At 44.3% G+C, this 244,030-nt stretch overlaps 4 protein-coding genes, 1 long non-coding RNA gene, 1 other non-coding gene and 3 pseudogenes across 7 annotated transcripts; 6 read left to right on the forward strand and 3 right to left on the reverse strand.

The window, feature by feature from the left end:
- Positions 1–13,311: 13,311 nt before the first annotated feature.
- On the forward strand, positions 13,312–17,890 carry FZD7 (frizzled class receptor 7). The gene has a single exon (XM_054479138.2). The coding sequence runs from the start codon at positions 14,104–14,106 to the stop codon at positions 15,826–15,828; it is 1,725 nt and encodes a 574-aa protein (XP_054335113.1). The 5' UTR covers positions 13,312–14,103; the 3' UTR covers positions 15,829–17,890.
- A 38,883-nt stretch (positions 17,891–56,773) lies between these two features.
- Positions 56,774–191,692, forward strand: KIAA2012 (KIAA2012 ortholog). Of its 2 annotated transcripts, none has more exons than XM_054479139.2 (24): positions 56,774–57,231; positions 58,410–58,694; positions 75,952–76,111; positions 78,511–78,666; positions 82,911–83,053; positions 85,104–85,287; positions 85,904–86,046; positions 88,570–88,738; positions 91,404–91,553; positions 95,191–95,367; positions 99,011–99,121; positions 110,908–110,976; positions 124,024–124,100; positions 140,279–140,416; positions 150,682–150,754; positions 170,052–170,142; positions 172,227–172,392; positions 173,447–173,561; positions 175,453–175,772; positions 178,921–179,123; positions 179,812–179,984; positions 182,442–182,661; positions 188,038–188,196; positions 190,619–191,692. In XM_054479139.2, exons 1-23 carry the CDS (start codon positions 57,148–57,150, stop codon positions 188,174–188,176), a joined length of 3,546 nt encoding a protein of 1,181 aa, XP_054335114.1. In that variant the 5' UTR covers positions 56,774–57,147; the 3' UTR covers positions 188,177–188,196; positions 190,619–191,692. The 2 variants fall into 2 exon arrangements, with proteins under 2 accessions (XP_054335114.1, XP_054335116.1); XM_054479141.2 differs by having other exon boundaries at positions 99,014–99,121.
- Positions 67,092–67,195, forward strand: LOC129032283 (small nucleolar RNA U13). Its single transcript, XR_008501296.1, has one exon. It is a non-coding gene; the product is annotated as a small nucleolar RNA U13 (small nucleolar RNA).
- On the reverse strand, positions 97,917–102,779 carry LOC129032106 (uncharacterized). Its single transcript, XR_008501196.1, has 3 exons — positions 102,578–102,779; positions 99,181–100,257; positions 97,917–98,077 (listed from the first exon to the last, which is right to left on the reverse strand). It is a non-coding gene; the product is annotated as an uncharacterized LOC129032106 (long non-coding RNA).
- Positions 156,620–169,227, forward strand: LOC129031171 (proteasome subunit alpha type-2-like; annotated as a pseudogene).
- On the reverse strand, positions 186,989–187,680 carry LOC129032104 (DAZ-associated protein 2-like; annotated as a pseudogene).
- A 418-nt stretch (positions 191,693–192,110) lies between the features above and the next one.
- Positions 192,111–224,662, reverse strand: SUMO1 (small ubiquitin like modifier 1). The gene is made up of 5 exons (XM_054479143.1): positions 224,058–224,662; positions 205,651–205,725; positions 199,991–200,068; positions 196,396–196,467; positions 192,111–192,952 (listed from the first exon to the last, which is right to left on the reverse strand). The coding sequence occupies exons 1-5, from the start codon at positions 224,418–224,420 to the stop codon at positions 192,884–192,886; spliced, it is 657 nt and encodes a 218-aa protein (XP_054335118.1). The 5' UTR covers positions 224,421–224,662; the 3' UTR covers positions 192,111–192,883.
- On the forward strand, positions 217,214–217,699 carry LOC129032105 (large ribosomal subunit protein eL39-like; annotated as a pseudogene).
- A 494-nt stretch (positions 224,663–225,156) lies between the features above and the next one.
- Positions 225,157–225,323, forward strand: LOC129032107 (short transmembrane mitochondrial protein 1-like). Its single transcript, XM_054479144.1, has one exon. The coding sequence runs from the start codon at positions 225,180–225,182 to the stop codon at positions 225,321–225,323; it is 144 nt and encodes a 47-aa protein (XP_054335119.1). The 5' UTR covers positions 225,157–225,179.
- Positions 225,324–244,030: the final 18,707 nt, after the last annotated feature.

A 244,030-nucleotide genomic window follows, 5' to 3' on the forward strand; every position in this document is an offset into this window, starting at 1 on the left:
TTGTTGTTTTTTTTTGTTTGTTTGTTTGTTTTCTTCAAAGAGAGAACTGGATCCAATGTCCCATTCTTAAGCTGGCATGGTGGCTAAAGCCTGTAATCCTAGCACTTTGGGAGGCCAAGGCAGGTAGATTACCTGAGGTCAGGAGTTTGAGACCACCCTGGCCAACATGGTGAAACCCTGTCTCTACTAAAAATGCAAGCAATTAGCTGGGCATAGTGGCAGATGCGTGTAATCCCAGCTATTTGGGAGGCTGAGGCACGAGAATCGTTTGAACCTGGGAGGCGGAGGTTGCAGTGAGCCGAGACAGTGCCAATGCACTCCAGCCTGGGTCACAGAGTGAGACTCCATCTCAAAAAAGTCCCATTCTTTGACTTACTACCTGTGTAATCCTAGACCTCTCTATGCCTTAGTTTTCCCATCTGTAAAATGGGTCAAATAAACTGTAGCCACCTCAAAGGGCTGCTATGAGGATGAAGACTCAAGAAGTGTGGGTTAAGGGCTTAGCACGATGCCTGACTATGGTAAACACTCAATAAATGTTAGCTGTTAATAAAAATAGTAACGACACAGCTAATACCAGACACCGGAGTCAGTTAGCCGGCTTACTGTTCCGCTGGAATTTAAGTCAGGACATCACCAACCCTGGGTGCCAAAACACAGCAAGACCAATATGGTCCTCAGAACTAGGGCTTTAAAATAGGATAATCTCTTGGAGCCATGGACCAGCTTTATAAATCAAGGCTAGGGGAAGAGGAGGAGTGAAGTTTCACAGGTAAACCAAAGCCCCTTTTGTTAGAGTGAGAAGTCTGTCGCTTCTTTTGTTTATCTCTTCTCTAAATGTTTCCTCTCCGGCCTCCTGGGCTGTTTTCAAAACCCCTCCGTTTTGGTAACAACTCTTCACAAGTCTGCTGGAAGCCAGAGAAACAGGCCAACAGCCCTTCCCCAGCACAAACAGCCAGCAGGCACAGCCAGGTCTCTCCCCTGCCTCTGGGGTGAGGCTGGATGCTAGCAGTGGTTTCTGCAACACCCTTCCAGTCCTTTCTTGACAAGGCTTAGCTGTCCGGGGCAGCTCAGGCTATGGACACCAGGTAGATCAGCCCCACTCACCAGCTTTCTGTGGGTCTCCCAGTCACAGGCCACCCCGAAAGACCCTTACTCCGGCCAGTCACTTGGATCCTTCACTCCAGAACTCACACAAGCTATTTGCAATGTGAGGTGGGGAGGAAACAGAGAAAATAAAGTTGTGCCCTGATGTGCAAAGTTCTTGGGTAAAACAAGCCCAGGAACCCACACGTGTGGATTCTAGTTCCAGTTCTTTCTGTCGTGAATTGTCCAGCGCTTGGACAAATCACTCTACCATGTTGGGCTTCAGTTTTCTCACCCCCAAAATAAAGGGAATGAATGACTGGAGTCTGAGATCACTTATAAAAAAATCAATCCCTAGGCCGGGCACAGTGGCTCATGCCTGTAATCCCAGCACTTTGGGAGGCTGAGGCGGGCGGATCACGAGGTCAGGAGTTCAAGACCAGCCTGGCCAACATAGTGAAACCCTGTCTCTACTAAAAATACAAAAATTAGCTGGGCATGGTGGCACGTGCCTGTAGTCCCAGCTACTTGGGAGGCTGAGGCAGGAGAATCGCTTCAACCCAGGAGGCGGAGGTTGCAGTGAGCTGAGATAGTGCCACTGCACTCCAGCTTAGGCAACAGAGTGAGACTTTGTCTCAAAAAAAAAAAAAAAAATCAATACCTGAACCATTCTCCAACTCAGCCCTTCCTACTTATTTATTTACGAGACAGGGTCTCACTCTGTCACCCAGGCTGAAGTGCAGTGGTGCTATCACAGCTCACTATAGCCTCAATCTCCCAGGCTCAGGTGATCCTCCCACCTCAGCCTCCTGAGTAGTTGGGACTATAGGCACGCCCTACCATGCCCAGCTAATTTTTGTATTTTTGGTAAAGACAGAATTTCACCATGTTGTTCAGGCTGGTTTCGAACTCGGCTCAAGCAATCCACCCACCTTGGCCTCCCAAAGTGCTGGGATTGATTACAGGTATGACCCACAGCACCCAGCCTAGCCCTTCATTTTCAAATCACAGGATAGACTGGCTCCTAGCTCAGGCCAAACTCCCGTTATAATTTTGAGACAAACTCAAGGTCATCACAGAAAACCAGATTCATTTGTCAATCAAGGCTATAAGATTGGGCCGGGCATGGTGGCTCACTCCTGTAAATCCCAGCACTTTGGGAGGCCCAGGTGGGCGGATCACTTGAGGCCAAGAGTTTGAGATGAGCCTGGCCAACGTGGCGAAACCCCATCTCTACTAAAAATAGCAAAAATTAGCCAAGCATGGTGGTGCACACCTGTAGTCCCAACTTCTTGACAGACTGAGGCATGAGAATTGCTTGAAACTGGGAAGCAGAGGTTGCAGTGAGCTGACATGGCACCACTGCACTCCAGCCTGGGTGACAGAGCGAGACTGTCACCAAAATAAAAAAGAAAAGGAAGAAAAGACTATAAGATCCATGATGGCGGGGACACACATTCCCCACATCTCACACAGCACAGGGCCTGAACATAATGACTCTAAATACATTTTTAAAAATAAACGAAGACCATGTGGTTTAATTACACCCTTTTAACTTGAGCTGTACCTTACTCATTCATTCAATCATTTATCGAACGCACTCTGCTGCTGGCACTGTGCCCCACTGCAGTGTGACTGTGTGGATTTAAATAACCTTCTGTGACTACCTATAAACAAAATAACTGGTGACTGACGCAGGGAATTAAAAGCAAGGAGAGATTCCTCAACATATTAATGAGAAAGTTAGCTAAGAAATAAAGGGCTTCTCTGTTCCATCCCAGAGGCTTCTGATAGGCAGCATTCTAATAAAAGTTGCTTTAACCGGCTTCACACTTTCAAAGCCAAAATTAACACCATACAACGGAAGGCCCCAAATAAATTCAGAAGGTAAGACCCGAGCCAGGGAGGGACTCGGATTCACTCATGAAAAGGAAATCTCAAAGCCCTCTTCAGTCTCAAACTGGCTCACTCCGCCCTCTCTTAACCACCTCTTCCATCCGTCACCTCCCTTTGGGGACCCCGCCAGGTTCCTCAGGGCCAGCCACTACTCGGCCCCTCCCTCAGGTGAAACCATTCTCAAATTAAATCACAAAGAGGAGCAGCCAGTCTGCAATGATCTGTGTTTATTTAGTAAATGGGTTGATTGCCCTCATTTGTGGAGATTAAGGGTTAATTTCCCAATGCAAAGAGAACCGATTTCTCCAAAAGCAGCCGCAGATAATTAAGTGGAAAAAACAAAATTCAAATACCTCTCCCCACCCCCACCCCTACCGCCCTGCCCCTTCTCATCCACTTTTGGCCTCTCGGTGGCCTCTCCTGCAAGGTAGCCACAGGCTCTGGGTTCACTGAGGCTCTGAGGAAGGATTTGGTAAACAAAGGCTTAGGAATTCTTTAGGCCCCTCTAAGCTGACATCTGGCAAATTCGAGATCACATAACAGTTTCTCTCTCCCCACTCTTCTGGCTTTGAAAGGCAAATGTTTTGAGGTTTGTGTTCTCTCCCATTCACAGGGTTTTTAATCAAGTGGAGTCAAACCACTTTGTCTACACCTTAATTGAAGAGCCTGGCTCTAGAGCTTAAAGTACTATTTAGAATAATAAGGAGGAGGCAGGGAAAGGGAGAGAGGGAAAGGCGGCTAAGTGGAGATGTGAAAGGCTAGAAAAGCGATGGGCAAGTGGCCTTTCAGGGAACACTCAGGGTATCGCGTGCCCAGCCTTCTCAGCACAAGTGGGCACAGGCTGTGAGCTGCTGGGCCTGGCTGGTGCGCTGCCATCAGAACCTGGGAAGACAAGAAAGTCCCTACTTGGGAAGTCCTAGCTTAGGCGAGGAACCCCCAGATGGAGCCATAGGCTATCAGAGCGGAGCCAGATCACAAAGCCCAGTTTCTACCATTTACAGATGCAGACAAAGCCTCAAGAGCTGCACTGACTTGCCGGAGAACAAGGGGTTAGTGGCTGGACCAAGACCCCAAGAATTCTCGTTTCCCTGGCTGTAACTGAAGTCTTTCTCTATTCCTCTGGAGAGAGAAATGCACTACATCCATCTCAAAACAAATTTTCATACACTTGGGAAGACAGTTAAATGACTTCATATATTTTTCCAAGAGAAACAAACTTTCAACTTGTCTTCTCATCAGCTATTTTAGATCCTGACTGCACAGTAGACTCACTCAAAGAGCTTTTAAACAGACTCTCTAGGAGTGGGGCCCAGAAAGTAGGCTTTTTTAAAAGTAAATCTCTCTACAACTACCTTCCACCACCCCTTTGAGAGTCACCTTTTTAACTTCTTTGGGTTACTCTTCATACTGGTTCCTTCACGCCGCTTCATTTACTTTCTGCATGCCAAATTTATGTGTTCAATTTAAAAGCAATAGTAGGGCCAGGCACAGTGCTACATCCTAGTAACCCCAACGCTTTGGGAGGCCAAGGTGGGAGAATCACCTGAGCCCAGGAGTTCAAGACCAGCCTGGGCAACAAAGAGAGACCTTGTCTCTACAAAAAATTTTAAAAATTAGCCAGACATGGTGGCATGAGCCTGTAGTCCCAGCTACTGGGAGGCTGAAGCAGGAGGATCAGTTGAGCCCAGAGAGTTTCAGGCTACAGTGAGCTACGATGGCACCACTGCACTCCAGCCTGGGTGACAGAGCAAGACCCTGTCTCTAAACACAAGTAAGTTAAAACAATAGCAGTGATTGTTGACGCATGATTAGCTTGTGGTCCGTTGTGATTCTCAAGTCTTTTGTCCCAAGCTAGCCTTTCACCATCCTGTATCTCTGCAATGTATAGGTCTTTATTTTCATTGAACTTCATCTGACTGATGAATTGCACAATCTGATTCAACAAATTGAACGTCTACCTTGTGAAAGACGAGGGAGAAAAATAAGACATAGTTCCTACTCTCAAAGACCTTTCAAATAAATAGGTGGGGTACGAAAGCACCAGAATAACTGAAATACAAGAGAGAATACAGTAATATCAAAGAAAAGTGGCAAAAGAAACTGACTTTTGATGAGCACCAACCATGAGCCACGTACGTTGTGATAAAAATAGGATTAGGCTTGGCTGTGAGGCATTGGAAAATCTAAAACAATGTTGGCTAAAACATGACCAAAGTTTATTTTGTTCTCATATTTGATAAATCCAGAGGGAGTCCATCCCAGACTAGCATGGTGCACATCTGTGTTAGAGACTCAGGCCCCTTCTCTCTTTTGCTCCTTTCCCAATGTCACCTCATGGTCCACAACAGCTTGTGCAGTTGCAGCTGTCAGAAGGAGGGAAGAAGGGTACTTCCCACTCCCTTTAAGTTGCACACAACACTTTTGCTGACACCCCAAGGCCCGGGCTCAGTGGATCCCATAAGGCAGGCTGGAAAATGGGATCTTTATTCCAGTTGGTCATATGTCCATCTGAAGACTGGGGGCTTTATTACTATGGAAGAAGAGGGGAACAGATATCGGGAGACAACTAGTAGCCTCCACACCATGTTAAGAACTTTAGATTCTTCAGTGCACTTATTTCTCAAAACAACCCAAAAGAAAGATGTCTCCCCGGCCTTGGCAGATAATTCCTATCTGGAAACACTTTTGCAATCACAGTCAACTCAATATCAGTTGCAGCCCTGGGAGGTATATTCTCAAATTCTTTATCCAGGCCATTGAGCAAGAAGAAGGTGGTTGCAAGACCCAGTCTTGTTAATCAGCCTTCAGTGGATACCTCTCCTAGACTGGTGCTGATCCTCTGTGGTCAGCCTTCTGCCACTGTGGACACATTCTCCAGGAGAAAGTCGGAAGAGACGTGTGTTTTCACCCTTTTCTAAGCCGGGCACTGTGGTTAGTAAGGTTCTCTCTAGTAACAGACAAGGAGTCAGATGGCTTCATCCATAGGGATGGTAGAATTCTGAGGGAAGGAAGCAGCCAGGAAACAGCTCTCAGGACTTGGTCTTTTTGTCTTCTCCTTCTGAAACAGGTGTTCCCTCTCTCCTTCTTTCCTTTCTCCTTTGTTTCTTTCCTTCCTTCCTTCTGTATTTTTCCACTATAAAGGCCACTGCTCTCCTGTCTTTCCTTCCTCTGCTCCTGCTGCCACCAGCTAATTGCTGTCTCTACTCACTTCACTGCCTCACAGCTCTTGCTTCCTCCAAGCTTCTACTGCTTCCTGGTTTCTGCTCGTTCCCTTCTCACTGAATGCTTCCCAGCTTCTGCCAGCATATTTTACACTCAGAACCCCAAATGAAAGCGTCCGATTAGGTGGCCTCTCTGTATCCAGCAGGCACAACTGTTGGACCGAGGTCTCATGCCAGACAACCTCATGGCTGGGTCACATCGTCTACTCCAGACTCAATCCTCTGAGGACAGGATTCATGTGGCACAAGGTACACAAATGGCAAGGTCAGTCTAAGGAAATGCTATGAAGCAAACTGTGGAAGTAGCAGCTGTTGCATTTCAGAATAGCCACTGTGACCTTGTTGAGACTCATAAATAAGGTCCCAGACCCAACATCACACCATGCAACGACATTTCTCCAACCATCTCTCTCTCTCTCTCCCTCTCTGTCTCTCACACACACATACACACACACATTCACACCCCCCCACACACGACACATGTCACACTCCCTTATGGTTCTCATTATTTCCATCCTTCAGTTCAAAAAGTAATCAACTAGAGTGAAAACTTTATGCAAAACTAAAGGCATCGAGCTGGGCACAGTGTCTCACGCCTATAATCTCAGCACTTTGGGAGGCCAAGGCGGGTGGATCACCTGAGGTCAGGAGTTCAAGACCAGCCTGGCCAACATGGTGAAACCCCATCTCTACTAAAAATACAAAAATTAGCTGGGCGTGGTGGCAGGTGCCTGTAATCCCAGCTGAGGCAAGAGAATCACTTCAGCCCAGGAGGCAGAGGTTGCAGTGAGCCGAGATGGCGCCATTGCACTTTAGCCTGGGCGATAAGAGCAAAACTCCGTCTCAAAAACAAAAACAAACAAACAAAAAAACTAAAGGCATCCTATAAGGTATCAGTAACACAATGTACCACTATGGAATACAAGCCTGGTTCAGCGGTTCCCAAACTTGACTAATTCCAAAGAATCACCCAGTGAGTGTTTAAAAATTAAATCCCCAAGTCCCCCACTAGAGATTCTGATTCAACATATCTGAAGTAGGGCTCAGGCTTCAGAAAATTTTTTTCTTTTTTCTTTTATTTACTTCTTAGGTGATTCTGATGACCAGCCAGGCTTGGACTCCACTGCTCAAGTTCCACGTTTACCCTTCCAGAGGATTCCCTGGAAGCTTTCATTACTACCTTGAGTCTGGTTCCTACAGCTTCTCCTCCTAGCTCTCTGCTTGATAAAATTATCTTACTGGGAGAGCCTGATATACAACAAGTTTCCCACTTGCCCTAGGGGGCAGGAGTAGGGCTCCCAAATCACCGAATCTAAATGCCCACTAGTGCAGTTTCAGAAATGGAATTAAATTGTTCCTTAGGTAACTAGAGAAAATTAACAGATTCTTCCAACTGGTTTGAAACCTGAATTAGGTGGAATGTTCAAGGGGTCATCACTAACCTGGACTTGATATATCCCAGCCTAGAAATTCTGGGGTTTCTCTAAATTTTGAAATAGCTTTTTATCAGACATATAAAAGAACATACATTAGTGTTTTTATCATAAAAGACATCAGGTAGCAGTGCAGTATGAAGTGGAAAATGTTATATAGACCTAAGTTTTAGTTCAGGCTGGCTACTATGGAAAGGAAGTCATAACTTGAACTGCACAGGATTGTTGCAAAATTAGAGATACTGTACCTAAAGCACTTGGAACTTTATAAATGGTAGTCATCGTATTTTAAAAATAACTATTTTTGAGGCCAGGCACAGTGACTCACGCCTGTAATCCCAGCACTTTGGGAGGCCGAGGTAGGCGGATCACGAGGTCAGGAGATCGAGACCATCCTGGCTAACACGGTGAAACCCCGTCTCTACTAAAAATACAAAAGAAAAATTAGCCGGGCGCAGTGGTGGGCACCTGTAGTCCCAGCTACTCAGGAGGCTGAGGCAGGAGAATGGCGTGAACCCGGGAGGCGGAGTTTGCAGTGAGCCAAGATCAGGCCATTGCACTCCAGTCTGGGCGATAGAGCGAGACTCTGTCTCAAAAAAAAAAACCAAAAAACTATTTTTGATGCTCAAACTAATCTGAAGATAATGAGTTCTAGCACACCCAGTGGTACACCAGGACAAGCTCCTAGGGGCTTGTGGAGCTGATTATGTGCATCTTTTCCAAACACTAAGTTCAGTGTATTGGCTTGAAATCGGCTATGGTAGCATTATTTACACCATGGAAATTGGCAAATGTACAGATCAGGGCTTTTTTTCCCGGAGAGTTGATTGTTAAACATTTACCAGCATACCACTATAAAAAATTATAACCTCAGCAAAGAGCCAGAGCCCCAAAATATGCAGCTAACTTGGCCTTTTATTTGATCCCTAAGATTTATATCCATATAACTAAACCAGGATTCTGCCCTGATGACTTTTTGCCTATGGATCACACAGCATTTCATAAATATTACCTCACGAATTTTCCCAACATCCTGGGGGAGCAAGAGATGTTAAGTGACTTGCCTGAGGCAGGACAAGAAATCAATAGCGAAAGGCAGAACTAAACCAGTCTGTATCAACCACCTCTGTAATCCTTCCTAGACATCAGTACTGTGTAGACCCACATTGGAGACATGGGTAGCAATTACCAAAGGTGCTTTTTACATCATAACCCAGATACCCGAACTCACTTTCTACAGACTATGGTTCATATGCTCTGACCTTTGAGTACAGATTTGACTCCCCAGAATGGCCAGCGCTCTACATTTGGACATTTTTTCCAGAACTGTTCATGGTCTTTTATTAATCAACTTCCTCCACGTTTTGTCTCCCAGGGACATGTGTTTGGAAAACTGGTTGGCCAGAGTTAGGGTTCTGTTCTGACTCTAACATCTGCAAGTGGCATCATAACCAGTCAACACTATATTTTTATCTGTAACCCTTTCTCTGGACTCCCCAAGGACAGAGCCCCAAGAGTCGTTTCTCTCTGTTGCCTCATCTTCATAATACTCTGGAAATGAATAAATGAATAATCCTTGTAGTAAACAGCCTCTCAAATGGCTCCCTATGATCCCCCAATGGTTTCGCATACTCTATGTATAATCCCTGCTACCCCTTGAGTGTGGGAAGATCTAGTGACTTACTTCTAGTGAATAGTATATGGCAAAAGTGGTAGGATGTCACTTCCCAGATTAGGTGACAGAAAGACTGTGACTTCTATCTTGATTGTCATTTTTTCGTGCTCTCTCTCTCTCCCTCCTTCTTTCCATCCCTCTCTCAGAGGGAGAGGTTCTCTGAGCCTTTGCTGTGAGGGAAGCAAGGTGCCATATTACGAGTGGCCTTATGAGAGGTCCACATTGCAAGGAACTGATGTCTCTGGCCAACGGCTAGTGAGAGCCTGAGGCCTGCCAACAGCCACATGAGTGAGTTTGGAAGTGGCTCCTCCGATTGAGCCTTGAGGCCATCACAGCCCTGATCAACACCCTGATTACACAATAGACAACGTATAAAACTCTCAACTAGCCCAGTGTGGTGGCGCTCACCTGTAGTCCCAGCTTTTCTGGAAGCTGGGGTAGAAGGATCACTTAAGACCAGGAGTTTGAGGCTGCAGTGAGCTATGATCACTCTACCTCACTCCAGCCTGAGTGGCAGGGTGAGATTCTGTCTCAAAAAACAAAAACAAAAACACAAAAACCCCTCTCAATAGACAAGAGAAGTATTGGTCAGACTTAGTGACTGAATTTACCATATAAATCATCTCTACAAGATGCGGCCTGCACATCTAACATGATTATTGCATGGTCCTCCTCTTCTGCAACTTAGATATCTCTAACTTTCATAACACTTGAAAGGGTTTTAGGGATAAGAATATTCCCGTTTTTGGAATGATCCAACACCCCAACAAAAATGAACACAAGTCAATGACAACTTGACAACTGGAAATTCCAAGTTCTCCATGTTATCACGTCAAAATTGTCTAGTAAAAGAGAGGCCAGAAAGGAAAGCATGTGCTAAAATTTGCCCTTTCTAGTCTTGCATGAGTAATTCTTGCAGCAGGAGCTTCATTACAACCGCAGGACTGGGGCACACGAAGGCGGCCATTTTCAAATCTGGCCTGACATCAGAATGTAATTCAACTAGATAAACCTGGGACTTGGCCAAAATAAGTAGCATTTGCAAAACTGGAGCCAATGAATAGCTTCACTTTTCTGCGGGACCATGTGACTACATGTGAAGAAATAAAGGCCTTTGTTATTTTAAAGGGCAGGGACAATTGGAAATTTTGCAGCAGATAGTTACAAAATTTTCCACCCTTGGCTCTCCGAAGAAGATACCAGTTAGTGGCTTTGGGAGTTGGGTGTTGAAGGGGTTGCTTAGGAAGCAAAATTAAATTGATCCTGGACAGAATATAAACAAATGTCACTACATTTGTCATAGAACCTATGACAGATTATTAGACCCTCACATTGTGAACTTACTTTTTCTGATCTTCTATGACTTAGCTCCTTAAAATCATAGCATTCTATACCAGGCAAGGCTTGGAAAGCCAGAGCTCCCCTCTCACAGCAAATTCTTATTTTGGGGAATAATTTTGGGTTGATTTTTTAAAAAATCTTTAAAAACAAAACAATCTGTTTTAAAAATTGGCTTTGCTTCTCTGCTTTTTGCACTTGTCTGTCTGGGACAGAGCAAGAGGACTCACATCTGTGACACTTTCCATCTGGGATGGGTTTTCTGCATCTTAGGCATAGACTGCTTTTCATTCATCCCTTGTATTTGAGTTAAGGGTTTTTTTTCCCCCCCTAAATTATTATCCCTATTGCCTAACATCGGAGCTGTCTGGGGTTATAATATGGAGAGTAGAAGCTCATCAGCTAAACTGGTTTTAGTTGCAGTTGAGACAGTATTTTATCCTGTCAGTTTTCATTTTATTTGATGACAGTGCTTGGTATTTCTTCCTCAATAAGCAAAGATGACTTAGATCAGTGGCCTGATGAATAAGCATGAAAATTTGATTTAGAAAAGGAGGATATCCTGAAGCTCATGGAGAGAAAAAAGGAATCTAACCCCCCACCACACATACTTTAAATGACAAAGCAAAGCAGCAGCATTGTCTTTAAGCAACATATTTCAACCGAAGATCAACACTCCCCGATGTTAGGTAATAGGAATAATAATTTAGAAAGAAAAGGGGGGCCCTTTTAAAAACACAAAGAAGGAATGAAACATTTTTAAAGCAGATATCATATTACCTTCAGCACATGTCCCAAAGAAAAGGAAAAAAAAGGGGGGGATCCGGGAGGGAGGGCGAAACTGATGCTTGGGAGGAAAAAGGCGACTCTCGCTGAGGGCGGGTTGGAGAATGTGATCAGTCTAACACTCTGCCTTGGCCCAAAGGCTTCCTTCCGCCCTTTCGACCTATTAACAGGAGTGGGGAAGGACAAAGAACCGTGAATCGGAAGGAACGATTCCCAGCAATCTTCAGTGATAGAAAATAAATAAAGAAAAACAGAGAAAGCCAAAGTCTCCCATGGAAGGGAACCCAATTAATTGTCTTCGATTTCAGCATGAGTTTTTTTCCTGCTGTAGAAGCGCACGGGAGGCAGCAGAGACAGCAACTTCTGCCAAGGTTCAACCTGATCAGAAATCACTCAGAGCTCCAGCACCCGGGACTGAGGCAGAAGGGCTCGGCCAGGAATAACGTTTTTTAAAGCACAGGATTGTTGTGTGTGTGTGTGTGTGTGTGTGTGTGTGTGTGTGTGAGAGAGAGAGAGAGAGAGAGAGAGAGAGAGGAAGGAGAAGGAGGAGGAGGAGAGATTGATTGATTGATTTTTTTCCTTTCCTTCTCAACATGTCACTTTCCTGCATGGGAATTCCTGATATTCCTGGCAGCCCGGAGAGAGGGGAGACGCCCCCTGGTGACTTATGACCTACCCCCCCCACCCCCCCAAGGAATAACCAGAGATCGCGCGCGGGCGCCCAGCGCCTGGCTCAGGACGAAGATGTAACCGAGAACAAAAGAATGTTTGCCAATCAGAAAACGCTACCCGAGAACGAGGATAACCCCGCTTTGTGTTTTGAAAACTCTTTAATTAGCCTGGTTTCTAAGACGCATTTAAACATTTCTACGCAGATTCTAAATGGAGGATCAAATGGTTGCTTCTGCAACGAAGATGGGATCCCGAAAGGCCACACGCCGCAGAACCAAGGCACACGGGGCCACTGAGACGCCCGGCGCGTCGTACAGAGTGTTCCTGGGCGCTCGGTCTCAGGTTACTTCTAGAACCAGTCTCCCCAACGCCGTCTTCGTTTCCTTAAAACCTCGCTAGAGTCACCCCAGCTCCCCAGACTCCAGGCCGTGCGCGCGGGCGGGGTGGCCTGAGCCCGGGTTCCCCGCTCTCCCTGCTTCGGGCCCTTCCTCCGAGGGGTCGGTCCTTCCTCCCGCCGTCACTCGGCCCCCTCCGCCCGACTCGGGTTTGTCCTCGGAGGCGGCCCCTCCTCCTTTTTACAACTCGGGGGAGGGGAGAGGGGACTGTGGCCTCGCGTGGACTGTTTGGGTCCGGGGGGAAAGAAGCGATCCGCAAGGCACACCCCCTTCTCGTCCCGTCCCAAACCCCACATTGAGGGCCCGGCGACCGGAAAGCCCCGCCAGAGCCAGCCTTTGCAGTCCTAACGCGACTCCTGGTCACGTCTCTCCCCGAAGGGGCGCTGCGCGGTCCTCGCTCCCCTCAAACGCCGCTGGCGAAGGTGCCCCTGCTCAGGAATGCGCATCTGAGTGCACCAGGAAGAGGAACAAATCTTTGAAGCAAATTCCCTTTCTGCGGCGTTTTCCCCCCTAAGCGAATTCAGGGTAAAAGTTTTTCCGAACTTTTCCCTCCCAGTCCCCCGCCCCTCCCCTCAGGAATCCGCCCAGAGAGCCGCGGACACCGCCTCCGCCGCTCCCGCGCCCGCCCCTTCCGACTTCCGCCCAATCCGAAGGCGGCCACCGAAAAAACAAAGGCCGCCATTGGGCCGCCGGGGCCTGGGGCCGCCCCCGGAATGGCTTGTGAATGGGGGGAGGGGAGGGGAGGGGGCGGGCCGGCCCGGAACCCCGCGAGCCCGACGCTTCTTCTGGCGACCAGCGCGACTCCGAGGCGTTAGTCGGCGCTCCCTCCCGGCGGGCGGCGGCGGCGGGCGCCAGGACTCGCTGCTGGGGCTGCGAGGGGCTGCGAGGGGCTGGAGGGGCCGGGGCCAGGCCGCGGGCACGAGCACCTCGCGGTTTCGGACGCAGTGTGACTGGGTTTCCAAAAAGAACTCGCCGTGCTCCCGACTCCGGGGCCGAGATCGGACTCAGCAAGAGCCGGCCGTTTGGCTGAAACTTGGGGCCGAGCTTTTGGGGCTGAAGAAGGAGCGGGGTGTGGAGGAGGAGGCGAAGGAGGCGGTGGCGAGCGGAGCCTGGAGGCCAGGAGGCGGGGCAGCACCGCGGAGGCGGCGGCCGGGGCGAGCGGGCGGCGGCGGCAGGGGTTCTCCTAGCCGGGGCCGGACCAAGAGCGGGGGGCGTGCGCGCTGCCGTGCGCCGGGGGTCCAGAGACTTGGGCAAACTTTGAAGGGTGCCGGAGCCGCTTGTTGCTCCTCGCGGCGGAGGGAGCCGCACCGTTACGTCCCGGCGGGAAGAGCGAGGCGGCCCTTCTCGGCGCCTCCAAGCCAGGTTGACGAGTTTTGGGCCACCAGCGGCCCTGCGAGTGCAGGGCGGCGGCGTCTGCGGCGCCCCCGCGGCGCGGGCACCCAGGCGGCAGCGCCCTTTGCTCCGCGCCGCCCACGGCCCGGCCCCGGCGCCGTGAGGACTCTCATGCGCCGGGCGCGGCGGCGCCTACCCGCATCCAAGTCTTTCCCAACCGCCTCGTCGCACTCCTCAGGCTGAGAGCACCGCTGCACTTGCGGCCGGCGATGCGGGACCCCGGAGCGGCCGCTCCGCGTTCGTCCCTGGGCCTCTGTGCCCTGGTGCTGGCGCTGCTGGGCGCGCTGTCCGCGGGCGCCGGGGCGCAGCCGTACCACGGAGAGAAGGGCATCTCCGTGCCGGACCACGGCTTCTGCCAGCCCATCTCCATCCCGCTGTGCACGGACATCGCCTACAACCAGACCATCCTGCCCAACCTGTTGGGCCACACGAACCAAGAGGACGCGGGCCTCGAGGTGCACCAGTTCTACCCGTTGGTGAAGGTGCAGTGTTCTCCCGAACTCCGCTTCTTCCTATGCTCCATGTATGCGCCTGTGTGCACCGTGCTCGATCAGGCTATCCCGCCGTGTCGTTCTCTGTGCGAGCGCGCCCGCCAGGGCTGCGAGGCGCTCATGAACAAGTTCGGCTTCCAGTGGCCCGAGCGGCTGCGCTGCGAGAACTTCCCGGTGCACGGTGCGGGCGAGATCTGCGTGGGCCAGAACACGTCGGACGGCTCCGGGGGCCCAGGCGGCGGCCCCACAGCCTACCCTACCGCGCCCTACCTGCCGGACCTGCCCTTCACCGCGCTGCCCCCGGGAGCCTCAGATGGCAGGGGGCGTCCCGCCTTCCCCTTCTCATGCCCCCGTCAGCTCAAGGTGCCCCCCTACCTGGGCTACCGCTTCCTGGGTGAGCGCGATTGCGGCGCCCCGTGCGAACCGGGCCGTGCCAACGGCCTGATGTACTTTAAGGAGGAGGAGAGGCGCTTCGCCCGCCTTTGGGTGGGCGTGTGGTCGGTGCTGTGCTGCGCCTCGACGCTCTTTACCGTTCTCACCTACCTGGTGGACATGCGGCGCTTCAGCTACCCAGAGCGTCCCATCATCTTCCTGTCGGGCTGCTACTTCATGGTGGCCGTGGCGCACGTGGCCGGCTTCCTTCTGGAGGACCGCGCCGTGTGCGTGGAGCGCTTCTCGGACGATGGCTACCGCACGGTGGCGCAGGGCACCAAGAAGGAGGGCTGCACCATTCTCTTCATGGTGCTCTACTTCTTCGGCATGGCCAGCTCCATCTGGTGGGTCATTCTGTCGCTCACTTGGTTCCTGGCGGCCGGCATGAAGTGGGGCCACGAGGCCATCGAGGCCAACTCGCAGTACTTCCACCTGGCCGCGTGGGCCGTGCCCGCCGTCAAGACCATCACTATCCTGGCCATGGGCCAGGTAGACGGGGACCTGCTCAGCGGGGTGTGCTACGTTGGCCTATCCAGTGTGGACGCGCTGCGGGGCTTCGTGCTGGCGCCTCTGTTCGTCTACCTCTTCATCGGCACGTCCTTCTTGCTGGCCGGCTTCGTGTCCCTCTTCCGTATCCGCACCATCATGAAACACGACGGCACCAAGACCGAGAAGCTGGAGAAGCTCATGGTGCGCATCGGCGTCTTCAGCGTGCTCTACACAGTGCCCGCCACCATCGTCCTGGCCTGCTACTTCTACGAGCAGGCCTTCCGCGAGCACTGGGAACGCACCTGGCTCCTGCAGACGTGCAAGAGCTATGCCGTGCCCTGCCCGCCCGGCCACTTCCCGCCCATGAGCCCCGACTTCACCGTCTTCATGATCAAGTACCTGATGACCATGATCGTGGGCATCACCACTGGCTTCTGGATCTGGTCGGGCAAGACCTTGCAGTCGTGGCGCCGCTTCTACCACAGACTTAGCCACAGCAGCAAGGGGGAGACTGCAGTATGAGCCCCGGCCCCTCCCCACCTTTCCCACCCCTGCCCTCTTGCAAGAGGAGAGGCACGGTAGGGAACAGAACTGCTGGGTGGGGGCCTGTTTCTGTAACCTTCTCCCCCTCTACTGAGAAGTGACCTGGAAGTGAGAAGTTCTTTGCAGATTTGGGGCGAGGGGCGATTTGGAAAAGGAGACCTGGGTGGAAAGCGGTTTGGATGAAAAGATTTCAGGCAAAGACTTGCAGGAAGATGATGATAACGGCGATGTGAATCGTGAAAGGTACGGCCCAGCTTGGGCCTAATAGAAGGTTGAGACCAGCAGAGACTGCTGTGAGTTTCTCCCAGCTCCGGGGCTGAACGGGGACTGTGAGTGATCCCCCTGCTGCAGGGCGAGTGGCCTGTCCAGACCCCTGTGAGGCCCCGGGAAAGGTACAACCCTGTCTGCGGTGGCTGCTTTGTTGGAAAGAGGGAGGGCCTCCTGCGGCGTCCTTGTCAAGCAGTGGTCAAACCATAATCTCTTTTCACTGGGGCCAAACTGGAGCCCAGATGGGTTAATTTCCAGGGTCAGACATTACGGTCTCTCCTCCCCTGCCCCCTCCCGCCTGTTTTTCCTCCCGTACTCCTTTCAAGTCTTGTAAAATAAGCATTTGGAAGTCTTGGGAGGCCTGCCTGCTAGATCCTAATGTAAGGATGCAAAAGAAATGATGATAACATTTTGAGATGAGGCCAAGGAGACGTGGAGTAGGTATTTTTGCTACTTTTTCATTTTCTGGGGAAGGAAGGAGGCAGAAAGACGGGTGTTTTATTTGGTCTAATACCCTGAAAAGAAGTGATGACTTGTTGCTTTTCAAAACAGGAATGCATTTTTCCCCTTGTCTTTGTTGTAAGAGACAAAAGAGGAAACAAAAGTGTCTCCCTGTGGAAAGGCATAACTGTGAAGACAGCAACTTTTATAGGCAAAGCAGCGCAAATCTGAGGTTTCCCGTTGGTTGTTAATTTGGTTGAGATAAACATTCCTTTTTAAGGAAAAGTGAAGAGCAGTGTGCTATCACACACCGTTAAGCCAGAGGTTCTGACTTCGCTAAAGGAAATGTAAGAGGTTTTGTTGTCTGTTTTAAATAAATTTAATTCGGAACACATGATCCAACAGACTCTGTTAAAATATTCAGGGAAATCTCTCCCTTCATTTATTTTTTCTTGCTATAAGCCTATATTTCTATTTTTTTCTCCCATTTGGATCCTTTGAGGTAAAAGACATAATGCCTTCAGCCTCATAATAAAGGAAAGTTAATTAAAAAAAAAAGCAAAGAGCCATTTTGTCCTGTTTTCTTGGTTCCATCAATCTGTATATTAAACATCATCCATTTGCTGACCCTGTCTCTGTGTGGTTGGGTTGGGAGGCGATCAGCAGATACCATAGTGAACGAAGAGGAAAGTTCGAACCATGGGCCCCATCTTTAAAGAAAGTCATTAATAGAAGGTAAACTTCAAAGTGATTCTGGAGTTCTTTGAAATGTGCTGGAAGACTTAAATTTATTAATCTTAAATCATGTACTTTTTTTCTGTAATAGAACTCGGATTCTTTTGCATGATGGGGTAAAGCTGAGCAGAGAATCATGGGAGCTAACCTTTACCCCACCTTTGACACTACCCTCCAATCTTGCAACACTATCCTGTTTCTCAGAACAGTTTTTAAATGCCAATCATAGAGGGTACTGTAAAGTGTACAAGTTACTTTATATATGTAATGTTCACTTGAGTGGAACTGCTTTTTACATTAAAGTTAAAATCGATCTTGTGTTTCTTCAACCTTCAAAACTATCTCATCTGTCAGATTTTTAAAACTCCAACACAGGTTTTGGCATCTTTTGTGCTGTATCTTTTAAGTGCATGTGAAATTTGTAAAATAGAGATAAGTACAGTATGTATATTTTGTAAATCTCCCATTTTTGTAAGAAAATATATATTGTATTTATACATTTTTACTTTGGATTTTTGTTTTGTTTTGCCTTTAAAGGTCTACAGCGAAGCCCCACTTTATCACATGTACAGATCACAAATAAATTTTTTTAAATACAGAATGAATATTTATTTAGTTTACTATTCCTGTAATATTAAACCAAAGAAGAGAAAGAAGGAAAGTATGGGAAAATAGTATGGAAGGACACCATTGGGTGTGTCCCTCATAAAAGACAATGGTATATATTATTGAGGTGTTTTTTGCTCCTGCCTTTAAGATACAGAGTATAATGAATGCCTTGACTGTCATTTAATTTTTTTTTTCCTGTTGTTGCTGCTTCCTGCCTTCCTCCACACCACCCCACTACACACCCCTAAGCTTTTTTACATCCTGCTTTGGATGACTATTGAAGGTATTGAATAAGCATCCTTTTAGAGAAGTGCTGTCTGATCCATGCTTTTACTGCCCTTAGGAGATGAAATCCGTATTCAAAAGGGACTAGAAGATAGTTTTTATATTTGCTGCTTTTTTTGGTAGTGTTTCCCTTGTGAAGAATACAGTGAGTTTTTGGGTGTTTGGTGTTTTTTTTTTTTTTTTTTTTTTTTTTTTTTTAACTGATCAGTGTTTTGGTATTCTAATGTAACTTATGTAGATTGGTAATCCTTAAATGCTTTGGGTTCAGGTGCTAGGGAAAGTCAGTGGATACTTCGTGATTAGAAGCCTTGCTTGTGGAGTGTTCTCAGCTGAAGGCTTCCCTCTACCTTCTAGGTAAACTAAGCAGAGGTCAAGCAGCTCCCAAGGTGGCAATGACTCAGCAGCTCCGGCAGCAATAGACTCCACGCCTGACCCAGGGATGGCCTCTGAAGCCACTGAAGCTATTCTTTCCTCTTGAGAAGAGGCTAACTTTGGAATCACGTTAGACAGGGAAGCCTTCACTGGCCAGAAACTTTGATATGAAAGAGTCCCTCAGGAATGGAAAAGGCATTTTAATACATCCAATTCTGAGCCTTACTAGAATTTTTTTTTCTTTTCATTCGCCTCTCTTAATTCCGGTGCCTATTTCCTGGCTTTTTCTAGTACAGTGGCTTCATTCCCTGGCAGCCGTGGGACCCAGGAGCAGACTGGGTGCTGCTGTTTCTTTTGCCCCGCTTGGCCTCAAAGTTTCTGTAGTTCTAAAGTACAACAGAAACAGTTCTGTTTTTGTTTTAATTAACAGGCTCACACACATGGCTGGTGTGTTTTTCAAACGCATGAAATGAAAACCAGTGACAGTTCTCGCAGGAGCAGGAAGCCGCATGTATACAGTTCGTGCAAAGCAGCTTTTCTTTAAGATCCTCCTGGGTTTTGAGCATCACAATGGGTGTGTGAGGTCATCTTAACCTGTGAAGATTTTGGCATCAAGGAAGGGAAAACAGTGATTGCAAGTCTCTGAAGGTTTACCCAGTTTTTGCTCATAAAATGACACCTTTTAGGTTAAAGCATGCCTCTCTTAACACCACACTAATACCGCCTGTTAAGAATGTTTGCTTTTAGAGTAGGTGGAAGGCTCCCAACGGGGTTTTTTCCTTGCAAATTAACTGCTGAAGGCACTGAGACCCTTCTACAGGGAAAGCCCAGTGGCTGCTCCTCTGAGTGTGTCCCCTTCGTTTCATCAGCACTGCCTTGTCTTTCAGGGCTCTCAAAGATTGAAGAGTGTTGATCTTTAGTAAGGGAACAAAGACGGCAGATGAATACATTGCTACCTGCTTTTTTTTTTTTTCGTAAGCAAAGATAAAAGTGTTCAGTTTAATTCCCTTCACATTGTGCTGTGTTCTTATGCAGTCACTTCATACCTAGGAATTTTAGAAGCTCAGGGATTTTTCTTAAGGAGGCACATCTCTGCAGAAAATATGTGAGGGAGAGTGTTTGTGAAAGAGCATGTGTAGCGTTTAAGAAAAACATTGGCAGGAGTTTGGTGTTAATCCCCAGATAAGGAGTAGAAACACTTGTGAAAATTTTCTGCAGTTTATAAAACAAAACTACTCTGTACAACAACCCCATGCAACACCTAATCTTTTTAAGTAGGTATGTGAGAAATCTTGGCAAGAAAAAAATAAAATAAAAGTCTGGACAACATCTTACCATTAAAATACAGAGAGAGAATTTTAAAATGTGCCTAAAATAAAATAATGATATTAGAAATTATCTGGGTAGAACTCTAGTAGTATAACAGCTGTAGGTTTGAGCCCTGTAATTATACTGGGAAAATCTCTTCTAACTCTCCCATCTTTAATTTCACTGAAAAGGCAGGTGGCTATTTATAGATGGTATATTTTTATATATGCATATGTGAAGGGTGAATAACAGCCTACAGGGCTCCAGGAAATCCTAGAAGAGTCCAAACCCACACCAATGTGGACTGAAATAAGCAATTCATAAATCTGTTCTATTTTTCTCTGATTTACCCCCCTCAGTGGCATTAAACCGAATTCATAAAACTTGGTTCTTCACCTCTTCTCACTGTGTGACATTTCTTACATCTGAATCTGTATTCTTTACATTTCATACTAAAGTAAACTAGTTAAAAAAGGTAAGATTAAAATGCCAGCTCTTTAGTAAACACACATTGTGTCTCTTATTCTCTTTGGTTCTTTAACAAAAAAAAAAAAAGATCTAGTCGCTTGGAATTTTCTCAATTTGTGGATTTGTAGTAGAAGGAAAAAAGGAAGTTTGACCAAGACAATAGTTGTTTATTATGAGGGACCCAGTTCAACAAGTACTGATCAAGCAGCCACTACACTGAAGGTACTAGGAAAAGGACTGGAGGGACGCAGATCAAAGTAAGACAAAGTCCACCTGAAGTAACTGTTATCCTAGTCGGAGTAAGGAGGGTGTACCCCAAGGAAGAATAAGCAAAGAACTTTAATGCTGGATAGAACCTGGCACATGTCAGTGTAGAAGCACAAATGCTGTTTGGAATAATATTACCTGACATTTGGTGGCATTTACTGTTTTTAAAAGCTGTTTTCACATTCACTATTTAGCTTGACTCTCACAATTATTACAACCCTGAAATGGCAATAATTTCTCTTTTAAAGATGAAGAAGGCCAGGCATGGTGGCTCACACCTGTAATCCCAGCACTTCAGGAGGCCAAGGTGGGCAGATCACCTGAGGTCAGGAGTTCAAGACCAGCCTGGCAGACACGGTGAAACCCCAGGCATGGTGGTGTATGCCTATAATCCCAGCTACTGAAATTGAGGCTGAGACACAAGAATCATTTGAACCCGGAAGGCGGAGGTTGCAATGAGCCGAGATCACGCCACTGTACTCCAGTCTGGTCAGGAGAACAAGACTCCATCTCAAAAAAAAAAATTGAAGCTATTGTGAGGAATTCAGATGTACCTTAGCTGAGGGTTTACTTTACTTTGTAAGGACCATTTAGGGAGCAGAAGCCCACCTCTTTTGCTCGTTAGCTTCTTTTAATGCTTCCCACCTGTAAAGCTCTTTATGCTGGTGGGCCCTGGCATCAGATTCAGCTTAGAGTGTAAGAAGTGGTCTCCAAGAGAAGTGCATCTAATGAGCAAGAAAGGAAATTTGGGAGGCAGGGAAAAAGTGGGGAGGAGTGAGGAGATAGATAAAGTTCTACCTAGGCCATGAATAAAGACAAGCTGTTTGAATCATCTAACCTAATACTACTTACCGTTAGAAAATCTGATCCCCAAACTTCAGCTTGGCCTTGCAGAATCTAGAGGCTAATTGAATCAAAAGGAAAAGCATGCCAGGGAGAGTATGGTGGGACAGAGACTAGGAAATATAGTACCAGCAATGAAAGCATATGCGGCATAACCTAGCACCAATGACATTTTTCAATTTCCAGAGCTAAAAAACAAATGGCATACAGCATTTGGTTCCAGTTTCCAGGCCTGGAGTCTCTGGAGGGAGCGATGGGGGTGGCAGCTGTTCATAGCAGCTTTTTGCAGCAGACATAGGGAACACATCCTTGAGCTAAAATCATGAATTATCTTCACCTCCAACGGATGGTTTCTTGAGGACCTACCACATGCCAGGTGCTGTGCTAGCCCTGTGTGTTTAGCACAGTGGCTGCTGGGACTCACTCTCTCCGGTCTCAGCCAGTGCATCGACCCACAAACAGCATACCTCACTTATTTGCCACACTAGCTGCTGGAGGGGGATGAGGAGAGTGGGCCAAAAAACACTGTGCTTTTCATTTCAGAAGTGTCTTTCTCCCCAGGTTCCTACAGTACTAATGAATAAATAGCAGCATCTTGATCACATTGTAAAGATGGGGAAACCAGCACCATGAGTCTAAAAGTAGCTTGTGCCGTGTCACAAGTAAATTATAACAGGCCAAGCCACAATGAAGGATCCACCCAGGTCACCCAGTCATCTTTCCCCCACAGCAGTAGGTTTTGAAGATGTGGTATGGTCTAAAGGAACCTGAGAGGGGCAAGGGAGTGGTGGGGTATGGGGACCAGCTTTGTCAAGGGAAACATGATGGTACAAACATGTCGCCAAGGACAATAAAGATTGGCTGTTTGTACTTTGTTGATAATAATGATCATTGTCTTTATAATTGCTAACATTTATTGAGCATTACCTATATGCTAAGTCTTGAGTACAATATGGTATAGTGGTCAAGATAGCTCACACGAAGCCTAAACCATAGTACTTAGCATCTAATAAGTGATCAATAAACATCAACATTATTATTGTTATATAATTATCTCATTTACTCTTCACAATATCCCTAGGAGATAAGTACAATTATTCTCCATTTGACATGTAAGGGAACTCAGGCTCTAAAAGGCAAGCTGGAGAGCTGCAAAACTGGCTCCAGTCTGTGCCCCTAATCACCATGCCACAAATATTTACCAAGGTTTTAACGCCTGCCATTCTCTATCATTCTTTTCGATTTAATCCAGAACCATTCAAAAAGGAGGAAAATAACTTACATCAGGACAGAACGGAATCGAGGAGGGGATTTTCAGTGTTAGTCCCCAGAATGTATTTATTTTTTTCTTGGTGAGATGCAGAAGGCTTGTAAATGCTGTTTACATTCTGAAGTGCCAGATGCTCCCCAGTCTTGTCCTGCATAAGTTTCTACATTGGGGTCCTAGGGCCTGGCAGCAAGAAGGAGCTTGGGAAGGTGCTTCCCAGACACCACCTCTAGCCCCTCAGGAGTTGGTGTCCGAGTCCCTAAGAGGCCTCCTCCACTGCCACAGGCCCCTTCCCTGCCCATTCCAGTCCTGAAGAACAGGGCAGGCTCAGGAGGGTGGGACAGGGGCTTAGTGAGAAAACTTATCCTTCTTGCAGAACAGGGCAGGCTGTCTTTCTGCTAACAGTGAGTCAGTGAGTGGGAACATGAGGAAGATAAACCCCAGCACCACGGAAAACCCCTTCCTGAAGGCCTGTGTGAAGAATCACAAAAACATTCACATGATTCTTATCGTATATGTCCTATCAATACCATCATAATGAAATGGCGACATTGAGAGCTGTCACTTAATGTGTCAACTATGCATTAGTTCTGTGTTAAGCACTTATATTAACTTATTTAATCCATACATTATGAGATGGAAATTATTATTTTCATCTTACAGGCTTTCAATATGAACCTGTGAAATCATACTGACCGTTAGAGTTGGACATGAGCTCAAGAGAGAGTTGTGCAAGTATCCTACCCTAAATCCCTTTTAATCATCCCCAGTTTAACAGACAGGGCAACTGAGGCACAGAATTTAACTGGGCCTTAAGGAGGTACAGTGGGGAATATTTTAGGTCTGCTTCCCATTGGAGTGCTCTTGGGAAACCATTCTTGGGCAAGAGTGAAAATAGTTGCAGAGAATGTAGTTAAACCCCTCTGTCCTTCCACCCTGACCCCAGGAAGTGTAAATTCTGAAGACAACACTCTTTTTGTTATTATTATCCTTAAAAAAGAAAAAACCACATGAAATAATTTCACAAGTGTCAACAACAACAAATTCAGGGCATCTGCAGAGAAAGAAGTGGGTCATTGTCTTTCTTCTGGTGCTGAACGTCAAGGTAAAATAACATCTTGCACCCCTATTCCATGGTACCACCCCCTTCTGGATTTGTGGTTCTGGGGGCTTACAACATTTGCCAGCAAGATAACTGGATTTCCAACAGAGGGAAAGTTCCAGTCATCGGGGACTTCACAGAAGAAATTGGTAAAAAGAAACCAAAGGTTTTGACCAGTACAACTGTCTACTAATCTGATAATTAAAGCCTGATGTTAGTTAGATATCATGGAGGGCTGGAGTCCATTCTTCAGTTTATCCAGGGCCTAGGTGAGCTTTAGATTGCTTACAAATTCTACATTCTCACAGAAAATCAAGCATGCAAAAAAAAGATGAAAGGGGGGGATGGTGGTGTTGTGTGGTATGTGTGGTGTGTGTGCGTGTGTGTGCATGTATGTGTGTGTGTACTATTTCAAATAAAGGGGGATGATGGGGGGTAGTTCAAGCTGGATTTTGCTGATCTAAAGGGGAGCAGACGATGAGGGCAAATCTAAATGTTCAGACAAGATCTTTTTTATTTTGTCCATTATTTAAAAGACTATTTCTTACACATTCTGTCTCTCATGATTGACAATGAAATGCTACATTTCTCATTGTTACCTTCTGGGTCTTGTTCCATGAAGGTTGACATGGATGTCAAATGGATGGCATCTGACACCCTTACACAAAGACATATACTAGTCTGAAAGGAGACTATTTAATTTTTAGCAGAAAAGAATCCATTCTAAGGATGATTTATGGTCATTTTGATCACCATTTGTACTTACAATTCCAAGGAGTTAAATTAGAAAATAACACACTTTCTTTAGGAAAAAATATCAATGCCATATTAATTTGCCACCAGTACTCCCAGCTTCCAGCATAGCAGGCATCTGCCAGTCCCTCTTACACATTCTTCAAAGGCCAAATGGCTTGATAAAGTCAGAAGACCCAGAAAATGAGAACAACTGTTTCCAACCGTACCATCCTCTCAAGCACAAAGAAGTTTCCTCTTGCTGTCAGCACAAGTGGCTAACAAAAAAGAAGGCTAAAAATTAAACTTTCGAGTCCTTCCTTCAGACTCCATTAGGAGCACTCCCTCTACAAAAGTGAATTCATGTTTCGTTTGAGGTGGGAATCTATTTCACTAGGAGTTAAATGAAACAGCAAGGAAATTCCGTTAGTTCATCTCTGATGACAGGAAGGCAGTATACAATTCTTCCATTCACCAAGTGGTTTTTGGTCTACAAGTTGTACAAAATGTTTATTTCAGATAACTAAGTCCTCTTTCAGTGCAAACTACCACTATTATATATTTATAACTGCTCTGCGTTTGTCTCTTAGGATTACTGAAATCTGTCTGAGCTGTTGAGGTGACTACTGAAAAAAATCTAAATGCAATCTCTACTGTCCAATCAGAATGCTATCTAAATTGCTTTTTATTATTTAAATTATAAAACACAATTTCTAGTAGTGAGAACATTAGGTTTGGATATCTCTGCATAGGCATAGAAAGACTCAACAGGTTCTACCTCCAAGACAGTTACTGCATGGGTAGGAGTAAACATTAATATGTCTCTTAAAGCTGGCTATTTGGTTTTAAAAATGAAAGACCCAGATATAGCCTTTTGCGTAGGATCAGCCTTTGAGAAAAATTACAATGGAGCTAGTCTCATTTTCCTTGGGGACGCTTCTTTTAACCTAGAGATCTTGGGGACACTTCTTTTAACCTAGAGATCTTTCTTACCTGTCACTCTCAACCAAGAAAAAGGAAACACAAAGATGGAATGCATTTAAAAAAAAAAAAAAGATCAAAGGGAAAACTCAGGAAAGAGAGAGCAAGATAGCAAGAGAGAATTCTGAACACAGCCCTGTTCCTGAGCCACTGACACCTTTATTCAATCATTCTTTTGACAACCATGAATTGACTTTCCATCATTACTCTCACTCCCTGCACCTGAGTTATAATAAGCAGTAACTTGCATGAGTTTTGATGTGCCAGGCACACATGTAGAGTGTACTAAGCACTCTATACATCTTATCTCATGCGATTCTTTCAACAGCTCTCTGAGACACATACTATTATCCCCATTTTAAAGATAGGGAAAGCTGAGACACCAAGAGGTTAAGTAATTTGCCCAAGACCCCTCAACTCGTATGCGTGCTGCTTCTCTCGCTCCCTGAATTTTTTTCCAGCCCTGACTACTAAACTGTTGATATCCACAGAATCAACCCTTTTTCTTTGAAATATTGCTAAAACTGTGATTAGCTTTTCCTGTGATTCAAGTACATCTATCCCAGTCATGTGTTACTCATTAGCAGAAAATTAGGCCCTGCTTTTCCATGATCTATGTTTAATGACCTCACCCCACGTGACAGGGTTCCACAGGAGGATCATGGCCACCTGTTGGGCCGATAGACTGGTGGAGCCACAGGGGGCTTGGACTTAGCTCATCTCCTTGTGTTCTTAGGTGTAAAAGGCAGAGAAGCCTGATAAGAGCACCCCTGGGCAAGAGGCCTCTGGAGGTTGGCAGCCAAGTCCAGGCGACTCCCTGTGTATGCTCCGCAGTGCTCCCCCTGTGCTCAGGCTCCAAACTCCCCTTGAAAATGAGAGAGTTGAGAGATAACCACAGATTCCCTAAGGAGGTTGGGAGTTGCTTGTAAAAGACACATTAATGGCTCCCTCCAAGCATGAAAAAAAAGTCATCATTGTCATTCCAGTTTGGGGAAATATCTTCAGCTCAGCTCTTGGGTTCATGGTGCTAAGCGGGCCAAGGACACAAGAATGTCCCAGAGCCAAACTAGGGTCCTCCACCCTATAGTCTGAGATGTCCCTTTCCCTCCCTGGGGCATCCTGGGTAGGACAACATGGATGTTTAAAAGCCTCCTCATCCGCACTGTTGGAAGAAGGTTGGGCAGGCATCTCTCTAACAGCCAGCCAGTTATTGTAGTTCCTTCTACAGGACTTGCCTCAGGAGACAGAGGGCAGATTACATGGAAAAAGACAGCCATGCTCTTCCTGATGTTATCAAGGACTGACTTGCTCCATGGCTGTCCCCTGCAGTTCTGCAGGTTCTTGGTGTTTAAGAAGCATCGTGGACTACTGGGACAAGGTAATTGGGTTGAGATCTAACAGCTGGTATTATACATTTTACTCTGCTGGAACCTGTAATTTATCCTCGGCTGTGTCCTCTCCCTCAGTCCTTACAATCAGCCAACCACCGTAGATTCTGCTTCCTCCCCACGACCAGTACCCGTTGCTTTGATCACTCTAATGGCCCCTTAACTGGCCTCCCTGCCTCCATTTTGGTCCCGCCTCCAATTCCTCCACACCCTGTGCTAGAGGGAATTATGGCAAATGCAACAATGACCATGTCTCTTCCTTGTTTAAGACCCCTAAGCATGGCCTGCAAAGCCTTCCTTGATCTCTGCCTGGCTCTCCAGCCTTCTCTCTCACTACTCCCGCTCTGCAGAGAATGCTCTGGCCGTGTTGATCCGTTATGGTTGCCCTGCACGCTCATGTGTCACAAGAATTCATTTTTTGATGAAAGAGAGAATTTGTGGCTATTATGGCCATTGAAAGCTAACAAGCTCCTTATTGGACGCACTCCAGCAATCTTTGCTTCCACCAGAAAGGGGCTGGAATGCGAGTCCAGAAGGAAATCAGAGCAAAGGCCTAGACCTCCTCTACTTCTGATCACTCTAGGACAACTAAAGGAATCCCCAAAAAAAGGGGGCACTACAGGACTGAAAGAAGAAGAAAAAAGCAAATCAAAAAAGATTAAGTATTATTACTACCTAAAAAGCAGCGATTTTCTTCTATTCAATTTCTAGTACCCAACACAATATCCAGTGCATAGCAGATGCTCAGTGTGCTGGCTCAGTGTCCCCCCAAAATTCATATCCTTCTAGAACCTCAGAATGTGACCTTATTTGGAAATGGGTCATCGCAGATTTCTTTAGGTAAGATGAGGCCATACTGACATAGAGTGGGCCCTTAATTCAATATGACTATTATCCTTATGAGAAGAGGAAAAGAGGCCGGGTGTGGTGGCTCACACCTGGAATCCCAGCACTTTAGGAGGCCGAGGCAGGAGGATCGCTGGAGGTCAGTGGTTCGAGACCAGCCTGGCCAACATGATGAAACTCCGTCTCTACTAAAAACACAAAAATTAGCCAGACGTGGTGACACATGCCTGTAATCCCAGCTACTCAGGAAGCTGAAGTGGGAGAATCGCTTGAACCCGGAGGGAGGTTGCAGTGAGCCGAGATCATGCTAATGCACTCCAGCCTGGGTGACAGAGTGAGACTCTGTCTCAACAAATAAATAAATAATAAATATAAATATAAAAAAGAGGAGGAGAAGAGATGCAGAGAGAGACACAGGGAGAGCACCATGTGACAGAGGCAGAGATGGGAGGGATGTGTCTACAAAGCCAAGGAGTGCCTGGGATTGCCAGCAACCACTGGAAGCTGGGAAGAGGCAAAGAAAGTTCCTCCTCTAGAGCCTTTAGAGAGAGCATGGCCCTGTTGCTGCCTGGATTTCAGACTTCTAGCCTCTAGAACGGTGAGAGGATAAAGGTCCATTATTTTAAGCCACCCAGTTTGTGGTAATTTGTTATAGCTGCCCTACAAAGGTAATACACTCAGTGAATGTTTGTTGGATAAATAAATAAAATAATAAATGAACAGATCACCTGTGGGAAATTATTTGGAGCCAAATAAAGCATTAACACCCTCAGGAATATGACTTATAGTCCCAGCTACTCAGCTGAGGCTGGAAGATGGCTTGAGCCCAGGAGTTCGAGACTGCAGTGAGCTTATGATGGTGCCACTGCACTCCAGCCTGGATGACAGAGCCAGAAAAGAAAGAAAGAAAGGAAGAAAGAAAAGAAAGAAAGAAAGAAAGAAAGAAAGAAAGAAAGAAAGAAAGAAAGAAAGAAAGAAAGAAAGAAAGAAAGAGAGGGAGGGAGGGAGGGAGGGAGGAAGGAAAGAAAGAAAGAAAGAAAGAAAGAGAAAGAAAGAAAGGAAGGAAGGAAGGGAAAGAAAGAAGGAAGGAAGGAAAGAAAGAAAGGAGAGAAAGAGAGAAAGAAGAAAGAAAGAGAGAAAAGAAGGAAAGAGAGAGAGGGAGGGAGGAAGGAAGGAAGGAAAGAAGGAAGGAGAAGGGAAGGGAAGGGAAAGGGAAAGGGGAAGGGAGGAGGGAGGAAGGAAGGAAGGAAGGAAGGAAAGAGAAAAGAAAATCTGATGGAAACTATGAGCTTAGTCCCCAGAAAAATACAAGTATAGTCATACACAAGAAGATTTTAGACAATGTCCTCCTAACCCACTCCCACTCCCACAAAACCCATTTAACGAAGATTAAGAACTCCTGAATTAAAAGACACAGGTAGAATATTTAGGATTTTTCACCTTTTCTTTGAACACACTGAAAACATAAAGGCCTGAGAATGGTGATGGACTGTAGGAGAGTAACCTGGCCCAGAAATGCAGAGACCCGAATTCCAAACCCAGCTTTGCCATCATTCAGTTCCTTTTGTTCACTCTTCTACTCACCCCCAACCCCAGTAAACTGTAGATGCTTTTAGGGTCAGAGAACAGGCTAATGAGATAATGCTGGTAAAGCACTTTGCCCCCAAGAAAAGGTTCCTATGTAAACACAAGATATTATTAGACATTATCAAACTTTGGCTGGGCCAGCAGTGACCCAGCCACAGTGGTGAGTCCTCTTCCTTATCTACTGTTTGGCCAAATTGGGTTTTTTCTCCAAGGCAGGAGTGTGGGGGGTCTGCTGCTGGCTGGTGTTGGGAACTTTGATAAATGAACCCTATCACATCCCCTTAAGCAGTGCAAACAGATCATTTGACTACGTTTGATGAAAGGCCCCATCCTTTGCTAACAGTGAGTCCCAAATCTCTTTGTGCGTACATATTGAAAAATCTTCAGAAAATCTTCAGGGAATCTTCCTTTACTGTGTGCGTTAACTTCAATGCGAATTATTCAAATATATCAACAGGAAAATAAATCTTATTTCATGTTTGGTGGTTGTGATTTATTTATTACCTCTTAGGAATTATTACATAGGATTTACCCCTTATTTCTGCTGTTCATGGCCAGTTTGAAAAAAGAAGAAAATAATGATACCACTGGTTTCAGGGATATTGGTTTCAGAACTTATTAAAAATAAAAAGAAAAGAGTAATTTCTACAATTAGTAAATTGCCATCAAACTGAAATGCCTGAAACTAACATTTCCTCTCCTTCCCCCGCCAAAAAAGGAAAAAAAAAAAAAGTAATTGCTCAACTTCCACAAGAATTTTTTCTAAAAATCTCAAGGCAGCTTTTTTTTCTTCATCAGAATTGACAAGGAGGATATAGTAAACTGAGAGAAACATAAAATAACCACAATAATTCTCATCAACACAAAGATGACATAGAATCTTAACTAAGACCCTTAAGGAATCCCACTACAAAGGAAAAGGAATTCACCCACAATTACCCACTTCTCATGCACACTAAGGCTATCTGACATATGATATTAGCCAGCTCTGCATTCAGTCATACTACCAAATTTCACCAGTCATACTTTTCAATCAGAAGAATGATCTTTCAAGGAGATTGTTGAGTTCTAACTGTGTTGTGTATGAGAATCTTCTCTCCCCCTTCCTTCTCTTCCTTCCTTCCTTCCTTCATGCCTCCCTCCCTCCCTTCCTCCCTTCCTTCTTTCCATAAGCACCTATTGATCACCTATTATGTACCAGGCACCATGCTAAGTAAAGGTGAATAACATACACCTGTTACCTATAAGATGAGTATTTTACCATTCAGACAGCAGATCTTGATACTTTTGGATGGGCAGAGATGCACCTTGGGAAGAGGATATTGTCTTCTATATATGGGAAGGAGAGGTAAGGAAGGAGCAAGAAGGGATCGCTGGTAAGAGTGATTGCACTTGGAAGACAAGTCTGTCTTCAGACAAGTTTGAAAGGCATAGTTAACGATCCACTGCTAATATTCTTACCATTTTACTTCCTCTCCTTCTTCCTCCTGTGGATCAAACATTTAATGGCTACTCAGAACCACCTTAAGTGACCTCCACTCTAACCTATGATATGTGATCTATGTGTTTGTACCCAGGATACATGTATTTATATCACAGGCTCAATTATGAAGGTGTGCTGTTTCAAAATCTTTTCCTCTCCAAATACTGTGTCCTAGGAACATTCATGCCTTATCAAAAAGGAGTAAGGATGAATGAAAGAGAACCCCCAGTAGGTTTTAGAAAAGGTATACATTGAAATTGTTTAATACACATTTAACATTTACTAGAAATAGCTCTGATTGCAAGAGAAAATTAAAGTAGACAAAAGCCTATAATCAGATTTATGCTCTCTGATCGTGTAATTAGACCTGGCTTTTAGTCCATCCTAACAAGTTTATTTGAAAAGGAAGAGAGATCATTGTTTATCGGAATGGCAATAATTTGGGTTTCTTTAATTGACTCCTGGTGTGAATACGTTGATGCCTGCTGCTAAGAGGCAACATGGAAAGTTTCCAGGAAAAGTTCACATTCCAGGAGAAGCTTTGGAATCTACTTTCCATTGCAACCCAATTCAGCCTTTGGGTTTGAGTTTGTAACAAAACACCAGCTTTCAAAGGCAGCCTCACCAGGCAGCAGCCTCCACAGCAGTGCCAGGGGCTGGGTAAGGAGCCCAGCACTTGGCTGGCCCATCAGGATAACAGAGGGTGTTTCCAAAATCCGTCCTTCCCCATGTCCAAAGCACTAAGGGCGCCGAAGGCTGTGACTACGAGAGCCAACAATGATTCAGAAACTGCCCTAACATTCTGATATTAAGTCAGCCCGAGAGAAGCCGCAATGAAGGCAGGAGGGGAGTGGAAGAGATTTCTCCTCCCAGTGCTCCCAAATTCCCAAAAGCAGTGTTTCCAGTTGCCTGCAAAAAATGAATATACTCCCTAGGAATTTAATAAGGTACAAAATAAAAATAATCCATAACCCACTTGTAAGCAGAGGCATGTTTCGAAGTTCCTCACTACTCTCTGCCCTGGTAAATTGACATTTTCCTTATACAGAGTTTTAGGAGAGAAGGAAGGTAGAGACTGGGGGCCCTAAAGAGGAAGTGGAGATTTCAAAGACTGGTTTGATTCTGATGGCCTAACTGATACCATCTCTCTCTCTCTCTCTCTCTCACTTTCGCTTTCTCACTCTGTCTCTCTCATAACAACTACCATTTGTTCAGCACATCCATGGCACATATTACCTCAGTTCATCCTTACAACAACCTTGCAAAGTTAATGGTATTATTCCAATATTACAGATAGGGAGAATGAGGTTCAAAGAGGTTAAGTAACCAGTTCAGGATCACAGGGCAAAGTTTAGCCAGGATTTCAACCTAAACCCGTCTGACTCCAAAATCCACAGTCAGCTCACTGCCATCCCAGAGTACCTGGCTGCACTCTTCCTGCCATCCCCATGGCTTGGCCAAGGTAGGCAGGGACAGCAGTGGCAGCCAATTGTCCTGCGCATGAGGTCATATGATGTTTTACTCTCTAAATCAGTCTCTATTTCCTATAGCTCTCTCTGGAAGAGATCAAGCATTTTTATCCCACCTTCTTCTCTTTTTCTATTTCGGTCTTACCTTTCCAGGAAATGGAAGCCATTGGCCAGAATAGAAAAGAAAAGCAACCCCATGTCTCCATCTGGCCCACAGGTTCCCTTGAGGCAAAGGATGTGGGGCCAGGCTGAGCCAGGACAGGTGAAAAGCTTCTTCTCTCCACTCCTCTGGCTATTTTAGCAAACATCCTCCAGAAAACACATCCCAAAATGAGTATGCAAATGGTCCCACTTTCCATCCGAAGACAGAACACACCTGATAGGTGGAGCCACATTTTTTTTTTCTTTTCTTTTCTTTTTTTTTCTTTTTTTTTTTAACGGAGTTTTGCTCTTGTCGCCCAGGCTGGAGTGCAATGGCACAATCTCAGCTCACTGCAACCTGCGCCTCCCAGGTTCAAGTTATTCTTCTGCCTCAGCCTCCTGAGTAGCTGAGATTACAGGCATGCACCACCACACCTGGCTAATTTTTAGTAGAGACAGGGTTTCACCATGTTGGCCAGGCTGGTCTCAAATTCTGGACCTCAAGTGATCCACCCGCCTTGGCCTCCCAAAGTGCTGGGATTACGGGTGAGAGCCACCATGCCCAGCCAGAGAGCCACCTTTCAAAAGTGCAAATCCAATCAACTGTGCTGCTTCAGAACCTGTGAGGGCCTCCCGTGGAGAACCCCTTACACTGACACACAGGCCCCACCTGATCTGGCCTCTACCCACTCCCACCTTCACCCCTTACCTCCTTCCTCCTTGTGGTGTCCCCAAGTCACACTGGCCATCTTTCAGGTGGTGAGCCAAGCACTCTCTTACCTCAGGCCTCAATCTGGGAATGCTATTCCTACCCACTCCATGTGCATAGCCCAGCAGGCTTTCTCTCTCTAGGGTTTTAGCCGAAATGTTCCCATCTCAGAGAAGATTCCACCCACTCCACTATTTAATTAGGTACCTCCCCATCTCCATCATTCTTCGTCTAAGTTCCCTATTCAATTCCTTTCTGGAAATTACTACAACTTATAGTTATATACCTTTTTTCTTTGTTTATTGTCTATCACCCCATCCAGGCCCCCAGCACAGAGCCTGGCACATACTAGATGCTCAAAAAAAATTTGTCAAATGAATGAATGCACAAGCTTCAAAAACTGTTTGAGTTTTCTTGATAGGATGGCTGTGACAATCAAAACTAATTGCATCCAATATACTCTTTCAAGAACTAGAAGATGCCACTTTCTGCAGAAATGCCAATACATAATTACAGGAAAGAAAAGACTCATGATTGGTGCAAGAAAAAACTGACCAAGCATTATCATGTAATATTTTAATGATCTGTTTATACGTCTGCTACCCCAGTGGATTCTGTGCTGTCTGAGAGCTGGAACTGTGTTTTGTTTTTATGTCCAAATCATAGCACAGTGCCTGGCACATACCAGTTGTTCAATATCTGTTTGTTAGGAGGAAAGAAGGGAAGAAAGGAGAGAAAGAAAGGGAAAAGAGAAAGAAGGAAGGGAGAGATGGAGGGAAAAAAGGAAGAAGGAAGGAGGGAAGGAAGGAAGGAAGGAGGGAAGGAAGGAAGGAAGGAAGGAAGGAAGGAAGGAAGGAAGCAAGGAAGGAAGGGAAGGAAAATAAGTTTCAAGTAAGAAGATAGCAGTAAGCCTAAGAAATGCCCAACAGATTCTTTACAACTGACAATTATTGAGTCGTAGGATCTCTGAGTTGGGAATGACCTTTGTCTAATTCCCCAGTTGAAGATTTGAAGAGAAATTTCAATGCAGAGAGACTAAGTGGCACATAGCTAGTTAAAACATAACCAAGATAAGAACTCAGGTCTCCTAACTCCAAATCTATACCATGCAGGTTCCTTCAGGCAGAGAAATAATAGGCTGAAACTACAGCCACACAAATCTGATTATTTGGGGCAAGTACAAGAGGGTTTCTAGTAACTTTGCAGCTGCAAACCCTGATGCAGCTGAAGCCTCTTGATGAAGCCCTGAGAATCTATACGAATCAAATCCAAGAGCTGTGTGCCCTGCATGAGCTCATCCCACTTCCAGTCTCTTGCTGAGAGGCTGTCAAGCTCTCTGCAGAAGAGTGGCGTCTGGGTGTTTATACATGGATGTTCAGCAGTGACACTGTAGACATCTTCTGTGTAGTGTAAATATGAAGTGATCTTCTTAGCAACCCTCCTTCCTCCCTCCTCCAGCCACAATGCACCTGGTAGCCATGAACCCTACCATGTTGGCCTAACATGAACATATCACAATCACTTACTCTGAGCAGTCCCCCAGATTACAGTTGATGTGAGGTTAAGTGGCTGATCCAAACTAGACCAAGTTGAGCTTCCCCTGAAAATTACTGGAATTGAAAAGAAGTCAGGCTAGGCACAGTGGCTCACACCTGTATTCCCAGCACATCCTTTGGGAGGATGAGGTAAGAGGATTGCTTGAGGCCAGGAGTTCAAGACCAGCCTGGGCAATGTAGTAAAACACCATCTCTCAAAAAAAATTTTTTTAAATTAGCTGAGCATGGTGGCACACACACCAGTGGTCCCAGCTACCCAGGAGGCTGAGGTAGGAGGATCACTCAAGCCCAGGAGTTTGAGGTTGCAGTGAGGTCTGATTGCTCCTCTGCATTCCAGCTGGATGACAGAATGAGACCCTATTTAAAAAAAAAAAAAAAGAAAGAAAAGAAATTAGTCTCTCTTTAGGTCCCCCCAGGCTGTCAGATGAGTCTGGATGCCATCCATGGCCATCTTATGGGCCTCAGAAATAAGAAGCAGCAATAACACTAATGCCACCCAGGTCCCTGATCCCACTGTTCCTGAGATGCAACTCAGTGTCATCATCATCATCATCATCAATCATCACTAACCCTTTTTCTCTAATTATGGTCTGCATTAAGTTTCTGTCATTTGTAATCAAAAGGGCCCTACTAATAAAATACACTATTTTTTAAAAAAAACTTCAAAGAAAAAATGAGACTTTCCTATATGTACTTCTTACTGCCTAAAATGTCTCTTATTCTGGAAACTATCCAATAATGCCAGCTTCTAAAAAAAAAGTGGTAATTGGGAAAAGGGTGGAAAATAATAAAGCAGATAAAACAGTAGATTTGGCATCCCCACAAGGATTGTGTGTCTGTCTGGGTCCTCCAAGAAGCAGATGCCAAGACAGGATTAGGTGTGCAAGAGATTTCTTGAGGAAAACACCTGTGAAGGAAGATGAGGAGGGAGCCAGGAGAACCATCAGACTGGGCACAAGTCCGCCTTGGGCTTAGGAGAGAGGGAAGGAAGGTTGGATGGAAGTGTCTCAGACTGCTGTGCAGTTCTGAGAAAGTTCCTCAAGGATATCGGGAGTTCTTGAGCCAAAGTCACCCATCAGAAGAGTCCCACATCTGCAGCATCTCCCAAAATGGCGCCTGGCTACTGTAGCATCTGTCATACGCAGTCATTGGCTGGGAGCAGCCTGTGAGAAGCTTAGCCTCCAGAAAAATGTGGTGATCAACTCAGAGCATAGCAGCTAGAACCCTCTATCAATTACACTCCTCAAAATTAGAGATCTGAGGGGTGCCTTTTCATGACCACCACGGGGTGCTGTTCTCTTCGCACAGCCCCATTCAGTACCTGTTTCTTCAACATCCTCCTGAAAGCCACCTACTCCTCTGTCCTGATTTATACCAACTGAAGTGCTCTATCCCTCTCTGAATTCCCAAGGTATTTTCATGTCCCTCTCTTACACAGCTTCATGCTTTCTATCTTGCATTACTTTCTACTTGGTATTGTGTGTGTATATATGTAGCACACTCAGATACAATGAAACCTTGAAGACTATTCTGGAATGGGTCTGAGGTTGGGGTGGAGGCTGCTCACCTCATCTTCTTACTCTGGGCACTGGAATCTTGATCTGAATCCTCAGAGTTTACCTCATTTAGATATCTGCTTTATTCCCTTTATTCTCAGACTCTTATTTGCTCACATTTTAACATTTCTAAAATTGGAGTGCAGCTTATAATTTATGTCAAAAGAAATTTGCCACCTGCTGGCAGGAGAGTGAATTGAGAAGTTGTTGTTACTGTCTGCCCATGGGAGAACTTAGCGAGGCATATTTACAATAAGTGAAGCAAATATTTATTGCTGAAGGCATGACGACACTTTCATGTCCTTCAGGAAAACATCAGACAAGCACTTCAGAGGACACAGGAAAAGGACTGCCAGTCTACACTATGGGCACTGTAATTATATACAATAAAAATTGACAGATATCTCAGAAGAAATAGCAGAATTTTTAAAGTTACAGGAGTTTGGTGTGATCGGCTCATTCATTGAAAAGTCACCCTCAGGTGCCAAGTATCTTTCGGAAGCTTCTGGGTGACTTTCGGAAGAAGCTGTTACCCTATAGAAAGGAATAATTTAATTAAGGGAAGGACAAAACTATGAGTTTAACCAAACAGGAGATACAAATGAAACCCTGGTGTTCCACAATATGGCTAAAAATTAGACTGCCTAGCCTACATTTGCTAAGGTGGTCAACATCACCAGCCCATGATTGCAAAGCAGAGAATCTCCATGATGCTATGCACAACTGCCAATGGTTACAGATGATTCCCGTGATGCTATGCACAACTGCCAATGGTTACAGATGATTCCCATGATGCTATGCACAACTGCCAATGGTTACAGATGATTCAGAAGAATCCACAGACTACACCTGAAAGAGGTTTATTATCAAACACTGAATGAGATGCTGAAAAAGAATATATGGATAAATATCATTTTTAGTGTTCATATTTATTATAGTGGTTTTTACCCCCTTAAAACCTGTTGTTAAATCAGTAGTGTACCTAAAATACATGGCATCTTGGAACTAAGGAACTAGGGTTAGTATAATAATCGGCATAGTTCTTTAACTTTTGGCTTTAGGTTGATGCCAAAAGGAATTGTTAAGAATGATTAGCTCCCCCTCCCCCTCCCCCTCTCCCTTTCTTCGGTCTCTCTCTCCTTCTTTTTTCGGTCTCCCTCTGTTGCCGAGGCTGGACTGTACTGCCGTGATCTCGGCTCGCTGCAACCTCCCTGCCTCAGGCTCCTGTGACTCTCCTGCCTTGGCCTGCCGGGTGCCTGGGATTGCAGGCGCGCGCCGCCACGCCTGAACGGTTTTTGTATTTTTGGTGGAGACGGGGTTTCGCCTTGTTGACTGGGCTGGTCTCCAGCTCCTGGCCTCGAGTGATCTACCTGCCTCGGCTTCCCGAGGTGCTGGGATTGCAGACGGAGTCTCGCTCACTCAATGCTCAATGGTGCTCAGGCTGGAGTGCAGTGGCGTGATCTCGGCTCGCTGCAACCTCCACCTACCAGCCTCCTGCCTTGGCCTCTTAAAGTGCTAAGATTACAGCCTCTGCCCCGCCGCCACCCCGTCTAGGAAGTGAGGAGCGTCTCTGCCTGGCCGCCCATCGTCTGGGATGTGAGGAGCCCCTCTGCCCGGCTGCCCCATCTGGGAAGTGAGGAGCGCCTCTGCCCGGCCGCCATCCCGTATAGGAAGTGAGGAACGTCTCTGCCCGGCCGCCCATCGTCTGGGAAGTGAGGAGCGCCTCTGCCCGGCCGCCCCGTCTGGGAGGTGAGGAGCGCCTGTGCCTGGCCGCCATCCCTTATAGGAAGTGAGGAACGTCTCTGCCCAGTCGCCCAACGTCTGGGAAGTGAGGAGCACCTCTGCCCGGCCGCCACCCCGTATAGGAAGTGAGGAACGTCTCTGCCCGGCCGCCCCGTCTGGGAAGTGAGGAGCGCCTCTGCCCGGCCACCCCGTCTGGGAAGTGAGGAGCGCCTCTGCCCGGCCGCCCCGTCTGGGAGGTGAGGAGCGCCTCTGCCTGGCCGCCACCCGTCTGGGAGGAAGTGAGGAGCGCCTCTGCCCGGCTGCCCCGTCTGGGAGATGAGGGGGACCTCTGCCCCACCGCCCCGTCTGGGAAGTGAGGAGCGCCTCTGCCCGGCCGCCACCCCTTATGGGAAGTGAGGAGCGCCTCTGCCCGGCCGCCCCGTCTGGGAGGTGAGGAGCGCCTCTGCCCAGTCGCCCAACGTCTGGGAAGTGAGGAGCGCCTCTGCCCGGCCGCCCCGTCTGGGAAGTGAGGAGCCCCTCTGCCTGGCTGCCCCGTCTGGGAAGTGAGGAGCCCCTCTGCCCGGCTGCCCCGTCTGGGAGATGAGGAGGACCTCTGCCCCACCACCTCGTCTAGGAAGTGAGGAGCGCCTCTGCCCAGTCGCCCAACGTCTGGGAAGTGAGGAGCGCCTCTGCCCGGCCGCCCCGTCTGGGATGTGAGGAGCGCCTCTGCCCGGCTGCCCCGTCTGGGAAGTGAGGAGCGCCTCTGCCCAGTCGCCCAACGTCTGGGAGGTGAGGAGTGCCTCTGTCCGGCCGCCACCCCGTCTGGGAGGAAGTGAGGAGCGCCTCTGCCCAGTCGCCCAACGTCTGGGAAGTGAGGAGCACCTCTGCCCGGCTGCCCCGTCTGGGAGATGAGGAGCACCTCTGCCCGGCCGCCACCCCGTATGGGAAGTGAGGAGCGCCTCTGCCTGGCCACCCCGTCTGGGAGGTGAGGAGAGCCTCTGCCCGGCTGCCACCCCGTCTGGGAGGAAGTGAGGAGCGCCTCTGCCCGGCTGCCCCATCTGGGAAGTGAGGAGCGCCTCTGCCCGGCCGCCACCCCGTATGGGAAGTGAGGAGCGCCTCTGCCTGGCCGCCCCGTCTGGGAGGTGAGGAGTGCCTCTGCCTGGCCACCCCGTCTGGGAAGTGAGGAGTGCCTCTGCCTGGCCGCCACCCCGTCTGGGAGGAAGTGAGGAGCGCCTCTGCCCAGTCGCCCAACGTCTGGGAAGTGAGGAGCACCTCTGCCCGGCTGCCCCGTCTGGGAGATGAGGAGCACCTCTGCCCAGCCGCCCCGTCTGGGAGGTGAGGAGCACCTCTGCCCAGCCGCCCCGTCTGGGAGGTGAGGAGCGCCTCTGCCTGGCCGCCACCCCGTCTGGGAGGAAGTGAGAAGTGCCTCTGCCCGGCTGCCCCATCTGGGAAGTGAGGAGCGCCTCTGCCCGGCCGCCACCCCGTATGGGAAGTGAGGAGCGCCTCTGCCTGGCCACCCCGTCTGGGAGGTGAGGAGAGCCTCTGCCCGGCCGCCACCCCGTCTGGGAGGAAGTGAGGAGCGCCTCTGCCCGGCTGCCCCATCTGGAAAGTGAGGAGCGCCTCTGCCCGGCCGCCACCCCGTATGGGAAGTGAGGAGCGCCTCTGCCTGGCCGCCCCGTCTGGGAGGTGAGGAGCGCCTCTACCTGGCCACCCCGTCTGGGAGGTGAGGAGCGCCTCTGCCTGGCTGCCCCGTCTGGGAAGTGAGGAGCGTCTCTGCCCAGCCGCCACCCCGTCTGGGAAGTGAGGAGCACCTCTGCCTGGCCACCCCGTCTGGGAGGTGAGGAATGCCTCTGCCCGGCCGCCCAGTCTGGGAAGTGAGGAGCGCCTCTGCCCGGCCGCCCCGTCTGGGAGGTTAGGAGCGCCTCTGCCTGGCTGCCACCCCGTCTGGGAGGAAGTGAGGAGCGTCTCTGCCTGGCTGCCCCGTCTGGGAAGTGAGGAGCGCCTCTGCCCGGCCGCCCCGTCTGGGAAGTGAGGAGCGCCTCTGCCCGGCCGCCCCGTCTGGGAGGTGAGGAGCGCCTCTGCCCGGCCGCCCCGTCTGGGAGGTGAGGAGCGCCTCTGCCTGGCTGCCACCCCGTCTGGGAGGTGAGGAGCGTCTCTGCCCGGCTGCCCTGTCTGGGAAGTGAGGAGCGCCTCTGCCCGGCGGCCCCGTCTGGGAAGTGAGGAGCGCCTCTGCCCGGCCGCCCCGTCTGGGAGGAGAGGAGCGCCTCTGCCCGCGCCCCGTCTGGGAAGTGAGGAGCGCCTCTGCCCGGCGGCCCCGTCTGGGAAGTGAGGAGCGCCTCTGCCCGGCCGCCCTGTCTGGGAGGTGTACCCAACAGATCTGAAGAAACAGCGACCATCGGGAGCGGGCCATGAGGACGATGGCAGTTTTGTTGAAAAGAAGGGGGGGAAGTGTGGGGAAAGGAAGGAGAGATCAGATTGTTGCTGTGTCTGTGTAGAAAGAGGTGTGCATAGGAGACTCCATTTTGTTCTGGCTAGGAGAAGTTCTGCCTTGGGATGCTGTTGATCTATGGCCTTTCCCCCAGCCCCGTGGTCTCTGAAACATGTGCTGTGTCAACTCAGGGTTAAATGGATTAAGGGCGGTGCAAGATGTGCTTTGTTAAACAGATGCTTGAAGGCAGCATGCTCTTTAAGAGTCATCACCACTCCCTAATCTCAAGTACCCAGGGACACAAACACTGCAGAAGGCCGCAGGGACCTCTGCCTAGGAAAACCAGAGACCTTTGTTCATGTGTTTATCTCCTGACCTTCTCTCCACTATTATCCTATGACCCTGCCATATCCCCCTCTCCGAGAAACACCCAAGAATGATCAATAAATACTTCATTAAAAAAAAAAAAAAAAAGAAGCCCACATAAGCTGTTTTCAAAGCCAAGGGTCTGTTGCAGGAGCTGGAATTAGTGCGTGGGCTGAGACAGTCACTGCTGGGCAAGCGTCAGTCTGGAGTAGGCAACCCTGAGGGCGCCCTGTGGGTCCTGGAACCACGTCCGCGAAGGAGTGTCTTGGGCTGCGTCCTGTCACAGGCCTCTGTGTCTGAGGACTTCAGGGCTACCCTGACTCCATGCTGGTAGCGGCAGCTTTCACAGTGGACACATGCCACCATCAAGAGAGCTCATTCCACAGGAGTAGGGGCAGTAAGGGGGCTTTACCCTTTGTGCTGTATTTCCTGGAGAGCAGAAGGCCTGTGTGAATTGTAACTCAGAATAAACTTCACTAAAATAAAAAATAAAAAATAAAAAAAGAATGATTAAATCCACACCCTGTAAAGAGAATTCTATACAGTTTACAATATTGAGTTGGCAAAGATCAGTATAGGTAACACAATTCACTCTCCCTCCCTTGCCTATGGAAGACATCAGTGATCATCCATGGAGCTCTTTTTTGCTAAGCCAGGAGTCTGCAGAATTATTCCCAATCAAGTCTTCTAGGCAGTCACTACCAACTGATTGAACTTGGTACATAATAGGAATCTTGGCTGCCATCCCTATGCTATATTCTTGTATGGAATGTGACTCTGAAGTATATACAAGGAGCTCTAATACATCTCTTTCTTCACCCTAAAGAGTTAGTGAAACCTAGCCAGAGCAATCGGACAAGAGAAAGAAATAAAGGACATCCTGATTGGACAAGAAGAAGTCAAATTATCCTTGTTTGCAGGTGATACGATCTTATGTTTAGAAAAACCCAAAGACTCCACAAAAAATAACTACGGCTGACAAACAAATTCAGTGAAATTGCAGGATACAAAATCAACATACAAAAGTCAGTAGCATTTCTATATGCCAACAGCAAACAATTTGAAAAAGAAATTTAAAAAGTAGTCCCATTGACAATAGCTACAAATAAGATACCTAGGAATAAACTTAACTAAAGAGTGAAAGATCTCTACAATAAAAACTATAAAACATTGATGAAAGAAATCAAAGAAGACACACAAAAAATGGGAAAATATTCCATGTTCATCGATTAGAAGAATCAATAATTTTAAAATGTCCATATTAGCTGGGTACAGTGGCAGGTGCCTGTAGTCCCAGCTACTCGGGAGGCTGAGGTGGGAGGGTTGCTTGAGCCCAGGAGGTGGAGGTTGCAGTGAGCTAAGATCATGCCACTGCACTCCAGCCTGGGTGACAGAGCAAGACCCTGGCTCTAAGAAAATAAATAAATAATAGAAAGGTCCATACTACTCAAAGCAATCTGCAGATTCAATACAATCTCTATCAAAATATCAATGACATTCTTCACAGAAATAGAAAAAATATCCTAAAATTTAATATGGAACCACAAAAGATGGAATAGCCAAAGCAATTCTGAGGAAAAAAGAACAAGGCTGCAGACATCACATTACCTGACTTCAAATTATACTAAAAAGCTATGGTAACTGAAACAGCATGGTACTGACATAAAAACATACATGTAGACCAACCGAATAGAGAACCCAGAAATACATCCACACATTTATAAACAACTTATTTTCAACAAAGATGCCAAGAACATACATTGGGGAAACCACATTCTCTTCACTAAATTGTGCTGGGAAAACTGGATATCCATGTGCAGAGGAATGAAACTAGACCCCTATCTATCACCATATACAAAAATCAAATCAAAATAGATTAAAGACTATGAATCTACTAGAAAAAAAACATTGGGGAACAACTCCAGGACTTTGGCCTGAGCAGAGATATCTTGAGTAAGACCTCAAACCACAGGCAACCAAAGCAGAAATCAACAAATGGCATCACAACAAGCTAAAAAGCTTCCAGGACAGGTGTGGTGGCTCATGCCTGTAATCCCAGCACTTTGGGAGGCCTAGGCAGGTGGATCACCTGAGGTCAGGAGTTCAAGACCAGCCTTACCAACATGATGAAACACTGTCTCTACTAAAAATACAAAAATTAGCTAGGCGTGGTGGTAGGTGCCTGTAATCCCAGCTACTTGGAAGGCTGAGGCAGGAGAATTGCTTGAACCCAGCAGGCAGAGGGTGCAGTGAGACGAAATCAAGCCATTGTACTCTAGCCTGGGTGACAGAGTGAGACTCCATCTTAAAAAAAAAAAAAAAAGCTTCTTCACAGCAAAGGAAACAATCAACAAAGTGAAGAGACAACCCACAGAATGGGAGAAAATATTCACAAACTACCCATCTGACAAGATATTAATAACCAGAATATATAGAGAACTCAAACAACTCTATAGGAAAAAATCTAATAATCCAATCAAAATGGTCAAAAGATCAGAATAGACATTTCTCAAAAGAAGACATACAAATGGCCAACAGATATACAAAAAAATGCTCAACATCACTAATCATCAGAGAAATGTAAATTAAAACTACAATGAGATATCATCCCACCCCAGTTAAAATGGCTTTTATCCAAAAGACAGGCAATAACAAAAGCTCATGAGGATGTGGAGAAAGGGGAACCCTCATATACTGTCAGTGGGAACGTAAATATGGTTAACAATAATGCAGCCACTATGGAGAACAGTATGGACATTTCTCAAAGAACTAAAAATAAAACTACAATATGATCCAGCAACTCCACTGCTGGATATATTTCCAAATGAAAGCAAATCAGTATATTGAAGAGATACTGCCATGTTTATTGCAGCACTATTCACAATAGCCAAGATACGGAATCAAACCTGTTTCCATCAACAGGTGAATGGACTTTTAAAACATGGTGTATAGACACAATGGAATAATATTCAGCCATAAAAAAGAATGAAATCCTGTTATTTGCAATAACATGGATGGAACTGAAGGACATTATGTTGAGTGAAATAATCCAGGCACATGTTTTTACTCATATGTGGAAGCTAAAAAAAAGAAAGAAATCAAACCCATGGAGATAAAGAATAGAACAATGGCCACCAGAGGCTGGAAATGGTAGTGAAGAGAGGGGGTTACGGAAAGGATGGTTAATAGGTACAAAAATACACTTAGATAGAAGAAGTAAAATCCAGTGTTCCATAGCACAATAGTGTACTATAGTTAACAATAACGTTCTGTATATTTCAAAATAACTAAAAGAGGAATTAGAATGTTCCTAATACAAAGAAATGATAAATGATTGAGGTGATGGATACACCAATTACTCTGATTTGATCATTACACATTGCTTTCTTATATCAAAATATCACATGTGGGCTGGACACGGTAGCTCTCACCTGTAATCCCAGCACTTTGGGAGGCCAAGGAGAGAGGATCACGAGAGGCCAGGAGTTCAAAGCTGCAGTGAGCTGTGATCATGCCACTTCATGCCAGCCTTGGTGACAGCACAATTCTGTCCCTGAAAATGAAAATAAAAATAACAATAAATCACATGTACCCCATAAATATGTACAACTATTATGTATCCATAATTACAAATTTTTTAAAAAGAATTCATGAAAACTCACAAAAGTGTGGTCAAAAGAATAGTTTGAGGATTAATTTGAAATCTTTTTAAGGTTCTGGGATTTCTAGATCCAGTGTCCCACATTGCTTTGGGCCACCCCACCTGGTTACTAACCACAAAAAGTTCTATCTTTGTTTATGTGTGTATATATACACACATAAACATATATACATACAAACAAACATACATACATTGTTTATGTATTATATATATGTTTATCTGTGTGTGTGTGTGTGTGTGTATATATATATATATATATATATATATATATATATATATATATCCTTTAAGTACCACTCAACTTTCAATTGATGTATTTAAAACATTTTCTTCCTGCCGGGCATGGTGGCTCACGCCTGTAATACCAACACTTTGGGAGGCCCAGGAGGGTGGATCACGAGGTCAGGAGATCGAGACCATCCTGGCTAACACGGTGAAACCCCGTCTTTACTAAAAATACAAAATAAAAGTAGCCGGGCGTGGTGGCGGGTGCCTGTAGTCCCAGCTACTCGGGAGGCTAAGGCAGGAGAATGGCGTGAACCTGGGAGGCAGAGGTTGCAGTGAGCCGAGATCGCGCCACAGCACTCCAGCCTTGGGCAACAGAGCAAGACTCCATCTCAAAAAAAAAAAAAAAGATTTTCTTCCCTAAAATATGCCCTACAAATAAATGCTTGCTATCCATTCTACTAACTAATGAAAATGGTTGTGTGGTTCTATGTCTTTATTCTCTGGGTCTTTTTTTTTTTCTTTGAGACATTCTCGCTATGTCACCCAAGTTGGAGTGCAGTGGCACAATCATAGCTTACTGCAGCCTGGAACTCCTGGGCTCAAGCGATCCTCCTGCCTCAGCCTCCTGAGTAGCCTCCTGGTCTTTCATCAAAGTGTGCTTTCCTTTATTGGGAAAGATAATAAGCCCTTCCTGCTTAGAGTCCAAGCTGAAAATGAGTCCCCCACTTCAGAGGGTTTGAATCCTCCTGTGTCACACAGTCAAGTTTCCCCCAGACAAAGGCCACTTGGGGTATTACTATTTAATCATGGTAAGCCCAAGATCATATAGGTTCAATGTAGCATGTCTTATTTTCCCTTAATAGGCTGTGAGCTTCCTCAGGCTAGGGACTATTTATCTATTTACCCCTATAATACTATTCAATCTCTCCCCCAGAACATTCATGTAAAAGGTGCTCTCTCTATATATATACATATGTGTGTGTGTGTGTTGTGTGTGTGTTTAATGAAAAAAACTATTTTATTAAGACCAGCCATGAACTATTTATTTATCTATTTATCCCTTTATACTCTCTCCCCAAAACATTCATATAGAAGGTGCTCTCTCTCTCTGTCCCTCTGTGTGTGTGTGTGTGTGTGTGTGTGTGTGTGTGTGTGTGTATGTGGTTTTGTCTCTTTTTTTTTTGAGACAGAGTGTCACTCTTGTTGCCCAGGCTGGAGTGCAATGGCGCGATCTCAGCTCACCTCAACCTCCACCTCCCGGATTCAAGCGATTCTCCCGCCTCACCCTCCCAAGTAGCTGGGATTACAGGCACGTGCCACCATACCCGGCTAATTTTGTATTTTTAGTAGAGATGGGGTTTCTCCATGTTAATCAGGCTGGTTTGAACTCCCAACCTCAGGTGATCCACCCGCCTCGGCCTCCCAAAGTGCTGGGATTACAGGCGTGAGTCACTGCGCCTGGCCATATGTGGTTTTTTTCTAATGAAAAAACTATTTGACTAAGATCCATCAGGGCCTCTCTTGCCCCCCTCTCACGATGTGACATGCCGGCTCCCCGTTCACCTTCCACCATGATTGTAAGCCTCCTGAGGCCCTCACCAGAAGCAGTTGCTCTTACCACACTTCATGTACAGCCTGCAGAACTGTGACCCAAATAAAACCCTTTTCCTTAAAAATTAAAAAAAAAAAAAAAGACTCATCTGGAAAGGGCTCAAAGGGCAGAGAATGTGTCCACTGCACTGGGCTACACTTTTGTTACAGTCTAGGTAACTCTAGAATCTGACAAATCAATAAAGAAATTTTGTTTCTGTAAATATTATCTCCTTCTCATCTCCATCCCTAGGAATCCATAATATTTGAGGAATTCTTCAGCCTAAAAAATAACCACAGAGTGCCTTTCATATGCAGCATCTGTGGTTCTTAATGCTGGCTGAACATCAGAATCACCTGTGGAGCTTCTAAAACCTATCAGTACCAGGACCCTATTCCAGAACAATTCAATCAGAATCTATGGGGGTGGTGCACAGATACTTCATTTCTCCTAGTCCTTGCAACACCTCCATATGAGAGGTGCTATTATCCCCATTTTCCAGAGGAGGAAACTGAGGCTCAGGCTAGGAGAGATTAAGACTTGCCCATTACACATTTAATAAGGGACACACAGCCTGATTCCCAAATAGCTCTCAAACATACGTTATTTTGGTGCTGTTCATAACATATTTTAACAACATGTGGATATAGAACCACCAAGAGCCCTTATCCTGCTAAGCTGTGGACAAGCCAGCGGATCAGACACAGAGAGACATTCATCTGCCTACACAGCAGCAGGAAAGGACCTGTGCTCACTTCCACACCACAGTTTTTACTCTCAAGCAGAGCAGTCACAAACCCTGTCTCTTTGACTTGTCAACTCTTTCATAATATCTCACCACCACAACCAAGATAGCTGTTTTCTTTTTTTTTTAATTTTAATTTTTTTGGTAGAGATGGGGGTGGGGGTCTTGGTATGTTGCCCAAGCTGGTCTTGAACTCCTGGCCTCAAGCAATCCTCCTGTCTCAGCCTCCCAATGTGTTGCAATTGCAAGCATAAGCCACTACACCTGGCAACTTTTCTCTTGAGGAATCAGAAGGTTAGAGCAGCACAAATACTAGAGAGCATGGCCAGGCCAAAAGCCAGCATTTTTAATAAATATTACTGTGAATTTTGAACACTTTTATTTCCTGAATATGCTATGTACTTAGATTTCAGTGAGCACGGGTGCATGAGATGAAATTTGCTTTAAAAAGACAGAGTCAAATGAATTGACACAGGTGAACCAAAAGTGAGAATAGCTTGCCTTCTTTAACTCCACTTTGTTGCTTCTCATTTTATTTATTCCCTAAACAAAACAAGAAAACTCAAAGTGGTTCTCAGTAAGACTGAAGAATTCCCCCAAGAATTTCCATCTTTATGAGTTACAGAATCGAGTCAACTTTTCTTTTTTCTGAATGCTGCCTGAAGAGCTACTTTTCACTGCTATTCTGAGCAATTCTGGAGCTGCTGAGATGTCTTGGGGAAGGGTGGAGCAGCTGCCAGACTCCTCAGGTTCTGATGGAGGCAGATGCCTTTCCCCAGCTTGTTGCTGGCTGGGGACAAGCCTTCCACAATATGGATTTCGTTGTCTGAACTCCCTCAGCTCAGCAACGCCCCTTGTCAGAGCACAGAGCCCGCAGTTATATCACAGATTAGCCCAGGAAACAGCTAGTCATGAATCACAGAGGCTCATGGATCTCTGCCGAACAAAGAACTCCAGCTCTGGGAAACTTTCTGGCCCAGCCTCTCCCTCTGTCCCAGTGGAAAAGCAGGTAATTTCGCACTGGCCCGGTAGAAAACCAGTGCAAGGTTCATGCAAGACAGGTGGACTTAACCTGGCCATTGCTTTCTTTTTCCCCATCTACTAATGCTGTTTTCATACCAACTGCATCCTAAACACAGAGTTAAAATGGTGATTCATAGTGGTGGTGGGCGTCTCAGTAGGAGCTTTCTTAAGAAGAAAGGGCTTTGAATGAGCCAATGAAAGCTGTTGCCAGGGAACCAGATGCCATGAACAGGCCACTCCAGCAGTGTAAGAATACAAGCCAGGAGTGCTGGACTGAGCATTAAGTGTACTTGGCAGCTGAGTCCTACAAGTCCTGTTAACCCTTTGTGCACCTGTGTCTAGACAGTGAGTCAAGAGAAAAATCTGAAAAAGCCAAGCCACCGCTTCTGTCAGTATCTGCCACTGGAATGCGCCATTTCAAAGTTGTTCTCCCTGCTCGACTAACAGCTCCCCTGGACACCTGCTTTAGAGTGGATTGGCTAAGAGATGGGCATGAGCAAGTGTTGGTGTGGAGGATGACGCTCTGCAGAGGGCACTGCTTATGTCTGATCGTACATGTTAGAACACTAATGACTCCTCTTAACTTGTGGTTGAGTTTTATGTGATCTCTCAGCCTTTGGAGAAGGGACTTTGCTGCCCCAGGTGGGTCTGCTCTATGAGATAAGGAGGAAATGCTTCTCCTCTTCCTTAAATGTATACTTCAGAGCCTCCTAGGGCCAGCTGGAGATTGGCAGCCTATGCCTCGTGTTCAGATTATTGGCTGGAGGAGTGTGGGCACAGGCTGCTGGCTGGGAAAATGGGGGAACAGGCAAAGCTGCTGTGGATGGGCCTCCTGACCTACCTCCCAGGACTCCTCCATCTTGTCCCACTTCTTCCTCTCCCTCTTCCATCAATCCCCAATCCAGGCATCCACCCTGGGTTCCATTCCTGCACAGCTTGATTAATTCAGTCTCTGCAAAGGTACTAGCATCTTATCTCAGTTCTCAGGAAGATGTGAATGCTTTTCCAAAGGAAACTATAAAGGTTGAAAAACAGGCAGTGAGGTTACCTGTGGGCTAGGGGCTCCTTGGTTCACAAGGAGAACTCTAGCAACGTGTGGGTCTTGAGGGGAAGATTCTCCCCACACCCAGGCTCCCTGACACCCTTCCTCTTCCTCACATTGTCAGCTGCAGCTCCCTGGCTGCTCCCCTCTGGGGGCTAAGGATGGGGACATCAATTTGAACATCAAAATCTCACCAATGTGGGCAAACAGTGGGAAGAGAATTTGTGTATACCTTGGGTGTTGGTATGTCCCTACAAAGATACGTGTTTTATACATCACATTAACATTTTTCTAAAATGATCAGCACAGGGTTCACAATTTTCACTCTGTGATAATCAGAAAATATAAAAATTATTCTCATCATAGAGTTAAAATGGTGAGCTGGAAGCCAGTTGACAGAGAAGCGTCTGGTTAGGCAGTCTAGTGACTTACTATCTATATATATATTAGATTTCCTGTTGTGAGGAAATGACTTTCAGAGCATCCATTTGTGCAGCAAAACCTCACTGCTGAGCTGGGCACAGTGACACTTATCTGTAGCTCCAGCTACTTGAGAAGCTGAGATGGGAGGATCACTTGGGCCCAGGAATTCAAGACCAGCCCAGGCAACACAGCGTGACCCCCATCTCTAAAATAAAACCAAACCTCACTAGTGTGTGCTAATAGTGGGAGACAATTCATGTATATTCTGAATTGTGAGATGGAATTATTCATTAAACAATATTTTCGGCTGGGTGTGGTGGCTCATACCTGTAATCCCAGCACTTTGGGAGGCCGAGTCGGGTGGATCACGAGGTCAAGAGATAGAGACCATCCTGGCCAACATGGTGAAGCCCTGTCTCTACCAAAAATACAAAAATTAGCTGGGCATAGTGGCACGTGCCTATAGTCCCAGCTACTCGGGAGGCTGAGGCAGGAGAATCGCTTGAACCTGGGAGGTGGAGGTTGCAGTGAGCCGAGATCATGCCACTGCACTGCAGCCTGGCAACAGAGCAAGATTCCATCTTGAAAAAACAAAAACAAAAACAAAAAACAATATTTTCTATTTATTGAGCATGTACTATGTGCCTGGCACAAGACTCGGTGCTTGACACGAATCATTTCATTTGTTAATTACATAAACATCATTGTAACAGTATTTAATGAAAATCAAAAGAAAAATTTACCCACCACCAAACAACACAGATCAAACATTGCTATGTTATTATTACATTTTATTACTCTAATGTTCAACGGTGCTAAATTATCAGAATCCATGCAGTCTCAGTGAATGACATCTGCTCTAAGGTCCTCCCTTTAGAATTAAAATCATCCCTGCTCCTGTCACCCTCCATAGGTTGGTTCCTATGGAGGTTTGTTATTTTTGCCCCAAGTAGCTGAGCTGCCAGCCAGGTGGTGATTGATTTTCCCCATGTTATGAAAGAACCAAGAATGTGTGGCTTTTATTTCTTCTACAAACTCACTATCTCTCCACCGTAAATTTAAAAGCTTGCAATTACAGTGAATGCTCCTACTAATAAAGTGAAGCCATGAGCAAAGGGATAACTAAATATTTTAGACTCCCAAAGCAAACCCTTCAGAAAGATCTAAAATAAATAGATCCCTAGTCCCTTCCCTCTGAACTAGACAGGCCATGCAGCCGTAATTTATAGCTAAGGAGAGAAAGGAAGCAGAAGTCCAAGGCTGACACTCTCTCTCTTGCTATGATTCCAGAGTATTCTTTGTTGCCTTTCACATTTTATTCTTTCAAACCTGGCCTGGGCCACATGAGAAATTAGCCCTAGTCTCTGAATAAGCCAAGTAGCTTATCCTTAGCAGGTCTGTGCTTCTTTTAACAAGTTCAGAGGGTTCTATCTTCCACACTGATTGTTAGGGCCCTTTCAGCCTGTGTATACTAAGCCTTGAGTTGGTCAGCACCTTTAACCTATAGGTCTGAGCTTTGTACTATAGCAAACTACCAACTACTAAAACAGGCTTTGACCCAATTCTCTTCTTTTCTGTATTTTTCATACTGGCTCAAAGACAATTATATATCTCTTTGGGCATGCTAAAAAGCAAAATGACAAATATTCAATCAGCTGCTACTATAATGCAAGGGGTTCTATGCTATGGGGAGTATTAAGAATTTTAAGATATTGGCCGGGCACAGTGGCTCACACGTGTAACTTTGGGAGGCTGAGTCAGGAGGACCACATGAATCTAGGAGTTTGAGACCAGACAGGGCAACACAGTGAGAGCCATTCTACAAAAAATAAAAAATTAGCCAGGCATGGTGGTGTATGCCTGTAGTCCCAGCAGTACAGGAGGCTGAGGTAGGAGTACTGCCTGAGCCCCAGAGGTCAAGGCTGTAGTGAGCCATGATCGCAGCACTGCATTCAGCCTGCGTGACAAAGCAAGACCCTGTCTCTTAAAAAAAAAAAAAAAAAAAAAAAGAATTGTAAGATGTAGTCTCTACCTTCCAAAGACTTAAAGTCTAGTTGGGACATAAAACACAAGCAAATTGAAATTGAAAGCCTTAATAATGTAAGGCGTTGCTGCTTGTCATGTACATGGCCCATCTTTTAAATTTTTTTTGAAACAGGATCTTGCTCTGTCTCCCAGACTGGAGTGCAGTTGTGCCATCACAGCTCACTGTAGCCTCTACCTTCTGTGCTCAAGCAATCTTCCCACTTCAGCCTCTGGAGTAGCTGGGACTTCAGACATGCACCACCACACCCAGCTAATTTTTTATTTTTTTGTAGACAGACTGGCTAATTTTTGTATGTTTGGTACAGACAGAGGGATTTTGCCATGTTGCCTAGACTGCTCTTGAACTCCTGAGCTCAAGCGATCTGCCTGCCTCGGCCTCCCAAAGTGTTGTGATCACAGGCATGAGCCACCGCGCCCAGCCTCACAGCCCACATTTTTAAAAATCTTTTGTTTTGACTTTCTCATACAACTTGTCTTTGGTGCTTATGGTAGATAACTGTAGTTGGCTTTATCAACTTTTATTCTACATTCCCTCTGGTGCAAGAGCTAGAAAGCAGAAAACTTTATTTTCTAGACTTCCTTCCAACTAGATTTGCAAAGTGAAGTTAAGAGAAGCGAGGTTGGGGAGATCTGAGTGCTTAGAAGTAGTCATGGCAGCCAGACCAGAGGTCCAGGGCCCAGTCACCAGCTTCATGGCTGAAGCGAATAGTGGGGGCCAAAGTCATAGCTGCTCTCTGAGAGCCATGATGGGGCTTCTTATGAAGAACTGCTACTACTCTATTGCAGAAATATTACAAGATGAACGACAGGCTGAAATTGGAACCAAATTTGGACAAGGTCCCATTTCACCTCTGGTTTGTTCTATGGCTTTATGCAAATCATTTCATCTCTCTGTGCACTGATCTTTACTCTTTCATTAACAAGAGCAACACCAAGGACTCTCCTTGTAGATTGCCCCTAAAGATGAATAAAATACTAGAAAACACGATTACACTTCTTTTTAAAGAGGGATAAAGGTTCTGACGGTATCACATAGGCCGCCTCTCCAGAGTGGCATTCATTTACTCCAAGCACTTTGGAACAAGGGATACATTCCTGAATGTGCTGGGGAGGTGGCCATTGAACAGCATCTATTTTCTGTTTCATGTGGTTTCTATTTATTTACAGAGTGCCATGGTTATTCATGATGTTTTACAAACCATAAAAACAAGGTCTCCACCCTATAGAAGTTACGGTGTAATTCAAACAGACATGCTGCATGGGCTGACAGGTCAGGCGTGCCAGGAGATGGTGTTGGTGTTGTATAACATGGGTGTGGAGGGGTTCTTCTTGAGTTATAAATACTTTCCAGTTACAAGGGCCTTTCATCTGGGATCCCCAAGCACTTTAGAATAGCAATAACCCGGATTGCTTTCTAAATGTACTTTCTATAAACTGTTGTGGGGACTGAGTAAATGCTTTTAAATGACTATTAATTGATCTGTGGATCTGTTCATTGTCCGTATTAAACAGCATAGATGTAAACACGATGGTTTAGGAGAGGCCCGCTTTAGGCTGTGGTCTGGCTGCTTACAGATTACTGCTGCCCCACAGAGACCCGGAAGGCTTGCCACAGCCTTGGGAGGGCCAGATGGACACTCCTAGGCATTTTCCTAGGTGATATGCTCACTCAACCTAGACTCAGAAAGAGCACTCCTTGGGGCCCTGGTTCACTACATATGGATGAGTTAACATTTCAAAGTCAGGTGAGTTCAGAGTAAGAATCTCCTCTGGAGAAACTTGGAGCCATCCCTTAGCTAACGATGGTAGTTCTCATTCAGGTCCCAAGGCCTCCATTAAGTTCCTCTTATGCTGCTTTTCTCTCTTTCTTGAGCAATGGCAATTTCAAAACGGCAAGATTTATCTTTCTTTGCAGCTGGTATAGAGTTTCCCCTTCTGTCTTACTCAAAGACCACTTAACTGGTGATTTTTCCTGACCTATTTGACAAGTTCATTCATATCCACGAGAAGACTGGCCTGGGTTTCAAGTCTTGAAAGTTCACCCAGAGGTTGATGAGATAAGGATTCCTCCTTCTATCCATCCTTTATAAGCTTCTCAGAGTTATCTTTCTAAAAACCCAGATGGAATAATATCACCCCCCTGCTTTAATAAAACCTACCTGGGGGTGCAAATGACTCACATCTGTAATCCCAAGGTAACAAGGGCAACATTAAGGACTCTCCTTATAGATTGCCCCAAAGATGAATAAAACACTAGAAAACATGATTACACTTCCTTTTAAAGAGGGATAAAGGTTCTGACAGTATCACATAGCCACTTCTCCAGAGTGGCATTCATTTACTCCAAGCATTTTGGAACAAGGGATACACTCCTAAATGTGCTGGGGAGGTGGCCATTGAACAGCATCTATTTTCTGTTTCATGTGGTTTCTATTTGGGAAGCTGAGGCGGAAGGATCGCTTGAGCCCAGAAGTTCGAGACCATCCCGGGCAATGTAGTGAGATCCTGTCTCTAAAAAACAAAACAAAACAACAACAACAACAACAACAACAACAAAAACCTACCTGAAGAATAAAATACAAAATGCTTCAGCATGGTGTATGCAGCCTTCATGGCCTTGGCCAGCTGACCTTTGTCCTTGCATCTCTGTCCACATGACCTGCAGTTTTGTTTTCTTTTTTGTTTTTATTTTTGTTTTGAGACGGAGTCTCACTCTGTCGCCCAGGCTAGAGTGTAGTTGTGCCATCTCGGCTCACTGCAACCTCCGCCTCCCCAAGCGATTCTTGTGCCTCAGCCTCCCAAGCAGTTGGGATTACAGTTGGGATTCCTTCTTAAGGCACACCACCACGCCTGGCTAATTTTTGTGTTTTTAGTAGAGACGGAGTTTCACCATGTTGGGCAGGCTGTTCTCCTCCTGACCTCAAGTGATCCACCTGCCTTGGCCCCCCAAAGTGCTGGGATTACAGACATGAGCCACCACAACCAACAGGAAAAAAATTTTAATTGTAGTAAAATACATGTAACATAAATTTACTTTCATTTTAGAGATGAGATCTCACAACGTCACTAAGGCTGATCTCAAACTCATGGGCCCAAGGGATCTTCTTGCCTCAGCCTCCAGAGTAGCTGGGATGACAGGTGTGTGCCACTGCACTGGCTCAAATGGACCATTTTAACATTTTTAAGTTTACAGTTCATTGACATTAAGTACATTCATATTATTGTGAATTCACCTTTAGAACTTTTTCATCTTTTCATACTGAAACTCTGTACCCACTATACACTGATGTTCCATTCCCCTCTCCCTGCCAGCCCCTGTCAATTACCATTCAACTTTCTGTCTCTATGAATCAGACCACTCTAAGTACTTCACATAAGAGAAATCATACAATGTTTGTTCTTTCATGATTGGCTTATTTTGTTTAGTGTAATGTCTTCAAGGTATATGCATGTTGTAGCATATGTCTGAATTTCCTTCCTTTTTTTTTTTTTTTTTGAGGTGGAGTCTCACTCTGTTGCCCAGGCTGGAGTGAAGTGGCACGATCTCAGCTCACTGCAACCTCCACTTCCCAGGTTGAAGTGATTCTCCTGCCTCAGTCTCCCAAGTAGCTGAGACTACAGGTGTGTGCCACCACACCTGGCTAATTTTTTATTTTTTGTACAGATGGGGTTTCATCATGTTGGCCAGGTTGGTTTCGAACTCCTGACCTCAGGTGATCCGCCCGCCTCGCCTCCCAAAGTGCTGGGATTACAGGCAAGAGCCATGGTGACCGACTGAATTTCCTTCCTTCTTAAGGCTGAATAATACTGCATTGTATGCATATGCTACATTTTGTTGATTCATTCATCTGTCGATGGACACTTGAGTTACTTCCACCTTTTGGCTCTTATAAACAATTTTGCTCTGCGTATGAGTATACAAATACCTCTTTGAGACCCTGCTTTCACCTCCTCTGGGTATATAGACCCAGAAGTGGAATTACTGGTGATACGGTGATTCTGTTTAATTTTCTTAGAAACTGTCATACCATTTCCTACAGAGGCTGTGCCATTTTGCATTTCCAACAGCAATGCACAAGGTTTTCAATTTCTCCGTATCTTCACCAATCCTTGTTATTTTCTGTTTTTGTTTTTTAATAATAGCCATCTTAGTAGGTGTGAAGTGGTATCTCATTGTGGTTTTGATTAAATTCTGTTTGGAGCCTCTGCATTCACTCATTCGCTGTCTTGATTCCACATAATAAACCCTATTTTATTTTACAACAGAACCTCTATTTCTTTCTCAGGAGACTTGAACTTGGTTGGGGATGGAGGGGTCGGAGGGGGAGGGGAAAGTGCCACATAGGAAGATCAAAAAGGTAAGTGGGCTTGTAGCCCGTTGTGCTTCTTCATATAGGCCAGCAGGGGGCACTCCCACAAGACTGCCAGGGTAGTTCAGCTGACAGCTAACAGGCAGCTTGCTTTTCCAGGCTTGAGCAGGTTCCTAGATCCCCAGCAAAGGGGTCTTTTTGTTTCCTGACCCTCTTCCCTCCTGTCTGTGCTCGTCACAATGTCACTGTCAAAGAGACCCAAGCATCCCAGGCTACGCAGTGCTTCTGAAAGCGGGTGCTCTTGGCATTCTAGTGGGACAGTTCATCACTATGTGGGAATTTCACACAATGTAGAACATTTAGCATCTGGGACCTCTGCTTGCTCAATGCCAGCAAGACCCCCAATCATTGCAACAACCAAAATGTCTCCCACCCACATTTCCAGAGCACCCCCATCTGGGGATAGGTTGCCCAGTTGAGAACCAGGTATGCAAAGGAAGCTAGAGAATCCCAGTGTCTCCCGCTCAGGCAAAGCAGCAACTACCATAATGAGGTCTCATGTCCAGTCGAGGGGATGATGGAGCTCAGCCAAGGAAAAAGTCACAGGTGGTTTTAGGTGACCTAGATTACACCCTGGCTCTGTTAATGGTTAGTTGACAGTGACAGGCTCACATATCAGGAGAGAGGGAAAGACGCTCTCTAAAAACAAGATGAGAACAATAACAGAAAAAGTACCCCAACAAGGCCCCCACCCCATGCAACTGGGACTTGCAACCTGAGCCTGGTCCCTTCAGTGTCCATTTGACGCCCACCCCCGTCCCTGGGGAATGCACACTGCACCCGGCACCCGTCTCTGCCTTGCCTGGGTTAGTTTAAGGGACTTCATTTCCCTGTGCTGCCATAGCAACCAGGAAACAACCTCCGCTCAGACGAGAAGGATGGTGCTGTGGCCGAGATCTGTAGATGCACACGGCTGGTAACAGAGCAACCGGGACCAAGGGACAACAAGAGCTCAGGAGAAGGGGAGAGACAGGTCGCCCAGAGAGTAGACAATCCAGGGCTTGAGGAGGCTGGCTGTGCGGTTTATTTTTTTCTCTCCACAAAGACACACACTGTCTAAACTGTGTGGCTGGTTGTTATTAAGAAGCTGCTGCGAGAGGGAAAAATGTATTTAATAAAAGGCCCTGTGTTTGTGGTCTTCTTGGGCTTGCTGTGAGCTCTGGAAATCTTGAGGTGTGACCAGATTTCAGTCTTCAAAACCAAGATGGACTGCCCTTGAGAAGGGGTGGTCAGAGGGAAACATGTTCACACTCTCCCTCCTGAGCCGGGGCCACGGGAAGCTGGGCCAGGACAAACAGAAGTTAGAAGTCTCCTTTGAACCAGAGGTGAGTCCCACAGCTGAAGAAAGGCACATTTTGGAGGTGGGAGAGGAATGCTCTATGTTTCCACTTGGGAGGTAAACCATGTGTGTCTTGGTTTGTGTTGTTAGTGAGGTGGCGGGGTCACTGGAAGATCTTCCTTCCTCCTTCGTGAAACTCAAGAAAATAACATCGTTTTCCTGACACACCGAGATTGCCACTGGGGCCCTCATCTTTCCCCTTGTAGCTGTCTTTGCTTGGACCAAAGGAGATTCCAGATTGTCTGGAATTTGGATGGTTTGGTGCAAGACCAGAATTTCCACCTGGGTTCTAGGCAAACTGATGGTTGTTTGGTTTTTGGAAGTCGTGCTCTGCGGTTGAAATGCTGTGTGTGTTCATGCCATTTCAATGGCTTCCTTGAACTTTCTGGAATTCAACCCACAGGACTCATATTTAATATAGGCCAAAAAAAAAAAAACTCATTTTAGAAGATTTTAAAGAGGTGGCAAAATTCCCCTGTTATACTAGATTTTTATTTCACTTGAATCCTGCCAGGAATAAGAAATCTATTGGGGATACTTTGCAAATTTGGGGGTCATACAGAGATTTCCATTGTCATGGTACTCTGTCATGATATTTGACCTTTGCTGTGTTAAAAGGCATATAAAGTTTCAAAGGACCTGTATGGCCAATGACATTTACTTACCTACAAGATATGTAACCGCTTTATAGGCCCCTAAATAGCCAAATTAGGTAATGTTACATAGCATCTGGAATGTATAGAAATTCTCCCCATGTACAGCTGAAGTGGTGGTGGCTTGGAATGCTCCTATTTAAACTGCCAGCTAGTCCAGGTCTAATTTCAAAGTTATCTGCTGCCCTTAATAATTCCGAACGCTTACTTGCATACCAGGAAACTTTAACTGGCCTGTAACCTACACTCAAGCTGAGTTAATCCTCCAGCCATACATGAGTCTCCTGAAAGTTGTATGGGGTGAAATAGAACCATGCCCTGGGTTCTACTAATTTTGAAATGTGGAGAGAAAAGGCAGTTGCTAAGAAGAGCGATTGTGTTCCATAACACCGTGTGAACAGTTCAGAGAAAATCAGTAACTAAAAGAATGCCGAAGGCTTTGCACAAGCAGTGTTTGCTATAGAAAGGTCTTCCACAGTGGGTCTGTCAAAGTGGCTGCTTTTCATTGCAGGATTACTTGAACTGGAGGTCCCAAGAAGACTATGTTCCTGTCAGCAAGCCTCAAGATAAGAACAATGCCAGCCAGCACTCCTGGAGCCTCTTTCTCCCTAAAACTTTCAGCACTAGAAAGGGTGCCCTGATCCTGTACTCAGAAGGTTTAGCCATTTCGGCACGGACACCCAAAGAGAGGAGAAAAGGCCCCTACTGCCCCAGAGGTCCCTGGAGGAAGCTGGATCTTGAACTGCACACACTTCAAGACCTCAAAGAAGCCATCCTGGCATATGGAAGGCAACAGGTAGGCAGAACACTCCCGTGGGTTTGGGAAAGGTGCTGGCAGCATGTCTAGAAAGCCAGTTGCAGCTTTGGGAATAACTTCTTGGACCCGGGGAAGGTATGAAACTCTCAGACCTCTATTTCTTCATCTCTAAAATGAGATTGACTGTACTCTTAGCCCTATCTGCTGCACACCATTGTCACGAAGCTTAAATGAGATAATGTATGTGAAAGTGTTCTGAAAAGCATAAAGGGCTACATTATCATCATTTTATGTTTTCCTTTCAGTTAGAATAACACAAAGTCCTTTTCAGCATTCAGACAGATTCAGGCCAGCAGATGTTTCATCAGGATCCTTGAAATCCTGTATCATAGCCACAAGCATCATCATCCCACCTCTGATGTTCTTGGCTCTGTGGAAATGAGAAGGAGAACACTTTAAATATTTACCTTGAGCCCTTCAGCGTCTGCAGGATAAGTTAATGACTTTTTCCATCCTGAATATAATATTAAGGGAAAACGCCTCTGTTCATTTTTCTGATTCATACTTCCTAATGTCTTGTGAGATGTGCACCTGGCCCCTGCTTTATATAATTGCATGCATCAGTCCTTTGGCTGAGGCCATAAGATAGTCTGGGAAGATGTGTCACTTTATAAAATTCTAGGTTAGAAATGGTGGGTGACTCCCTAATTTAAAAGTGTCTACTGACTTTTCATTCCCCACAAAATAAAGTCATTAGCTTCTTCTATCAGGCCCTTCACACATTGGCTTTTCTGCTCCATGTCTAGCCACATTTCCCACCTGTTCCTGTACCACTTCAATCATGGACGCCATAAGGCCCCACCCATGTGATTAGCTCATCATTCCCAACACCTGTGCCCTTTCATGACTCTCCATTTTTGCACACACTTCTACAGCTGGCAAGCTCCCACCCATCCTTCAAAACACAACTTAAATACCATCCCCTCACTGAAGCCTTCTCCCACTTGCCTAGGCAGAGATAGCCCATGCCTCCTTCCTCTGCAAACATTCCCATACCATCATGCACTGAGATTTATTTCTTTGACTGTCTGTCATTCCTGATGGATTAACATCTCTTCCAATGTGGGGACCATGTCTAAATCATTTCCAGAAAGAGTACCCACAAATGTTTGTGGAATTAATGACTTGGTCATGCATGATATTTTCAATGTTTCTTAGATCATCTCCCAGAATCATTGTTGGACAATTTATCACCTACCCCCATGCCAGGCAGAGCTTCCAAAAGACTCCTCTGCCCTCTTTTCATCTTTCAAAATAGAGAAGCTTGATGATCTTGACCGCATACCCAATGCTCTTTGCCTTAAAAATAATAAATTCTTGAATAAAAGAAAACCAATTGTTAATGCTATAATGTTGCATTATAGCTAAATATTATTTTATTTAATCCTTACAAAGACCCTGTGCGATATAGCTTTTCTTGCCTCCTTTTATAGATAAGGAAACCAAAGCTCAGGGTAGATAAGTGATTTTCCCAAGGCCAGAGAGCTACTAAATGACAAGGCCAGAATGCAAATCCAGGACTGCCTACCTCACCAGGGCCTGCATACTTTGCACTCTGCCCTGTTGTTTGTGGACTCGAAGGGACTCCAGTGGTCCAGTGGTCATTGTGCTGGTCATGGCCTGTTTGTCTCAGATTCCCTCTGTTCCCTTCCCCTGCTCTGCTCTGCATTGCAGCCAGGTTGACCACAGGCTATATACAATTCCGCAAACATCTGTGTCCACTGGCTTCTAGTTGAATTTGCCAATGGGAGACACTGGAAAGAGATTGGAGAGGGAGAAGAAGACGAAGACCACAGTATTTCTCCCTTCCCACTCTGCCTCAAGTGAAAAGAAGCATCTGCATTACCTCTGTGATACAGCTCTCAACAGACAGGCCCACTATGACCCCCGACTCCTCCAGGTGACCCCACCAGCTCCTCCCTCTGTCCTTCTAGCGTAAGTGTGGTGCTGGCTTCCTGATGTTACCGATCTCAATGTTGCCCCCCCATCTGTTTGGCTTCTGAGCTCTCCAATCACCTGTACAACCAATTCCCTAAATCAAATTCCTTCTGTGTTTACTTAGTTTCTATTTTCCTGGTTGGACACTGAGTGATATATAGGCTAACTCACTGCCCAGAGTAAGAATACCTTCCATCGTCTTCAGGTGCTTGTCTATAAGGCTAAATACTTCAGGTAACAGAGATCTTAATAGTGTATAAAGTAGATGAGTCAGTTTGGGGCGAGTTTCATTTTTTGTTATATTTAGGCTCAATGAAAAAAAGAAGTTACTATCTTCCTGTGGCATCCATCTTCTAAATTTATAGCTCATATCTATACAAAACAGAATATGTAGTCTAACTCCACATGAGTAGAGGGAAATGGTGTGAAGAAATTAGAGAAAAGAAAACGTATGGAAGAGTACAGGGCTGGAGTTTAAGATTAAAGGACTTAGTAGATTAAAAGAGGAGTGGAAGCAACTCAAAAGGGACTTCGAATTAAAGAAAATGAACACACTGGGCGCAGTGGCTCACACCTGTAATCCAGCACTTTGGGAAGCAGAGGCAGGAGAATTGCTTGAGCCCAGGAGTTCAAGATTAGCCTGGGCAACATAATGAGACCCTGTTTCTATCAAAATAAAAATAATAAAAATTATTTAAAAAAAAAAAAAAGAAAAGGAAAGGAACACCTCAGAAGCTTCGGAAAATAGAGAGTACCATCTGACTATGAAAACAACAGCCTGGCAAGAAACTTTTAAAATCATAATACCCAGTGCCAGGACAGCTATAGGGAAACAGCAGTCTCACATGTTAGGAGCACAAATTCACATGACATTTCTGGAGGGCAATTTGGCAAAAGCCTAAAACGGGCTGATACCTTTTGATTCAACATTCCACTTTTAGGAGCTGGCCCTAGGACATAATCAGATGTATGTTCAAAGATTTATGCAGAAAAACATTGACTACAGGTTTCTTTTATTACTATGCAAAACACTGAAAACAGTAAATGCCCAGCAATGGAACACTGATCCAATGAACTCTGGTAAATCATGTAATGACCTGGGTCAAGCAATGAAGTCATGTGTTAGTCACGAATAACATGAGAAAATCTGCACAATGTTTTTCTTTTGTTTTGAGACAGGGTCTCCTCTGTTACCCAGGCTGGAGTGCAGTGGCACCATCACAGCACGCTGCAGCCTCAAACTCCTGCGCTCAAGTGCTCCTCCCATCTCAGCCTCCCCAGTAGATGAGACTACTGGCTCATGCCACTGTGCCCGGCCAAATTTTTGTATTTTTGTAGAGATGGGGTCGAGCTCTATTGCCCAAGCTGGTCTCGAACTCCTAGGTTCAAGAAATCCACCCACCTTGGCCTCCCAAAGTGCTGGGATTACAGGTGTGAGCCACCATGCCTGGCCCAGAATGTATTTTTTTAAAAGCAGATTACAAAAATGTATTCATATAATAAAAATACCAATGTTCATTAACTTTTTTTGAGTAGTTGTGATATTTTTGCCACTATTCTAAGTGCTTTCCAAGTATAACTCATTTATGCTTTCTAATAATCCTGGGTGTAAGTACTATTGTTATCCACTTTAAAGGTGAGGAAATAGAAGCACAGAGAGTTTGAGTGACTCACTCAAAGTTATACAGCCAAGTAAATCACTGCACCAGAATATGAGACTAGGCCACATAGAAAACATCACCTCTCTAATATAAATCTGTTTTTAAAAAGTGATTATTGACCGGGTGTGGTGGCTCACGCCTGTAATCCCAGCACTTTGGGAGGCCAAGGCAGGTAGATCATCTGAGGTCAGGAGTTCAAGACCAGCCTGGCTAACATGGTGAAACCCAGTTTCTACTAAAAATACAAAAAATTAGCTGGGAGTGGTGGTGCACACCTGTAATCCCAGCTACTTGGGAGGCTGATACATTTCTTTTTACCAAATATATTTTTTAAACTATGGGATTTTACACATAAAATAAAAATCTATAGCTTTGAAAGAGGTAGACAGTTGACCCTGGAGATCAAGGTGAGAGACTTCAGGGAGGAAAATGGAATGGCAAACAGTGCTGCAAGTTGAGTCCACCAATAACCACACCATCTGTCCATTAGGGTGAGTATTTCTTTGTCCAAATAGGATAATTCAAGAGTTTAAAACACTACACTCAAAGTCAAAGAGCCAAAGTGAGGATGGAAAAAGGGGTAGAGTAATAGTGCTGCTCACAGAAGGATCTGTTCTTGGCTGGACTGTGAATCAGGAAACCTGCATGACTCAGGCCCCACCCAGACCTGTAAGAATAAAGGCTGTCGCAGAAAGGTGCAAGTCAAGGTTTAAAGCATCTCACAGCACCTCCAGCTCTCTGGATCTGACAGCACACATGTGGCAACCCGTCTGGAGTTTATAGCTCAGCATACATCCACCCTTGAACTTTCTTGATGGCCCAACTCCTAATGGGTAAAGATAATTGTTAAGTCAAGAAATCAGAGGTCAGCATTCTTAGACTTCTGGATACACACAAATATGTCGCTTGGTTGGTTTTTGTTGTTGTTGTTTTTTAACAGAAGGAAATCTTGTTTAGCATTTCCAAAGTTGAAACCATTCTTCTTGAGGCCTTTAATTTATTCAATTTCCCATTATTGAGACATCAAATAGCTATAAAACCTAAGTAATCATAATTTGGGGTAGGATAAATACCAACAATGTGACATTGATTAAATAATGTATTTAAAATAATGTGTTTTAAAATTCAGTTCACAGGACATGCTGCTTCTCTGTTCCATTGAGAGATAAACAGGATTTAGATAACTATAGCAGATTTCAACCAACATTGTACAATTGTCCCTCAGTATCTGCAGGGTTCCAGGATACCCCTTGATTTCAAAACCAAGGACCAAGATTGCTTCCAGGAATCCCTGAGGATACCAAAATCCAAGAATGCTTAAGTCCCTTACATAAAATGGCATGGTATTTGCATATAACCTACACACACCCTCCCATATACTTTGAATCATCTCTAGATTACTTATAATACTTAATATAGCATAAATGCTTTGTATATAGTTGTTATACTGCATTGTTCTTATTAGTATTATATATATATATTTGTTTTTTTTTTTTTTGTAGAGACAGAGTTTTGCTCTGTTGCCCAGGCTAGAGTTCAGTGGCATGATTGTAGTTTACTATAACCTTGAACTCCTAGGCTCAAGCAATCCTCCTGCCTCAGCCTCCTAAGCAGCTAGGACTACAGACATGTGCCACCACACCCAGCTAATTTTTTAAAAATTTTTTGTAGAGATGGGGTCTCACTATGTTGCCCAGGCTGGTCTCAAACTCCTGGGCTCAAGCAATGCTCCCACCTCAGCCTCCCAAAGTATGGGATTACAGGCGTGAGTCACCGCGTCTGGTCTATATTACTATTATTAATTGTTTTTTTTCCACATATTTTTGATCCATGGTTGGTTGAACCTACAAATGCGGAACCCACAGATGCGACGGCCAACTGTATTGCTACTGCCATCTCCATTATAAATTTGGTTAAGTTTAAAAGTATTGTCAGCCTTGTTCCACTGAATAGTCACCACTCATTCTGTACTGCCTAATTTCTCCCCGCATCTTAATACTCAAGGCATTTAACTCTTTCATAGCTATTTTCAGCCAATGTCCCCCCATGAAGGAATCTTTAGGTTGCCCTTTTTTTTTTTAGACAAAGTCTCGCTCTGTCGCCCAGGCTGGAGTACACAGGCATGACTTTGGCTCACTGCAACTTCCCCCTCCCAGGTTCAAGCGATTCTCATGCCTCAACCTCCCTAGTTGCAGGGATTACAGGTGCATGCCACCATGCCTGGCTAATTTTTGTATTTTTAGTAGAGACGGGGTTTCAGCATGTTACCCAGGCTGGTCTCGAACTCCTGACCTCAGGCGATCCTCCTGCCTGGGCCTCCAAAAGTGCTGGGATTACAGGCATGAGCCACCATACCCGGCCCAGATAACCATTTTATCAAGTAGAAAATAATGTAAGAAATATGCCTTTTGAATTAAGTTTATTTTTCCCATTCTAACCATAATATAGGGTTTTTATACAAATTAGAAAAATATAGAAAAGGAGAGAGAATTATAAATTATCTGTTACCCTTTTAGCCAGAGATTAGGAGGATGAAGTTTCTTTGCAAGTCCTAATCAATAACCTGCTACTTGTTTGACGGTGTTGGTAAAATGTAGGAAGTGCTCTGGTGGCTGTCAACAGTGTTAAGTAGTCACCAAGGCAGCAAAGGGGAGAAAGAGCAATTTGCCTGCACTCCTTTTTCTGAGTGTGCTCCATTGGAGCAGGTCCTCAGACATTGTACTCGGAGCCTTTAATAAACCTAGAAGTAGGAAAGGTCAGAGAGAAACATGGTCAACTCCAACTATGAGGTCAAAGGTAATGTCAATAACAGCTGAACTTATTGAGTGCTTAGTGTGTGGCAGGCATTTTACCTGTATAACCTCATTCAATCTGCACAAGCCTAAGAGCTAGGTGCTAGCATTACCTCCGTTTTATAGGAAGGAAACCTGGGGCTTGACATCAACTAATTTGCTCAAAATTACATACCTAAGTGGTGAAGCTAGAATTGGAGCTCAACAATGGATTCCAGAGCACCACGTTTAACCACTAGATGGGTTGATTTTGAAAACTCCACATGCCCCAGAGAAAAAGAAGCATCTCCCCAGCTTTAACAGTATATTTAAAAAGTGGATCTGAGTCTTTCAACACATCCATTAAGCTAACCTTTTGTAATTCTAGGAAAGCAAATCAGATTTTTATTAAAATTAATTTGGATGATAAGTAGCATTTCTATAATAAGCTACATATATGATCCAATACACTCCTGTTTCTCTAGGTTTTATGTACTTCATTCATTGGTTCCCTTGTATAACTAACAGAATATTTATAACAATGGCTGGGGCCGAGCATGATGGCACACGCCTGTAATACCAACACTTTGGAAGGCTGAGGTGGGCCAATCACCTGAGGTCAGAAGTTCAAGACCGGCCTGACCAACATGGAGAAACCCCATCTCTACTAAAAATACAAAAAAAATTAGCCAGGCGTGGTGGCGCACGCCTGTAATCCCTGCTACTCGGGAGGCTGAGGCAGGAGAATCGCTTGAATCCGGGAGGCAGAGGTTGCGGTGAGCCGAGATCATGCCATTGCACTCCAGCCTGGGCAACAAGAGAGAAACTCCATCTCAAAAAAAAAAAAAAAAAGGCTAACACTTACGTAGAAGTTAGTATTATACCAGTACCATTCTAAGTGCTTTGCACTTATTAACTCACTTAATCTTCACAACAGGTTAATAAGGTAGGTGCCTTTTTTATTGTAGCAAAATATATATAACATGAAATTTACCATTTTAACCATTTTAGATGTACAGTTTGGTGGCAGTAAGTATATTCACATTGTTGTACAATCATTACCATCATCCATTTCCAGGAGTTTTGTCATTTTGCTAAACTGAACTCCATGTCCATGAAACAGTAACTCCCCATTTCCCTCTGCCACCAGCCCCTGCAGCCATATTTCTGCTGTCTCTGTGAATTTGACTATTCTAAGAACTTCATATAAGTGAAAGCATACAGTTGTATCCTTTGTGGCTAACTTGTTTCACTTAGCATAATGTCTTCACTCATTAGAAGAACGAATTCATGTTGTAGCATGTATCCAAATTTCCTTCTTTTGCAAAGCTGAGTAATAGTCCCTTGTATGTATACACCACATCTTGTTTTTCCATTCTTCCATCAACAGACACTTAAGTTGCTTCCACATTTTGGCTGTTGTGAACAATGCCCTATAAACATGGATGTACAAATATCTGTTCATGTCCTTGTTTTCAATTATTTTGTGTATATACCCAGAAGTGGAATTGTTTGGATTATATGGTAATTCTATTTTTAATTCTTTGAGGAACTACCATAGGATTTTCCATAGCAGTTAGTTACACCATTCTACATTCCCACCAGCAGTGCACAAGAGTTCCAGTTTCTCCATATCCTCATCAACACTTGTTAGTTTCTGTTTTCTTTTTAAACATTTTTTTTTTTTTTTTTTTTTGTGACGGAGTTTCACTCTTGTTGCCCAGGCTGGAGTGCAATGGCGCGATCTCAGCTCACCGCAACCTCTGCCTCCCAGGTTCAAGCGATTCTCCTGCCTCAGCCTCCCTAGTAGCTGGGATTACAGGCATGCACCACCACACCCAGCTAATTTTGTATTTTTAGTAGAGATGGGGTTTCTCCATGTTGGTCAGGCTGGTCTCGAACTCCCGACCTCAAGTGATCTGCCTGCCTCGGCCTACCAAAGTGCTGGGATTACAGGCATGAGCCACCGTGCCTGGCCTTAAACACTTTTATTTGATAATAACCAGATCCTTTTGTAGTTCATAAGCATGATGATTGGGGGTTCACATGCATGTGTGAATGCGCCACCCTCTGAACCTTGTTACAATGTCAACACATTACCTGTCTGACCTGAAAAAAAATTTTTTTTATTTTATAATAGCCATTCTAGTGGGTGTCAAGTGGAATCTCATTGTGGTTTTGATTTGCATTTACCTAGTGATAAATGACATTGAGCATCTTTTTATGTGCATATTGGCCATTTGTATATCTTTTCTGAAGAAATATCTATTCAAGTCCTTTGCCCATTTTTTAAGTGGGTTGTTTGGTTTTTTGTCATTGAATTGTAGGAGTTCTTAGATATTCTGAATAATTGGTTCGTGCCTGTAATCCCAACACTCTGGGAGGCTGAGGCAGGAGGATCACTTGAGCCCAAGAGATCAAGGCTACAGTGAGACATGATCACACCACTGCACTCCAGCCTGAGTGACAGACTGAGACCCTGTCTCTGTCTCTCTCTCTCAAAGAGAGGTATTCTGGATATTAATCTCTTACCAGATACAAATTTACAAATATTTTCTCCCACTCCGTGGGTTGCCTGCCTTTTCACTCTGTTTATAGTGTCCTTTGATGCACAAAAGTAGGGAGGCTGAGGCAGAATTGCTTGAACCCGGGAGGCGGAGGTTGCAATGAGCCAAGATCGTGCCACTGTACTCCAGCCTGGGTGACAGGGTGAAATTCTGTCTTTAAAAAAAAAAAAAAGTTTTTAATTTTTATGAAGTCCAACTTATCATTTTTTCTTTTTTGCCTGTTCTTTTGATATCATATTCAAAAACTCATTGCCAAACTCAATGTCATGAAGCTTTTCCCCTATGGTTGTAAACTCTAGGGGAAAACTTTTCTAAGAGTTTTACAGTTTTAGTTCTTATGTTTAGGTTTTTGCTCCATTTTGAATTAACTTTTGTAAATGGTGCACGGTAAGAGTCCAATTTAATTTTTTTTTTTTTTGCATGTAAAGTATGTACTTTTGTCATCCTTATTTGACAGATAAAGAAACTGAGGCAAAGGTGAATAAAATAATTTCCCTAAGGTCACACAGCTAGTGGGTCATCCAGACAGGATTCAAATCCAGGCAGACTGAGCTCTCGTAGGACCTGGAGCCTAATTTTTGCTGCTAGCAATCCTAGTTGTACCTTTACATCTATGACGTATGGCTGGTCAAATCTTTGATGCTGAATGGTTTGGTCAGGGATCAAGCCTTGTTACAACACTGCATTAATGAGAAAATTCAGACCACTTCACGACTTTCTTCTTTATGGCCTGGTATCCAGGAACATATGCTCACCAAAAATATATAGGAGAGAGAGTTATCATTTGCACAGAATCCCAAAAATTAAACCTGCAGAGAAAGGGCTGGCTGAGAGCAGCCGTGTTTGCACGAGGCTGATCAAAGTCAGGCTGGGGATGGAGGATGCTTTCCAGGCACAGCTGCAAGTGGTTTCTCTCCTCTCCCTCCCACCCTGCCCCCACCTCTACTCCAGTTGCACTCACCTGGCAGCCCCAAGGCTGGCTCCAGTCACACATGCACAGGTGCAACAACAATGAGCAGTCACCCTGTTCTAAGGTTTGGCCTTTGCCAGAGAACACTGACTCCAGCAAGACAGACTGAGGGCTAGGAGATGCCAGCTGTGCCCCTCCTAAGAGAAGGACTTCTGGCTGGAGCAGGCAGCTCAGAGCACAGGTGGTCAGCAGTAAAATGCAGATATTATTGGGTTTTTCCATTCAACCGAGCCAACGTCTGAGAAGTCAGGAAATGCCCTGGGCCTAAAACAGTGCCTGACACATAGCAGATGCTCAACAAATTGTTTAATGACATATTGGTTACAAGGATGTGGCCAGGGGGGCGGGAGGGCTGTAACCTCTACCCAACAGGAGTGCACAATCTGGTGAAAGAGGCAGATTTGTGCCCCAGTGACATTTTGATACAAGGCGGTCCATAAGAGGAGCGAGATTATGATTTTCTAATAAAGAAGGCAGAGAGTGTGACTGCTTCTTACTGGGAAAAATCTAAAGCGGCTTCTTGGAGAAGGTAGAATTTGAGCCGAGTCTTATAAAGATAAGCAGGGTGAGACCTTCCAGGCTTAGGTGAGTGGAGGCCTCTAGGGGAGAAGGTGCAGGGGAGGGGAACTCAGGGTCACTAGCCAGGCTCCCTGCTGGAAATATACCTGGGGAACTGGGTGGGGCCAAATTGTGGAGGGCTGTACCTGCCAGTTCTGGGATTTGGGGGTTTCTCTCTTCACGCTTCTGCTGAGTCCTGCACACAAACGCTGGGCCACCCTCTGTGGTATGATGGCAGCTGGCTACCTAGGCCTTTGTTGCCTTCCTGGGGACTCTGGCTCCCTGCCACCCCATATCTGCTGGGCAGGAGCACAAGCCCTACCGTCTCCTTCCATCCTCTGAAAACCTTCAGTGGCCAGCACTAGAGCAGGTGGACAAGACAACCAGTGCAGGGGAAGGGACAGGTACACAGGAGTCCCCTTCACGCCTCTGCATTCAGAGACCTGATATGTATCAGGAAGGCAACTGGCCAGAGCAAGTCCCTCGTTAAAGGAAGCACTCATGGTGGAATGTGGATAACAGGCCACCCCGTGCACACTAATTACTCATTGCAGAAGAAACCCGAAGCTGGGATTGATTGGCAAAGCCGAGGCAGGCCTGAACATTCTGAAACCATCCATAGCCAGCCTCCTGCTGTCATGTTTATTTTCCTGTTCCAGAAACTCCCTCCCTGGCTCCCTTCTGTCTCCTTTTATATTTTAGAGTGACTTTTGAGTGGGTGGTTAGGTCTAGGATAACTTTAGGGAAGAACTAAGGAAATATGCATGAGAAGAGGGTGGGTGCGAGAAAATTAGTTAATTTTTAACATGTTTTCTATTTAGAAATATAATCTATATTACTGAAAAGTTGATTTTATTTTAAAAAAAAAAAAAAAGAGAGAGAGAAGAAAGAACTATTTGTAATCTTATGCCCAGCACCCTAATACTCCCATTATTAGCTTTTTCGTCTATTTTCTTCCAGTCTTTCCATCATGACTATATAGAGGATATGCTTGTATGAGGCTGTAATTATACTATAAATGCTTTCTTATATTTTGTTGTTTTCCACTGAAAATATTCTTCAACAGGTTGGAAGTGAGTAAGTAGATTTCACCCTGACTGGTATCCTCGGTTAACCCTAAGCAGGCCTTGGGCATCCCTCAGTGCTTCAGTTTATCCAATGAGATGGGACATTATTAACTAACTTCACGGGCATAATTTGAGAAGTTATTAAAAGAAACCAGGAAAAAACTTAAAGAGAATGTGGTAGACAGGATGTCCTGCCAAAGATATCTATGTCCTAATCCCTGGGACCTGTGAGGTTATAGGGCAAAGGGAAATCAAAGTTGCAGATGGAATTAAGGTTATCATCAATAGATGGCCTCAAAATGGGGATATTATCTTGGATGATCCGGGTGGGCCCAAGGTAAGCACAAGAGTCCTTAAAAGCAGAAGAAGGAATCAGAAGGAATGATCAGAGAGAGGGCAGCCTGAGGACTCAGCTTAATGTTGCCGGCTTTGAAGATGGAGGAAAGGGCCACAAGCCAAGGAATGAAGGTGGGGTGACCTCTAGAAGCTGGAAAAGACAGGGAAACAGATTCTTCCCTAGAGCCTATAGAAGGAGCTCAGGCCTGTCAGCACCTTGATTTTAGCCAGTGAGACCCATTTTGAACTTCTAACCTCCAGAACAGTATGAGAATAATACATTTATATTGTTTAAACCACTAAATGTATGGTAATTTGTTAACAGCAGCAATAGGAAATGAATACACCAAGATCACCTTCCAAATCCTAAGCAAAAATATATGTAAATACTCTAAATTCCCAGTCTAGGATTCCCTAACTCTTCTTGGCAACTCCCTGCACCATGGTGCAAGCTTCTCAGTAAAGCTTCGGAACCAAGCTGGTGCTTCAGAAATGCCCACTAATGGCCAGGCGCAGTGGCTCACGTCTGTAATCCCAGCACTTTGGGAGGCCGAGGCAGGCGGATCACGAGGTCAGGAATTTGAGACCAGCCTGGCCAACATGGTGAAACCCCATCTCTACTAAAAATATGAAAATTAGCCGGACGTAGTGTTCGGTATCTGTAATCCCAGCTACTCGGGAGGCTGAGGCAGGAGAATCACTTGAAACCAGAAGGCAGATGTTGCAGTGAGCTGAGATCACACCACTGCACTCCAGTCTGGGTGAAAGACCGAAACTCTGTCTCAAAAAAAAAAAAAGAAAGAAAAGAAAAGAAAAAGAAATGTCCACTAATGAGAAACTGCAGGGGTTCCTGTTCTGACTCAAACAGCACATCTTGCCATCCGCACAGGGGCCACAGCATCTTGGAAGAAGCTGGTCCTTACTGCATTCAGAGGAAAGTCAGTCAAAGCAAAGATTCACAGAAAGAAATGAGGTTCCAATTCACCCAGAAAAGGCCTCTCGTCTAATGGCTCCATATTTCAGGGCCCAACACAGTGCCTGGCATATAAAAAGTACCCAACAAATATTTATCGTATGACTGAGTGAAAAAATGGAGTGAGTGAAAGTGCCATTTAGCTTCCACCATCCTCTCTATAATTTTCTTTCATGTCCTCTGGGAAAAGCCTCAAGACCACATGAGACTGAATTTCTAGGCTGTTTTTGCACTTGAAGTACCTGCCACATAAACTTTCCAGACATCAAGGAGCAGGTGATGCTCTATGTTTGAATTCTAAGCATTCATTTAATTCATAAGTCCCCAAGGAGTAAAGCCAATTGAATAGTAAGCCACGTTTTCTTTTATCTTGAACCTTGAACCCATGCACTCTGGCCCTAAATCTAGAGCGCTTTCCCAGGCTTTCTCACAAGCTGTCTCCTTCCAACTCTGCTGCTTGTGCATTTTGGGCTCACTTGATGTGATTTTATTAGTTATCAATCCATCTTAATCATCCCCTTTTTTCCAGTGCTTGTTTCCCACCCCTTCAATCCGTAGCAGCTTTAAATCTGTTGCTCCCATATTGTATCCATGTATCAGAAATACTTTTGGCTGCAAGCAACATATTTCATGATTATCAATGGTTGCAGTTGGGGAATCAGCAAACACTGCTCACTGGTCAAATCCTGCCCACTACTTGTTTGTGTAAATAGAGTTTTATTGGAACACAACCATGACCATTTGTTTACATATTGCCTATGGATGCTTTTGCACTACAAGGACAGGTTGAGTGGTGGCAACAGAGACCATATGGCCTGCAAAGCCTAAAATATTTACTGTCTGGCCCTTTATGAAAAACCTTCCAGGCTGGGCATGGTGACTCACGCCTGTAATCCCAGCACTTTGGGAAGCTGATACAGGTGGATAACTTAAAGTCAGGAGTTCAAGACCAGCCTGGCCAACATGGTGAAACCCTGTCTCTACAAAAAATACAAAAATTAGCCAGGCATTGTGGCACATGCCTGTAAGCCCAGCTACTCTGGAGGCTGAGGCAGGAGAATCATTTGAACCCAGGAGGCAGAGGTTGTAGTGAACCAAGTTAGCACCACTGCACTCCAGCCTGGTTGACAAAGCGAGACTGTCTCAAAAAAAAAAAAAAAAAAAAAAAAGTCTGCTAACCCCTGATTTAGGCAATAAAGAGATTTAATTATCTCAAGTAACACAAAGTGGAGGGGCAGGAGTTTCATGCTTGCCCAGCTGCTCGCTAATGCCATTAAGGACTCAAGCTCTATCTTCCTTCCACCATCCTTTGAATGTTGGTTTTTCTTATTAGGCTTGTTAGCGCATGTTCACAAGATGGTCCCATACTTTCAGAGGTCACATCTGGGTTCAAAGCAGAAGGGGCCAGCAAGCCATCCTTGCACAGCTGTTCCTTCTCTAAAGAAACAAAGACCTTCCAGAGGCTCCCAGTAGTTTCCCCTTAGTTTCATTGGCCAGAGCTAGGTCCCTTGGCCACTCTGAGATGCAACGGAGTCTGGGAAAGCAAGGCCCTCCATGTCTGCACTTTCCTGGATTCAACCAACCAGGGATTGAGAATATTCAGGAAAAAAAATAACAATCCAAACCAAAAAAAAAAGTATAACAACTATTTATACCGCATTTACATTGTATTCAGTATTATAAGTTGCTAGAAACAATGTAAAGTATAGGGAGGATGCATACAGGCTATACTGTACAAATATTACTACCACCGTTTTATAATATATAAGGGACTTGAGCATACACAGATTTTAATATCCACAGAGGTCCTGGAACCAATTCCCCACAGATAACGAGGGATGACTATTTGGGAAAGGGGATCTGCTGACAAAAAATTGGGGCTCTTTTAGCAAAAAGAAGTGAGGGGGAATAAGTGTTGGGCAGTTAGCATAGTCTCCCACCACCTGGACAAGGAAAAGGAGAAAAGACCTAATATTTGTTCACCACCTACTATGTGCTAAGCATTAAGTATTTTACATACCTCAGCTCATATAATCCTTACACTGAGGACACTGAGTAAAATTATTCAGAGAAGAAATTAACATGCCCAAGGATGGGGCAAGATCTCAAGATCAATTCCATCTTCAGGCAAAGCCTCTGCTCAGTCTCCACTGTGTTCTTCTCAGCTCCCTTTAGGAGTACTGAGAGATTAGAAAGTGCTTTCACAAGTGCAGGGTGCGCAGGGAGTGAGAGCATGCACCCTCTCACCTTACCATAAGCTGGCTCAGGGGGACACCCTTTCACTTACATTATTTCATTTACACCAAAAACGAGGTACTATGTCAGTATTGTGGGCTAAATTATATACTGATTAGACAATTGAGAAGTGGTGGGGCTGAGATTGGACTATTTGTTCATTTATTCATTTCCCCACAATATCGAGCCCCTAGTATGTGCCAGGCACTGTGAAACCTGACTCTCGGGTTGATTCCAGAACCCGTGCACTCTCCATTCCCTCTACCACTATATTAGCTCCATTTTAGACACACGTTCAGAAGGTTCCAGAGCTCACGCAAGATCACAAAGTTCCCATGAGGCAGAGCAGGCCTTGAGCCCAGGCGCTCTGGCTGTAAATCCAAGGCTCTTTCCCAAGCTTTCTCACAGGCTGTCTCCTTCCCACTCTTTGGCTTGTGCTTTTTGGACCCACTTGATGTTTCCCTGTGTCCATTGTTCAGCCTCTGCAGGCCCATAAGACTGAAGTGAAAGACTGTTCTGAAGGGTAGAAAGAGATTTGGTGCCTACAAAATGAGTTTCAGGATGCCAGAGCTATTGAGCCACTGAATTAACCACCCCTGGTATTCTCTAGCCTTTGGTCTTTTTGTTACATGAGATAACAAACTTTCTTTCTCATTGTTCAAGCCTGTTGAGTCAGGATTTACTGCATCCTAACACGTATGAAAACTTTGGTCGCTCTAGAATACAGTTCTTACAGTCTGGGACACTCACTGAGGCACCTGCTTCAAAACATCTTTATTTATTGTTTTGACATCAAGCTGGTTCATGGTACTAACTCCTGGTCCGGTACTTTGATGAGATGGTCAGTTATTGAAGAACAAGAGGCTTTGCACTGATGTGGATTTTGAAGCCCTAGATTCAAGCCCAGCTCCACTTCTAACTGGCTCCACACAGTTGCTCTCTATCGTTCCAGGCTATATTGTTGCCTTGGGAGAGTTCCTTAGCCAAAGGGGACTAAGTGGGTTTCATTTCTCATGCCAGTTCTCACTGGAACACTGTGTGGATCACTTTCATGGAGCATCCAAGAATATATGCTGTATGTTTCCATTCATATGAAGTTCAAGAATAGAAGAAAACAGTCCACAGTGTTAGAAATCAGAATAGCAATTACCTGGTGGGTAGGAGGATACCGACTAAAAAGTGGCATGAGGGACTTCCTGGGTGGATGAAAATGTTCTGGATTTTGTTTTCTGTGGTGGTTACAAAGGTATATACAATTGTCAATGTTTATCAAATGAACATCTAAGCTCTGTGCATGTTATATAAATTATGCCTCAGTTTCAAAAATGTTCTTAAGGAGAAAATGGATTCTGAGATCACCTTCAGTTCAGCAGTCAAGAATTCTGTGATTGATTAGGGATGTCTGCCATGGACACTGGGGAGGGTGAGAGATGTCAACACAAATATCACACATTTGCTATTCTTGTGCCTAAGCAATCATCCTCTGAGAGTTTCTACATCACTTAAGTGGTTGTAGTAACTCAGTCCACCTTATAGGATTACAGATGAGGTGAAAGTTCTTTGTATAATGTAAATTCCTAGTCAATTGTAAGATGTTACTATTCATATTTATTCCCCATGATGTCTTGCACAGTGGCACTGACTTTGGCAGATAGGTTCCCAGAAAATTCTTCCCAGCTTAAATGAAATGCATCAGAGCCAGATATTTTCAAAATGCCAGGCTCCCCATGAACATGGACATGATTTGTCTGTTCCATTATTTACATTACAAACATTGAATGCCAATGCAGATTTGTGAGCTGGCTTTCCCATTACAGTACAGAGCCATTTTTGAAGATACTAAAATGATTTCCATAGGCTGAACTAGGTAATGTGTTTTCTTCTGAAGTTTTTATCCTTTCCTAATACTCTATCTCAAGATGGGATCTGGTATATGTCATTTCTCCTCCTGCTTCCAACTGCAAACCTGCAGGGGACTTTCAGAGCTTTGCTCTGAGGGCTCTTGGTTCATGTCTATTAGCCGAGGCATCTGTTTTTGGTGCCTTCTGGCACCTTCTGGGAGTTTCCTGGGTTACTGATGAAGATTGTGCTAACCAGCCTGTATCACTGGGTGGCTCAGGGCTCAGCAGCTGTGCTGTTTCCTGACTGGTGTCCCCACAGGGAGAGCAGGACAGAGCCTGGCAACCATACCTCCACTTCCGAAGCCAGCTGGAGAGCCAGGCCCAACGGCAGATCCAGCCAGGGCATTCAGCCAAGAGATACCTCCGAGGCCTCCTGCGGACTTGGCCCCCAGACGCCATGTATAGGCTCTGGTGCGCAGGTCAGTGGGGAAATGGGAGGGGGGCACACCCCAAACTGCCCCACCTCCCATTCTGGTGTGACAGTGTGTTTTCCATCAAGACCTGAAACACCAGGATTTCAAACCCAATTCTGTGTTAAAGCAAAGTCCCCAGGCTTGGTAGCCCACAAGCCCCTTTCACGGCTCCCGTCCCTTGTCCTCTGACGCATTTGCAGAGGGAAGAACGGCCTGAAGTCCTGCCTTCACTCCCATCCCTTGCCCTCAGCAGTCTCACATGCCACATCCAGGCCAGAACTTTCTTTCCAATGTTCTCCACTCAGAGACCCTCCAGTTCAACCTCCATCTTTTACAAGAAAAAGAAGAAGAAGCCCAGAGAGGCAAAGTAATTTGTCCAAGATCATTCAGTCAAAAGCAGAGCTGGGACCAGAAGTCAGATTCACCCTGCACCCCACAGTTCCACATTCTTCCCAACATTCCTTAGTTCCCCATCTGAGGTGATTCCAGGTCCTCCCAGAAGTGAAATGTTAGGACTCTTCCTCTTAAAGATGGAGGCTCTCCAGCACAATCCATTAGGAGTGCGATGGACACCCTTCTGATGAACAGACCCTAAATGCACTGTGCAAATGCTTGAAAACAAAAATGGGAAGTGGTTGGGGATTAGAGTTGCCAGATTTAGCACATGCATACCCACCCCCGCAACACGCATAAACAGTTACACTTGCAATCTTCAATCTTTGGGATGTACTTCTACTAAAAAAGTATTCATTGTTTATCCAAAATTCAAACTTAACTGGACATCCTGTATTTTATTTGGCAAGCCTATTTGGGATGAGAAGAGTGAGCAGAGAATGTGCCAGTACCCACTCAGCTGTTTGCCATTTCTTCAGCAGCAACAAACAGCCAGGACTAGAGAAAGACTGACTTTCTTTTTTTTTTTTTTTTGAGACGGAGTCTCGCTCTGTCGCCCAGGCTGGAGTGCAGTGGCTCAATCTCGGCTCACTGCAAGCTCCGCCTCCCGGGTTCACGCCATTCTCCTGCCTCAGCCTCCTGAGTAGCTGGGACTACAGGCGCCCGCCACCGCACCCGGCTAATTTTTTGTATTTTTAGTAGAGACGGGGTTTCACCGTGGTCTCGATCTCCTGACCTCGTGATCCACCCGCCTCGGCCTCCCAAAGTGCTGGGATTACAGGCTTGAGCCACCGCGCCCGGCCAAGACTGACTTTCTTCCTGCTTTACAGGTTTACCCTGAGGAAGAAGAGAAAGCAGTTCACTCCCCCAATAAGTGGTGACTTGAAGCAAAATGAAAGTTGTGGGCTCCTCTAGTCGTTGGTTTTACTCTCAGGGCAGTTCCACAGTTATAGGCAGTTCCATTTATTTGAAACTTTTGAGAAAGAGCCACTTAACCAAAGAAGTGTTTCTCATTCAGTGGGGCAGAGGGCAGAGCAGGCCACTCCCCTATAGCCTAGGTCCAACATTCCCCAGAATGAAGACCCCTCTTAACCTCAAAAAAGGTCGAGTCCTCCATGGGAGTCTATGGCTAAAACGTGTGGTTTAAGGAAAGATACACACACACACATGCATTCTCAAGCTCCTTGCCATAATTCCTTGCCAAAGCCCCTCTTGAAGGTGAGGCCCTCAAGCTGGAGGCACAATGGCAAGAATCTGGTGTGAGCCCATCAGTCCTATGGCCCCTACCACCCTCTTCCTGCACGTCTCAGAGCTCCCCACTTTGTGATACTAATGTACATATTCTCTGGGACTTCTTTACACCCCTATGATTAATCCTCCCCACCCTTCAAGCTCACACCTTCTACAAAGTCTTTGCTGAAAACTTCAGTCAATATTGAGCTCCTTGTTTTCTGACCTTATATTACACTGACACTCAGAGCCATACAGAACATAAGACAGCTTTGTGTCTCCAATAGACTACTGAGTGCCTTTTAAAAGGGCCCGAGTCTGGTTCCACTGTATCTACTTCACTGACTAGCCGAGGGGTGGGCCCATAGGGAAGCCCTCAATAAATACTTATAGAATGACTGGATTGAGGAGGCTGCTGATCATGGGGCCTACAGAAGCAAATAGGATACATCCACTACCACTGGATCTCCTCCTGAGGCAGGAGGAGCTTTTTGCCCCAAAGCAGCAGCCGTGCTCCTTCCACCAGGGAGACCCAGTTCTTAGGAATGATGGGGTGGAGGAAGTACACATGTAGCACAGAACCAGAAGCACCCAAGACACTGGATGGACAAGCCTCTGTGGGTTCTATCTGACTTTTTAATCTCCCTCATCTTCTGATTGTCTTCCCTAACGGGCAATGTCCAAAGCCAAGACTAGTGTCAGTGAGGAACCTTGTAGTTACCGCCAAGAACTTGAAGTTGGCTCCCACTATTTCTATCAATATCTCCTGATCTGCTCTTCAGGGTACATCAGGGATTCTGTGCTGCTCCAGGACAGTCAACTTAATGTACCAAAGAAGCTCAGGCCACAAGAAGATCTTTCAGGTGTACCCCCAAAATACCATCTCCTGCCTGTCTTCCCTTCATTTTGGATTCAACAAGGAAAATCTTTTGAACAAGGTACATGTTGATGTACATGTTGATGTTATGACCAGTTCTCAGATATTTGAATTGTTAACACCTTAAAATGGCGTTTCCCAAAACAAGGTCTTGAGATTCTGGGTTGCATAGTCCTCAATCTGTAAAATGAGGGGTTAGTGCGGACCAGCACTGTCCAATAATGCTTTTCACAGTGATGAAATGTCCCATATGGGCTGTCCAATAAAGTGGCCATTAGCCACATGTGGCTATTGAGCACTTGAAATGTAGTAGTCAACAGTGAAACTGAGCTTTTTATTTTATATTAATTAATTTATATCTAAATAACCACATGCAGCTGGTGGCTACTGTGTTTGGCAGTGTAGGTCTAGACTCTAGATTTTAGATGATTTCTTAGATCTGTTGCACTCTTATATTCCTTAATCTTGTGATTTTTGTGGCAATATGATGTGAAATATATGTATAGGATTTAGAGCCAGAAATGTGTATCGAAATGGCTGTTCTCTCATTTACTAGTGTAAGATCTTAAGCAAGTCATTTAACCTCTTTGAGCTTCTGTTTGCTCATCTCTGTAATGGGCACAGTAAGATCTACATCGTGGCTATACAGAAAATTGCGAGCCATCTGTAAACTGTTTAGTACTATGGGGACTGACACTGTCAATCCCAATATTATTCTATGGAACTTGAAGCATTAAAAGAGCCAGAAGTTGCCTTTGGTAAGGGAGATGGGAAAAGACAACTGGGTAGCAGTAATAGGCAAAGACGAGAGCCTTGGCTGGTAGCAGGGTTCTTGAGAAAATAAAAGAGCAAGAGCCCAACATAAGATTTTTGGCCAGGCTCAGTGGCTCATTCTGTAATCTCAACATTTTGGGAGGCCAAGGAGGGAGGATTGCTTGAGGCTAGGAGCTTGAGACCAGCCTGGGCAACATAGTGAGACCCTGTCTCTACAAAAAATTTAAAATTTTAGCTGGGCATGGTGGTACATGCCTGTAGTCCCAGCTACTTGGGAGGCTGAGGCAAGAGGATCACTTGAGCCCAGGAGTTCAAGGCTGTAGTGAGCTATGATGGCACCACTGCACTCCAGCCTGGGTGACAAAGTGAGACCCTCTCTCTGAAATATGTACAATGAAATTTTCCAGAAACAGTGGCAGTGTCTGACCAACCCCCATCTTTGGGGAAATGATCCGGTCAGGATAAGTAGAGAATCTGGTTTATCGAATGAATGGAGAGGAACATGGCAGGTTCTCAGAGCCTGGGGCCATTAAACATTTCAACCAACCACACATCTCACTTGAGTCTTTTTTTCTTTTTCTTTCTTTTATTTTTTTTTTTATTTTTTATTTTTTTTAGAGACAAGGTCTTGCTCCTGCTCTGTCACCCAAGCTGAAGTGCAGCCATGTGATTACGGCTCACTGAAGCCTTGAATTCCTGGGCTCAAGCAATCCTCCCACTTAGCCTCCTAAGTAGCTGGAACTGTAGGAGCACACCACCACTCCCAGCTAATTTTTGTATTTTTTTGTAGAGATGGGGCTTCATCATGTTGCCCAGGCTGGTTTCAAACTCCTGTTCTCAAGTGATCCTGCCACCTTGGCCTCCCAAAGTGCTGTGATTACAGGCATGAGTCACCGCTCTCGGCCTCAGGGCTTTCATTTTATGGCTGGATTAACACTGCACACCTGAGGGATAAAGTGACTTTCCTAATTGACGCCATATACCAAGGAGCTGTCACAATTAGGCAGAGCACAAACAGGAGGTATCAAATAGTGATTAAACATGTGGCCATTAGCACCGATTCCAAGCCATATAGCCACTCTAGGCCTTGGTTTTCTCGTTTATAAAATGGAGATGACCATACCCATCTTTATCTTACAGGGTTGCATGTGGGAATTCAATGAGATAATATATTAATAGAAGCTGGCACATACTATGTGCTCAATAAATGTTCATTATACCTCCTTAGCTTGTGTTTTAAGCATAATTACTAACTGGAATGCCCAATTGCCCATGATCACAGGGGCCAAAAAAAATCTATTTTAAAAGAAGCAAAAATAGTTCAGTGGCTGTAACTTGAACCCTGACTGATGTTTTCATTTGTCTGAACTTTATCTTCCACTGGTTTCCCTCTCTTTGCCTGACACTTTATCTGAAGAAGTAGCAAAAGTCCCAGCTGCAAATCCCAAGTCTCCAATAATGTGATGTTGGCTAAGTCACTTATGCTCCCTGCATCTTCAGTTTGTGCATATGTAAAATGCAAATACTGGGGTCTGCATTCCTTCCCCGTGGGTTGTTTGTGAAAAATAACGGGAGAACAGAGTTACTCCAATGCACATTATCTGGATTATCTGAATCCATGTCTGAGATATAGACAGACTAAGTTTTGTGGTCTCCTTTCAACAACTAAAGCTTCCAATACTTTACTTGCAAACCTGTTTCTATTAAGCACAGATAAATGAATCAGATGATGATGTTTACTAAGAAAAATTCTGTTTCCCCTCGCATTGATTGAGTCACATATTCAAACTCACCTGGGATATTGCCAAAGGGAAAAGTGTCTCTCTGTATCCCCCTACTCACAACGCCGCCCACCCCAACTTAGATACCCAATGTGTAAGACTGTTCAGACTGGGCACAATGGCTCACACCTGTAATCCCAACAATTTGGGAGGCTGAGGCGGGTGAATCACTTGAGGTCAGGAGTTAGAGACCAGTCTGGCCAACATGGTGAAACCCCGTCTCTACTAAAGATACAAAAATTAGCTGGGCGTGGTGGTGCATACCGATAATCCCAACTACTCGGGAGGCTGAGGCAGGAGAATCGCTTGAACCTGGGAGGTAGAGGTTGCAGTGAGCCAAGATCATGCCACTGCACTCCAGCCTGGGCAACAGAGTGAGACTACGTCCCCCACACCTCCCACCCCCCACCCCCCCCCCCACCCAAAAAAAAAAAAAGAGACTACTTAGTGAGTTTCACTTCCTCCACCGTCAGAAATGCATTTGGTTCCAGGTGAATCTGACCAGAAAAGATGGACCTAGTTTAGTGTCTGGTTTAACCCCAAGGGATCATTCTAGAATATCCCCAAGGGTCTTTAGTGCTGCACTCTGTATGGAGTTGAGGTCCTCTTAGGAGCAAGCCTAATGTAGCCCCGGGTCACCTCATATTAATGAGTCCCCAGCCCATCAGATTTCCCTGGGCCACTAAAACCAGAGCAGACCCTCTGAACCTGAACCTGAGCCTGAGCCTGTATTTCTGCCAACAACACTCAGCCTCAGTTCACATCTAGCACGGCCTTCAGGAGCCAGTGGGCAAAGGAAGGAGAGATGGAGAGAGGGAGTAGCCCCACCTGTGGGCAATTGACTCTTGGCCCAGTGACACCAAGGATGGAAATAATGAACGGGAGCAGAGAGGGAAAGTGAGGCTGGCTGGAGGCAGGAGGAGAAGCAGCTCCCAGAAGTCTTGTGATCCATCACACACAGGCCCCCGAAGCCTTCCAGAGCCCCTAGTTGAAAGACAACCCCACATTGTTCCATGGAGCTGCATGCTGGGAATAAAGGTATTGCTAAAGCTTGGCTCCAAACAAGGAAGCTTTGCCAGACTGTTTCAGCAATAAATCTACCTTGAGAAAGTGATGAAAACAGCTGCAGGACCCCTTAAACCATTGATGAAAGATTTGTTAACTATGTTGGAGTCATCTGTTGACTCAGATCCTTCCTAAGGGTTGCAGACAGGATAAGTTCAGAGAGCTAAACAGCAGTCTTACCTCAGTGCATTCGGCAGAGGCTTTTCCACAAGTAAAGAGCCAGGAGACAGCCCGGGAATCCCAAGAGCTTGCTTCAGGCTGAACACCTCCATGACAACAGAGCAGGCTGCAGGTCACGCCACCATAATCACACCACTGTCATCCACTAATCGCTCACAGTTTACAAGGGGCTGTCACATTCATTATCTTATTTGAGCTCCAGATAACTCTACAAGAAAGTGAGGGCAAGAAATCTGTATCCCCATTTTACAGATCGGGAAACTGTGTCCAAGAAATGAAGACTCAACCCTGAGCCTCCTGACTGCTAGTGCAGCTCTGTTTCCACAGACCTGGCTGCCACTTCCGAGGAGGCACTATCAGAAATACAAAATAAGGGAGGAGGGGGAGCAAGGGAGGGCCTTGAGCACTTTTACTCAGAGAAGCAAGAAGGGAGGCAGTTTGGAGGCAGCAAGAACACCACTTCCATTTCCAGGGTGACAAGCTGACCCATTGTTCATCATTGCAGGTCAACAGGGCCTGGATGAAGGGGAAGCTGGAGCTGCTGGACACGTGGACCAGGGCCCTCTAGCCAAGAACCATGGCCGTCAGGGGACTCGCTTGCCACCACGCAGGAAGCAGCCCTGGCAGGAAGATGAAACGCAGTCAGAGGTACCATTTCTTTTTTTTTTTTCCCCCTGAGACGGAGTCTCACTCTGTCGCCCAGGCTGGAGTGCAATGGCACGATTTTGGCTCACTGCAACCTCCGCCTCCTGGGTTCAAGCATTTCTCCTGCCTCAGCCTCCTGAATAGCTGGGACTACACGTAAGCACCACCAGGCCTGGCTAATTTTTTGTATTTTAGTAGAGATGGGGTTTCACCATGTTGCCCAGGCTGGTCTCAAACCCCTGAGCTCAGGCAATCTGCTGGCCTCAGCCTCCCAAAGTGCTAGGATTATAGGCATGAGCCACCGAGCCTAGCCAGAGGTACCACTTCTAATGGGCTCTCTTCTGTCATTGTTCTTGACTACAGAGAGGATTCTCTCTCTCTGCCATTTCTTGAGACTTCCAGAGAAGGGAAGAGTACTTTGACCTTTTTGACCACCATTTCCCCAAAGTGTCACCTATAGAACTCTAGCATTGCAAGATGCTCCATTTAACAAAGTTTTGGCTGGGTGTGGTGGCTCACGCCTGTAATCCCAACACTTTGGGAGACCAAGGCAGGTGGATCACCTGAGGCCAGGAGTTCGAGACCAGCCTGGCCAACATGGTGAAACCCCGTCTCTACTAAAAATACAAAAATTAGCCGGGCATGATGGTGGGCACCTGTAATCCCAGCTACTCGGGAGGCTGAGGCAGGAGAATCTCTTGAACCTGGGAGGAAGAGGTTGTAGTAAGCCAAGATCGCGCCACTGCACTCCAGCCTGAGCAACAGAGTGAAACCCTGCCTCTAAATAAATGCATAAATAAGAGTTTCATAGGCAAATACACTGGGGAAGTGCTGCATGCCTTCTCCTCCTGGAAAGTCACATGTGTAGTTAAATACAGAGAGCTTGGAGAAGTTCTATAACATAGTCACCAGCTTAACTTTGTTAAACTCTGGGTTTTCCAAACTTATGTAACCACAGATTCTCCCCTGACTCTTTGCTCATCTTGGCAGCTGTTAATCTTGTTTGAAAAATAGCTATTGCCTTAGACTCAGAAAAGCCTTGGTTTGGGTCCTGCTTTTTGATAGTTGTGATGAGCCTGTCCAAGAATAGTAACTAACTTTGAGCCTGAATTCACCTCTTCTGTAAAATGGAGCTATTATCATATGTCTAACAAGGTTACTGTGAGAATTAAATGAGTTACAATGTAGAAACACTTTCTGAACTCTAAGGCCGTGTGTGTGTGTGTGTGTGTGTGTGTGTGTGTGTGTGTGTGTGTACAAGATAACAATTGTTCAGAGCAACATAGACAACATCTGCTCCCATCCTGAATAAATTCATTTGACTTACAAGAAGGTCATCTGCCAAGGAGAAGAGGAAAGGGGGAGAAGAGCCACAGAGTGGAAGGGCAGAGGGGAGAAACACTTCTTTTTTGGGGTGGGGGGTGGGGGGGTGGGGGGGGTGGGGGAGGGACACGATCTTGCTCTCTTGCCCAGGCTGGAGTGCAGAGGTGCTACCACAGCTCACTGCAGCCTTGACCTCCTGGGCTCAAGCAATCCTCCTGCCTCAGCCCCCTGAGTAGCTGGGACTACGGGTGCGTGCCACCACGCCTGGCTAATTTTTAAACTTTTTTTGTAGAGATTGGGTCTCACTATGTTGCCCAGGCTGGTCTCAAACTCCTGAGCTCAAGCAATCCTCCTGCCTCGGCCTCCCAAAGTGCTAGGATTACAGGTGTGAGCCACTGCGTTCAGCCTGAGAAACATTTCATAATGGATAAAGACACCAATACTAGCACTTCATTTTGATTTTTAATCAAAATCTTGTGATTTTTTTTCACAAGATAGCACTATATGTCAGGCATGGCTAAATATCATTCTTTCCATCATCAACAACAAAATGTTTTATTGTAATAAACAGCATTAAAGAGCTTGCTGTTATAACCTTATTTTTCTTCCCAACCTGCAAAAGAAATTTCATCCTTGAAACCACAAGCCTAGCCATGAGGGCTGTTAAAGAAACCTGCTCTGCCCCTTTATGACAGCCTGTTTACAGGAATGTGTATCTGTCGTTCCCTAGGACACGTCAATGGAGAATCACCTTTGTTTATATGCTTCAAAGGAAAGCTACAATGAAAAGACACAGCAAACCTCCAGGAAGGCCTTTGGGCATGGCCGCATCGATCACTCTTGGCTCCCAAGTGACAAATCCCACATTACATTCTGTGGAGGCGCCTTCCCTAATAGGAAGGCAGATCTCAGCGGTAAGGACCCAAATGTCTTGCTCATTGATCTGGGTAAAGCCAGTCATTCAGAGTTCATTTAAGGACACTGAGACATGCCAAACATCACTTCCTTGCGCCACTCACCTTACAAAATAAAGGCCAGAATCTAGCTGGACATGGGAATGAGACTCTGGCAGGCTCCTCTTTGCCTAGTGCTTAGCTGCATGCATTCGGAAATCATACTGTCTGGACTCACTTACAGCTGTGATCTTGGACATATTAACCAATATTGCTGATGCTCAGTTTTCTCATCTGTAGAATGGGGATAATAACAACCCCATAAGGCTATCGTGTAAATTGAGTTAATGTACATGGAATATTCTACATAATTATTTCCCTATATTTAGAGCTCAATACATATTAATTATTCTTGTTATCATTCTCTTTACCACCTTACTCAGCCAGCAAGAACTCAACCCAGATCAGGAGACTGGGGCTCTCTGAACCTGCCTCCCCCAAACCTAGGGCTGTCCCAGTGCCCCAGCACACTCCCTGCCTTTCTCCCCATTAACTACAACATGATAAAAGTCAAAACTCAACTATTCATCCCCATACCTGCAATTAATATATTCTCATTCTCATCCTGTTTTTAAAGATAAACAAAGGAACGTGAAACTCCACAAGGCCAGAAGCAGCCACTTGTTACAGGCGCTTCCTGCTGAAAGATGCCTCTTCCCTCCTGTAGCATCTGCCACTGGCTCTGGAATAATCACCCCTGGGGAAGTGAAGAAGAAAAAGGTTGTGTGTATACGTATGTTTGTGCATGCAGGAGAGAGAGAGAGGAGGGAAGAGAGAGAGATTAATCCCAATCTAGAAATAAGGTGACTCAAAAGGATGTCTCAAAAGAGAACTGGCCTCTCTAGCATCTGAGCTGACCAGGTGGAGCTGGAATAGAGCTGTAGTAATTTACTAAAGGTTGAAAATCATGAAGTACAAGGAATTTCAGCTGCCACTAATTCTACCTTAAAGCATGTGTTATTACCACACTCCCTGATAGCAACAGAATTCTTTGATTTCTTAAGGGGCAAGGGATTATCTGTAAATGTTTAAAGGACAGAATTTGAGTTTGTAAGCAGTAAACTCACTTCAGATTCAAAATGCTGGAGATCTTGAATCCAGCAACAGTTTGGCTGCACTGAGGGTCTATCACCTTTGAAAATGCAGGGGAAATTTTGCAAGTCTATCAACCTCCTTTGGGAGCCAAATACACCTTTTTTAGAGATGTCCTTGGCTGTCGCTGGCCTGGTCCTGCCTTGCAGTTTTATGTGGGTCTTTCTTCAGTGTTCGGAGGCACCAGTGATGAATGGGGACAAGCAAGGGCCCCAGGATGCTCTGCCCGGAGTAGCTATGGGAACATGAGCAGGTCACTCACACACTCTGAGCACAGTGACTTTATCTGTGTATCCAGATAATAATGTCAACCTTGCAGGGCTGGTAGAAAAGATGAAGCACTTTTAGGAAGGTATGTTGTATCTGACTGTGATCTACAGTGATGTTGATTAATTGCAGGGATTCATGACATCTGAAGTGTTCCTGAAGCAGCCATGGGCACTCCAGGTGGTCTTATTGCCAGTGAGGGAGGTTGTTTACAGTCTGTTCAAGATTTTCTCAGATTTCCTGTGTCTGAGTTGATCTAAACCTTTCCATCCACACCAGAAGGGCCCCTGTCTTCCCAGGTTCCTTTGGTGCAGGAGTGAACAGCAGGCTTAACCTGCCAAGCTCACCACAGGCCCAAGGAAAGCCCTTGACTTTGCTCCTGGGTCAGCCCAGAACTGAGCCAGGCCCAGAGGAAAGGAGTCCCTTCCCTCAACCCATGTATATGGTTTCACAGAGGAAAGCAATATTTTCCACCATATTAAAACTCTGTGTAAATTTTTAATTAGGATAAAGAAATTAAGTCTTGGCTCTTCAGCCATACCTCACACAAATCATTTGAGTTTCCACATTGATTTCTCAATGCAAACCTTGTCAAACAAAATGCACAAGGTCAGTATTCAGAAAAGGGAAGTTGGTGTGGGCAGCCGGCACCTGGACAGTGAGGGTCTCCAGGAGCATAAAGATCCTATGTGCGTGTGTTTGGTTTATCATTTTCTTAATGTCTCAAAATTATAAATATTACCCTGCATAGATTTGGTTGAATTTCCTTCCTCAGTCAACTCTAAATACATAGGTTGCTTATGTATGATTCTGATCTTTTTTTTTCTTTTTGAGTACTAAAAAGGAGACACTAGAAGGGTGTCTGACTTCCCAGATTTCTTTGGCCCAGGAGCAAACAGCAGGCCTAATGTTTTTATTTTTCCTCCTATGAAACTGAACTCCTGAAACCAGAACATGTATACATTTCACAGAGCCAAGTTCATGTTAAAAGTTGCAAACTAAAAGGAGAAATTTTCAGCAACCTCTGAATAATTAGAAACAGGAGGCTCTTACTACTACCCCCAGTGAATCTCTCATACACACACACACACACACACACACACACACACATACACGTACACGCACATGCACACACACACTTTTTGGGGTACAGAAAAAACTGGACAAAATTAGTTGCTGATTCTGACACAATGATTCTTTTTCAGCTATGTTCATATTACATAAGTATGAAAAAGCTTCAATTTTTCTGCTAGTGGCTAGATAAATGCCAATGAGAGGAGAGTCTACTCTCAAAGAAATATGGAAATAATCCTAGTTTCAAACACTATTATAATTGCATATATTAGCTAGCTCATTTAATCCTTACAACAACCTTATGAGATAGATAGTATGATTACTCTTATTTTACAGAGGAATAAATTGTGGCTTAGCTTAGATAAGGTCAGCAATCACAAATGCTATTTCCTGCCCCTTCTTAGTGGAAAGCTTGCTCAAACAATGTTCTGCACTTTGCTTTTTCCCTTGACAACATATGCTGAGATTTCTCCCAATCGGTTCAAAGAGATCTCAGCTATGTCATTTTAGTCCGGCTCAGTCTTTCCAGCTGCAAGAAAAAGAAAGACTTTATATCCTCTCAAAGGCTTTTAAACTGAGCATGTTTATAATTCTCAGAGGAATCACAGTCAGGATTAACAGGGGCATATGCTGGATCCCAGGAGACCAAGTGGCACCACTGAAGTCAGATACTGGCTCCCAGCTGGATTAGCTTACCTCTCTCAGCAGCTCCTGGTGCAAGAGATACAATAAGAGACACTATCATTTGCCCCTGCAGGCAGCAGGGTTTGGATACCTGCCGTGATCGTTTTGTTTTTAAATTTTCTCCAGGCACCAAAGGCTTTGAAATTACCTCCTATCTCAGAAGAACCACCCAGAGTCTTGGAGCCCCTGAAGAGCCAATTTAAAGCCAATGAGCCCCCAACAGAGCTCTTCATCTTACCGGTGGAGATTCATTACCACACCAAACAACCCCCAAAAGAGAAAGCCCACAGAAGAGGTAGGTCCCGGGTGCATGGGCACTCCTGAGGGAGAGCCTGGGATGGGGGGCTCCTGCCAATTCTACATGCTCCTACATCATGGCTGACCTTCCCTATGGTCATCCCCTTCAGAGAATATTTTTTAAAGAAGGAAAAGGGTAAAATCTAAAAGAAGATCTCTTCTGATCATATTCAATTGGATTTTTAAAATATTTATTATACCCTTCATTAAGCAATGCATTTTGTTAAGCTGTGGAAGAGAAAGGAAGACAGGTATATACATAAATAAGTCCAATGCACCATAGGTGTTATAAAAGGGCAAGAATTTTTCAGGCAGCTTACAAAAAAATAATTGTATGAAACAAGACAACTAAAATTGAAATTGGAAAAAAAAAAAAACCTGGGTAAAAGGAGTAGAGAAATAGATGTTATCAGACATCTGAGATGAATTCATGGTTTGAGGTAAGTACTGGATTTAGCTGAGTTTCCTGGCAGCCAAGGTAAAAAGGACACTGGAATCTTTGCACCTCCATTTTATAAAAGAAAGATAAAAGTTCATCCAAAAAGTCATTTTCCTGATTTTGAATTAGGTTATTTTGTAAGGGATGGCCTCTATAATCTTTGCCAGGGCAGAGATTATGTGCTTCTAAGCAAAGTTCTAGAGAATATGAGCAAAGGAGTTCAATTCCAACTGGCAACGTGGGCTTTTCAGGGGAGGCTTCTGAGTGACCTCTCACCCTGTGTCACAAGGAAAAACTCTTTCTGACTTTCCTTCCATTCCATAGTACTCTTGTTTAAGACACATTCTTGCTCCAGGGACTTCTCTGGGACCTCTGAGGCAAAAAGTGTTGACAGGGGTCCTAGTTCTGATTTTTCTAGAAACTTCAGCAGAGACTGCCACTGGCTTCTTGGAGAGTTTGACTCCTGGGAATCACACAGGCAGCCATTTTGTTCTAAGGCTGTTTGGACTTCTCACTGGAAAGAATGCCTAACGGTGGAGCTTAAAAGACCAATGGAAGGGGACGTGAAGGAACTTTCTGGGGTGATGAAAAATGTTCTCACTCTGGATTGCTTGTATGGATTATAGATTTGTCAAAACTCATTGAACTGTACACTTAAGATCTGTGCAATTCACTCTATGTAGATTTTACCTTGCCAAAAAAATTACTCAGCTCCCTAAAAAAAAAAAAAAAAAAAAAAAAATCAACAACACAGTGTTTTAAAATACAGATCTTCTTATTATTCAGGTGTGGTGAGGCCAACAGATCAGGAGACAGTTGGCACTGAAAAGATAGTTTGTTACAGTTCCAAGAGGAGGAGGCACACCACACCACGCAGGGCCACACGGGGGCGCACCAGCCTCCAGGAGGCAGAAGGCAGGGAGCACAGGCAAGAGGCTGTATTGTGGTTTTCATAGAAGGAATACAGGCAAGGCAGAGCAAGCAGCCTAAGCAGATTTAGAATTGTATAGTTTGAATAATTCAGCCAGCTCTGCGGCATAGGGGCTGCCCCTTGCGGTTTGGTACTGGCCCTCTAATAATTACAGCAGGCAGACAGTAGCCTGGGAATGTTAAGAGTTTGATAAAGGAGGTTGTTGGGGGTCAAGAACTCTGGGTTGGTTGGGGTACATATGACAGGTATGTTCCCAGGTGAGTCATTTACTGTCTCTAGGAATTGGCCAGCCCTGGGAGGGACAGTCAGGTCCCAGATGTCAAAACATCAGAATGAAAAGATATGCTTAATAAAAAGAGAGAAGACTATTCACAAGATTGGGTTCGATCTGATTATCTTCCATGATGACCCTGATAGGAAGGTGAGGAAAACCACCAGGCCATCATGAACCAGATTCTTAAAGCCAGATGCACCGAGCTTACCAACACACTGACAATGAAACATAGGAATCGGGTACAAAGACAGTGAATTCATGGAGTTCTTCCCCATTTACATGTCACGGGGACCCTCCTTTAAAAGCATCAGAAGCCTAACTCAAAGTGTGTTAAGCAAAAAGAAAGAAAAGAAAGAAAAGGAAAGGGGAAAAGGGAAGGAAAGACGGAAGGAAGGGAGACACAGAAAGAAGGAAAAGGAAAGAAGGAAGGAAGGGAAGAAATGAAGGAAGGAAGGGAAGGAAGGGAAGAAAGGAAGGAAGGAAAGGGAGAAAGGAAGGGAGGGAGGGAGAGAGGAAAGGAAGGAGGGAAGGAAGGGAAGGAAGGAAGGAAGGAAGGAATTTGTTCACGCCAAGAATCAGGTAACTGCAGGACCGGCTGAATCCAGGCCTCGGAAAATATGTGTGCAGTACTTTTCTCTCAACTATGTTAGCCTTTCCTCTGAAGCAGGCTCTTACCATGAGGTGATAAAGATGTCTTCCTGCAATTCCATGCTAATCTCCTTCCTGTTAACCTCTATAGGAAGGATATGCCTCTTAAAAGCTCTTGCAAAGCGCAGAAATCACCCCGATTGACCAGACTTGGGTCATGTGCCCCCCCCAGAACCAATCTCTGTGGCTAAGGCAATGAGGTACTCTCATGCCAGGCTTCAGTTCCATACCCCTCTCTGGAATCAGCAAATGGACACTGCTCCAACCAAACCACATGGTGTGAGCAGGGAAGGGATAGGTCCCCAAAAGAAGAGACATTAGGCAAAAACAACAGACCTCTGCTACAACTCAGCCTCCTCTTTGTCTCCTAGGTGCTCCACACCCTGAGTCAGAACCAGAAAGCAGCGAAGAATCCACACCTGTGTGGAGACCTCCCCTGAAGCATGCATCCTTAGAAACGCCACGGGAGTTAACGGTGCATCTCCCAGTGGACGCGAGCAGGGACACACTCTCACCTCAAGGTAGCTCCTCCCTCCCTCCAGCATCCCTCAGGAACCTCACTCTGAAGGGAAGCAAGGCAAGACACACAAGGGTCCACAGCCAAGGAAAAGGAGTCTGGAAGGGAGGTTAGTTCACCAGCAACCACTGGAAGATGGCCTTTGTGCAGGCAGCAGCTGCCTTCACCAAAGTGCTGCACTAAAACTAACAGTGTCCAGCTCACCAGTTACTTACTCCCTAACTCATCCTACTACTAATATTTTAACAGTGTCCAGCTCACCAATTACTTACTCCTTAACTCATCCCACTATTATTTTCTGGTTGCAGATGTAGAAAGGCGTCAAACTTACCAAAAGTTTGCTGCATGCCTTATTGTTTATCCTGTATTTTTAAATAATGAAATTTCATTTCTAATCTGTTTATAAATATGTATTTATTCATTAAAAAGTCCATAATATCGGCGGGGTGCAGTGGTTCATGCCTACAATCCCAGCACTTTGGGAGGCTGAGGTGGGTGGGGATCACTTGAGGTGAGGAGTTTGCCAGCCTGGCCAACATGGCGAAACCCCATCTCTACTAAAAATACAAAAAAATTAGCCAGGCATGGTGGTGCATGCCTGTAATCCCCGCTACTCAGGTGGCTGAGGCACAAGAATCACTTGAACCCAGGAGGCGGAGGTTGCAGGGAGCCGAGATTGTGCCACTGCACTCCAGCCTAGGTGACAGAGCAAGACCCTGTCTAAAAATAAAAAATTAAAAAATTTTTTTTAAAAGTCCATAATATTGATAAAAGTCTTCACTCCAATTTCCATTACATGTGGACATTTGAAACTATACACATGGATGCATCTAAGTGTTTGTGTTTATGTGTTGGATAGGTTGGAAGTAACAAGCCATATTTAGAAAGCTCCCCATTTTCAGAAAACTGAGGCTCCTTTCCAAAAGGCATGTGCAAGATGACAGTATCACAGATGTCAAGTGACCTCTGACTACTGGTATCAGAAATAGGAAGATGCACCTTAATGTGTTTGGAGTTCTTCGTCTGTGCCAGGCACTGTTTAGTTTTTACCATGTATTCTCTCAGGTACTCCTCACGGCAATCCTCTCCCCATTTTACAGATCAGAAAACAGAAGCCCTGAGAGACAGATAGTATGTTTGAGGTCACGTAACTGTAAGTGGCCTCACTAGGATTGGAGCTCAGGGCTTCCAGTGCCAGAATCCATGTTCTTACTCATCATACTACATTCCCTTTCAGTATAAGCCCAACATAGTGACCTTTCTAACTAATACCAAAAAAATAGAATAAAAGAATAAACCAAATAATGAACCTAGCTCAGGACGTTCTCGAAACATTTAGGTTTCGAGAATGTCCTTTGATTATTGAGGCAGAGGCTTATTTGGTCTATCTCTTAAGCGGGAGTTAATTATCCTAAAGACTTTAATGTTTCCTTTTTTAAAAAATCCAAATATGGGCAGAGATCCCTCTGCAAATAGAGAAAAACGCACCTTTCTACTTATGGGCCACAATGCGAGGTGCACAGCTGGAGCCACGAGATAAAGGACACCAGTGAATTTCATCTTCCATAGTGTTCATTTTGCACTGCCCTACACTTGTTTTGAGCTGCCATGACCACCAGGAACTGAGTACCAGAACTTGTCCCTCCTCTGCCACTCGGCCAGGAGGAAACTGGTTTAAGAAGCCCTTTGGTATAAATTATGCATGCGACTGAACCTGGGAGTAGATGCAGAAAGAAAGGGACTTAAAGAGGCAGTTCCAGCTGGGCGTGGTGGCTCACACCTGTAACCCCAGCACCTCAGGAGGCTGAGGCGGCAGATCACCTGAGGTCAGGAGTTCGAGACCAGCCTGACCAACATGGTGAAACCCCATCTCAACTAAAAATACAAAAATTAGCCAGGTGTAGTGGCACACACCTGTAATCCCAGCTACTCTGGAGGCTGAGGCACAAGAATTGCTTGAATCCAGGAGATGGAGGTTGCAGTGAGCCAAGATTACGCCACTGCACTCCAGCCTGGGCACCAGAGAGAGGCTCTGTCTAAAAAACAACAACAACAACAACAACAACAAAGAGGCAGTTCTTCATGGCAGTCTTCACACAGAGGTCCCTGCTGCACGGGCATGTTGATGCTGAGTGGGACTGCTCCATTGCCACAGAGGTGGCACATATTCATTTACTTGCCTAGGCCTGGATTACTTCACTTCTAATACCACAGAAATGAAGCCAGCTTTTATGTATGCATCCACACATATATATTTTTTATTTTATTGCTTAACCATCTGAGAGTTAGTTGCAGACATTGTACCATTTATCCCTTATCAGCACGTATCTCCTAAGCCCAGGAATATTCTCCCTCCTAGCCACATACAATTACCACACTCAAGAAAGCAAACATTGGTGTAATAGTACTTTCTAATTTCTAATTCATAGTCACATTTCTCTATTTATACCGATAATGTTCCTTTATAGCTTTTTTTTCAACCTAGAATTCAACTCAGGATCATGCATTACATTTAGTGGTCCCACTCTTTAGAATCTTTTCATCTAGAAGAGTCCCCCAGTCTTGTTTTTCATGACATTGACATGTTTGAAGAAGACGGGCCAGTTGCTTTGCAGAATTGTCTTTGATTTGGATTTTTCTATTTCCTCATAATGAGATTCAGATCAAACCTTTTTGGCAGGAATATCACAGAGGTGATGTTGTGTCCCTCTCGGCCCATCATATCAAGGGATGCAAAATGTCAGTTTCTTCCATTGTAGGTGATGTTAAATTTTATTATTTGGTTGAAGGTGATGTCTGCCCCATTTTTCCATTGTAAAGACACTTTGCCTCTTTTTAATGAATAAGTAGTCTGTGATAATTTGAGACCACATGAAGCCAATTATTAAACCGAAATATTAATAGCAACTATTGTTTTACATATGAAATAAAGACCAGTCCCTCTGAAAGAGGTGAAGCCAAGGCCTCAGTCACTTGGGTTCCTGGGTTTCCTGCTTCCTAGAGCAGGCCCTGTTGGTGTTGAGAAGAGAAAACAGAAGCAGAGGGTAGGGTATGCTTTATGGAATGCTACCATCAATCCTGATACCCTCTGACTTCCATCTGGAAGGCAGCACTTTTTATTTAACCCTGAGGAAGGAATGCGATCATTGACTCTGTCTGGCAAAACTACTTTTTGGTCAGAAATCTGTATCCAATAATCTCATCAGCTCTAAAGCTGGGATCTCCCTAGTCAGAGCCTTCAGACTAGGGGTGGAAGGAGTTTGCACCCTCTCCAGTCCTCCTTCCATCTCAGGATTTCATCCGTAAGATGAGAATAAAAACAACCACCACTCAATTCCTCCCAGTTCTTGGCAATTTTCCAAATGAACAGCCACGATTCTAGTCAAGAGTCTGTCATTTTGGCCATGGGAGATATCAGGTCCCTAGTGCTTAGCAGGACTGGAAAAGAGGGACAAACCTGAGAATGAGTGGAATAAACCATCCTAACACCAGGACAGTTTCTCCCTTCTAGCCAAAATACAATTACCAGTTCTTCATAGCAGTCTTCACACAGAGGTCCTTCAACCAAGTTAGAAGAGAGCTTCCTTCTTCCTGCTGATTCTGTTTTCTCACGCAGGCTTTTTCCCCTTTTGTTTTTAAAGACGATGATGCCTCACCCCACGATGTGGCCCCACCATTGGATCTTCTACCCCCGATTAAAGGAAAAAAAAGTCCTGAGAGCCAGAAGGGCCTGGACAGCCCTAGGACATCAGACCACAGCAGCCCCCCAAGTCTCCCAAACATGAGAGCGCCCAGGAGGGCACTGCCAGCAGCTCAAGGTAATCATTCCCAGGGTGCATAGACGCCCCCCACTGGCTTGAATGTGGCTCATTGCCAGGGCTGCGAGGCTGCTATGATGTAAGTTTTCTGAAAGGCATTCCATCGAAAAGGGGTAATTGACACTGTTTCTGATGATGTCAGTGGGATTAATGTTCCCCATGCGTATTCCTAAAGGGTCAGTACATGTTTTAAGGGTTTGCTGCACCAACATGCACTGCTACGCTGTTTTGTGCTTTCCTCACTCCTGGCAGCAGCATTTGATGACACAGCTCCCTGTGCTCCTGGGGGAGACACACTACTGGATTTACCAGGCACACTCCAAACTGAGCCATAACCCTTGCCCCCTGAGGCAAGAGAGCCTGATGAGCCTGCCAACAGAAGAGTCCCCAGACAGAAGTCAACTCCAGCCCAGGGCAGAGCCTGTTCACAGAGAGGGAAAGACCCTGATTTCTAGAGAAGGGTGAGGCAGGGCAAGGCCATTCCCTCTAGGATTTAGCCTCGCTTCAAGTACTTATCCTTAAGGAGCTAATAGTCAAGGAGGGGACTAAGGTGCTTATACAGAGCAATAATGCAAGGACAGTGCAAGAGCAGCTCCCCCGGGGCTTCCATCTAAAGGTAGCTCATAGAGCAAAAATTGCTTAGAGTCCAAGTTACCCCTGAAAAGTCCCTGGGAAGGTGCCACGCTGGAGACTGACAGACCATTTTCAGGAACGTGTGGTCCAGGCAGCTGTTTCTGCTTCGTTGAAGGCTTGGGCTGCTTTCTCAGTTTGAGCACCAGATGAAGGAGATGACATGTGTTTGGGGGACAGATTGTATAAAGAAAGAGTATCTCTGTTAACAGCAGAATCACACTCAGGGCTGTGAGAAGCTCACACTTTGAGAGGCATGTGGGAACAGACAGCCATCACAGAGGTAACGGATTTCACATCTTTCATTTCATGCTCACTCAGGGACAGAATGCCTCAGTATTTAAATCAGTCTCACTTGCTCTCTGTCTCCGCCACTGTCCAGCACACCTCCTTCTCATTCTCTCCCCAGAGCATATACAGTTGAATTCTTTAAGCATAAATTAAATCCACAGATTAATAGTTCCATTCTGTGTTTGCAGCTTCTGTTTCAGGCTGAGATGGTCAAAATTAAATCCCTTCCTTCCCCGCAACACTCTCTCTATCCCTAGAGACGTTGTTTTCACCTAGAAACCATTCCAGGGTTGGAAATTCTCTTTCACAACCCCCTCCCCTTTATACTTGTGTGACAGCAATGTTCTTTTCATTTTGATACAATTGAACCAAACTTGGTGTACTGTTATGTCACCACCTGGGGCCTTCCTAGGAAGTTGCATGGCCTGGGACAAATCACAGCAAATAGATACTCAAGCCTACTTTAGACATCCTTATAAAGGGAGAATCTGATTAGAATGACAGTGGCTGGGCACGGTGGCTCGTGCCTATAATACCAGCACTTTGGGAGGCTGAGGTGGGTGGATCACGAGGTCAGGAGTTCAAGACCAGCTTGTGCAAAAAGGTGAAACCCCATCTCTACTAAAAATAAAAATAAAAAAAAATTAGCCAGGCATGGTGGTGCACATCTGTGATCCCAGCTACTCAGGAGGCTCAGGCAGGAGAATCACTTGAACCTGGGAGGCAGAGGTTGCAGTGAGCTGAGATAGCACCATTGCACTCCAGCCTGAGCAACAGAGCAAGACTCTGTCTCAAAAAAAACAAAAAAAAAAAGGATAGAATGCCAGGACCAGGACTGGGAAAAGAGAGCAGCCTGAAGCCTCAAGTGTGTGTGTTGGGTGTGTGCATGTGTGTAAGTGAATGTGTGTGGGATGTGTGCTTATATGCCCATGAGTACATGTGTGTGCTTGTGTGCATGCATGTCATTGTGCACATTTATATAGGCATGGCTGCATATGCACGTGCATGTCTATATATTCAGTCCTGTGAATGTATGTGTCATATGCTCATGTATGTCACTGTTCATGTGTATGGGGGTGTGTGTGCATGCTTACCCTGTGAGAGTGTGCATATATGTGTGTGTGCCCCTGTGCGAATATGTCAGTGTGTGTTTGTAAGTGTTCATGTGTATGGGGGTGTGTGTGCATGCTTACCCTGTGAGAGTGTGCATATTTGTGTGTGTGCCCCGTGCGAATATGTCAGTGTGTGTTTGTAAGTGTGCATGTGTATGTGTGTACTCCTTAGCATCCACTCTAGCTGGTGGCCTGCTAGTCCAGGTAGCTGGACTCCTGGACCCTTTGTCTTGGAGATGGGGAAGGTAAGTATGGTGTAATATGAATAAATTTGGTCTTTGTCCCTGGTTTCTATTACTAGGCTAAAACTCTTGGAATTTTCTGAATGATAGTAGTATCTTTTGTTATTCATAATGAGCCCCTTTGAAAACACCTGAGTTTATGCTAATGAGGTGATGTAGGGTAAGGCCCCTAGGTAGCCTCATGATGGGGCCAGTGCCCAGAAGGACCAAGCGATAAGAGAAATAGAGGGTTGGAGCTTCCACCCACAACCTCCAGGAAAGGGGAGGGGACACTGGAGATCAAGCTCTTTATTAGCTGTTGACCACGAATTGATAAGCTTCAGCGTTGCTGAGCGTTTCTAGGTGGGAGGGCAGCAGGCCCAGGGAGGGCACGGAAGCTCAGCACATCCTCGCCCATCTCTTCATATGGCTGTTCACGATATCCTTTCTAATGTCCTTTATAAATAAGCCAGAAAATGTAAGTAAGCATTTCCCTGAGTTCTGTGAGCTGTCCTACCAAATTGTTGAACCCAAGGAGAGGGAGGACTGTGGGAGGCCCCATTAGAGCTGGTCAGTCAGAAGTACAGGTCACAATCTGGGACTTGCAATTGGCATCTGAAGTGGGGGGCAATCTTGTGAACTGAGCCCTACCCCGTGGGATCTGACACCATCTCCAGGTAGAGAGTGTCAGAACTGAATTAAATTATACAACAACCAGTTGGTATCTGCTGGAGAATTGCTTGGCATGGGGGAAACCCCGCAGTCTAGTCCCAGGAGTGTTCTGGGTTGAGCGTTGAGATTCAAGTGGGGAATAAATGACTTATTTTTTTACTTTTACAGTCAGGTTATAAAAAATACCTTCAATCTTTCTAAGTAACTAGGGAGACACAGCATCCTTCTCCTTGACCTGAGCCCCTGGCATCACCAAGCCATCCCAGTATTTCATCTAGATGTTATGGCCGTGTATGCTGAGTACTGCACAGGACATCTGACGGAGGCGGACAGCAGAGGCAGGAAGCGGGAAGCCCTGTTCTCAGGGGCTGGGCTGCACACAGCTGAAGGAAGGGACTCCCTTTCCTTCACACAGAGTGCCCCTGCTCACTTAGCCCTGGCCCTGAGGTAGCCAGGCTCTCCTGAAGGCATGATGTAGGCAAGTGGTAGCCCCTCCCCGTTCATCCCAGCTTGACCCCCGGAAGGCAGGGCCGGAACAATAGCCCTGCTCTGCTGAGTCCCAGGAGTAGGGCTCACCCTATACTCTGGTGGGCACCCGAGCACACAGGCATCTACAGGTGTGTGCCCGCGGGGGACTAGGGGAACATGGCCCAGGTTCAGTCTGTCTCCCTCACCAACATGGTACTGACACTGCCTATGCTTGTGCTTATTTTCGAGAAGATTCCAGCGACCCTACACTGGGACACTTCTTGCTGGGTCCAGATGGAGAAAAAGTCTGCCTGTCCCTCCCAGGGTGTACCCAAACCGAGGCGCTTCCATCGGGTAAAGGTAAGCTAACACATTCCAGGGCAGCCTTGTTTTTTTTTTTTCAAAGGGGAAGATGTTACCTGCAGCTTCCAAATTTTCCCAGCAGCAGAGACATCATTAAAAACAGACGCAAGTCAGACAGTTTCTCCCCTTTCACTGACACAGAGGTGCTTCTGTAGCTCAGACACAATGATCCAATGTTTGCATAACAAGTTTACTCTTGCTGGAGCATTTGGAGAGAGAAGTTCCAGTGGAATGGCTTGGAAGAGGTCTAATGTGCCACGCTGATGCCTTGAGAATGATAAAGTCCTTTTGGTATTTGCCCAAACTAAACACTGCCTTTTCTCTTCTTTCCAACCACCCTGCAGAGGTGGAGATGGCTAATTGGTAATCCAATCAGGTATCCTTGTTATGTGCATTGGTTCATCCCTGTGAATCATCTGGCTCCTGACAGATAGCAAGGCAGTTTCCAAAAACCCTTCTGGCATGTTCACTTTTTAGAAAAGAGATGCTGCCTCTGGGCAATAGCCATTTTGCAAAGGAAAAAAGAAACGAAGTCAGAGGGTGATGAGCATCAACCACCCAGAAACCACCGTGATGTGTATGCATGAGTCTGCAGCCAGCAGGCCCCTTGATGTGGGAGATTAAAAGCTGCACTCATTTGGGGGGTTACGTCATGACCGGCTCAATAAAAAGAGCATGGATTCAGAGCTAGATTTGAGGAGCTCTGGCCTCGCCTCTAAGTTGCCAGATGACTTTGAGTCAGTCCCTCATCCTCCCTGTATCCAAGGTTCCTCCACCAAAATGAGAGGATTGATTCCTCCCCTGAGAAATTCCTTGACCATTGCTGCATTTTACATCTCGTGTTCGCTGCTATTGAAGCAGCCACCCAGTATGTGGATTTCCAGAAAGTAGAATGTATTTGATTCCAAATTCAGCATCAAAGAACTTCCAGCAGCAGTTGGTTTATACCAGGATATGAGTATAAAAATATCTTGGTTCTGAATTGGTGGAAGCAGGAGTTAGACAGGTGGAGGCCACTGTCAGCATGACACAGCTGGTGCAACAGCTGGAAGCAAATATGATTCTGTTCACCTGCTGCACATTTGTCCACTCTGTTCCAGGAGAAATAGTTCCCCCTTTTGGCACAGCGAAAGCTAGAAGCAGAAAAGGAAATATTTAGGCTGTAAGTTTATTGTCACCATTGTCAATATGATGCTTCAGTCATTTTAGTATCCCTGGCACCTAGCATAGTCCCTGACATATACATAGAAGGTTCACAATAAATGTTCATTTAAATTTTTTGAAAAATATTTCAATAATTTCCATGACATGGAGAAAGAGAAAGATGAAACTTATGCTGATAAACGAAGACATGCCGGCCATCTTGTCCCAGTCCCACAGATGGTATATTTAATCCTACTTGCCTCTCAAACCTAAAGGCATTCACTGCATGCTTATTGAATGAATGAATGAATGAATCAGTTAGCCACTGGCCTTTCTCAAGCCTTTCCTCCATGGGCAGTTGGTTGAATTTCAGTCTTGACGGTGACAGGATGTTGCTCAAGAAGGTGGTGAAAGATCTTAAACCCACATCTTCCTATAAAGGTCTGGCTTTCTAAGAGTCTCTATTAATCAGCAAAGATTTTTTTGGTTTGGGCTTTTTTGTTTGTTTGTTTTTTTGGTTTGGTTTGGTTTGGGAGACAGTATACTGAAAAAAATTTTTCCTCTCGCAAAATATTAGGTTGGTGCAAAAGTAATTGCGGTTTTGCCATTACTTTTAATTGCAAAAACCACAATTACTTTTGCACCAAAGTATAATTGCTCCAACCACACCAAACTCTTTGCAGATCAGTTTGTTCAAAATCATCTTAATCACTGTCTCCACCCTCCCCTTCCAGCCTCATCTCCTACTATATTCCAGCCCACCCCTTGCTCATCTCTTTGATGACCTAAAAATTCAGTCTTCATTCTTTTCTCTCCAAACTTTTGCTCAAGTTTCCGCCAAATATTTAGAATAGCTTTAAGTTCATCTTTTCTGGAACATTTTCCTTAATAAATCCACCTCACTGCACACAACTGCCTAGATGTAGCCTCAACCCCATTCCTCTCTCTCTTTCTCAATCCCACTTTTGTGATTATTGTATTTATCTGCATCTGTTTTCTGTTTAGCTTCCAATATATGAGCCCTAGAGAACGTCTCATCTCCATCATATGTCCAGGAAAAGCTTGTTGATTGACTGAATACTCCAGGTGCCACAAAGGAAAGTTCTTTAGGGATCATAGTTGTTGTTGGGTTTTTTGTTTTTTGTTTTAATTAAAAAAAAAAAAAAAAAACAAAAAAACAAAAAAAACTCTTGAGTAAAGGAAGGAATACGATCCATCTGATCTTTCTGAGACTTCCAGGCTCTGTCAACAACTATTTGGAAATAAATTCTTAGGCAATTAGATCATGATATCTTCTTTCAGACAGCATAGGGAAATTAATATAAACCTTCAGACGAAAAAAAAAAAAGATGTGAAGACTAGAGCTGGAATTTGACCCTTTTGGTCATGTTGGGATATTGAACATTTAGAAAATTGAAAGTCTTGAGAAAGGAAAAGTTAACTTAGAAGGATACAAGTCAAACCACTGGATATGCCCTCTGAATTGCTTATCCTTGATTCAAATCCTTCATCCACTCCCCTAGTCACAGTGCCAGCAATAGAAGTTTTCTCTCAGAAGTTCTTTTATTCAGAAGTTTGTTTTACAAAGAAGTTCAAGGATGTTTATGCCAATGATTCAGGTTGGGCATCAAGTCATGTAAATTTAAATTCCTGGTCTCTTTCAGAGTTTCTGTTTAGTATTTGTTCTGGTTCTAAATGGATTTTTACCCTCAAAATGTTTCTTGGGTGTTTTTTGTTTTTTTAGACAGGGTCTTGCTCTGTCACACAGGCTAGAGTACAGTGGTGCAATCATGACTCACTGAAGCCTCAAACTCCTGGGTTCAAGCTATCCTCCCACCTCAGCCTCCAAATAGCTGGGGCTACAGGCACGAGCCACCATGCCTGGCCTTTTTTTTTTTTTTTTTTTTTGAGATGGGGTCTCCCTATGTTGCCCAGGCTGGTCTCAAACTCCTGGCCTCAAGCAATCCTCCCACCTAGGTCTCTCAAAGCGCTGGGATACAGGCATAAGCCACTGCACCCAGCCTTTCTTGTTTGTTTGTTGTTGTTGTCCTTTGTCATTTAATTAGCATCCTTCCCCCTTGCAACTGTTTCTTGGTGTGGTGGTTTTAAAATACATCCACAAATTCTTTGACACTTCCCCCCTCAAAAGGGAGAAACTAACTCTTCTCCCCTTGAGTGTGAGTGGGATATGATGGCTCACTTCTAAATAAAGATAGACTATGGCAGAATTGATGGTATGTGACTTCTGAGACTGGGGTGATAAAAGGCACCAAGGCTTCCTCCTTGCTCTCTCTCTCTTGGATTACTCACTCGGGGGAAAGCCAACCACCATGTCTGTGATGAGGCCACTCAAGCAGCCTATGGCAAGCAGTCCACATGGCAAGGAACAGAAGCCCCTTGCCAACAGCCAGAATGAACTTCCCAGGCTTGTGCGGGAGTTGCCTTGAGAGGAGGTTCTCCAGCCCCAGTCAAGTCTTCAGATGACTGCATCCCTGGCTGACACTCTGTCTGTGACCTCACAAAAGGCTGCACCAGAACCACACACCTAAGCCACTCCAAGATTCCCACAGAAACTGAGACATAACAAAGGTTTATTGTTTCAGGTTTCAGGATCATTTATTTTGCAGTAATAGATAACTAGTATGTTAGATAACTAGTATTCTTGGTGTCATTTTGTGATGGTCTGTGATTTGGTTGACAGAAAGATGAGTCTAAGAATATCCCAGCTGGTCTCAAAACACTGATCATTTAGGGGTAAACATAGGCTAAGTGACTGTTCTCCCCATTTTTCCTTTGGGATAAGTTGGCTGTGGGACCCCGCAGGTAAAAGAATCCTTCCATGTTGGTGGAGTACTGTTTAAAGTATGATTTTCCTTAAGTAGCCCATCTCTTAGTAGCTGTTACCTTACTGATGATGCCAAGAGATGTAAGGGAGGACAATTAATTTCGATAAGGCCATGTGAGGAAAAAGAAAAAACTCTGGTTTTATTCCCACCTGTACTGCCCAGGATTTCTGTGATCACAGGCAAATAACTTCATTGCCTTGGACCTCAGCTTCCTCATATGGAAAAAGAGGAGTTGGTATTAGATCCAGTCCTCATAGCACATGTCCCGTCAAACTCCAATTCCTCAGAAGGTTAACAGGCATTGTGTAAAAAAGGAAAGGTTCTAGGGCCAGATACATTTGGAAACCAGTGGACCAAAGTTAAGCAGATCCCTTACCACAGGACTTCCTAGAGCCTCCGATATGCTGATGTGCACCGTGGTTCTTCAGGATGGGGATATGCACTGTTTCCCAAACTTATTTGATCACTGAATCCCTTTGTTTTTGGTAAAGCATCATGTGGATCTAAAAAGTTTTTGGCAAACTTTGGAAAATGCTAAACTGATGATTTCTAAGGTTCTCCTAACATGGCATGTTTCTAAATACGCCCCTTTCCCCAAGGAGACTCTCTCAGTGGAGCAGTTCTTGTGTTTAAATCCTGAAACAGGATTTCAGCCATTAATCATTTGTGACTATTATTATTTTTATTCTCTAAACATCAGTTCTGAATCATAGAGTCCACAATCCATCCATCTCTGGATAGGAAGAAATACAGGAAGATAGGAGCCCCACGTGGTTATAGTGTACATTGTCCCTTGTGCCTTTTCAGTGTTTTTCATAACCCTCATGAGAAATAATGTTGGCAGATGTTACCAGTACTAGTGATCTCCGGTCAAACGTTTGAATAAAGGAAAATGTGGCTGGATATGGTCTCTGGGCACCCAGCATTTCCTTCCAGTGGGCCTTCCTGTACTACAGAGGCTAGAAGGCTAAAAACTACATTTCCCAGATAACCTTTGCAGCTAGGGAGCTGGATGCAAATTATTTTCTGCCAATTAGATGTGCTTGCATGAGATTTGGAGAGCAGAAGTGAGGCAGAAGCATCAAAGCTCTGGGCACTGAGCTCACGAAGACTGAGCATGATAAGAGGCAGTTACTCTATAGTAACTCTGTTTCTTCTTAAAAATATCTGGGCAGTTTCTGTTCTGGGCTCAACCCCGACTAAAAAGCTCTCCTTACAAAAATTACAGGAGATTCCCATCAGGCTTGGCATGGCGCTAAGTTAGGTCTATCACATGTACCACAGTGTTGAGTGATTGTAGAAGGGCAGGCTGTGATAGCTGCATTTGTCCCAGCCTTCAGAAGGAAGCAGTGTTCTTTCCCTCACTGTGGTGAGACCAGCAAGGCCTCACAGCCCACTCTGGAAGGTGTCCTGATAGCCACCAGTAGACAGCTACTAAAACACAGTAGGGACTCTCCTTCATTTCCTTTGACAGAAACCTCTTGTGATTCCTAGAAACATAAAGACTTCCCTACCTCATATGTAGCTGAAAAGGTGGCATCATCACCACTTCATGGCTTCCGAAGAAGAAACATGTCAAGAATAATAGCTCGCAGCCAGGCGCGATGGCTCATGACTGTAATCCACTTTGGGAGGCTGAGGAGGATGGATCACCTGAGGTCAGGTGACTCTACTAAAAATACAAAAATTAGCCAGGCATGATGGCAGGTGCCTGTAATCCCAGCTACTCGGGAGGCTGAGGCAGGAGAATTATTTGAATCCAGGAGGCAGAGATTGCAGTGAGCCCAGATAGTGCCATTGCACTCCAGCCTGGGCAACAGAGTGAGACTCCGTCTCAGGAAAAAAAAAGAATAATAGCTTGCTTTGAATCCACTAGCTATTCATTTTCTGAAGAAAAAATCAATACAAAGTACTGAAGACTATATTATTTCTTTTTTTTTTTAAGATGATGGTACTTATGTCATTTTTTATAGAACCTGTGAAGTTATGAATTCTACCTCCCTTGCATTTGTTCTGTTTCAGAGAACCCTAGAGTCAAGAGGGAACTTAGGCATCACCGTCATCAGTATTTAAGCAAAGGAAGCATTTAATCAGACTTTCTGAGGATACCAGTAAATAAAACAGATAAAAGCAGAACTATCCGGTTGAAGTGGATATGGTCTAATTATGTCCCTCCCAACTTCTCTGAACCCAACTAACTCTTTCCCTCCTAAGATGGTTCTAGGAGTGGGGGTGGGGGACTATGCAGGGCCACTAGAGCTATGTGACAATTAGAAAACCTGCTGGGCCAGGCACGGTGGCTCATGCCTATAATCCCAGCACTTTGGGAGGCTGAGGCAGGAGGATCATTTGAGCCCAGGAGTTTGAGACCAACCTGAGTGATATCGTTTGGCTGTGTCCCCACCCAAATTTCATCTTGAATTGTAACTCCCACAATCCCCACATGTCATGGGAGGAACCCGGTGGGAGGTGATTGAATTATGGGGGCAGCTCTTTCCTGTGCTGTTCTCCTGATAGTGAATGAGTCTCACGAGATCTCATGGTTTTAAAAAGGGGAGTTTCCCTGCACAAGCTCTCTTTGCCTGCTGCCATCCATGTAAGATGTGACTTACTCCTCCTTGCCTTTTGCCATGATTGTGAGGCCTCCTCAGCCGCATGAAACTGTGAGTCCAATTAAACCTCTTTCTTCTGTAAATTGCCTAGTTTCGGTTATGTCTTTATCAGCAGCATGAAAACGGACTAATACACTGCGCAACATAGTGCGATCCCATCTCTGCAAAAACTTTTAAAAATTAGCTGGGCCTGGTGTGTACACCTGTGGTCCCAGCTACTCCAGGGGCTGAGGTGGGAGTATTGCTTGAGCCTGGGAAGTCAAGGCTGCAGTGAGCCATGATTGCACCACTGCACACCAGCCTAGGCAATAGAGTGACACCTTGTCTCAAAAAGAGAAAAGAAAACCTCTGATTTTATGGATAAGGAAACTGATGCCCAAAGAGGTATGATTTGCTCAAAGCCACACAGCTTTTATATGGCAAATCCAAGGCTCAAACCCAGATCTTCCTTCATCCAGTGAGGCCAGAGCTTTTCCCACTGCATCACACAGCTTCTAGTCCCTCTTATCCAGGTTTTCAAGCTTCAAGGACCAGTCAAAGTTCCCTCTCTACTGATGCCTTACCTGACCACCTTTGCCACAACGATTGCTATTTCCTTACGTTCCACTAATTCTTACCACCTGGGCCTCTTACCAAGCACTCCCTCACATCTTTTATCCTTTGTACTATTTTTCTTCTTTCCCCTCCTAGATTTAAAATTCCTGTGAGTAGATCCCCCTCATCTACCTCTGAATATCCCAGAGAACACATTTGGTACTCCCAGAGTATTTCTCGTAATATTTACTGAATATTATGAATATTGACTGAATAATATTTATAAAAGGAAAAATAGAAGAATGTGTTCAGCTAAATTCTAATAATAGAATCCCCCACCCTGGATTTTAGCTGAACACATGGCTGCCTACCGAGAGATTATGCTTCCCAGACTCACTTGCAGCTAGGTATGGCCATGTGACCAAGGTTTGACCAATGGGATGTGAATGGAAGTAACACATGCAACTTCCAGGTCATTTCCTTAAAAGGAAACTGTTTGCCCTTCCCCTCCTCTTTCTCCTTGGACTTGGTTGTGGTAATAGCTTCAACCATGTGGAAGAGAACAATTCCATATGGGATGATGGAGTACTAAGATATTAGGAACCAGGGTGCTCAGGTAACTTTATGGAGCAGAGCCACCCTGATCAGCCTGCCTGCCTACCTCTGGACTTGTATGTGCAAGAGAAATAAATGTTTATCTTTTTGGGTCTCTTGTTTTACAGCAGCTTACCTTGTGCCTTAACAGAATGCAACTATAATATCTGCCAACATACTTCACATTGCTTTGTGAAAATCAAATCAGATCACACTTGCTCTCCATCTTGTAAAGTATTAAGTAAAATTCCAATATGAAATATGGTTGAACCTCAAAGAAGGCCCATTACATGTGTTTTGACTCCTTCGATACAATGTACTGAATACCGCCCATGTGCAAGGTACATGGAAGGATGTTAATATTGAGAGCAAACACTCTCAGGCACCTTGCTATGCATGTCATCTTGTTCCCTTATCCCAACGATCCTAGGAAGTGAGTATTTTCAATCACATATCATAGGTAAGGAGATTGAAACACAGGGAGCTCACTTACCTGGTAAGGGCAGAGCTGGGCTTCATTCCCAGGCCTGTCTGTCCTCACTCCACATACCAAAGCTCCACCCCAGGCACTGCGGTCACTGCCCTCAAGGACCTCAGAGTCCACGTGGAGAACAGATTCACAAGCCAGTAACTGTACCACAAGGCAGAATGAAATGAGTGCCATCACAGAGGCCTAAGAGCACAACCCAGCGGTATTCCAGGAAGGAGCCATTAATTCTAGCCTAGGAGGTTGGGAAGGGCTTTTTACAGAGGAAGTTCCATTTACACTGACCTTTGAGAAATGAGAAGTAGATAGACAGAGAAGGGGAGGGCCAGCCAGCCGAGACACCAGAATGAACAAAAAGAGGAACATAGAGAACACGTGCATAATGAGGAGCAGCGCGGCGTGAGTGGACTGTGGAGGGGCTTCATGCTGGGGGTGAGGAGGAGCTGGGCCTGAAAGGCAGACCAGGGCCAGACCAGGGAAAGCCTTGTGTGCCAGGAGAGAGCCAAAATGCTGCTGTTTAGGCAACAAGGAATCACAGATGTTTGAGGAGGGATGTCACGCAACCCAACGCGTGAGCTAGCATGAAGGAACAGACAAGAGAAAAGGCAGAAGGCTCAGGCTACTGCAAAATCAGCCAGACAACACTGGGTGAGGGCCCGAGTGGAAGGCAGTGAGCAGCCATGCCTAAGAGGCATACTCCCCAGGGCCACTAACTGGATGTGAGCATCTCAACCAGCACTCTGAGATCTGGGCTGCCCATGACAAGCTTGTTTGCAGATCCTCTTTATAAAATTGGCTACAATGCTCATCTCCAATCTTCTACTCAAATTCACTCTTTTTTTTTTTTTTGGAGACTGATTTTTGTTCTTGTTGCCCAGGCTGGAGTGCAGTGGTGCGATCTCAGCTCACTGCAGCCTCCGCTTCTCGGGTTCAAGAGATTCTCCTGCCTCAGCCTCCCAAGTAGCTGGGACTACAGGTGGTGCACCACCACGCCTGGCTAAATTTGTTGTATTTTTAGTAGAGAACGGGGTTTCACTGTGTTGGTCAGGCTGGTCTCAAACTCCTGACCTCAGGTGATCCACCTGCCTCGGCCTCCAAAAGTGCTGGGATTACAGGCGTAAGCCACCGTGCCCAGCCCAAACTATCTTTATTCTGTTTTTACTTTCAGTTAAGAAGGTTATTTCTGAAAGGGGGGCATATGTGTCTCCTGTATTGTAATTAAGCTAAAACAACAACTAAGGCCTGGAGCCCACATTGTCCCCACAGCAGCACCCACAGGGCCACAGTTCTGGCAGCCTCCCTCAAGCCAAGTCAAAAGTCCCACCAGCACACAGAAAAAAATTGATCCCCATGCTGTGTGCCTCTCAGCTTGTCAGCAGTGCAGTGTGGCTGTTTTCTGGCTCCTGGGCTGTAGGGGAAATGGTTGAGCTTCCTAGCAGGCAGCTGTGGTAAATAATGAGTTCTAAGGAAAACCCTGATAGCAAACTTCTTGGGAGCTACGAGGCAAAGGGCAGGGCGGTGGCAGTGACAGACAGTGTTTGTGTAACCCTCCTCCACCCTCTCACCTGACACACACAGAGCTTTCTCTTTCATGACTGTTTTTTAGCCTCTTTTTCCCTTTCAACCACCGACCACTCAATTCTTTGAGGGAAAATTAACATTCATTATGCAATTTATCTCTCTCCTTTTAATCCAGAGTGTCTGTCTCCAAGGTCCCTACTCAATAATTAATGTTTGTTCTCATTTCTCATTCTCCAGAGCATCTATTCTTGAACTGTAGGGTCAACAATTAACACTAATTACGGCTTTTCCTCTCTCCAGTGTTGATGCTCAGAATCCCAGGCCGCCTGCTCAGCCTCAGCTATCGGCACACACGTGACCGTGTGTGTGCCCTGAGATGCAGGAGCACCGAGAGGCAGGCTTTGTCAAGCCCCACCGCAGTTTAGCAAATCAGTAAAACCCAAACATTCTTTCTTGGCATCCTCTCTAGTCTATTTGTTATTGGTAATGAGACAATGAAGCAAAAAATAAATAAATAGAATTATCTGGAGATGAGTTTGGTGGCTAGGCAGACTAGAAAATCTCTAAGTCTTTTCCGGTTTGAATTTTCTAGGATTCCTTTTTTTCTTCTCTGTTGCTCTCTCCCTGATATCTCACACCTCCCTCTCCCTTCTCTCTCTCTCTGCTTCTCTCTCTCTCTCATACAAACACACCAAATTTCCCTTTAAAAACCTTGCTTCCTGCTGGGCACGGTGGCTCACACCTGTTATCCCAGCACTTTGGGAGGCAGAAGCAGGTGGATCAGCTGAGGTCAGGAGGTCAAGACCAGCCTGGCCAACATGGTGAAACCCTGTTTCTACTAAAAATACAAAAAAAATTAGCCAGGTGTTGGTGGCAGGCACCTGTAGTCCCAGCTACTTGGGAAGCTACGGCAGGAGAATTGCTTGAACCTGGGAGGTGGAGGTTGCAGCCAGCCAAGATTGTGCCATTGCACTCCAGCCTGGTGACAGAGCGAAACTCCATCTCAAAAACAAACAAACAAACAAACCCTTCATATAGGACCCACTCGATTGACCTCTTTGCTATTACCTCTCCCTTAACTTTCACAAGTCTGACATTCTAATTCTCATCAGTCATTAAGACAGCATTGTTTTAACTAATTTTCATTTTGACTGACAAGGGTAGCTAGGAAAATAATTCTCACCCCAGGTGACTAGCAGATCGCAAAAAAAAAAAAATTCATCAGGGGCTGTGAAAAAGCCTGTCTGTCTTTTTGGCTAGAATCAGATGGACTAGAATCCCTCCTGGCTCCCCTGGTCCAACACTCTGTTTGTGCTACAACCGGAGAGGGGGGCTTTTTGTGCTTGTCTGTCATCCCCCATGGCTGCACACACTGAGACACAGCTGCTGTTCAAATCTGGGCATCTTACAGCATGTGTCAAACGTTAACTGTTTCATGATCTTGTTTTGTCAAAAGTTCTCCTTACAGAATTTTATCATCATGGACCCTACAGAATTTTACCTTTAAACATCTTAGATAAAAACATTATTTTCCTCAATGGTTTTTTAATCCTAGATCAACCTTCTCTCCAGAATATCATCTGTGGATTTTCAAAAACATCCAATTCAAGGCCGGTGCAGTGGCTCACGCCTGTAATCCCAGCACTTTGGGAGGCTGAGGTGGGCAGATCACTTGAGGTCGGGAGTCGAGACCAGCTTGGCCAACATGACGAAACCCCACCTCTACTAAAAATCCAAAAAATTAGCCAGGCGTGGTGGCACATGCCCGTAATCCCAGCTAGTCAGGTGGTTGAGGCAGGAGAATTGCTTGAACCCGGTAGGCAGAGGTTGCAGTGAGCCGAGATCGTGCCACCGCACTACAGCGTGGGCAGCAGAAAGAGACTCCATCTCAAAAATTAAAAAAAAAAAAAAAAAAAAAAAGCCAGTTCATTGCAAAGCTTAAACATTGAGGCAACCACTTCATGTTTTCCCCTGTCTTCAGATAAGGGAACAAATTTTTACAAGACTTTTTCCCTCTCTCAGGTAAAATATCTTATTGTTTTTCAGCCTATGAATCTGTCAATTCAAATATCAGCCATGAAAAGGAAGGGCCTAGTAGTCAGCATTTCCTAAAAGGTAAGCTTTTCCACTAAAAAGTCACCTTGACTTCTCTATGTAATTTGACTCCTCTATGTAATTTGACTCATGATCATATTATTTCATATATAGACCTCCAGAAACCCACAGTTTCTCCCCAAATATACCAATAAGTAGCAGAGAGGATTTGCTTCTTGGAAAGCCTGAGAAATGTGTTGTTCTCTTGAGTTACTCATGGGCAGCCCTGTGGTCTGAGTGTAAATATTAGTGAGGAAGAGACGTCGGGTGGAACCAAGTGCTTGTGCTTAGCTGGCCTGAGGAAGGATAATTTGCAGGGATGTCCTGTGGGTCCTGCAGGTAATCCACTGCACAATTCCCTAAATAATGAGGTAGACATTGTCCCCTGGAGTTGCACATCCCTCAGCCTGCACACACCACAAGCTAGGAGCCGATCTGGGAAAGACTCAGTCTTGTATTTTCAATGGAGGGCTGAGGTCAGGTCTGCCTCTCCTCAGATTCCTTTTCTATTTCATTTCCCCCATTGAGAGATCTGCAAAAACTGGGAGTATAGGTTGACTTTGTAGCTCATCCTCCACCCACAGACATGGCTGCTGCTGCTTCAGACCAAGGAAAGGATGATGACCTGGAGACTTTCTCTCCTAAAAATAGTCTTTGATTAACAGAGAAATGTGTGTGGTCTTTCTGGCTGCTTTTTTTTTTTTTTCTTTTTTGAGATGGAGTTTCGCTCTTGTCGCCCAGGCTGGAGTGCAATGGCAAGGTCTTGACTCACTGCAACCTCTGACTCCTGGGTTCAAGCAATTCTCCTGCCTCAGCCTCCTGAATAGCCAGGATTACAGGCGCCTGCCACCAAGCCTGGCCAATTTTTGTATTTTTAGTAGAGACGGGGCTTCGCCATATTGGCCAGGCTGGTCTCGAACTCCTGACCTCGTAATCCACCCGCCTCAGCCTCCCAAAGTACTGGGATTACAGACATGAGCCAACACTCCCGGCCTCCTGGCTGCTTCTTTTCGGGCTGGGCAGCAATGAATCCTGCATGAAGAAGCTGCTGTAGGAACAGGCGAGAGGCAGTGCCACAGATCAAGGGCTATAGGCAAATCAGGGTGGAAGGATTGTTTTTGCCAGAGATTGCAAAACTAAGAGAAAAGGCACAATTGTATCCTTGCCAATCTCAAAATCCGTAAGCAGAGAAATACCTGGGAGTCTGGCCCCCTGCATTCCCCCTTGCCATCTTCCTTGGGCAGACATCCTGATGAAGGTAGAAAGAGTTTCCATGCCATTTTTGCTCATTCTCATGCATTGGTTAGAACTGGGCCAGAGCAGCTCTTAAATAGGAGCCCTCAGTAAAAATGATGATGATGGTAGTGGTGGTGGCGGTGGTGGTGGTGGTGACAGCTACTGTTGTTATATATCCCTGATATGCCAAACGTCATGCTGAGTGCTTTGCATTCATAATTTCATTTCATCCCTATAGCAATGACAGGAGATAAATCCTATTATTATCTTCATTTTTCATCTAGGACAATGTGGCTCAAGAGAGGTTAAGTGACTTGCCCAAGGTCACACAAAGTAGTAAAGTTAGGATTTGAACCCAAGGAACCTATATTTTTATGACTAAGCATGGTTCATAGTAGCAACAGTCTAAAGAGGGGCAATTCCATCTGACAATATATGAGAGTTTAGGAAGTCCTTGACTTAGTAATGACACATGCAAACAAATGGCTTCTGTCCAACCTCCGTTTCCCCCTCCAATTCCCCCTACTCAGCATCATACACCCTTTTGTGAGTAACACTAAAAAGGATTTGCAACTTCTAGAGATATCATAGGGAGAAGAGGAAAAGCTGGAAAAAAAAAAAAAAGTAACAGTTTGGGAGAATCAAAGTCCTGAAACAAATTTTCAAGCAAGATAAGCCTGTTTACAGGCTAGCTCTGCAAACCAAAATATTCTTTCTAATAGCACCTAAAATGTTACCATTTCCCTTCATTCTACTATTAAAATCTCACCAATAAAAAACTTACCTTGGATTAAGAAGTATACTCTTAAGATTCTGAAACTTCAGAGAGGCGAATAGTCTGTCACACTTTAGTAAAAGTGTATTTAATCAGATAGTTGCTCTCTTGCAACCTAGCTAGAAACAGCTGCTCTGAGGGACTAAAAATTCTGATGGGGTGGAAACAAAGGTGAGTAATTTGGAAGTATATAGAGCTTAAGGGTCGAAACATGCCTGGCCCATGGAGTGCCCCAGGGGGCTCGGATGAACAGCAGAACATCAGCCACGTGGAGAAGGGGACACTAGAAGGAGAAAAGTACAGAAGGGGCCATGACAGTGCACCAAAGGCTAACTTAGCCTATTACAGGGTGCCTCGCAGCAAGCTCTAGATCCAGGAAAAGGAGAGAACGTTTTGATCCTTCTCGCCTCTATTCCTAGTAACTAAAAGACCTTGGACTAATGCAAATCTCTTTCCTATTTCCAAGCTTTAGAATGTACTGTTCCCTCTGCCTGGAGCACAGTTTCTCATCTCCTATCCAACATTTTTTAATTGCGGTAAAATACAGATAACATAAAATTTGTCATCTGAACCATTTTTAGTGTACAGTCCAGTGGCGTTAAGTACATTCACATTATTGTGCAATCAGTCTCCAGAACTCTTTTCATCTTGCAAAACTGAAACTTTATACCCATTAAACAACTCCCCCTTCTCCCTCCCCTAGCCCCTGGCAACCACCATTCTACTTTCTGTTATCCCCTGACTTTTACCGCTTGTCCTAGTTAACTCCTGCTAATCCTTCACTTCCCAATTTAGTCCTCAAACTGACCTCCCCATGAATGCTTTTCCACTTTCCCCTCGCTCTCCTTCCCTTCCCACTCTCTGCTGATGGGGTGACACTCACCCCCCACATGTGCACAATGAACCATGCTTACCCAGTTACAGCCACAGCAGCTCACTCACTGCATTGTTCACTGACTAGACTTTTCTCTCCATGAGACTGCAAGCTTTTTTTCTTTTCTTTTGAGACAGGGTCTCCCTCTGTTGCCCAGACTGGAGTGCAGTGGCTGGATCTCAGCTCACTGCAGCCTTGACTTCCTGGGCTCAAGCGATCCTCCCATCTCAACCTCCTGAGTAGCTGGGACTACAGGTGCTTGCCATCATGCCTGTCTTTTTTTTTTTTTTGGTAGAGATGGGGTTTCACCATGTTGCCCAGACTGGTCTCCAACTTCTGGGCTCAAGCCATCTTCCCACCTTGGCATCTCAAAGTGCTGGGATTACAGGCGTGAGGCACCACACTCAGTCACTACTAGACTGCAATCTTTTTAAGGGCAGGGGCCCACCAGCAACCCTATTACCTGGTAATATGCTGCTAACACATACCTACTGTCAGTGCAGCATAAGCATTTAATGATTGAAAAGGTTTAGCTACAACATGGGTGAAACAGGCTTTTTTTTTTTTTCAGGTTGACTTGGAAACTTAATCACTATGCAGAACAGTCTCCGCAGGAAAATGCATTCCACATATAAGCGTAGGGTGCCTCTTTCACAACTTAGAACCTTATTTGTTCCCTTGATTTGCCCAATGACCTTAACAAAAACATTTTTACATCACTTGGTGCTTAATATTCCCTATTTGTTGCCAAGGGAATAGATATAACACTACTTTGAAAATATCTGGGCCAGGCGCAATGGATCACACCTGTCTGTAATCCCAGCCATTCAGGAGGCTGAGGCAGGAGAATTGCTTCTCCTGCCAGAGGCAGGGTTGCGGTGGCAGAGGTTGCGGTAAGCCAAGATCGCACCATTACACTCCAGCCTGGGCAACAAGAGCAAAACTCCTTCTCTAAATAAATAAATAAATTAATTAATTAATTAAATACCTGATACCCCTTGGAACTGAGTTCAAAGACCAATTTAAAACATCTATTCATTGGAACACCTATAGAGCTTTCACAATTTTTTTTTTTTTTTTTTTTTTTTTTTGAGACCGAGTCTCACTCTATTGCCCAGGCTGGAGTGCAGTGGCACAATCTTGGCTCACTGCAACCTCCATCTCCCAGGTTCAAGTGATTCTCATGCCTCAGGCTCTCTTGTAGGTGGAATAACAGGCACCTGCCACCACACCCGGCTAATTTTTGTAATTTTAGTAGAGATAGGGTCTCACCATGTTGGCCAGGCTGGTCTCGAACTCCTGACCTCAGGTGATCCACCCGCCTCGGCCTCCTAAAGTGCTGGGATTACAGGCATGAGCCACCATGCCTGGCCTAGAGCTTTCACAATTTTTTGTTTTCTTTTTGGTTATTTGGTTTTAATTACTATTTTCAGATAAAAGTGATAGGATTCTGAAAGGATTGTGTAGATGGTAGACTTTGGGTATTTGTGGACATGAAGGTTGATTTCAACTATTTGAAATGACCTCAGAAGTCAGGGGACTGGCACGGTATGGTGGCTCATGACTGTAATCTCAGCACTTTGGGAGGCCAAGGTTGGAGGATTACTTGAGGCTAGGATTCAAGACCACCCTGGCCAACATAGCAAGACCCTGTCTCTAAAAAAATTAAAATAAAAAATAAATAAAACATCACAGACACACACAATTTGTCATTTTACAGAGGCATGAAGTCAAATCATTGATATTGCAAGGCTGGGAGACAGAGTCTATTACTAAGCTAGTGAGTGAGCCTAGCCAGCCTCACAGCACTCACACATCTCATATTGTGGTCTATAATTCATTATAACATCTGCAATAGCTCTTGTGCAGTTACTTTTCAATCAGAAGAACATTGATTTCTTTATATATACATATATACACACACATGCATTTTTAATGGCCCTAAAAAAAAGCTGACTGCTGGGACTCGTGATGGAAGTAAGAGAAAGGGAAGTGGTCTAACAATGTGATGGTTCTCTGCCAAAAAAATAGTTTAATAAATCACTCTAAGCCTTTATTTATAGTCTCATTAAGAGTCTGAAGAACTCTCTCTTTTTCCAATTCTTCTTTAGTTTTATTACCAATAGATACACACTAGGTATTCACAAATCTAAGGATTCTTAAAATTCTCAGGATGTGTCCTTCCCAAGTAGCCAGGATCTGCTGCTGTTCACTTAATGCATGATATGCATTAAGGGATCAGGACCTTGCCCAAGTAGTGAAGTAATACTTACCACAATGCAATTTAAAGCAGGTGTAGATCTTAGGATTTTGTGTGTGAGTTATATTTCTCAACCTATATTAAAGTTTAGATATTAAATTTTCTTCTGTCAGAGTGATCAAAAAATTATAACTTTCATTAACTAGTAATTCTTAAATAGTATTTTCTATGTAATCACCCTTCAGACATTTATGTTGTCTTCTCATCACAACTATAAAGAAGCTTAAGGCCAGTCGCGGTGGCTCACGCCTGTAATCCCAACACTTTGGGAGGTCAAGGCAGGTGGATCACTTGAGGTCAGGAGTTCGAGACCAGGTTGGCCAACATGGTGAAACCCCATCTCTACCAAAAATACAAAAATTAGCCAGGCATGGTGGCAGGCACCTGTAGTCCCAGCTACTCTGGGGGCTCAGGCAGGAGAATCACTTGAACTCAGGAGGCAGAGGTTGCAGTGAGCCGAGATTGCGCCACTGCACTCCAGCCTGGGCAACAGAGCGAGACTCCATCTCAAAAAAATGAAATAAAACAAAAAAAAAAACAAAGAAAGAAGTATTAGGCTTTTCTTAAGGATGTTTCCTGCCTAGTTTCTCTCCCTTGCTCCTTTCATACATCTCTCTGTGGCCTGAGGATTTTGCTATTGTCTTGGTTTCCCCATTATCCCTCCTTTGAAAATTAATGTAGACATCAGAATCAGACTGTGTTCAACAGAAAGAATCTGTGAGTATGTTTTTTTGTTTGTTTTGAGATGGAGTCTGGCTCTTGTTGCCCAGGCTGAAGTGCAATGACACAATCTCCACTCACTGCAACCTCTGTCTCCCGGGTTCAAGCCATTCTCTTGCCTCAGCCTCCCAAGTAGCTGGGATTACAGGCGCATGCCACCACACCTGCTAATTTTTTGTATTTTTAGTAGAGACAGGGTTTCACCATGTTCGCCAGGCTGGTGTCAAACCCCTGAGCTCAGGTGATCCGCCTGCCTCAGCCTCCCAAAGTGCTGGGATTACAGGCGTGAGCCACTGGGCCCAGTCTGTGAGTATGTTTTGCAGAGCAGAAAGATATTGCTCATTCATTCATTTGACAAACACTAATTGTCCGTCTACTAGTGACAAATACTACGGTAGGCACAGTTGAGAGACCACGTCCATGCCTTAGAGTAGTCCACAGGGGTGGAATGTGTTGAGAGCTATGAACGAGTTCAGACTGACTCAGCCTGGAGGTTGAGAAGGCTTTTGGAAGGAGAGGACACTTAAGCAGAGTTTCCTAAGGATGTATGCAGGAACTAGCCAAGTGGTAAAGAAAGGATTCTCTAGGAGAAAGGACAATATAAAGGTGAGAGAGCATGGCAGCATGGAGAAACTGAAGCAACTTGTAATGACTGCACCCCAGGGTACATGCAGGGGAGGGAGTGATGAAAAATGCACCTTGCAAAGGAGGCAGGAGCCAGATCATGAAGAGCCATAGAAAGCAGCTAAGAGGCCAGGCGCCGTTGCTCATGTCTATAATCCCGGCACTTTGGGAGGCCGAGGCAGGCAGATCACCTGAGATCGGGAGTTCAAGACCAGCCTGACTAACATGGAGAAACCCCACCTCTGCTAAAAATACAAAATTAGCCAGGCGTGATGGCGCATGCCTGTAATCTCAGCTACTCGGGAGGCTGAGGCAGGAGAATCGCTTGAACCCAGGAGGCAGAGGTTGCGGTGAGCCGAGATCATGCCATTGCACTCCAGCCTGGGCAACAAGGGCGAAACTCCATCTCAAAAAATTTTAAAAAATGAAAGCAGCTAAGGAATTTACGCCAATGACGGTGGGACTCTGCTTACACAGGAATTGACGTCACCAGATTTTTATTTTATAGAAATGACTCCCAGCTATGTAGAGAATGGATTGGAGGAGATAAGACTAGGGGCTGGGACCCCAGATATCTTTATTTGTTTGAGAAGAAGTGGCCAAAAATAATATTTTCTGGCCAGGTGCGGTGGCTCACATCTGTAATCCCAGCACTTTGGGAGGCCGAGGCAGGCAGATCACCTGAGGTCAGGAGTTTAAGACCAGCCTGGCCAACACAGCAAAACCCCGTCTCTACTGAAAATACAAAAATTAGCCAGGCATGGTGGCACACACCTGTAATCCCAGCTACTCAGGAGGGATACACTGAAGCAGGGAAAATTGCTTGAACCCGGGAGGTAGAGGTCGCAGTGAGCCAAGGTTGCGCCACTGCACTCCAGACTGGGCAACAGAGCAAGACTTCTCTCAAAATATATACATATACATTTTCAGGCCGGGCACGGTGGCTCAAGCCTGTAATCCCAGCACTTTGGGAGGCAGAGGTGGGTGGATCACGAGGTCAGGAGATCGAGACCATCCTGGCTAAGACAGTGAAACCCTGTCTCTACTAAACATACAAAAAAAAAAAAAAAATTAGCCAGGTGAGGTTGGCAGGTGCCTGTAGTCCCAGCTACTCAGGAGGCTGAGGAGGGAGAATGGCGTGAACCTGGGAGGTGGAGAGGGCAGTGAGCCGAGATCGTGCCACTGCACTCCAGCCTGGGCAACAGTGCGAGACTGTGTCTAAAAATATATATATATATATATGTTTTTTTTTTTTTTTTTTCTGGAGAATGGAGACCACCACGTGAATGACATTTGCTGGCTGTTTTGTATGCAGTTCCACCTTCAGCCTTTTTTCTGAATTCCTTTCCTCCAGTCTTCCACCATAGATATCCTTATTAATCCTGTGATGTTTCTTGATTGGAGGGTTTCTCGCGTGGTTGACATTTTGCTGTTATGCATCTCGAATTTAAATTCAGTCCTCTAGCTAGGCTTTCATTCTGGGCTTGGTAAACTGCCATGTGCCTTTAGACCTTTCCATAAAAAATAATTTATGAACTTCTGAGAGAGATTGGTATTCCCAAAGCTAAAACCAGACCCTTGAGACTTAGCTAGCCTTAATCTAAAAAGATATAAGTAAAAGGACTGTTACCCCAAATTGGAAGAAAAAGATTGCCCTTGCATTTACTGGGTACTTCCATATTTAAATTCAGACTGACTCATATTTTCTAGATCTGTCTACTTGACTCCCTAGTTAGAGCTCCCAGAGGGATGTCTTTTGCCTGGAGACTTATTCAGGCCTCCAGCAACTATTCCCTAAGCCCGTCTCACCCTCCTCCTCATTCAGGAAGATTTAAAGTAAAAATGTGTAGCATAAACAGGATCTTAAATCTCGTCCTAAGAATTTGATAATGACAATACCAAAAGGCCATCTTGGGTCTTGGTCTCCTCCATTAAACAAGCAGACTCAAAATTTATTATAACACTACAAACACTCTGTAGGTCATAGGTGTTTTGAGTCACATCATATAAAATAAAGTATTTTTAGATATTCTTAAGGAAAGGTCAGAAGGACCAAAATTATCCTTCCTTTTATGGTTAAGTTTATGCTGGGGAGAATTTTTTTTTTAATAATCTGGAATTTGCATTTGTATTTTCCATTTATGACCAAAAACACACAAAACCATGAAGGGACTGAGGCTGACTTTCAGGCCTTCTCCCATTGGTTCCTGCTGGGGCCAGCAAGTCCCTGTGCAAAGCTATGAGAAGGCAAAGATGCTTTCTGAGACCTGTTTGGCAATGGATATATCCCCTCCATGGTGATAAAACATTGCAAGTTACGGGGTATGTTCCATGACAGCATGTTAGCCATCAAAGGGTGCATATGCCTCAGAAATGATATACATAGACAAAGGCCCTAAACAGATTTAAAGAAGCTCCTGCCATCACCTCCAACAGCTGCTGCCCTTGTAACCACTGGATATTTGGCCACTTTGGACCCTATGGGTGTGATATTCTTTCCCAAACCCTGACATGTATCTAGGAAGGAGCCAGGTGGCCCGCCTGGCCTAATAAGATGACTCTTTGGAGTTGATCTCTATTTTGACACCAGATGGGGCCCACAAGAGGGTCCCATACCAAGGCAAATATGCATCCTGAAACAATGGGAATAAATATGACTATGTTTCTTTCTTTCTTTTTTTTTTTTTTTTTTGAGACAGAGTTTCGCTCTTGTTGCCCAGGCTGGAGTGCAATGGCACGATCTTAGCTCACTGCAACCTCCACCTCCTGGGTTCAAGTGATTCTCTTGCCTCGGCCTCCCAAGTAGCTGGGATTACAGGCGCCCGCTACCACACCTGGCTAATTTTTGTATTTTTAGTAGAGACAGGGTTTTACCATGTTGGCCAGGCTAGTCTCAAACTCCTGACCTCAAGTGATCCGCCCACCTTGGCCTCCCAAAATGCTGGGATTACAGGCGTGAGCCACCACGCCCAGCCGGCTATGTTTCATTTTTATTGAAAACAACAAACAATGACTTGGGAATTAAACATAGCCAATGCAGATTTAAATAGAAGGAAATGTTAAGGAGCCATATTCCCTGCCAGAATCAGATGCCCTTTCCTGCTTTTCAAGTTTTGAGTGTTTGGTGAAGGATTCCATGATTTGAAGAAGGCAGAAGAGGCTTGGGATGAGACCCCCATCTAGTAAGGGTCATCTCTAAAACTGCCTGATTATCTGGTGGGAATGCTATCTCCTCACTAAAAGCCTGTGGTTAGATTAATGCTAGCATTTGAAAATCTGCTAAGGCCTGATGGTGGGCAGCCAAGGAAGGAATGTGTTTTCTGTTTATCTCTTTAGTGGCAGAAATGTTCATCACAGAAAGACTGTGAACTCCCAGTTTCAGGCATGCCTGGAAGTTGTGCAGCCTATAGTCTGTATGTATAGCCTGTATACACTGTAAAAACTGGAATGTGCACACCAGTTTCTGAATGACAAAAAAGAACCAGGCCTTTGTTTGCAGCCAGTTATCTGGGTTGGTCGATGGGTTAATCAGTTTCTTTGACTTGATAACAGGGGTAGATCTTGCCGCATTGTTCTGAAAGGAGGTTTTACCACCCCCACTGTACTATCTCCCAGGAATGCAGTTTGAGTTGTGTCTCCTCCTTGACAGCTTGGACCTCAGTAAATTACCAAGGTCTTGACCCAAGAGATGGAGAAGTCCTAAGTGATTTTTCAGTCTCCTATCTAAAAATGTGTTTACATTTCTTGAACTCTGGCTGACTGATTCATTCTCCTGGTGTTGCAAGAACTTTTCTTATGCATTAGAATTCATAAGTTTCATTTCTAAGAGGCCCATGGTTCCTTCCAAGCCACAGTGTAGTGAACCTCATCACAACACAATTCTGCTGGGCTGGATTTGTCCCGAGGGTGGATCATGGCCAAGCAGCTGTGATGTGGCAAGCTCATTGAGGCTAACCGGAGGCAGTGTGATGTGGCGGGGAAAGTGCAAGACACTAAGTCAGGACATCTGGGTTCTGGGTCCTAGTCTCGTGTTATTTCAAGGTGTGCCCTTGAGCCAACTGAATGAAAATGCTTTCAGGACCTCAGTTTCCCCCAAGCTGATTCAAATTAAAAAAAAAAACTTTTTTTTTGAGACATAGTCTCACTCTGTTGTGTCTGGAATTGGTGGGTTCTTGGTCTCGCTGACTTCAAGAATGAAGCCACAGACCTTCGTGGTGAGTGTTACAGTTCTTAAAGGTGGTGTGTCCAGAGTTTCTTCCTTCTGGTGGGTTCGTGGTCTTGCTGACTTCAGGAGTGAAGCTGCAGACCTTCATGGTGAGTGTTACAGCTCTTAAAGGCGGCACATCTGGAGTTGTTCATTCTTTCCGGTGGGTTCGTGGTCTTACTGGCCTCAAGAGTGAAGCTGCAGACCCTTGCGGTGAGTGTTACAGTTTGTAAAGGTGGCACGTCCGGAGTTGCTCATTCCTCCTGTCTGGAGTGGTTCGTCCTTACAGAGAGCTGATTGGTCTGTTTTGACAGAGTGCTGATTGGTGCGTTTACAATCCTTTAGCTACAGAGTGCTGATTGGCGCGTTTACAACCCTTTAGCTAGACACAGAGTGCTGATCGGTGTGTTTACAATCCTTTAGCTAGACAAAAAAGTTCTCCAAGTCCCCACCCGACCCAGAAGCCCAGCAGGCTTCACCTCTCAATGGCACTCGACTTTGTGGCACCTAGCCCAGGCACTCCGGCAGCCCAGAGGGAGCTTATCCCCGATCAAGCCCAGCAGGCGCCGGCCACGGCCGGCCAAGTCGGCGCCCATCGGGAACCCGCCCCGGCCCACGAGCGCTGCACGCAGCCCCGGCTCCTGCCTGCGCCTCTCCCTCACACCTCCAAGCGAGCAGAGGGAGCCGGCTCAGGCCTCGGCCAGCCCCAGAGAAGGGCCCCCACAGCACAGCGGCGGGCTGAAGGGCTCCTCCAGCGCGCCAGAGCAGACGCGGAGGCCGACGAGGCGCCGAGAGTGAGCAAGGGCTGCTAGCACGTTGTCACCTCTCACTGTCACCTAGGCTGGAGTGCAGTGGTAAATCTCGGCTCACGGCAACCTCCACCTCCCGAGTTCAAGTGATTCTTGTGCCTCAGCCTCCTGAGTAGCTGGGATTACAGGCACGCGCCACCACACTCTGCTAAGAAATGTTTTAAATCTGTGCAAAAGCCATTTTCAAAAACAGAAGAAGATAGCTGAGAAACAACAGAAAAGGGAAGGTCAGCCCACAAAGAATGAGTAGAGGCTTAAGGTCAAAGAGACAAAGATACAGAGTCATATATGGCCATTGGCTCCTAAAAGAGCTACTTATGAATACCAAGTATGGAAAGAACTTTTTATTGGACATTGGTCCCACAGAAGAGACTAAACCCTTTGTCAGTAGAGTCATGTGCTTAGCTAAATCTGTTCCTCAAATAAACATTCCTTTAGAACATTGAAGTTACTTTTTTTATTTTTTTTTTTTGAGATGGAGTCTCACTCTGTCACCCAGGCTGGAGTGCAGTGGCGTGATCTCGGCTCACTGCAACCTCTGCCTCCCAGGTTCAAGTGATTCTCCTGCCTCAGCCTCTGGAGTAGCTGCGACTACAGGCGCGCACCACCACACCCGGCTAATTTTTGTATTTTTAGTAGAGATGGGGTTTCACCTTGTTGGCCAGGCTGGTCTCGAACTCCTGGCCTCAAGCAATCCACCCACCTCGGCCTCCCAAAGTGCTGGGATTACAAGCATGAGCCACCGCACCTGACCAAATTGACTTTCTTAAGGGAAAAAAAAGAAAAGCAAAATAAAACCTATCCTTTTGCACCATGGAGTTTTAGTGTCGGGCAGTCTTGGAGGGAAATCCTTACTCAAAACCTCACTAGTGGTACAACTTTGAGTGGGTTACTATACCTTTTGCACCTCAGCTGCCACACCTATAGAGAACATTGATAACGACAGCATGGAGGGGAGTCATGGCTATCACATGACAGCCCCATGCTGGTGTCCGGGTGGTGCCTGCTTCCCGGCTGGCCCCACGGTTTCCATGGTTTCTGTTAGTCCCCTCCCTCCAGCCCCACTTTGGTGTTTGCCTTTGTTTCATTCATGTTTCCACCTTTCCTCTTGCCCCTCTACATTATGAGGGAAAAGGGAAGCCTCTGATCTCTCTATTTGGAAGTTTGCAGAAGCCTTTTCCTACTTCAGTGAAGTGCAGTCATACAAAATTTATACTCAACAGCATCAGCAGATTTTTTCCATCAATATTTCCTTTTTAATTTCAGCTTTATCTGAATTTTAATAGCATAAAGAATTTACTTTTGTTCTTTTAAAGAGCAACCAAAACAAGAATAATATATATTTGAATATAAGGTCTTAACACTATGTTTAACATGGTGTTTAGGCTATGCCTATAGAGGTTACAGGTGTTATTTGGTGAGTAAATTATGAATGCCATGGGTGTATATGTGCTTATAATCTTACATACATATGAACTAGGTGTGTGTGTGTATGGTATATATAAAAAGTCATGAGATCCAGATCTGACCACCTTGATCTTTTTTCCTCTTTGATTTTCACTGTAGCAAACACTGAACCTAGAGACAATCTTCACATGAATCTTTATGAAACCTCACCGTTGACCCAAACAACAGAGAAGCAGGTATAGTATTGACTCTGAATGAGGATGACACTGGGAGTCACAACTCTTGGGTTCTTGTTTCGGCTTACTGTGTGGCCCTCAGTGAGACTCTTTACCTCTCTGGGCCTCATTTGCCTAATCAGTAAAATGAGACAAGTAGACTATGAAATCACAGAGGTTCCTTTACTCTTAGACTTGGAATGTCTTAACTCAACTTGGACTGTATTATTTGGCTGTTTATGTGTGTGAATAAGCTCAAGGTCTTTCCCTGACTTCTGCAAAGTCAGAAAGGGAATAAGGGAACATAGAAAGGTAGCATCCAATGAGGCAGTAGGCACTAATTTTCATTCGTAACAGAGATAAACATTAGCAATTAAGAAAAAAAAGGTGCAAAGGTAATCATGAAGAAAGGAGGATGGTGCTTCATCTAGATACATTAAGAATTTCTATTAGTGGGCCGGTCATGGTGGCTCATACCTGTAATCCCAGCACTTTGTGAGGCTGAGGCAGGCAGATTACCTGAGGTCAGGAGTTTGAGACCAGCCTGGCCAACGTTGTGAAACCCCGTGTCTACTAAAAATACAAAAATTAGCCGGGTGTGGTGGCATGCACCTGTGGTCCCAGCTACCTGGGAGGCTGAGGCAGGAAAATCGCTTGAACCTGGGAGTTGGAGGTTGCAGTGAGCTGAGATCATGCTGCAGCCAGAATCCAGAGCGAGACCCTGTCTCAGAAAAAAAAAAAAAAAAAAAAAAAAAAGGATATCTATTGGTGGTTCAAGGACATATGTTCACAAATATTTATAAGTTTGTTCCTTCCTTGGAAGCTTTGAAGCTGGAACTGTCTTCAAATTATCTCTAGAGAGACAACTCAGGGGAATTCCTATAACTGAATCCAGGGCCTCGGAGAACCTGAGGCAGAGGCAGCACACGTAGCTCCAGGGGACTCCCAGGTCTCACCCCTGCTGTGTGACACCTCCAGGCCATGATCTTGATTTCTCCATTCTGTCCACCTTCCTTCCTGCCACAGCCTGGCTACTTCTTCTTCCCCAGCACTCATTATATATAATGATAATAGAAACGGGTTTGCTTTCATCTGCCTGCCCAAGCTGGGCTCTGAGGTAGGACCTGAACTCTTTGTGACAACCCTAGGCCTGGGTCAGGCCTCCACTGAGGTGAAACGCAGCTGAGCAGCTCCTCCCTGCTGCCAAGGAGCTGCAGAACCAACATTTGCATTTTTTAAATGCCCACTTTGCAGACATCCCATTTAATGGATCTAGAGACAGAGTTTTTGAAAGAGTGTGTGACTAAGGAAAACATAATATGGTGTATTTTGATAATTCTGCAACCCAAAGGCCATGCAAAGGCCTCACATACCCTAAACACACCCCAAATTCACACAGCCCCACGGTTCTGTTCCAAAAGACCTACTATCACCTGCAATGAAAGAGAGGCTCAGCCAGGCACAGTAGCTCACGTCTGTAATCCCAGCACTTTGGGAGGCCAAGGCGGGCGGATCACGAGGTCAGGAGTTCAAGACCAGCCTGGCCAACATGGTGAAACCCCATCTCTACTAAAAATACAAAACTTAGCTGGGCATGGTGGCGCACGTCTGTAATCCCAGCTACTCGGGAGGCTGAGGCAGGAGAATCACTTGAATGCAGAAGACGGAGGTTGCAATGAGCCAAGATCACACCATTGCACTCCAGCCTGGGCAACAGAGCAAGACTCCATCTCAGAAAAAAGAAAGAGGTGCTCAACCATGTCAAATTAAATCCTAGGCTTAATTATTAACTTTGCAGTCAGAAGAAGGAACACCAGAGCGAGGGGTCTTAAACTCTCATCCCGGTTCCCTCCATGAGGCTGTGGAAAGTCAGCTCCCTGAGAAGCCCATGCGCCTGCCTCCTTTGTGAAACGATGGGGTGGCTCCCACCAGAACCCACTGGTTTGTCAAAGTCGCAGTAGTCCCAATTCCTTTAGAAGCAGCCCTGGAAAGAAAGGGCATCTGAGGAGAAGTCTAGGGAGCCCCACCAGCCCCAAACACAGAGAAAACAGGGTAGGAGGGAGGTGGGGGTGACTTCCTGGCCTCCTGCACCCCCGCTTACTTCTCGAGGCTAATGGCCTCTTATTAGATTAATCACTGACTTCAGTTTTAACTACTTCCTCAGCCTACTCCATGGCAATGACTAATTTCATGTTTATTATAAAGCATCTGGAACACATTTAGGACAAATTTCTGTCCAGCTGATTTCAGTTCCCTACCTTGATGGGCCACTGGCAATCCAGGGGATTCCTTCCCCTGCGGCCTTTCCCACCCTGAAGCAGAGGACATCACAATACTGATCTTAGCAGCACCGTTCCTTTCCATCATTTCCCCCACTGGCTCCCCGCTCCCTCCCTTCCTTGGGATCCGACCCTATTAGGGGTTCAGTCACATGAAAGATTTGTACTTTCATCACAGTCCTAGCTGAGAGAGGGGAAGACATGCCAAAGGTGGATATTCTGGTATTACCACCCTCTAATGAGAAGTCGCAGGCCTAGATTTTGAAAACAATCTCTGGCGTGTGGGTTGGAGAGAAAGCCACAGGGTGCTCTGAAGAGGCTGGGGTGACAGTGTTCCCTGGGCTGGAGGCTTCTGCAGAGGCCCTACCGCTGCGATGGGAGAGCCTTCACCTCGTCTCCTCAGAGGCTGTCCGCGCTGCAGTGGGAGCAGAAAGGGTTAGGCTCCTTCCTCCAACACACAATGAGGAGGGCAAATGGTGGGAATGGCTCCCAAGGCACCCCTTCCACACCTGACCCGAGGAGCGGTGCCTAGGCAGCGAATCCATCAAAAGAAACGAGAGTAGCAACTGATATCAGCAACTTCCTAGGAGTTGGAAGAGCGGGTGAGGTGGTGGGGGCGGGGGTAAGAAAACTACAAGGGGAAATGTGGAGATGAAAAGAGAGCAATGAAAAAAGAAAAAGGAGACAAGCAGACATGTTTCAACTCCAAGCTCCTATTTCCTCTTTCAAATGAACTGCTTCCCCACTGTGAACAGAATCAAGTATTTATGAAGGCATTTTTTGCATATTAATAGCTGCATATGGAACATTGCCAGAGCTGCAGTCCTGAAGGTACAGTGCCCTTTTTTAATGCAGGTCTTTCAAACTCCTCACAGAATTTGGTATTCTTCAGATTTATTTTCATTTCTGCCTTGTGGCTCCTCCTAAGGCCCTTCATTTGATTAAGAGAAATTAGTTCCTGGGATACTTTCAGAGACAGAGTATTGCTCTTACCTCGGTGGGCCACTGACATCAATCACTGGCAAAGCTTTTCCTCTCCCCCAAGGCCTCTCTGTGTAGAGGCCGCAGGTTGGGTAAGGTGACCAGCACCTAAAAAGAGTATTAAAATTATACATGAAAATTTCAGGAGGAAATATTAACATAGCTAGACAGTGGTGGGAGGAAGTAAAACTAGAAAAAAAAGTAAAATAGTTTCATTAACTTTACCATCTATACTCAGTAAAGATTACCTCCAATTTTAAAAGAAAATCATTGAGAACCAGGAGAAAAATAAACAAAAGACAGAAACAATTCATATCCAAAAAGGAGTAACAGAAAATAAATATGAAAAAAAATCATTCATCTTGATTAACAATTTAAATGCATATTGAGGCAAACTGTAAGTACCATCTTATATCTGAGATTTGTGCCTTCTCTTACTCTTTTTAAATGGTAACACCCAGGGCTGCCGGAGTTTTGGTAAAACTGGTATACTTATACACTTCTGGTGGAACACAGTCTTGGTTCAATCCCTTTGTAAAGCAAAATGGCAATATAACTCATGAAACATGAAAAACATGAAATATCCATTGATTATGTATTTCTGACTTCCGGGAATTTATCCTAAGGAAATAATTCAACAGAAAAAAAGAAAAAAGTCAGTGAAGATGTCCATTGCAGCATTATCTATAACAGAGAAAATCTGGAAACAGCCTAAGAGTGTAACATCAGAGAAATGATTTTGGGGAGGTTTAGAATCTTGTAGCCTCCAGCCACATGACTCCTAAACCGTAATTTCTAATTTTGTGGCTAATTTGTTAGTCCTGCGAAGGCAGTCTGGTTCACAGGTAGGAAGGGGGCTTGTTTTGGGAAAGGGCTGTTATCGTCTTTGTTTCAAAGCTAAACTGTAAACTAAGTTCCTCCCAAAGTTAGTTTGGCCTACACCCAGGAATGAACAAGGACAGCCTGGAGGTTAGAATCAAGATGGAGTTGGTTAGGTCAGATCTCTTTCACTGTCTCAGTTATAATTTGGCAATGGCAGTTTCACCCTCAGTGAAGGGTTTAATTCAAGCATTAGAAAAGAATCATTGTTCATACTAGAAACTGAGATTTAATACTAATGTTTAACTAACAGGCAACATCACTGACAATTTGGACCAGACAGTCTTTGTTGTGGAGAACTTTCCCATTGATTGTAGGATGTTAAGCAGTATACTAGATGCCAGTAGCACAACCCTCCCCAGTTGTGACAATCAAAAATGTTTCCAGACCCTGCCAAATGCCCGCTGGGGAGTGAAATCACCTCCAATTGACAACCACTGGTTTAATTTTTTTTTTTTTTTTTTCCTTTTTGAGATAGAGTCTTGCTCTGTCACCCAGGCTGGAATGCAATGGCACAATCTCGGCTCACTGCAACCTCTGCCTCCAGGGTTCAAGCAATTCTCTTACTTCAACCTCCCAAGTAACTGGGATTATAGGATCATGCACCACTCCCAGCTAATTTTTTTGTATTTTAGTAGAGACAGGGTTTCATTGTGTTGCCCAGCCTGGTCTCGAACTCCTGAGCTCAGGCAATCCACCCGCCTTGGCCTCCCACAGTGCTAGGATTACAGGCGTGAGCCGCCGTGCCCAGCCTGATTTAACATTTTAAAAGTAGAAATCAAGATAAGTCAACTATGACTGCAGCTATGTAAAAAAGGAAAAACGTATCTATTCGGAAAAGACTTGCAATTAATGCATGAAAAAAGTGCTGTCATGCTAACTTGAAATCGAGGTGGATTATGTTATTTGTTTTCCTTGGCTTTTTTTTTTTTCATTGTTTTGCCTTTTTCTAAATTCTCCCTGTAAGAAGGAAAGATGGATCATGAGGAGAGCTGGTTTTATTCAAGTCTAGCATAAAGTAATCTTGGACTCAGAGTATACAACAAGTATTCAGCAAGCTGAACAGGGGTCAACACCATAGCACCATTATTTTTTAGCTAATTATCATTGGTTTAAAATATTTAACATTAATCAGGTTTTTATCAGTTTATTGAATAGAGTCATCAGCATTCTCCTTTTAAGGATCTCAATCCCTTTTTGGCATTTTATCCCTCTAACTCTAGACTTTGGGGGAAAATGAATTCATCTTTCTGAAAAATTGGAACTCAGAGCATAAAACTCTCATCCATCGAGATCCATCTATGTAAGCTTGGGAAAAGAGGGGTGCTGAGCCGAGTTGTTTATAGAGCTGTCAGGGCAGAGGTTGTCAGTAAAGAGTATCAAAGTACAAGCTCAAACCTTAATTAGATTTCCCAAAAATGATTGCATCTCTTTGTTTAAAATAAGAAAGAAAGCATCTCACCAGTTTTCACATTGTCACTTTTCTCCCTTTGTTTGAACTATTTCCAGGCTAGGGAGAACAAACATCCTTTCTCACATGACTTATCTTGGGTTTGGTTTTGTTGCTTTGTGGGGCTTAGAACTTTGGTAGTATCCTAAAAATCCTGTTAAATTGGTGTTATATCCCTTTCTTCACTTCTGTTTCAACCTATACTATCTCTTGAGTTCAGGTTTCATAAGTTTACAACAGTATAAATTCAAATTTAATCTTATGTATCCTAAGTTTATCTCTTTTGGATTTCAAAGAGTAGCCTGTAATTCTAGCGTACTAGGATTTGGTTTGAATAAACCTGTGTTTACCCCCATCTGTTTCCCTGGTGGTTTCACAGATGGTGTTCATATCCCCGTCAGCTCTCCTCTTTCAGGACCAAAAACAACACACACGCGAAAAAAGACAAAAGATAAAACACCTGTAGACACACTATGTTTTGTACAAGGGTACAAAGGTAACCTTTTATTTCAGTGTCCTTTTAAGCCATACCCTACCCTGCCTTCTGTTTAAGGCTGTTATCTGCCTTTGTATCCCTTGTGTCTGGCACAGTTCCTGGTACATGGGAGCCACTCAAAAATAAATCAACAGGCCGGGCGCAGTGGCTCACACCTGTAATCCCAGCAATTTGGGAGGCCAAAGTGGGCGGATCACTTGAAACCAGAAGTTCGAAACTAGCCAGGGCAACAAAGTGAAACTAAACCTGTCGTTAACATTAAGATCCATGTTCTGAATAGAAAAAGCCTATCTCCTCTAAGTAGAATTCAGAGATTGCACTTGTTTTATTTTCAGTGATAATGAGACGGAAGTTCAACTGATATTTTCCCCACAACTCAAACAATTTCTGGGCATTTCCTGCCATTGGTCATTATGATTTGGTTTTTCCTTCTCTGGAAAAGCTTTGGGTCATGTGGTGACTTGGGGATGTTACTAGGCATCCTTCTTGGAGATCTCTCTGAGGCTGACAAGTAAGATTGGTCTCCACACCAATGCCTAAGAGAATTCGCTTCTGCATTTCCCCATCAAGAGAAGTGCTCTTGACTCCCTACCCTGCCTTTGTTTCTTGTTTCTAAAGTCAGCTGTCTTTTCCAAGACACTGCCAATGGTTTGCCTAGTTCCATGCCTGTGCTCACTCTCCCTTCTCTCTCTCCCCACCCCTCTGGTTTTGTAAATAGCTTTGGTTGTGGAACTTGATTCAAAGGCTTTTTGAAGATCTAAGCAAACTTCATCTTCTGGTTCAACCTTACCCACAGGATTACTTTGTCTGCCCCAAAACGCCCTAGACAATTTAAGGCTAATTTCCTGAGAGGGGTTTGTTTTTAATTACAAAAGGAAGGCTTTTATTTGCTGAGTTTTCACTGCAACTATCATTTATTCCAATAAGTCTATATTAATTGATGTCTTGGCTGCTAGTGACACATAATATCTGCGTGGTTAATTTTTTTCCTTTTTTCTTTGTATTATGAAAAATTTCAAACATATGCTAAAGAATAGTATGATAAACTTCCACGTACCTATCACAAGCTTTAACAATTATCTCCCCATTCTCTTAAGAGGGTCTTTTTTTTTTTTTTTTTTTTTTTTTGAGATGGAGCCTCACTCTGTTGCCCAGGCTGGAGTGCAGTGGTAGAGTCTCAGCCCACTGCAACCTCTGCCTCCAGGATTCAAGCGATTCTCCTGCCTCAGCCTCCCGAGTAGCTGGGATTACAGGTACCCATCACCATGCCAGGCTAATTTTTGTAGTTTTAGTAGAGTCAGGGTTTCACCATGATGACCAGGCTGGTCTTGAACTCCTGACCTCAGGTGATCCACCTTGGCCTCCCAAAGTGCTGGGATTACAGGCTTGAGCCACCCGCCTGGCCGCGAGGGTCTTGTTAAATGGTAAAAACAGCCAATGTTTTTGAGTTTTACTACGCACAGGGTTTAGGATTATCTCATCCTTACAACATGCCTATGTAGTTGGTACAGTTATTATCCCTGTTTACAGATAAGGAAATAGATGTTAGGACTAGTAGGGACCCTTTCACACATGAACTGCACTTTAAAGAGGCCTAGTCATTTGGAAATCCAATAAAGCTGCATTTAAATCCCAACTTCTAGGCCAGGAGTGGTGGCTCACATCCATAATCCCAGCACTTTGGGAGACCAAGGCTGGAGAATTACTTGAGCTCAGGAGTTTGAGACCAGCCTGGGCAACAAAGTGAGACCCCATCTCTATAAAAAAGTAGCAGCCGGGTGCAGTGGCTCACACCTGTAATCCCAGAACTTTGGGAGGTTGAGGTGGGTGGATTACGAGGTCAGGAGATGGAGACCATCCTGGCTAACAAAGTGAAACCCTATCTCTACTCAAAACACAAAAAATTAGCCAGGTGTGGTGGCACTCACCTGTAGTCCCAGCTACTCGGGAGCCTGAGGCAGAAGAATCTCTTGAACCCGGGAGGCAGAGGTTGCAGTGAGCTGAGACTGGGCCACTGCACCCCAGCCTGGGTAACAGAGCAAGACTCCATCTCAAAAAAAAAAAAAAAAAGCCAGGTGTGTTGGTGCATATCTGTAGTCCCAGCTACTCAGGAGGCTGAGGCAGGAGGATTGCTTGAGCCTGGGAGGTCAAGGCTGCAGTGAGCCATGATCATACGACCACACTCCAGTCTGAGTGACAGAGCAAGACTCTGTCTCAAAAATGAATAAAATAAATCCCAACTTCTTCCTTATAGGCTGTGTGGCTTTAGGCAGGCTATTTAACCTCTCTGAAGCAGTTTCCACATAGGGTAATAGTATTTCCTTCATGGGGTCATGATGAGGATGAGATGAAACATATGGAAAGGGATTCACACAATGCTTGGCAGTAGGCAGCCCCCAATACATTATAATCATTACTGTTGTACTCCCCTGTCCCTTGCCTTGAAAGCCATTATAAAACAGAGCTTGGAGCTTGTATACAAACTAAAAGTTTAGACATGGAAAAGGAGAAGCTTGAAAAGCAGGAATAATTTAGAGGAGGACAATGAGTCAATCTACCAATTGTTCCTCCCTTTCCCATCCCCAACCCCCAATTCAAGCATCCCTCTCTCTGCCTCCCAAATATCCTCCATGCCTTCTGGAGTGTTCACTGTGTTTCACTGTTTAAAATTCTAACCATTAGAGATTATTTTGGGTTCCTCATATCTATTTGTGAAAGTTTCTTAATTGCTTTCCCCCTATACCTAAGGGATCACAGCTGAAGGTCTAGGGGCAGAGGGGAGGCAGGGAATTTGGGGGCCAGGAGCATTGTGTCAGCAGGGCACCACAGCCCACAGCACAGGGCTGCAGAGGAAAATGTAGAGGTCAGAGGACAGAAGAGCCCACTGGAGGGGAAGGGGTCAGGAAAGTGTGGGGGACCAGGAAAGAAAAAGAAAGGACATTTTTCTTTCTCTTCTTCCAGCCTTCTGCTGTCACACATGACCAGGACTACTTCAACTCCACAGTCCGGCTGAATTTGGGTTAAACTTTTATGGGCGAGTCTGGGAATCAAAACACCATTTTTTTTTTCTTAGTAAAAATCAACTGATTTAAAAATGACCTTTTCACAGTGGAATCAGTTTGCAAGTTGAGATTCCCTGTCTGTCAGTTGTCAGATTGCAAAAGTCCCACCAGACCCAACAAAACAAGGAAGTCATACAGTTTTGAGTTCAAGTTTTGAGTTGGAAGGAGCTGGGGAGTTGTTCAGATTTCCCACCTTTCACCCCTCAACCTCCCATCTCCCAGTCTAAAATAGAATGTGTCATCTCTCAAACACAGGCACAGTTCCGGCCTGAATACAGCTAGCCACCCCCTCACAGAAAAAGCTGGCTTCTACCTCCCTTGGGGCAGAAGAGATCACTATTTTGGCTTGAAATTTTTCTCCTCCAGCTCCTGCTGAGCCAGATAAACAGTGAGTCTGTTGTATCAACAAAGTACATAATAATGTTGAAGACAATAACAATTAGAACTCACAGCTAAGATTTACTTATAGTGGAAGCTCTGGAATGAAAGTGTCTAGAGTTTCATTCAGAATTTCCTGGAAGAGAACAATGAGCTTAGCCCCATTTTCTAGGCAGGGAAGCTGAGGCACAGAATGACTTAGCCAAAGTCACGAAATGAGCCCCTCACAGGAGCGAAGACTGGAGGTTGCCATGTTTCTCTTCCCAAGCTTATGTTTGCTAGCTGTTCGGCTAATTTGCTAAACACTCAAGAGGATGTCAAATCTCCTTCTATAAAGTTGAGGACATTAAAAAATAGATGAAGACCAAAATTCCTGACAGGAGAACAAGAAAGCTCTCGTTTGGCTACCAAACTAACTGTGTCTCCACCGTGCCTACCTGTGGAGCCCTCGCAAAACGGCCCACTCAGCCCATTTCACCAGCACCAAATTCCCTGTAGAATGTAAAAAGTGGGCCCAGACCTCACGTGGCCAAGAAGAGCAGGATGAGCCCAGGTGACAGGCGCTAGACTGCTGGGCACATCTGTGTGGGTGGAAGCCCGCTGTGGCTCGGGGGTTCTGCTGCTCCTCAGAAAGAGGCTATGCGGCCAGGCTGGGTTGCTGAGCTGAGATCCCAGGCGTCCATCTGACCTCCTGCACACTGGAGGCCTCCTCTCTTCCAGCCAGAGAAACCTAGACAGAGACAGAACCTCAGAGTGAGGACTTTGGGGGTGGCCAGGGTGGTCGGCCTTGCCACAGACAGAGTGCCCTCCAAGTCAGCCTGAGGTTGACAATGTATAATACAACGCCCAGCCCACTCGGATCCCCTCCCTAGGCAGCCCCATCTCAGGGAGCCCGGGGAGTCCCAGGCACACTCAGCCCCACCTCTGGCCCCATTCCCACTGCCCGCTTTTAGGTCCGTAGGCTGCCATGGGCAAGGAACAACAGGGCCCGGGAAGGCCAAACACGGGGAAAGTTGCCAGGCCCTTTGCTCCGGCAGGAAGGGCCCCTTCCAGGATTTGGTTCCCCTACCCTAGCAGGGGGTGGGAGGACAGGGAAGCTCAGAATCCCAGCCCTCCTTCTCCCCTACCCCCAGTGACTAAATCTCTCAGATCTCTCTGTGCCCCTGGGACTCAGAGCCAACCAACGGGAGTCGAAGGACAGACTATCAGCCAACGAGGGGAGCCCGGGGGTGAGAGGAGGGACTGACTCTTCCTTTTGTTTACTCACAGGAGGCGACAAATGCCCTGTGTGCACAGAGGTTTGATGTGGCAACTTGAGAGACCACCTAAGGGTTTCAGCAAAGGCTCCCCGGACCCGCTCTTCAAGCGTTAAGATAATGGCGGGGTGTGTGCCCCAGCACATTTCAGATCTTGGTTACAAAGGCCCTCCTCCTTTCTGTTTTCTTCCTCCAGCTCAGCTTGCCCACAGGTTCCCGGAGTCTCTTGGCAGCCTGTTCTCCGGCAGAATGAAGTTGTGAGCTGCGTGGGAGGGAGTTAGACAGTGAGAGTGTTGCAGCCTCCTTAATGAGGGACAATCGCTCTTCTTGGAACCATTAAGCCGCAGCTACAAAGATGGGGAACCCCAATTAGAAGGGAGTGGGAGAAGTAATGAGGAGGGCCCGAGGGACACCTACAGGACAGATCCTTATCTCTGGTGGCTCTGTGGGACCCAGGGTGGAGACGCAGCCACTTGGGTTTAGAATTTCATCTCCTTCTTAAGATTAGACTTCCCGAAGTCTGTTTGGAGAGCCAACCCATGGTAGTGACCATTTAAAATATAACAGTTGAAAGGAGGAGGAAAAATTACTGGGGAGAAGGGTTTCTCCCTTGGTCTGTAGCTCAGATATTATAATCCAAGAGTAAGAAAGGAAACAGTAAAATGTGTCTGTAATTTTAATGGATGTTCTCTTTAAGTTTTGCTATATTATATATGTGTGTGAGTCTAGATATTTGTACACAACCAATAGCTCTCCCTTTTTTCTGTGTGATAGCTCAACTGAATCACATTGTGTTTACAGCAAGATAATAATCCTGGATTTTCCATGGCTCACTCTGTCGGAGTACAAGATTAGCTCTTGAATTCATTAATAGTCATCTCCTTTTAAATGTCAGATAACTTTTTAAATGCCAAGTATTTACGCAATGCCTTCTGTGCAATTCAAATCAGCTTTACCAAATTAACTCGTTAATCTTTATTGTTTCATTTACTAAAGAGAAAGGCTTCCAGGTGTTTTTAGCAGAACGTAAAAATATTAAAGTATTTGCAGTACAATATAGGTGAAGGGATGGGTTCTGTTTTTCTGCTAAACATCTCACCATTCCATCAGTTTTTTTGTTTTGTTTGTTTGTTTAGTGTGGGGTTTTTTTGTTTTTTGTTTTTTGTTTTGAGACGGAGTCTCGCTCTATCGCCCAGGCCGGAGTGCAGTGGCGCGATCTCCACTCACTATAACGCTCACCTCCTGGGTTCAAGCAATTCTCATGCCTCACCTTCCCAAGTAGCTGGGACCACAGGCTTGCACCACCATGCCTGGCTAATTTTTGTATTTTTAGTAGAAATGGGTTTTGCCGTGTTGGCCAGGCTGGTCTTGAACTGCTGGCCTCAAGTGATCCAGCCACCTCAGCCTCCCACAGTCCTGGGATTACAGGCATAAGCCACCGCGCCTGTCCATTCCATTAGTTTTTTAATCATCTCCACCAAAGTATTCACATAAAAGAAACAAAAAACCTTAAGGCGTCTCTGCTTTCTTCAGTTCCCCCATTTTCCTTCCCTTCCATTTAGCCTTGTGTTTTCTTCTCTCTCCTGTACCTTTAGACACCTTGACTCCTGATCACTATTTATTCTTCTGTCTTTGCTGTCAACATACCCAAGAGCTGCAAGTGTCATTTTTTATTGCTCTGCCACTCAGAAAACAGAGGGGTGCCTGCCTCATGGGGTCAAGGATGGAGCCCAGAAGACTGGGGCAGACAGGCCTAGAAATCAGGAATTCCAGTTTCCTTTTAAAAGATCCCCTGCTTACTTCTAAATAATCAGACCACAGGGCCAGGCGCGGTGGCTCACTCCTGTAATCTCAGCACTTTGAGAGGCCAAGGCGGGTGGATCACCTGAGGTCAGGAGTTCGAGACCAGCCTGGCCAACATAGCAAAACCCCATCTCTACTAAAAATACAAAAATTAGCTGGGCATGGTGGCACATGCCTGTAGTCCCAGCTACTCGGGAGACTAAAGCAGGAGAATTGCTTGAACCAGGGAGGCAGAGGTCGCAGTGAGCCAAGATCACGCCACTGCACTCCAGCCTGGGCAACAGAGCAAGACTCTGTCTCAAAAAATAATAATAATAATTAAATAATTCAATAAATAAATAATCAGACCACAGAGATACCAGCTACCCTGATTGCTAAAGATAGATTCATCCAGGGCTGGCTCCAGCTTGTCATCCAGCTCTCTGCTCAAATGTCACCTCCTCAGAGCAGCCTCCTCTGACCATTTAAGCCAAGCGGCCACCCCCTTCCCATTACCCTCCCTCCTAGCACCATTGTGTTGTCTTCACAGACTAGTCACCACCTAAAAGCATCATCTTGCTTATGTGTGTGTTTATTTGTCTGACACATAGTAGGCACTTGATAAATATCAGTTTAACGGATAAATGAAAAGCCAACCAAGCATGTGACTTTCATTTTTATTTTTGTATTTGTTATTACTTTTATATCTATCTATTTATTTATTTATTTATTTTTAGAGACAGGGCCTCACTCTGTTGCCCAGGCTGGAGTGCAGTGGCGTGATCATAGCTCACTGCAGCCTCAAACTCTTGGGCTCAAGGATCTTTCCACCTCAGCCTTCTGAGTAGCTGGGACTACAGGCACACACCACCACATCCAGCTAATTTTCTTTAAATTTTTTTGTAAAGACAGGATCTCACTGTGTTGCCCAGGTTGGTCTCAAACTCCTGAACTCAGGCAATCCTCCTGCCTCAGCCTTCCAAAGTGATGAGATTACAGATATGAGCCACTGCACCGGACCTAGCATGTGACTTTCTTTCCTGCTTTCAATTTTCTGACTTTTTCTTCTCCTATCACTACCTCTTCTTTATATGTTTAATCTTTTTTTTTCCTCCCATCTCCCAAATCCCCTTTCACTATCATTCATTCATTAGAACACTTGAACATAATGAGCAAAAACAGTACTTCATATTCCAGTGGGTATAGAGCCTTCACTGAAAACATTCCATCAAGCTAGAATTGATGGCCCCTGAACATTAGGGAGATGAGCCACACGGTCAGGAGAATTGTTTTATCGAAAGATTTATAGGTCAAGTGGCTTGGGGAGACTTTTCTCAAAGCCTCTCAACTCCCCACTCTTCAATGTGAGCCACAAATAAGGAGTTAAAGTAATTTCAGCCGTTGGAACTGGTCTTGACTATGCCTTTTGTTCTCCCGTCTAACACAAAATCTTCTCTTGGGGATAATGGAGAAATTTCCCTCAAATCATTATCATCTGATTTCTATTATTCTATCCAGTGATTCATGCATGATTGTGGAGGCTAGAAAGCTTGAAATGCCTTGTCTGAGTCTAGCTTGGACCAAATGCTTTCATTTTATCAAGAAATGGAGAGGGACTGTCTCACCCTGAAAAGCTAATCACATATGTGGCTGAGATGATTAAAAAATTGGATGTGTGTTTATCCAGAAAAATCTTTATCCTTAGCCACATTTCAAAGCAAAAGAAAAGGGTGTGGGTGTTCGTTGGAATGATGACTGTTTGTGGGGACTCACCAATTGTTAATTCATCATTAATGTTTAAAAGTAATATAAATGTTATGGGAGGGAGAGTTTATGACTGCCCAGAGAGATGGCCATCTGAGAGTCTCCTAGAAAATATGGAAATTATCAAATCCACACTCAGGGTGATCTCATGACATATTAATGTATGTGACCCCAGCAAATTGGTCCCAAAAATAATAAATAACTTTTATCTTTGGAAATGAGGAACCAGTGCTCCCTAGAGGACTGTCTTCTGGAAGTCAACACATACTTCCTGTAAAGGTGTCTTCACTGCTCCCTCCTCCTTTGAATTGAGGTGGGCCATAACCTGTTAGTTACTCTTTTGTTCAGCAAATGTGTATCAAGTGTGTGTTCATTTCCAGACCCTGTGCCAGAAACTGCTGGGACAATGGAAATGGAACAGCCATGGTTCCTGCCTTCAGGGGGCTTCCAGTCTAGAGGAGGAGGAGAGATGGCTGCACAAGCCTGAGCAATCACTGTGGGCAATGGTGGGAGGTGCTCATGCTCTGGGTGGTCACAGGGGCACAGAGAAGCCATACTTGAAAGATGAAGAAGAGTCAGAAGAAGGGGAGAGGGAAGGACACGTGCAAATGTCTTGCTCCAGGAGCTCAAGGGCTGGTGTCTATGTGGCCCTCTGCACCTGCTATTCCCATAGCCAAGTAAACACTTCATGCAGATAGACCCTAGAACCTTCCCTCACCATCTTCAGAGCTTTGCTCAGTCATTGCTTTTTCGTGGGACCTTCCTTGACTCCGTGCTTAAAATTGCAGCCTCCACTTCCAACCCCAGCTATTCCTCAGCCCACTTTGTGTTTTATTTTTCTCCCTATCACAAACCACCTTCAGACGTACTTATGTTCCACTTCCTTATTGATTCTGTCTTCCCTTTCAGTGGAATGGATGTGCACTCTTTGTGAGGGTGGAGACTTTCATCCCTTTGGGCACTGCCCTATCTGCTCTGCCTGGCATAGAAAAGACACCCAATAAATATTTGTTGTATGACTAAATGAAGCAGGAGAGGTCATCCAGGGCCAGGCAGGAAGGGCTTATAAACCTTGTAAGCCAGTTGGCCTTCCTCTTGAGGACAATGGCCTTTGAAGGTTTCAAGCAGAGAAGTGATATGGTCCAGTATGCATCTTCGAAGGAGCAGCCAGGTTGCAACGTGGGGCATGGGCTGGAGGGCAACTTCAGATCCAACTCTGTGGTATCCTGAAATGCGACACCCTTTGTACAGCCCAGAAGCTCGGAGAGCCCACGGGGCCTCCCAGACTCCTCTGTTAGCTCATTCTTCCTTCTCTCTCTGCTACATTTGTTCAAATCAGTCTTCCTAACATATCAAATTCATTTTTGTCATCTTGGAGATAAACTGGAATCTTGCTATAACCATATTTCCTGCAAAGCAGATTTGATAACCATTCAGCCACTATATAAGTATCAAAAAGATCTCATTAAAAAGGAGCCTTCAACAGATGGTAATTTTAGCTCTGCCGTATAGCAGCTAATGGCTTTGGGCAAGTTGCTTAACCTCCCAGAGCCTCCTGGTTTCCTGTCTGTATAATGGGAGTAACAGTACCTGCCTTACAGGGTTGTTGTGAGGGTTAAATAAAATAATTAAAGCCCTGGGACCTAGGAAGGTCCCTTTTTCCACTTCCGTAGGTATTAATTAATAAACAGTCTTGGGCTATTTTCTCTCTATAGGGTCCTCTGTGTCTTCAACAGTAAAAATAGGTGTTGGGTATTATTGTTTCAATGATTTTAAAAATTGCATTCTGTAAATATTTGGGGATTTGGACTAGCTCTTTTTGCACTGTATATCATTCATATGAAAGTTTGGGCTTTCTGCTTCTCTTCACAGGGAGCCCAGCAGTCCTTGGAGGCAGCAACTCAGAAGACAGGAGAGCCTCAAAGTTGTATAAATAAAGGGCTGATATGTTCAAAGAGAAAAGAATTTTACACGCGCAAGCTGCACATCGACATGACGCCGTTCCTGAAGGTGATCTCACACTGAGAAGACGAGGGGTTTTATAGACACAAACACAGGAATTCCAGTTAATACACTTCTGCATGGTACAAAAACAGCTTCAGAAGTCCCTCAGAGCTCCTGCATTATCAGAAGGGACAGAAAATAGGCAGTTTGTAGCAGATGAAGAAAGAACAAATTAGGACAGTAATCACAGCCAGCCATCGGGGACAAATCAGTCGGGTGTCTGGTTTGGGTGGTGGGGGACAGGGAAAAGAGAGGAGAAAGAGTAACTTTAAACCACCTCATAAAACAGTCAAATATAATTCATTTTATCTTGACAGTAGCTAAAATAATTGTTACTGTTTTACCACTGTCACTTGGTAGAGTTGATATTACTACTATAGAGAAGACTGATTCTTGAGTTAACTATTTAAACATCAACTGCAAATTCCTTTCTGGATATCTGGCCTTGCTTTCTGTTCTCTAAGAGTTCATTGATCTCACAAGCTCAGCTTCATTTCAAGTTAAGGGTTCTGAGGGTTTCTATAGTGAGGATGGCATTTGTCCATCTTTGCAATACTCCCTCCCACCCCAGCATCGAACACAGTGCCCGACACATGGAAGGTGCTCGTTAAATGCTCCATGAATTGGCCCATCCTTTTCATCCCACACCCTCTGGTTTAGGGCCCCTTTCCTACCCATTCTTTGCCCTCCTCAGAGCTTACTGAACTGGAAATAAATAGCCATGGAATCAAAGAAACTGACCAGGAACACAGCCAGGCCTGGCATGGAAGGATCTCAGATCCTTCATAGTACCCTTGAGGAAATATTCCAGGCCCTTGATAAGAAATGACTAAGAAAGACAGGAATGGGACAGAAGAAACCAAATACTTGCAGAGTGCATGATGGTGGCTCTATCTAGTGCTATAGACTGGCAGGGCTTTTGGAGGTCATGAGGGTCACCCTCCGAATTCCCTGAGCTGCCCCAATCCCAGTTCTACAAGGTGGGGCTTTGATTAAGAGTCATGCATTTGCCCAAAATCTGTCTCTGTCCACGACTGGGCTCTGCTTTTCGGGGCTCCCTCCTAGATAGGCTCCTACCCAAGGGTGGCAAGTTGGCCACCAGCTTCTATTTCCCAGGTCATTCCGGAACTGAATATAAACCAATGTGGGTCGCTTATCCATACCCAAGTGAAATGCCATTGGCCCACCCTGGAGCCACAGGGACTGAGAAGGGGAAGAGAAAGGATGTCTGACAGAGGAAAATGGGGTACTGAAAACTGTAAGAAGGAATTTCAGCTACTCAGGAGATTGAGGTGGGAGGATCACTTGAGTCCAGGAGTTCAAGGCTGTAGTGTGCTATGATTACACCTGTGAATAGCCACTGCAACCCAGCCTGGGCAACATAGTGAGACCCCATCTCTGTAGGAAAAAAAGCTACAAGAAAGAAGAATGATTCTGGACGTCAAAAGAAAAGATATTTTCTACAAGTATTCAAAAAATATTGCCATACTCCTTGACTTATCTGGTGAAACTATCCCTTTTATTCTTAGCAACAGTTTAGTTCTTCACTTAGGGCTGAAAGAATTATGAATCGTACTTTCTGGGAGGAAATACCATCACAGTCACCATTCATTAACCAATATTTGAGCACCTGCTATCTACTATGTGTTTGGCAGTTTCTGGGCATTTGGGATACATCAGTCAACAAAACAGACCAACATCCCTGCCCTGCTCCAGGATAGTACAGGGAACAGACAACAGACCTAATACACAAGCAGCATGTGTAGCATGTTCAAAGGTGATAGCTGCTAAGGAAATGAGGTAAGAAAGTGGCTCATGCCTGTAATCCCAACACTTTGGGAGGCTGAGGCGGGCAGATCACGAGGTCAGGAGATCGAGACCATCCTGGCTAACACGGTGAAACCCTGTCTCTACCAAAAATACAAAAAATTAGTCGGGCGCGGTGGCGGGCACCTGTAGTCCCAGCTACTCGGGAGGCTGAGGCAGGAGAATGGCATGAACCCGGGAGGCAGAGCTTGCAGTGAGCCCAGATCGCGCCACTGCACTCCAGCCTGGGTGATAGAGCGAGACTCCGTCTCAAAAAAAAAAAAAGAAAGAAAGAAAGAAGAAAATATGGAGCATCTAAGAATGCAGAATTCAAAGTGGGGAATTTTACAATAATTGCTTGTATATTTAGTATCCACAATGCTTTTGTATTACACTTTTTTGTCCAGCAATTTTGGCACAGTATTATAGAAGGAAAAGTGTTGTAATCCCTAAGGCCCACTTTCCTGTCCACCTCCCTCAAGACTCACAGAAATGGCAACTCAGCCTGCTTCCAAAGGACTCACGAAGTACACGCTCGGTACACTTTCTGACTCCCAGGCCAGTCTTTGCCCCAAAGACCGTGCCTTCTCTTGGAAATGTTCAGTGTTCACTGCTCTCCCTAGATAGACCTTCTCCTTATGGATGTGGTAGCTCCCAGGTTCCTAGGGATTGCCATGTAGTAAGACACAGTCTCAGGGTAGTACAGACAAAGATGATGAGTTCAAACAGAGAAGAGCACACAGGCTGTCCTCCACACCTGGAGCTGTGTGGAAACCAACTCATCCTATACATTCATTCGTGTATCTCCTGCCTGTCCGCAGGGCATGTCATTCATTTTTGCCTGGGGCACGTAGGAAGCATTGCATGTTGCAGGGGATGAGGGTAGGTGATAAGAAAGGTCAAGGCAGAACAAGGGAATGGAAAGATAAAAATAATCACAGTTGCTAACATTACTGAGCACTTATTCTGTGTCTGGCTTTGTTCTAAATTGTATATGCAGCATTTATTTAATTCATAAAATGAATCTAAGTATGTAGAATTACTCCATTTTACTGATGAGAAAACTAAGGCATTGAGAGGCTAAGTAACTTACCGAATGTCACACAGTTGGTAAATGGCAGAAGCAAGATTTGGTCAGGCAGCCCAGTTCCAGTGCCTATGCTCAACCATCTGTTATAAAGCTTCGCTGCAGCCCTCAGCTGAGCCTTGTGCAATCAAAAAACACTGCCTATCATGTTAGCTAAGCATCCAGCACTCCTTCTAGGAAATTCCATTCCTGTGGACACATTCCATCTGCACCAGGAAGATTTTCTGACCCCACAGGATTTTGCCCTTCCCTCCAGTCCCACCCAAGTTCTGTGGAGACAATATAAAGCTTTCTCTCCCACTGATCATTCAGTTCCCCTCAGCCAACATATTTTTATTTTTATTTTTATTTTGAGACAGTCTCGCTCTGTCACCCAGGCTGGAGTGCAGTGGCACGATCTTGGCTCACTGCAAGCTCCCCCTCCTGGGTTCACGCCATTCTCCTGCCTCAGCCTCCCAAGTAGCTGGAACTACAGGCACCCGCCACCTCGCCCGGCTAATTTTTTGTATTTTTAGTAGAGATGGGGTTTCGCCGTGTTAGCCAGGATGGTCTCCATCTCCTGACCTCACGATCCACCTGCCTCAGCCTCCCAAAGTGCTGGGATTACAGGCGTAAGCCACCTCTCCCGACCCCCTCAGCCAACATATATTAAATACGCTCTGAGTATCAGACACTGTGATAGGCACTGAGGATACAGAGGTGAATCATCTCTATCCTTGACCTTCCAGGGAGCCTAGAATCTAACAGGAAGATAAACAATGAAACATGTAATAACACAATGTTGTGGCAGAGGCAGGCTCACGTTACTACAGGAGAGCATTCATTCATTTTCCATTTATTGCATGTGAACTTCTCACATTTTAAGAACCTCTTTACAACACTGAAGGCAGGGTTTCACTATGTTGGCCAGGCTGGTCTCAAACTCCTGACCTCAGGTGATCCACTTGCCTCAGTCTCCCAAGGTGCTGGGATTACAAGCGTGAGCCGCTGCACCCAGCTGAGACCAGCCTGTTTTCTAAACCAAAAAAGAAAAAAAAATTATTTGAACCATGTTTTTAAAAACTCGATTTGTGTTTTTTCAAAAAGAAATGGTAATTGATGAATGAATAAGGATAGAGGTTTTTTTCAGGGACCTTTTAAATTATCAGGGTTAGGTCATGGTAATAGGGAAGAAAATAGCAATAATGGCTATTAATGCTAGATATCAAATTGAATATCCTTATACTCCACGTTGATATCAAAGGATGTGTATGTTACACCCAGAAGATCTGAAGAATGAGAAATAAGCTTCCACCTCGCAGTTCCCACACAGTTAGCATATAGTGCCCTCAAATGCAAGGTAGAGGAATTGGCCTGAACACAGACAAGAGCCAACCGTACCTGGAGTTAGAGCTGCCCCACCTGTTTTGAGACCAATCCCAAGCTTTACTTATATGGGCAGGTGTACATACATCCCACCAAGAGGAAGGGGGCTGCCCCGAACCCTGTGGATTTCACACACAACAGGAAAATAATGCTTGGCTTAGGACATCATCCAAAGATGAAGCAGGGTGCCTTAGGAGATGAGTTCTGGTCTCCACAATCATTTAAACGTGCCTTGATGACCACTTGGCAGGAAAGTTGTAGAGGGATCACGAGCTGGTCTCAAGACTTAATGGTTCCAGGACACTTGAATAATATTCCCAGGGAAAAATATTTATGAATGTGTTCTATTTCCCCACAAAAAAAAAAAACGGAATTAAGTGTAATATTATCAATACTAAAGTGTCAGACTAGTATAATATTATCAATATTAGAGTGTCAGACTAGTAGTTGGGAAGCCCTGGGTGGGGCAGGGGGTACTTCTCTGACACTCTGATACTAAGTGACCTTGTGATGCTTCTGAGACTCCATTTTCTCTTTAATAAAACAGAGATAATAATACTAGGACCTGACAGGGCATGGTGGCTCCCACCTGTAATCCCAGCATTTTGGGAGGCCGAGGCGGGTGGATCACCACCTCAGGTGGTTCAAGACCAGCCTGGCTAACATGGTGAAACCCCGTCTCTACTAAAAATACAAAAAATTAGCCGGGCATGGTAGTATGTGCCTGTAGTCCCAGCTACTCAGGAGGCTGAGACAGGAGAATCTCTTGAACCCGGGAGGCGGAGGTTGCAGTGAGCTGAGATCGCACAACTGCACTCCAGCCTGGGCAACAAGAGCAAAAGTCTGTCTCAAAAAAATAATAATAATACTGGGAACTCCATACCTGCCTCTCAACAGTGAAACAAGAATTACATGAACTAATAGTTTTGAAAGAATGTTCACATCTGTAAAGGACTCAATTCATAAGGGAGAAAGGAACATTCACTGATCCCTGCTAAGGGCCAGGCCCCTCACATATTGAGCCTTGTGTAGTCTTCCTGTCACCCTTCCCAGTAATTGTGCTGATCCCCACTATGCAGATGAGGAAACCGAGGCTCAGAGATGATCAGTCACATGGCTGGCAGCAGAGGGAGCTAGGATTCAAAGCCAAAAATCCCCACAATATCAGAGATCTATGAGGTCTGTCTGTTCTGTTCCTGTGTACTTAGTTGTACTTCTTTGTTCTAGCTGCAGAACCCAAGAAGGGAGCAGAGATTTGATATTATATATTAATCTTTTTTATCTTAATAAAACAAGATACTTTATGATTTTCATAAATCATACGGTCTTTTTTTTTTTTTTTTTTTTTTTTTGAGATGGAGTCTCGCTCTGTCGCCCAGGCTAGATGCAGTGGTGTGATCTCAGCTCACTGCAAGCTCCACCTCCCCGGTTCACGCCATTCTCCTGCCTCAGCCTCCCAAGTAGCTGGGATTACAGGCGCCTGCCACCACGCCCAGCTGATTTTTTGTATTTTTAGTACAGATGGGGTTTCACCGTGTTAGCTAGGATGGTCTCGATCTCCTGACCTCGTGATCCGCCTGCCTCAGCCTCCCAAAGTGCTGGGATTACAGGCATGAGCCACCACGCCCAGCCAAAATCATAACGTCTTTAACAAAGACAACGTAGGGGACTTTTCTGTTACACAAGAAAAGTTGTACTACCTTGAAGCTGAAACTTTCGAATGAGATCCTGATTTTCTTCCATCGTTAAGAAAGTATTGAAATTAGTCATTTATATTCATGTATCACATGGTATGTTACATGGAATTTCCAAATGTCTCTTCCTGGTTAAGCCTTTTGAGAACTCTACAATTATTTATTATTACTCCCATTTCACAGTTATAGAAGCTGAGGTTCTACGATAGGTCATGCAGCTGGCTCAAGGCAGGCTGGAGGCCACACTTCAGACTCCTGCAGCCCATGCTCCTCCATCCTCCCAGCAGCTCCCTAAGAAAGTCTGCTGTGGTCCTAAAAGTAACATGCCCAGCAGGGGGCTGTGCATGAGAGTGGAGGGCAGGACGGCTGGAAGGTTTTTCAAGGAAAAGATAACCTAAGATCACTTGTCCAGCATCTGTCGGCTTCCAGTTGAAGAAACTGAGGCTCGGGTTAAGTAACTCCTATGGTCTGTAAGACATCAAGTGTAGGAGTTAGGACTTGAGTGCAGACAGCCTGACTGCAGGACCTGTACCTCAGCCACCAGAGAAAGCACCTCTCACATGTTGGTTTCAATGCTGTAGTTTGTGTTCGCAAAGTGTTTGTGAATCTTCCTCCTCCCCCGGTCTTATAATACCACACTGCTGCCAGTGCTCTGAATACAGTCAGTCTTATCACTGGTTAGCCTGAAATTCTTTACTGTGTCCCCATTGGCGCTCTGGTTAAATTCCAAGCATCAAAGATGTATTTATTTTACAAATAGAAAAATGTAACATGTGCAATTTTTCTTAAACTCCGAACTGTAACATGCAAGATCTGGCCTGTGTCTAATTTACACTGTCCACACACTGCCCCCGCACCAAACTATCCCCTAACCAGCACATGCTGCTTCCTCTGCTTGGAATTGTTCTACCTTCCCTTCACTGCAAGATTTAGCACTGTGTCTGCTGGTAAACAACCTTCCCAGCCTAATTTAGCTTCACCTCCCATGAGGCCCTGCAGAAACCTGTCATAATCTGCCACAACATTTATCACGCTGCATTGCAAACTGACTTGTCATTTCCCCACAAGCCAGTGAGCATCCTACGAATACATCTTTCATCTTTGTGCCCCCAGTGCCTATCTCAGTACCTGGCACACAGCAGACACTCAATAAATGTTCATTAGCTGAATGAACAGAGGAAGAGCAAACAACCGGGCCAAAATAACAAAACTGGGATTTGAATTTGCAGTCCCTCCATTTGTTTTGCTCACTCACCAAGTATTATTACCTGTTTCCATCACTCTGTTTTATTCATGCATTTGTAACTCAGACTAAAAGTGACATAACGTTTTATTTAGGTTTAGTTTCTTTCACTCAAATTTGGAATCTGAAATATACTCAGAAGGTTTTTTTTCAAATTTAAGTAGAAAACAGTGTGCCTTCCAGCTGCTCAGCTCCCTTCCCTTGAACAACTGGAGTTGCTAGTTTCCTATGTCCCCTTCCTGGAATGTATAATGCATATATATAAGCAAATACGGATAGATACATACACAGATATATATTATATTCAAATTTTAGCATATTATACACATTTTTCAGAGTCTTTTTGTTTGTTTGCTTGTTTGTTTTTTTAGATGGAGTCTGTCTGTCATCTAGGCTGGAGTGCAGTGACGCGATCTCGGCTCACTGCAACCTCTGCCTCCTGGGTTTAAGCGATTCTCCTGCCTCAGCCTCTCGAGTAGCTGGGACTACAGGCACACATCACCACACCTGGCTAATTTTTGTATTTTTAGTACAGACAGGATTTCACCATGTTAGCCAGGCTGGTCTCGAACTCCTGACCTCAGGTGATCCACCCACCTGGGCCTCCTGAAGTGCTGGGATTATAGGTGTGAGCCACCACACTTGGCCCAGAGTCTTTTTTGTTTTTTTTTTTTTTTTTTTTTTTTACTTACTACATCTTGCAGTCCTACGTTAATTCATAAAGAGATACTTGTGCTTTTTAATGGTTGCATCATATTCCATTGTATAAGCTAATAATAATTTATTTAACTAGTCTTCAATTGATGGGACATTTAGGCTGTTTCCAATCTGTTGCAGTGAATGAATGACTTTAGATAGAAGTTATTTCACATGTATATTCTTTTTTTTTTTTTTCAAGACGAAGTCTTTCTCTGTCTCCCAGGCTGGAGTGCAGTGGTGCAATCTCAGCTAACTGCAACCTCCACCTCCTGAGTTCAAGCAATTCTCCTGCCTCAGCCTCCTGAGTAGCTGGGATTGCAGGTGCATGCCACAATGCCTGGCTAATTTTTGTATTTTTAGTAGAGACAGGGTTTGATGTTGGCCAGGGTGGTCTTGAGCTCCTGACCTCTTGATCTGCCCACCTCGGCCTCCCAAAGTGCTGGGATTACAGGCATGAGCCACCACACCTGGCCATATGTGTATTCTTATGTCTAAAAAAGGATAGTTCTTTTGACACTTTTCTAAGCAACATACAATTGAATTGACAAGAGTTTCAAATTAAGACTTTTTCTTTTTCTAACAAAGACTCACCTAAAAATATTTCCAAATCCCTGAGTTTCTCTATCTCCCTCTCCCCCTCTGTGAAATGAGAAGATATTCCTTGCCCCTGAAGGCTCATGGCTGCGTGTTGTTGAAACTGAAGGTTGATCCTTCTTGGCATTAAAATTCTTCCAAAAGAGGAAGCTTGACTCTCCCTTTCAATACAGTTTCTTGTTAGATTAAAAGGCTTTATAACCAGGGATTTTTTTTTAAGTTTCTCTTTTCTAGTCTTCTAACTTATCCTCTTACTCCTTTCCATTTATTCAGGGATTTTTTTTTTAACTGTACCAGGCCAAATTGACTTTGTCTCCAAAATAAGAAACCCAGAAGTAAGGAAGTTATTTACCTGTGTTAGCTTTTTTATGTCAGTATATATCATCAGCTACAAACACTAAGCTAACAAGTGAGAAACAAGCACACAAGGTAAAAAGCCACCAAGTGAGGGAAGTCAGAGGGGAATTAAAGAGAGTGCCAAAATAGCAGATAATTAGTTGTCTCTTCTCAAAGCAGGATGCAGCTTTGATAACAAAGTGGAAAGGTGACTGTCACTACAGAATGAGGGTGAACCCGGAGAGACTTCCAGGACCCTTCATGCCGGATTCCAGCTCTAGCACCAAGATGAAGCTGTGGGTTGAGCAGGGATCCAGGTGACAAAGGCCCAGATCTGGCCTCATCAGACACACGGGGCTTACTTGGGTCACCAACTCTACCTGCCATGTTACTTTGGCACTGAGGAACTGCTCTCGCAACACTCTAGAGAAGAGCATGATTCTCAGTCCTGGCTGCATATCAGACTCACCCTAGAAGCCTTAAAATGCCCCAACTCCAGCCGTATGACTGTTATTATTTGGAGTTATTTCACTCCAAATAATAACATATTATTTGGGAATCATATTTCTAAAACTTCTCAAATAATTCTAATGTGTAGCCAGGGTTGGTAACCACAGTTATGGAGATTTCTGGGAGGAGGGATTGCAAGCAGCTTGTATGACTCAAGGAAAGAAGGAAGAAGAGATCAAATGTGATAAGAAACCAAATCCGTGGTAATCCTGAGGATGCCACAAAAGGCCTGTCTGACCCTTTGGCTCCCCTGCTTTAAATCCTGAATGCTTTCCATTTGTTCTCAAGATAAAGACCAAAGTCCTCAACCTGCCTTCAAGGCCATGGGGGTCTGACTCCTCCCAACCCTGCACAGTTCCCTCAGTCTCTGCTGTAGTCACACTAGGCCTCCCTCAAGTCCTGGAGGTGCCCTGCTTCCTTCTGCTAGTTGGCCTCTGTCATGACATTCTCCCCTTCCCCCAGTAAACTCCTACATGCATTAGGCATTCAGCACTGCACAGAGGAATGGGATAAGACCCCATGAAAATAAGTACAACCAGGAAGCTAACAGTGTTCGATGCTGCTGGTGCCAAGCCTGCCTGGCCCTGGCTTTTTTTTTTTTTTTTAAGAGACAGAGTCCAGGGTCTTGCTATGTTGCCCAGGCTGGACTCAAACTCCTGGGAACTCCTGTTTTAAGCAATTCTCCCATCTCAGCCTCCCAAGTAGCTGAGACTACAGGTGCATATTATTATGCCTAGCCCTGCCTGGCTCTTTAGCCTGTTTAACACTAGTAGCAGCCTTCCTGGAGAGTTAAGTAAAAACAAGTTGACGAAAAAGGAGAAGAAACCACTAAGAAAACTGGCTTCCCTTTTACCAAAGGTCATGGGATCACAGAAGTGTTTAAAGTGTTTGCATTTATTGTGTCTAATGTATTCTTTGTTGTGTGTTAACCCAATAGGAAAGCGGAAATGCACTGGACTATCAGGAAGAAGCAAGGAGACCCCTCAGAGAAACTCACCACGACGGCCAAGGTAGAGAACACTGGGTGGGGCTTTATAATCTTATAGCCATAACTGTCAGATGAACTTTGCACTGTTAAAAGATGTTAATAGGAGGCCAGGCACGGTGGCTCATGCCTGTAGTCCCAGCACTTTGTGAGGCCAAGGTGGGTGGATCACCTGAGGCCAGGAGTTTGAGGCCAGCTTGACCAACATGGTGAAACCTCATCTGTACTAAAAATACAAAATTAGCTGGGCGCGGTGGTGCATGCCTGTAATCCCAGCTACTCGGGAGGCTGAGGCAGGAGAATCACTTGAACCCGGGAGGCGGAGGTTGCGGTGAGCTGAGATCGCGCTACTGCACTCCAGCCTGGGCAACAACAGCGAAACTCCATCTCAAAAAAAAGAAAAATGCGTAAAGTCACAGATTTTGGATTTCACCGTTAGCTTGATCTTTTTCTGTTTATATCTTTTACCATGTCCTTCAGTTGACATCCAATCAAAAGTAATTAATTTTTATACTAATTTTACAAGAGCTTGTTGTTTTGGGGATATCAGACAACAATATATTATTGTTGCCTGATCCTGGGGTTTGGTTAAGCTTCTAAGCAGATTTCTGTTCACATGAGCTCTTACCACCTCCATTTTCAAGGCAGAGTGACACTAGCCAGGGAAACATGCTCCAGTCTTCAGATCTGCCATATCATAAATCACACATGCAGAATGTGAACACTGACAGGGCTCCAAGGGCTTGGCCAAGTGTGATGGAGGTTTTAGGCAGCACAAAACATGGCCAAACCTAAGCAATGACCAAGTCAGTCAAAACAGATTTCCTGTCTCATGACGGAAGAGCAGGCACCAGCTGGATTGCATAAAGGTTATTCAGACCATGTTTAATGCAATGAAATATCACCACAGAAAATTAAAGAAGGCATTTTCCTGTCCAGAATGATAAACACTAATGTTCAGAAAGGATTTCAAGTATTTGAAGAAAAAAGAAGAGGGAGTGCCAAGGAATTTTTTTTAACTATTTAAGGATCAATTTTCAGCCAGACACAGTGGCTCACGCCTGTAATCCCAACATTTTGGGAGGCCACGGCAGGAGGATCACTTGAGGTCAGGAGTCTGAGACCAGACTAGGCAACACAGCAAGATCCTGTCTCTACAAAAAATTTTAAAAATTTCTGGGCATGGTAGCATATGCCTATAGTCCCATGACTCCAGAGGCTGAGGCAGGAGGATCATTGGAGCCCAGGAGTTCGAGGCTGCTGTGAGCTGTGCTATGATCATGCCACTGCCACTGCACTCCAGCCTGGGCAACAGAACCAGACCCTGTCTCCAAAAAAAAAAAAAAAGGATCAATTTTCTCCCCATAGGTCTTAAAGCTAATTACCAGGATTTTTTTCCTACTCTAAATTAAGTTGTGATTTTCATGGTTAATTCTAAGCAGTGAACCAGTTGCCACCTGCAGTGAGATTATCATGAGTCTTAGACTTGGTGAGAACACTTCAAGTTTCCACAAGACAGGTCAAATCAGCAACCTCCAAATCAAAGTGGCTTTGAAAAATTGCTCTGGCTTTAAATACAAAACTTTCCACTTTCGGAGGCTGAGGTGGGCAGATCACAAGGTCAGGAGATTGAGACCATCCTGGCTAACACGGTGAAACCCCGTCTCTACTAAAAAATACAAAAAATTAGCCGGGTGCGGTGGTGGGCGCCTGTAATCCCAGCTACTCAGGAGGCTGAGGCAGGAGAATGGCGTGAACCCGGGAGGTGGAGCTTGCAGTGAGCCAAGATCGCACCACTGCACTCTAGCCTGGGCAACAGAGTGAGACTCTGTCTCAAAAAAAAAAACTTTCCACTCCTCTACCCCTGTCCAAAGTCCAGGGAAAGAATATAATTTTAATTTTTATTTCAATTCTTGTTTATTTCCTAGGCCAATGGTTCTCAAACTTCAATGTGCATCAGAATCAGCTGTAAGGCTTGTTAAACTAAAGATTTGTAGGCCCCGCCCTCAGAGTTTCTGATTCACTCAATCTGGGCTGAGGCCTGACGATTTATATTTTTAGTAAGTTCTCAGGTGATTCTGATGCTGGTGGACCAGCGACCACAGTTTTGAATCACTGCCCTGGGCCTTGTTTCCAGTATGTATTTCCCTGAATTTGGCAGCAACTTGATTTAACCTGTTCTTTTAAAAACAGTAGGAGGGAATACTGGACACAGTCCCTCATGGTTCCAACCCCAGCACTTTGGGAGGCAGGAGGATCACTTCAGACCAGGAGTTGTTGGAGACCAACCTGGGCAATATAGCAAGACCCCTCCCCATGCCCTGCATCTCGGCCTCTAAAAAATTTTTTTTAATTAGCCAGGCATGGTAGTGAGGGCCTGCAGCCCTAGCTACTCAGGAGGCTGAGGCAGGAGAATCCCTAGAGCCCAGGAGTTCAAGGCTGCAGTGAGTTGTGACTGCACCACTGCACTCCAGCCTGGATGACAGAGCAAGACCCTGTCTCTAAGAAAATAAAATAATAATAATAATAGGTAGTGGGGAAGGAATTGGTTGGCAGGCACTGTTTAGGCAGCATCATTGTGATCAAGAGCACTGAGTATGTAGTCTCATTCCCAGGGTTCAAGTTCTAGCTCCACCACTTACTAGCTGTGTGGCCTTGAGTAAGTTACTGAACTTCTCTGGGCATCTTTTTTCTTCCTCTGTAAAATGGGGATACTAACAGTACTTATCTCATGGGGTGATTGTGACAAAGAAGAGTTAACTATGTAATGTGCTTAGAAAAGTACCTGTCATAGGGCCAGGCACGGTGGCTCACACCTGTAATCCCAGCACTTTGGGAGGTTGAGGCGAGTGGATCACAAGGTCAAGAGATCGAGACCATCCTGGCCATCATGGTGAAACCCCATCTCTACTAAAAATACAAAAATTAGCCAGGTGTGGTGGCACGTGCCTGTAGTCCCAGCTACTCGGGAGGCTGAGGCAGGAAAATCACTTGAACCTGGGAGGTGGAGGTTGCAGTGAGCCGAGATTGCACCACGGCACTCCAGCCTGACGACAGAGCAAGACTCTGTCTCAAAAAAAAAAAAAGAAAAGTACCCGTCACAAAGTGCTCAAGAAGGGATACTCATCTACTTTTTAAAAAACTTTAATGGGAGCCACAATTTGCTCCTTGTCAGGAGAGCCTTATTCTAAGGTAATAACACAATGATTTCTTTACTTTCCCAGTCTCGGTGGCAGAAGGGGTATTGGGGGTTGCTTTTGGGGGATGCATGTAGTCCTCTGCTTAAGTCCAGGTGTGGGCAGCAGACCCAAAATGAATGAAGCAGCCTTCCAGCCTCTGCATTCAGTGAAGTTACTGTGACATAACTCCTTGGGACATGACAGAACTGCTTTAAGAGTCTTAGGAGGAGTGAGAGATTTGGGGAACTCTGCATGAGGTGCAGGGGGTCCTTAAGGAGCAGCCTGGAACAATGTGGGGGTGGGGACAAAAGGCAGGTATTGTGGAAATTCTCAGAAACAAATAAGCCATTTCCATCATTTCTGTTCTGTCAAAAAAAAAGGAGGCCCAGAGCCCTATTGCCTTATTCAAGAGACGGATGTATAGTAGATAGGATGTTGGTACAACTGTTCTAACAAAGGCCAAAGTAAAGTGACTTCAAACGAGATGGAAGGGTTATTCCTCTCTGATGGAAAAGTCTGAGCTGGCAGGCAGGGGGTCCCTGGGACTCATGAAGTCTAATTCAATTGCACAAATGCTTATTGAGTGGCTCCTAAGTACCACCTATAGCCCCATGTGTTGTGTGAGCTGCTTGAAGGCAAGGATCATGCCTTATTCAGGCCTGGTAAATGTTTCCTAAATGAATGAATGAGTCAAATGTATGAATGAATGAATATGCTGAGTATTCAAGGGATTCAAAGATGACAAAACCAAGTTTCCTACCCTCAAGGCCTCACAGTGAAGACTTCAACTGCAGGCATGATGTTCCCTGTGAGGAAACAGTGCCTCCCAGGGTTACTAAGGTCACAGCCCTCTAACTAGGGTGCAGTCAAGGAACCTACAGCCACCAGCCAGAACCAGCATCTTCACCATAGACCCAGAAGCAGCCAACAGGCAACAGGTGACTAATGCTGATGAGGAAGGAGGACACTGGCTCTATCAGCTTCTCAGTGAGTGTCCCAGCAGCCAATGCCCTCATTAACCTGATAAGGCTGGTCTAATTCGTGGCTAGTGTACCAAGTCGTTTCATCATAGTGCAGTCTAGACCAGAGATTTTGTAAGAACCACCTATGTAGACCCGTTCTAGCTAGCACCTGGAAGCTTATTAGAAAAGAGAATCTGGGATCTCACCCCAGACCTGCCTGTTAACAAGGTCCTCAAGTGATTCATATGCCCACTGATGTCTGGGAAACACTGGAATCTATTCATCGAGGAAACTGGGTTTCAGATTCAAAAGACACGGATTCCTTTACCAGCTGTGCCTTTGATTAACTCTGTAGTTTAGGGAAGGGCAGATTGCTTCTCTGGGCCTTGGTCTCCTTTCCCATAAACCAAGGAGGTCGGGATGGATCATCTCTAGGGCCCCATCGCATTCTCATGCTCTGGCCGTCTGTGAGTCGCTCAGGCTTGCACAGTGGTAGGCTGCAGATCCAGGACTGGGGCCAGGCCTCCTTCCCAAGCTCATCCCCCACCCCCATTTCCGGGGAAGGCCGGTCTGCCACCTTCACTGTGTCCTACATAAATCTCTGCTACCACCCAGCCTCCCTCAGGTGACAGCCTGGGAGGAGGCCATCCCTGTGCCATTTGTGAGCCCTGGCTCAGTGCAGCAACAAGTGAGTGAGAGCTCAATGGGTCAAGATGGGAGCACTGCTTTGCCACGGTTCTCCTGCATGGCATGAGGACTCCATAAACCTCTGGGCCTCTGGAGGCTTCCACTTCCTGATCTGAAAATAACAAAATTGACCTTCCAATCTCGGTTTCTCACTTTCTGTGATTCAATGACATTAGAACTGTTTCTGTTAAGGGGAAAAGCAGAATCCACAGTGCTACCACTGAGATAGCTCCATGGTTCAGCCTCCAGGTTCAGGCCATCTTAAGTCTTTAACCACCAACTGCATGAATGGAAGCTTCCATTATTCACTCAGCATACACTTGCTGATCCCTACTAAGTTTCATAGCCTTCATGGTTGGATAAAACACACTCCTTACTGCAGCTCCCGCTTTGGTGGAGGAAACAGATATGTGTGCAGACAGCTCCAGTGAGTGGAGTGTGATCAGTGCTCTAAGAGAATACAGGAAGGACAACTGATCCAGACCCGGGCAGAAATCTGATCCAGATAGAGAAAAATCAGGTAGGGCTTCCTGTAGGAGGTAATGGCTGACATGAAGGAAGGCATTTACGAACCTAGACTGCATTCACCCATTTGTGATGAAGACATCAAGAGAAGGCAGCTGTTCACACTCCCTGTGTGCCAGGCACCAGGCTATGCATTTTCTGTAAAGTGCCTCATTTAACTTTTATACTAATCCTGTAAAGAAGCAGGCCTTGATATCCCTATTTGTCAGATGAGACAACTGAGGCACAGAGTGGTTAAGTACCACATCCTTGGTCGCAGAGCTGGGCAACAGTGAGGCTGACCTCCCCAGGCTGTCTGCATAGATTAATGCTAGATGTTAACAGCTATCAAAAAGAGGATTCGCCCCCACACGGGAGAAAACAGCAAGGTCCGGGGAAATAGAGATTTAAAGAAATACTACACACACACACACACACACACACACACACACACACACACACACACACACGTTCAACATAGACACAGACACATATACACAGACACACATGCGCACACACACACACACACACACACACACACGCCCCAACTAGAGAAATATGAATGAAAAGATTCTTCAAGCAGTTTTTTTAAAGGGGAAAAAAAGGTGTGGCCAATCGGGGAGGGAGGCCAAAGTGGCCCAGCAGTGCGGCATCTGCGCCTCCGCGGCGGCAGGGGCCCCGCATCAGGCGCGCTGGGAGCAGCTCCTCTTGGGGCCTGCCGCGTTTATGGCTTCAATAGCGCCGCTCCGGGTCCCCGCGGCGTCGGAGAGGCTTCTGCCTAGCGCCTCTCTGCTGCGCGAGGTCGTCCCGGCCTTACAAAAGGAACTCCTTGCTGGTGAGCTCAAGACCCCAGGCGGGCTCTCCCCGAAGGGTCACTTCTCCGGGTGTGTCGCCTCCTTTAGTCTTTTCTTTTCCTCTGTGTGGTGGCTTGTGATGTCTCTAACTCTGGGGCCTCCTGTGGACTCCGTCCCGAGATGGAGACTGGCAGAGCTAGAAGGTCTAAACATCTGAAAAGCAGGCACGCATAGTCCCTGGGGAGAAGGCAGGCAGGCAGGCAAACCCCTGGAGTGCCACCCAAACAGTTTGGACTTTTTAATTGATACCGTTTTATTTTGGCCAGTTTTCCACTTAGGGGTGGAGAAAAGGGAAGTAATTTTTGGCATTTACTTTTTTTTTTTTTTTTTTTTTGAGACAGAGTCTCGCTCCGTTGCCCAGGCTTGAGTGCAGTGGCGCGATGGCTCACTGCAAACTCCGCCTCCCAGGTTCAAGCAATTCAGCCGTCTCAACCTCCCAAGTAGCTGGGATTGCAGGCGCCTGCCACCATGCCCTGCTAATTTTTGTATTTTTAGTAGAGATGGGTTTTCGCCAGGCTGTTTGCCAGGCTGGTCTCAAACTCCTGACCTCAGGTGATCCGCCCGCCTCGGCCTCCCAAACTGTTGGAATTACAGGCGTGAGCCACCGCGCCTGGCCATTTTTGGCATTTACTATGAAGCAAGACATAATGCTAGGTGCTTTATGTACTTTGAACTTATTTTATCCTCACTATAACCTTATGAGGTAAAGTGCATTATTCCTATTCCACAGATGAGGAAAATGAGGCTCAAAGGGTTTAAGTAACTTGCCCAAGGGGCACACAGCCAGTAAGTGGAGGAGCTGAGAGATGAACCCAGGTTTCTATGACTCCATGGTCCTTGAATCTTTGAGTTGTGATGCCATCCATGTGCTTCTGAGAGGAAATAGTAAAAAGTCAGGAAAACATCACAAAATTATGGCAGTATGTTTTTTAAGCCAGCATGAATCTTGGAGGTGATCTAGAAGTTCTTTTATATTATGGATGAAGAAACCTGAGGCCTACAAGTCAAGAGAATCGTGCATGACAACTAATTATTAAAACCAGGGTAACTGGAGTCTGCCCAGTGTTTGTGGTTATCTAGTTCAGTTCAGTTCCGTTCAGGTCAGTTTCATTTTGAAGGCTTTTCCTTGGACTGTTTCCAGCTTCAGGAATAAACAGCTCCAGAAGGAGCAAGTGTAATGATTGCCTGACCTGTGCAAAGAAGTGAGGAGTAGCCAGTGTTGGAAAAGTTCCTCCTAACACTGTGGAGAAAACAAGGAGACCAGAAGTGTGTGCCCAGAAGTCCTGGTGGTGCCACTCACCGGAATCTACAGCCTGGAAGATGGCACCATGCAAAGGTCTGGGGCTCCTTGCTCCCCACATTGCCCAGTGTGTTGCCTGCACAGTCATGGCACAGCACACTGCCAGGCCCTGCTATCTGCAGCCCGCAGTACTAGGTGCAAAATATTCTGCTAGTCCTTAGCACCTACATTACCTGACTCTGGTATTGCTCTATTTTTCCTCTGGGAAGTATTTCAAAGTTCTCCTTCATATTGGAGGAGGAGGAAGTAGGAAGTGGTGCACCCTTAAGAATGTTTCTGGTTTACTCCTACTCAGTCCAGACTGAGGAAGTCCCCAGGGAAGTCCCCCAGAGTCCCAGAGAACAACAGTCGTCCGTTGATTCTGAAAATTCTCTTCACCTTCCAGGAAGAAAAGCTCATTTCTAACAAGAGACCTAAATTTGTCAAAACCCAAAAGCAGCTAAAACTAGAGATAAGGACAACATAAGAAAGGAAAATTATAGGCCAGGCCTGGTCACTCACGCCTGTAATGCCAGCACTTTGGGAGGCCAAGGCAAGCGGATCACCTGAGGTCGGGAGTTCGAGACCAGCATGGAGAAACCCCGTCTCTACTAAAAACACAAAATTAGCCGGGCATGGTGGCACGTGCCTGTAATCCCAGCTACTCAGGAGGCTGAGGCAGGAGAATCGCTTGAACCCAAGAGGCAGAGGTTGCGGTGAGCCAAGATAGCACCATTGCACTCCAGCCCGGGCAACAAGAAAGAAACTTCGTCTCAAAACATAAAATAAAAAAAGGAAAATTATAGACCAATCTCACTTATGATCAAACATAAAAAACTCCTAAATAAACGATTAACCAATCAAATTCTTAAGCTTATATTTTTAAAAGTATTAACAATACACACAACTGAATTTGGTTTATCACAAGAATTCAAAGAGGGTCTAACATATGAAAATATATTTATAATCCACACTAAGAGGTTAGTGGGGAAAAGCCTTAGGGTCATCTCAATAGATGCAAAAGGAAAAAAATAAAATTTACCCATTCCCAATTAAAACTTATCAGACTAAGAATAGAAGAGGGCCTCTTGATTTTGACAAAGAGTATCCATGAAAAACCTATAGTAAACATCACACTTGAATACTTGAATGGTAGAAATTGAGAAGCATTCTTTTTTTTGGGGGGGGGGACACAGTTTTGCTCTTGTCGCCCAGACTGGAGTGCAACGGCACAATCTTGGCTCACTGCAACCTCCACCTCCCAGGTTCAAGCGATTCTCCTGCCTCAGCCTCCCAAGTAGCTGGGATTACAGTTGCTCACCACCGCGCCTGGCTAATTTTTTGTATTTAGAAGAGATGGAGCTTCACCATGTTAGTCAGGCTGGTCTTGAACTCCTGAACCCAGGTGATTCACCCTCCTCGGCCTCCCAAAGTGCTGGGATTACAGGCACGCCGCACTGCGCCTGGCCAAGAAGCATTCTCTTTAGAGACAGGACTAGGACAAGGATGTCCTCTATCAGTGATTCTATTCAACATTGTACTAGCAATGCTAGCCAGAACAGTAAAGAAACCAAAGAAAGGAAAGATGAAAGGATAGGAAGGAGGAAAATGACACTGGTATTATTTCCAGACTATATTATTACTTATATGGAAAATTCAAGGGACTCTACAGACAAGATATTAAAAGACAAACAAAAGAATTCAGCAAGATTACTAAATACAGATCAATACACAGAAATCAATTGTGTAAAAAATAGTGTTTGAAAACATAAAGCACAATTTAAAAATAGAATTTAAAAGGAATTGTTATTATGGAAAACTACAAACATACACAGAAGTGAACAGAGCAGCACAGTGAATCCCATATACCCATCTCTTGGCCAGTGTTGTTCACCTGTATCTCCAACTCCTTTCTCTCTCCCATGTTATTTTGAAACAAATTTTAGGTTCATATCATTTTATTCATATATACTTGAGAACATATCTCTCAAAGATGAGAAATGACTTTTAACATAATCATGATACCATTATTACACCCAAAATTTAAATAATTCTTTAATATAATTGAATATTCAATCAGTTTTCAAAGTTCAAATTGTCCCATAATTATTATAATTGTTTTGGAATTTGCAAACCAACTGTTTGCAATTGGTTAATATGGCCTTTAAATCTCATTGAATTTATAAGTTCCCTTCCATTTCTTTTTTTCCCCCTTTTAGTATATTTGTAGGAAATTGGGTCACTTGTCTTGTTGAGTTTCAATCTAGACTTTGCTGGTTGTGTCCTTGTGGTGTAGTTTAACATGTTTCTCTGTCTTCCACATGTCCTGTAAGTTAACACTTGGATCTAGAGACTTGATCAGATTCCGGTTTGGTTTGGTTTTTCCTTTTGGCAGTCTATAAATTCAGTGCAATTTCAATTTTAAAAATCCCCAGCAGGGTTTTTGGCAGAACATGATTAGCTGATATTAAAATTCATATAGAAAAGCCAGAAATAGTTGTCATGGTCTGAATGTTTGTGTCCCCCCAAAATTCACATGCTGAAACCTAATCACCAATGTAAAGGTATTTGGAGGTCGGGCCTCTGGGAGGTGATTAAGTCATGAGGGCAGAGCCCTCATAAATGAGATTAGTGCCTTTACAAAAGAGGCCCCAGAGAGCTGTCTTGCCCCTTTTATCATGTGAGGACACAAAAGAAGGTGCCCTCCATGAACCAGAAAGTGAGACTTCCCCGGACACTGAATGTTCCAGTACCTTGATCTTGAACTTTCCAGCCTCTAGACCCACAAGAAATAAATTTCTGTTGTTTCTAAGCTACCCAGTTTATGGTATTTTGTTATAGCAGCCTGAACAGACTAAGACATTAGCCAGTATAATTTTGAAAAAAAATAAAGTGGAAGTTTGCCCTGACAAATATAAAAACTTATTTTAAAGCTGTAAAAAATAAAACTGTGTGCTATTGGCTTAGAGACAGACAGAAGAGAATAGAGAATCCAGAAATAAATGTGCTCACATATGGAAACTTGATATATGGCAATGGCATTATAAAGGGAAATAGTGGAGAAAGGATGATCTATTATTCACTATATAATTCTGAGACAACTGGTTATGCAATTTTAAAATTCTCACCTCACAAAATATCAGGTGTATTTAGGAGCTTAATGTCAAAAAGCAAAATTTAACTTTTAGAGGAAAATATAGCAGAATATCTTTATGAATTTGGGAAAGGAAAAAACTTTTTACCTATTATTTGTAACACAAACCATAAAGAAAATTACTGATAAATTTTTTTTTTTTTTTTTTTGAGACGGAGTCTCGCTCTATCACCCAGAAAGTGCAATGGCATGATCTTGGCTCACTGCAACCTCTGTCCCCTGGGTTCAAGTGATTCTGCTGCCTCAGCCTTCCAAGTGGCTGGGATTACAGGTGTGCGCCACCAGGCCCGGCTAATTTTTGTATTTTTAGTAGAGACAGGGTTTCACCATGTTGGCCAGGCTGGTCTCCAATTCCTGAACTCAAGTGATCAGCCTGCCTTGGCCTCCCAAAGTGCTGGGATTACAGGTGTGAGCCACTGTGCCCAGCCAATGAATCTGACTATATTAAAGTTTGAAGTTTTCAACAAGACAGCATAAAGTTAAAAGCCAAATTGCAGATTAGAAGGAGATACTACCTGCAATACATATAACCAACAAAGCATTAGTAACCAAAATGCAGCAGCATTTCTTCCCTCTCCAAATAGGGAAAGAAAAAGACAATCAACCCAAAGGAAAAATGAGCAAATGATATGAACAGGCAACTAACAGAAGAAGAAACCCAAATAAATGGCCATAGAGAAAAAAAAGTTCTCCCTACTAATCAGGAAAATCCAAATTAAAACAAAAAGATATCATTTCATATATATCAGACCAGCAAAAGTTTAAAAGTCTATAAACACTATTAATGAGGATATAAAGTTTTAGTAATTTAGAGCAATTTGAAAATATTCAATAAATTGAAGATGCATATATCCTGCATCCCAACAAGTTCATTCCCAGGTATCCTTTAGAGAAAGTATGTATGAACAGTGACTCACCTAAAAAGGTTCATTGAAACATTATTTATAATCATAAACAATTAGAAATAGTCAAAATGGCCACCAACAGTAAAATGGATTTTAAAATGGTCATATATTTATACAATGGAATACTGTATGATAGCTGAAAATAAAATTACATGTATTAATATGGGTTAATCCCAAAAGACTTATTAAGGGTTTTTTGCCTTATTAGGCAAAATAAGGCAAGTTGAAAAAGTTACATAAATAATATCATTTATGTAGAGTTTTAATATGTAAAATAATACTATATATTGTTTACATGTGCATGTGTATGTAATACAGATATAAAAATATATGTAAGGACTGATAAATATCAAATTAAAGAGACTGATTACCTCTGGGAGGGAGAGTGAAATGGGATTATATGTGTCTTAATCCATTTTGTGTTGCTATAACAGAGGCAACACAAAATTGTTGTTGTGTTGGGTAATTTATGAAGAACAGAACAGTCTCCCCCAGTTCTGGAGGCTGAGAAGCCCAAGATCAAGATGCAGGTTTCTTACTGTGTCCTCACGTGGTGGGAGGCAAAAAGGCAAAAGAGAAGGAACTCATTCCCACAAGCCCTTTTTCTTTTTTTTAGAGATGGGGTCTTTCTATGTTGCCCAGGCTCAACCTGAATTCCTGGGCTCACACTATCCACGGCCTCAGCATCCCAAGTAGCTGGGACTACAGGTGTGCATCGCTGTGCCCAGCCCACAAACCCTTTTTATAGCAGCATTAATTCATTCATGAGGATGGAGCCCTCCATGACCTAAACACTTTTTATTAAGCCCCACCTCCCAACACTGCTGCATTGAATATTGAGTTTCCAACACATGAATTTTGAAGGAGACGATAACATTCACACCATAGTAGCATGTGATAAATGAAGTCTTGGGCTGTGTCTTAAATGTTTTATTTCTTTAGAAAATGCATGACTCAGGCTGGGCACAGTGGCTCATGCCTGTAATCCCAGCACTTTGGGAGGCCAAGGCGGGCAGATCACAAGGTCAGGAGTTCAAGACCAGCCTGGCCAACATGGTGAAACCCTGTCTGTAGTAAAAATACAAAAATAGCTGAGCATGGTGGCGCACACCTGTAATCCCAGCTACTTGGGAGGCTGAGGCAGGAGAATTGCTTGAACCTAGGAGGTGGAGGTTGCAGTGAGCCGAGATGGTGCCACTGCACTCCATCCTGGGCAACAGAGTGAGACTCCGTCTCAGAAAAAAAAAAGAAAGAAAGAAAAAAAATGCATGACTCAAATATTGCAAAATGTTAAAATTTTACAAAACTAAGTGGTAAATCCATAGGCGATGAGTATACAGTATTTTTCCTATACTGTGAATGCTTAAGATATTTTATAGACTTTTAAAAAGTAGTTAAAAGTTTTAAGTTATTCAAAGCACTGACTTCGTTTGTTCCAATACTTCCTAAATATCAGGTTATTTTACTAAGAGAAAAAAAATCACCCTTCCATGGCCCACGTCCCAAAACTGGGAAGGTTTCAATTCTAATCACAATGGAAGTTTCACCATGTACAACCTCAGCTTTTGGTCAATACAAATACGCCCTCTGCTGGTTCTGTCATGCCCTGTCCCAGAGTTCAAAATAGTTGTGAAGAGCAGCGAAGGTCTTCAGTGAGAGTTTTTTCGCGCCAGTCATGATAAGGAAAGAAACCCTCAGAGAACTACCCTTTGGCACCAAGATACTTTAATCAGCTTCTGCTCTCTGTTAATGTTACATATTATCCAAGACAAAATAAATTCCAAGGTACAGCCCCAGTCAACCTTTCCAATTCCTCAACCACCTTTGCGCATTAACAATCTTGTGCCCCTCTAAAGTCTGGTCGATTTGAGAGACAGTGGACACCTCCCTGAACCTGAGTAGAAGTAGAAGAAAACCAAAGTTGCAAAGAAGCTCTTGGGCGGGGAAACCACAAAATAACATTGAAAAATAGATTAACTGTAGTATTAAGGGAATGATGCCAATGGAATAATGGGTGAACTTTTTCTTTTCAAATCTTTCTTTAAAAGTATAACATCTTCAAATAAAACTGAGGAGAAATAAATTAATTCATGCAAGAATCTACTTCTCAGAGAGAAAGGCACGAATTGAATATTAGAGTCTTCCTTTCAAAAACAGTTTTGTGTTTTGAGGCTGGTTTTGTTTTACTATTCATCTTCCCCACTGGAATGTAAGCTCCCTTAGACCAGCATCTGTGTCTATCTGATTCAAATTGGTACAAATTTTCTGGGGAACAATTTGGCAGTAGGCATTGTGACTTAAAAACTGTACATCCTTGCGCTTTGGCTCTTCGGGTAAAGATGGCGGAGCGCGGTACGGCTTTTTGCTGACTACATTCAGCCCGTCTGATAAACTTGTCCGGATTGAATATGCTTTGGCTGCTATAGCTGGAGGAGCCCTGTCAGTGGGAATTAAAGCTGCAAATGGTGTGGTATTAGCAACCGAGGAAAAACAGAAATTCATTCTGTATGATGAGCGAAGTGTAGACAAAGTGGAACCAATTACCAAGCGTGTAGGTTTGGTGTACAGTGGTGTGGGCCCAGATTACAGAGCGCTTGTGCACAGAGCTCGAAACTAGCTCAACAATACTATCTTGTGTACCAAGTGCCCATTCCCACAGCTCAGCTAGTACGGAGAGCAAATTCTGTGATGCAAGAATATACTCAGTCAGGTGGTGTTCGTCCATTTGGAGTTTCTTTACTTGTTTGTGGTTGGAATGAGGGACGACCATATTTATTTCAGTCAGATCCATCTGGAGCTTACTTGGCCTGGAAAGCCACAGCAATGGGAAAGAACTATGTGAATGGGAAAACTTCCCTTGAGAAAAGATAAAATGAAGATCTGGAACTTGAAGATGCCATTCATACAGCCATCTTAACCCTAAAGGAAAGCTTTGAAGGCCAAATGACAGAGGATAACATAGAAGTTGGAATCTTCAACGAAGCTGGATTTAGGGGGCTTACTCCAACTGAAGTTAAGAATTACTTGGCTGCTAGCTGGGCGGGCGCGGTGGCTCATGCCTGTAATCCCAGCACTTTGGGAGGCTAAGGTGGGAAGATCACCTGAGGTCGGGAGTTCAAGACCAGCCTGACCAATATGGAGAAACCCCGTCTCTATTAAAAATACAAATTAGCCGGGCGTGGTGGTACATGCCTATAATCCCAGCTATTCGGGAGGCTGAGGCAGGAGAATCACTTGAACCCGGGAGGCAGAGGTTGCAGTAAGCCGAGATCGCGCCATTGCAGTCCAGCCTAGGCAACAAGAGTGAAACTCCTCAAAAAAAAAAAAAAAGAATTACTTGGCTGCATAACAATGAAGTGACTGAAAAATCCAGAATTTCAGATGATCTATCTACTTAAACATGTTTAAAGTATGTTTTGTTTTGCAGACTTTTTCATACGTATTTCTACATGGTTTAAATCGACTGTTTTTAAAATGACACTTATAAATCCTGATAAACTGCTAAATCCACAAAAAATAGACTGTACATCCTTTAATCAGAAACATGAACAAAGAATAAATTTTTTAATAATCAAAACATTCCTGGCCAGATGCTGTGGTTCACACCTGTAATCCCAATACTTTGGGAGGCCGAGGCGGGTGGATCACTTGAGGCCAGGGTTTAAGACCAGCCTGGCCAACATAGCAAAACCCAGTCTCTACTAAAAATACAAAAAATTAGCTGGGCATGGTGGTGCATGCGTGTAATCCCTGCTGCTCAGGAGGCTGAGGGATGAGAATCGAACCCAGGAGGTGGAGGTTGTAGTGAGCCAAGATGGGACCACTGCACTCCGGCCTGGGCGACAGAGCGAGACTGTCTCAGAAACAAAACAAAATAAAAATTCCTTTCAAGGATATTCTATGCAAAGTTCTTTATGGTTATAAAAAATAGAAGCAATATGAATTTTTAAAATTACATGTTTGGTTAACTCACTTATGGTACATTCATACGATAACATACTGTGCTGCTATTAAAAATTTTTCTTGAGACAGGGTCCCACTGTGTCTTTCAGGCTGGAGTGCAGTGGTGCCATCACAGCTCACGGCAGCTTTGATCTCCCAAGCTCAAGCGATCCTCCCACCTCAGCCCCCTGAGTAGCTGGGATGACAGGCTTATGCCACCATGCCCAGCTGATTTTTCTATTTTTTGTAGAGACAGGATCTTACCATGCTGCCCAGGCTGGTCTCAAACTCCTATGCTCAAGCGATCTGCCTGCCTCAGCCTCCCAAAGTCCTGGGATTATAGACATAAGCTACCACATCTAGCCTAAAATCATTTTTAAGAACATTTAGGCCAGGCGTGGCAGCTTATGCCTGTCATGTCAACACTTTGGGAAGTTGAGGCAGGAGAATTGCTTGAGGCCAAGAGTTTGAGACCTGCCTGAGCAACATGACAAGACCCTGTCTCTACAAAAAGAAAAATTTTAAAACATTAGCTGGGTGTGGTGGTGTACACCTGTAGCCTCAGCTATTCAGGAGGCTGAGGTGGGAGGTCCCTTGAGCCCAGGAGTTCAAAGTTACAGTGAGCTGTGATCATGCCACTGCACTCCACCCTGAGCAACAGAGCGAGACCCAGTCTCTAAGAATTAAAAAAAAAAATTAAGAATATTTAATTATATGGGAAAGTTGTAATATAAAAGTAGATTAAAATTGAATATACACTAATCAATTATATGGAAATATGATATTCATTGTATATACATGAAAGCAAATACACCAAAATATTTGCAGTAGTTGTATATGGGTAGAGTGAGAGAGCATAGTGAGATTTTTTTGGTTCTTGTTTGTTTTTACCGTGTGCTGGCACCAGTTTAGGCACTTTCCTTGTATTAACATATCTCTTGCTACTTTTTTAAAGCAGCTTTATCAAGGGATAATTGACATACAATAAATTAGACCTTTTCAAATTGTACAATTCCCATGAAACCATCACCACAATCGAAATACAATATTCATCACTCCCAAAATTTCCTCATACCTCCCCTATTCCAGCCTCCTTCATCCCCAGACAACCACTGATGTGCTTTCTGTCACTATAGATTAGTTTGCATTTTCTAGAATTTTATATAAATGGAATCATGCCATATGTACTTTTTTTTCTTTATTCTTTTTTTTTTTTTTTTTTTGAGATGGAGTTTCGCCGTTGTTGCCCAGGCTGAAGTGCAATGGCGCGATCTCAGTTCACTGCAACCTCCGCCTCCCGGGTTCAAGCCATTCTGCCTCAGCCTCCCGAGTAGCTGGGATTACAGGCTTGCACCACCACGCCCAGCTAATTTTGTATTTTTACTAGAGATGGAGTTTCTCCATGTTGGTCAGGCTGGTCTCGAACTCCCAACCTCAGATGATCTGCTTGCCTCAGCCCCCCAAAAGTGCTGAGATTACAGGCATGAGCCCCCGCACCCAGCCAGCCATATGTACTTTTTCGAATGATTTCTTTCACTCAACATAATTATTTTGAGATTCATCCATATTGCCAGGTATATCAATAGTTCATTCCCTTTTACTGCTGAGTTGTATTGTATTGTATATATATACCAGTTTATCTGTTTATCTGTTGATGGACATTTGAGCTGTTTCAGTTTTGACCATTACAAATAAAACTGCTGTGAACATCTGTGTACAAGTCTTTGTATGGATTTATGCTTTCATTTCTTTCATTTATCTTGGGTAAAATACCTAGGGGTAGGATAGTTGGATGGTACGGCAGGTATATATTTAACTTTTTAAAAAACTGCCAAATTATTTTCCTTGGTGGTTGTACCATTTTACATTCCAAACAGCAGTAGATGAGAGTTCCAGTTCCTCCACATCATTGTCAAATCTCAGTACAGTCAGTCTTTAATTTTAGTCATTCTAATAGTTATGAGTTGACTGTGGGGGTTTTGTTTCTTCTTCTTTATGATTTTTTTGTGTTTTCCAATTTTTCTGCAATAAAATGTACCTTCCATAATCAAAAAATTATTTAAAGTAACTAAAACAAGATGTAGACTAGTCCAATATGAAGTCTTGGTCTGGAGACTCTTCATTCTAAAAGAGTAGCCCAACATGGTCTTCAGAGCACCCAGCAAAGAGCACTAGCTGTGTGGCCTGTGTAACCCTTCCTCATATCCTCATAAGATAACATTTGTTTTTTTGGCCAGGCATGGTGCTTCATGCCTGTGATCCCAGCACTTTTGGAAGCTGAGGTGGGCGGATCGCTTGAGCCCAGAAGTTCGAGACCAGCCTAGGCAACATAGTGAGACCCCGTCTATACGAAAAATAGAAAAAATTAGCCGAGTATAGTGGTGTGCACCTGTGGTCCTGGCCACTTGTGAGACTGAGGTGGGGAGGATTGGTTGAGCCCAAGAAGCTGAGGTTGCAGTGAGCCGGGACTGTGCCACTGCACTCCAGCCGGGGCGACAGAGCAAGACTCTGTCTCAAAAAAAAAAAAGTTAACATTTGTTTTTTGGGGGGTTTTGGGGGGTTTTTTAAATTTTATTTTATTTTATTTATTTTTTTTGAGACAGAGTCTCACTGGAGTGCAGTGATGCTCCACTGGTGTGGAGTGGTGCTCACTGGAGTGCAGTGGTGCTGTCTAGGCTTACTGCAACCTCCACCTCCCAGGTTCAAGCTATTCTCCTGCCTCGGCCTCCCGAGTAGCAGGGATCACAGGCATGCACCACCACCACACCCAGCTAATTTTGTATTTTTAGTAGAGATGGAGTTTCACCATGTTAGCCAGGCTGGTCTCCAACTCCCGACCCCAGGTGATCTGCCTGCCTTGGCCGCCCAAAGTGCTGAGATTACAGGCGTGAGCCTAACATTTGTTTTTTAAAATCAACTTGCTTTTCAATGTTATAACCTTTAAGAAAAAATATAAACACACCTAAACCTCCCAATTTTATCTATTATTTCCTTTTTCTGTTTTCCAGTTCATATCCATCCAGATTTTATAGAGTTCTAACACACTATTCTGTAGTTTATATTTTTACTTGTCATATCAGTTTTTCCATATTGCTTATTTATCTTTTTAACCATAATTTTAAATGTCAAGTTAATGTATCATAAATTACTTCCCCAGTCTACCTTGTTGAGCTGTTTCTAATTTTTCATGATTACTAGTAATGTTGGCTGGGCGCAGTGGTTCACACCTGTAATCCCAGCACTTTGGGAGGCCGAGGTGGGTGGATCACGAGGTCAGGAGTTCAAGACCAGCCTGGCCAATATGGTGAAACCCCATCTCTACTAAAAACATAAAAATTAGCCGGGTGTGGTGGCACACACCTGCAGTTCCAGCTACTCGGGAGGCTGAGGTAGGAGAATCACTTGAACCCAGGAGACAGAGGGTGCACTGACCCGAGATCACGCCACTGCACTCCAGCCTGGGCAACAGAGCGAGACTCCGTCTCAAAAAAAAAAAAAAAAAAAAAATGTAATAAGAAGTAAGTTGGTACAAAAAGTTTGTTTCTTCTTTTGAATTCTTTCCTTATGATAAATACCAGGAGTGAGATTCCTGATCAAAGGCTAGAACATTTTTCTGATTGCCGATACATACTGTCATATCACTTTCCCAAAGGATATTTTAATACTAATTTTAATGTTACTTGCCGTGTGTCAGCCCTGATTTCTGAAGTATTTGCTAATTTTCTGGGTATAGCATACGTCATTGTTCTAATCTGCATGCCTTTGGCTACTCACCAGGTAGATGTTTTTCCATGTCTGATCTCCTCCTAGGATAATTGCCTGTTGTCCTTTATTGACTGATACTCTGTTTTCACAGACCCAGAGCCAAGAAGTATGACCCTTGACTCTCTCAGGGCTTCCCGGACTGAGCACATCCAGACCCCAGAAGCAGATATTGTGCAAAAGGTGTAAGTGTTCAAAGTTGTAATAACATGGGCCTCTCTGCTTTTGTTTGTATTTTTAATTGGTTTAATTTGTTTTTTTTCAGACAGGCATGGGAGTTCTCAGCTGACAGTATGCTCTAACAGCCAAAATTAAACGGTTGTCTAAGAAACAAAGATTCTTGGGGATGATTATATTGTGATGTGTTTCCTACCTAAATCATATTTATTTGGCTGGTTGGGTAAAGAGTGAAGTTAACTCTAACCCTGTGGGAACAGCTCTTTCCATTTGTCCAATCTGAGATCTACAGAGATGCCTAGAAAGCTGAAATCTATCACTTCAACCTGGGTTTCTCCCCTCAGCATTCAGTCAGCTCTGAGTAAAATAAATAATGCTAATAATCTTAACACCAATATTAATAATAATTGCTAGCCCGTATTGAGTGCTTCCCGTGTACTGTACTTACGTGCTTACTGTGAGCCCAGCCAGTCAGACGTAGTGTTTTGACTTAAGCTACTTTGGAAGTGGCAGCTGGTGTGGCCTCTCTGCCTCCATCTGGAACTACAGCCTATTGTGACTTCCCAAAAACCTCCATGACTTGAGAACCTGCTGTCACCTGCCCAGGGATGTAAGGATTCCCTCCCGGGTCAAAAAGGTTTCGTGTTCCCCAGGAATAAAGGGGGAAAGGCACTTGGATGAATGAGACAGCCACCAGAGGAACACCATTTTTAGAGTTTTATACCTGATCTTTTCTCACAATGTATTTTAAATGCTTGTGACAACCACCCCCACCAAAAAACACAAAATTTTTTTTAAATCAGGAGAAAAAAACACAAACTTTTCACAAAAGTCATCATAGCCTTTGTGACTTAATTTCAGGCTTGACAGAGGGATTCCTGACATAGAGATTTCTGAAAAAAAAAAAAAAAAGAGAGCAAAACAATCAGGTTTGTGGTTCTCATTTGCAGCGTACCTATTCCTCGGGGAAATTAAAGGTTTTCCAAGCACTAAATTCTAAAGAAGACTTCTCGTATAGGCTTTTATAGAGTGACACTGAATGATTTAAAGTCTCATATATTTACAGGAAATTCCATTCACCTCATTCAACAAATATTTCTCAAGTTTCTACAGTAAGGCCCTGTGCTAGCAGAGCACAGTAAAGAGAATACTCATTTAGCTAAAAAAAAATAAAATGCCCAGAACCAGACCTGGCACAGAGCAGGCACACAGTAACTGATATTGCTGCAATCCATGTGGCTGCTTTTCAGTGCCCTTTTTACCCAGAGGGCATAAGTCAGTTATCCTCAGGGCAAACAGTGACTGACAGCAATTCTACAATGGATAAAACCAACACAGCACATGACCTTTTAGTGGCTGAATTTGATCAAGGATAGAATTCAGAGGGCATGTAGCCAGGCATGGTGGCTCATGCCTGTAATCTCAGCACTTTGGGAGCCTGAGGCTGGTGGATCATCTAAGGTCAGGAGTTTGAGACCAGCCTGACTAACATGGTGAAACCCCATCTCTACTAAAATACAACAATTAGCCGGACGTGGTGGTGGGCGCCTGTAATCCCAGCTATTCGGGAGGCTGCGGCAGGAGAATCGCTAGAACCCGGGAGGTGGAGGTTGAAGTGAGCCCAGATCGCACCATTGTACTCCAGCCTGGGCGACACAGCGAGACTCCGTCTCAAAAAAAAAAAAAAAAGAATTCAGAGGGCATAAAGGAATGAATGGGTAGTTACATGTTCCTAACACAATCTTTCTTAAAGGTCACTTTCTTTTTCCAGCTAATCCTTTGATAGAAGAAATTTCAGTTAAATAATTCTATGCCATTCAATTAAAAGCATAAATATGCAACCCCAAAGAGCAAATGATTTATCCCACTCTCTAAATTTTAGGATTTATCCTGAGGAAACCCCAAAAGTGAAGACCAATCTTTCTAATCTTCCTTACCATGGGATATGCAGAAGAAAAAGAGTTGACTAAGTATGTCAAATGTCAGGCACAGTGCCTGCAGAGAACAGGTGCTCGATGTTGGCTCACTTACCCTCTTTCTTTCCACCAGAATTTTTCTTTAGTTTGGTCCTGTTGGTTTGCTCTTTTCAAAGGGGCAGAGATTATGATGTACACCACCTACACAGAGGACTTCTGGGATACGGGCCTGAGTCACCCGAGAGGTTGAGCGCTGTGTATGCATCTCTTCTTCCAAGAGAAAGAGAAGGGAAGGCTGAACCAAGACTGTTTAGCCAGGAGACATCAGCCAGCATCAGTCATGTGAGTGTAAACCCCTAAAAGCTTGGTCCGAAAGCCCTACTTGGATCTCATCAAGGATACCATGTACAGTTGTATAGATTGCTCACTGTATGAGGGCACCCGATAAAGGAGATGAGGGGGGCACTGAGGTCCAGCCTGTGGTCTGCTTATCAAGCCCTGCACGCTGCATCTTCCTGAAGGACGGAACATCATTTCTAATTCCTCTTTTTTTTTTTTTTTTTTTTGGAGACACGGTCTCACTGTGTTGCCCAGCCTGGAGTGCAGTGATGCAGTCTCAGCTTACTGCAACATCCACCTCCCAGGTTCAAGTGATTCTCCTGCCTCAGCCTCCTGAGTAGTTGGGATTACAGGCATGTGACACCACTCCCAGCTAATTTTTGTATTTTTTCAGTACAGCCGGGGTTTCACCATGTTGGCCAGGCTGGTCTCGAACTCCTGACCTCAAGTGGTCCACCTGCCTCAGCTTCCCAAAGTGCTGGGATTACAGGCGTGAGCCACTGCACCCGGCCCCATTTCTAATTCCTACAAAGGTACTGAGTGGGTAGTCACGACCCCACTCTGCCATCCTCTCTTAGGAGGAACCACTGTGTTGTTCTAGCCCATGGGGAAAGGTGAAGACTGACATAGTTGTGGTCATCTGCCTGAGGTTTCCTGAAAGTTAGCAAATAATTCTGCAGTGAATAAAGCTGGCTTTGATTTAGAATAGTTAACCATTAATCATGGCAACACCAATCTATCAAAGGTGAAAACTGTTTCCCTTTGATCCAGCTCTGGAGATCATGATTTAGAATCTAAGAAAGGAGGCAGACCATAAGTGTTTTTTCTTCCTCTTTCCTCTTATGAAATTATTTCTAGCAGTTTTACATCAAAGGCTGAACCTTTGAATCTCCCCATCGGCTCTGCATTCTCTAAGATTCACTCTTCTGCTTTACCTGGAACCCACACAAATTCCATTCTAAGCCAGTGTGTCACCTTGTTCAACATAATCTTCTTTGATGGATTTTTTCATTTCCTGTACATATCATGGTCCCCTTCCTTGACTTTTCACCTTTAGGACAGGGATTTGATTAACGAGACCAAGAGAAAGGAAAGACCCAAGAAAGACAAAACCAAAGGACCCAAAAGGGAGAGAGAAGGAAAGGTCTACGGGGAAGCAGAGGCTGCCATTGGTAAGAGAGTGTGCCTGCAAGTAACAACCTGGAGAAGACTTCTGTTAGGGGTCGGGAGGTGGTATGGATAATTAGCATGGGTCCTACCGGACAAACTCTCTGTTTTGAATCTTCTTGACTACTACAGCCAAGATGGTGTTGCAGCCTTATGTCATATCAGTATCTTAATAGACAGAGATACAGGAAAATGGGGAGCCTAGAGGCCTGTGATCACCAAGAAAGGAAATTATAATAATAACAGCACCTATTTACTGAATACCTACTCTATTAGGACTCTGTATATGTGATATCATTAAATCCTCACAACATCTCCATGAAGGAAGTGTTATTACTATATTCATGTAGCAACTGAGGCTGAGCAAGGTTGGGTGACTTACAGAATATCAAGTAGATCAGACAGTAAAGTGGTAGACCCAGGGCTTGTCCTTTCCTATTTGACTCCCAACAGATTCTATTGCCACTGCCTCCATAAAATAATAACTATATCACATAATCAGAGTATTGGGTAGTGAGAGCATTTGGGAAGGGGAAGGATGCCACAAGTGTTGAATGATCCTCCAAGCTATGGTTTCTGTCTTGGTTCCCTATGTTGAACCTGACCAGGAACTCGGATTCCTTTGCTTCTGAAGACTTTCTTTAGCCTAAAACTTACACCCATCCTTTACTGCCCACATGATTCAGAAGACCCTCCAAACAAATCCAGTGCTGCCAGAAAGGACAACAATGGATACGCTCCTGAGCGAAAGTTATTTTTGAGATTTGCTTGCTCATCTCTTGCTGAGTTTACATTTTTGTAGCCCATGACTTGGGTAGCACTGGCGGAATTAGGCAAAGGAAATACTTGTGGTGCCCCCACCAAAGGTGAAGCGAAGGAAGGGTCCTTAGAGTACGGAAGGCTGAAATTTGCCAGGTTACAAAGCTGCAACCTCAAGCCAGACTCTCAAGGCATGACTTTCCAGCTGTGTGTACAAGCCTACCCTCTGGACGGTCCTGCCCCCACCATAAGTCAGAGTGAAATAGAACTTTTTTTTTTTTTTTTTTGAGACGGAGTCTCACTCTGTCACCCAGGCTGGAGTGCAGTGGCACGATCTCGGCTCACTGCAACCTCCACCTCCTGGGTTCAAGCAATTCTTCTGCCTCAGCCTCCCGAGTAGCTGGGATTATAGGCACCCACCACCACGCCCAGCTAATTTTTGTATTTTTAGTAGAGACAGGGTTTCACCATATTGGCCAAACTCCTAACTTCTGCCCGCCTCAGCCTCCCAAAATGCTGGGATTACAGGTGTGAGCCACCACACCCGGCTGAAATTGAACTTATTTAATAGCAAGACTGCTGAATGTCAGTTGATCCAAAGAGGATACGGTAGTTTCTCAAACGGTGGTGTGTGAACTACTCTTCCCAAAACACTTGGGGTCTTCGTTACAATGCAGATTCCCACTGAACCAGATTCTGGGGCTGGGGCTCAGGAATCTGCACCCCAGGTGATCCCATTGCATGCTAACTTATAAAAGTTACTAAAAAGGGGCCAGGCACGGTGGCTCACACCTGTAATCCCATCACTTTGGGAGGCTGAGGTGGGCAGATTGCTTGAGCTCAGGGATTTGAGACTAGCCTGGGCAACATGGCAAAACCCTGTTTCTACAAAAAATACAAAAATTAGCCAGACATGGTGGTGTGCCTGCAGTCCCAGCTACTCGGGAAGCCGAGGTGGGAGGATCACAAGCCCAGGAGTTCGAGGCTGCAGTGAGCCATGATTGTGCCACTGCACTCCAGCTTGGGCGACAGAGCAAGACCCTGTCTCAAAAAAAAAAAAAAGTTACTAAAAAGGATGTCTAGCAATCACATCAAGTTAACTCAGCTATATCTCTATCCCCAATTGTTCTCCCCCAGGAAAGTCAAAGGACTCAAAGGCTAAAAAAAAAATAGAAAAAAAAACAAGACCCCAAAGGAAAAGGACACAGAAGGAAAGAAATTTGGAGATAGCAGCAGAGTTGAGTGGGCCTGATGTCAACTATGAGGAAACAGAAGACACCTCAAATAGAGGTTCCTTCACCTCAGAGTCCTTTGTAGAGGACCCTTGGCTTTCTCCCAAATATGATGCCCAGGAGAGCCAAGTTTCTCTAGATGGAAGATCGTCACCCTCCCAGATTGCAACTGTCACTGGCAACATGGAATCTAAAGAAGAGAGAAGCTGTGAGGACCCTTCCAAGGTAGAGTCTGATGTCCTCAGCTTGACAGAGGAAGTTCTGTTCTCACTTGGCACGACTGCAGAGGTGGGAAAGCTGCCCCTAATTATATTGCACTTACTAAAACAGCTCGACCACCTAATGGTCTTATTGTTCTACTTTGGTACCTTCTGACCCTAGTAAGAAGCCAGACCTGATCAAAGATGCAGGGGTAGCAAAGCCCCTCTGAAGTGATGATGCATTCTGTGAGGACCCCACATTGCCAGGGCAAGTATCCACCCTTTAAAGAATAAGAAATGATCACAGCACCATCTCTGAGAGGTGCAGGACTCATGGTTACAGGGAAAGGTGGGTACTGACTGTCAGAGCCAAGCATATTTCCCTGACTCAGGCTAGGGCTCATCTATTACTTGCCTCCCAAAGGCTGTGGAAATTCCTGCTTTCCTAATCTGCGTTTCTGCGGTATGCAGCTGGAACAGAGAGAGGCAGCCTGTACACATATACCTGCTTTTACAAGGTGCTTTTGGGCCAGGCATGGTAGTTCACGCCTGTAATCCCAGCACTTTGGGAAGCTGACGAGGGTGGATCACGAGGTCAGGAGTTCGAGACCAGCCTGGCCAACATAGGGAAACCCCGTCTCTACTAAAAATACAAAAATTAGCCAGGCATGGTGGTGTGCGCCTGTAATCCCAGCTACTTGGGAGGCTGAGGCAGGAGAATTGCTTGAACCCGGGAGGCAGAGGTTGCAGTGAGCCAAGATCACGCCACTACACTCCAACCTGGGTGACAGAGAGAGACGCCATCTAAAAAAAAAAAAAAAAACACCACAACATGTAAGAGTCACTTTGTTCCAGGGACCTTGCTTCTAATGTGGAGGTCTGAAGAGAAAAACTGAGTGTAAGGAAAAATTACCTTTGAAAATTGCTGCAATTAGGCCAGATGCAGTGGCGCATGCCTGTAAACCCAGCACTTTGGGAGGCCAAGGCAGGAGCATTGCTTGAGATCAGGAGTTTGAGGCTGCAGTGAGCTATGATTATGCCACTACACTCCAGCCTGAGCAACACAACAAGACTCTATTTCTAACCAAAAAAAAAAAAAAAGAAAGAAAAGAAAAAAGAAAATCCCTGCAATTAACTAAAAAAGAATACCATATAGAAACATCATCTGTCAGTAAGACCAAAATGGCCAATTTTTCCTCTGCTGTTGGAATAAATTACTATTTCTTCCACTGAGACTAAGGTACTGAACTTCATTTTGACATCTTATATAAAAAAATTAAAAAGTAGCTTTAAACACTACAAATGCACACACAGCTAAGCCACTACAGTTAAACTCACATATGTTACATTAACCTTTACAACCACACTTGTGAGCCAGGTATGATTAGCCCCATTTTGCAGATCCAGAAATAGAAACTAGAAAGAGTTAAATGCAGGTTGCCAGAAATTGCACAACTATTGAGTGCTAGAGCCAAGACTTAAGCTTAGGTCCTTTGACTCCAACTTCAGGACTCTTGTCACCATTTTAAATTATTATCTATTTAGTTATTTTATGGCTCATGGTCTTCCAAAAAGGATTCCAGGAAGATTTTCCTTTATAGTTCTCAGTCCCTCCCAGCTGCCTAGATCACACAATTCGGCTCTGCACAACAGATAAAAATTTTAACCTATGGGCAGAACTTTTCTGAACCTGCGGGATCATCAGCATTTCTTAGATTTATTGTCAATCCATAGTACTATGCTGCCTCTGCAAAGGCTAAAAAGCAAGGAGGTTTTTCTCTAAGCTGGATACACAGAGTTCCTGGAAGGCTTGCCTCTCAAGGTTCCCTTCATAGGCATATTTCTGAGGAAGAGGCACTAGGGAGAAAAAGAAAGCTATGACAACCTTCATATAAACTGAAAGAACAACCTTCCATTGGAAAGTTGAGTTTCTATGGGATTAAATATGAATCTGACCCATCTATACCTAAGATTGCCCCTGGTAAAATGGCTTTTTTTTTTTTTTTTTTTAGAGGGAGCTTCACTCTTGTTGCCCAGGCTGGAGTGCAATGGCGCAATCTTGGCTCACCACAACCTCCGCCTCCCGGGTTCAAGCAATTCTCCTGCCTCAGCCTCCCGAGTAGCTAGCATTACAGCCACGTGCCACCATACCTGGCTAATTTTGTATTTTTAGTAGAGACAGGGTTTCTCCATGTTGGTCAGGCTAGTCTGGAACTCCCGACCTCAAGTGATCCGCCCACCTCGGCCTCCCAAAGTCCTGGGATTACAGGTGTGAGCCACCGCACCCGGCTGGTAAAATGGCTTCTATCTAGAACCTGTGGTTCCCAGCTCTGGCTTCATGTTAGAATCACTCAAGAAACTATTTAACAACTGAGGCCTTCCACCTAGAGATTTTCATTGGTCTGGGTAGAGGCTTGGCCTCAAGTAGTTTTGTTTTTATATTTTTGTATTTATATATTGTTTGTATTTATATACATGCCATCATGCTTGGCTAATTTTTGTATTTTTAGTAGAGATGGGGTTTCACCATGTTGGCCATGCTGGCCTGGAACTCCTGACCTCAGGTGATCTGCCCACCTCAGCCTCCCAAAGTGCTGGGATTACAGTCATGAGCCACCACGCCCGGCCCCTTGTTTTTATATTTTTGAGACAGAGTCTTGCTTTTCCACCCAGGAGTGCAGTGGCATGATCATAGGTGACTTGTTACCTTGAACCCCTGGGCCCAAGCAATCCTCCCACTTCAGCCTCCCAAAATGCTGGGATTACAGGCATGAACTGCTGCACCCAGCCACAAGTAATTTTTGAAAGCTCCTTGGGTGATTCTAAAGTGCAGCCAGGGTTGAGAACTCTAGAACCTACCATGTACTGCACATTATGTTGGCACTTTCATTATTTCAGCTAATCCTGGCAACAGTACCATGAGGAAGACAATATCGGGAAGTTTAAGTTGTGATCCCTAAATCCCAAAGCAAGTAAGAGAGAGAGTTGAATCCAGGTCAATCAGACCCAAAAGTCCGAGCTGGTGGCGGCTGAGTCTATGCAGCTGTGGGCAGTGTGGAGTCTGTTTTATGATTCCATCTTTGATTAGAGACAACACTGTCTGGGGTGGAGAAGGGCTCACTGCTGAGACAGACCCATCTGTTTATTGCACTGAGAACAGTCTGGTTTCTTAGGCCCTCCTCACTAAGAGAGAGCAGGAGAAGGCTTCCTGGGACAGGCTTCGAGCAGAAAGAGCCGAGATGAGGTGGCTGGAGGTGGAGAAGAAGAGAAGGGAGCAGGAAGAGCAAAGGCAGCTGAAGCAGGAGCAGCTGGAAAGAGCAAAAAAGATGGAGGAGGAGCTGGAGCTGGAGCAGCAGAGACGTACAGAAGAGATCCGGTAGGTCGGGCAAGCCAAAGAGACTACGGCCATATTAGGAAGCAGAAGAAAAAGGCAGTGGTTGACCTCCCCACTAGGGGCAATGTTTGGTTCTGAGGCTCATGCCCTGAAGTTAAAATAGCATGTGTCATTTTTCTCTATCCTCAGTTCTCCTAGGAACAACACTCACCAGAGATAAGCTGTAGCGTCTCAACCATGTGCATTGGTACACTCTGCTGAATGTCACTCTCTTTCAAGTTTACAACCCCATGTGAGGGTTACTCACATTAATGACCCTGAGATCTTCTTGGGAAGGCTCTGAGATTCAGTCCAGCAAACATTTGTCAAGCCCCTGCACTTTGTTGTCTGCACTGTGCTAGGCCCTTTCACAGGCCTCAACTGCAATTTAATCTTCACAACCCTGTGAGGCAGGAGTTTTGAAATCCATAAGCATGAAAAATGAACTTAAGACGCCTGCCCCAGAGCACAGAGCTGTGTACTGAAACTTCTAGGCTTCTGGTTTCAAGCCCACTGGGCTCTTTGCTCTTCAATCCTGGCTTCCCTTGGAAAACTGAGTCTCCTGGGAATAGGATGCTCCCTATGGCCTGTGGGCTGCAGAGCCTCCCACATGGGCACTGTCTGTTGGCTCATCTCACAAGGATGCCTCAGTGTTTTCTGCCATTTCCCTGACCATCTTGGGTTTTCTCAGCTTGAGGAAACAGAGACTCCAAGAAGAACAGCAGCGGCAGGAGGAGGAAGAGAGAAAGCAGCAGCTCCGGTTGAAAGCAGCCCAGGAGAGAGCCCGGCAACAGCAAGAGGAGTTTCGGAGGAAACTGCGAGAACTACAGAGAAAAAAGCAGCAGGAGGCAGCCGAGAGGGCCGGTGAGGGGGTTCTTGAGCTCTTTGCATCTCTCTTCTACTTGGGGCAGAAACATTTTTATCCAACCGTGAGTGTTCATTTATTCCTATCCTAGGCGTTAGTGTGTTAAGCACTCTAAATAATATATAAACTATTTTTTTCAAAGTGATTATGTATGACTATAATGTGTTAATATAGATTTAAATAAGAAAGTAATGACTTGCTTGTGGAAATGACTCCAGAGTCCCGTTCTCAATCCAACAGTCTCCTGAACTGGGATCCTGCCCTTCCGTTTGCCCTTTCGGCATTGCTCAAGAGCTACCTAAATTGGAGACACAGCCCTACCCTTTGCTTCCTTCCCGAGCAGATGGAAACAGCCACAAACATCTGGATAGCTTCAGGGCAGACTTTCAGGTGCTGATGTGTGGAATCTTGCCAGACTTTTTAAAAAAATTATTAGTTTTTTGTTTATTTGTTTTTGTTTTTTTTTTTTTGAGTCAGAGTCTCACACTGTTGCCTGGGCTGGAGCACAATGACGTGATCTCAGCTTATTGCAACCTCTGCCTCCTGGGTTCAAGCAGTTCTCTTGCCTCAGCCTTCCCAGTAGCTGGGATTACAGGCGCTCACCACCATGCACAGATAATTTTTTGTATTTTTAGTAGAGCTGGGGTTTCACTATGTTGGCCAGGCTGGTCTCGAACTCCTGACCTCATGATCTGCCTGCCTCGGCCTCCCAAAGTGCTGGGATTACAGGTGTGAGCCACCGTGCTCAGCCCAATTATTAGTTTTTTTAATTGACATACAATAATTGTACATATTTACAGAGTACAGTGTGATCGTTTGGCACATATACGATATGTAATTATCAAATTGGGGTAATTATCATATCCATCAAGTCAAACATTCATCATTTGTGTTGGGAACATTCAAAATCCACTCTTCTAGCCGGGTGTGGTAGCTCACACCTGTAATCCCAGCACTTTGGGAGGCCTAGGCAGGTGGATCACCTGAGGTCAGGAGTTCAAGACCAGCCTGGCCAACATGGCAGAACCCCATCTCTACTAAAAACACAAAAATTAGCTGGGTGTAGTGGTGTGCGCCTGTAGTCCCAGCTACTACTTGGGAGGCTGAGGCAGGAGAATCGTTTGAACCCAGGAGGCGGAGGTTGCAGTGAGCTGAGATAGTGCCACTGCACTCCAACCTGGGTGACAAGAGCAAGACTCTGTCTAAAAAAAAGAAAAAAGAAAAAAGAAAAAAAAAACTGCACTCTTGTAGCTATTTGAAAATATAAGTTATTGTTACAGTCACCTACAGTGCTGTAGAACAGTAGAACTTACTCCTTCTATCCAGCTGTAATTTAGTAGTCTTTAACCAACCTCTCCCTACCCACCCCCACCAACCCCCTACCCTTCCCTGCCTCTAGTAACCACTATTCTATTCTCTATTTCCAGGAGATCAATGTTTTTCGCTTTCACATGAGTAAAAATGTTTTATTTATTTTTCTATGCCTGGCTTATTTCACTTAATGTAAGTCCTCCCAGGATCATTCACATTGTCGTAAAAGACAGAATTTCATTCTTTTTATGGCTAAGTAGTGTTCCATCATGTATATATACCACATTATCTTTATCCACTCATCTATTGATGGACATTTATATTGATTCTGTATCTTGGCTATTGTGAAGAGTGCAGCAATAAACACACGGGTGCAAGTATCTCCTCAACATGCTCATCTCCTCTCCTTTGGATATATACCTAGTAGTGGGATTGCTGGGTCCAGCTTCACCTTTGAGAAAGAGATAGAAATTTTAGCAGACAAAACTGTGGCTACTTCCTTGTTCTGGCTGTAGACTGGTCAGTCCAGCGGAGGAAGCACCAAGTTTCTTATTTTTTGAGACAGAGTCTCGCTCTGTTGCCAAGGCTGGAGTGCAGTATCGCAATCTCGGTTCACTGCAAGCTCTGCCTCCCGGGTTCACGCCATTCTCCTGCCTCGGCCTCCCGAATAGCTGGGACTACAGGCGCCCGCCACCACGCCCAGCTAATTTTTTTGTATTTTTAGTAGAGACGGGGTTTCGCCGTGTTAGCCAGGATGGTGTCAATCTCCTGACCTCGTGATCCGCCCGCCTCGGCCTCCCAAAGTGCTGGGATTACAGGCATAAGCCACCACGCCCGGCCAGGAAGCACCAAGTTTCTCTGGACCCTGATCTGACACCACTCCCCAACCCAGCTTCATACCACCACATAAACACACTGGGCTCTGGAAAAATTCTTCCCCAAGGCTTTGTATTAATAAAGGACTCTTAAATTAGTAAATTAATCCCCAAGGTACTCCCCAGAGAGGATCTGGCAGCCTGCTAGCAGGTCAACTGCAAAATTTCTCACGGGGAGTCCTTCAGAATCACAGATTTGAAAGTTGGATCCGAAAATTGTTTTCCTCAAAAATGATCCCTGCTGAGCCCACCCTCTTTTCTATTCTGCAGAGGCAGAGAAGCAAAGGCAAGAGGAATTGGAAATGCAGTTAGCAGAAGAACAAAAACACCTGATGGAAATGGCTGAAGAGGAACGACTGACGTACCAGCGGCGGAAACAGGAAGCAGAAGAGAAGGCTCGGCTGGAGGCAGAGGAGAGGAGGCAAAAGGAAGAGGAAGCAGCAAGACTGGCTCTGGAAGAAGCCACGAAACAAGCCCAGGAACAAGCCAGGTACTGGATATTTGGGCAACAGTTGCCATAGGGGGATGGTTCAAGGGCTTCACTGTCCAGTGCTAGTGCTAGCCTTGCACTGCCTTTAGACAAGAAAAGTCCCCCCACCCCCAGCATGGTTTGGAAGACTGAAAGGCATAGAGGGATTCTTTTGCTGCAAATGTCAAGGATTCCTCTATGGCTTAAAGAAGTTGTAATGAATCTACAAGGCAGTTTAGAGATATCTACCTCAATCCCCTAGTTTATAGATGAAAAAAGCAAGTCCCAAAGAGGGAAAGGATCTTGATTACAGACAAACAGTGACTTAGGGACAATGCCAGGACCAGATCTAAGACCCCCTGATTTCGAACCCACTGCCTTCCTTGATACCTACCGAGTGCCTGTTATGTGCCAAACACTGTTCTAGACACTAGGAATTCAGGAGTAAGCAAGACAGAGAAGGTCTCTCTTCCCATCACATTTACATTCTAGGGGTGGGAGTGGGGACAGACTCTAAACAAATATTTTTTAAAGCTAGCAATAAATGCTATGCAGAAAAAATTTAAAGATGTGATAGGACACCGGGCACAGTGGCTCACACATGTTAATTCCAGCACTTTGGGAGACCAAGAAGAGAGAATCGCTTGAGCTCAGGAGTTCAAGACCAGCCTAGGCAACTAAGTGAAACCCCCATCCCTACAAAAAAAATCAAAAAATTAGCCAGGTGTGGTGGTGAATGCCTGTGGTCCCAGCTACCTGGGAGGCTGAGGCAGGAGGATCGCTTGAACCTGGGAGGTCAAGACTGCAGTGAGCCAAGATCAAGTCACCACATTCCAGTCTGGGTGACAGAGCAAGACTGTCTTAAAAAAAAAAAAAGGCAGGGGCTGCCGGGTGCGGTGGCTCACACCTGTAATCCTAGCACTTTGGGAGGCTGAGGCGGGTGGATCACCTGAGGTTAGGAGTTTGAGACCAGCCTGGTCAACATGGTGAAACCTCATCTCTACTGAAAATACAAAAAGTAGCTAGGCATGGTGGCGGGCACCTGTCATTCCAGCTACTCAGGAGGCTGAGACAGAAGAATTGCTTGAAACTAGGAGGTGGAGGTTGCAATGAGCCGAGATCGTGCCATTGCACTCTAGCCCGGGCGACAACAGCAAGGCTCTGTCTCAAAAAAAAAAAAAAGGATGTGATAGGATTGCAAGTGGCTAATTTTAATTGGCTAGCCAGGGCAAGACCTCTCAAAAGAGGTGTCATATATGGTGAAACTTGAATAACAAAGAGCCACATAACCATCCGAGAGAAAAATATTCCACAAGTAAACAGTAAATACAAAGAAAGAAAGAAATGAGACTGGCATGTTGGAAGAATAAAAGACAGTATGGATGGAATGAAGTGGACGAAGGGCAAAGAATACTTCCAGACGAAGTTAGGGATGTGGGCCAAGACCAGATCTAACATGAGGGCCTTGTTAAAAGAAAAAGCACAGAATCAAAGTCATCTGGGACCAGGGGAATTTTCCCCCTTTATTCTCCTACAATAGTGATTATCATTGCATCTTTCTGATAATAAAAACTGAGGTATGTATTTCAATTGACTCTTTAAAAGCTAGGTCCTCTATAGTTGCTACATCATGAACTTCCCTTCCTTAGTGAAAGCAACTAATACTCGTCCCTCTTTAGAACCACCAAAGTTGAAGGGTAAAGAGGCACAAGCCCGAAAACCATGTGACTCTAACATTAACTGTAAATACTTTTCCCCTTGATATTTGTCCACAACTTAAGCTGAATATAAGATGATAAATACTCTTTAGGGGACCAAAAAGAGAAGGCAGCCAGTGCAACTCAATTTCAAGGTTGTCTACTAACCTTGAGTTCTTCCTTCTCTGGACTTTCCTCAGCTGTTAGGTGAATTACAAAATGGATCATTAGGAAAGCCCTGACTCCATTTGAAAATTATGTATTCCATGTACCATAGAAGCAGAATTTTAGCTTTCTAAATATTGAGACCACAGGCAAACTATTGAGAGTTCCAACTTTCCACACAAGAAGAAAACTGACGGTCATCCAAGGGAAATCTGGGCAATTTATAAGGCTAGTCCAAGTAGCTGAAAGCAGAAAACCAAATAACTAAAGGAATGAGGGGAAGAGCCTCACTCTACCAAGACTCAGGAGAATTTGATACCAACTGGCTTTATTTCATCTTCACTGTGTGACATTGGCCCAGGTACTTTAACTTCTCTGACCCGTTTCCTCACCCCACTCCCCTTTTTTTGAGACAGAGTCTCACTCTGTTGCCCAGGCTGGAGTACAGTGGCACAATGTCGGCTTACTGCAGCCTCCACCTCTCAGATTCAAGGGATTTGTGCCTCAGCCTCCCAAGTAGCTGAGAGTACAGGCACACGCCACCATGCTGGCTAGTTTTTATATTTGTATTTTTTATTTTTTTATTTTTAAATCTTCAAAATAGTCTTTATTCTACATTTTTAGCATAAAAATTCCACAGGTTAACTGCACTACAGTGTAGAGAGAGACATACAATGCTGAATTTCCAGAACAGTCAACGGTACAAACATCACATGTACAGAACTCACAATTTAGATGAACTGAAATTATAAGATAAAATAAAATCCAATTTCAGAAAACAAAAATCAAAACATTAAGGATCCCTGAAATATTCTTAACCCTAATGAGATTTCACTGGACTCAAGTCATTTTGTAGTGAGGCATTCACAATATGACCCTATTAACCCAGTCCAGGAATTTTGGGGAGCCAAATGAATGGCTGCATCAGACTCCCTGACAAAAAATGGTAACCAATTTTTGATCTGAAAACTTCTCTTAATTTGGCTCTAAACCATTAATCAGGCTTTTGAAATGCATCTTCCTCCTTGCCCCTCATAACTTTTTTTTTTGAGACGGAGTCTCCCTCTGTTGCCAAGCTGGAGTGCGGTGGTGCAATCTCGGCTCACTGCAACCTCTGCCTCCCGGGTTCAGGTGATTCTCCTGCCTCAGTTTCCTGAGTAGCTGGGATTACAGGTGCATGCCACCACGCCCGCTAATTTTTGTATTTTTAGTAGAGATGGGTTTTCACCATGTTGGCCAGGATGGTCTCGATCTCTTGACCTCGTGATTCGCCCACCTCAGTCTCCCAAAGTGTTGGGATTACAGGCGTGAGCCACTGCGCCCAGCCACCTCTCATATTTTAAACCAACTTTTGTTCACAGTACAGTCTGCATGATATCTTTGTTTAAACATAGCTCAGTTTTTCTGGCACCAAAATAAATTTGGGATAGGTTCGTGTATGCAGAGACAACCTATGAGGAGGGCCCAAAAGGCACCCTGCACTTTTGCCTGAGGAAATACGAAAGCAGAAGTAATGGGATCTGTGCTTGGGGCACAGAGGGGGTTTCAGAGGATCCTTATGAAAGACTAGTTAAAAGATGACAAGTGGGGAGAAGTGCAAGGAAAGAAGGAAATTGACTGGCTTTCGGTCCTGCACCATTGATTAAATGGAGACTGGCGGGAGGAAATGGAAGACTAGGGTTGGAGATGGGATGGATGGGGCAAGAGATGTAAAGGAAAAGGCACACACTAATGAGTTCCATTTATAACAAGTAATATAAATCAAAGACTTAAAGGAGATTAAAGACCAATCAGAATAATTTTGGAACTTTTTTTTTTTTTTTTTTTGGTGACAGAGTTTTGCTCTTGTTGCCCAGGCTGGAGTGCAATGGTGTGATCTCAGCTCACCGCAACCTCCACCTGCCAGGTTCAAGCAATTCTCCTGCCTCAGCCTCCCGAGTAGCTGGGATTACAGGCATGCACCACTATGCCCAGCTAATTTTGTATTTTCAGTAGAGACGGGGTTTCTCCATGTTGATCAGGCTTGTCTCGAACTCCCGACCTCAGGTGATCTGCCTGCCTCAACTTCCCAATGCTGAGATTACAGGCGTGAGCCACTGCGCCTGGCTGTAATTTGGTAACTTTAATTCTTAGGAAGATATAAGTTCCCTCCAAACCTAATTTGATGTTTTATTACTAACAGCAAAGACCAGTATGGCACAGTGTTACTCCAGAGAAATTAAAGGAAGATCCTTAGAGCAGCTTCACCCACATTCATTTTATGAATGGATACCTCCCCTACTTCAAAATGCTTTAGCGAGGTACTGGTACCATTACATGGTTCCTTATTAAATTTGAAAAGTGCCTGAAAGTTAGGGCACCAGAAAGACATCCCAACAACATGTGTCTAAACTGCAACTTCAGGTTAATATGACTACAGCAGTTACATTGTGAGAAGTGCTGAAGGTATGTGATGTCTTTCCCGGCACAAAGGTGGCCTTGGTTCCTCACCAGATGGTGTAGCCACCATCTGATCCATCCATGAAGAAGTTCCCATTCCACTGAGTTACGAGGACGTTGGCTCCCTGCATGACTGCAAGCTGAGCAGCACTGGGAGGGCATCCAGGAGGTGGAGGAGGAATGTTGCCAGCAGTAGCCCCAGCTCCAAATCTGGCATCTGCATCATACCCTCCTTCCACCAGCACTGTGGAGCCAGGTGGATAGATGGGACCAACTGGGTAATAAGCCATGGGGATTGTGGAACCTAAAGACCCAACAGCCACAGACTGGGCCATGGGAAGATACAGAGAGGCTCCAGGAAATGTGGCCGACGTGGTGGGGACTGTGGCAGCCCCTGGGTGCACAAAGCTTGGATGATAGAGCTCTGAGTAGGCAGTTGGAGCATCAGTATAGGGTGGAGCCTGAGAAAGATGCAAGGTCTGAGGGTATACTGGATTCCCAGGAGGCTGCACAGGCTAGGTTGGCTGTGTTGGATATTGACCTTTGCTGTTCATGGTGGCTGCTGGTCCGGTTCGTCTCGGTGTTGGGGACGGTTATCTTTTCCGTCCTCTTCCTGTTCAGAGCCACTTCATGTCATGTGACAGTCCATCTGTCTAGTGTCACCCAATGCCTGAGTGGCGCTGCCGCCGCAGTTTTTGTATTTTTAGTAGAGACAGGGTTTCACCATGTTGCTCAGGCTGATCTCAAACACCTGGCCTATCTGCCCGCCTCTACCTCCCAAAGTGCTGGGATTGCAGGCATGAGCCACTGCACCTGGCCCGTTTCCTCATCTCTTAAATGAGGGAATCCTTTCCAGCAATGTAAGAACTGTGAATTATGCCTTTCCTTTTACTTTTTCAGTAGGAGGCTCATGGTACTCCAAACCTTGTATGTAAATTTACTAAATGAAGAGTATGATCTTCCACTAAAATCCAAGATCAACAGCCCAAAGTCTAACTGATAATTATTCAGATCTAAAGTTATCTTGCTGGCTTATAAGGACAATTTCTAGGGTGCTTAATCATTATTGGAATTGGGGGTGGGGTTGTCTCCTTAGGCAAAAAGCTGCTTTGGAGAAACATCTTCATTTCTATCAAGAACTCCGTAAGGAAGCCAGCAGCCTGCAGTGGACACACAACATTTCCAGACCATGGGTTTACTCTTATTTCCAGTTCCTACAAACACCCAGGCCTTAAAGCTAGAAGAAAACTAAAAAGTAAGTTGGGAGGTGGTGAAAGAAAAGGAGAAACTTCCCTTTTTAATAAAGTTCTAGGGGCCAGGCACGGTGGCTCATGCATGTAATCCCAGCACTTTGACAGGCTGAGGCGGGAGGCTTGCTTGAGGCCAGGAGTTTGAGACCATCCTAGGCAACATAGTGGAAACCCATCTTTATAAAAAAATTTTTAAATTAGCCAGGCATGGTGGGGTGTGCCTGTAATCCCAGCTACTCAGGAGGCTGAAGCAGGAGGATCACTTGAGCCTAAGACTTCCAGGCTGCACTGAGCTATGATGGTGCCACTGCACTGCAGCCTGGGTGACAGAGTGGGACCCTGTCTCTTAAGAAAAAAAAAAAAGTTCCATTCTGAGCCCAGTTAGTTCTATTTCATCTGGTTAACCTCAACCCACACCTAAGATATTCTCTACTCTGGAACCTCCATTTCCACCACCCCTCCACAACTCACACTTTGTTCAACCCAATTGAACTCTTCATTCACCTAAATCCTTTATGTTCTCCAGAACTACGTAAATCTAGAAGCCTTGGTGCCTAAAACTGCCCATAATTTCAGTCTGAAACACTAACATGGTCTTAGGATAGTCAAAGTATTTCATTTCAGTCAATGTATCTGAAAGAGTTGTAGATAAATGAAAATTTTGTAATGCAAATAATTTTGAATTAGCTCAGAGAAATTTATATATTCAAATATATATATTAAGAATTTTATTATACATCTCTCTATAAAGCAAAACCACAACCATTTCACCCTAAGAATCTAAAACGTAATGTCTATTTAGAACAATGCATATTTGTAATCACTTGATAAATGTTCATTTCAGCAAAATGAGCTGTTTTGTGAGGCCATTCTCACATCCTCGAAGTATAGATTCTAGAGCTGCACTGCTGAGTACATAGCACCAGCCGCATGTAGCTATTTAAACTTGTTAAAACATTCTTCAGTCACAACACCCCCATTTCAAGTGCTCAATGGTCATGTGTGGTTACCGGCTCATGTATTGGAAAGCACAGATGTAGAATATTTCCATGACAGGAAGTTCTATTGGGCAGCATTATTTTAGAGCCCTGAACAGTAATAAATCTTGAGTTTTAGCCCCTGTGCCCCGAAGAATTAACCACCCACAAAATTTCCCCAGTTGAAAAAATTACATTGACTCTACTAGGATGTCTTTTTTTTTTTTTTTTTTTTTTTTGAGACGGAGTCTCGCTCTGTCGCCCAGGCTGGAGTGCAGTGGCACGATCTCGGCTCACTGCAAGCTTCGCCTCCCGGGTTCACGCCATTCTCCTGCCTCAGCTTCCCTAGTAGCTGAGACTACAGGCCCCCGCCACCACACCCGGCTAATTTTTTATATTTTTAGTAGAGATGGGGTTTCACCGTGTTAGCCAGGATGGTCTCGATCTCCTGACCTCGTGATCCGCCTACCTCGGCCTCCCAGAGTGCTGGGATTACAGGCGTGAGCCACCGCGCCTGGCATTGTTTGTTTGTTTGTTTTAGACAGGGTCTCACTCTGTCGTCCAAACTAGAGTGCAGTGGCGCAATCACAGCTTACTGCAGCCTTCACCTCCTGGGCTCAAACGATCCTCCCACCTCAGCCTCCCAAGTAGCTGGGACTACAGGCACGTACCACCACACTTGGCTAATTTGTATATTTTTAGTACAGACGGGGTTTCGTCATGATGCTCAGGCTGGTCTCAAAATCCTGGGCTCGAGTTATCTGCCCACCTCAGCCTTCCAAAGTGCTGGGGTTATAGGCACGAGCCGCTGTGCCTGGCCCAGGATGAGACTTGATTAGATATTTAACATCTCTTTTAATATTTAATAAAATATCCCTTTAACAAAATGGATGAAGAAAGATATTTTTAGCATACAAGTTATATAAAAGGATGTTATTTAAATCTAGAGCACCTGAACCTGAATTTTTTCACAAATTTCTTTTGGCCCTACTCTATACTTCACTGTCCACAGATGAAAAGTTTAATATTTGCAAGTAATCGCCTCCAATTCCTCATTAATGTTTGTTAAGGTATTTGCTTTCTACAGAAATTACACCTTTACAACCCAGAAATCCAACCTATTTGTATTCTGTATTGCTGTTATTAGATGTGCTTAGATTTGATACTTATTTTAACTCCTTGTTTTTTGTAAAAATTAAATAGAAATAAAACAGTCAAACACTAGATAGTATCAGTCATACTGAACTTAAATATGTCATATAAACGTTTACTCAAGCTTGTGGACCCTACCTGGACATTCATTCATTCAATCAATTCATTCAATACTACTTAATCAGATAAGAAAGGAGCATCTCAAATAATCCAACCCACAACAGAACAAACACTTGAGGATAACATCCTTGTGGGGGAAATTACCATTGCTGACTTTATTTTCTCCCTTCTGTTACAGATTTAGGATGTTGCAGTCAAGCACCAGATAAGAGTGACTTCACTAAATGTTATTCAAGGTCCCTTCAGAAATCTGATAATCTGTTAAAATTTTTGTTGTGAAATGCCTATTTTATCAGCACTGCTAATCAGATAAGCACACATTTAAGTTAACCATAGCGGAGTGCAATGCATTTAGAAAAATCCAAAAAACTAAAAACAAGAAAATTACTTCCCCAGTAGCTAAGTCCCACCGAAATCCTGAGCGTCTTCACGCATTCAGAGACACAAACAAAATTAAGATACCAAACTATGGATTCACAGTTCAAATACCCAATCAGATCTGTTATTCAATCTTGACAGAAATATGCAACTCATGAGGATTTTTCTTAAAATGAGCCTAGTTCCTAGTCACTGTTTAATGAATATAATGATAAATATCAGGTGACAATCTAAAAGCTCTAACTTATACCATACAAATAATTTTTCAGTTAGGGTCAAACGTAAGAATTATAAGATCAAGCCAATCAATCTCTTTCTCAAAAGGTGACTTGAGTAGGTATGTAAGCTATAGTAGTTTATAAAATGCATTCAAAGTGGGTTTTATTTGGTCTTCTCAAGTAGTTAGATGACATTCTATTTGAGATAACATGAAACTGGACTGTATGTATGCACAGATGTAGTAAATTCCGTGATTCATTAGCATTAAAAGGAAAAGTTAAGCCCTCTAATAGGAACAAACTAATCTGATATTTTAATTTTACACAAAGTTTAAATATTTAAGATAAAAAGAAATAAGGCTGGGCCAGGCACGGTGGCTCACGCCTGTAATCCCAGCACTTTGGGAGGCCGAGGCAGGCAGATCACAAGGTTAAGCGATCGAGACCATCCTGGCCAACATGGTGAAACCCCATCTCTACTAAAAATACAAAAATTAGCCAGGCATAGTGGCACACGCCTGTAGTCCCAGCTACTCGGGAGGCTGAAGCAGAAGAATCACTTGAACTCAGGAGGCAGAGGTTGCAGCGAGCCAAGATCACACCACTGTACTCCAGCCTGGGTGACAGAGTGAGACTCTGTCTCAAAAAAAAAAAAAAAAAAAAAAAAAAAAAAAAAGATATAAAGAAAAGGAAAACATAAAATATACCAAACCTTACCATTTTGTACCTTGTTAAAGGAAGAATTGAAATTATCAATAAAAATCCATTAAGAATTTTTGGCATGCCCATTTATTCAACATGATTAGGTAACTGTATCATATATACGTACCATACAGGAATATCAAGTTTTTAAAAAAACAGAACACTGAGTATTAAAAAGGTATTGTGGCCTTAATTAAATCCTTGATTCAGAAGGCACTTCAGTAACTTTCAGTGCTTCAAAGTCATTAACATCATCACTGTACGGTAATGAAGAAAAAATTTGTACCATTTGCAATTTCCAGTATTTATGCAAGAAAACCTTATTTTAGGCATTTTTTTCTTTCTATACAATTAAAATAAAATAAGCATTAGTACGATTTTTACAAATATTGTTTATTTTAATGAAGCTGGTACAGACAATGTCCATTTAAAACCCATATCCCAGGCCAAAAAGTACAAATAAAATCAAAAAGAGCAGTGTTCTGTTGTATTCATTTCTGCATGTATAGCTTTATTAATTGCTAATGAAAATTAGAACTTTTCTGGGATCTTCTGACAAGATTTTTAAAAAATCTTAAAATGCCTTTTCTTCAGTGAAGCCATCTTTGGAGTTAGTCATTACTCTCACCTTATCTGTCATCTTGACTTCAACCTGATATTCCTCTTCTTTTGGTCCAGACCCTCAAATTTTAAAAGTAGCTTCAAGTTAAGGAAAGGTCATTTTTCCACAGTTCAGTTCTCTGAAAAACTTCCATCTCCCACTGAAAGTCACAGTCCAGGAGTGAAGTAATCACATGCTAGAACATCAGGGCCAATTGGAAAGTCATTATGAACACTTGCATTGGTCGATCTTATTTATCACCACAAGCCTGAAAATGCAATGTCCTGAAAAAGGTGGCCTCTCTGTGCACACGTAATTTTTAAAAAGGAGAGGGTAATATGAAGGGGACTGAGGCTTGATCACCAAAAATCAGCACAATGAAAACAAACAATAATGAATAATGAGCACTAGAATTCAAATTACCAGATGTTTCAAAGAGATGGGGTGCCAGTTTTCAATTCCGTTTTGAACACCACATTACAAAAGAACTATTTTTAAAAATAAAAAAGGATTGAGGGAAAAGAAAAAAAAATAAAAAGAATATCTAAACTGTTGAATGACCCCCCGTTTGTTCCTGATAAACTTCAATCACATCTTCTTCCTCCATTCCCAGCTGTAAGAGGAAAGAAAAATGTTAGTAGAATATAAAAGCAGTTTTTAAATTGACTACAATTATGTGGCCACTAATTTAAAAGTACAAAGAGATCCAAATGTGACCCATACTTACACTCCTCTAATATTAAGAATCCTATGTTCTTTAATCTAAAGAATATAGAGGTGTCTTTCCTTCTGATTCTGTCTATTGAGTTATTCATCTTACTTTCCTGAGTCAATTTCACTTCCCAGTTTATTTGTTATATAAAACTGAAGTGTTTTTGACAGCCATGTTAAAGAACTTTTAAATCTAATGAAACATGTATTTAACAGTTTAAATGAATAGTTTAATAGGATATATCTCATTTGGGTTTTTTTGTTTTTTGGTTTTTTGTTTTTTGTTTTTTTGAGACAGGGTCTCATTATATTGCCCAGGCTGGAGTACAGTGGCACAATCTCAGCTCACTGCAACCTCAGCCTCCTGGGCTCAACCTCAGCTCACTGCAACCTCAGCATCCTGGGCTCAACCAATCCTCCCACCTCAGCCTCCCAAGTAGCTAGCACTACAAGCGTGCGCCACCATACCTGGCTACTTTTTCTATTTTTAGTAGAGATGGGGTTTCGCCATGTTGCCCAGGCTGGTCTCAACTCCTGACCTGCAGTGATCCAGCCCGCCTCAGCCTCCCAAAGTGCTAGGATTGCAGGCGTGGGCCACTGTGCCTGACCAAGAAGTTTTAAATTTTATAGGTAACATTTTTGTGCAGAATTTTAAATATGAAAATTAAGTATGTTAAGAAATCTAAACATAACACATGTGAATTTAGGATTTTAAAGTGATCAGAATGGCTCTAGTAGTGTTAAGCTATCTTGGTTGTAGAACATATTTGAATATTTAAATAATTATTAAACATGCTTTTAGGCCAGGTGCAGTGGGTCACACCTGTAATCTCAGCACTTTAGGAGGCTGGGGGGGGCGGCAGATCACCTGAGGTCAGGAGTTCGAGACCAGCCTGACCAACATGGTGAAACCCCGTCTCTACTAAAAATACAAAATTAGCCAGGCGTGGTGGTGTATGCCTGTAATCCCAGCTACTCAGGAGGCTGAGGCAGGAGAATCGCTTGAACCTGGGAGGCAGAGGTTGCAGTGAGCTGAGATTGCGCCATTGCACTCCTGCCTGGGCAACAAGAGCAAAACTCCATCTCAAAAAAAAAAAAAAAAGATGCTTTTAAAACAATTTTAATTACCCATATAGCATGGTAAATACTGCAAGGAATAAAATTCCAAATGTTATTAGAAACCTTCAAAACAGGAAGACAACATGCGTCCTTGAGCTATAAAGAATATAAAGCTACAAACTTCAAGAAGTACATTAATAGAGACAAGTGAACAACAGCACAGGAGGGTCACTCCCTAAAGACCTACCCTCTCCCACTGCCCCAACATTCCTCTGAAAAGATAATCTCTTAATTACAAGGAATGTGTAAGGCATGTGTCAGTAAAATGTATTAGGTACCTACTGTACAGTCCCAGAGATTTTGCCAAGTTAAAGGAAAGTAAAGATGAGTTTGAAACTTCTTACTGTGCCAGAAAGTAAGGAAGTGTTCAAGAAGGTGGTGGACACTAAACCTAAGAATACTTGATAAGAAAGGGGATATTCACATAGTTTCAAAGTGTGTCCCTTCAAATTACTTAATTGTAACAGGAAAAACAGTTAACTACAAAGTAAAAAAAAAAAAAAAAAAAAAAAAGACAACACTTAAACTAAGTGATCAAAGCCTGGGCACGTAGGGAGACTCCATCTCTACAAAAAATTTAAAAGTTAGCAGAGCATGGTGGCACATGCCTGTAATCCCAGCTATTCAGGAGGCTGATAGTGATAGTCAGGATTGCTTGAGCCCAGGAGTTTGTGGCTGCAGTGAGCTATGACTACATTCTAGTAGTCATACTAGAAAAACATACTGTTTTTTTTTTTTTTTTTGAGACAGGGGACTCCTCACTCTGTTATCCAGGCTCGTCTCGAACTCTTGGGCTCACTCAAGTGATCCTCCCGCTTCAGCCTCCCAAGCAGCTAGGACTATAGGCGTGCACCACCAATCCCAGCTATCAAATGCTGCACAATGTTATTTTATTTTATTTACTTTATTTATTTTTGAAACAGGTTCTCACTCTGTCACCTAGGCTGGAGCACAGTGACATGACCAGGGCTCACTGCAGCCTCGACCTCCTGGGCTCAAGTGATCCTTCCACCTCAGCCCCCCAAGTAGCTAGGACTACAAGCATGCACCGCTAAGCCTAGTTAATTTTTTTTTTCTTTTTTTTTGAGAGGGAGTCTCGCTCTGTTGCCCAGGCTGGAGTGCAGTGGCGTGATCTTGGCTTACCGCAACCTCCACCTCCCAGGTTCAAGCGATTCTTCTGCCTCAGCCTCCCGAGTAGCTGGGACTACAGGTGCGTGCCACCACACCCAGCTAATTTTTGTATTTTTAGTAGAGACGGGGTTTCACCATACTGGCCAGGCTGGTCTCGAACTCCTGACCTCGTGATCCGCCCACCTTGGCCTCCCAAAGCGCTGGGATTACAGGCATAAGCCACTGCACCTGGCCAATTTTTTTTATTTTTAGTAGAGACGGGTTTTCGTCATGTTGCCCAGGCTGGTCTCAAACTCCAGGACTCAAGCAATCCACCCACTTTGGCCTCCCAAAGTGCTAGGATTACAAGTATGAGCCACCGTGCCTGGCCCAAATGCTGTGCAATTTTAATTGGTGAATCTAAGGAACAGGTATACAGCAGAGTATTATACTATTCTCACAATTCAGTAAGTTTGAAATGTTTTCAAAATAAAAAATTAATAACCCTATATTGTTCCCACTATCAGAAATATCAGTAATGTTACTCTGTGTATGAAGGGAATCTATGTATATAGATACACACACACATACACACATGCACACTACTTTGAGATATCTCTATAGAGGGAAGATGGGTGGAATGTAAAAGCAAAGAAAACTGCTCATAGAATAAAAAAATCAAATGAAGACAGAGAAGCATAAAAAAATAGGATAGAACAAGATGACAGAGCCAAATATATTAATATACACTATGCTTCTGTATGAACATTCTCAAAATAGGTCAAAAATCAAAATCCAGCCATTAATGTTACCATCACCATGAAAGTATACCAGAAATTTACCAAATTTGAGGAACATGTGTCTATCTTCAAAAAGGATGTAGCATGTGCCCTATGACAATTTCAGTACTCATTTTGTTTCTACCGCCCTTTTTATTGGCACTTTTGAAGGCACTATAGGGGAAGTTCAACCCAAAACATTATTTCTTCTCTCTGACAAATGATATGCCATTTAAATCAGAGAATATTCAAGAAAAGAGCAGTTTAATACCAGTGAACCAAACTGCTCAAAGGAGAATTTAAATTTTTTCTTGACTCAGGAAAAAAGTATACTCACTTCTTTTGGAGTATGATTATCAGCAATTCTCTGACCCTCAAAGAGAAACCTGAGTGAATTCATTGGAACGCCCTAAAAAGGTAAAGATAATAATAATAAATACATACACACACAAATCTTAGAAAACATAATGGTAACTTTGATGCACAAAAAGGAAGCATGAAAGCCTTAGAACACTACATAGAAAATAAAATTAGACAAGTTAATTCAATCATAAATACTATATACTGAGTAGCAACTATTTGCAAGGCCCTCCCTGTACCAATTCTTTACATACATAATCATAAGTGTTAAACACAACAACCCTGGAAGGTAGGTATTACCACCTTATCTTCATGTTACAGCTAGGGAACCTAAGGCTTGGAGCTAGCCAAGAATTTAAGCCCAAACCTGTTTCTAAGCCTGTGCTCTTGACCACTACTCGATTCACTTTGCCTTGAATCTGTAAGCTAGCATAAAAGATCAGATCAGAAACTGGACAAGCACCCTCACTAGCTTCCAACTATACTGGCAAAATTGGTTTTAAACAGATTTCATCATAAAATTTGGTAAAGCACAAATGGCTAGCTAGCTAATCTACCATAAACCTGGATGGCATAGATAGCACCATAAATATTACAAAATATATTACTATACATTTTTCTAATCACTCTTCAACAAAAATAGCTGAAAGGGGAGAGACGGCTCACTTGCGGTCAGGAGTTTGAGACCAGCCTGGCCAACATTATCATAAAATTTGGTAAAGCGCAAATGGCTAGCTAGCTAATCTACCATAAAGCTGCATGGCACAGATAGCACCATAAATATTACAAAATATATTAGTATACATTTTTCTAATCACTCTTCAACAAAAATAGCTGAAAGGGGAGAGACGGCTCACTTGAGGTCAGGAGTTTGAGACCAGCCTGGCCAACATAATGAAACTCTGTCTCTACTAAAAATACAAAAATTACGGGGCAGGCATGGTGGTTCAGCCTGTAACCCCAGCACTTTGGGAGGCCGAGGCGGGTGGGTCACTTGAGGTCAGGAGTTCAAGACCAGCCTGGCCAACATGGTGAAACCCCATCTCTACCAAAAATATAAAAATTAGCCTGGCAAGGTGGCATGCGCCTGTAATCCCAGCTACTCAGGAGGCTGAGACAGGAGAATCACTTGAACCCGGGAGGTGGAGGTTGCAGTGAGCCAAGGTCGTGTCACTGCACCCCAACCTGGGCGACAGAGGAAGACCCTGTTTAAAAAAAAATACAAATACAAAAAAAATAAAAATACAAAAATTAGCCAGGCCTGGTGGCAGGTGCCTGTAATCCCAGCTACTCGGGAGACTGAGGCATGGGAATCGCTTGAGTCCAGGAGGTGGAGGTTGCAGTGAGCTAAGACGGCACCATTGCACTCCAGCCTAGGCGACAGACTGAGACTCCGTCTCAAAAAAAAAAAAAAAAAAATCAATTCCCTGGCCTATAGATGGGGGGTGTACAGACTATATGAATTTTCTTCAGAGTTATGAAAATTAAATGACAATGAATCTTTTTTTTTTTTTGAGACAGAGTCTCACTCTGCCACCTAGGCTGGAGTGCAATGGCGTGATCTCAGCTCACTGCAACCTCTGCCTCCTGGGTTCAAACGATTCTTCTGCCTCAGCCTCCCGAGTAGCTGGGATTACAGGCGTGCGCATGCCCAGCTAATTTCTGTATTTTTAGTAGAGACAGGGGTTTCACCATGTTGGTCAGGCTGGTCTCGAACTCCTGACCTCATGATCCGCCTGCCTCAGCCTCCCAAAGTGCTGAGATTAGAGGCGTGAGCTACTGTGCCTGGCCAACAATGTACCTTAAATACCTATGGCACAGTACACATAATTGAGATTTCAATAAATGTTTCTTTCCACTGATGAATTTCATCTCAATTTTAACACCCAGTTATTACAAATGTGAAGTAGTTGAACCCCAATTAATGAGATTTTATTAAGTTAAACAATTAAAATCTACAAAAACAGGAGACAAAAATGCTTATGGTTTTACTTATCCTAACACCTAGTTTCTCTTTCTTATAATAAGTTTTTTTTATGTTAGTTACAAATTTAAATTGTTAAAAGCAAACCTTCTAAAAATGAAATCTACAGGCCGGGCACGGTGGCTCACGCCTGTAATCCCAGCACTTTGGGAGGCTAAGGCAGGCAGATCATGAGGTCAGGAGTTCGAGACCAGCCTGACCAACATAGTGAAACCCCGCCACTACTAAAAATACAAAAATTAGCCAGGCATGGTGGTGCATGCCTGTAATCCCAGCTACTCAGGAGACTGAGGCAGGAGAATTGCTTGAACCAGGGAGTCGCAGGTTGCAGTGAGCTGAGATCGCACCACTGCATTCCAGTCTGGGCGAGAGAGTAAAACTCCATCTCAAAGAAATAAATAAATAAAAGAAAATAAAATTTACAATACCTGAGTTAATATTATGTAATATAATTCAATTTTTTTTCTTTTTTCTTTTTCTTTTTGAGATGGACTCTTGCTCTGTCACCCAGGCTGGAGTGCAATGGCATGATCTCGGCTCACTGCAACCTCTGCCTCCCAGATTCAAGTGATTCTCCTGCCTCGGCCTCCCGACTAGCTGGGAATTACAGGCATGCGCCACCACGCCTGGCTAATTTTTGTACTTTTAGTAGAGACAAGGTTCTGCCATGTTGGCCAGGCTGGTCTTGAACTCCTGCCCTCAGGTGATCCGCCTGCCTCAGCCTCCCAAAGTGCTGGGATTACAGGCATGAGCCACTGCGCCCAGCCTATAATTTAATTTAATAGACTGATTAAACGTATATTTCTTGCTTATTAAATCATAATTTCACTTAAAATATATCTTGGTTATCTCATATTAATTCCAATTACATTTATTTTCAAAATCTATTTTATAAGGCCAGGCGTGGTGGCTCACGCCTGTAATCCCAGTACTTTGGGAGGCCGAGGTGGGCAGATCACCTAAGGTCGGGAGTTCGAGACCAGCCTGACCAACATGGAGAAACCCCATCTCTACTAAAAATACAAAATTAGCCGGGCGTGGTAGTGCATGCCTGTAATCCCAGCTACTCGGGAGGCTGAGGCAGAAAAATCACTTGAACTCGAGAGGTGGAGGTTACGGTGAGCCGAGATCGTGCCACTGCACTCCAGCCTGGGCAACAAGAGCAAACTCCATCTAAAAAATAAAAAAATAAAATATATATATACTAATAATACTACTACTTAAATTTAACATATGGCTAAACACTCATGATTAGAAGTACAAAAAAAATTCACAGTAATCACCAAAAAATTACTTGCCTTTCTTGCTATATATACTGGTAAGCCATCAAGACAGAAACATTCATTTGAGCTCTCTTTACAATTCTGAGTTACTTTTCAAACTAGTTCCCATCTTATGAATTCAATCTTTAAAATGAGCCACAAGACAAAAAAAGCAATTAAGCAGGGTACAAGAAATGATAGAGTGTTTTCCTTGAGTTGCTAATGGTGAAAATAATAAAACAGGATTTTTCTTTTCACAATCTTCTATTAAAAAAAAATAAATAAATAAAAACAAAGCATTGTACTTAATACCAAAATGGACAAACCTGTCTTTGACAGTAAGATTCTTTGAGTTTCTTGAGATGTGTTGTCATTTTCACTTTGAAGTGAATCTCACTGCTATCCTAAGGAGATAAAAGAGAAAAAAATTATCCCTCTTTGTATAAATCATTTGCTTTACTTGAACCAAACTATTTAATTACACATATAGTGCAAATAGAAACATAAACCTTGTAACCTGTATTTTTCCACCACAATATTCTTTTTAGCATTCTTAACAGGTTTTCTTAAAACACTGTAATCATCCTCAAAGTTACTGTACACCCATTACAAAAGAAACTGAGTAAAACAAAGTTAATCAGTCTTGAGTGTTAAAATTATCAGTATAAGTAAAAGCCTAAGTAAATGCATTCCTTCATTTGCCATTCTATTGTCAAAATAAAAGATGAACTATCACATCTTTCATTTATCCCAATAGCAACTCAAAACAAAAAGTCTGTCCCCCCAAGTGAAGTGTCACTGAAGGTGGTCGCCTAGAAGAAAAGCAATTAATTATACAATAATTAATTGTATAAGATTCAATTTTATACAATAAGAGACTGAGAAATTTATTCCTGCCATAAAAAATCACCACATGGGGCTGAGCACAGTGGCTCACGCCTGTAATCCCAGCACTTTGGGAGGCCAAGGTGGGCGGATCACAAGGTCAGGAGTTCAAGACCAGCCTGGCCAGTATAGTGAAACCCCATCTCTACTAAAAATACAAAAATTAGCCAGGCATGGTGGCACACACCTGTAGTCCCAGCTACTCAGGAGGCTGAGGCAGAAGAATTGCTTGAACCTAGGAGGTGGAGGTTGCAGTGAGCCAAGAATGCGCCACTGCACTCCAGCCTGGGCGACAGAGCAGGACTCCATCTCAAAAAAAAAAAAAAAAAAATCACCACATGGAATCTGGTTTCTCTCACATGAGTAAAATGAGTAAGAACCTGAGTTAGTCAAACTGATTTGTGGGACCAAAAATTCTTTTATTCTGCTCAGATTGTGAAACAAACTATCAGCCAACCATCAGAAAAAATACTGTTACTTGCATAATGTAAAATTTCAAAGCCAAACTTCATGACCACATATCACATTCACAAATGTGTATTTGCAGAAGCTGCACATTTACAGAATTTTTTGGGGGCCGTGACTATGAAGAAATAAAATTATCTTCACATAGCTCATTTCATAAACAGATAAAATTCTACAGCAAACCTCATGCTACACATTAAAATCAATTCCAGGCTGGGCATGGTGGCTCATGCCTGTAATCCCAACACTTTGGGAGGCCAAAGCAGGTGGATCATTTGAGTTCAGGAGTTACAGACCAGCCTGACCAACATGGTGAAACGCCATTTCTACCAAAAATACAAAAAAATTAGCCAGGTGTGGTGGCGCATGCCTGTAATCCCAGCTACTCGGGAGGGTGAGGCAGGAGAATCGCTTGAACCCAGGAGGTGGAGGCTGCAGTAAACTGAGATCTCGCCACTGTACTCCAGCCTGGGCAACAGAGTGAGACTCCGTCTCAAAAAAAAAAAAACAATCACTTCCAGATGAATTAAAGAACTAACATTAAAATTTTTTTGGCCAGGTGCAGTGGCTCACTCCTGTAATCCCAACACTTTGGGAGTTCAAGCTGGGCAGATCACGAGGTGAGGAGTTCAAGACCAGCCTGGCCAACATGGTGAAACCCTATCTCTACTAAAAATATAAAAAATTAGCCGGGTGTGGTGACAGTTGCATGTAATCCCAACTACTCAGGAGGCTGAGGTAGAAGAATTGCTTGAATCCGGGAGGCGGATGTTGCAGTGAGCGGGAAGTACCACTGCACTCCAGCCTGCGCAACAGAACAAGGCTCTGCATCAAAAAAAAAAAAAAATCTCAATATTTTCCCCTCAAGGGAGAATTTTTTCCACTAATTTTGGCCTTGGGATGCCCTATTGCAAAGCATGATTTTAACCTAGAAACCATAAAAAAAAGAGGTGGATAAATTTGACTTAATAAAAACATAAAACGTCTGTATAGTAAAAGACGCCATAAACAAAAGTTAAGACATACTGGAGGAAATATTCATAACATGTAACAGACAAGGAAAATGAAGACAATATTTTTAAAAATCCCACAAATTAATAATTCTTAAAAAGATATTCCATGGCATATGGACATATAGATCAATGGCATAAAATTGAGAGCCAAGAAATAAACCCTTGTATCTATAGTCAATTTTTTGACAAGGATACCAGAACAATTCAGTGAGAAAAGGACAGTCTTTTCAACTAATGGTCTGAGACAAACACCCATAAAAAATTATTCAAAATGATGAAAGATTTAAATGTAAGAGCTGAAACTATAAATAAAACCATAAAACTTTTTTTTTTTTTTTTTTTTTGAGACAGGGTCTCACTCTGTCACCCAGACTGGAGTACAGTCGCGTGATCACAGCTCACTGCAGCCTTGACCTCCCAGGCTCAAGTGATTCTCCCCGCTCAGCCTCCTGAGTAGCTGGGACTACAGGCATGTGCCACCACGCCCTACTAATTTTTTATATTTTTTGTAGAGATGGGGTTTCGCCATGTTGCCCAGGCTGGTCTCCAGCTCCTGAGCTCAAGCAATCTGCCCACCTTGGCCTCCCAAAGTGCTGAGATTACAGGTGTGAGCCATTGTGCCAGCCTTAAAACTCTTAAACCACAAGCGTAAACCTTTGTGACCCTGGAATAGGCAATGGTTTCTTAGATAAATTACAAGCAACAAAAGAAAAAACAGATGAACTTAATTCACCAAAATTAAAAACCTTACGCTGCAAAGAATAAAACCAAGAAAGTAAAAAGACAACTCAAAGATAGGAGAAAATCTATGCAAATCATATATATGATAAAGGTCTAATACCCAGAATAAAAGACATATTACCACTCAACAATAAAAAGACAACTAACCCAATTTAAAAATGGACAAAAGATCTAAAGATCTTCATTTTTCCAAAGAAGATGTACTAATGGCCAATAAGGACATAAAAAAATGCTTGGCATCATTAGCCATCAGGAAAGAGCAAGTTGAAACCACAGTGAGATACCACATCACACCCAGTAGGATTACAACCAAAAATATGGATCATTACAAGTGTTGACCAGAATATGGAAAAACTGAAACCCTCATATGTTGCTGCTAGGAATGTAAGATGGTAGGGCCACTGCTGAAAACAGTTCGGCAGTTCCTCAAAAAGTAAAACATACAGTTGCATACTAGACTCAGCAATTCCACTCCTAGGTATATATTCCACTCCTAGGTATATATCCAAGGGAGCTGAAAACATATGTCCACACAAAAACACACATGAATGTTCACAGCAACATTATTAATAGTAGCCAAAATATGGAGACAAACTAAATATCAACTGATAACTGGAAAACAAAATATATTCTACCCACACAATGGTACAGAATTCAGCCATTAAAAGGAATATAGTACTGATACATGCTACAGCATGAATGAACCTTGAAAACATGCTAAAAGAAAGAAGCCAGGCCAGGCATAGTGGCTCACACCTATAATCCCAGCACTTTAGGCCAAGTGGGAGAATCACTTAAGCCCAAGAGTTCAAGACCAGCCTGAGCAACATAGCGAGACCCCTGGAGAGGGAGAGGGGGATGGGGCAGGGGCAGGAGGGGAGGGAGGGGAAGAAGAGCAGGGAAGCAAGGAAGAAAAGAAGAAACAAACCAGAATAAAAAGCCACATATCAAAGCTAGGCATGGTGGCTCATGCCTGTAATCCCAACACTTTGGGAGGCTGAGGTAGGCAGATCATCTGAGGTCAGGAGTTTGAGACCCGCCTGGCCAACATGGCGAAACCCCATCTCTATTAAAAATACAAAAATTAGCTGGGCATGGTGGTGCATACCTGAAATCCCAGCTACTCAGGAGGCTATGGCAGGAGGATCGCTTGAACCCAGGAGGTGGAGGTCGCAGTGAGTTGAGATCAGGCCACTGCACTCCAGCCTGGGTGACAGAGCGAGACCCTTGCCTCAAAAAAAAAAACATATATCTTATGATTCCATTTATATGTAATGTCCAGAAAAGGCAAACCTATAGAGACAGAAAGTAGAATCATGGTTGTCACTGGCTGGAGGAAATAGGATGGGGAATGACTGCTAATGGGTACAGGGTATCTTTTTGGGGTAATGCAAATGTTCTGGAATTGGTAGTGGTGATGGCTGCACACACTTGTGAATAATACTAAAGCCACTGAATTATATACTTTAAAATAGTGAATTTTATAATATGTGAATTTTATCTTCTAAAAGTTTTCAAAATAAGGCCAGGCACAATGGCTCACACCTGTAATCCCAGAACTCTGGGAGGCCAAGATGGGTGGATCACCTGAGGTCAGGAGTTCGAGACAAGCCTGGCCAACATGGAGAAACCCCGTCCCTACTAAAAATATTTTTAAAAAAATTAGTCAGGCTTCGTGGCAGGCACCTGTAGTCCCAGCTACCCGGAAGGTGAGGCAGGAGAATCACCTGAACCCGGGAGTGGAGGGTGCAGTAAGCCAAGATCGCGCCATTGCACTCCAGCCTGGCAACAAGAGCACAACCCCATTTCAAAATAAAATTTAAATTTAAAAAATTTTGAAAATAAAAAATAAAAGTCTTCAAAATAAGATAACCACAGAAAAATGGGAAAAGGGTATGAACACAAGTAACAGAAGAATATAAATGTAACAGACCAAAAAAATTATACCTTATTAATAATTAGGTAAATGAAAAATAAAAAATGTTTTACCTAGCATATTTGAACAAAATTTAAAGACTGTTAATATCCCATGTTTGGGAGAATATAGGGAAATGGTACTGTCACACTTCAATGGAAATACCACTGCACTCCAGCCTAGGCGAGTCCACCCTTCCACCAATTCTCTGTCTTTTGTCCTTTAGAAAACCCACGTAACTGTGCAGATTCATTCCTCCAACAGTTGTTAGCTAACCTTAATTAACATTTCAGAGTCAATAAGATACAGACCAGAGCCGGGCACGGTGGCTCTCGCCTGTAATCCCAGCACTTTGGGAGGCCGAGGCTGGTGGATCACAAGGTCAGGAGATCGAGCCCATCCTGGCTAACACAGTGAAACCCTGTCTCTACTAAAAATACAAAAAAATTAGCTGGGCATGGTGGCGGGCGCCTGTAGTCCCAGCTACTTGGGAGGCAGGAGAATGGCGTGAACCCGGGAGGCGGAGCTTGCAGTGAGCCGAGATCGCACCACTGCACTCCAGCCTGGGTGACAGAGCAAGACTCCATCTCAAAAAAAAAAAAAAGATACAGACTAGAGTCTAGGGAAATAGGAGGCCAGAAAAGGGAAAAGGGTCAGGAAAAGGGCTGATAAACCTTTTACTTAAGGTTGGCCCTAGCCTTATCACTTAATAGTATTCACTGTATTTGCCCCTGAAGCACACTAACCAAGAAAACATTCCTATTTGGAAAAATTAAGATGATCTAAAACTGCCTGGCAGAGTAATTTAAAAAACAGTATTGGCCTCTTCTACCTCTAACAGATGCATACACAGTAAATTAAAATGCATACATAGTCATTTTAAAATAATTTGCCTTAAATAATTTTTTTCCTGTGAAAAAGTATTCACATTGAAGGGGAGTCAAAAGAGAAAAACAATGAAACTCACCTGTCCAATGACTTTGAGTTTAATATATTCACCTTCCTTCTTATCCCCCAAGTCCTCAGTTGAAGGTTTTGCCTCCTGAAAGAAAATTAAATTTCAAGATAAAAGTTCCTACATCCTATTTTAATTACTCATGAGTATCCATTACTTTCATTCAGGTTGCAAAATCTGCACCTGAGAATACAAACAGTATTTCTTTTCCATGCCAGTCAATTAAGAAAAAAAGATCCTAAGTCAATTACTGTCCTAAACACTATTCACTAGAAATCAAGAAAGGGGTCTCTTTTATTACAATATCCCATAGTAATGGTCTAAAACTTTACCACACATCAAAATCACCTGAAGGACATGTTAAACAAACTGCTGGGCCCAAGCCCCAGTTTCTTATTCAGCACATCTGTAGTAGGGATGAGAATCTGTTTCTAACAAATTACCAGGTGGTACCGATGCTGCTGGCCAGAGGAACAACTTGGAAACAACTGCCCTACAGCCAACTCTTACCAGCACAGAGGGAGTTCATCCTCCATGAATTTTTAGACAAACATTCTGAATCCAAGATTATCTTCTCACAGCCTATCACGAGGAGTTTACTTTAACTACAAAACTGTACTAAGAAATGTAAACTAATCATAATAGCATAAGCAAGGCTATTATTTATTTTTATTTTATTTTTTTTTTGAGACAGAGTTTCGCTCTTGTTGCCCAGGCTGGAGTGCAATGGCTCGATCTCAGCTCACCACAACCTCTGCCTCCTGGGTTCAAGCAATTCTCCTGCCTCAGCCTCCCGAGTAGCTGGGACTACAGGCATGCACCACCACACACGGCTAATTTTGTATTTTAAGTAGAGACGGGGTTTCTCCATGTTGGTCAGGCTGGTCTCAAACTCCTGACCTCAGGTGATCATCCCGCCTTGGCCTCCCAAAGTGCTGGGATTACAGGCATGAGCCACAGTGCCCAGCCAAGCAAGGCTATTTAGAAAGGAAAATCAAATAAGAAAGTATTAGCCTAATGTACTCTGGAATCAAAACGAATCAGTTTTATATAAATAATTATTTTAGACTATCCGAAGCATAATGCTTAAGTTTAAAAGAGGAGACAAAAATAGGAAGACAAGATACTTGAGAGGCTGTGGCAGTAGGACTGCTTGAGAGCCCAGGAGTTGGAGGCCAGCCTGGACAACATAGCAAGACCTCATCTCTTAAAAAAAAAAAAAAAAAAAAAAAAAAATCACAAAAACAGACAGTTATAAAATAATTTCAAAAAAAGAGGTACTGAAATGAAAATGAGGTTAACAGAATAAATTGGTTAAAACAACTTCACCATGAAGTATCTCAAGAATAAGCAAATCATTTTTAGTAAAGGGGGCACCTTGGAAAATTTCATGAATAATGTGGTAAAAAAGTAACTTTTTTTCTCTATGTGCTACACCTTAGTTTGGCCACCAAATTACCCACTTATTTAGATATATACCTTATTATTCGTAATAATTTCAAGCAGTTAATCCATATTTGATAGGAATAACCATAACCATGACCTGTGTATCTCATGCCAGTAACTCAAATTACAAAATTCTTTAACATTCACCAATTAAAAGAACATATTAAACTAGAAGCAGCTTTTAACTTTAAAATACAGGCTAGAGTCTAGGGAAATGCTTAGATAACAGAACTGATTTCATTAGTATGAATCCTTGCCTGTTTTTCATTCTGCAGTGCTTTTAACATTTGCTGACTACTGACTATTATGGCAGCAGGCAAAATTAACCTTCTTTAGTGAGACAGTATTTCACCTGAAAACTAGAAGACTGTCTTCAAATATAGTCTCTCCACATTTCTATGAATTTATATTCATAGTAAACAGCTGCTTCTTCCTCTAAGTATCTAGAAGGTGAAGAGCTTATTCCATGCAGTGAAGGGCAATAAACAGCAACCAAGCCCTGAGTCCTCTGTAACTGGAAGGAGAGGAGGCCTTAAGAAGCTTTGTTTAAGTTAGCACAAAGGACAGCCCCCTCGCCTAGCAGCAATATATCAGCACAACAGGAGTGGCTTTGCTCCTGTGTCTCCTAGATAGGGTAGCTATAGCGGCTACTCAGCACAAAAGAATTCTTCCCCTCCTCCCCTCCATCATCCTCAGTGCTTCAGAATTCTCCTAAAGTCCAGCTTCTCCAATCCTATAACTACTCAGATCAAAAAGCATAAATACCTTCCAGTACTTTAGGGCCTCTAACCTAACTCTATAGTATGACATTCTCTGCTTCCACTATCAAGCTCAATTCTCATTTTTCTCTCATCATTCACTTAACAAACCCAAAGATTCTGTTCAATTGGACTATTTGCTGTTCCCTGAATATGTCATTAGCATTACTTCAACTTCAGCCCTTTGCGGCCCTAGTTTCATTTACCTGGAATATATATATATATATATATATATATATATATATATCCTCTCTCAGCCTGTCTTGAAATCACCTCAAGGATATCTACTTCACACATGAACTTAAGTCCAGTATTTTTCTTTTTTTTCTTTTTTTTTTTTTTTTTTTTGAGACAGATTTTCGCTCTTGTTGCCCAGGCTGGAATACAATGGCACAATCTTGGTTCACTGCAACCTCTGCCTCCTGGGTTCAAGCGATTCTCCTGCCTCAGCCTCCCAAGTAGCTGAGATTACAAGAGTGTGCCACCACACCCGGCTAATTTTTGTATTTTCAGTAGAGATGGGGTTTCCCTATGTTGGCCAGGCTGGTCTCGAACTCCTGACCTCAGGTGATCCACCCACCTCGGCCTCCCAAAGTGCTGGGATTACAGGCTTGAGCCACTACGCCCAGCCTTTTATTTCTCTTTTCTGTGACAGAGTCTCGCTCTGTCACCCAGGCTGGAGTGCAGTGGCACAATCTCGGCTCACTGCAACCTCTGACTCCCAGGTTCAAGCGATTTTCTCATCCCTCAACCACCTGAATAGCTGGGATTACAGGCATGCACCACCACGCCCAGCAATTTTTTGTGTATTTTTAGTAGAGACAGGGTTTCATCACATTGGCCCAGGTTGGTCTTGAACGCCTGGCCTCAAATGATCTGCCCACCTTGGCCTACCAAAGTGCTGGGATTACAGGCGTAAGCCACCATGTCAGGCCAAGTCTAGGATTTTTTAAAACTTGTCTATGAACCACAGCACTCCCCCAACCTTCCAAATGATATTAATATCTTCCTTTAATGCTCCTACTTGCAATTTATTCATATATTTTATGGCATTTATTTTCAACTTAAAAATACTCTCCTTTGACCTTACTTCTCTAGTTGTTTTTCTCACCATTTTTTTTTTTGTGGTTGTTGTTGTTTTGAGACGGAGTTTTGCTCTGTTGCCCAGGCTGGAGTGCAGTGGTGCGATGACCGCAACCTCCACCTCCCAGATTCAAGTGATTCTCCTGCCTCAGCCTCCTGAGTAGCTGGGATTACAGGTGTGTGCCACCACGTCCAGCTAATTATTTTGTATTTTTAGTAGAGACGGAATTTCACTGTATTAGCTAGGATGGTCTCGATCTCCTGACCTTGTGATCTGCCCGCCTTGGCCTCCCAAAGTGCTGGGATTACAAGCGTGAGCCACCATGCCCAGCCAGTTCTCACCTTTTTCCAAAATCAAACTTCTTAAAGAGTATTCAGCTGTAATGTGGTTTATGCCCCCACCATTCCAGTTAACACTCTCCTCACCAATGGTTAGCAGGTGGATTCTTTATTGCTAAATCCAATGTACACTTTCAAATCTCATCTGTAACTCTCTCAAACAACAAACACTGATTGAGTTTTACCTTGAAAACTCTCCATCTTTGGCTGCCAAGATTAGGTTCTCTCCTCATTTCTGTAATTTCCTTCAATGCTGGGTTTCATCTGAATTCTGTGTCTTCAATCCTCTGCTTTTCTCTGTCTCCCTGGTGACCCGTGATTCCAACTAGTTCTCAGATACTAATAACTCGGCCGGGCGCGGTGGCTCACACCTGTAATCCCAGCACTTTGGGAGGCTGAGGCAGGCGGATCACGAGGTCAGGAGATCGAGACCATCCTGGCCAACACGGTGAAACCCCCATCTCTACTAAAAATACAAAAAGTTAGCCGGGCATAGTGGCGGGCACCTGTAATCCCAGCTACTCTGGAGGCTGAGGCAGGAGACTGGCGTGAACCCGGGAGGCGGAGCCTGCAGTGAGCTATGATAGCGCCACTGCATTCCAGCCTGGGCGACTGAGCGAGACTCCGTCTTAAAAAAAAAAAAAAACAACAGATACTAATAACTCAAATTATTCCTTCTAACATTTATGAGTTTCACACTCCAAGTGCCTGAATATATCCTTGGATACTTCAGTGTGAAAGTGTCCCAAACCAAATCATTATCTCTAACTCTTATGTCAGTTTTAACTCCTCTTTCTAAAAATCAAAATCAAAACAAATTATAATTCTTCCTGGATTCCCAATTACAATAAATGGTTACCATACAATCAGCTGCCAACAACAGAAATTCCGGGGTCATCTTTGGCTCCTCTTCTGCTTTTAAACATTAAACTTCATACTTAACATCACTCATCATTCTGACAATTCTGTGTCTTTTTTTGTTTTGTTTTAGAGACAGGGTCTCACTATGTTGCCCAGGCTGGTCTTGAACTCCTGGGTTCAAGCAATCCTCTCATCTCAGCCTCCCAAAGTGCTGGAATTACAGGCATGAGCCATAACAATTCTATTTCTTACTAGCTCTCAAGGCCATCCCATTCTCTCCTTTCCACTGCTTTAGTTCAGCCACTCATTGATGCTTATTAACATCACTGCAACAACATAACTGGCCTGGTGCAGTGGCTCACACCCATAATCCTGGCACTTTGGGAGGCCAAGGTGGATCACTTGAGGCCAGGAGTTTGAGACCAGCCTGGGCAACATGGTGAAACCCTGTCTCTACAAGAAATAAAAAAATTAGCCAGACGTGGTGGTACATGCCTGTAGTCCCAGCTACTTGGGAGGCTGAGGTGGGAGGATCATTTGACCCCGGGAGGTCAAGGCTGCAGTGAGCCAAGATCATGCCACTGCACTCCAGCCTGAGTGAAAGAGCGAGACCTTGTCACTAAAAAAAAAAAAAAAAAAAAAAAAAATTAATTTTAAAAATAGAATAACTGACGTTCCCAGTCTTCCTCCCTTCAATTATTTCTCCAAACTGTCACCAGAGCCATCTCTCTAAAATGCAATCTGGTCTGCTCAAAATCTTCAGGGTTAAATTCAAACTCCTAGGCCAGGCATGGTGGCTCACGTCTATAATTCCCAGCACTTTTGGAGGCCGAGGAGGGTGGATCACCAGCCTGACCAACATGGCGAAACCCCGTCTCTACTAAAAATACAAAAATTATTAGCCGGGTGTGGTGGCGCGTGCCTGTAATCCCAGCTACTCAGGAGGCTGAGGCAGGGAATTGCTTGAACCCGGGAGGCAGAGGTTGCAGTGAGCCGAGATCACCCACTGCACTCCCACCTGGGCAACATAGCAAGACTCCGACTAAAAAAAAAAAAAAAAAAAAAAATCCTAACTCCTTAGCTGACATTCACTGATCCTTCATGTGCTGGTCCCTGCCTAGCAATGAAACCTTATTCTCCTCCCTCTGTTAGCAAATATCCTATCCTACAGCCATAACTATCAACAATTGCTGGAACATAGCACCCTCCACCTTATCTCAATTATCTTTGTACATGCTGACACCCTCTTCTTGGAAGGCCCTTTCCCACTCTATTCACCTCCCATGACCACCCAGACATCACTTCCTTGATCATCTTCTTAAATGTTCCCATACTGCTTACTTATCTATCATAACCATTTGTTTGCATATCTGTCTCTTCTATCAGATTTGAGTTTCTTATTGGCATGCCTTACTCTTCTTTGTATTTCCAGTCAAGCACAGAGCTTGGTACTTTGAAGATACTCAATATTCTTATTAAACAGTTTTCTGTGACAGGCTGGTATGTCTTGTCTTCCCTGCAAGTTTACAAGTGGAGGGTCCAAGTTTTTTCACCTCTCTAACCTCTGTAGTGCCAAACAAATACTAAGCAATTTTTAAATGTTTGTTGAATAAATAAGATTGACAGCACTATTTTCTGTATATCACAGAATCTTACTCAGGCTTCATACTTATGTATGCAATAGTCAGTTCAAACAGATCTTTTCAGTTTTTTGCATTCACAGTTGAGAATAAGAGATAATTCACCTCAATTTCATAAGAATATATGAACAACTGGATTTTAAATTTCCAAAAATAAGCTGCCACTTTCCCTAGACACTCCATTTGGTGATGTCTTCCCAACTCTTAACCACTATAATAACAATCACCTGTACCACTTGTTTAATAGCCTCATGCTTGCTTAAGGCAGTCATCAAGCTTTTTGCCTTCTCTCTTTGACAAACTAGCCTTGATAATGAGAAGATCTGTACCAAAAAAAGGCCAAAGTTTGTCTCCAACGAGCTCAGTGTCTTTTGTAGGCTGTCTTTCCATCTCTTCCTTGTAAAAAGCAGCCAATACAGAACGGTATGACACAGTGATTACAAAACAGTGAAAGCATTCAGCCCTGAGTCTGGGACACTAGGTCATCAAAGAAAAGAGAATCCCAAAGAGAGCTGGGTGATTTGGCTGGAAAGGATACACAGCCCCAAAGCAGAAGAAACAGGTGATGGAAAGATTAAGTGAATATACAGGATCAAAGAGAGAACTGAAAGCCTCTTAGACTGCAAAAGATATGGAAAACACAATAGGCCTCATTTTCAAATGTACAATATTCATGAGGAGGGTTTTCTTATGCTATTTCAAAGTCAAAAGAACAAGACCTTTGCTTAAAAGCACTCTGGAGGCTGGGCGCAGTGGCTCACTTCTGTAATCCCAGCACTTTGGGAGGCCAAGGCAGGCAATCACTTGAGGCCAGGAGTTCAAGAGCAGCCTGGGTTGCCTGGCCAACCCAGCAGCCAGGCAGATGACAAAACCCTATCTCTACTAAAAGAAAGTGGTGGTGGTGCACGCCTGTAATCCCAGCTATTCGGGAGGCTGGGGAACAAGAATCACTTGAACCCGGGAGGTGGAGGTTGCAGTGAGCCGAGATCATGCCAAAAAAAGCACTCTGGTAATCAGTACAGTGCAATTCAGTCACAGGGACAGAGCATCACACTTAACTACTGCCAGTGTGTCACGGACCCAGCTGCACAAGGATTGCCTTTTTTTTTGAGACAGAGTCTTGCTCCGCCTCCAAGGCTGGAGTACAGTGGCGTGATCTCAACTCACTGCAACCTCTGCCTCCCGGGTTCAAGCGATTCTCCTGCCTCAGCCTCCTGAGTATCTGGATTACAGGCACACACAACCACACCTGGCTAATTTTTGTATTTTCAGTGGAGACGGGGTTTTGCCACGTTGGCCACGCTGGTCTCGAACTCCTGACCTCAGGTGATCTGCCCACCTCAGCCTCCAAAAGTGCTGGGATTACAGGTGTGAGCCACCGCGCCCGGCTGGATTGCTCACTCTCATTGAAAAAGGAGGGATTCTAGGAAAACTCAACAACAAATAAAAAATACGTTTACTCTTATTTGATGATATTAACAAATCTGTTCATTTTTTAAGGTGTGACAAGAGTATATTGGTCATGTTAAAAGAAAAGGCCTTGGCTGGGCACTGTGGCTTACGCCTGTAATCCCAGCACTTTGGGAGGTCGGGGCGGGCCAATCACCTGAGGTCAGGAGTTTGAGACCAGCCTGACCAACATGGAGAAACCCCGTCTCTACTAAAAATACAAAATTAGCCAGGCGTGGTGGTGCATGCCTGTAATCCTAGCTACTAGGGAGGCTGAGGCAAGAGAATCGCTTGAACCCGGGAGGCAGAGGTTGCAGTGAGCCGAGAATGCGCCATTGCACTTCAGCCTGGAGAACAAGAGCAAAACTCCGTCTCAAAAAAAAAAAAGGGGGGGGGGCAGGCGTGCTGGCTCACACCTGTAATCCCATCCCAGCACTTTGGGAGACTGAGGCGGGTGGATCACGAGGTCAGGAGATCGAGACCATCCTGGCTAACACAGTGAAACCCCATCTCTACTAAAAATACAAAAAATTAGCTGGGCGTGGTGGTGGGCGCGGTGGTGGGCGCCTGTAGTCCCAGCTACTCAGGAGGGTGAGGCAGGAGAATGGCGTGAACCCGGAAGACAGAGCTTGCAGTGAGTCGAGATGGAGCCACTGCACTCCATCCTGGGCGGCAGAGCAAGGCTCCGTCTCAAAAAAAAAAAAATTAAATTTAAATTTAAATTAAAGAAAAAGCCCTTCTCTTTTAAAGATACATACTGAAATATTTACAGATGAAATGATACAATATTTAGAACTGGCTTCAAAATAATATGGGGGAGTATAATGGGATGCTGTAGATTATAGGCCAACAGGAGGCCACAAGGATTCATTATAATACAGTACATTTAAACATAAATTAAAAAAAAATTCATTAAAAAAGTCACTCCAGCCAGGCGCAGTGGCTCATGCCTGTAATTCCAGCACTTTGGGAGGCCAAGACAGGCGGATCATGAGGTCAGGAGATCAAGACCATCCTGGCTAACATAGTGAAACTCCATCTCTACTAAAAATACAAAAAATTAGCTGGGCGTGGTGGTGGGCGCCTGTAGTCCCAGCTACTTGGGAGGCTGAGGCAGGAGAATGGCGTGAACCCGGGAGATGGAGCTTGCAGTGAGCCGAGATCATGCCACTGCATTCCAGCCTGGGCGACAGAGCAAGACTGTCTCGGGAAAAAAAAAAAAAGTCACTCCAAGCTTCAAATTCTATATATATATATATCAATTTATTTTATTTCCTAATGAAGAAAGCTCAAAAAGGGTTAAACAGGATAATTCTAATGCACTATTAAGAGGGAAAAACCCAGAATTACAGTGAAGTCACTTCCCTTATACTTAATTTACCACAATTCCATTTTATTTATTTATTTATTTTGAGTCTCACTGTGTCACCCAGGCTGGAGTGCAGTGGCATGATCTCAGCTCACTGCAAACTTTGCCTCCTGAGTAGCTGGGACTACAGGCGCACGCCACCACACCCAGCTAAATTTTGTATTTTTTGGTAGAGACAGGGTTTCACCATGTTGCCCAGGCTGGTCTCGACCTCTTGTGCTCAGGCAATCCGCCCGCCTCGGCCTCCCAAGTGCTGGGATTACAGGCGTGAGCCACTGCACCCAGCCCACAATTCTAAAAACACAAAAATATATGTATATTTTCATCTTCATGCTGCATATGTTCAAACTTAGTAAGAAGGTACTAGAGATTTAGAACAGAACTGACCAGATTTAACTGCATAACTTCAAGGTTTAGGTCAAAGCTGTCAACACAATGGGCCTCTGAATATTTACATTCAACCCTGAATGGTAGTTAAACACTAGTCATGCACAGATAGCTTCTCAGGAACTAAAAACTATAACTAAAAATTTTACTGGTTGTGTAAACCTTACCCTTTGAGTCTAGACCTATGCTAAGCCTAGAACAAGCCAGTTTGATTGCATCCAAAAGTACTAGCAAACAGACTTGTAAGTATGACAGACATTGTTAATTACCTACCTGATATCTATTTTCCCTTTCTTCCTTACAAAGGGAAACCTAAATTTACCCAGATAAAAAACATTATTTCCCAGCTTCTTTTATGCCCATTTTGGCCAAAGAGATATAAAGTGACGTACTTTTTCCCTTTGCTTCTCCCTTTTCTCCTGTCTGGAAGACAAAGTAGCTTTTTTGTGCCCACAAGTAGACAAGCACCAGAGTGAAAGACTGCTGTTAAGGATGGAGAAGAAAATAATATGAAGGAACTGTGGAGCTACCACATCAGCCCTGGGCTACTTTTGTCTACACTTCTTGTTTTATGAGAAAAAAAAAATTGTTTAACCTACAATAAATCAAATTTCCTGTTAGTCAGCCCAAAAGTAATCCCGAAATAGAAGGTGCTATAAAAGGTGTAAGTTTGGCTCATATTAAAAACAGGTGCTAGAAAATTCCTCAATGGGCATCAAAAGCAGAATGAATAAGTAAATTGAGTGTACTGCATTCCATACAATGGAATGCCACACAGCAATGAGATTTAATAACATACAACTATATACAATAATAATGAACGAACCTCTAAACAGTGCTGGGCAAAAGAACCAACACACAGAGATACATACTGTATGATTTCACTTATAAAATGTTATGCTGTATAAAAACAGACAAAACTATTCTACTTGTTAAGTCAATACAGCGGTTCTTCATCTGAGTGCTGGTTGTATGGATGTGTTCACTTTGTGAAAGTTCAGCAAACCATACACTCTTGTGCACTTTTTTGTAGGTATATTACTCTTTGGTAAAACCTTTAAAAATAACTGGCCCTAGACGTTGAGAACAACCAGCCCAGCAAACAAACTCCACCCTTCCTTCCTTCCTTCAGGTCTTTTCCTTCAGATCCTCATTAGCTCGGAAAAGGCAACTGAATGCAAAAATAGCCCAAAAATATAACCGATACAATGTATCTTTAAGTAAACACAGTCATGCTGCAGGAATTACCCAAATTTTGAACTGTAAAACTAAGGTGCTCAATAACAGTATCTGTGTGAACCTTTCCCCATGACTCTTTTAAAGAAACAGAATATCAGCCAGGATGGTGCAGTGGCTCACACCTGTAATCCTAGCACTTTGGGAGGCCAAGGCGGTCAGATCACCTGAGGTCGAGAGTTCGAGACCGGCCTGACCAACATGGAGAAGCCCCATCTTTACTAAAAAAAAAAAAAAAAAAAAAAGAAAGAAATTAGCCGGACGCAGTGGCTCACGCCTGTAATCCCAGCACTTTGGGAGGCCAAGGCAGGCAGATCATGAAGTCAGGAGATCGAGACCATCCTGGCTAACACGGTGAAACCCCGTCTCTACTAAAAATACAAAAACTTAGCCAGACGTGGTGGTGCGTGCCTGTAATCCCAGCTACTCAGGAGGCTGAGGCAGGAGAAATGCTTGAACCCAGGAGGCGGAAGTTGCAGTAAGCAGAGATCACGCCATTGCACTCCAACTGAGACTCCGTCTCAAAAAAAAAATTAGCCGGGCATGGTGGCACATGCCTGTAATCCCAGCTACTCGGGAGGCTGTGGCAGGAGAATCGCTTGAACCCAGGCGGCGGAGGTTGCGGTGAGCCAAGATGGCACCATTGCATTCCAACCTAGGCAACAAAAGCGAAACTCCGTCTCAAAAAAAAATTAATTAAATAAATAAATTAAATAGAATATCAGCATTATATATATATTTTTTAAAAATCACAACTTCAGGGAATTCCAAAATGGAATGCTAAAGATGTCTTAATAAAAAATTAACTGGGCCAGGCACCGTGGCTCATGCCTGTAATCCCTGCATTTTGTAAGGCCAAGGCAGGCGGATCACCTGAGGTCAAGAGTTCAGGACCAGCCTAGCCAACATGGTGAAATCCTGTCTCTACAAAGATCAAAAATTAGCTGAGCATGATTGCAGGTGCCTGTAATCCCAGCTACTTGGGAGGCTGAGGTGGGAGAATCGCTGGAACCTGGGAGGCAGAGGTTGCAGTGAGTCGAGATGGCACCACTGCACTCCAGACTGGGTGACACAGCGAGACTCCGTCTCAAAAAAAAAAAAAAGATTATCGGCATCCGCCATCATGGTGTGTGCTTGACTCCACTTCTCGCCATGTCTTCTCACAAGACTTTCAGGGTTAAGTGATTCCTGGCCAAGAAACAAAAGCAAAATCGACCCATTCCCCAGTGGATTCGGATGAAAACTGGTAATAAAATCAGGTAAAACTCCAAAAGGAGACATTGGAGAAGAACCAAGCTGGGTCTATAAGGCATTGCATGATACAACATACTTATGCTGTCTGAAGGTCACAATCATGTTACCATATCGAGCTGAAAATGTCACCACTATCTAGAAAGTTGGACATGTTTTATTGGCAATATATTTTTTCTCTCTGAATCTGTTATGAACGTGTTGGTTGGCTAGGTTCAGTAATAAATATGTGAGACCTTCCATTTAAAAAAAAAAAAAATCATCCTTAACAATCCCAATGTCCTGGAAGAAGTAAATGATTCAACTTTGGATATAGTTACCAGGTCTATTGCTAACAGAAGTAAAGATGAAGAAGGTATGCAAAAATATCATAAGAGAAAAACTATTCCATGGCAACCAGCCCTGCCTCAATAACAAAATAACATCAAGAGGACTGAAAGAGGAGGAGGAAGGTACCTGCTGTTTCATGTTTTTGAGGCAACCTTCCAACTCTAGGGCCTAGAATCGTGCTGTGAACATTGTGACATTCAATAAACATTTGTTGAATGAATCTGGCCACTCTCCTTTAAAAAATTTTTTACTAATTATCCACTCAATGTGCTAAGCATTACAGGAAAAAGAGGATAAATAAAGCCTGATGTAATGGAGAAAAGACACTTAGAATGTAAATAACTGGCAATGCGGTAGCTCACGCCTGTAATCCCAGCACTCTGGGAGGCCGAGGCAGGTGGATCACTTGAAGTCAGGAGTTCAAGACCAACCTGGCCAACATGGGGAAACCCCGTCACTACTAAAAATATAAAAACTAGCCGGGCGTGGTGACACACATCTGTAATCCCAGCTACTCGAGAGGCTGAGGCAGGAGAATCACTTGAACCAGGAGGCAGAGGTTGCAGTGTGCCAAGATCATGCCACTGCACTCCAGCCTGGGCCACAGAGTGAGACTCCATCTCAAAAAAAAAAAAAAAAGAATGTAAATAACTGTAACACTACATGTTAAAAATCGTGAAAGAGATACCCTAACTGCCTTCAGGACTAAAGGATGTCATGAATTGACAACTACTTAATAGTTTTGAAATCTGAACTACTAAATCTTAATGAGTACTCTAATCATAACATTCATATTCAATTTTTAAACTACTAGTAAAGTTTGTTTAGATAATGCTACAATCTCTACATTTGTAACATCCACTAGCAGGACCTCATGTCTATCAGAGCAGACACAGTATTATTCTTCTCCTAGGGCATGAAATGCTTAACTACATACTCAAGTAATAACTACAGTTTAACATACCTATTCTATGATATAAATAGTAGTACACATAATTATGAATTTTAATACACAACCAGTTCATCACATTCTCCTGCTACTTCAAGCAAAGAATTTCTAAAATCAGTAAAAATCAATAGCAGGGAGCTATATAGAACACTGCAGGGAATAATACTATCAAGGCAGGAAAAATACAATTAATGTAGATTAAAGATAACTGCAAATTCTTTGTTACTCCTCCCATTGAGAAAGTGTCTAAATAAATGCCTTTCCCTTGAATCTGGCTGACCTGAGTGGCCAACAGAATTACAAAAGTGACTTCCAAGGCTAGGTTGTAGAAGCCTTGCTATTTCCACCCAGGTTCTCTTGGAACACCTATTCTCTCTGTGATCCCTGAGCCGTAAGTCTGAATACCCTGGGGTTTCCATGCTGAGATCACATGATGAAACCACTAAGAAAGGCTCTGAGACTATATGGAGACACTTGCCCCATCCAGTCTCATCTCACCTGACAACTAGCTGTTCCAGCCCCCAGCCACTTGAGTCATCTCAGCTGAGGCCCCACACACCAAGAAGCAGAGGTGAGTCTAATCCACAGAGTCCTGTCCAAATTGCAGATTTATGAGCAAAATAAATGGCTGTTGTTTTAAGTCACAAAATTTTGAAGTAATGTATCAGATAATCAGAATTACACAATGCTTCCAAATCCTTGACTAAAGATAAAAGGAAATCATTAAATCTCTCTTTCGGTGGTGTTAACACAGATTCAGTTAGAATGGAACAATCAGTCATCCAATTGCTACAATTAACAGACTTGCACTGAAGAGCTGATCAAGCTACCTTTGATGATTTTGGTATAAAAAAGAAACACTATAAACTCAATATCAGAAAAGAGGAAGGGGAAAATATTTGTACAAATTACCCTTATCCTTTTGATATTAAGCTTCTGGTTCTGTACGAGTGCTTTGTTTTGCTGCAAGGTGAGACTGGGCTAAAGGAAAACACCCAATCAGATTTCTGTTACTGGTTAAAGGATGGTCCTTAACCATTTTGAGGAATCACGTATCCCTGATGAGACTATGGGTCCTTTCTCCTTTTTAAAAAAAATATATATATATGGCCGGGCTCACATCTGTAATCCCAGCACTTTGGGAGGCCAAGACGGGCAGATCACCTGAGGTCAGGAGTTCGAGACCAGCCTGGTGAAACCCCATCTCTACAAAAAATACAAAAATTAGCCATAATCCCAGCTACTAGGGAGGCTGAGGCAGGACAATCACTTGAACCCAGGAGGCAGAGGTTGCAGTAACTGAGATCACACCATACTGCGCTCCAGCCTGGGCAATTGAGCAATGCTCTATCTTAAAAAAAAAATACATATGCACAAATACTCACAAAACACTCCATACGATGTAAGCGAACTTTCAGTCTTTATGGTCTATGGGCCTTAGGTTTAGAACTTGTTTTAAAGGATTATTTAATAATGGTACACAAATCCACTAGATGATGTTGGAATTGTTAAAATTATAAAGAAGTGGGGTTGTTTTTTTGTTTTGTTTTGTTTTTTGCCGGGCACGGCGCCTCATGCCTGTAATCCCAGCACTTTGGGAGGCTGAGGCGGGCGGATCACAAAGTCAGGGGTTCGAGACAGCCTGGCCAATATGCTGAAACCCTGTCTCTACTAAAAATACAAAAAAATTAGCCGGGCATGGTGGCTAATTTTTTTGTGACTCCATCTCAAAAAAAAAAAAAAGTTGTTTTTTTTCCTTTTCTTTTTTTTTTTTTTTTGGGGGGGACAGAGTCTTGCTCTGTTGCCCAGGCTGGAATGCAGTGGCATGATCTCAGCTCACTGCAACCTCCACCTCCCGAGCTCAAGCGATCCTCCCGCCTCAGACTCCCAAGTAGCTGGGATTATAGGCATGAGCCACCAGGCCCAGCTAATTTTTGTATTTTTAGTAAAGACATGCTTTCGTCATGTCGGCCAGGCTGGTCTCAAAGTCCTGATCTCAAGTGATCCACCTACTTCAGTCTCCCAAAGTGGTGGGATTACAGGCGTAAGCCACCCTACTCAGCCATTAACAAGTGTTTCACTCAAATTCCAAAAATAATCATTTTTTCATTAATGGAGAACCCAGCAACTGAAGTCGTATGTATTTAATGTCCACCGATTTTAACCTTATTACTCAATTTCACTATTTTAGCACCAGACAATAACCTTCTGAGAGGTGCCTCAGAAAACACATCACTCTAAAATAACTTGATTCAAATTAAGGTTGTCTTCTTAGGACAGTGGTTTAGTCTCATGCTGATATTAAACAGTACAGGATTTGGAGACTCTTGCTCTCACTTACAAACCTCTTAAGATTAAGGGTTCAGCTTTATAACTCTTTAAGTCTTCAGCACTCAACACTGAACTTGTACTGGGTCTTGTTTGTTTTGAGTCAGGGTTTCTATCGCCCAGGCTGGAGTACAGTGGCATGATCTTGGCTCACTGCAACCTCGACCTCCCAGGCTCAGGTGATCCTCCCATGTCAACCTCCTGAGTAGCTGGGACTACAGTATAGGCCATCATGCCTGGCTAATTTTATTTTTTGTAGAGACGACGTCTATGTTGCCCAAGCTGGTCTCAAACTCCTGGGCTCAAGCAATCCTCCCCCATTTCGGCCTCCCAAAGTGCTAGGATTACAGGTGTGAGCCGCTGCACCCGGCCAAAGTACTGAGTCGTTTTTTTTTTTTTAAACGGAGTCTCACTCTGTCGCCCAGGCTGGAGTGCAGTGGAGTGATCTCCACTCACTGCAATCTCCGCCTCCCGGGTTTAAGCAGTTCTCCTGCCTCAGCCTCCTGAGTAGCTGGGATTACAGGTGCGCACCACCATGCCCGGCTATTTTTTGTATTTTTAGTAGAGACGGGGTTTCACCATGTTAGTCAGGCTGGTCTCGAACTCCTGACCTCGTGATCCACCCAACTTGGCCTCCCAAAGTGCTGGGATTACAGGCATGAGCCACCGCACCTGGTGAGTCCTAATGATGTTGGTCAATCAGCCTACAGCAACAGTTCTCAAACTTTTTGTTCTCAGGAATCTTACACTTAAATTTATTTAGAATCCCATAAAGCTTTTGTTAGGCTGGTTACATCTATTGATGTTTACAGTATTAAACAATGAAAACTGGGAAATGTCTTAAATATTAATTCATTTTAAAATACCAACAAACCTGTTATATGTTAACAAATATATATTTTTATTAACAATATTTTTCAAAGCAAAATTAATGAAAGAGTGGGACTGTTACACATTTTTGCAAATCTCTTTAATGTCTGGCTTAAAAACAGCTGGATTTTCACATCTGCTTCCACATTTAATTTGTTTTATCACAAGTCATGTCAGTTTCTAGAAATGTCCATTGAACACTCATGAAAGAATGACAGCGAAAAAGACAAATAATGTCCTAGTACGAACATGAAATAAAAGAATCTATTTGCATCCTAGGTCCTTCATTTCTTTGTCTCTCTTAAATAACCTGACTTCAAAATGGAGCAATAAATTCTACATTTTATAATTATTTCTTTATGTTGCTCTTCCATCAGTCTACAATAAATTTCAAAATGCTTCCTAGACGCTTCTGAGAAGCAAAATAAAAGGCTGACGAAACTAAGCATTTACACCTATACTTTTCTTCCTAGTAACCAAGTAAACAACTACCTAGGGAAACACTTATAATGCCCACTTGGGAATTAATCTAGATTATTAGTAAGTAGATCCATCCAAAATTAACCTAATTATGGTTAAGCTTTAAAATGTTAAGTGTACATTTTGTACAATAGTACCAATCTGCAAAAACCTCACTTGCTGTCACCAAATGGTACAAAACTGGGTTAAAAGCCAAGGGAATAGGTGTGTTAAATTTAAAAGTTCAAGTACATCGTGGAGTTGAATGAAAAATAGTTTTCTGAATAACTACCATTAAACGAGTAAAAGTCCAAAAATAATGTAAAAAGTCAAAGTCGGCCGGGCGCGGTGGCTCACGCCTGTAATCCCAGCACTTTGGGAAGCTGAGGCGGGCGGATCACGAGGTCAGGTCAGGCGATCGAGACCAGCCTGGCCAATATGGTGAAACCCCGTCTCTACTAAAAATACAAAAATTAGCTGGGTGTGGTGGTGAGTGCCTGTAATCCCAGCTACTTGGGAGACTGAGGGCCGAAAATTGCTTGAACCCAGGAGGCGGGAGGGTGCAGTGAGTGGAGATCGCACCACTGCACTCCAGCCTGGCGACACAGCGAGACTCCGTCTCAAAAAAAAAAAACAAAAAGTCAAAGTCGTCTGAGCAAACAAAAGACCAGATAAAAACTTTATGAATTAAAAACTAGCCATAAAGCTGTTTAATTAGAACAGGATGAGAAAGAAAAGGGGAAATCGATCACACCTGATTTGCAAATCCCAAGTAAATTACTGATACTAACAGTGAGCTGGAGCACTTTGCCTTACCAGGCAACTTTCTGCAAATATTCTGCAACTACTCTACATACACAAAGTTTTCCTACGCTTTTCCTCAAAAATATGAGTCTTCTTCAGGTTAATGCCCAGGTGAAATGCTTTTTGTTGCTCTAGCAGTTTAGTTCTATTTTCTTTCTTGGTTATTATGAACGCTCTCTTACAACTGGAGAGCTAGGATGAACCAATCCCGAGTAAGAAACGGGAAAGTACAGTAAAGAGGCGACAGCTCTGCACCCCCACACGGAAAAAGACTCAGAGGAGAGCAGCGGCATCCTTGCCCTAGCTCCAATCCCAACGGAGGCAGGATTCCCAACAACATCGGACGTCTCCCTCCCTCGCCGCCCCACGCCCTCCCGACGAAGAAGCAAAAAGTGGAGAGTCCAGCCGCTTCTCAGGGCCACGGAGCCTCCCAGTCAGGGATTCTCTCCCGTTACATAACTGAGGCCTAAGGCCCCGCTTCTGCGATCAGTCCTCTGGAGGGAGACGGATGGGTTCTCCAGGGACCCTCTCAGGGAGGTGGAAGCGGGGCTCTGCACCTGGTCGACCAGGGAGAAAGAAGTGGGACGACATGAGGGAGGCCGCAACCAGAGGCGTTGGGGTACAGGGGGTGATGAGCGAGCCCGGAGAGGGGCGGGCGGCTCCGGGAGCCCCGCAGCAGGCCCCGGCACCTCCGGCCCTAGTCGGCTCCTCTCCCTCGCCTGCCTAGTCCCCACCGGCCGCCCCCTCCCCCATTCCGCGCTCCCCTCCCCCGCGCCTCCATCCCCGACCCCAGCCTAGCGGCAGGCAGACCTGCAGGGAAGGCCCTGGCCACCGCCGTCGGATAGCTCCCAGCCCGGTACCTGGTCAGACATGATGACGGTGGCTTCACCCGGGGGTCTCCGCACAGCAGCGGCCTCGGGTAAGCAGAACCTCGCTCCGGGGTTTACAAATCCTCTCCCTTCCCCACAGCACAACACCGCGGCTGCAGTAACTTCCGCTACGCCTCGCGTCACTTCCGCTTCGCGCAGGGAGGAGGGAGAGAGAGAAGAGAGGAAAGACAAGGCGGGAAATGGGTGGGGGAGCAGCCAAGAGGAGGGGCAGGCTGTGGAACTGTTTTGCCGGTGGTCGCGCGGCTGAACGGCAGTTTTGTCAGCTCCTTCAAGGACCAGGTCCTGCGCATCAGTACTAGGGCCATCCCACAGGAGCACAGGTCCTGGATCCATGTCTCAATGTTTGGAGCCACTCTCACAGCCTAGATTCCTCTCTCCCTTACACCTTGCGCGTCTCTGACGACTGAGCCGAGATACTTCTTTTGTCTCCTCCCAGCCTTGCTCATCAACCCCCCACCCCCAAATATGTTTATTTGAATGCCAGTACTTCTAGCTCTAAAACCAACATTTTCGGTTAACCAGCACCCTTGCCAAACACATGACCCTGATTTAAAACAACAAGAAACCAACGACCCAACACAATCTTGATGGCTACTGATGCTAAAGACCGCTGCTGAAAGTTCTAAATGGGGAGTGGGTAATTCTAACCCTTGAATTGGTTGCTTTGAGTTAAGGTTAAAGAATGATTCTTCTTGGCAGGGCGCTGTGGCTCACGCCTGTAATCCCAGCACTTTAGGAGGCCGAGGCGGGCGAATCACCTGAGATCAGGAGTTCGAGACCAGCCTGGCCAAGACGGTGAAACCACGTCCCTACTAAAAATACAAAAATTAGCCGGGCGTGGTGGCTGGCGCCTATAATCCCAGCTACTAGGGAGGCTGAGGCTGGAGAATCGCTGGAACCCGGGAGGCGGAGGTTGCAGTGAGCGGAGATTTGCACCATTGCACTGCAGCCTGGGCGACAAGAGCGAAACTCCCTCTCAAAAAAAAGGTTGGGGGGGGCGATTCCGCCCCCCTTGCATGGGGAAGCAGGCTCGGACTGGCCTGCGGAGCTGCAGCAGCCCTTTGCGCCCTCCTCGCCCTCCCCACCAACATCATGCTCCAATTCCTGCTTGGATTTACATTGGGCAACGTGGTTGGAATGTATCTGGCTCAGAACCATGACATACCAAACCTGGCTAAAAAACTTGAAGAAATTGAAAAGGACTTAGATGCCAAGAAGAAACCCCCTACTTCATGAAAATGCCTCCAGCACTGCCTTCGGGATACACTGATTCTACTGCTCTTGAGGGCCTCCTTTACCATCTGAACCAAAAGCTTTTGTTTTCATCTCCAGCCTCTGGGCTCCTCTTTGCTAGAACCTGTGTTTTTGGCTTTAGAGCAAGCAAAATGGGGCCTCAATTTGAGAACTACCCTACATTTCCAACATACTCACCTCTTCCCATATTCCCTTTCCAACTGCATAGGAGGTTCTAAGACTGGAATTATGGTGTTAGATTAGTAAACATGACTTTTAATGAAAAAAAAAAAGAATGATTCTTCTTAGATTTCTTCTGCAAAACACAATGGCCCTACTGGCATACACAATGGCCCTACGGGCATACTCATGGAGGATAAAAATATAAACAAATAGAATTGAGAATCCTGAAATAAATCAATAACCCTCACATTTACATCAACAAAAACACCAAGACAAATCAATCATGAAAGAACAGTCTTTTCAACAGTTGGTACTACCACTACTGGACATCCACATGCAAAAGAATGACTTTGTTTTGTTTGTTGTTTGTTGTTTGTTGTTTTGTTGTTTTGGTCACCATCTCAAAAAAACAAACAAAACACAAGGAGGCCGGCCACCATGGCTCACACCTGTAATCCCAGCACTTTGGGAGGCCCAGGTGGGCAGATCTCTTGATCCCAGGAGTTCAAGACCAACCCGGGCAACATGTTGCAGTGTGCCAAGATCATCCCACTCCACTCCAGCCTGGGCAACAGAGTGAGACCTTGTCTCAAAAAAAAAAATGATCAGGCGTGGTGCTTCACACCTGTAATCCCAGCACTTTGGGAGGCCAAGACGGGCAGATCACTTGAGATCAGGAGTTGGAGACCAGGCTGGCCAACATGGTGAAACCCCATCTCTACTAAAAATGCAGAAGCTAGCCAGGCTTGGTAGCTCAGACCTGTAATCCCAGTTACTCGGGAGACTGAGGCAGGAGAATCGCTTGAACCTGGGAAGCGGAGGAGGCTGCAGTGAGCTGAGATCACGCCATTGCACTCCAGCTTGAGACTGGGTGACAGAGCGAGACTCGGTCTCAAAAAAAAAAAAAAAAAAAAACCACAAGGAGATACCACTTTATACCCACTAGAAGGGCTATGTTCAAAAAGACAGAAAATAACAAGTGTTGACAAGGCTATGGAGAAATTATAACCCTTATACCCTGTTAGTAGGAATATAAAATGCTTTAGGCTAGGCATGGTGGCACAGGCCTATAGTCCTAGCTACTTGGGAGGCTGAGGCAGAAGGATCCCTTGAGGCCAGGAGGTGGAAGCCTCAGTGTGCTATGCTACGATCAAGCCTGTGAGCCAATGCACTGTAGCCTGGACAACACAGCAAGACCCTGTCTCAAAAAAAAATGTTTTGAAAAACTGTCTGTCAGTTTCCAAAATTGTAAAACATAAAGTTTTACATAAGACCCAGAAATTTCACTCCTAGGTATATACCCAAGAGAATTGAAAACATATATCCATTCCAGACTCAGTGGCACATGCCTGTAATCCCAGCACTTTGGGAGGCCAAGGCAGGAGGATGCCCTGAGGCCAACAGTTCAAGATTACAGTGAGCTATGATTGCATTCTAGTCTGGGCAGCACAGTGAGACCCTGTGATATGGTTTTGCTCTGTGTCCCCACCCAAATCTCATGTCCAGTTGTAATTCCCAGTGTTGGGGGAGGGACTTGGGAGGTGAGTGAATAATGGGGACAGATTTTCCCCTTGCTGTTCTCAACATAGTGAGTGACTTCTCACGAGATGGTTGCTTAAAAGTGCGTAGTACTTTCCCCTTCACACTCTTTTTCTCCTGCTCTCATGTGAAGAAGGTGATAGCTTCCCCTTTGCCTTGGTCCATGATTGTAAGTTTCCTGAGGCCTTCCAGTTATGCTTCCTGTTAGGCCTGCAGACCTATGAGTCAATTAAACCTCTTTTCTTCATGAATTACCCAGTCTAAGGCAGCTCTTTACAGCAATGTGAGAACAGACTAATATACTCTGTTTCTAAAAATAAAAATAAAACATATAACAAAAACATGTACACTAATGTTCAAAGCAACGTTAGTGAGCTACTGCTCCAGCCTACTACTGGGGCTGAGGGATTAGGGAGAAAATGGAGAGTGACTGCTGATGGGTACAGAGTTCCTTTTGGAAGTGATGAAAATGCTCTAAAATTGATTGGTGATGGTTGCACAGCTATATTAATATACTAAAAATTATATATTTTAAAGAGGTGAGCAGTATAAGCTAATTATCTCAGTAAAACCATTATATTAAAAAAAAAATACAGTGGCCTTGAAAAGAGTTGCTAGTGATAGGTGAAGAGGATTATTAAGGGAGCCTACATTCAAGCAAGTTGGTCAGGAAAAGCTTCCAAAATAAATACATAAATAACATCTAAATTGAAGGTCAGAGAGTAAGCTGAAATAAGCTAGAGCAGCAGTAGTTCTTTTTTATTTATTTATTTTTTTTGAGACAGATTCTCGCTCTGTCGCCCAGGCTGGAGTGCAGTGGCGCAATCTCGGCTCACTGCAACCTCCGCCTCCCGGGTTCATGCCATTCTTCTGGGACTACAGGTGCATGCCACCATGCCCAGCTAATTTTTTTGTATTTTTAGTAGAGACGGGGTTTCACCATGTTAGCCAGGATGGTCTTGATCTCCTGACCCCGTGATCCGCCCGCCTCGGCCTCCCAAACTGCTGGGATTACAGGCGTGAGCCACCGCCACCCGACAAAAAATTTGTTTTTAATTGGGTTAAAGGAGAAAAGATACAGAATAAAAGATTCAACTTCCTACTGTGATTTTTTTCCATTTATTTTTAGAGCCAAAATATAACTTAGATGTTCATTTGATTGGTGATTTTTGGACCTGGCCTATTTTTTTGTTTCCGATTTCAAAAGTTATAAGTTGTATTTGTTTTTATCAAATTTGTGAATAAACTTCATTAAAATATTTACTAACATCAGAGTAAATTTTTCTGGAAATCAAAAGAAAAATGGCCCATTCAGCTGAAAGATGAACTAATCAAGGAAAAACATTAATAGAAGTATACCTAAACAAAGTATTTGACCTAAGTCACTGTATCTCATAAAACTTGCTCTACAAAGCTGGAACATAGCGACAGTCACGTATCTTATTTTTCCTTCTGAAATAAAAACGGTTTGACCCTAAGTATGAATGAAATTTCCTGGGCTCAAATTTCAGTATAATTCCTCTAGTTGATTATGTTAGACCCCTCAGTTAGAGAAATTATTTCAAAAACAGCAATTTGATTGTACAACCCTAATCAAATATATTCTAGGAACAAGAAGTATAAATCTTAAACTGGTTTGATAATAATAATGTTTGCATTGTTATCTTGAAACATATATCAAGTATAAAGAAAAGCATATACTTTTTTTTTTTAAAGACAGAGTCTTGCTCTGTGGCCCAGGCTGGAGTGCAGTGGCACAATCTTGGCTCATTGCAACCTCTGCCTCCTGGGCTCAGGTAATCCTTCCACTTCAGCCTTCCAAGTAGCTGGGACTACAGGTTTGTGCCAGTACACCCGGCTAATCTTTTGTATTTTTTCTAGTGATGAGGTCTTACCACGTTGCCCAGGCTGGTCTCACACTTGTGAGCTCAATCAATTCACCTGCCTCAGCCTCCCAAAGTGCTGGGATTACAGGCATGAGCCACCGCTCCATACCTAATATTTTCATTATTATTTAATTTGAAGTATGTTTTTAATGTTCCCTGATGTTTTTCTTTTTTAAAGAATTTTTTTAAAGATGGGGTCTTGCTATGTTGCCCAACCTGTTTTTGAACTGCTGGGCTCACAGGATCTTCCTGCCTCAATCTCCAGAGTAGCTGAGATTATATTCATGTGCCACCATATCCAGCTGTAATTTCTTCTTTGACTCGCAGATTATTTGGAAGTTTATCCCTAAATTTAAAAATATGTAGAAATTTTCTAATATCTCTTTGTTATTAATGTCTAGCTTAATTTCACTGTGGTTAAAGAACACACTTTGTATGATCTGAAATCTGTCGAGACTTACTATAAGGCCTAGCACATGGTCAGTTTTGGTAAGTGATCCATGTGTACCTGAGGAAAAAAATGTGTATTCTTCAGCTGAACACTAGTTTTTGTTTCCTCAACCCAACAGCCCTGCTTAGCTACTCTTGCCCACTGCTTTTTGCCCAGTTTCTCATCTCAGCCATCACCTTTGGGTCAGTAAATTCTACAAGGGGAAAAGAAGCACCAAAGTAGGAGTCACTTCTCTGAGCTCCTCTTCTCTCTGCGATTTTTCCCCCTAAATCCTCATTGCCTTGATAAGTCTCAGATGACTTAAAAGAAGTATGTTTCTCTCTCTCTCTTTTTTTTTTTTTTTGTCTACTTTTTCTAGTTGCTCTCAACAGGAAAATTGGCCCAAAATAAGCTAGTCTCCCGCTGCAAGAAGCAGCACTTCCCAAGAGACCTAGTTTCTTAAGAGTTGTATTGCTTCAAAAGAAACCATAATTCCAGGCCGGGCGCGGTGGCTCATGCCTGTAATCCCAGCACTTTGGGAGGCCGAGGCAGGCGGATCACGAGGCCAGGAGATCGAGACCATCCTGGCTAACACAGTGAAACCCCGTCTCTACTAAAAATACAAAAAATTAGCCAGGCGTGGTGGCACACACCTGTAGTCCCAGCTACTTGGGAGGCTGAGGCAGGAGAATCACTTGAATCCGGGAGGCAGAGGTTGCAGTGAGCCAAGATCGTGCCACTGCACTCCAGCCTGGGCAACAGAGCGGGACTCCGTCTCAAAAAAAAAAAAGAATTCTGAATGGAAAGAGTCACAAATACAGAGTCAAAAAAATACCTTAAGCCTCCAATGTTTGATGAGCAGAAAGTAGGCTGTCAAACCTGAACAAACCCCAAAAAAGTCATGATGTACAATGTCCACTTCAGATAAGACCAAGGAAAATAACAGAAAAGGAGAACCTCCTAGTGGGCAACAGTAAGAAGCCTTGAGAGTGACGGACAAAGGATCCCCTCCCAAGGACCAGAATTAAGGTCTAAACAAGGCCACACTCCCCACAGCAAGGATTAAGGTTTCTTTGACCAATTACTGCTGCATGCCTCCCATTCTTCTCCTTCCAAATGGGAACTGAATTGTAGATGCTCTGTCCCTGTTCCACTGTTGCTTACTGAGTTTGTGGGACAGACATCTTGCCTCCTTAGTTCATAGGTCTCTAGATCAAAAGAGATCCGTACTTTAGGCATACTAAAGCAACTGCCCCACAGCTGCAGTGATTCACGCCTGTAATCCCAGCACTTTGGAGGCCACGGCAGACAGATCACCTGAGGTTAGGAGTTCGAGACCAGGCTAGCCAACATGGTGAAACCCTGTCTCTACTAAAAATACAAAAATTAGCCGGGCATGGTGGCATGCACCTGTAATCCCAGCTACTTGGGAGGCTAAGACAGGAGAATCGCTTGAACCTGGGAGGCAGAGGTTGCAGTGAGCCGAGATAGTGCCATTGCACTCCAGCCTGGGTGACAGAGCAAGACTCCATCTCAAAAAAAAAAAAAAAAATTACACTTCCTGCTGCTTGGGTGAGGTCTTGTGACCAGCATTGACCAGTGAGTTAAGACTGGAAGTGACAAATGTCGTTTACAGGAGAACACATAACAGAACATGTAACTGACAGTGTAAAACCATTCAATACCCTGTTTTCCTCTGGTACTAAGTTCAGCACCTTTGGAGACAGTGGCTGCGCCATTAGCCTGAGAGTCTGAGTGACTGTGATGAGTAGAGCCCCCTACTTTTGCCAACACACAGTAGACATGCAGTCTGAGCAAGAAACACGAAGCCATTATTGTTTCATATTCTGGCCTATCCTGACTAATACATCGGTTTTTTTTGTTTTGTTTTGTTTTTGTTTTTGTTTGTTTTTAAATGGAGTCTTGCTCTGTTGCCCAGGCTGGAGTGCAGTGGCGTGATCTTGGCTCACTGCAACCTCCGCCTCCAGGGTTCAAGCGATTCTCCCGCCTCAGCCTCTCAAGTAGCTGGGACTACAGGCGCCTGCCACCAAGCTGGAGTAACTTTTGTATTTTTAGTAGAGACGGAGTTTCACCATATTGGCCAGGTTGGTCTCAAACTCCCGACCTTGTGATCCCTCTGCCTCAGCCTCCCAAAGTGCTGAGATTACAGGCGTGAGCCACCATGCCCAGCCTACACAGTCTTAATAAATCACAAGAGTTCCTACTGCACCCTATTTGTACACAATGATTTCCCGCTTACCCTACATTTATACAAAAAAAGTGCAACTTGTGATGTTTTGTAGGAGAAAGACTTGTTTTAATAAACTAAAAGAACAAATCAAGCAGGGCGTGGTGGCTTACACCTCTCCTGAGGCCAGGAGTTCAAGACCCAGGAGTCGGAGGTTGCAGTGAGCCACTGCACTCCAGCCTGGGCGACAGAGCAAGACTCTATCTCAGGAAAAAAAAAAAAAGAACAAATCAATGACTGGGCACAGTGTGTGCACCTGTAATCCCAGCCACTCAGGAGGCTGAGGCAGGAGGATCCCATGAGGCCAGGAGTTCAAGACCAGTGTGGGCAACATAGCAAGACCCCACCTCACAAATCAATCAATTAATTAAAAATAAAGAGGGCAAATCAAAACCACAATGTAATACCACTTCGCATGCACTAAAGTGGATATAATTTTAAAAAAATAGAAAATAGCCGGGCATGGTGGCTCACGCCTGTAATCCCAGGACTTTGGGAGGCCATTGAGGGCGGATCATGAGGTCAGGAGATCGAGACCATCCTAGCTAACATGGTGAAACCCCGTCTCTACTAAAAAATACAAAAAATTAGCCAGGCGTGGTGGCACACACCTGTAGTCCCAGCTACTTGGGAGGCTGAGGCAGGAGAATGGCGTGAACCCGGGAGGTGGAGCTTGCAGTGAGCCAAGATCGTGCCACTGCACTCCAGCCTGGGCAACAGAACGAGACTCCATCTCAAAAAAAAAAAAGAAAATAATATGTATTGGTGAGGATATGGAAAAATTGGAACCCTCATACATAGCTAATTGGAATGAAAAATGGGGCAGTGGCTATGGAAAACAGTTTGGCAGTTCCCAAAGAAGTTAAATATAGAATTAACATATGACACAGAAATTTCCCAGCTAGTTATATATCCAAAAGTAACAAAAACATATCTTTGCAAGGAAACTTGTATACAAATGTTTATAGCAACATTATTCATAATAGTGAAAAGGTGGAAACAATTCAAATGTCCACCAACAAATGAATGGATAAACAAATTGTGGTATATCTTTACAAAGGATTATTACTCAGTCATAAAACACAATGAAGTGCTACAACTTGGATGAGACTTGAAAACATTATGCCAAGTGAAAGAAGCTGGGCACAAGAGGTCATATGTTATATGATTCCTCTTATATGAAATATTCCCAATAGACAAGTCCACAGAAACAAAGCAGATTAGTGGTGCCCAAGGGATATGAGAAGGGGAGGATAGGGAGTGGTTATTTATTGGGTATAGAGAATTTTTCTGGAGTGATGAAAAAATTTTATACTAGAGAGATGTAAGCCGGGTGCGGTGGCTCATGCCTGTAATCCCAGCACTTTGGGAGGCCGAGGCGGGCAGATCATGAAGTCAAGAGATCGAGACCATCCTGGCCAACATGGTGAAACCCCGTCTCTACTAAAAATACAAAAATTAGCTGGGTGTGTTGCGAGCGCATGTAGTCCGAGCTATTGGGGAAGCTGAGGCAGGAGAACTGCTTGAACTAGGGAGGCGGAGTTTGCAGTGAACCAAGATCGTGCCACTGCACTCTAGCCCTGGTGACAGAGTGAGACTCTGTCTCAAAAAAAAAAAAAAAAAAAGAGAGAGAGAGGTGTTTGTTGCCCGATATTGTAAATGCACTGTGTGTCACTGAATTGTATACTTTAAAATGGCCAGTTGTAGGTTATGTGAATTTTACCTCAACAAAAATTAATTCATTAGTTGAAAGATACTTATATAAATTCCACATACAGCATTTTAACCCAGAACATTAAACACAAGGGTTTTTCTATGACTAGTTAGAAAAGTTTCTAAAATCATGTTTCAGTCTGAAATTTTTTCTGACTTACCTTACATTTCACTAGTTCTCACTTCAGATATGCCCCATTCATATAATTCTTTTTTTTTTTTTTTTTTTTTTTGAGATGAGGTCTCACTCTGTCGCCCAGGCTGGAGTGCAGTGGCGCAGTCTCGGCTCACTGCAACCTCCACCTCCCAAGTTCAAGCAATTCTCTGCCTCAGCCTCCCTGAGTAGCTGGGACTACAGGCGTATGCCACCACACCTGGCTAATTATTTTTTTGTATTTTTAGTAGAGGTGGGGTTTCACCATGTTGGCCAGGCTGGTCTTGAACTCCTGACCCCGTGATCCACCCGCCTCGGCCTCCCAAAGTGCTGGGATTACAGGCTTGAGCCACCACGCCCAGCCCATATAATTCTTAATCTGTATTATAGTTTTTCAGTCCCACAATTTCTATTGGTCTTTTCAAATTTGCTATGTCCTTGTTAACAATTTCAAATTCTCAGTTGACATTCTCTATATACCTTAACAATAATTAACATGGTTATTTTAGGTCCTGTTTCTGATCATTCTAGAGCCCCTGGAGGCACTTGCTTTTTTTGATTCTCATTCACATTATCTCCTCATTATCTTTGATTACGTGCTGGGCACTGTATTTGAAACGTTGCTGAAATAATCTGTAATAACAATATTTTCTTCCTTCAGAGAGGAGTTTTGTCCTAGGGCACTAGGAACCCAGAGTCACCTTAATCCAATTTTAGGGACTGAGATTTTCTACCTGCCAGAATTCTCAAAGCTGGGCTTCAATTCATGCCAGTTCTGTTTCATCCTTAGTCTCAAGAGTCTACCCTTAGATGTCCCATTCCAAATCTTGGGGCGTTCTACACATGATATACTCAACTGTTTTTCCTTCTAAATAGACTTTGGTTTTAGAGCAGTTTTAGGTTCACAACAAAATTTAGCAGGAAATACAGTGCCCATATCACACATGCATCCCACACTATCAATGTCCCACACCAGAATAATATAAATTATTACAATTGATAAACCTATGTTGATGCATCATTATCACCCAAAGTTCACTCTTGGTGTTAGACATGCTATGGGTTTTATTTTTTAATTTTTTTTTTTTTTTTTGAGACGGTGTCTCGCTCTGTCACCCAGGCTGGAGTGCAGTGGTGCGATCTCAGCTCATCGCAACCTCTGCCTCCCGGGTTCAAATGATTCTCCTGCCTCAGCCTCCTGAGTAGCTGGGATTACAGGTGCCACCCACCACGCCTGGCTAACTTTTGTATTTTTAGTAGAGATAGGGTTTTACCATGTTGGCCAGGCTGGTCTCGAACTCCTGGCCTCAAGTGATTCGCCTGCCTCGGCCTCCCAAAGTGCTGGGATTACAGGTGTGAGCAACCACACCCGGCCCTTACTTATTTTTTTGAGATAAGTAAAAAATGGCTCTGTCGCCCAGGCTGCAGTGCATTGCAATCACAGTTCACTGCAACCTCTGCCTCCTGGCTGGGCTCAAGACATCCTCCCACATCAGCCTCCCAAGTAGCTGGGATGACAGGCGCTTGCCACCATAACCAGCTAATTTTGGTATATTTGTAGCGACGGGGTTTCATCATGTTTCCCAGGCTGGTCTCAAATCCCTGTGCTGAAGCAATCCACCCACCTCAGCCTCCCAAATTGTTGGAATTACAGGCGTGAGCCACTGCATCCAGACTCCATATGAACTTTAGAATTGATATGTTGATATGCACAAAATTACATGCTGTGATTTTTATTGGGATTGCACTGAATCTATATATCAAGTTGGGAAGAACTGGCATCTAACTAACAACATTGAGCCTTCTTATCCATAACATAGAAATCCTTCATTTATTTAGTCCTTTACTGATTTTTTTCATCAGAGTTTTGTAGGTTTCTTCATATAGATTTTAACATATTTTGTTAGACTTATACCTAAATATTTCATTGGGGTTGATGCTAATGTAAATGGTGTTTTTTTGTTGTTGCTTGCTTTTTTTTGTTTGTTTGTTTGTTTTGTTTTGTTTTGTTTTTGAGATAGAGTCTCACTCTGTCGCCCAGGCTGGAGTGCAGTGGCTCAACCTCAGCTCACTGCAACCTCCGTCTCCCAGGTTCAAGCAATTCTCCTGCCTCAGCCTCCTGAGTAGCTGGGATCACAGATGTGCACCTCCACACCTGGCTAATTTTTTGTATTTTTAGTAGAGACGGGGTTTCATCATGTTGGCCAGCCTAGTCTCGAACTCCTGACCTCAGGTGATCTGCCCACCTCGGTCTCCCAAAATGCTGAGATTACAGGCATGAGCCACTGCACTCAGCCGTAAATGGTGTGTTTTTAATTTCAAATTTCACTTGTTCACTGCTGGGATGGAGCTAGTTTTTAACTTGTATCCCTGAACTGACAAAATGTTGAAAGCACTGCTCAGCCTTCCAGCCACTTCTACTATAGTTGGCAAATGCCAAAGGAGGAAATGACAACAGATCTTGAACTCACTCCTCTAGATTCTTCCACTTTCTGAGATCTTGGTCTTCTTCACTACCTTCATAACGCTTAGATGACTTCAAGCAAATTTTTAGGAAATATTTTATTCAGCTTTTCTAGTTGTCCTCAGTAATAGGGCTGGTCTTAGCTACCTAGTCCCCTTACTAAAGGTGGAAGTCCATAACCTTAAAAATTAAAGTTCACTTTAGATCTTTTTAAAGATTGTTTTTAAAACAATTTCTCAGAATCCTTTAAATTAATGCTTCCAAATTTTTTATTCTTGGACCCCATGAATCAGAATTGCCTGGGTTCTGTATTTAAAAAGCCAGACTTCAGGCCCAACTCTAGACCTATTGATTCAAAATCTCTCTGGGCAGGGGCCAGAAATTCCCAAATTTCCAAGCTCTCTGTATTATATTTATTATAGCAATTTGAGCATCATTGATTTCATAAAGGGTTTTTTGTTTGTTTGGTTGATTGGTTGGTTGGTTGGTTGGTTGGTTGGTTGGTTCGTTTTTAGACGGAGTCTCACTGTGTCCCCAGGCTGGAGTGTAGTGGCACGATATTAGCTCACTGCAACCTCCGCCTCTCAGGTTCAAGCGATCCTCCTGCCTCAGTCCCCCTAGTAGCTGGGATTACAGGCACATGTCACCATGCCCAGTTAATTTTTGTATTTTTAGTAGAGACGGGGTTTCACCATGTTGGCCAAGATGGTCTTGATCTCCTGACCTTGTGATACACCCACCTTGGCCTCCCAAAGTGCTGGGATTACAGGTGTGAGCCACCGCGCCTGGCCCCATGACTTTTTTTTTTAATGGTGACACCTTGGGATAAAGAAAAACTTTTGGCCAGGCATGGTGGCTCACGCCTGTAATCTCAGCAGTTTGGGAGGCTGAGGCAGGCAGATAACGAGGTCAGGAGATCGAGACCATCTTGGCCAACATGGTGAAACCCCGTCTCTACTAAAAATACAAAAATTAGCTGGGCGTGGTGGCATGCGCCTGTAGTCCCACCTACTCAGGAGGCTGAGGCAGGAGAATCGCTTGAACCCGGGAGGTTGAGGTTGCGATGAGCCAAGATTGCGCCATTGCACTCCAGCCTGAGCAACAGGAGCAAAACTCTGGCTCAAAAAAAAAAAAAGAAAAACTGTCACTTAAGAAACACTATATTAAAGGAATGAATGTTAGCTTTTGCTATGGTACAAACACTGGTAATACTTCCTAAGAATAGACTGGATCTTCCTTGGTTCACTTGCTCAAAAACTAAAGGAGTTGTGGACTTGCTTTCTTCTTAAAAAGTGTAATCAGGGCACAGTGGCTCACACCTGTAATCCCAATATTTTGGAATGCTGAGGCAGATGGACCACTTGGGCTCAGTAGTTTGAGACCAGCCTGGGCAACAAAGTGAGACCCTGTCTCTACAAAAAATGCAAAAATTAGCTAGGCATAGTGGCACAGGCCTGTGGTCCCAGCTGCTTGGGAGGCTGAGGTTGCAGGATTGCTTGAGCCTGGGAGGTAGAGGTTGCAGTGAGCCAAGATCGCACCACTGCATTCTAGCCTGGGTGACAAAGCAGGACTCTGTCTTGGGGAAAAAAAACTTAAACAAAAAAAGTGTAATCAAGTGTGAAAAGATAGCTGATTCTTACATTTTTTATTCTAATACTCATCCCCATGAAAAGAAGGTCAGCATCTTTAATAATAGCATCTCTAAGAATTGCAAATTAAAATGAGATACAATGTTTAAATATGTGTTTTGCAAAGATTAAAATAATAAATAATGCCCAGTATTGTTGATATGGTTTGGCTCTGTGTCCCCACCCAAATCTCATCTTGTAGCTCCCATAATTCCCACGTGTTGTGGGAGGGACCTGGTGGGAGATGATTGAATTATGGGGGTGGGTCTTGCCTGGGCTGTTCTCATGATAGTAAGTCTCATGAGATCTTATGGTATTATAAGGGGGACTTTCCCTGCACAAGCTCTTTGCCTGCCACCATCCACATAAGATGTGGCTTCCTCCTTGTCCTCCACCATGATTGTGAGGCCTCCCTAGCCATGTGGAACTATAAGTCATTAAACCTCTTTCTTTGTAAATTGCCCAGTCCTGGGTATGTCTTTATCGGCAGCATGAAAACAAACTAATACAATTGTCAAGGTTTGAAAAATGGGCACTCTCAATCAAGAATGGTAAGAGTGTAAACAGTACAATTGTATTAAAGGGCAACTTGAAAACATCTGTCAAAATTTTATACATACAAACAAATTTTACAGAAGACAATTTATCTTCTAAGAATTTATTATTCAGTAATACACAATTATTTATAAACATATATTCAAGGGTGTTCTTTTTAGCATTATTGGTGATAGCTAATAAACTATATATAATTATGTGCCTATTAATGGCAATCAGATAATTATGCCTATTAATGGGAATCAGATAAATCATTCTACATCCCTAGAATAGAATCTTGTGCAGAGATGGGGTTTCACCATCTTGGCCAGGCTGGTCTCGAACTCCTGACCTTACGATCCACCCACCTCAGCTACCAAAGTGCTGGGATTACAGGCCTGAGCCACCGCACCCAGCTGTATTATTTCTACTATTCATTTACTCGCTTAACAAATAATTGTTTAGCTCCCGCCATGAGCCAGGCACACTGGTCTAGATACTGAGGAGAGTAGTGTTTTAGTGAGAAGATAACTAGCTACTAACAAATAACTAAAAAAATCTCAATGTCTCCACAAAGTAAAGCTTTATTTGTCATTCACATCATAGTCTGACTTGGGTGTTCAGTAAGCATCCTTTATTTATTTATTTATTATTTATTATTATTTTTTTAACCCTCCTGGGTTCATGCCATTCTCCTGCCTCAGCCTCCCAAGTAGCTGGGACTACAGGCGCCCGCTACTGCGCCCGGCTAATTTTTTTGTATTTTTAGTAGAGACGGGGTTTTACCATGTTGGCCAGGCGGGTCTCGAACTCCTGACCTCGTGATCTGCCCGCCTCAGCCTCCCAAAGTGCTGGGATTACAGACGTGAGCCACCGCGCCTGGCCAGTAAGCATCCTTTAATATTCTGATTTAAGGAATCAAGTTGGTCTCCTACCAACTTGTGCTGGCACCATCTTCTCATGCAAGCATCTGCAAACATTTTTTGTAAGGGGACAGATAGCAAATGTTTTAGGCTTTTGTGTCACGATTATTCAATTCTGCTATTGAAGCATGAACACAGCCATAGACAATATGTAATTGAATGAGCATTACTGTGTTCCAATAAAACTTTATTTACAAAAACAGAATATTAGCCGGATGTGGTGGCAGGCGCCTGTAGTCCCAGCTACTCCAGAGGCTGAGGCAGGAGAATCGCTTGAACCCGGGAGGCAGAGGTTACAGTGAGCCAAGATCACACCACTGCACTCCAGCCTGGGTGATAGAGCAAGACTCTGTCTCAAAAACAAACAAACAAACAAACAAAAAAACAGATGGTGGGCTAAATTTGATGCATGGGCCATGATTTGCCAATCCCTGTTATAGGATGTCCTCAGAGTCTTGAACTGATTCTCTTTGCATTCAAGAGGTCAAGAGAAAGCATGAGAAAAAAAGGAAGAAAGAAAAAGCATGAGGAAGGCCTAGAAATGGCCTGACTTCGACCTCCTCTCATTGGCCAGAATCCAAACACAATGTCACAACTGAGTCTTTCTTGTGACCCAATGAAAGGAAAAGAGAGACACAGTCTGCCCTTTTCCTTACCAAATATTCTGTTTCTTTCTTCTTTTTTTTTTTTTTTTTTTTTGGCAGAGTCTTGCTCTGTTGCCCAGGCTGGAGTGCAGTGGTGTGATCTCAGCTCACTGTAACTTCTGCCTCCTGGGTTCAAGTCATTCTCCTGCCTCAGCCTCCCAAGTAGATAGGACCACAGGCACCTGCCATCACAACTGGCTAATTTTTGTATTTTTAGTAGAGACGGGGTTTCACTATGTTGACCAGCTTGGTCTCAAATGCCTGACCTCATGATCCAACCGCCTCAGCCTCCCAAAGTGCTGGGATTACAAGCATGAGCCACCATGCCCGGCCCCCTCAGATATGGCTTTCTATTATCTGGTGACCTATGAACTAAAAAGACAATCTGCCCATATACACCCACACAGGATTATCATATCCTGTGATAATGCAACATAGACAGGAAGACTGGGAAAAAAACGTCCTCATTCAGAACAAAGAAGAATTGAGGACACATGGGTCACTGGACCACAGCAATTTTGAAATCCCACTGGGTAAGTATTGTGAAGGCCCCTTCACAATCGGTCAACTCTACTGGTGGGCTCTCAGAGTTCACATCGTGGCGATGTCCTCACTTCATGCAAGCTCCAACATTCTGTGCGAGGCAATTGTCTACATGGATGTTCTCCCTCTTGTCAAGTTCTGACACCATGGCTGGGCCTTCCCTTCACAGGACACCCTCTTCACACTAGTCAGGCTCTGACATTCCTCTCCAGGTGACACCATGTTGACACTTAGTCAACTTGGCCCTAGCTAATGGCTTTGGGGCTAAATTGTTCAGAAAGAGAAAGAGAGAAAAAAGAAGAAGAGAGAAAGGGATAAGGGGAAGAGAAAAAATAAAATTTTTCTTAATTTCTTACATTACGGCTAGAAGCAGTCAGCAGTTCCTACTTTCAAGGCCCACAACTTTTTATTCTATTCCCTTTCATTTCTGCTTACAAACCCAGGAATTCTTTATTTTATTTTATTTATTTGTTTTGAGACGGCGTCTCGCTCTGTCGCCCAGGCTGGAGTGCAGTGGCACAGTCTCGCCTTACTGCAAGCTCCGCCTCCCGGGTTCACGCCATTCTCCTGCCTCAGCCTCCTGAGTAGCTGGGACTACAGGCGCCTGCCACCACACCCGGCTCATTTTTTGTATTTTTAGTAGAGACGGGGTTTCACTGTGTTAGCCAGGATGGTCTCGATCTCCTGACCTCATGATCCACCTGCCTCAGCCTCTCAAAGTGCTGGGATTACAGGCTTGAGCCACTGAGCCCGGCCCGGGAATTCTTTCTTGATCTCATCTCTTTCTTGTAATATCTTGCCAAACATTACTAAAAATAATCACTATTAAGTTTCTACTTTCTATTTCTTTCCTCCAGGATGGATGACTCAGTAGACACATGGCCTGCTGCTCGAGTAACCTCAGGCAACAATTTTGTGAAATGTACTGCCACTCTATCTCATGGCTTAGCATCTTTTCAGCCACTAACATCAAGTTCATTGCAGCCCACCACCCACCTGCTGTCTCAGTGATATATAGCTAAGGTGTGGCTTTTTTACAATAGAATTTTACTTCAAGCCAATACTCTTAAAACTGAGAGAGGAAACCCCGAGTGCCACGGAAAACAGCCAGTTATGTGGGGAGGCTGGAGGAGCCGGTGTTTCATTTGCATAGGGCTTAGGGGACTAGTTTGACCAGGCATGTTATTTACAAAGCCCGAGTAAAAACTGACCCTTCCAGCATAGCCTTTTAATATGCAAATGCAGGGCACCAAGATGTTTTACACGTGTGGGGCTATATGGGTAAGGCCATGTTGCCAGGCACATGTAGGGGCAAGGGCAAGAGGACAGAGTTGGGAATTACCCTATGGACCCACTTTTAATGGCCTACATTTGCATATTAAAGGTTGCCAGCGGGTTCTAAGAGCCAGAGCTTTTCTGCTAGACAGACATTTCTGGAGCTGCTTTAAAAGAGACAAAAAATTCCTAAAGACCCCTTTTCCTCTCTATCTGCCTAAAATAATTTTTAAATAACTCCTATAACACTATTATTCTTCTTTTGAAAAAGAACAGGGCCAGGTGCGGTGGCTCCTGCCTGTAATCTCAGCGCTTTGGGAGGCCGAGGCAGGCGGATCACTTGAGGTCAAGAATTCGAGACCAGCCTGGCCGATACAGCGAAATCTCGTCTCTACTAAAAATACAAAAAAATAGTTGGGCATGGTGGCATGCGCCTATAATCCCAGCTACTCGGGAGGCTGAGGTAAGAGAATCGCTTGAACCCGGGAGGCGGAGGTTGCAGTGAGTCAAGTTCGCACCACTACCCTCCCGCTTGTGGGAGAGAGCAAGACTCCGTCTCAAAAAAAAAAAAAAAAAAAAAAAAGAACAACCGATTTGTTGACAATTATGGTGAATCTGTGGTGTGGTAATCTGTGGTAGGTAGAATAATATCCCCCAAAAGATATCCATGTCCTAATGCCCAGAACCAATGAATATGTTACCTTATATGGCAAAGGGGACTTTGCAGATGGGATTAAATTAAGGATCTTGACATGGAGTGCTGAATTTTCTACGTAGGCCAAATGTTATCACAGGTTCTTATAAAAAGGAGGAAGAGCCAGGCACGGTGGCTCACGCCTGTAATCCCAGCACTTTGAGAGGCCGAAGTGGGCGGATCACCTGAGGTCGGGAGTTTGAGACCAGCCTGGCCAACATGGAGAAACCCCGTCTCCACTAAAAATACAAAATTAGCTGGGTGTGGTAAAGCATGCCTGTAATCCCAGCTACTCGGGAGGCTGAGGCAGGAGGATCGCTTGAACCTGGGAGGCGGAGGTTGCATTGAGCCGAGATTGCCGCCATTGCACTCCAGCCTGGGCAACAAGAGCGAAACTCTGTCTCAAAAAAAAAAAAAAAAAAAAAGGAGGAAGAGTCCGGACGCGATGGCTCACGCCTTTAATCCCAGCACTTTGGGAGGGCGATGTGGGCAGATCATGAGGTCAGGAGATTGAGACCATCCTGGCCAACATGGTGAAACCCCGTCTCTACTTAAAAAAAAAAAAATTAGCTGGATGTGGTGGCGCATGCCTGTAGTCCCAGCTACTGGGGAGGCTGAGAGAGGAAAATTGATTGAACCCAGGAGGCAGAGGTTGCAGTGAGCGGAGATCACACCGTTGGACTCCAGCGTGACGACAGAGTGAGAGTCCATCTCAAAAAAAAAAAAAAAAGGAGGAAAAGAAGGCAAGGCAGTCAGAGTCCAAGAAGGAGCTGTGACAAAGGAAGTAGGACCATGAGCCAAGGAATGCAGGAAACTTCTCTTAGTCTGTTCAGGCTGCCATAACAAAACACCATAGACTGGATGGTTTAAACAACAGACGTTTATTTCTCACAGTTCTAGCAGCTGGGAAACCCAAGATCAAGGTGTTGACAGATTTGGTTCTTGGTGAGGACTTTCTTCTTGGCTTGCAAGCAATCGCCTTCTTGCTGTATCCTCACATGGTAGAGAAGAGCATGTGATCTCTTCCTCTTCTTATAAAGGCATGAATCCCATCATGGGAATTCTACTCTCATGACCTCATCTAAACAAAATCATCTCCCAAAAACCCTACCTCCAAATATGATAATATTGGGGATTAGGGTTTCAACATATGAATTTCAGGGAGATATAAACATTCAGTCTATAACATTCTAGAAGCTGGAAAAGCTGAGGAAATAGAGCCTGTCCTAGAGTCTCCCCACTCTAGATGCCCTGTTAACACATCTATTTTAGCTCATTGAGTCCCATGTCACACTTATGACATCTAGAAGTGTAAGGTAATAAATTTGTGTTGTTTTAAGCTATTAAATTCATGGTAATTTGTTACGGCAATAATAGGAATCCATTACACTTGTTACAGATGGTTAGACAGGCATGAGCAGGGTAGGAGAGGGCTCTCTCCTAACCCACCAGAAATGTCAGACTTCACAATTATCACATTGCCTCTCTAAAAGTGATAAATTAGCAGCAGGTCCCAGGGAGAGGCCATTTCCTGATGGTCTGCACCTGTTGTACTAAAGTGTTAATTGAATGCAGACACCAGAAACAAGGAACTTCCCTGGCATGTGCATTAAGAGACAAAATGGTGGAGTATGACCTTTGGGACACTCCACTGGAAAAGGGAAGAAAGCTTCAGATGGGCATGCATACAACTTCCTAAACACAGCGCATGTGCTCACTTCCCAAACATAAAAAGGGCAGCATGCAGCCCACCCTAAAGGAAGAATCATGGAAAAGGGGTGCAAGACACCAAAAGTGGGGCAGCCTACAAAGTCCTAGGATCACGGTTAAAGGCAGCACTTGACCTTCACAT

This window comes from Pongo pygmaeus, chromosome 11 (genome assembly GCF_028885625.2).
Source record: "Pongo pygmaeus isolate AG05252 chromosome 11, NHGRI_mPonPyg2-v2.0_pri, whole genome shotgun sequence".
NCBI lineage: Eukaryota > Metazoa > Chordata > Mammalia > Primates > Hominidae > Pongo > Pongo pygmaeus.

What these genes read in the sequence shown, in the direction of transcription:
- FZD7 (XM_054479138.2), top strand. Translation starts at nt 14,104, where the DNA reads ATGCGGGACCCCGGAGCGGCCGCTCCGCGTTCGTCCCTGGGCCTCTGT.
- KIAA2012 (XM_054479139.2), top strand. Translation starts at nt 57,148, where the DNA reads ATGTTCACACTCTCCCTCCTGAGCCGGGGCCACGGGAAGCTGGGCCAG. An exon ending in TAGGAAGGCAGATCTCAGCG is followed by an intron (nt 85,288 to 85,903) that starts GTAAGGACCCAA and finishes CTGTTTTTAAAG; the next exon opens with ATAAACAAAGGAACGTGAAA. An exon ending in GGGAAGTGAAGAAGAAAAAG is followed by an intron (nt 86,047 to 88,569) that starts GTTGTGTGTATA and finishes AATTTTCTCCAG; the next exon opens with GCACCAAAGGCTTTGAAATT.
- SUMO1 (XM_054479143.1), bottom strand. Translation starts at nt 224,420, where the DNA reads ATGGATCCAGGACCTGTGCTCCTGTGGGATGGCCCTAGTACTGATGCG. An exon ending in AACTCAAAGTCATTGGACAG is followed by an intron (nt 200,069 to 205,650) that starts GTGAGTTTCATT and finishes TTATCTCCTTAG; the next exon opens with GATAGCAGTGAGATTCACTT. An exon ending in ATAATCATACTCCAAAAGAA is followed by an intron (nt 192,953 to 196,395) that starts GTGAGTATACTT and finishes TTCCTCTTACAG; the next exon opens with CTGGGAATGGAGGAAGAAGA.
- LOC129032107 (XM_054479144.1), top strand. Translation starts at nt 225,180, where the DNA reads ATGCTCCAATTCCTGCTTGGATTTACATTGGGCAACGTGGTTGGAATG.